This window comes from Aquarana catesbeiana, linkage group LG10, assembly GCF_042186555.1.
Source record: "Aquarana catesbeiana isolate 2022-GZ linkage group LG10, ASM4218655v1, whole genome shotgun sequence".
NCBI lineage: Eukaryota > Metazoa > Chordata > Amphibia > Anura > Ranidae > Aquarana > Aquarana catesbeiana.
The window spans coordinates 59,927,633-60,215,990 of record NC_133333.1 but is presented as its reverse complement, the minus strand read 5'-3'; the positions used below and the strand labels follow the sequence as shown (position 1 = coordinate 60,215,990).

The 288,358-nt window shown below is 43.6% G+C and overlaps 1 protein-coding gene across 2 annotated transcripts; it reads left to right on the top strand.

Moving 5' to 3' along the window:
* The first annotated feature begins 73,757 nt into the window (after window positions 1-73,757).
* On the top strand, window positions 73,758-288,049 carry LOC141110716 (protein kinase C and casein kinase substrate in neurons protein 1-like). Of its 2 annotated transcripts, none has more exons than XM_073602249.1 (10): window positions 73,758-73,910; window positions 226,838-226,928; window positions 240,110-240,266; window positions 242,321-242,556; window positions 246,298-246,453; window positions 256,572-256,747; window positions 263,850-263,970; window positions 269,619-269,713; window positions 280,019-280,113; window positions 287,443-288,049. In XM_073602249.1, exons 2-10 carry the CDS (start codon window positions 226,869-226,871, stop codon window positions 287,556-287,558), a joined length of 1,212 nt encoding a protein of 403 aa, XP_073458350.1. In that variant the 5' UTR covers window positions 73,758-73,910; window positions 226,838-226,868; the 3' UTR covers window positions 287,559-288,049. The 2 variants fall into 2 exon arrangements, with proteins under 2 accessions (XP_073458350.1, XP_073458351.1); XM_073602250.1 differs by lacking the exon at window positions 73,758-73,910 and adding an exon at window positions 116,448-116,502.
* Window positions 288,050-288,358: the final 309 nt, after the last annotated feature.

The window sequence follows — 288,358 nt, the reverse complement described above, 5'->3', positions numbered from 1 at the left end:
ACGAGAAAGAAACACGTGGCCTCCTGCGGGTTTTTATATAGGACATGTGAAGTCCCCAGCGAGTGCCCTGCACACTGCCTGCCTCAGGGTTTATATAAAAGGGGGAGGGATTGCAGATAATGTATGATAATGCAAAAAGAAACAATTCTAGTTTACCATAAATCCTAAATTGCTGCAACAATCTATACCCCACCCGCAAAAAAAGTGCGATATTTTGTTTTCTTGCAAACAGGCAACAATGAAGACAGCTAAATAGTGTATAGGAGATGAATGAATGGAGAGAGCAGAATCTGTAGAAGCCAAAGTGACATTTTCTTGCAGCAGTGAGTTTGTTGTATGAGAGCAGCTGGGTCTGGACATCTTATGAATTAGCCATACACATTCTGTACAATCTCCTGTAGATTCATCAAAAAACTATCATATGAGGACAAACCTAAACATTGCTTTACATTTGTATTAAATCTGGCAAACCATTGTACTGCATGTGTGATGGCAGGTTTAAAGCGGCTGTAAACTGCTGAAGAATAAAAGAAAAGGAAAACCTGTAAGGAAATGACATAACGTGCTAGTATGCATTGCATACTAGCACATTATGAAATACTTACCTTAGAACTAAGACCTTTCAGCAGTGCCTGCTCACCGCTGAGATTAGGGCTGAAACAACTAATTGATAATGAAATTAATCGGTTACAATTTTCATAATCGATGAATCGGAAAGTAACATAATGAATGGGGTTAAAAAAACTAAAATGAGCCCTTTATAGTGCAAAAAAGCGAATAATCGCTACTGTAAATATTACTTTTACAGTTCTACAGTAAAAAAATGAACCCCTTACAGTAGTGATTATCTGCTTTTTTTGTACTATAAAGGGCTATTTTTTTTTTTAACCCCATTATGTTAATAAACGTCTTAGACCTTTTTCACATTTATTTCAGGTACTTATATAGCGCCGTCAATTTACGCAGCGCTTTACATATACATTGTACATTCACATCAGTCCCTACCCTCAAGGAGCTTACAATCTAAGGTCCCTAACTCATATTCATACATATCTATGTGTTTTTTGGTGCTTTTTGCAGAAACGCACTACAGTTCATTTACATGGTTTCCTATGGGACACGTTCACATCTATGCTTTTTTCAGCCGCTGCGTATTTGGAGAGGGTCAGGGACTTTTTTTTTTTAAACGCAAAACGGTGCTTTTTTGGTTCAATATATTTCAATGGAGAAGCTGCAGAAAATCATGTAATGCGTTTTTGCAGCAATTTGTGTTTTTTAATCTGCCCAACAACAAATTGGCCAAAAAAAAAAATGCAAATCGCAGCAAAATCACGTGCGCAAAAATCAAAACTTACAGCAAAAAGCACTGCAGAAACAGATCAAAAGCAAACTGCATAGGTGTGCACCGAGCTTTATGCTGGCCACACGGATCAATTCTCAGATGAGAATATTCAGACAAAATCTTTTTACATTCGCTGAATGAAAGAATGTTTGACATTTTCACTTGTTTTTAACATTCTGTTTTTAAAATGAATGTAATTTCTGAACGAAAACCACATACACTGAAAATTCCTTTGACCAAGAAGTTTTCTATTATTTCCAAATTTTCCCATCACTGTGGTTGAAAATGAACGTCGATTTGACCCCACTAACGATTAGAAAATCGAATGAACGTTCTTAAAATGACATTTGTTTTGAAGGAAGACATTGTTTTTTAAATAAAAAAAAAATCATCTCTGAGTCTGATGATATTTACCAGTTTCACCCTTTAATAGTATATACAGTATATATCCTCTAATAGCATATAAAGTATATCTCTCCTCTAATAGTTTATACAGTATATCTCCTCTAATAGTATATACAGTATATCTCCTCTAATAGTATATACAGTATATCTCTTCTGTCTGTTATTCTCAGAGTGGATTCGATATTTTGCTCTCTAACCATATAGTTGGTTATTTATATTTACCACTGCATAGAGATATTTAAGAAAAAATTGCCTTTTTTTAAAAACTTTACATATTAACAATTATACACCACATTTTTTTTAAGGTTATTAACCAATTAATTGAAACAATAATTGGCCAACTAATTGATTATGAAAATAATCGTTACTTGCAGTCCTAGCTGAGATGGCTGACATCTTCCCCCAGTGTGTCTTCTGGGTTCGCAGCCGCAATTACATCACTCCCAGGTATGCGCGGGAGCCTCTGTTTCCAGCACAGGCTCTGAAGGTCCGGCACTGTAAGCCGGACCTTCCGAGCGCATGCGCCTATGTCATCTTCGGCTGCATGCACCCTGAATGTCTCCTAAATGGTGCAAGTTTACGAGATATTCGCAGTACCTACAGGTAAGCCTTATTATAGGCTTACCTGTAGGTACAAGTTGTGTAACAGAGTTTACAACCACTTAAAGGACAATTGTACAATCAGATTGTATAGTGTAGGGTCACCTGAAAGGGAATAGCACACTGTATGGTCTTAATGCTGGCCATACACTCTACAATCGGATTGTACAATCTCCTTTAGATTTACCAAAACTATAGTAATATGAGGGTAAACCTAAACAATGCATTGGTATCCAATCAGCAGGCCTTCCTAATCCATAGTTAATGGTAAATCTAAAGGAGATTGTACAATCAGATTGAGCAGTGTATGGTTAATGTAAAGAGGATTGTACAATGTATGCTCAATGTAAAGAGGATTGTACAATCAGATTACAAAGTGTGTGGTCAACGTGAAGGGGATTGTATAATCAGGTTATACAGTGTACAGCCAGTTTATTAGATTGTAAACTCATTGGAGCAGGGCCCTCCTAACCCTCTTTTATTGAATTGTACTGCCTCACTTTATATTGAAAAGTGCTGGGCAAACTGTTGGAACCATATAAATCTTGGATGGTGATAATAAAGGGGATTGTATGGTGTATGGTCTTTCCTCCTCCCATTCAAATCAGTGTGGCAGAAACGCGTGTATCTGAGCGCGTTTCCGGAACACGCGAAAAACATACCAAAGCATGGAACACAAGTTTGGCTCATATTCATTTTTAATGGCACCCCAAATGCACAGAAAAAAAAGCCAGCTCCCAAAAGAGGCACAGGAGTTCCTTTAGCATGTTTTTTGTGCCATAGGGAAGTCCATTTAAGCAAATTGGCTGCTTTACACCGTCGCACAAAAACAAGAACATGTTGTGTGGGGCCTTAGGCTGGGTTCACAAATATGCGAATTGGATGCGTCTTACACCGTATGCAATTCGCAGAACATTTTAAAATCTATTAAGTTCAATCAGTTTGGTTCACATATGTGTGTTGCATTCGCACTCCGCATTGCCGAAAAAACGTGTGCATTTTCTAGGCAGTGCGGTGCGAATTGCACATATTCTTCTATGAGAACGCATCTGATTCGCAGATGTGTTCCATTGTGAACAGGCATTCTCTCCCCCTCCTCTTTACACCTCTCCCCGCTCAGCTGATCCGCAGATACAACAGAAGCACCACTGAACAGCTGCTTTTTCTCTTCACAAAGAAAACGGAGCTGGACGTCGCACCACACATATGTGAACCCAGCCTGAAGCTTTTGCTGCCAGATCTTTTTTTTCCCATACTCGAGTTAAAATGGACACTCTTAACATGGAAATGCGCTTAAAGCGGACCTCCCCAATGCCAACACTACCTTCAAGTAATTAGGCAAATGAGTACACTTATGTTATCACCCCTTTGTTTTACTAGTTTGTCACACATGGATATCTTGACCTTGCGCTCCTCTCCCGTGCCGCCATTTAAAAAACAAAATGCGTTTCGGCGGCCGGCCTCTTCGTCCTGGTCTTGCACATGCATCATACAAGGTCCACTGCGGCTTGTTATTCCTTACTATAAAGCTGTATTGGATTCAAGAACTGCAGCAGCTTGTTGTAGAAAAATAACCAGCCCTGCCAAATCCTGTACAGTGCAGACCCTTATTGAAAATGAAGGCACTCCAGATCTCCTACTGTGCAATGTGCCAAATCCGGAACAGCTTTCTAGTGGAGGATAGCTGATCTCACATGACACAAGTGTGACAAAAAGCGAGATTTCCCAGGAGGCACTGGTGACATGGTCTTTCCAGAGGACATCTTTGAGGCTGGAACAGCATCACCAGTGCCCCAGAGAAATCCAGAATTGAGAACAAAGGTTATGTAAATAACATAAACAATATTTAATTTAAAGTGGAACTTCACTCTCCCAATCAACATTATTTTTAGTGCCGGTTCACACTGCAGCGACTTGGGATCCGGCTTGTACGTTCTCAGATCGCTGGACATAAGAAATGCCATAGAAGTGAATGAGAGCCATCTGAATGTACACCACTGAAGTCACTCAGACTTTAGAAAAGGTTCCTGTACTACTTCAAGGTGACTTCTAGGCGACTTGTACCCATAGATTTCAATGGAAGTCGTCTCTAAGTCGGATCTCCATCTATATTCAAGTGACTTTACAGGAAAAATAAAATCACTTACCCAGGCAACCCCCTCCCTCCCACAGAGCTGATTATTCTGTGATTGGCCAAAGTCGCCTGTCCAGGAGGCGACTTTAAGTTGCGTTGTACGTTGCTCAAAGTCGCGCTGAAGTCGCCTCCAAATCGCCTTGCAAACTCACTCTGTAAGTTGGGTTGCCCCTGTGTGAACCGGCACCTAATCCTTATTCTGCCAATATTAGTAAATAGATAGGAAAGTATATCATACTTGTTTTAGGCTGGGTTCACATTTATGCGAATTGGATGCGTGTTTCCCCGCATCCAATTCGCATAGCAGGAGAATGTGACCGTGCTGTGCATCTTTGGCTCAGTTTCAGGGCCGAATTCAGGCAAAGATTTGTCCTGATTCCTCCCTGAAACAGAGAACTGGGATGCACATAGTTCCTGTGCGATCCGCAGCTGGTTCCAGTGTAAACCAAGTCTAATGCCACATACACATGATCGTAATTTCGGGCTGATGAAAGACTGATGAGAGATTCTTGTCGGAAAATGCAACCGTGTGTATGCTCCATCGGTCTTTTGCTGGCCGAATTCCAGCCAGCAAAAGATTGAGAGCATGTTCTTAATTTTTCAGTCGGGAAAAGTTCCTATCCGAAAATGCGATCGTCTGTGGCAATTCTGACGCGCAAAATCCCTACGCATGCTCGGAAACAATTCGACGCATGCTCAGAAGCATTGAACTTCATTTTCTCGGCTCATCATAGCATAGTTGCCAACTGTCCCGGGACTTACACTACATTCCCGAATTTTTGTTGTCCCGGGAAATGTCCCGAAAAATCCGGTTTTTGATTTTCTTCACCGCCGCTGCCGCCGCCGCTAGAGGTCTGCGGCCGGCGGAGACATTGTCATCTTGAAGAAGCTCAGGAAGACGGCTGGGGGGGGGCTAGACGGAGGAGGGGGCGCACCACTGTGCGATTTTGTAAGGGGGGCTCCACTGGGGACACACCTGATGTAAGGGGGAGCTCCACTGGGGACACCTGATGTGAGGGGGGGGCTCTGCCAGGGACACCTAATGTGAGGGGGGGGCTCTGCCAGGGACACCTAATGTGAGGGGGGGGGGCTCTGCCAGGGACACCTAATGTGAGGGGGGGGGCTCTGCCAGGGACACCTGATGTGAGGGGGGGCTCTGCCAGGGACACCTGATGTGAGGGGGGCTCTGCCAGGGACACCTGATGTGAGGGGGGGCTCTGCCAGGGACACCTGATGTGAGGGGGGGCTCTGCCAGGGACACCTGATGTGAGGGGGGGCTCTGCCAGGGACACCTGATGTGAGGGGGGGCTCTGCCAGGGACACCTGATGTGAGGGGGGGGCTCTGCCAGGGACACCTGATGTGAGGGGAGGGCTCTGCCAGGGACACCTGATGTGAGGGGGGGCTCTGCCAGGGACACCTGATGTGAGGGGGGGCTCTGCCAGGGACACCTGATGTGAGGGGGGGGCTCTGCCAGGGACACCTGATGTGAGGGGGGGCTCCGCCAGGGACACCTGATGTGAGGGGGGGCTCCGCCAGGGACACCTGATGTGAGGGGGGGCTCTGCCAGGGACACCTGATGTGAGGGGGGGCTCTGCCAGGGACACCTGATGTGAGGGGGAGCTTCGCCGGGGACACCTGATGTGAGGGGAAGCTCCGCCGGGGACACCTGATGTGAGGGGGGACTCTGCTGGGGGCACCTGATGCAAGGACGGATGGCTGGTGGCAGGCGACGTGGCAGGTGACACACTCGGGGCTCCCACCGATTCTGCATTATGGTGAGTTGAATGATTTCATTTTATATTACAATGTAATAATAGAAATAATGCACTTCAATCATCCTGACACCATAACAACCATGGTGCCGGGATGATTGAAGTGCTAACACCAGGTGTTTAGAGTATCTTTATCTGCTGATTGTTAAACTTTCTAGAATACACATATTTCTATTGTGTAGGATCTGGGGCTGCTGTCCCATCATTTCCCTCTCCCCCTTTCCCTCTCCCCCTCTCCATCCCTCATTCATCTCAGACTCTAACCACACCCTCTTGAGCCACGCCCATTTAAGCCACGCCCACTATGATGCGTAAACCACGCCCATTCTTCGGCGCGGCGTGCGCTTGTATATTTTCCCTAAGGCATGCCTACAAACTAATGCCCCGCCCCCTAATTATTGTACGGCTCCGCCTACAGCCACAAAAGTGTCCCACATTTTTTTTTTTACAATGTTGGCAACTATGTCATAGTGCTGTACATCACCGCGTTCTTGAGGGTCATAATTTAAGCAAACTTTTGCGTGACCGTGTGTATGCAAGGCAAAAAGCCATCATATCTTTTTCCGACGAGAAAAACGTTCGTATGTACGCGGCATTAAACTACTTCCTAGTTTCATGCCAAGGGAAATTATGTCATACATCCCTGGAGTCTTCAATAGAGGAGGAGAGGAGGAGAAGGGGTTTTCTTGGCTAAGAACACTCTCCTGCATGCATGCTTGAGGTAAGGGCAAATGGATTCCAGGAAGTAAATGCTACATGAATCATTTGCCCTCACTCAAGATGGCCATGGCCAGAAATGCTAGGGCAGTGATGGCGAACCTTGGCACCCCGGATGATTTGGAACTACATTTCCCATGATGCTCATACACTCTGGAGTATAGTTGGGCATCATGGGAAATGTAGTTCCAAAACATCTGGGGTGCCAAGGTTCGCCATCACTGTGCTAGGGGGTTGTTTTTCAAGTGATTTCTCAAAAAACAAAAAAAAAAAACAGAGACATGGATGGATGAGGAAGTTTGCTTTGAATAATAAAATTAATTAAATGGTGTTTTTGGTTTGTGGTGCTCAGATGCAGTGAAGATAAAAGAACTATAAGATAGTTTACTATGTTTTATTACAATTTGATTTAGAGCTGGTTCACACCACAATTTCAGCTTTCCAGATGCGTTTTTTGCCTGTGAATTTATGTGCCTTTTTGATGTGTTCCAGTGTGTTTTTTTCCCTCTTTTTTTTATTTTGACAATTGAAAAAGCTTTATTTTTAGTAGGACAATGTACATTCCAGTGTGTTTACATGCGGTTTGATGCGTTGTGGAGGAAAAGAATGCAACAGGTTGTGCTTTTGTTGAAAGCACTGGAACTGACCACACTGGTGTGAACTAGGGCCTTAGTACATTCTTCACATTTTTTTTACTGTTGAGGGGAGGGGAGTCAGCTTTAAGGGCCAGTTCACACCACAATTTCTGTGTTCCGTACATGTTTCTGCATGTGTGTTTTTAATGAGTTATGTTGCATTATGTTTTTAATAAGTTATGTTGTGTTCTCCTATGCAACATGTATGTAAGTAAAAGTAAAGATGGAGTTAGGCTTTAACTTTATACCTATTCCAAAGGAGCTGACAAACCTTCTATGTGAGATTAAAGGGGTTGTAAAGGTAAAAGTTTTCACCTTAATGCATTCTATGCATTAAGGTGAAAAAACATCCGACAATACTGGCACCCCCAGTCCCCCCGTTTTACTTACCTGACCCCTCGAAAGTCCCGCACTTGCCCCCGACATCCTCTTCGCCGCTCAGCCTGGCCGTTGATTGGGAGGGGTAGAAGTAAAAGAAAAAAAGGCAGTGTTTTAATTTAAAAAAATGCAGTGGATAGATAAGTGCACTTTTTACTGGCTAGATACAGCTAAAGTCACTGGATTTTAATGCCGACTTCTATGTAAGACTAAAACTGCCCACTAAAACTTTCCAGAAAGTGATGCCCATATTAGTGAATTGGGACAATTATATGTCAGTAAAAAAAACAGCTCATACAGTACAAGATGCACAGGTCGTTTTGCGCCATCTTGTGTCCTTTATTTAGTATTACATGCACTTTATTGAAGTTCAAATATTACACCTGTTTATTTTATAATAAAGCCAGAGGTCACTGAAACTTGGTTGCACAGGCCAGATTTAGCATTGCCAGTATGTTAGTGGATAACTCTTTATTTAATTTGCTAAATCATTTTTGCATAGTTGTTAAGAACATACAGTATAAGGTATAAGTAGATTATTTGGTACCCATTCAAAACCAAAAAAATATATACTGCGCTATCCCATACCATATTCAATAAACGGAAAACATGTGTCTGTGAAAACAAAAAAATAGTTGATGCTGCTGCAACCATAAATGTGAGACAATCTCCACTTCAAAATACTATACATAAAAAGGCTGCGCTGCTATTAATTAGGTGAGTGTGTTCATGAACCGTTTATATGACCACAGCCAGTGCACCCATATGTGATGAAAAATAATAAATAATAATTAAAGAAAGAATATATATTGCTGGAACAAATATTAAAACTTGATTCCCACAGATTGAAACATGTATGATTAAAAAATATGAACAATCAGACATCCAGCATAATATCCAAAGTCCATACAAAAACGTTCCTTGCTGAGAATATCTTTCACAGGTAAAAGGAGAAAACACCACTCTGCTGATGATGTGAGGCATGCAATGTTGTCACCCTGAAGGATGTGATGATAGGGAAATTCCTCCACCTAAAAACGATCTGCCCCTTACCAGATCTTTTGATCTCTTGTTACGGAGATCGTATGTGCAGGTGGCTGTGTCCCCCAGCCACTGGGTCTCTGCTAGAAGTATGGCTCCAAGGGTCACCTCTTAAGGGGTCCGCTAGATGGTATGTTAGCACTCAGATCCCAAGGGTAGATATAAAAGAAAGACCCCAGGAAGACGACAGATTTGTCGAAACGGCATAGGGAGGAGCGACGTGCTGACGTCACCACCATCCATCGCTGATCCTGGAAGCTACGGGCAGCAGCTGTGAGCCGGCCGGCATAAGTTTGTGTATACACGCGATTTGAAGCTACTACACTGTGAGTGTATTTCTTGCATTTTTTTAATAAATATTATCAGTATTACGCTATGGAGCTTTTTCTTTTATATCTACCCTTGGGATCTGAATGCTAACATACCATCTAGCGGACCCCTTGAGAGGTGACCCTTGGAGCCATACTTCTAGCAGAGACCCAGTGGCTGGGGGACACAGCCACCTGCACATACGATCTCCATAACAAGAGATCAAAAGATCTGGTAAGGGGCAGATCGTTTTTAAGTGGAGGAATTTCCCTATCATCACATCCTTCAGGGTGACAACATTGCATGCCTCACATCATCAGCAGAGTGGTGTTTTCTCCTTTTACCTGTGAAAGATATTCTCAGCAAGGAACATTTTTGTATGGACTTTGGATATTATGCTGGATGTCTGATTGTTCATATTTTTTAATCATACATGTTTCAATCTGTGGGAATCAAGTTTTAATATTTGTTCCAGCAATATATATTCTTTCTTTAATTATTATTTATTATTTTTCATCACATATGGGTGCACTGGCTGTGGTCATATAAACGGTTCATGAACACACTCACCTAATTAATAGCAGCGCAGCCTTTTTATGTATAGATTATTTGGTACACTGTTTTAATACATTCCCTGTTTTGTTTAACAAATTGTCAAATAGACAAAAAAATTAAAACTGCAATTTCCCTCTAACTTATATAGCTACTGGGCTACAGCAATATGGAGAAGGAGAGATTGCCTTTTTTTCTCTCCCTCTTCTGAGATATTGCTGTTATGCTGCACCATTCTCCTCTGGACCTCTAAACCCAAGCAAGCCCATGGACTTCTATGCAGAGTGCTGAGAATCCTGGGAGTTTTTAGTTTGAGACAACAGCCATATAATAGGATGAATGGACTCTTTACAATACAAATCCCAATGGGAACTTGCAGTAGGAGGAGTGGAGAGATGATTTTTTATTAAACTGCCCAGGAAAGCTCTTCCTGTTGGCCCCAAGGGAGTTAGAGAGAACACGTCTGTCTGCATATTCACCTGCCAGCAGGAGACCATACCAGTGGAGAGCTGAGCCTGAGACTGGGTGTGAGGACACTCAGGGGCAGTGCAGCACCTCCCACATCACAGCACCTCTGCAGCAGGGAGATTGTTTCCCATTGATTCCTGCTGTTCACTAAGGTTTTCAGGGAGAAACCGAGGGGTCCCCCCTTCTACAGTAAGTGGTCACTGCAACATCCCGGGGACTGGTGAGAGGGCTATTTGCTCATTGCTGATACTGCTAGCCAGGGGTGTTGCTAGGTCTGTAAAAGATCTGGGGCTAGAGCCCATAGCAGCGGTCACCAACCTTTATGCATGCCCGTGGTGGTGGTGGGGGGGGGGGTAAGCAGTTTTTCACGGGCGATGGCTGGTGTTGGCGCTTCAATCATCATGGCACCATGGTTGATATGGTGTCAGAATGATTGAAGTGCATTATCTCTATTGTTACATTCTAATATTTATTGAAGTGGTTCAACTCACCATACTGCAGAATCAGTGGGAGCCCTGGGCTTGTCACTTGCCACATCTCCTGCCACCAGATGCAGCGTGTCACTTGCCACTGTCGCCTGCCACTAGATGTGGATTGTCACTTGCCATGTCGTCTGCCACCAGATGTAGATTGTCACTTGCCACTTTCACCTGGCAGCAGATGTGGATTGTCACTTGCCACGTCACCTGCCACCATTTGCAGATTGTCACTTACAACATCACCTGCCACCATTTGCAGATTGCCACATCTCCTGCCACCATTTGCAGATTGTTACTTGCCATGTCTCCTACCACCATTTGCAGATTGTCACTTACCACATCTCCTGCCACCATTTTCAGATTGTCACTTGCCACATCTCTTTCCACCATTTGCAGATTGTCACTTGTCACGTCACCTGACACCATTTGCAGATTGTCACTTGCCACATCTTCTGGCACCATTTGCAGATTGCCACATCTCCTGCCACCATTTGTAGATTGTCACTTGCCAACTGATGTGGATTGTCACTTGCCATGCCAGCCAGTGCCACCAAATGTGCATTGATGCTGCATTGGTGGCAGGCTAACAGCACTGGTCCGTTTAGTGAGAGCAGGAGAGCGGTGATGCGGGGCGGGCAGTGAGAGATGATGTCATCTCGCTGCTCCCCACTGTACCTCCGACATTGAAGCAAGGGGGTCTGGCTGCAAAGTGGAGCTCCACGATGACAGGAAGGACGTGACCTCCACTCCACCATGCTGTGAGGGCGGAAGAGCGCTGATGTGTGGCGGGCAGTGAGAGATGATGTCATCTCTCTGCTGCTTGCTGCACCTCGCTCCCAAATTGAAGAGGCCCAGCTGTGAAGAGCGCTGATGTGGAGCGGGCGGAGAAAGATGTCATCTCTGCTTGTCAGCCCGCTCGCTTCTCTCCTCTTCTCTGCCTCTCTCATGCAGCCAGCCCGCCCACCGTAGCAGCCACAACCCGCTGGTTAAGCAGGGACCCTGCGGCAAGAGACTCAGGGCTATGGGCCCCAGATTCGGGGCTATAGCCCCAATAGCCACCCCCTAGCAACGCCCCTGCTGCTAGCCACTGGGAGCAGGATACCAAATGCACCCAATCCATATTACACCATACTGCACTCTATACCGCACTTATTCCAAACCTAGACTGCACCTACCAACCCTATGCCACATTATACCAAACCTTTACTGTATCTGCCCCAGCGTAACACTGCCCACATCACAGCACCTGCACCTATGCAGCAAAGAGCCTGGAGTGTCCACTTGCCTTCTGCTGATCACCAGAGGCTTTTAGGGAGAGACCGAGGAGGCCCCCCTTTTACAGTAAGAGGTCACTGCAGCATCCCGGGGACCGGTGAGAGGGCTATTTGGCCATTGCTGATACTGCTAGCTACTGGGACCAGGTCACCAAATGTACCCAATCCAAACCACACCCATACTTCACTCTATACCATACTTATTCCAAATATAAACTGCACCTGTACCAACCCTATGCCGCACTATACCGAACCTTTACAGCATCTGAACCACATCTACCATGCACCTATGCCAAGACTATATTGTACCTATACCGCATGCAGGTTAACTGTCATTAAGTGCAAGGACGCTCTGAAAAGGCCCCAACAATAGCCAGCAGAAGAACATATCAATGGACTGCCCCTCCCGTAATAATTAGTCTGCAAGTCTCTTTGTTTCCCTGCCCCTTCTATTACCCAGTCTTTCTCAGACTAGCATTGCCAACATAAATGTGCTCTGGCAGTATAGTTCCAGCACTCGGTAGATTAAACCTTACTACTCCTCACTGGTACACTTAAAAGAGAAGTTTTTTTTCTTTTAAATCATACTTACCTAGGTGGATGCTGCATCTGTCCCCCGCTAGCTCTAAGATTAGGAATCGAGTGAATCAAACACCGCCAATTGCTCGGTTCTCAAAGCTCCCTGAGCAGAGCTGGTGACTGTCAGTCATTGGCTCTCTGCTCCTACCGCGCTCACTGGAGCACTGGTGTCACGTCTACCTCAACGCAGGTGGTCAGACACTATAGCAGCTAGCTACTGGCTACTGTGTGCTTCACCTATAGCAGCCCCCTTTCCCATAAGGCAAGCAGGCCTACCGCGGTTGCCCCCAGGACCTTTACACATTGCTATAGTGCCTGGCTACCACACCAGGGCAGGTGTTAAATGAGCAAAGCAAACAGGTACTTGCAGTTGGCAGACAGGCAGAGTGGTTCTATGACAGTCCAGGTAAAAAGGCAGGCTGAGTTCGGGGAATAGTCCAATAATCCAATCCAAGGTCATACACAGAGAAATCCAATCTAGCAGAGCAAGGCAGACAGGCAGGGAGCTTGATCAGCAACAACACACATATCACTCTCTATCATAAGCACCCAAATGAGGGTTTAGCTGGCTTATAACAGGTTTGAGTTTCCACCCAGAGACTGACCACATCAATCAGGCTGCAGGTGGACAAAGACAGGGAGAATGCCAAAACCCGGATGTTGGAATAAGGAGCAGGAGCGCTAGATACTCCTGACAGCTTTGCTGTGGAGGGGCAGGAGCGTCTGGCTCCCAGGCTGAGCTGGGTACCGGTCCAGGCATGTGGGCTGATCCCGACTTTATTGTCGCTATCTTGCTCCAGCCTGGACTAGCTCTGTGACGTCAGCCAACAGCGGGCTTCAGCCTGCTGTCTTCAAAAAAATGGGTCACAAGAGTGCAGAATGAACTGCACTCCTGTGATCCACAGGGGAAGTACAGCCAAACAAGCTTTGGCTGTACTTCTCCTTTAAGTGGGCTTGCTACTGTTTTTGCTGATCTGGACAGCAAATGACATTTCATGCCTAGTCCTTACTGATAATGACGTTGTATGCTATATTGTGTTAATACCATTGTGAATCCATTTTATGCTTGCCCAGTTACCAACCTTACTGTTTGACAATATATCGAGTTTGCCTTTACTGCCTGTTTTCTTTAATATAGCACTACTATTGGGTACTAAGTATTAACTTCGGGGAATTTCTGTGATATTGTCTATTTGTGCACTCAACCTGGTGTGTCAGGGGCAGGGCTGTCTTTAAGGCAGGGCAAAAGGGGCAGCTGCCCTGCGCCCTGTCATTGTTGTGGGGCCCAAAGCAGCTGCCTCATACTTGCCAACTATCCCAGTTTAAATTCCCTCGTCCCTCAAGGTTTTAGTCTCATGCTGTGTCCTAATATCTCAGTATGAAGTTCTGTTACTAATGCTGCCCAGCTCTGCCCTATTGTTGTGTACAGATGACTCACCTGCAGACCCTGTGTTTACATGTAAATACCGACATTGATATGTAAATAGCAGCGGCATTCATATGTAAATAGCATACTTACCAACTGTCCCGAATTTACCAGGACATTCCCGGGATTTAGACTCTTTTCCCAATTTTATTGTTTCCCGGGAAATGTCCAGAGAAATCCGGTTTTTCCCAATTTTTCGCTGCCGCCGCTAGGTGGTGACAGTGTCTCGGCCACCCACCATTTTTAAGAAGACCAGAAGAAGTGGAACATGACTGGGTGGCTACAATAGAAACGGAGCTACTGTGGCACCGCCCACCCCCCGCCCTGCTCTGCCCCACTCTGCCCCACTCTGCCCCACTGCCGGTCTGTTATGAAAAGGGACGGATGGTGGGTGGTGGTTCTATTGTAACCACGTGGCCGGCGGAGACACTATTTTGTTCCCCCTTGGCCTCTGTTCTGTAATGGCACCTGATGTAAGGAGGGGCACCGCTGGGGACACCTGATGTAAAGAGGGGCACTGCTAGGGACATCTGATGTATGGGGGGGGTCCACTGGGGACACCTGATGTAAGCAGGGCTCTGCCGGGGATGGGGACACCTGATGTAAGGGGGGGCACCGCTGGGGACATCTGATGTAAGGGGGGCTCTGCTGGGGACATCTGATGTAAGGTGGGCTCCGCTGGGGACATCTGATGTAAGGGGGGCTCCGCTGGGGACATCTGATGTAAGGAGGGCTCTGCTGGGGACATCTGATGAAGGGGGGCTCCGCTGGGGACACCTGATATAAGGAGGGACTCTGCTTAGGGCACCTGATGTTAGGACAGACTCTGCTGGGGGCACCTGATAGCATCTGGTGGCAGGCGACATGGCAGGTGACACACTCAGGGGTCCCACTGATTCTGGATTCTGGTGAGTTGAATGATTTCATTCTATATTACAATGTAATAATAGTAATAATGCACTTCAATCATCCTGACACCACAACAACCATGGTGCTGGGATGATTGAAGCGCTAACACCAGGTGATTGGAGTATTTTATCTGCTGATTTGTTAAACTCTGGAATATACATTTCTATTGTGGTGTAGGATCTGGGCCTGCTGTCCCTCCATCCCTCTTTCCTTCCTTCTCTCTCCTTCCCTCCTTCTTTCCTTCTTTCTCTCTCCCTCCCTCTTTTCCCCTTTCTTTCTCCATCTCTCATTCATCTCAGACTCTAACCACACCCCCATTTAAACCACGTCCACTATTTCACGTAAACTACACCCATTCTTCGGGGCGTGCAGTTTTTTTTTATGTCATGCCTACAAACACATGCCCCGCCCCTTATTATAATAAGACTCCTTCTATAGCCAAAAAAGTGTCCCTATAAATTTTTTTGCAATGATGGCAACTATGAGATAGTGGCGGACCGGCAGCATTCTATGTAAACAGAGGTGGTATTCATATGTATATTATGCTCCCCTGAGGTCAAATCCACCATCACCTATACTGAATGCTACCCACTGGGGAGATAAAGGGGAATGCTTGAAAGTCCTGCCTCCAACTGTGGTCATTAAGCCTATCATCAGCCTGTTCTGCAAAGGTAAACAAATTAGTGGGAGGGAGGGTTGTGTGGGGTGTGCAAAGGTAGGCAGAGAAGGAATGACAGTTTGGGGTGCACAGGTGAGCAAGGAGAGGATGCATGGAGGTAAGGAAGGTGGGTGCAAAGATGGGCAGAGGAGGCAGGTAGAGTTAAAGGGGAGGGGGATTTGAGTGGGAGAATGGGGGAGGTTTGGGGTGCAGAGGTTAGCATGGGTTATAGGATGCAAAGGTGTACCGACAGGGTAAAGATGTAGGTCATGTGTAGGGCAGCCCATTCATTTCAATGGGCTGCTCTATGCACTACAAATGCGGAAGAAAGTCCCAAACCCTTTTTCAAAATCACACGGCGCCAAGGCACATGTCAGCAGATGCATGAGGGTGTCATTAACAATTAATGGCACTGTTGTATATCCGCTAAAGGGCAGCACGTTTCTGTGGTGTCAGGAAAGCGATTTTGCATGTGTTCCCGACACACACAAATGTGAACGCAGGCTAAATGTCTCAGTTACATTGGTGGTCAATGTAAATCCCTCCTTACATTTTTGGTTACGGTGAATGCTTCTATTACATTAGTGGTCAGTGTAAACCCCTATTACATTAGTGGTCAGTGTAAAGCTCTATTACATTGGTGGCCAGTGTTGAAACTTCTCTTTATATTGGTAGTCAGTAAAAAAATCAGCATTGCCATTGATTACACCCTCCCCCCAGCACTGCCACTGATCCCAGGAGTCCTAGGATGCCTAGGAGTTTTCTGTCTATTAATGGGTCCCCTCACCTCCCCAGTCCATGGTGTGCAGGCAGTGAGAAGATGATGTGCTGTAACCTCTAGCAACCAATCAGTTAGCAGTAATGATATGCAGTAACCAATCAGTGAGCACTATTGATGTACAGTAATCTCTAGCAACCAATCAACAAGCAGAAATGATCAACAGTGGTAATGATACACTGTAACCTCTGGCAACCAATCGCAATTGCTGTCTGATCTGATTCAGTAAACTAATTTTGAGTCTAGCTGCTATTTATTGTATGTCTCAGAGCAGGTGGAGAGCAAAACTGCATGGGGGGCCCAATAAAATTTTTGCCCAGGGTCCAATCAATATTAAAGACGGCCCTGCATGTTCATGTCCCATAGACTTTAATGGTGTTCGTGTGTTCTGCCAAATTTTTTGCCTGTTCGCATGTTCTGCTGTGAACCAAACCGGAGGGTGTTCGGGTCATCCCTAGTAATGATTAGGGATGAGCCAGATGTTCGAGTCGAATGCAAGTTCGACTCGAACATCGGGTGTTCGCCGAAAAAGCGAACAATATGCGGTGTTCGCAGCAAATTCGAAAGCCGCCGGAACACCGTTAAAGTCTATGGGACACTAACATGAAAAATCAAAAGTGCTATTTTTAAAGGCTTATATGCACGTTATTGTCATAAACAGTGTTTGGGGACCTGGGTCCTGCCCCGGGGGGACATGTATCAATGCAAATTTTTTTTTAAAAAAATGACTTTTTTTGGGAGCAGTGATTTTTTTAATGCTTAAAGTGAAACAATAAAAATGAAATATTCCTTTAAATATCGTGCCTGGGGGTATCTATAGTATGCAAAGTACCGCAGAAAAATGACATTTCTAAAGGAAAAATTGTAATTTAAAACTGATCGTGGCTGTAATGAATTGTTGTGTCTCGGCAATATAGATAAAACTCATTGAAAAAAAGAGCATGGGATCCCTGCCAGTCCATTACCAGGCCCTTTGGCTCTGGTATGAATATTAAGGTGAACCCCGAACAAAAAAAAAACAATTACTTGGGTGTCCCCTAAAATCCATACCAGGCCCTTCAGGTCTGATATGGAAATTAAGGGGAACCCTGCGCCATTTAAAAAAAAATGGCATAGGGGTCCCCCCAAAATCCATACCAGACCCTTCAGGTCTGGTATGAAATTTAAGGGGAACCCTGTGCCAAAATTTGAAAAAAATGGCGTGGGGTCCCCCCCAAAATCCATACCAGACCCTTATCTGAGCACACAACCTGGCAGGCTGCAGAAAAAGAGGGGGGGCGAGAGAGCGTCCCCCCCTCCTGAACCGTACCAGGCCACATGCCCTCAACATGGGGAGGGTGCTTTGGGGTCTGACCCCAAAGAACCTTGTCCCCATGTTGATGGGGACAAGGGTCTCATCCCCACAACCCTTTCCCAGTGGTTGTGGGGGTATGTGGTCGGGGGGCTTATGGGAATCTGGAAGCCCCCTTTAACAAGGGGACCCCCAGATCCCGACCTCCCCCCATGTGAAATGGTATACGTCACCGGGTGGCCCCGCCCTCAGTTATATAAGAACTGTCACGGAGAAGATGCGTCAGTCGGCAGGAGCCTCCCATGGAGGCGGATCGTTTGCGGCTTTTTTTTTTTTTTCAGTCCGTCGGGCGGAGTGAACTTACATTGCGGAACATTTTGATTCTTTTATTTTTTAATAAAGGACTTGTCCCAAGTTGTCTCTTGTCTTTTTTACCATTTTAGTGAAATGGTAAGTACCCCATTACCATTTCACACAGGGGGGAGGCTGGGATATGGGGGTCCTCTTGTTAAAGGGGGCTTCAAGATTCCATTAAGCTCCCCGCCCGCATACCCCCACAACCACTGGCCAAGGGTTGTGGGGATGAGGCCCTTTGGGGTCAGACCCCAAAGCACCCTCCCCATGTTGAGGGCATGTGGCTTAGTATGGTTCAGGAGGGGGGCGCGCTCTCTTGTCCCTTTCTCTTTTCCTGCGGCCTGCCAGGTTGCTTGCTCGGATAAGGGTCTGGTATGGATTTTGGGGGGACCCCTACTCCATTCTTTAAAAATTTTGGCGCAGGGTTCCCCTTAAAATCCATACCAGACTGCATGGATTTTGGGGGGGACCTCTAAGCAATTTAAAAAAAAATTTGGCGCAGGGTCCCACTTAATTTCTATATCAAACCTGAAAGGCCTGGTATGGATTTTAGGGGGACCTCCAAGCAATTGTTTTTTTAAATTTTGGTTCAGGATTCCCCTTAATATTCATACCAGACCCAAAGGGCCTGGTAATGGATTGGGGGGATACCATACTCTTTTTTTCAATAAGTTTTATCTATATGTCATTTTGCTGCAGTACTGTTTTAAACAAGGGAAAAATGCGCCACTTTGCAGGCATACTATAGACACCCCCCAGGCATGATATTTAAAGGAACATTTCATTTTTATTGTTTCACTTTAAGCATTAAAGAAAAATCACTGCTCCCGAAAAAACTGCATTTTTAAAAAAAATTTGCATTGATACATGTCCCCTGGGGCAGGACCCAGGTCCCCAAACACTTTTTATGACAATAACTTGCAAAGAAGCCTTTAAAATTAGCACTTTTGATTATTCATGTTCGTGTCCCATAGACTTTAACAGTGTTCGTGTGTTCTGCAAAATTTTTGCCTGTTCGCATGTTCTGCTGTGAACCGAACCGGAGGGTGTTCGGCTCATCCCTAGTAATGATGCATGTACATGTGCATTATCCTGACAATGTACATACCTCTGTGCACGCACATTAGCCTGACCACTGGCACAATGTACTTGACACTCGCCCACAAATGTAAAATAATTTCATAAATACCTTTTTTCTTCCATGTGTGCAGAGATGTCAAAGATCCTCTTCACCCTCTTCTTTCTGTTGGTGGAAAGACCTCAAATCTTATAGAAAGCAGCACTATGTCATGATGTGGTGCCTGGGCTCACAGAAAGTAGGTTAAATGGCACTAGGCACCATTTATCCCAGTAGAAGACCAGCACTGGATCCCTAATTTGGTGAGTCTGTGGGGGACAGCTCTAAGGAGAAGTTAAGTATAGCAGCCACATTTTTTTAAACCTGCTGGGGGATCCATTTTGGTGTTTTTGCCCAAAGTGGAATTGGGCTTTGATTTTCAATTTTGACTGGAGTATACCCTTAAGAAAGCATAAATTTCACATAAATAAACTGCACTGGAGCTTATATGTTCAGTCAAAGAGACTTTCAGGCAGACCAAGAGTGGTGCACTTTATTCTTAGCTCTAGCAGCTGTCGCCTGGAATGCAGCAAGTGTAGGAACAAGGCTTCATAAAAGCATGGCCGTGCCAACAAATCTACAATCACACAAAATGCCAGCCTGGCATTTGTGTGGGAGCTTTGGATGAAGTGTTTTTATTTAAAACTCTTCAAACACATCTCTAAATCTATAAAATTTCTAGCGATGGACTTTAAATACCTTTACTTGATTTGCCTAGAATGAATGACATGGAGATATCTGTCCTCTGTAAAAATGCTGTTTCTTGCTGTCTGGGCTTGACAGATGGACAGAAGTAATCCATGAGCAGTTAACATTTTCCTTCTCTTTTGTCATAGAAGGGAGGGAAAGAACCACAATTTTCTTAGTAATTTAGAAAATCTGTTACGCTCTAAGGGTAACGCTATATTACTTTGCCTGCACATTTCATAAGGTGTCATATGGGTGGGAGCAATTTTCAGAAATCATAATTTTAGGTTTCCAAACCCAAAAGTGGACCTTGCAGTAAAAAGCAAGGTCCACTTTTTAAGTTTGATGCCCCCTCACCAGTACAAATAACTGTATTAAAATTACTTCAGGAAGGTGTCTTGTAGGAGAAAAGCTAGATTATATACAGTGCCTTGAAAAAGTATTCACATCCCTTGACATTTTCCACATTTTGTCATGTTACAACCAATAACTTAACTGTGTTTTATTAAGATTTTATTTGATAGACCAACACAAAGTGGCACATAATTGTGAAGTGGAAGGAAAATGATAAATAGTTTTCAATTTTTTTTACAAATAAATGTAGCACCACCCCCGAAGGAGTCGCTTGGTGAATTTGGATTCTCTGATCTCCGCCTCAACTCCAAGAATGACCTCAGCCCCTCCGGCACACCTGGTTAAATAAAATTACTGCAAACACATTTAAGGACACACGTGGAAAATACTGTTATCCTGGTTGTAGATTATCACCAAAAACAGACACACACCTGGTAGTGATAAACAAATTGAATATATTATCACGGTTTAAAGCATATGGAAGCTTACAACACTGTTAAACCTTTCTGCAAAGAATACATTAGAAAAGACAACTTTCAATACTTAGCAACTGTAAATTTAGAAAAAGGCAGTAATCTATATGCCCATAACACAGACGCTGAGAGGGAGGAGAGAAGATTTATCAACTTCTCAGCTCCTTTTGGGCCACAAGCACCACTAAAAGTAACAATACAAAAAGAAGAAATCGGTTAACAGGTACAGTAAGCACAATTCTGTAAGGGGGTCCTGGGTTGAAGAGTACTAGTATCTTCTGCTAGCAAACTTTGGGGCCCTTTGAAAAGAAAGTAGGTTTAATTAAGCAAAGTGAGACAGTAATCCTCTAGCAAATCCTGTTCAGTAGTGGTTGGTAAGAACAGAATGGCTAAAAGTGGTAGCTTCAAACAAGCATCCTCTGACACTATAAAAGGAAATAGGTGTCTGCATGCAGTGTCTGTACTTTATTAAGAATGACGTTTTGGGTTTTCACCCGCTCACCAATCCTATGTGCGATGACACGATGGAAATTCCAAATGCTGGTTCAGGCTCCTAGCAATGTTGTAAGGCATCGGATCATCTCCTGTTGGCCCATCAGGATGGCTGGTAGCTAAACTGGCAAAGTGACTGAGCAGTGGCCAACTGAACACATGGATGGATATTGCAATCCCTGAAGTGGTGTGGATTGTCTCTAGATGGCACTGGGTTGCTGAGCAGGGTGCCTGGGCTGAACGGTGGTGAACCGTGTAGTTGTCACTGTTCATGGCTCCCCTCAGCTTCCGGTCAGCACTCTCCCAGTAGTCTCAGGAAAAGCGTGGCTAGCAGGTACCACTAGACAGTGTGGCTCTTTCTTCTTGTTTCAGATGGAGTTTCACCACACAGTCCTGTCACCTCTCCTTCATTCTCTCTTCTTATGCTGACAGCACTCTCTCTGTAGTTCTGTGTGGAAGTCGGTCATTCTCTCTCTCTCAATCACCTCAGCCTTCCCTCCCTCAGTCTCCTGTCAGCACTCTCTCTGTGGTGCTGTGTATAAAACCTGTCTCTTCCTCTTTCAGTCACCTCAGTACTTTCCTCTCTTCCATCACCTCAGCACTTCCTGAAGCTCCCCTTTTCCCTGTGTGCTCTGTGTCTCTGAGTTCTAAGTCAGCATCTCTCTGTCTTTATCTTGTGGCCAAAAGGAGAAATTGCATTAAAACATGCCTGCTACATAAATATGTGAAAAGTGTGGCGTGCATTTGTATTCAGCCCCCCTGAGTCAATACTTTGTAGAACCACCTTTCGCTGCAATTATGGCTGCAAGTCTTTTTGGGTATGTCTCTAACAGCTTTGCACATCTAGAGAGTGACATATTTCCATTCTTCTTTGCAAAATCACTCAAGCTCTGACAGATTGGATGGAGAGCGTCTGTGAACAGCAATTTTTAAGTCTTGTCTTGGATTTTGGTCTAGACTTTGACTGGGTCATTCTAACACATGAATATGCTTCTAAATCATTCAATTGTAGCTCTGGCTGTATGTTTAGGGTCATTGTCCTGCTGGAAGGTGAACCTCCGCCCCAGTCTCAAATCTTTTGCAAACTCTAACAGGTCTTCTTTTAAGATTGCCCTGTATTTGGCTCCATCCATCTTCCCATCAACTCTGACCAGCTTCCCTGTCCCTGCTGAAAAAAAGCATTCCCACATTATGATGCTGCCTCCACCATGTTTCACCGTGCCACACATAGTGTTTTGCTTTTAGGCCAAAAAGCTCAATTTTGGTCTCATCTCACCAGAGCACCTTCTTCCACATGTTTGCTGTGTCTCCCACATGGCTTCTTGCAAACTGCAAACGGGAATTGTTATGGCTTTTGTTCAACAATGGCTTTCTTCTTGCCATTTTTCCATAAAGGCCAGATTTGTGGAGTGCACGACTAATAGTTGTCCTGTGGACAGATTCTCCCACCCGAGCTGTGAAACTCTGCAGCTCCTCCAGAGTTACCATGGGCCTCTTGGCTGCTTCTCTAATTAATGCTCTACTTGCCCAGCCTGTCAGTTTAGGTGGATAGCCATGTCTTGGTAGGTTTGCAGTTGTGTCATACTCTTTCCATTTTCAGATGATGGATTGAACAGTGCCCCGTGAGATGTTCAAAGCTTGGGATTTTTTTTTGCACAGCGAATTTGCACAGGAGCCCTGTGCATCTTTTGGTCCATTTCAAGTCTGAATTCAGCCTAAATTTTGGGCTGAATTCAGACCTGAATCGGTGAACAGGGATGCACTGGACTCCTGCTGTGAGCCATATGCGAAGATAGTGTGAACCCAGTCTAACTGTTACTATGTAAGCTTTATTAGCAACATTTAGACCACTTTCACACCGAGGCAGTTTTCAGGTGTTTTAGCACTAAAAACAGTGCCTGTAAAGCACCTGAAAACTGTATCTCATGCCTCCCCAGTGTGAAAGCCCGAGTGCTTTCGCACTGGGGCAGTAAGCTTGCAGGACAGGAAAAAAAGTCCTGCAAGCAGTATCTTTGGGGCGATGTAGGAGCGCTGTATACAGCACCCTTACACCGCCCCTGCCCATTGGAATGAATGGGCAGCGCTTCCGAAGGGCATGAAAAGCGCTTTGGAAGCGCTACAACACGGGCTCTTTTAACCCCTTCTTCAGCCGCTAGCGGGGGTTAAAAGCTCCCCGCTAGTGGCTGGAAAGCGTCGCTAAAACTACGGTAAAGCACTGCTAAAAAGAGCAGCACTTTACTGCCAACGTGGCCGCGGCCACAGTGTGAAAGTAGCCTAAGATGAATGGGTAAAATCTAGGAGATACCACACACAGTAATAAACATTGGAGTTTAACTCAGATTCACCCCCCTGTGAAAATACAAATTATTTACAGAGCTTGCCAAATTATGTGACTTTGCACACTAAAGGAGGAATGGCATTAACACACTTACCCAACTTTACTTGGCAAGTCAGCTTATGCTGTTTTAAGAATGTCAGGCAGAATGTGGCCTAAGAAACATTTACAACTTAGGCATGTCATTCTCATTCAAGCATAGCATCTACTGTTCCCAAATACATTTTCTTATCCCATGCTATATGACCTGGTCAGGGCCAGCAACATTAGGGGCTGAATTTCTGAAATTTCTGAAATTCCTGCTGAAATTACAAGCTTGTGAAGTGGATATAGGTATTATTGATACTGAATAGGAAGAAATCCTAAATTTGATCTCATAAATCATTCCCTACCACAAACTGACCCAGCTTTTTATATTATACACAGGGTTTATTGTACCTTCAAACTACTACATTCACTAGGCTTGCATGATTCTCCTAACTGTTGCAAATGTGGCTGGGGAATGGGGAGTCAAGTTAACCTGCCCTGGCAATGTCTCATATTTCATACAGTACCCCAAAAACCCTTAATTTACAAACTAAGGTATTTTGGCATTGACAATGTTGTATGTACCTGGGTAGAAAACTGGTTACAGGAGTGCGTGATTAATTGCATATTTTCGGAATGGTTTCGAGTTGTGAGCGAGGTGGCCCTAGGGTGCCTGGGACAGTCCCGCATTTTGCAGGTCTGTCCAGGGCATCTTTATTCCGGGACAATACAGTGTGGATTGGAGCTGTCACTGAGGCTGAGGGGCCACCCCGGTCGCCCACTGTGTGTCAGCCCCGCCCGCTGTGTATCAGCCCGCAGTGGAACAATAACTGACACCGAGCAGCCTCACAGCCCCACCCAGGACACGCCCTCTGCTCATACCCCCTCTCTGGCTGCAGCAGAGCTGCCGTCCCGCTGTATGACACCAGTCACAGCCCACCGCTCTCATCCCAGCCAGGCTCCGATGCCGTCCACCCCGGTGTGTGTGTCGTGCAGTACAGCCAAGCCCTCGGTTTCCACGGGGGTTCCTAAAATGGGTGGAAACTTTGACAGAGCGCCCACCCCAGCTCAACCCAAACTAGTGAAGAACTACAGGTCCCAGCATGAACCTGTTAAATCTATGTATGGGGTCAAATTCTTAGATCTCAGGGGTTCATGCTGGGACTTGTAGTCCTTTCACTTTTGGGGTGTGTGTCAAAAATATGAGCGCAAGTTATTGGCTGGGGGGAGAGCCTCTGGGGGAATTCTAGGATGGAAAAGGACCTGAGGGTCCTAGTAGATGACAGACTCAGCAATGGCATGCAATGCCAGGCTGCTGCAAGCAAAGCCAACAGATTATTAGCATGCTTTAAAAAGGGGATTCACTCCAGAGATAATCCTCCCACTCTACAAGACTCTGGTCTGGCTGCATCTTGAGTATGCTGTCCAGTGCAGGGCACTGTAACGACACCCCGAGTATGAAAGAGGTTAAAGCCGTTTAGGTCATTCCATTTGCGAACACAAAGGCAGCTACCGAACACTCCGATCAGCCAAACAAGAAACCCATACGAATAATTTTTCCCTCCAAGTACGAGACGAGGCTCTGTATTGAGGGTCAAACAGGAATGAATGTTTATTTTGAGATCTCACACAAATATATACAGCAGAATGAAAATGCAACATGTAATCAGAAACCTAATTAACGTGAGCTAATTATCTAATCCTTTAGACAGCCTAGGTGACTCAGAGACATGAGCTTTAGGACAGACTTCACGTCTCCTAGCTCACCAACTATACAATACACATTATCAAACATCTTAACACAGAACTCCTTCATACAATTGCAGGGTTAATTAGCACAATGAGTGAAAGACTCTTAGAAGCTGTGGCAAGTCATGCTAGACTAATTTACATTATAGCAGACAACAGACAGGTGGCTGGAGTTGATGACATCAGCATCTCCTCACAGTATGTGTACCAACAGTATTAATCAGTCACTATTTCTAATATGGCATATCCAGGGTCCCCAGAGTCTGTGTGTTTTGGGGGGACAGGGACTTGAATCCAAAGTAACATTACTTCAAGGTCCCCAGGCATACATCTCGCAAAGAGTATTGTTCCCTTAAAATCCATGGCCCATAATCGGAAGGCAAGAAGCTAGCATTCAGTCCTCTCCAAAAGCCTCTGTCCCAGCTACGTCTGTCACACATCTCCCCTTTAGGCAGGAGACCAACGCAGAAAGAGACCCCAAACGGGTTGACTCAGAAGTTAGTCAGTAGTTCCAGTACCCCAATCCCGGTATCCACACAGTACCCCAAATAAATTGTCCCAAACAGAGCATTACTCACCCAGCCAACCTCTGCCTCTCTCAGAGAACATGCCCGCCGCTGGGGAGAGGCCTGGACTGGCCCTTCTCCCTGGAATCCTTTCAGCCGCTGTAGAGAAGACAGGGTGACTGGGCTCACTCCATCATTCTGTTGAGGACCTGGGCCGACTGCCCAGCATCCCTGGGGTATACAGGTGGGGACTAAAGCCCCATCCACCTTTACAGGAAATTCGTCCTCTGTTAGTTGAGGGTAGAGGCCAGCAGCACTCTGCCCTGCTGGCAGCCCTTCTGCTGGAAACCCCACACCATCTGCTCCGGCTAACTGTTGGGGAGGGAGGCCGACTGCCCGGGTCCCTGGAACCCTGTAGTTGTTGCCAGTGCTGGGCAGAGGTTGGTAGCACTCTGCCCAGTTGCCAGCATTTCAGCTGGGTTGGCACTTCCTTTCACTGGTATTGTCTCCTAGGTGCACGAAACCTTGTTGGGGAGGGAAAATGGCTGCTTCTCCTCCCTGCATCTCTGAAATCCACTGGAAGAGAGGAACCATCACCTTCTCACCTCGGGCCTCCGAAACTGCCATGGGTGTAGAGCAGGGGTCTGCAGTACTCTGTCCTGCTGCCAGCACTTGAGCAGGTAATGCACAATCTATAACATGAGCCGTCTGCCCTAGCTCCCTTGAACTCCACAGTTGTTGCCATTGCTGGGCAGAGTTTGGTAGCACTCTGCCCTGTTGCCAGCACTTCTGCTGGGGACTCCACATCATCCGCTTCGGCTAACTGTTGGGGCAGGAGGCTGAATTCCTCCCCTCCCAAACTGTGCAGCTGCCATTGAGGAGGTGAGCTGGCTGCTTCCTTTTCCGTTCCCTCATCTGGCTACTGGGAAGCGATTGCCACCTTCTCACCATGAGCCTCCGGAACTGCCACAGGTGTGGGGCAGAGGTCTTGGACCCTCTGTCCGGTGACCAGCGCCTCAGCTGGGGAAGTTCCTTCCAACTCCACAGATACTACTGTTGGTGCTGGGCAGAGCACACTGAAGTTTGGCCCTGATACCAGCTCTTCTGCTGGAGGCTCATCCAGTTGTTCTTCCTCAGCAGAAAAATCTATCAAATCCCCTGTCTCTGCAACTGGTGCCTGGGGATAAAGGTTCACCATCTCCTGTCCGTGGAACCCAAAAGATGCTATCAGTGCTGGGCAGAGGTTACCAGAACTCTGCCCTGTTGTCAGCACTTCAGCTTTGGGGATGGCAATCTCCAGATTTTCCACTGCCGATTCTTTAACCAGGATTTCAGAGTTGTCAACTGGTATTTCCTGATAGTCCCAGGCAAAGGGAGCCCCACCCTGCTGCTGAGCAGAGTCTAGCAGCTGTCTGTAGGCAATCTCCAGCTCCCATTCCTGAATGGCCAGAAACTCCAAATCTTCCTGTGCCCAGTGCCCTTCCGAGAAATTCAGTCTTCGCTCTCTTTGCTCCATTATTTCCTCCAAACGCCACTCTCGATCACTCTCAAAGTCAGGATCCCTGGACAGCCTCCAATACAACAATCCCAGGCCATCATAGTCAAAGCCTTCCGTGAGGCTGTCATCCGCTGACCACGGGCACTCTTGAGCTACATACCACCGGAGGGCTCTGTAGCTCTCGTCCAACTGCATCTCTGCCCGGATCAGCCTGCTTAACTCAGCTGTCCACTCCTGCTTCGGTTGTTCCCCCAATAACAGCATTCGTACTTCATACTGCGACCAGTACCTTACATGGATGGAGGGGAGAACTTTTCCCTGGTGTTGCTGCTCGAGAGCTAGCGCTTTCTTCCAGAGTTTGCAGCAGATAGAATCAGACCATCCCAGCAGGACCTTCTGTGATACTGGTCCTCTATGCTGTATCTGCATCTCTCGCAAACTCCTTCTGAATTCCTCTTCCATGGCAGCTGTTATCTGTACCTCTCCTCTCCTTTCAGTTGGTGCTGCTGTGACTTCTGCTGCTGCAGCACCTCTTTGCTGTAGCCAATTTGCCTCCACAGCTGCTATGAGTCGGTCTATGATCTCCGCTGTAGGGTTAGGACCATAATGTGCTAGTCTTAGGTTAACAGCCCGATCAAAACTTGCCTCTTCGGGTGTCCTGTCTGTTACGCTGGGCCTTTCGTTCTGCGATAATGTCTCTTTTCTTACGTTGTTGGCCGGTCGGCCCCGGTTCTCCAGTAAGTCCTTGAGGGTAGAGCGCTTTAGCTGTTCATACTGTGCTTCCATTGGCCTGTGTCTTCTTGTAGCTGTCCTACTGGGCTGTGGGAATGATCCCCCTGCTTGCCACCAGTTGTAACGACACCCCGAGTATGAAAGAGGTTGAAGCCGTTTAGGACATTCCATTTCCGAACACAAAGGCAGCAACCGAACACTTCAATCAGCCGAACAAGAAACTCATACAAATAATTATCTCCCCAAGTATGAGACGAGGCTCTGTATTGAGGGTCAAACAGAAATGAATGTTTATTTTGAGATCTCACACAAATATATACAGCAGAATGAAAATACAACCTGTAATCAGAAACCTAATTAACATGAGCTAATTATCTAATCCTTTAGACAGCCTAGGTGATTCAGAGACATGACCTTTAGGACAGACTTCACGTCTCCTAGCTCACCAACTATGCAATACACATTATCATACATCTCAACACAGAACTCCTTCGTACAATTGCAGGGTTAATTAGCACAATGAGTGAAAGGCTCTTAGAAGCTGTGACAAGTCATGCTAGACTAATTTACATTATATCAGACAACAGACAGGTGGCTGGAGTTGATGACATCAGCATCTCCTCACAGTATGTGTCCCAACAGTATGAATCAGTCACTATTTCTAATATGAGTTTGCGAATTCTATCTTACTGCTGCATGTAAAATTCTGACTCAATATGAGTATATATCTATATATTTTTATTATAAAAAAAGGCTTTTAAAAACAATATCACGCTATGGGCATTCCTCTCTCCTGCAGTGCTGTGACAACTTGGCAGAAAGCCAGTTTTTAACGTGCAGACCATCCAGCACGCTCCAGAGAGCTACACAGTGGCTAAAACTGTGAATGTCTAACACCCCTGGAGGGTAATGCTATCTGGTGAGTGCAATACATTACCAGCACGGAAAAGTCACTTGGCACTATTGTCACCTGAGAGAAAAAAAAAACAGCACTAAATCTGAACAGTCACTGAACACAGTTTGAAGCACAAAGTCACTTTAATAAATGAAACGGTATATCTTCTAAAACAGTTGGACTATTTTTTCACAATTTTCTCATTTTTCGTATTTAATATTTAATTTTTTACCAAGGAATATTCACCATTTATATTTGTGGTTATATGTTTATGATTTGAATTCTGATACAGAGGATCAAACACACTTATCATTTTGCTCGCACTAAGTTTTTTCTCTAAACATCCTCTATTTCCAGAGGGTGCAACACTCCCAGTCCACTTTTGTTTTGTTTATTATATTTTTGTTGCATGATTGTTGTTTTCTATGGTTTTAATCCATCACTTTGACACCCACCAGAGGGTGTAACACACATTATCCATTTTGTTGTTTTTTTGGCATAAGTTTTTATCAGTTTGTTACATAATTTTATATTATCTAATTATCTAATTGTACCACTTGCTTTGTGACAGGCAGGGGGTGTAACACATTTTACACCAAATTTTCTGATTTCAAAGTTGGTTTGAAATCCGAAGTCCACCATATTTTTTTCAGGGAGAGTAATACCATTACACAATTTTTTTAGCCTAGTTGCCTGACCCAATAAGGCAGAGGGTATAACACCGGATTTCACAGTTTCACCTTTTCTTTTTATTGGAAAAAATTCAGTTTCATTTTTATTTTATGACATTTTAATATTTCTGTATAGGACTAGTGTTAAGCCAAAAGGTACAGTTAAACTGTTAGGCACTTCCCTTTCATCACACTTTATTAAGAGTAGAATAGCACCATTTCTACACTTCATCATTCAATTGTGTACTCCACCTAGGTGGTAGTATTATGTACAGTCAGCAATTCTCCTTCCTCTTTCCTATACACGTTCCTATACTTTTTTATATATATATATACACATTTCTTTATACATCTCCTACTACTTTTTTATTTTTTGATAACTGTGGCATCAATCTACTGGACCTCACTACTAGGGCCACATTTGTTTTTCGCTTTTTTTCACTTGATAGATACCGTAGCGCAGGGTCACTTACTATTTCTCACTATTTCTAATATGGCATATCCAGGGTCCCCAGAGTCTGTGTGTTTTGGGGGGACAGGGACTTGAATCCAAAGTAACATTACTTCAAGGTCCCCAGGCATACACCTCGCAAAGAGTATTGTTCCCTTAAAATCCATGGCCCATAATCAGAAGGCAAGAGGCTACCATTCAGTCCTCTCCAAAAGCCTCTGTCCTGGCTAGGCACCAGTCCTCAGGAAGGATGTGCTGGAACTGGAGAGAGTCCAGAGAAGGGCAACAAAGCTAATTAAGGAATGGAGGACCTCAGCAATGGGGAAAGGCTGCAAGCATTGAACTTATTCTCTCTGGAGAGATGCTTGAGAGGGGATATGATATCAATGTACAAATACCGTACTGGTGGTGACCATAGCATAGGGAAAAAACTATTCAGTGAAAAGGAATTTAAAAAGACATGCGGCCATTCACTAAAGCTGGAAGAGAAGCGGTTTCAACTTAAACTGCATAGAGGGTTCTTTACTGTCAAAGTGGTAAGGATGTGGAATTCTCTTCCACAAGCAATGGTATCAGCAGGGAGCATCGATAGTTTCAAAAAACTATTAGACAGGCATCTCAATGACCACAACATACAGGGGTATACGATGTACTATTGACATAAACACATACACGCCCACACATAGAACTGGATGGACTGATGTCTTTTTTCACCTTCACCAACTATGTAAACTATGTAACATGAGGTCGGGCATTGTCGTGCACCAGGAGGAACCCAGGACCCACTGCATCAGAATAGGGTCTGACAATGGGTCCAAGGACTTTATCCCCAATACCCAATGGCAGTCAGGGTGCCATTATCTTGCCTGTAGAGGTCTGTGCATCCCTCCATGGATATGCCTCCCCAGACCATCACTGACTAACCACCATATCAGTCATGCTGAGTGATGTTACAGGCAGCATGAGGTTCTCCATGGTTTCTCCAGACCCTTTCACGTCTGTTACATGTGCTCAGGGTGAACCTGCTCTCATCTGTGAAAAGCAGAGGGTGCCAGTGGCAGACCTGCCAATTCTGGTGTTCATTGGTAAATGCCAGTCAAGCTCCACGGTGCCGGGCAGTGAGCACAGAACCCACTAGAGGATGTGGGGTTCTCAGGCCACCCTCATAAAGGCTGTTTCTGATTGTTTGCTCAGAGACATTCACATCAGTGATCTGCTGGAGGTCATTTTGTAGAGCTATGGCCAGGGGAAGGCTAGCTGACTTAGGCCTGGGGGGCAAGTCCGGTCAAGTGACCCACCCACCATCCCTGAGCATCAGTGTGAAAAACGGAGCCAGAAGTGTGACCAAGATGGCGACCGGGTCAGACGTCTAGGTGCAGAGCTCTGCAGCCACGGAGGGAAAATCATCCTGTATATCCACCCTGACCTGGCAAGAGTACTCCTGAATTCCTCTGCTCGCCCAGGTAGATGGTCCTGAAGCAGAAAATTAAAGCGGGGACCCGTACACAACAGCGAGGAGGAACCCCAACTAAGCCTGCCGGCGTGGCCGCACACGCGGAGCAGACCTTCGATATGGCAAAGAAAACCTCAGAGGCTGATGCAGCCCTCACAGAGAATGCCAACTTCTCGGCCCTAATGCAGGCAATCAACGGATGCCCGGCTGCCCTCACCTTTAAAATTTACTCCCTGCAGATCTAGATGGGTCTCATGAGGAAGGATTATGAAAAGATCCGCCAGCGGGTAGACGAGGCCGAAGTGGGGCGACACTGAAGACTTGGTGTGAGATCACACTGCTACCCTGCATACCGTCCAGGTGAGATTGAAACACCTGGAGTCTAGGCCCGAGGACGCCGAGAACCGTAACCGGCGCAACAACCTCCGGATTATCGGCCTGCCTGAAGGGACTGAGGGCTCTGACACACTGGCTTTCACTGAGGGCCTCCTCCGCACACTCTTCCCTCAGGCGCCCTTCTCCTCTCACTTTGTCGTGGAGAGGACCCATAGAATGCCTCCCACTCGTGGTCCCCCAGGTGCACCTCCACGCACGTTCATCTTCAAATTAATGATCTTTAGAGACCGTGACCTAATTCTTAGAGAGGCCCGGAAGATGGATTACATCTACCATGAAGCAGCCGGACTTATGTTCTTTCCGGACTTGGTGGATACCCAGAAACTCCGACGCGGTCAGTCCTTTGACGCGGTCAAGCAATCCCTCCGCTCCCGGAATATCAAGTACAGCATGCTGTTCCCTGCATGATTGAGGGTGGTTGATGGCGAAACTCTACCCCGCACATAAATCGGAGACACAAAGATCCCGTGCTGGGTCTATGCCTCGTGAGTTAAAACCAAATTGGTAACTTTCATGTTCTTTGGGCTGGGAAGGGCTGAGTGGAACTGCCGCCATGTTTGGGCCTCATGTGATACTTCTTCTTGGAAACCGGGATGCTCTGAAAACGCAGTGTCACCGGCTGCCCACATGCTTATTCCTGCTGACGTTTTGGGGTGGGCGCCACTACCGAATGCTGGCTGAGGATACTCTTGTGCCCTGGAGCAGTGGGCACGTGACCGGCCTCCCCGCTCTCACTAGTGGTGAACTCATTCTTTTCTTTGCAGCTGTTATGTGAGAGGTGCCTCTCTCTCTCTTGCCCCATCATTATGCTTTATTTCATGAATTTCCAGCCCAGCCAACGTACCAACCTAGTGGACTCCATACACCTGTTACCGGCAACATACTTTTGCCTACGTGCCCGAGTCTACACTGGGCAACAAAGGTTTGGCTCTGCCCGGTGATTAGTTCTTTGCATTCCGCTCCATTGGCGGCATCTCTGCAGTACCCCTATGCACCTAGTGACCGGGTTCTACTCACCTACTTGACTTATGTTCACGACCCTATGTGGTTCAAAACCATGTTAGTTTTGGGGATCCAAGTACATTCGAGTTGGGGTCAATGTACAGGGTGGGGGGAGCTGGGGATAATGTTATTGTTTTACTTTTTGTATGTTCTACTGATTTGTGAAGGAATAGTAGATTTATGTGACAGACGGGTGCTGCAGCTAGGACTGTGACCGCCAAATAACTGCCTATGGTGGACACTCCCCTTTGTGACCCTCACTAGGGATTCAGATGCGGATCCTCCCCATGTCTCTCTATCTTTTTCCATGGCCCCACAGACAGTGATCTCATGGAATGTCCTTGGCTGAACTCCAAAAGTTTTCAAATACCTTAAAAATTACTCCCCGGATATCTGCATAATGCAAGAAACACACCTTGTGGGGAGTAGAATTCTCAGCCTTAGGAAGCCATGGGTGGGACATTATTATCACGCCACTTATACCACTCATGCCAGGGGGATTAATAGCCTCATCCGAAAATCCCTACCGTTTATACTAATGGACCTTCATCTGGATCCCAAGGGCAAATAGGTAGTAATCCATGCAACTGTTGATGGTATGCCTTGATATTGGTGTGCCTGTACAACCCCCTCCAGCCACAGTTGCAATCCTCACCAAGATAGCGCATATAGTGGCGGCTTACCCGACTGCTGCAGTGATCTTGGCTGGGGACTTCAACATGGTCCTAATATGGACACATTGTCTCCTGACCCGCTCACGGACTCTCCACTCTCCCGTTGGGTGACCCCCTTTGGCCTCACGGACGTCTGGAGATGGAAATACCCCAGGACTAGGGGATACACTTGCAGCTCAGCTACACACGCAGCAATGTCACGTATTGACCTCATGTATGTCAGCGACCCCATCCTAGCTAAGGTACGGGAGGTGTCTGTCCACCCCAGGGGTGTCTCAGACCATGCCCTGATCCTTTGAAGGTGACCCCAACTAATTGCTTGTGGCGTCTCTCGATATACTGGGTCTCTGATGAGCAGGTTGAGCAAATGGTAGAATCAGCCATAGTGTCTTATTGGTCCCCTGACCCCTCCTTGACAGTGTCACCCGACCACTGCGAAGGCTTCAAACTTTATAAAAAGGGGCAATACCAATCTGCTATTGGCTCGGCACGCGCCGGTCTTCCCAGGCCTCACTTGCCTAGGCTGAGGCTAACACCCAGACACTGTAGGCACAATATGTAGAGACTGGGGAGGAGGGTCGGAGGGTGGATCTGCTTGCAGCTCTGAGGGGGGTCCAGCTCCTCAAGCTCAAGGCAGCCAAGAAACAACTAATCTATCAATCACAGAGGGTGCTTGAGCAGGGGGAGAGGACAGGACGCCTGCTTGCATGGCTTTCTAGGGAACAAACAATGTCTGCTCACTTTGCCAATATTAGAGATAGATCTGGGAGATTGCTGTCAGACCCGAGGGAAATCAACTCCTGCTTTGCTGCCTACTATGAGGACCTTTATTCCTCCAGGGTGGGTTACACCCCAGAGGAACTCCAATCCTTTGTAGACACACTTGACTTCCTTGTTCAGTCTGAGGAGGCCCGCTTAAAACTTGATGCTCCACACACCCTGAAAGAAGTTCAGATGACTGTGGCATCTATGCAGGCGGGTAAGACTCCCAGAGAGGACGGCCTCCCGGCTGAATTCTTCGTAACCCACTGTGCTTCACTGCCATCGAGATTTAGGGAGATCCTGCTGGTATCCCTTAAAGATGCTATGCTACCACCTTCTATGTTAAGGGCCATTATTGTAGTCATTCCCAAGCCAGGAAAAGACCCAGAACTCTGCTCAAACTACAGACCTATTTCACGGCTAAATGTCGATGCCAAAATCCTCACAAAGGTACTAGCTAACCGCCTTAATGCAGTGATACTTTCTCTGATACATGGGGATCAGACATGCTTTATGCCAGGTAAGGGAACAGATATTAACTTAAGGATATTATTTATGGTGATAGATTGGGTGGCTGGGAGGGGGGGGGGGGGGTAGTCGCATCCCTGGACTCTGAAAAAGCATTTGACTCGGTGGAGTGGGACTATCTATGGAATGTAATGCATAGATTTGGCTTTGGTCCAATTTTTATATCATGGTTGCGGCTGCTATACTCTAACCCGACGGCCAGGGTTCGGTCGAATGGCCACCTCTCTGCATCGTTCCCACTCCACCGAGGCACCAGACAGGGCTGCCCCCTCTCCCCAGCCTTATTTTCTCTCGCTATTGAGCCATTGACAATGATGCTCCGATCTTCCCCTACAGTCACTGGCATACCGGTATACCCCATCATCAAGAAAGTGTCAATATATGCAGATGATACCCTCCTCTATCTTAACGACCCCCGCCAATCCTTGATAGCTGCCTAACACTTATTGACTCATTTGGTAGATTCTCTGGTGTCAAAACCTACTAGTAGAAGTCGGTCTTTTTTCCTTTAAACCAGACGGGTCCTCCCCCTGATCTGCCTGCCCCTCTTCAATGGGTGGATAGCTTCAAATATTTAGGTATTCAGATCCACAGACATCTACCAACCTATTATGGAGGCCAATGTTCACCCCATTCTGCATAAATTCCTTCAGAAAAGCTCTATATGGAAGAATCTACCACTTACGCCAGTGGGTAGAGTTAATTTCATTAAAATGTCCTTTCTCCCTAAGTTTCTATATGTATTTAGACACACTCCAACCAGTATACCTAACTCCTTTTTTACTAAACTTGACCAAGCTATCAGCAACTTTGTATGGCAGGGTTCAGTCCCGAGGGTGGCTAGATCCACATTCCAACTTTCATTGTCAGAGGGAGGCCTCACACTGCACCATTTTAAGAAATATTATTGGGCGGCGGTCCTAGTGTCAGTGAGGTGGTGGTTTACCCAGGATCAATCAACCTAGAGGCAGCCATACTGGGATCCTATTCCGGACTTAGTAACCTGGTGTACAGAGTGCCTGGATCCACCACACAAATTACCACCCCCATGAGGACCACGGTGTTGGTATGGAGGCAGGTTTCGAGGCTTCTGGCTGAACCACAAACATTCTTCCCCTACACCCCCCTATGGGGCAATCCATTGATGTCCCACCTGGGGACTGTGCCTGACCCACAGCTGTGGCCCCGTTATGGAGTGAGGACGCTGAGGGATATCATGCCTGAGGGGCGTTTGCTCTCTTTCGGTGAGTTGAAAGGTAGATTTGTGCTCCCCCCTGGATGTATTTCAGGTTCCTACAGCTCCGGCATGGGATTCGGGCACAATTCCCGGGGCCTATTACTGTGGAGCCGCATTCAGTTGAGAGGTTCCTTACGACCCGCATAATAGACAGGATGTTATCCTCTACCTCCGACTCACCTGCGCGGGTGACACTGGGGCTAAGAAGGCATTCCTGGCTTGGCAGTGTGACTTACCGGCCCTGACGGAGGAAGATTGGCCTGAGGGCTTACAACAATATATCCCTCTTATGATTTCAGCTAGGGATCGCTTCATACAGTTAAAATTCCTTCACAGGGTATATTAAACACCACAAAGGCTAGCGGTAATGTAATATCATACCTCTGATGATGTGTGCCCAAAACGTAAAAGGGAGGTGGGAAATTACATACATATGGTAAGGCTTTGCCCGCGAGTGCAGGAATTTTGGCAGACGGTGGTTGCTGACATGGGATCGATCAGTGAGATGCCCCTTAAGCCCCTTAAGCTTGACCCCATGGTCCTATTGCTGGCATTACCCATTACTACCCATACTAAATTATTTATCTTTTACACTGCATTTTATGCTAGGAAAACAATCTTGCTTTCATGGAAAGCGCAGGAGCCACCTAGAACTTCCACCTGGAAGGAACTAATAAATGCGACTCTCCCTCTCTATAAGCTGACATACATGAGGCGCAATTTGTCCAAAGGAATTCTATAAAATCTGGTCGGCATGGGTGGAGGTCAGACGTCTCACAATATAGTCCCCTGAGGTGGCGCCCCCACCCCTCCCTGGGCTCCTCCCTTCCTCCCCTTGCCCCATCCTATTCTATTTCACGTCTCCTGCCCCCCCCTATCTCTTCTGTTTCTAATAAATCCATATACCGCTCCCAATACGCCCCTGGTCAGTCCAAATAAACTGAAAATGTCATTGACAACTTTGCCCAGACTTAAGCCTTGAAGACCACTTTGATCTCCCGTTCTGTCTGGACGCAACTCATGTAGGATGTACTCAAAATGATATGATGATATTTTATAGAACTATGCTGATGTAACATCTGATGTTATTAACATGTAACCTGTCGATTATATCAATAAACATTCCTTCTGTTAAAAAAGAACGGAGCCAGCACTAGAGAGCACACAGCATCTGGTATCACTCCGCCTGTGACAGCGCTATGCAGGAAGCATCAGCTCTGCTTCCTCTAGTGCCGGCTCTGTTCTTCACACTGATACCCGGGAATAGGGGGTCAGGAACCCATGATCTGGGCTTGCCGACCCGCCATACCAGAGCAGAAGATGGCGGGCCACATTTGAGGGTGCTGCGGGCCAGCAGTTGGGCACCCCTGGTGTAATATGTGGTGCTTTTAGTAAGAGATCTTGTTGTTTTCTCCCTTCTTTGCAGGGAATAAAAAAAGCAAACTTGTTAGTGTACCAAGCTCTGTGTTGTTTACCAAAGTGGTGGTGGTGGTTGGCGGGGGGGTGAGTAGTTGAGTAGAGCCGGTGGTGGCAAAGTGATAGATCGGGGAAAACAGTCTAAGGTTTTCCATAATCACAAAGGTGTGGGGGGGAGGGGGGATAATGTGCGGGACTTGTACCACCATGGCCTCTAGGAACTAAAGTGCAAACAGTGCAGACAAGTCCCTGTATGAACCCCTTAGAGCTGAGGACCTGACCCCCCCCACTAGTGAAGGACTACACGTCCCAGTATGAACCCCTGAGATCTAAAGATGTGATCCCCTTAGGTCTCACGGGTTCATGCTATGACCCGTAGTTCTTCACTAGTCGGTGGGGGGTGGGGCTGTGTGACACATCCTGAGCTCTGGGGGTTCATGCTGGGACCTGTAGTCCTTCACTTTTGGAGGTTTGCATCTATAGTTGGCTGTGCTCTCCATTGGTTCGAATCTTACCTATCTCACCGCACCTTCAGTGTCACTTACAACTCCACTTCCTCCTCTCCAACACCTCCTATCGTTGGGGTCCCCCAAGGTTCTGTCCTTGGACCTCTAATATTCTCAATCTACACGACCTCCCTGGGTCAGCCTCCCATGGCTTCCACTACCATTTATATGCCGATGACACCCAAATCTATCTCTCTACCCCTCAGCTCACCCCATCAGTCTCCTCACACATCACTGACTTACTAACAGACATATCAGCTTGGATGTCACAACACTTTCTCAAACTGAATCTATCTAAAACTGAGCTCATATTATTTCCTCCCCCACCTGCCCCTTCTCCTGACTTCCCTGTCAAGATCAATGGCACAACTATCAGTCCGTCCCCACATGCCAGGGTGCTAGGGGTAACCCTAGACTCTGAACTATCTTTTCAGCCACACATCCAATCCCTGTCCAAATCATGCCGCCTTAGGCTCCGCAACATCTCTCGAATACGCCCCTTTTTAACCAATGACACCACCAAGCTTCTAATTCACTCCCTGGTTACCTCTCGCCTTGACTACTGCAACTCACTCCTCATTGGATCACCTTTACATACACTATCCCCCCTTCAGTTCATAATGAATGCTGCTGCAAAACTCACCCACCTTACAAACTATTCAGTGTCCTCCACCCCTCTCTGCCAATCCCTGCACTGGCTTCCACTCACCCAACAAATAAAATTAAAAATACAAACAATAATTTACAAAGCCGTCCACATCTATGCCCCCAGCTGCATCACTGACCTAGTCTCAAAATACTAACCAAACCGCTCTCTTCGGTCCTCCCAAGACTTCCTGCTCTCTAGCTCCCTTGTCACCTCCTCCCATGCTCGCCTACAGAATTTCTCTAGAGCTTCTCCCATCCTTTGGAACTCCCTACCCCAATGTGTCCAACTGTCCCCTAATCTATCCATCTTTAGACGATCCCTGAAAACCCTTCTCTTTAAAGAAGCCTATCCTGCTTCTAACTAATATACTGTTTTACTTTCTCCATCAGCTCACCCCCCACAGCTATTACTTTTTGTATCAATTGACTCTCCCTCGATCGTAACCTCTGCCTTCATTTTGTTAAGTGCTGCACAAACTGTTATATATAAATATAAATTCTGTATAATAATAATAATAATAATAAGGATGTGACCCCTTAGATCTCCTGGGTTCATGCTGTTGCCTGTAGATGTGTCCCCCCAGCTTGAAGGGCTGGGGGGACACATCCTTAGCTCTGAGTCACATCCCCCCAAAGTGAAGGACTACAAGTCACAGCATGAGCCACTCAGAGCTGAGTATGCGACCTCCCCCCCCCCATCCCTTTAAGAGTGTCATCTGCTCCCTGCTCTGCTCCCAGCTCATCTGCCGTCCTCCTCTCTGTATGGATCTCTTCCTCATGACATACATGGTTCTATCCCCGGCGCCTGACCTCACCTCACTTTCTTGAGAGATTCTAAAATCCAGTTCACTTCTTCCCTTTGAGCATGTTGGTGCACAAGCTGGATGATGTGGGTGGAGCTAGGCAGTAGGTGCGGAGGAGGAGGAAGTTAAATCCTCCTCCGCTCTGAATTCTGGGGCCTCCGTCTCGCTGTGCATTAGTGGACGTGATGTTACTGGTTGCTAGATGCGAGGCGGGCTTAGCAACCATTAGCCAGAGGTGGAACAAGTGAAAACTGTTCTCGGCTGGCCAGGACACCACTGTCTGACTGTAAGTGAAGTGGCGTCGGCACTGTGGCAGCCTTTTTTTTGGTATCAGAGCGGCCCGGGGGGAAATTGTCACCCTGCCCCTGGCTCTGGCAGTGCTCATCCCGTTCCTCCTTGCACAAAGCAGCAGATACCAGTCCTGCTTATGGGTTAAGGACCTTCTACTGCCCTGTCCAACTCTCCTACAGTAACTGCCTGTCCCCTGGAATCTCCTACATGTTCTTGAAACTGTGCTGGGAGACACAGCAAACCTTCTGGCAATGACACGTATTGATGTGCCATCCTGGAGGAGTTGGACCGCCTGTGCAACCTCTATAGGGTCCAGGTATCACCTCATGCTACCAGTAGTGACATTGACAAATGCAAAACTAGCGAAAAACAGTCAGAAAAGATGAGCAGGGGAAAAAAATGTCAATGGCCTCCACCTGCAAAACCATTCTTGTTTTTTGAGGTTGTCTCATTGTTGCCCATTTAGTGCACCTGTTGCTAATTTCATTGAAACCAAAGCAGCTGAAACTGATTAACAACCCCCTCTGCTACTTAACTGACCAGATTCTTCTAGGGTTATTATTGTTCTATGCTCAAAAAGCAATTATTTTCAAATAGAAACAAACCTGTGCAACCCTCCTTAAATGTTTGGAAGTCCTTAGTTAATGCAGTTGTACCTCTATACAAAGCAACTTACCTTTCGTGGATGCCCGAGTAAATTTGACAAAATCTGGAACATATGGCTAGAATCTTCAACTACAAATGCTGAAAAATGATGCATGGTTGGGTGGGAGGTGACTTACATACCTCTATAAAGCTCCAAATAAATTAAACATAAAACAAGACCAACATCCCTAGAGTACATGAAACAAATAGATTGGAGAAATGGGACTTTAAAGGTACATCGCATAGAAAACCACTCAAGTTTTAATGTAAAAATATATAAATTGTTTATTTGGGAAAACATTAATAAAAGTAAGGAGTACAGTTTCAGTCACAGTCATAGGTATACACACATTTCCTATCCCTGACAATGAGAGTACTGTAATCACATACAAAATGATCTCATGTCCAAATGTTTCAACACGTTTTGCCGAGGCGGCTTCATCAGGAAAAAGGACGTAAGTATTTAATAAATATAAAAGAGCATAATACACTCAACCTTAGGTGTGTAGAAAAAGGAAAAGAAGAAAGAAGAAAAAACAAAAATCAAAAATTAGTTTATTAGTTTAAAAATGTATTTAATTTGTTTGGAGCCGACCTCTGCCCATACTTTTGACCATACTACCCAGGGTTGACAATACACCCATGATATCTCTTTTTCGGGGTCAGAGATCAGCAACTAAAATAATTTTTTGTAATATCTTTTCAATATAATAAAAAAAAAATTCTTAAACATCATTTCTATTAAATTGTATATTATAATATTTTTGTTTTCCCTTTTTCTTTCCCTTTAACCACTTAAGGACCAGCCTCGTTTTGGATTTTAGGTGTTTACATGTTTAAAACAGTTTTTTTTGCTAGAAAATTACTTAGAACCCCCAAACATTATATATTTTTTTTTTCTAACACCCTAGAGAATAAAATGGCAGTCATTGCAATACTTTTTTTTGCAAAGTATTTGAGCAGCGGTCTTATAAGCGCACTTTTTTTGGAAAAAATTCACTTTTTTGAATAAAAAAATAAGACAACGGTAAAGTTAGCCCAATTTTTTTTTATACTGTGAAATATAATGTTACGCCAAGTAAATTGATACCCAACATGTCACGCTTCAAAATTGCGCCCGTTCGTGGAATGGCGTCAAACTTTTACCCTTAAAAATCTCCATAGGTGACATTTAAAAAAATTCTACAGGTTGCTTGTTTTGTGTTACAGAGGAGGTCTAGGGCTAGAATTATTGCTCTCGCTCTACCGGTCGCGGCGACACCTCACATGTGTGGTTTGACCACCGTTTTCATATGCGGGCGCTACTCACGTATGCGTTCGCTTCTGCGCGCGAGCTCGTCGGGACAGGGCGCTTTAAAAAAATTTTTTTTTTTATTATTTATTTTACTTTATTATATTTATCTTTTCACTGTTTAAAAAAAAAAAAATGGATCATAGAAAAAAGCATGACAGTTCTTCTTAAATATGAGATCTGGGGTCAAAAAGTCCTCAGATCTCATATTTAGACTTTAATGCAAAAAAAAAAAAAAAAAGTTGTTTAAAAAAGTAAGGGACCCGATCACCTCCGTCGCTACCGACGGCTCCGGTAAGCGGCGGAGAGCGGCGGGAGGGGGGGGTGGAACCTCTCCCGCCACCGATAACAGTGAACTCGCGGCGAACCTGCTGCAGAGACCACCATTATTGTGTACAGAACCGCCGGCCTTAGAGATGGATACCTCGGTTGTGGCAGCAGCTGCTGCCGTTACCGAGATACCCATCTTTAAAGTAATAACGTATATATACAGTGGCCGGTCGGTAAGTGGCAACTTTGTCTGTGACGCTGGTTTGGCTCAGTTCTGGCACACGCACATTTGGATTCCATTTCCTGCATTCTTCATTTTTGGGACTTCTTGGGTGAGTGCTGTGAAAAATGACGGATTACTGTGGTCAGGCATGGGAGGGTTTTGTTTCAGAAGTGCAACAGGTCCGTTCTAAAGATGACATCACAGAAGCAGATGATTATTTTATAGGTTTGCAGCGTTTAGTCGAAAGAAAGACCCACCTTTTCTGGCATAAAGAATTTTTCGATAAATATGTGACAAATCAAATTGTACCATGTGGCCTGCGTATTCAAATTTTTTCAAACATAAAAAAGGTAGAACCGAATGTGAAAAAAGCTTGGGAAGCTAACCTACAATCATGTTCCCTGCAGATGATGCAGATTCTTAGTGATCAGTATAAAATAGATATTGGGGAGCTAGACAAAGAAATCCTGAAATGGCAGGATGATCATAGTAACCTTGTCCCACATACATGTTTTATTGATAAAGATAAAACACTAAAAGAACACTTCACTAAATATGCCACGGGCTTGATCAAAACAAAGGAAAACAAATTTACAAGGGACAAAAAAGCGTATGACCACGATCAGGCTTATAAGTGGAACCAACAGGGGAACTATCCCCCCCGTAGGGGTCCTTATAACCAAGCTCCCCCAGCAAGTAATTTGGATCTGGTTGAATCCAATACTTCATCCATGTCCTCAGTATCTTATGTCCTGATCAATACACAATTTAATGAGTCCAATGGTGCATCAAGGAAAAGAAAGAAAGATAGTGAGGCGGGTTTCACAAGGACATCCTAGGTAGGCACTTGTCTCTAACAAAGACAAAAAAACACACTCACAATGGTCACAAAGCCGCACAACTCCTAGGACCCCAGTGACCGGTAATGTACTGAATCAATCACTAATGACATTAGCCACACCTATACTGAATATTTATCCAGTTTCAACGCTTGTGGGACAAGCGTAGGAACAGCGTTTACCCACATCAGTCCTCCCTATGGACTTGCGTATAGCACCTATTTTCAACTCCAATACTATTGATTCAAGGCGAACATCGATTGCTGCACCTACCCCCATGCGAGCAACAAGTCGGCCTTTAAAATAGAGTGTCCCTGTTCCACTATTTGTGAGAATCGGGACAAATTTGACATTATCAACTTATCATCTTATCCGTTGGCAGAAGATGAGTCCAAAGTGTTACAACTTGGTCTCACATTCTGTCCGGATGAGGATGCGGACAAGTTCGAGCTGATTAAGGATTTGCACCTATTTGCCAGACGGCTAATGTACAAAGTTCTCTATGACAAGGAACGAAACACTGTCCATGATTTGGGATAACAAAACCCAACTATGGAGAGTGTAGCTTTTGAAGATTTATGAGCCCTACAAGACCCGATGGACTTGTGGGACGAGAGTAATCCCGAGGAGGAGGGTTGGGTTTTTAACCCATCTGGAACAAGTACCGTCCATTCTCAAGACGATCGTTCCCCCTTTCCCTTTGCTGACTCTTCCCCATGATGTTACTTTTGGCACACCAAAGTCATACAAACCTAAATCAAAGTCATTTCCGCTATTACAAGGCAACTCCAATACATGGGCCTTCGTGATCCAGGTCACTAAAGAAATAGAATCCACAAATTGGCAAACTGGACCTCAGTCCAATCTGCCTAAACATCTCAAACAGGCATTACGGAACCTTAGCTCCAATAAAAATATTGTAATGAAGCCATTGGATAAAGGTGGAAACCTTGTCATAATGGATGTGGAGCAATATGAGAAAATGTGCTTTGACATTATTCAAAATACAAATTGGTACAGACCAGTCCCGAGATCTCATATCAATTACTATATGAGGAAGTACAGAGACATTTTAGTCAAGGGACACCATAGGGGCATTACAGATGTAAACACGTTTACGTTTTTGTATATTGCCAACTTTACCACTCCAACTTTCTATGCGCTACCTAAAGTGCACAAAAGCTTAGCATGTCCCACAGGCCGACCAATAATTTCAGGCTGTGGATCACTGACCGAAAGGGCAAGTCAATTGATCGATGAATATTTATACCCTCATGCGAATTATTGAAAACTACGGATGGGCTACAATTGCCCCAAGGATCTTGGTTGGTTGTGATCGATATAGAGGACCTATACAATTCCATACCGCATGCAAGAGGTTATACGGGAATTTTTGAATGAGCATGACCTTGACTCATGGAAGTATAACGATTTTGTTATTGAAATGTTGAACTTCATATTAACACATAACATCTTTGTGTTTAACCACTTGCCGACCGCCGCACGCCGATGTACGTCCAAAGTTTGGCGGCGGATATCGTTGTTATGGCATCAGCTAGCTGTCATAACCCCGGTATCCCCGTTTTAGTGCGGCGGTTGGCTTTCAGATAAAAGTGGTCTCTGTGGCGGATTCACAGCGAGATCACTTTTATCGGTGGCGGGAGAGGGGCTCCCCCTCCCGCCGCGATCCGGTGCCCTCCGCCGCTTACCGGAGCAGTCGGTAGCAGCGGAGGCGATCGCGTCTGTCTCCCTACTGTGCCTGGAGACGAGTGAGGCTAAGATGGTGCCCACTCATCTCCATGAAACGTCACTTCCACCCATACGTCTTAAAGGCACATTTTTTTCAATGTCATTTTTTTTAATGGCTTTTTTAAAAAAAAAATTTATTGCATTTTAGTGTAAATATGAGATCTGAGGTCTTTTTGACCCCAGATCTCATATTTAAGAGGTCCTGTCATGCATTTTTCTATTACAAGGGATGTTTACATTCCTTGTAATAGGAATAAAAGTGACACCATTTTTTTTAAACAGTGTAAAAATAAATAAAATCATGTAAAATAAATAATAAAAAAATAAAAAATAAAAAAAACCCCCGTCCCGACGATCTCGCGCGCAGAAGCGAACGGATACGTGAGTAGCGCCCACGTATGAAAACGGTGGTCAAACCACACGTGAGGTATCGCCACAATTGTTAGAGCGAGAGCAATAATTCTAGCCCTAGACCTCCTCTGTAACTCAAAACATGCAACCTGTAGAATTTTTTAAACGTTGCCTATGGAGATTTTTTAGGGTAAAAGTTTGACGCCATTCTACGAGTGGCGCAATTTTGAATCGTGACATGTTGTGTATCAATTTCCTTGGCGTAACATTATCTTTCACAATATAAAAAAAAATTGGGCTAACTTTACTGTTGTCATTTTTTTATTCAAAAAAGTGAATTTTTTACAAAAAAAGCGCGCTTGTAAGACCGCTGTGCAAATACGGTGTGAAAAAGAGTATTGCAATGGCCACCATTTTATTCTCTAGGGTGTTAGAAAAAAAAACAATATATAATGTTTGGGGGTTCTAAGTAATTTTCTAGCAAAAAAAACTGTTTTAAACATGTAAACACTTAAAATTCCAAAACAAGGCTGGTCCTTAAGTGGTTAAAGGTTCCCACTACCTCCAGGTGCAGGGTGTTACTATGGGGGCCAAGTGTGCCCCCTCTTACGCAAACCTGTACCTGGGGGGGTGGGAACGAGATCTTTTTGCAGATGAATCAAAATCAGCGGAGATTGGTCAGATCGTATCATGGCATCGCTACATAGATGACGTTTTCATGGTGTGGGCAGGATCAAAGGAGAATTTGATAGAGTTTTTGGACAGTTTACAGGTAAACACGTACAATTTAAAGTTCACATATACCTTTGACCAATCAAGGATCACTTTTTTGGACGTAGAAATCTTCACTAATGAAACAGGAATGCTCTGTTCCACTCTTTATAGAAAACCCTCAGCGGGAAATAGCTTGATACATGCCAGCAGTTCGCATCCGGAAAAGTTGATCAAAAGTATTCCTTACGGTCAATTTTTAAGATTAAAGCGCAACTGCACACAAGATGAGGACTTTCAAAGTGAGAATTTGCTGCGTGACCGTTTATTGGCTAGAGGCTATAGCAGGACATGCCTGAAAAAGGCATTCAATAGAGTTAACATATGCTACTATATAAGCCCAGGCGGGAAAAATCATCTTTGTCAACCCGTATCATCACCAAATATAAATCGACAACATGCCAAAGTACTAAAGATTTACAAGAAATTTTGGCATTTATTGGCAGCCGATCAAAGAATTTCCAGGTTTATTAAACCTTGCCCGAAAATTACTTACAAAAGAGCCCGATCAATAAGAGACACCCTAGTAACTAGCCACCATAGGAGTATGGATACAGTTAAAACAAAAATCACCAGGCACTTACTCTTGCAGTAAATGCAACTTCTGTCCCTTCATTATTGAGGGAAAAAGTATCATGCTCCCCAATAACACCATTTGGACTCCTAAACACAGGACCAATTGTCAATCAATTGGCTCTGTATATTTAATGAAATGCTGCTGCGGAGCTTTCTATGTGGGGAAGACGAAGCGCCCACTATTCTGTAGAATCAGAGACCATGTATCCCTGATTTCCAAACACAAGATGGAAACACCCATAAGCTGGCACGTAGGGTTATACCATAACTTCAATCTCAAGTCCATTGGCTTTTTTAGCCTTGAACACCTACCTCAACATGAACGTGGGGGGGGACATTGATAAAAAGCTTTTCCAGCTAGAGACAAGATGGATCCATTTGCTACAGGTGACACGCTCCCTGTAGCTGGGTACCCTCACCCATATGTGGATGTATTTTTGGTTGGTTATCCCCAATGTCAGATCTGTTTATCTTTTGACCTTACCCTTTATTATTTTCTCATTTCCTGTCATTCTCACATCCCTTGGAGAGTCCTTGTGGCCATTGACATGTGTGCGCTGGCCTGTGCCTGAGGGGTTGTTTCAGATAATGTTGCCAGTTTTGTTCTCTAAATAAGGAAAGAACTGTATAGTAAGTAATGTAGTGGATTTTATATGTGTCCTTTTTGATATATGGAATAAATGTATTGTTAAAATTGATGGAATTTTGACAGATGTAATGTACGTACATGACCACATTTACGCTCACTAAGTACCTAAGTAGGGTGGGTTTTTTTTTTTTTTTGGCACATCTGACCTTCCTGCAGCCTTTCTGGTCCTTTTGCCAATAGAACCCCGTACAGACCCCCAAGGGTGTGCAATAGCACTAGTGCCCAGCTTGGGTGGCATTGTCCCGTTGTACACCCGCTCTGAGGGACCCGGTTTCCCATGGCACCCGTAAACAGACTGTGCAGTCATTACATCATACACTCTCAGATTGGAGATCCTTCTGTGGTCTGGGAGTGTCTGCACTGGATGTATGCCATGCAGTTCTAGATTGCGTAACGGAAGTGGGTTGCCACTTCCAGTTTCCGGGTGTCAGTCCATGGTTTGTGGACCTCCTCCCTTGCGTCCGCAGGGTGTCATTGGGGCATGACGTCACATGCTGCGTTATGGTGCCACAGGGAGGCATATTTAAATCTCACATGGTGAAGCCATGTTTGGGTCATCTGGGAGCTCATGAACAACACAACGACGATTTGAGATATTTATCTGATTGACGGGAAGGCATTCTGTTTCTTATATTTGGATGGAACTCAGACGATGGCCTCTTTGTTTCTCTTTTTTGCTCTGTTTTATGAATAGATAGAAGCCAGTCAACCCCCCCCCTTTTTGAGGTTTGGCGCCTTTGGTTCTCTGCTACTCTCATCTTCCCATGCACCTTTTCCGGTTTGGTGTCTAGGGGACCATTGGATGAGCCCCCCATACAGCAGCATTAAGACATACTGAGGTGAGAAGCTTCCCTTGAAACCTTAAGGGTATATTTGGGATGCGTTTAATTGAATAGCATTTGATATGCGTATATATATTCTCAGAATTTTTCAGATTGGTGAGTCTGTTTGACATATCAAACATATACCATTGCCTTCCCCTTTTCTTCTTCCGTCCGCATGAGCTCCCAGTTTATTTATTTATTTACCAACCAATCAATAGGACCGTAGTGAGTACAGTTCATTTATCAGATTCTGTTATGGACTCGTGCTCTCTCTCTCCTCTAGTGATACAATTTTAATTTTAATATATATACAGTATATATATATATATATATATATATATATATATATATATATGTATATAGCAGGTATTGTTGTACTTTTGCATGACAGTTTGAATAACATAAAACCACATCCCTCCCTATTGCACTTACTCCAACGCTCATTCATGAGGTAGGGAGTTTTTGCTTTTGGGGTGTTTGTGCCTCTTCTTTTGGGGGGGGGGGTGCTTTAATTGGTTAAACTCTGTTTATGGGCAATGTGTGGCCACGTATGTGCAAGTTGTACTACAGTAAGCTTTTGAAGTGTGATGTACTAATTTTTGATTTTTGTTTTTTCTTCTTTCTTCTTTTCTTTTTTCTACACACCTAAGGTTGAGTGAATTATGCTCTTTTATATTTATAAATATTTACGTCCTTTTTCCTGATGAATCCGTCTCAGCGAAACATGTTGAAACATTTGGATGTGAGATCATTTTGTATGTGATTACAGTACTCTCATTGTCAGGGATAGGAAATGTGTGTATACCTATGACTGTGACTGCAACTGTACTCCTTACTTTTATTAATGTTTTCCCAAATAAACAATTTATATATTTTTATATTAAAACGTGAGTGGTTTTCTATGCGATGTACCTTTAAAGTCCCATTTCTCCAATCTATTTGTTTCATATCTTTTTATCTGCTAGCCGCTTCCTGACCGCCTCATGCAGATATACTGCGGCAGAAGAGCACGTACAGGCAGATTAACGTACCTGTACATTGCCCTTTAAGAGGCGGCTTGCGGGCGCGCTGGGAGCTCCGTGACCGTGATTACGGGTCCCGCTGACTCGATGTCCGCAGGGATACCTGCGATCGTCTCACGGTGAGGAAGAACGGGGAGATGCTAATGTAAACAAGCATCTCCCAGTTCTGCCTAATGACACTGTCATTGATCACAGCTCCCTGTAATCAGGAGCGGTGATCAGTGATGTGTCACACACAGCCCCTCTCCCCCACAGTTAGACTCACTCCCTAGAACACACTTAAACCCTACAGCACCACCTAGCGGTTAACCCCTTCACTGCCAGTCACATTTACACAGTAATCAATGCATTTTTAATTGCACTGATCGCTGTATAAATGTGAATGGAACCAAAATCGCACCAAAAGTGTCCGATGTATCCGCCATAATGTTGCAGTCACGATAAAAATCGCTGATCGCTGCCATTACTAGCAAAAAAAAAAAATGATCAATAAAAATGCCATAAAACTATCCCCTATTTTGTAAATGCTATAACTTTTGCGCAAACCAATCAATAAACGCGTATTGTGATTTTTTTTTACCAAAAATATGTAGAAGATGTATCGGCCTAAACTGAGGAAAAAAAAAAATGTTTTTTTATATATTTTTTGGGGATATTTATTATAGCAAAAAGTAAAAAATAATGCGTTTTTTTCAAAATTGTCGCTATTTTTTTGTTTATAGCGCAAAAAATAAAAACCTCAGAGGTGATCAAATATCACCAAAGAAAAAGCTCTATTTGTGGGAAAAAAAGGACGTCAATTTTGTTTGGGAGCCATGTCGCACGACTGCGCAATTGTCAGTTAAAGCGACGCAGTGCTGAATTGCAAAAAGTGCTCCGGTCAGGAAGGGAGCAAATCCTTCCGGGGCTAGTCTAATGCTGCGTACACACGATCAAACTTTCCAACAAAACCATGGATTTTTTCCGAAGGATGTTGGCTCAAACTTGTCTTGCATACACACGGTCACACAACTGTTGGCCAACAATTACGAATGTGGGAACGCGGTGACGTACAACACGTACGACGAGCCGAGAAAAAGGAAGTTCAATAGCCAGTGCGGCTACTTTTGCTTGATTCAGAGCATGCGTGAACTTTTGTGGGACGGACTTGTGTACACACAATCGGACTTTCCGACAAGTTTTGTTGGCTGAAAATTTGAAAACCTGCTCTCAAACAGTTGTTGGCCGAAATTCCGACAGCAAATGTTCGATGGACCATACACACGGTCAGACTTTCCGACAACAAGCTCACATCGAACATTTCCCGTCGGAAAATCCGACCGTGTGTACGCGGCCTAAGACTTTATGCGTGTATTTCCAGTACACCTAAAGCACCTTGTCCTTGTTATGGAAAAGATTAATTGCATTGCTTTAATACAATATTTGTAGGAGCGAGCAGTAACGACTGGATTAACTCTTTTTTATGCAGGTTTGAACCTGCGGGGTTCATTGTACTAGCTGGTTTTTTTTCTTTTTGATTTTTTGTGCTGTTTGAGCCAGGGAATGCCCAAAGGCTCTGTATTGTACTTTTTCAGAAAACCAATAAAAATTATATATGTATAAAAAAAAACTCCTAAAAGCTTCTAAAAGCTACTAAAACGCTACTAGAAGTTGGCACAAAAACCGTTTAATCAGGGTTTTTCATTCACCGTTTTTCTCTAGCATTATATGAGCTTATAAAAAAATGCTAGTGTGCATGGAGCCTTAAAGTATACACTATTTTGTTATGGATTTATACTAGTCATGCACAATTAGAATGAACTTAGAAGAGAACCTTGTCCCGTCCCCGTGATATTGCTTACAATGCTACTTGTGTTCTCTCTCATCATTGCCTTTAGGCTGTTTACTCCTTCACTCTCTAGCTCCAGCATACATAAACTTCCCTGAGTTTTTCTGAAAATGTATTATTTGAACTATATAAACCTTTCTACTTACCCTAGTCTATAGTTATCTAGTCCCAGTTTATTTCATTTTGAAGACTAAAGCTGACCAATGTTTTTACAAATGATTTTCATTTGAACATTTGTAGGAAAATCATTTGTAAAAACATTCTTTCTTGCTATCATCGAGTCAACTGATTTTGTTTGAAAGCCCTTTAAATTTTGCCCAGACCTGCTATTTGAATGGAATCCCAGATGTATTAAACAACAGGTTTCATTACAAAATGTAGGACTTTTCCTAACCAAAAACCACATTCACAGTTAAAAATTATTAGTTTGTGAAAAAATTTCCATCATGCTCCTTTGAATTTCCTCGTCATCACTATAATCAAAAACAGTGTTGATTTTTTTACACACAGATGCAAACATGACACGACTCCACCTTTTTATTCCCCAGTAACATTAAGGGCTGTGCTTATAAACTATCATACCAAACCAGGGCAATACACCCATAAACGACACCATGAACAGAATGTGCCATGGGACAGAAATAGAGGGGGGGGGGGGTATGAGAAACGGGGGAAAGGGTAAAAGGGGGAGGGGGAGGGAGGGAAGTGGAGTGGGAAGGCCATACACCAAATGAATGGCAAAAACGGAATGTTAAATAAAACAAAAAACAGTCAGCACTATATCCAGAATCAGAATTATTGGTATCACAGATATTTTGGGGGTCCGCAGCATGCTAGTCCCAGCCTCAGTTGTATTATACTAAAGTATTGCAGTTTGGGTCTCCGACAACAAAGACAGAGGCAAATAAGGTCCAGAGGTAGTAAACTATAGTACTGTATGGCATTAGAGGTATAATGTATACAGGTGGCCCAAACACTATAAAACTTTTCATATCTGTCCTTGCATGTAGCCACCCATTCCTCCACGGCTATATTATTATTAACCAGACGGATCCAGTCTGGTCGTCTAGGAATATGAAAAAAGAAAGAGAAAACCTGCGCTATCAAGCAAAAAATTAATATAACTGCAGCTGCAACAAAACCACAAATATCAATGAGGTGAAAAATTACATACAAAGAAAAAATTGTGCGCTTGCATTAGATATTTAAATCTATATTACTACATGATTATCATAAGTAGATAAACAAATAAATAAAAAATAAATAAAAAACACTATCAAAGTTAATTGTGAGTGATTTAGAAAGTCGCTATGCTACAGAGCAAACAGCGAAATGTAAGTCAAATACTAATATTGACCATTGCATACATATAAACCAACAATAAAGTTATAAACTGGTGAGCAAAAAAGAAAAAACAAAAAAACAAAGGTTATTCCACCCAAGTGCAAAGTCATAAAGTTCAAAATTGCATCCTGAGTCGCAGGAAAAACGCATATCCAAAGTTCATGAATTGTATTCCTTTGTGTGTATAAAGGAATAAGGGGACGTGAAGGGACCTCCAACCACCAGTGGATCCGAAGGTTGATAATAGATGTATCCTTACCAGACACGTTGGACCTCCTTTATAGCAAGGTCTTAGAAGCATGCAGATTTAGCCCTCTGCAGGGACAGTAGATGTCAGCTCACCACACAGCTGGAGATGGTTCCGACACTTCCGCATTGATGTAAACACTCCCTCGTTTGGACTCGTAGGTAAAGAAGGGGAGAAAGAAAAAACTCCAATGGTATAGTATGTAAAAAAAGGGGAATTTTATTGCCTCAGACAACTAGGCATCTTTAAAACATCCAAAACATAAAAACATAAAAGCCGGCAAAATATAAAAACAACAGAGACGCCCGTGCTAGGTTACATGGGGCTCTATGGCGATCTGGCGTACACTGCGTAGCCACGCCCTTTTTTTTTAGTATGTAAAAAAAGGGGAATTTTTTGCCTCAGACAACTAGGCATCTTTAAAACATCCAAAACATAAAAACATAAAAGCTGGCAAAATATAAAAACAACAGAGACGCCCGTGCTAGGTTACATGGGGCTCTATGGCGATCTGGCGTACACTGCGTAGCCACGCCCTACATGTTTCGTGATAGGTCACGTCTTCAAAGGGGAACGGGCGACGCAGTGAACCATCGCCATTTATAGTACTTCCTTACATTCAAGCCTCGTTTTCATCTGAGTTTCAATTACAATCTGAGCATGTGCAAAGGATACCAAGCCTCGATATGGCTCCCGTTATAATGCTTCATCTCTATTCAAGCCTCGTTTTCGTACAAAGAACGAATTACGATCTGAGCATGTGCAAAGGATACCAAGCCTCGACGTAGCTCGCATTATGAAACGCAAACCAGGAAGCTTGTTCCTGAATGTCATTAGCACACTTTATATGGCCAAAATTTTGTTTTCATCTCAAACTAATATATGTCATCTATTATAGGTCTAAGCAATTAGTTATTTTTGGGTCAAATCGTCCCATTTTACATACTGTAGCACACTACTCCTACAGTAATAGACATTTAGCAACAAAAAAAGATGAAAATTTTGAAAAGGACGAAAAAATAAATTAAGAAAAAAAAAAAACTGCTAAATCTAAACAATATTGCTTGTTCTTTCCTCAGACCACAACTACTGTATTATTGAAAAAAATCTCTATATTTGGGGGTTACATTACTAAGAATCGTCATACATTAGTCCTATATTTATGTGTATTACTACATTCAAAGGCAGCCATATCTTGACATGGTATCCCCCTATATTTTTTACAAAACTGACAATGAAACCACCCCTAGAAAAAGAGGGAGAGGGGGGGAGGGGGGGAGGTTTACAAATTATTCTCCCAAGTGTCGAAATCAATGCGTACACACACAACATTGTCTAAGCATTGTCAATAAACGCATTAATCTCGACATCTACATTGAGCCCAAAGGGTTTTAAACATTTTATTTTATATATCCACTCCATTTCGAGCTTGGATATAGCTCGTTTTTTCGGACCACCCCTCCACGGTGTCTTGAGTCTATCTATGGCTATGAATTTTGTACCCCTAGGATCTCGCCCATGTACATCCAAATAATGTTTGGATACTGGGTGGCCTATAAACCCTCTTCGGATATTTCCAATGTGCTCGTTCAATCTGACCTGAAGGGGTCGTACTGTACGGCCCACGTATTGTAATCCGCATGGACAGATTAAGAGGTATACTACGTGGGTGGTGGAACAGGTAATAAAGGATTTAATCGAAAAAATCCTCGAAGTGCTGGTAGAATGGAACTGTTTCACTTTACGATCTTTGATGTCATTAATAGTACAAACAGCACAGTTTTTACATTTATAATACCCAACCAAGTTCTGAAAGAACATGGGTTTCCTGATGGGAGGGTCGCAGACACCGGGAGCTATCACTGATCTGATAGAAGGTACTCCTCTGAGCGTGGCTACGCAGTGTACGCCAGATCGCCATAGAGCCCCATGTAACCTAGCACGGGCGTCTCTGTTCTTTTTATATTTTGCCGGCTTTTATGTTTTTATGTTTTGGATGTTTTAAAGATGCCTAGTTGTCTGAGGCAATAAATTCCCCTTTTTTTACATACTATACCATTGGAGTTTTTTCTTTCTCCCCTTCTTTACCTACGAGTCCAAACGAGGGAGTGTTTACATCAATGCGGAAGTGTCGGAACCATCTCCAGCTGTGTGGTGAGCTGACATCTACTGTCCCTGCAGAGGGCTAAATCTGCATGCTTCTAAGACCTTGCTATAAAGGAGGTCCAACGTGTCTGGTAAGGATACATCTATTATCAACCTTCGGATCCACTGGTGGTTGGAGGTCCCTTCATGTCCCCTTATTCCTATATACACACAAAGGAATACAATTCATGAACTTTGGATATGCGTTTTTCCTGCGACTCAGGATGCAATTTTGAACTTTTTCACTTATGACTTTGCACTTGGGTGGAATAACCTTTGTTTTTTTTGTTTTTTCTTTTTTGCACACCAGTTTATAACTTTATTGTTGGTTTATATGTATGCATTGGTCAATATTAGTATTTGACTTACATGTCGCTGTTTGCTCTGTAGCATAGCGACTTTCTAATTCACTCACAATTAACTTTGATGGTGTTTTTTATATATATATATATATATATATATATATATATATATATATATTTATACACACTAAGGAATCCAATTCATGAACTTTGGATATACGTTTTTCCTGCAACTCAGGATGCAATTTTGAACTTTATGACTTTGCACTTCGGTGGAATAACCTTTGTTTTTTTGTTTTTTCTTTTTTGCACACCAGTTTATAACTTTATTGTTGGTTTATATGTATACAATGGTCAATATTAGTATTTGACTTACATGTCGCTGTTTGCTCTGTAGCATAGCGACTTTCTAAATCACTCACAATTAACATTGATGGTGTTTTTTATTTATTTTTTATTTATTTGTTTATCTACTTATGATAATCATGTAGTAATATAGATTTAAATATCTAATGCAAGCGCACAATTTTTTCTTTGTACGTCTAGGAATATGGGCTGACTTCCAATGTATGGGGATCAGGCTCCTGCCAGCATTTAGGAGGTGGGGCAGAACTGATTTACGGTATTTACTAAAAGGGATGGCACATGAAGCAAAAACTCCAATGTGGAGTCATTCATGTCGATGTCTAGTATAACCTTTATCTGGGCTCTGTTATCTTGCCAAAGGGGCCTAAGACTCATATATGTAAGTAGATTCCCCAAAGCCCACAGCCTCTGCAACAGACATCTGAGGTTGCTGGATAAATCCTGGCCAAGGTGGCAGGAACTCTGTACTACCGAATCAGTAGCTTAAAGCCATTTTCCTGCATCTTTGTGTCCACAGAACTCTTGTGGGTAAGACTATACAGTATAAATGATCCAATTGAGTCTCCGTGAACGTATGCCGCAGGTCTCTCTCTCACTCCCACACATAAAACGGCTTGTTCGGCAGACTGCAACATCTCGTAGAGCACCAAGATAGAGTGGGATACAGGGTCTACAGACATGCAACATTTCTTAAACAGAGTCAGGGAGGATAGGGGTCTGATGGCCTGAGGTAGACTATGAACAAAATGATGTAACTGTCTATATTGCCACTCATCCATCGGAAATCGGCCGAACTGGGAACAGAGCCAGTCCAATGAGACTAGGCCCTGCTCATGTATGAACCTTCCACATCGTATCCCTCCATCCCTTGCCCACATAAGGAAGTAGGAGAGGTGTTCCCCAGAAATGAGCCATAATATTTCTGGATGGAAGGAACCCCAATCCTCCCAACCTCTTAGGAGGCTGCAGGGTGCGTAGGACCAGACAGGGTCTCCGCCCATTCCAGATAAAATTTAAAAACAGACTGTTGAGGGTTGAGAAAAAAGATCTGGGTAGCTATATGGGGACCATCCGAAGGTAAAAAAAGAACTCTTGGCAGCATATTCATTTTCAGTATACTGACTTGGCCCATCCAGGAAAAAGTGGTATGGTCCCACCTCAGTAGGTCAGCTTTAATTGTGGATAGCAAAGGGGCATAGTTTCTAGTGTATAATTGTGAAAATATGGCTGGGAGTAGTATTTTAAGGAGGAACGGCACCATGTAAAAGAAAAAGAGGCTTGCAGTTGGGTGTGCAAATCAGAAGGAATAGCAAGCAGGAGAATCTCCTGCTTACTATAATTGATTTTAAAGTTTGAAAGTGAATGGAATCTCTGTAGCTCAGCCATGATATTAAGAAGGGAGATCAGTGGGTCAGCTACATAAAATAAGACATTGTCTGCGTACGCTGACAGGTTATGTTCTGTGGTCCCCACCCGAAACCCCTTAATGTTAGGATTTAACCGTATCATGTACGGTACCGTGTTTAGCAGCGGTTCAAGGGTGAGGGCAAAAATGAGCGGGCACAGGGGACACCCCTGCCTCATCCCGTTCTGTATAGGGAAGGTGCCAGAGAGAGTTCCATTCACCTTGATCTGAGCCTCCGGAAAGCTATATAAGGATTCTGTCCACCTAAGCATGTTATGGCCAAGGCCCAGTCTAGCCAGCATGGCCTGGAGATATGCCCAGTCCACCCTGTCAAAAGCCTTCTTGGTGTCAGTAGACAGTAGAAGGCAGGGTGGACTGGTCTGCCGTGAACTTACATAGTTACATAGTAGGTGAGGTTGAAAAAAGACAAAAGTCCATCAAGTCCAACCTGTGTGTGTGATTATATGTCAGTATTGCATTGTATATCCCTGTATGTTGCGGTCATTCAGGTGCTTAACTAATAGTTTCCTGAAGCTATCAATGCCCCCGGCTGAGACCACTGCCTGTGGAAGGGAATTCCACATCCTTTCCGCTCTTACAGTAAAGAACCCTCTGCGTAGTTTAAGCTTAAACCTCTTTTCTTCTAATTTTAATGAGTGACCACGAGTCTTGTTAAACTCCCTTCTGTGAAAAAGTTTTATCCTTATTGTGGGGTCACCAGTATAGTATTTGTATATAGAAATCGTATCCCCTCTCAAGCGTCTCTTCTCCAGAGAGAATAAGTTCAGTGCTCGCAACCTTTCCTTATAACTAATATCCTCCAGACCCTTTATTAGCTTTGTTGCCCTTCTTTGTACTCGCTCCATTTCCAGTACATCCTTCCTGAGGACTGGTGCCCAGAATTGGACAGCATACTCTAGGTGCGGCCGGACCAGACTCTTGTAGAGCGGGAGAATTATCATTTTATCTCTGGAGTTGATCCCCTTTTTAATGCATGTCAATATTCTGTTTGCTTTGTTAGCAGCAGCTTGGCATTGCATGCCATTGCTGAGCCTATCAACTAGGACCCCCAGGTCCTTTTCCATCCTAGATTACCCCAGAGGTTCTCCCACCAGTGTATACAGTAGATTGCATTCATATTTTTGCCACCTAAATGCATTATTTTACATTTTTCTACATTGAACCTCATTTTGCCATGTAGTTGCCTACCCCATTAATTTGTATAGATCTTTTTGCAAAGTTTCCACATCCTGCAGAGAAGTTATTGCCCTGCTTAGCTTAGTATCATCCGTAAATAAAGGGATTGAACTGTTTACCCCATCCTCCAGGTCGTTTATGAACAAATTAAATAGGATTGGTCCCAGCACAGAACCCTGGGGGACCCCACTACCCACCCCATTTATCACCACCCCCTGAACTCACCCTTGTAGCCAGTTTTCAATCCATGTACTCACCCTATGGTCCATGCCAACAGACCTTATTTTGTACAGTAAATGTTTATGGGGAACTGTTTCAAATGCTATTTGCAAAACCCAGATACACCAGGTCTACAGGCCTTCCTTTATCTAGCTGGCAACTCACCGCCTCATAGAAGGTTAGTAGATTGGTTTAACAAGAACGATTCTTCATGAATCCATGCTGATTACTGCTAATGATACCGTTCTCATTACTAAAATCTTGTATATAGTCCCTTATCATCCCCTCCAAGAGTTTACATACTATTGATGTTAGGCTAACTGGTCTGTAATTCCCAGGGATGTATTTTGGACCCTTTTTAAATATTGGTGCTATATTGGCTTTTCTCCAATCAACTGGTACCATTCCAGTCAGTATACTGTCAGTAAAAATTAGGAACAATGGTCTGGCAATTAGTTGGCTGAGTTCCGTAAGTACCCTCGGGTGCAAGCCATCTGGTCCCAGTGATTTATCAATGTTAAGTTTCTCAAGTCTAATTTTATTTCTGTCCTCTGTTAACCATGGAGGTCCTTCTTGTGATGTGTCATGAGGATAAACACTGCAGTTTTGGTTACTGAAGCCCCCCCTGATTCCCTCGTGAAGACTGAGGAGAAGAATAAATTCAATACCTTCGCCATCTCCCCATCCTTTTGTAACCAGATGTCCTTCCTCATTCTTTATTGGGCCGATATCGTCTGTCCTCCCTTTTTTACTGTTTACATACTTAAAGAATTTCTTGGGATTTTTTTTTACTCTCCTCCACTATGTGTCTTTCATATTCTACTGAATATGAAGCCAATTGACCTGTAACCGCTGTTACCTAAATTGCCCCGTATCATCCTTGATCAGGTCTGTATTGTTGGTAATTTACCCAATGGATCAGCTGAATCGCCCGATTGGAGTTGTCCCTAGCCTCCCTCCCCGTTTTAAAGCCTGTTTGGTCCGAGTGGATCACTGTCAGTAGAATGCTCTTCAGTCGATTCGATCTTCACCAGAAACTTGATATCAGTATTCAACAGCTAGATCGGTCTATAGCTACCCAGGGTAGTAGGGTTTTTCCTTTCCTTCGGGAGGACTGTGATAACAAGGCTTCTTTTGGGACAGTAGTTCCCGATGCTAGTTCATTAAAGTATGTACACATATGCTTAGAAAGAAGGGGGTAACATTTTCGATAATAGGCATTAGTGAACCTGTCAGGACCCAGACTTTTGCCCCTAGGTAAGTCCATAAATAACGACTCTATCTCCATTAGATAGGCATCATTAGTTGAGGGGCTTGCACCTCGTCAAGATATTGTGAGAGAAACTCCGCTTTCTGCATTGGTGTTTGGCTGGCGAGCATATCAGGGGGCTGGTAAAGTTGGGCATAGTAGTCCCTGAAAGCCTTTGCAATTTTAGAGGATAACACAGTCGGAGATCCTGAAGTAGTTTGAAGTTTATGGACGTGACCCAACATGCGCTGACACTGAAGTGTCTCCCGGACTTATTTTGAAACGCATAAAATGTATCAGAAATGCCGCAATATTTAAATGCCGGTTTTCATTTAAATCGCCAAGTCCAGTGTCTTACATCTGGAGACAAGGGGGTGAGGGAGACGGAGAGAGGTGCATGATCAGTAATGGTAAGTGATCCAATTGACCCACCAGAGAGAGTGAGTCCAAAAAATATTGGTCCACCAACAAAAGATCTATTCATGTATAAACATTGTGTGTAGCAGAGTAGTAGCTAAAATCCTTAGTGGTGGGGTGGAGCACTCTCCATCAGTCAATCAGGTGATGGGCATGTAGGGATTTGCGGAAATGTTTGAGAAATGCGAAGGAGTGCGTTGAACAGCCAGAGGAGGTATCTATCAGCGGGTCGGGGCAAACATTAAAATCACCCCCCATTACCAATTGTCCTTTACGGGACGTGGAAAGAGATTCCAGGACCCTATCCAAGAACACAAACTGCTGAGTATTCAGTGCATATACGGCTACAAGGGAAAGCTTAAGCTCAAACGGGGTACCCTTTAAAAGGACAAATCTGCCCTTCGGGTCTGCATAATGATCTAAGGCGACAAAAGGGCAATGTTTATGTATCACAAAAGCAACGCCGCCAGATTTTGGCAGGGGTGAATTGCCAAGATTCCACTGATTATATAGATGTGTGGAAAAGCGGGGGACCGAGTCAGTACGAAAATGTGTTTCCTGCAAGAGGAGAGTGTGTGCCCCCAGTCTTACTGCGATTAGATGGGAAGCTCAGGCCACGAACATTATACGACACAATCTTCAAGGAAGCCATAGTAAAGTGACGTGAAAAGGACTACCAGGAAACAGAGTGCTGAGGTGCTGAGGAGACAAAAAAACATAGATAAGAACCCAAAAAAAACCATCAGAAAAACATACAAAGAACAAAACGCCTGGAGGGCGAGCAAAAAACACTGATAACGATGATGCAAGGGTCACTACCTGGTCTCCTGGCCAAAAAAAGGTGAGGACAACCCATGCACCGCAGTTTTCCCCATCCAGGGAACATATCTCACAAGAGTTCACCTATTGGGGGTGAGTGGGGAGGCACCAGGCAAGAACCAAACCGGGGGTCTCGCTCCAGTGAAAGGGCACATCTAACATTTGGATGTGCATGCTGTTTGTCTGCAGCAGCAAAAGCAACCCTAAAAGGGGAGGAAAGAAAAAGTCTACAAAATCAAAAACAGTCACTCATGAGTTTGCCAAGGAAGAATGAGCAGAGCCATTGCGAGGTTTGTTTTGCCGCCTATAGAGCACTGGTTGCCATGGCTGCAAGCGAGCTGGAACAGAAATCTCTGAAGAAGTGCGCCGATTCGGAATGTCCACAGAAGGCAAGCCAAGGCAGGAGAGAAATTGGGGCAGATCAGTTTTATTCTGTAAAGTGACCTGGTGACCATCTTTAAGCGGAGTTTTGCTAAAAATTTTTTTTTAGATGTCAGCAGTTGCAAATACTGCAGCTGCTGACTTTTAAAATAAGGACACTTACCTGTCCCGGGGTCCAGCGATGTCGGCACCCGAGGCCGAACCGTCCCTCGATCCTCGGGTGCTGCCGCCACCATTCTCACTGAGGGAATCGGGAAGTGAAGCGTTGCGGCTTCACTGCCCGGTTCCCTACTGCGCATGCGCGAGTCGCGCTGCGCGTCTACACTGGTCCCCGTTGTGTTGTGGGAACTGTGTATTTCCCACAACACAACGGGGGGTGGGCGGGGACTCTGCGGCTATCTGCGGCTAGCTATACCCGGAAGTGGGTGCAGATACCTGTATTATACAGGTATCTGCACCCTCCTCCCCCCTGAAAGGTGCCAATTGTGACACCGGAGGGGGGGAGGAATCCGATGAGCGGAAGTTCCACTTTAGGGTGGAACTCCGCTTTAGTGACAGTGAAGCTGAAGGGAAATCCCCAACGATAAGTCAGATGGGTCTCCAACAAGACTTCCAATAAGGGTTTGAGGGCTCTGCGCTGCATCAGTGTACGTCTGGAAAGGTCTGCAAATAGGAACAACTTAGCCCCATCAAAGTCTACATCGGGCCCCCTGTAGATGGTACATGATACGTTTCTTCAGCAAATATTTATGCAGCTTACAAATGATGTCTCGGGGTTTGTCCGGGTCATCTGAGGGGGGTCTTAGGGCCCTATGGACACTGCCTATTTCAATGTGATCGGGCGCCTCCCGGCCCAGGATCTGTTTGAACACTCCTTGAAGAGTGGGGACTATGTCCCTAAGTGCCGTAGCCTCGGGCAGGCCCCTGATGTGAATATTAACCCTGCGGCTGCGATTATCCACATCATCCAGTTAATCAAGCAGAGAGTAAATTCTTTGGTCTTGTACTTTGCAATGTGTCTGCAGAGCTTGCAGGGTAGGGGTGATGTGTTTTACTGATGCCTCTAGAGCCCCTACTCTACCCCCAATGTGGGCTGTGTCTGCTTGCAGGGCTTAAATGTCCTGTCGGGGGGCCTTCTCCATCCGAGCCACAAAACCCTCCAAATCTGCTTTAGTGGGGAGTGATAGGATGTGATACTGCAAGTCAATGTCCCCCGAGGTCTCTCCTATGTCAAGGCTCCTGACTGAATTGCAGGGGGAGCCTGGAGGAGCAGAGGGAGGTGGTGAGGTGGAGGGCGGCCTTGGAGTTAGTATGAAGGCCCCATGTGCGGCCGAGCCGCTACCTCTTAGGGCCTCACCCAGATCCACGCTGCCAGCAGAGCTACTGGGGGAGCCCGGTGAAGAGGGGGAAGGAGGGGAGGTGGAAGGCAGCCACGGTGACAGGATCGGGGATGCCACACGTGCGGCTGTAGAACACTCACCCGGCACCATCTTGGATCTGGACTCGCGCAGCCGGCCGCCGCCAGTGAAATATGCCTCCTGGGAGCTGGAACAGAACCGGGGAGTCCACTGAGGCTGCAAAGATTGGCACTACCCAATTCAGAAAAAAGTACTTTGTGCCATACTTTTTTTTTCAGTCCACAACACAGTGATGTGAACTGACATGATGGGGAACCAGGCTTTTTGTCTTGTCAGTGCAGCCCAAAGCATCTGGTGTGACCAGGCCCTAAGGCCCGGTTCATACTGGTGCAACATGCACTCCAACTTTGAGAGCACAAGTCGCATGACAAGTCGAGCCCCATTAAGTGCAATGGAATCGTTCTAATAGGAGTGACTTGAGTCGTTCAGACTTAGAAAAAGGCTCCTGTACTACTTTTGGTGTGACTTCAGCACAAATTGCATTGACTTCTGTTAAAGAAAAGTAGTGCCGAAGTCGTGCTGGGATTTTGGCTTCCAAGTTGCGGCAGTGTATTCTTTTATGTGTTTTTACACAAAATGTTGATGTTTGCTGAATTTACTTCTGATTTTATAAAGAGAGCTGCTAGGTTTTATTCTTTACTTTGTATGAGGTGATTACCACCTGGAAGGAAACATTTTATTATAATATAAATATATATAACATTTTAGGTACAATAATAACTAAAACACAGCCAGCATTTAAATTCACTGACACCTGCATTTTTTTTTACTCAGCACAGGGAGACAATATATTGCAGTAAGGGTACCTTTCTATGTGCGCCTAAATTGCTGCGCCTCTGAAAAGAGATCTGCATTCAGATCACTTTTCAGAGACATTTGACAGACAGTGAGGATGTGACATCATGCTTCTTCACCACCTGTTTTAACCTTGTAAATGCTGTCGCCACACACTGCAACCATATGAATTGGTTGTGGGGCCTTTGTGACACGTTTCCATTTGCTTGGGTGGGTTGTATTCAGTGGTGGTACTGACTGCTGAATGCAACAGGGGGAACAATTTTTGCCACAGGCGCAAAGCACAGCATCACAACCGCAGCATGTGAAAATCCCACGTTGCTGTCTTTGCAGCTTAACCACTTCAATACCAAGCACTCTCACCCACTTCCTGCCCAGGCCAATTTTCAGCCTTCAGCATTGTTACACTTTGAATGACAATTGCAATTGCGTGGTCATGCAACATTGTGCCCATATGACATTCTTATCATTTTTTTCACACAAATAGTGCTTTCTTTTGCTGTCATTTAATCACCGCTGGGTTTTTTTATTTTTTGCAAAATAAACTAAAAAAAGACTAAAAATTCAGAAAAAAATAACAAGTTTTCTTCGTTTCTGTTATAACATTTTGCAAATAAATAATCTTTCTTCATAAATGTTGTTCAAAATTTATACTGCTACATTTCTTTGGCAAAAATAACTAAAATCAGTGTATAGTATTTAGTCTGTAGGAAAGTTATAAAGTCCACAAACTATGGTATATACAGTACAGTATATACAGAAGGCCTGAAAATGTAAGAACAGTACGAATATCCCCCAAATTACCCTTTTTTGGAAAGTAGACAGTCCAAGGTATTTGGAAAGAAGTATGGCGAGTTTTTTTAAGTTATTTCAGAATTTATTTTTATTTTTTACATACTGTCTCCAGTGCAGTACAGTGTCATCATATAACTGGTGTGGAGGTGATCAGGGATACTGGCAAAAAAAACAATTTTTGTGGTTTTCTTTTTTTCAATTTTTTTCAATTTTTTTATTACATATTTTATTATATAATTTTTTTTTTCTTTTTACAATTTTTTTATTTACTGTGACCGGAGCAATACAGTGTTATCATAGTAACACTGTACTACTCTGGGGAGGCGACAGGATTTTTTTTTCTTACACAATTGATTGCTTAACCAGTTCCGGACCAGCCGCCGCAGTTTTACTGCAGCAGGTTGGTCCGGCTGCTTGAAACTATACGTGATGCGCACGGCTGGCTGGGGTTCGCGTGCCCCCCCTAACCCCCCCAATAAAGGTTTGCCCCTTGATTACCCCGTCACCTATGATCACAGTATAAGTGTCACGGGTGACGCAGTTTAGCTAGTTTATTTTTTATTGCGTCAGGGCACCTGACGTATTTTACCCAAGAAAGGTTTAACCCCCTGATCACCCGGCAGGTGATCAAAGTGAGGTTTTAGCGTCAGATAGGGTCCGCGTCGCCACAGGCAGCGTCAGATTAGTGCCAGTACTGCTAACACTCGCGCACACACCATACGCCTCCCTTAGTAGTATAGTGTCTGAATGGATCAATATCTGATCTATACTAGCATCTCTAGCAGTTTAGGGTTCCCAAAAACGTGGTGTTAGCGGGATCAGCTCCGATACCTGCTAGCACCTGCGTTTTTCACCTCCGCCCAGACCAGCAAAACACAAAACACATAACTGCAGTGTTCACAGAGTCGGGCCTGATCCCTGCGATCGCTAACAGTTTTTTTGGTAGCGTTTAATCAGTCACTAACAGTCAGGAGCTTTTTTACCTGTGAGTCTCACTACTGTACCAGTAAATTTAGAGACCAAAATGTCAAATCAAAAGGTACACTAGTGAAGAGGCCTACACATTTCTGAGAATGACAGATAGTGAAGAGGAAGTCACTCATCTGTCAGATTCAGGCTCAGAATATGAACCTGTAGACAGCAGCGGCACCCTGACAGATAGCTCTGATGGTGAAGTTGTGGTCCCTGTCAAGGTCAGGCGTACCAGACCCCGATCTTCTGCTGTCATTGAGGTGCAAGAACCGCAGGTCCCTCGTATGGAGCAGAGAGCCAGTACTAGCGCAGCTATTCCTTCTGGTGAACTGGCAAGCACCAGCAGCCTAGTACATCCTGGTCATACATCCAGCACTGCAGTAACACTTGGTGACGTGGCGAGTCCCATAAGTGCAGTTCAAGCTGGCGAGGTGACAAGCACGAGTAGTGTCCCACTGCCACCAAGAAGAAGACAAACACAGGCCCGTCGAGCCCATAGTGCCCTTCCTGTTGTATTTGCCAATCCTAATTGGGAGCCCAGCACTTCTGCAGCACCCGTACTTCCCCCACTCACTGGCCAACCCGGAATTCAGGTGGAAATAGTTGAATTTACGTCACTTGATTTTTATTCACTGTTTTTCCCTGAAGATCTCTATAGATCTATTGTGGACCAAAGCAAATTGTATGCTGGTCAATTCATCGCCGATAATCCCCAGGTGACCCTTGCCAGAGATTGGAGACCAATTATGGTTTCCGAATTTAAGATCTTTCTGGGCCTATCCCTCCTCATGGGCATAACCAAAAAGAGTGAGTTGCAGTCATATTGGTCCACTGACCCAATTCACCATAGGCCCATGTTCTCTGCCTCCATGACCAGGACATGATATGAGCAGATCTTGCGGTTCATGCACTTCAGCGACAATGAACTCTGTCGTCCTTGGGGTGACCCTGGATTTGATTGGCTCTACAAAATTCGGCCCCTTGTAAACCACTTCAAACAACGTTTTGCAGCCTTGTTTAATCCCAATCAAGTTGTCTGCATTGATGAGTCCCTGATTAAGTTTTCAAGCCACTTGTCTATCAAACAGTATCTTCCCAGCAAGCGTGCCAAATACGGGGTCAAGATGTATAAGCTCTGTGACAGGGCCACAGGATATACATATAGTTTTATGGTTTACGAGGGAAGAGATAGTCACGTAGAGCCGGAGAACTGCCCAAATTACATAGGGAGCGCTGGTAAGATAGTGTGGGACTTAGTGTCACCCTTATTTGGAAAGGGGTACCACTTGTACATGGACGATTATTACACGAGCGTGCCACTTTTTAGTCACCATTTTGATTATGGAATTGGCGCATGTGGCACCGTGCGATCTAATCGCCGGGGCTTCCCCCAACGGCTTGTAGAATCCCGACTTAGACGGGGGGAGAGAGCCTGCTTGAGATGTAATAATTTGTTAGCAGTGAAGTGGAGGGATTCAAGGAAAGTTTTTGTTCTATCCTCGCTTCACGCAGAAACGGCAGTCCAAATTCTTACGGCGACTGGTGTTGTGGGGAAACCCATCTGTGTCCACGAATACAACCTTAACATGGGAGGGGTGGACCTCAACGACCAGCTGTTGGCGCCGTACCTAATTGCCGTAAGGCCAGACGCTGGTACAAAAAAAGTGTCTGTATACTTATTTCAATTGGCTTTGCTGAACGCTCATGTGCTATACAGAGCTTCAGGACAGACTGGATCCTTCCTTAAATTCCAGGAAGAGATCGTCAGAGCCCTTCTGTTTCCAGATGGTGCTCTTGCCCAACTTCTCAATCCAAATGCAGTGAGCCGGCTGCATGAGAGGCATTTTCCTTTTGTCCTCCCTGGTACCCCTACCCAAAGAAACCCCCAAAAAAGATGTTGTGTCTGCAGCAAACGCCGATTTAGGAGTGACACTCGATTTTATTGTCCCTCCTTCACCACCACAGTTTAAAAAAAAAGAGCATATATGCCGAAGCATGGGGGCAGCAGGGGTGGAGGAGCGATTTGCTCCTAACATTAGGGGCAGATTGCCCCCATGCTTCGGCATATATTTTTGTAGGCACAGATTGCAATGTTTTATTTTTACTATGGTTTATTGTATTTGCTTTGCAGGTATGGTAAGTTTATGCCCCGTACACACGGTCGGACATTGATCGGACATTCCGACAACAAAATCTTAGGATTTTTTCTGACGGATGTTGGCTCAAACTTGTCTTGCATACACACGGTCACACAAAGTTGTCGGAAAATCCGATCATTCTGAACGCGGTGATGTAAAACACGTACGTCGGGACTATAAACGGGGCAGTAGCCAATAGTTTTCATCTCTTTATGTATTCTGAGCATGCGTGGCACTTTGTGCGTCGGATTTGTGTACACACGATCGGAAATTCTGACAACGGATTTTGTTGTCGGAAAATTTTATAGCAAGCTCTCAAACTTTGTGTGTCGGAAAATCAGACGGAAAATGTGTGGTGGAGCCTACACACGGTCGGAATTTCCGAAAACAAGGTCCTATCACACATTTTCCGTCGGAAAATCCGACCGTGTGTACAGGGCATAACTGTTATACTGTAATGTTACTTTGTTTTATTGTTAACCATCATTTGCTTAGCAGCAGCACGGGTTTATTTATCTTGACAGCAACAGCGTTTGCTCCCACGATACGTAAAGCCGTGACTCCAGCGCTGTTGGAGGCGATTTCGCCACCACAGTTAAAAAAAAAAATGGTGCATGTATGCCCATCATTAGAAGGGGGTGGATGAAGGGCGGTATTCTAATGGTGGGCATACCCACCGATCAATCTCTTTTTTTCGTTCAGCCCACAGGCTGCATGATAAAAAGAACATTACAATGTATGCCCAACAAGGACCAGCAACTTACTGGTATGTTGCTGGATTTGAGTGGTTATACCAGAATGATGCCTGCAGGTTTAGGTATCATCTTGGTATCATTCTTTTCAGCCAGCGGTTGGCTTTCATATAAAAGCAATCCTAGCAGCTAATTAGCCTCTAGACTGCTTTTAGAAGCAGTGGGAGGGAACGCTCCCCCCCACCGTCTTCCATGGTTTTCTTGGGCTCTCCTGTCCCAACAGGGAACCTGAGAATGCAGCCGGTGGTTCAGCCAGCTGACCACAGAGCTGATCAGAGACCAGAATGGCTCCAATCATCTCCATGGCCTAAGAAACCGGAAGCTACGAGCATTTCATGACTTAGGTTTCGCCGGATATAAACAGCGCCAGTGGGAAATTGTCAAAGCATTTTATCACACCAATCTTGGTGTGGTCAGATGCTTTGAGGGCAGAGGAGAGATCTAGAGTTTAATAAACCCCATTTTTTTTTTTTAAAAAGTACCTGTCACTACCTATTGCTATCATAGGGGATATTTACATTCCCTGAGACAACAATAAAAATGATAAAAAATCTGATAAAAAAAAGCAACAAAAAAAAATTACAAAAAAACAAATAAAAAAAACAAAAAGCACCCCTGTCCCCCCGTGCTCGCGCGCAAAGGCAAACGCAAGCATCGGTCTGATGTCATATGTAAACAGCTATTGCATCATGCATGTGAGGTATCACCGCAAAGGTCAGATTGTGGGGCAGTAATTTTAGCAGTAGACCTCCTCTGTAGATCTAAAATGGTAACCTGAAAAAACCTTTTAAAAATGTATGTAGTTTGTCGCCACTGCACGTTTGTGTGCAATTTTAAAGCATGTAGTGTTTGGTATCCATGTACTCAGCTTAAGATCATCTTTTTTACTTCATCAAACATTTGGGCAATATAGTGTGTTTTAGTGCATTAAAATAAAAAAAAGTGTTTTTTCCCAAAAAAATTGCGTTTGAAAAATTGCTGCGCAAATACTGTGTGAAAAAAAAATTGAAACACCCACCAATCTGTAGGGCCTTTGCTTTAAAAAAATATATATAATGTTTGGGGGTTCAAAGTAATTTTCTTGCAAAAAAAAAAAAAAATTTTCATGTAAACAAAAAAAGTGTCAGAAAGGGCTTTCTCTTCAAGTGGTTAGAAGAGTGGGTGATGTGTGACATAAGCTTCTAAATGTTGTGCATAAAATGCCAGGACACTTCAAACCCCCCCCAAATGACTCCTTTTTTGTTTCAATGGTTTTTTATTACAGGTTTAAGTCAACATACAGATGTTTATGTTTCATCAATCGTCATGTAATAGTTACAACAGGGATGTGTCATCCTATAGGATCAATTTTCTTGATCCATTAAACCTTACTAAAACATGTTAATCACGAATATAACAAAGTTGAAAGAGACTTCATCGTCCCCTAACAGCATCCTATTAGATGTTTGCCATTTGGCATTACAAAACTGAGAACAAGTAAATTAAAAAAAAAAAAGGAGGAGGAGAAAAGAGACAGAAAGGGAAAGAAGGGGGGGGGGTGGAGAATAAGTTTGAATGGGGGGGTTGGAAAAGAGTAGGGCTGGGTATGTCCCTTCACTCAGGGTATTTCCCCACGAACCAGCCACTCTCTCAAGGAGCCTGGAGATAAGCGATCCAAGGGGTTCCACACTTTTTCAAACCTAGATTGCCTATCTTGTCGAATACTGGTCAATTTTTCGTTGATCATGATTCATGATATTTTGTGTTTCACCAGGGCAATATTGATTACGGGCGATTTCAATGCACATGCAATGGTTATTTTAGCCGCTAAAAGAATGAAGAATATAAGAGTACGCTAACGTCTAGGGATCTCCTCCGGGAGATCGCTAAACAACCCCGTTTTGGCTTTTGTGGGTATATTTTGTCCAGTCACCGAGTAAATTAGGTTAAACACTCTAATCCAGAACCGTCGGACCTTCGGGCAAGTCCACTAGACATGGTACATATCACCTTCCTGTCCGCATCCCCGAAAACATAGGGTTGAGGTACCAGGGTACAATTTTGCTAGCTTTGTGGGAACAAGGTACCAACGTGATAACACTTTATAGTTCGCCTCAACCAATGAGGTGTTGAGTATGCCTTTGTGCACCATGGTCGACCATTTCGTCCATATCTCCTCCTCAGTTATCTCCCCTAGGTGCGCTTCCCATGCCGTTTGGTTGGAGGGTTTGGCCTCCTGGTTGTTGAACATGATGTATAATTCCGTGATCCCTCCCTGTGATTCTGCCCCCTTCAGACATCTATTCTCAAAGAGGGTCCTGACAGTGATATCTGCCCCATCGCTCATTAAGGTTTGTAGGAAGTGTGTAATTTGGCATAAGCGATATGTCTCCGTGGGGGGCATTTCTAAAGTTTCCCTAAAGTAGCTGGGCTGTCTTATCCCTTTATGGCCTATGAAGTGAGCAATTCTGTAGAGCCCTTTATTGACCCACCAGGTGAATTGAATACTTTGTTGGCCCAGGATGAAGTGAGGGTTGTGGAAAACTGGAGTCGCTGGCGAGTGAGTGGATTGTAAGGGGTACAATTTACATGCTGTGTCCCACAGACGCAGGGAGTGGGACAAAGAGGGACTCAATACTGCCCAACGCTCCTTCACAGCGAGCAACATAAGGAGACCTAAGGGAATGGTGGGGCTGACCTGTGCCTCAAAGTAGACCCAATCAGGTCTTGCAGACCAAATGACCCCTTTTTGGAAAGTAAACATGGCATGGTTATATGTGGAATTAAACCCCAAAATGCATTCTGCTGCTTCTCCTGAGTACGGGATACCTCATGTGTAAGACTTTTTGGGAGCCTAGCCACGTACAGGACCTGGAAAATCAATCACTGTCTTCAGGATTTCGAAGGGTGTCAATTTTTGATTTTACTCCTCACCAGGGCCGTCTTTAATATTGAATGAACCCTGGGCAAAACTTTTCTTGGGGCCCCCCCACCCCCATGCAGTTTTGCTCTCCACCTGCTCTGGGACATACAATAAATAGCAGCTAAAAATCAGTTTACTGAATCAGATCAGGCAGCTATTGCGATTGGTTGCCAGAGGTTACAGTGCATCATTACCGCTTGTTGGCTGATTGCTAGAGATTACTGTGGATATGACCTCAGGGGTGCATGATATACATATCAATGCCGCCGGCCGCCGCTATTTACATATGAATGACGCCGCTATTTACATATAAATGCTGTTAATTTACATGTAAACACAGGGTATGCTGGTGAGTCATTTGTACACAACAATAGGGCAGAGCTGGGCAGCATTAGTAGCAGCACTTCACACTGAGATATTGGGACACAGCACAGGACTAAAACCTCAAGGGACGTGGGAATTTAAACCAGGATAGTTGTCAAGCTGCTTTGGGTCCCACAACAATGACAGGGCCCAGGCAGCTGCCCCTTTTAAAAAACAGCCCTGCTCCTCACAAATCACAGTTTTGAAGGCCATAAAATGCCAAGATAGCACAAAACCCCCCCAAATGACCCCTTTTTGGAAAGTAGACACCCCAAGCTATTTGCTGATAGGCATGTTGAGTCCATGGAATATGTTATATTTTGTCACAAGTTTCCAGAAAATTACACTTTTTTTTTTTTTTTTTGCACAAAGTTGTCATTAAGTGATATATTGTTCAAACACGGCATGGTTATATGTGGAATTACACCCCAAAATGCATTCTGCTGCTATAATAATAACCGTAGAGGCAATCAAATACCAAAAAAAGAGAGCTCTATTTGTGGGAAAAAAAGGACGCAAATTTCGTTTGGGTACAACATTGCATGACCACGCAATTACCAGTTAAAGCAGCACAGTGCCAAATTGTAAAAAGTCCTCCGGTCATTGAGCTGCCAAATCCTTTGGGGCTAAAGTGATTAAAGCAGAGTTCCACCCGTTTATTAGTTTATTAAAAGTCAGCAGCTACAAATAGCAAAGCTGCTGACTTTTAATAAACCAACACTTACCTGTCCCACGGTCCAGTGATGCAGCCGCCCGGAGCCTCGCTCCTCTCCCCCTCCTCTGTGCTCTACTGTTGGCCAGCCAATCTTCTGGGACCTGTGTTGTGTCCCAGAAGAGGGACCACCTAGGGCGAGAGGAGGAGTCGTCTAAGCGGCCAATAACAGGAAGGAGGAAGTGGGACAGGAAATCCCACTAAAAAGAGGGTGCACACTCCCCCCACAAAAAAATTACATGCCAAATGTGGCATGTTAGGGGACGAGGATTGCTTAAAGCGGAAGTTCCAGTACTGGGTGGAACTCCACTTTAAAACAGTGAATATCACTGATATAAACAACCACTTTTACTAATGAAATAGATTCATTCAGTGGGTATTGTTATGATTAGCTGTGATTGGCCACAGCTAATCACATGGTACAGATGGGCTGTGATTGGGCCTGTCTGTACCATGTGATCACTGTGGCAAATCACAGAGATCAACACAATAGTACACAATGAATGGCAAAAATCAAAGCCATTCATAGTGTAAAATTGTCATGTGATCTGCTATGATTGGTCACAGTGATCACAAAGTACCGGCAACGGGCCGGTACACTAATCTATCATTCTCTGTATTTGGTGGACACAGCAGGTGACAGATCGCACCATGCGCGGCCTGTGGGGGGTGTGAGGCGCGATCCTGGGAGGATGTCATATGTCCTTCATTTTACAATAGGCTGGACAGTAAGAGGTTAAAGTGATTGTAAACTTTTCTTTTTTTTAAATAATAAACATGTCATACTGCTCTGCTCAATGATTTTGCACAGAACAGCCCAATCCCCATTTTCTGGGGTCCCCCACTGGTGCTCCTGGTTCCACCTCTTCAGTGAGTGCAACCATAGGAAGCCGCTTCCAATGGGAAAACTCGTGCAGGCTCAACCCACAACCACACTGCCCTCGTCTATAGACACAGACAGCGCTGATTCACCAGATTTGATTGACAGCAGCAGGAGCCAATGGCTGTAATGCATTTAGGCGCATCAAGTGCCTCACATTATTATTCTGGCCAATTAAATAAATTAATGCTGAAGCTCTAAATTTACATAGTGTTAATGTACGTTTAGACTAATTTACTTGCATCTAGGTGCATCAAGTTTTTTTCTGCAATAACTCTGCTGCTTTTGGACATGTTGGCAGTGAGTTTTTTCCTGCCTCTAAAGGCCTATGTGTGCATGGACACATAGGCTAACATGCAGGGGCATTTAGAGGCAGACAAAAAATGGCAGACAACCCTAAGCACAGCATTAAAAACATCCAGTGTACATGGGACCTTAATCACTGATGCACTTGCAGTGTTTTAATAAGGACTGTTGCAGGGTCTGCATCCCTTTAGAAGTAATTAACCCTTTGGGAGTATCTCAGAGTTTTTGTTTTTTTTGTTGTAGAGGATGACTAAATCCTGACTGGTATCTTAGTGCAGACTTCTGGGAAAATCAGTGAGCCAATCACACAGGCAGGAAATTAAATTTCTGGGTTTGTTCTGTATACCAAATGTGTACAGAAGGTCTCTAGGTTACCATATTGGATTGAATTTTACAGGAAATTACAGCACTGCAAATTGAAAAGAAAAAGGTAATTTTAATAACAATAAATTATAAAATGGCTTGTGTAGCAATTGTATACGCTATATTATTGTTTTTTATTTGCTATGAAAATTGAGTTACCCTTTAAAGACCTGTTACACTAAAGAAATTCTACATAGTTACTGTATTTGTTTGTGTGTGTGTATATGCCTTTACACAAAATAAAATAAACTTGAAAGCATTATTCATTAACACAATGGAATGTGCTTTTATACTCTTTGCCCCAACCATCCAAAGAAGTTGGTTGTCGAAGTTGGTTGTCTGCATGAAAAATCAAGAGTGCAGGCACTTCCAGAACTAGCATACAGCAGAATTCCCAATCAACAACAGCCTCTTCTGAAACTGCTTTCCCCAGCTGACACTGTCTAATGTTACCCCTCCTCCCACCCAAGCCTCCTCCTTTCTTGGCCATCTCTAGCCCCAGCTAGCTGGCACGGAAATCAGAGTCATCATCTGCAAGGCAAAGCCAGGGAGAAGTACTGCAGGCAGTCTCTGCTTTGGGGTAAGTTTCCTTTGCTCATTTTTCTCTGAATCTTTTATTGTATGTGACCGTTACATGTGTTATCATGCATGTGTTGATGGGACAGATGCTAAAGTATTAGTGGTCAGAAGAGAAAAAAAGCAATAACTGAAGATACCAAGGTGCCAGGCTTAGACAGAACATCAAAATCCTTCTGGCTTTTAATAGGAGTCTAGACATGCAAGCTTAATAAATATGTCAGCGCTAAGTGTTATAATGAAAAAGTGGCGTAATCTTTAGTAAACACTTAGCTCACTGTAGTTGAAACAGTCAGGACTTCAAAGATTAAGTCTGATCAGTTGTTGCAGGTTACTATACTTTGCTTTTTTAAATAAGACTAAAAAAATGACACAAGTCTTTTCCCAAACCGACATTTCTTGCAACATTTTAAGGTGTATGATACTATAGCTAGTACTGCTGATACATTTGCAAAAATGTAAAAAGTTTGACAGTTGTTCATTATAATCATTGCAACGGGTATGCAATAACTCCTGCAAAAAAGTATGTGCAATCAGTCCCACACAGTGTCCGATTTGTTGCTCAGTCATAAAATGCTTTGTGACACAGCAAACATTTGTCCAAGGTAAACACTGAATTAATTTCTGCTTTAGGTTTTCCATTATTGTAATTGGTGTATGAGGTTTTCTTGATGAACTGCCCAAAATATGCTAACTGGGTGGCCCTGTTAGCCCCACTCCATTTGCCAAGTCGAATATTTGGTCAACATTTGGGAAAGGAGCCTACTGGAAAATTTTCAGGTGAACAGCAGCTGCATCAAATCAGATGCAGCTACTATTTGGGTATCCTCCAGTGGTGGCTACCAGAATACAATAGCTGATACAGTCCAATGAGAGCTCCTTTGCTGTTTTTATTTACACTGGCTTGACCTATACTTCTAAAACTGTTCCAAGCCATACATCACAGTGCAGATCTCTTTGGTATCTGTTTCCCCATATCCATTTAAGCCCAGTCAAAATTCCTAAACCTTGATGAATGGGCAGTCTGTTTGGTTCCTGAAATGCGCTGGATTTTTCTTCTATGAACTAATTATATCATTAAGAACTATGGACTCTTGGAAGATTGCTTGGCCCTGTGTGGATTCTCAACTGGGTTCTTCCTCAGTTTTTATGGGGCGACCCCATTTTCAGGTGTGCTGCCGAACTCTCCAGTGTGCCCAGTGATAATTTCAGTGACCCACCGAAAAACTGTATCAGGCTTTGTAATTGTGTTATCCATCAGCACAGCATGGAGAAATTTATTAGATTTATTTCCTTTAGCCCACCAAGAAAAGCTAACAGTGTATGGCCAGATTTTATTTAGCAACATATGAGGACTGGTTTGGTTGTAGAATACTTTAAGAACAATAGGCATTTGAGCGTGAAGAAACCAGACAAAGTTGGTGTGAAAAGTCCATCAAATAATCACATTCAGCTTATACGTTTTAAAGTTTACATGACTGTTGATCAAGGAAAAGATGAATTATGCACCCCTCCCTCCAACGTATGCACATTAATATTTCAAGTCATGTGGCCTTTAAAGAAGCAGTGGTTAAAAAAAAAAAAAAATACTTGGCCTATGTACAGACTGCCAGCTCAACTGACAGTCACACAGCACATACCACATTTCCAGCTTTTAATTATATTTGTTTTTTTTGTTTTGTTTTTGAATCCTCCTTGCCTTTTTTTTAAATCTTCTGATCCGTCCTAAAATGTTGCACACAAAAGCTGCTTCTTTGACAGCTGATCTCCTACTCAATAGTAGTTACACTTTGAGTGCCAGCAGGTTTAGCAATAATAACCCAGTACAAGAAGGCTGCATGCACATGCTGCATGGGTGCAGATAATTTGATGTGCTCAGGCTAAATGCTGCCTCCAGAGCAACACTCTGTTCTATGGTCACATACGAACTGTCTGAATAGCTGCAGCCAGTTTGTGTGTGGCCAGAACTCCTCAGCAGTGTCGACCCTGGACCCACACTGGCTGCCGAACCAGCTCCTGACAAGACATGTGCTTTGAAGAAATAACATTCAAGGTTCAATTTACTTGTGGGCAGGTTGAACCAATTAGTTAGTTGCTGTCCCGATTGGAAGGAGAGTGTGCTAATTCCATTTCTGGTTTCTTGGTGTTTTTGGCGGGCTCCTGTCTGGGCCCGGCCCACTTGTCCTATTTGATATAAATTGGGTCAGTGGTCCAGCTCAGTGAAAGAGGGGGAGAGAATGGTAATAGAGGGGGAATAAGTGAGCAGATCGGAGAGTTCCAGTGCTGCTGTGGGTTGTGCGATTGGTAGGGGATGGAGACGGAAGATAAGACCCGTAGAGGCAGGAGCATGTTGTTCACTACTGTCCACATGCAGAGACTTCTAGCTTGGGGTTTGCCCTGAGGACACCAGTACTGGTGATTGCCTCTGAGGGACTATGTTTGCTGGGGTGCACTTTTGCAGGTATGCCGGGGCAACACTCAAGATTGTAGTTATAGGTAGGGAATAAGGAACAATAATGCTTTTGCCTGTTGGGCTGTGGGATGTCTATTTTGCACTTTCTTGGGTGAAATGTTCGAGGCATTGTCCATGTCTGGTCTGAGGTTGTTGGAGGTGTGTTTTGCATGTAACCGGCACACATACCATTAATAAGTGGGTCTTGAAACATTGGGGTATGAAGGTATTCGTGTGGAATGGTGTAATGTGAAGTAGTTTCCAAGAGTAAAGTGTAAAAAGCAGCCTGTCCTTAGCCTGTACCTATTATAGCTGGCATGGCCTCTTGCAGTGAGAGAGATGTTGTCAGCACTCCTTCCGCCAGCGGTCTGTTTCCCATAGCAATGGTGCGTGGATTACACCGCAGAAGAGGTACAGAGGTTCAAGAGTAAAGTTAAGTGCATGTGTGGAGCCCAGGCAGAGTGCACGGGGCGGACCACTCTGCTACTTGGGAGTAGTAGTGGAAAACTCTGGATAGGTGGATGTGGACATTGGCTCAGCGTGTCCCTCCAAACTGAAAGTTACTGTGAAGGTGTACACTGTCATTGTGAACCAAGAATTAACAGGAGAACAGTTACAGTGTCAGTGGCTCAGGTTTGTCCCAGGGCATTGATGAAGATGGCACAGAAAAAGGTACCCCATGTGTAGTAAAGTGACCCTGTACAAAGTGCCTAATGTAGCCCAGAATAACCTACCCCAGGGTAGGCCTCTTATGTGACCCACACTTGGACCTCAATGAGTTAATGTGGAACATGGAGGACTTGACAAACAACCACACCTTACCCATTACACACTTCTAGTATATTCAAATTGTTTTCAATCAAGCCCTGATGAAGGGAATACTTTTGGCCACTGAAAATACATTGGCTACTCTATGGATTGTCCCCCTGACCTTTATTGCAATACAGTTGTATCTGGACCTCTTAGCAGTGGTATGGGGCTTCAATTTCCATTTTGTTACATATTGGCTGACTTCAGGTTTAGTCAGTGGCTGTATTAACATGTAACCACTCAGATGAGTGGTTACATGTGAACAGCAGCGGCACTAGCCGTTGATTTGTACAGAGTGCAAAAATCACAGCCGCCACTGACAGCTGCTGGTCACACACAGAGTTTTCAGGCATCATTTAGTATGCTGAGAAGAATCTTTTAATTTCTGCTGGTGGGCACCCCTGTGCAGCCATGTGAATGTAGCTGAAGAGGCCCAACTCTGATCCTAATTAAAGAATGCTTGATGGTTTTCTTTTCACTATACCTAATATATGTTTATTTTGATTGGAAGATCATATATCCATCATCCATGATTGTGATACAAATACAAAAACATGTTTTGCCTTATACGGTTTAAATAGGCAGGAAGTCTAGAAGCTGTTTCCAGAAATTTGAAAATATATGGTCCTGTTGGACATAGACCCAAACCCTGGAATTTATAAATTATCATACACCATCTTTAAAATTCTGTCATGCCTCCACACAACAAATGTCAGTGCCTTCAACAAATTTATATACTTGTTGCAGGAATTATATGGATTTGTTGCATGGAGACATGGTGGCAGCTGGCACTGAGACCTGGGTGACCATACTAGTCAAGCCATCTTTAGTGTAAAGCTCAGCTATCTCCCCATGCCATAGATCAGCCATAATTTCTGTCCCGTTTATTGTTTTTACCTTTCAGCCAGGGAATCTCCAGCAGTTGCTGGGGCCAGGTTGTATCATCAGATGGCCACTGGCTTCATAGCAACCTGTCTGAGAAGCTATAATATTCGTGGCACAAAATGCGCCACTCTGAGCACTGCCATCTCTCTGTACAACAACTCAGCGTTAGTCTTAATTACCACCAGTTTACATATAGCAAAACCTTTAACCAAACAGTGCAACACACATGCAAGTGAAACAAATAAATAACCACAAGCTAACGATGTATAAAGAATCTCAGAGGAACAGGCAAGGTAAAGTAGGCAAAGCAAAGTCAGACAAAAGGGCAGGATGGCAGAAGAAAGAGCAGGCCAGGGCATATATGAGATACGGGTCAGCCAGGAACAAAGCACAGGCACAAAGTTGAGGCAAGAAATATACGGCAGGGTGGAACTTAAGTCTCCCAGCAGCCATTCTCAGTTGGTGATTGAACAAACTCAGCTGGCTGCACGGAGATCTCAGGATTTCACTATTCCTGCTTATGAACTACAGTGCCACCTACAGGTGCTATGGCTGCGCTATATGTTCCTGTTAGTGCCTCTACCTTTAGGAGGCTACACCTGGCCCTAATTAGTGGAGTCCAAATAACTGAACAGTCCTTTGTAAAAAGAAAGTCCATAAGTCACATGTTGGATATTATTGCTGTAGTACATCATATCATACAAAGTCCTTAGATTTGAAGTTCCCAGAAAAATGATGCCCCATTGCTGAAACTGGGTGACAGGTTGAGAGTTCTGGAGAATGACCATGTGCCCTGCCACCAGGATTCAATATCAAGCTAGGTGCCCCTCCACCAGGGTCTGGAGGCTGGTAAGATGCCCCCCTCGCAGGTTTGGAGAATAACCTTTTGCACTGCCACAGGTGTCTGATAATAGGCTTGTTGCCTCTCCCAAATGTGCCAAAATGTAATCTCTAGAGACAATCCAAACATCCGATGTCCCAACACTGGGGTATGGCTCTGCACTGCGATGTTTAGGTGACAAGTAAAACCTGACTCTAGGGTACCACAAAAAACCTGAGCATTCTATACCTAGGTATATCACACATTTCAGAGTCCTTTCATCCAGGTCCTAGGTCCTGTTCTGCTAGATGACAGACATGTAGGATTTTTAAGGCACCAGTTACCCTATATGGGTCCTCAAGTGTATTTAGAGGCATAGCGTATCAATCTGAGGAACAGAGAGGTTCAAATGAAACTCCCCTATTCTGCAAAAGGCCACTGCCACTAGAACTGACAACCCTAGTGGCACCACTGAACCACAAGTTTAGCTTTGGATTTACTGTCAAAATTAACCAGAACAGGCAAATAGTTTAATAAATGGAGACTTAGTCAGTGGCGTCAGGAGGGGGAGGTAAGGGGGGCTGGAGCCCCGAGTGGGCCCCCAAAAAGCCCTGGGCCTCAGGCATTCACAAATGTATTATTAGTCCTGAGCCCAAGCAGGGACCAATCTGACTTGGAGCGCGGCCGAGTGACATAGCAGGTCCCGCCTTCTGGAGCCTGCAGCGCCTATGATGGATGTCCCACTGGTCTAATGCCAGGACTGTGGGACATGCGACGTCCATCATAGGCGCTGCAGGCTCCAGAAGGCGGGAATTACAATGTGGCCACGTCACTGTGAGAAGATCCCCACTCAGCGCTCTCCTCTCCTCTCATGTTTCTGGCTACCTGCTGTCTCCTGGGATGGGCGCGCCCGCGTCGCACACACTATGGCTGAGCTGCAGGAGGAGCCGGAGGTCACGGTCACCTGAAGTCTGACCTCACGTGTAATAGGTCAGTGCATGTCTGTGTGTGTCAAGTAGGTCAGTGTGGGTTTGGGTCAGTATAATAGTCAGTGTGCGTCAGGTAGGTCAGTGTGGGTCAGTCAGTGTAATGGTCAGTGTGCGTCAGGTAGGTCAGTGTTGCGTCAGGTAGGTCAGTGTAATGGTGAGGTAGGTCAGGGTAATGGTCAGGTAGGTCAGGTGGCTCTGTGTGGGTCAGGTAGGTCAGTGTGGGTCAGTGTAATGATCAGTGTAGGTCATTGTGGGTTAGGTAGGTCAGTGTAATGGTCAGGCAGGTCAGTGTGGGTCAGGTAGGTCAGTGTAATGGTCAGGTAGGTCAGTGTGGGTCAGGTAAGTCAGTTTTTTAGTGGTCAGCATTGATGGGCACTGGTAAGCCAGGCAGCAACCAGCAGGTGAGCTTACCAGCCACCCCCCCCAACCACACAACACCCCCCCTCCTTGTCGGGCTTGGACTTCGGGCTGAAGCCCCTGGTCCTTTTCCCACCTAGCAATCTAGCAATGCCCCTGGGCTTAGTGGATAAAGACCAGTCAGTTGGTGGGAGCCCCACATAATCATTGGGGTCAGATCAGGCAGCAGGTGAGAGACAATGCAGTCAGGCCAAACAGAAGGCAGAGAGTCAATAGATTCAGACTGCAGGGCGCACAGAGAAACAACAGGGTCAGGATGGGTGGGAGGTGGAGAGTCAATGGAATTAGGATGAACAGCAAGCAGAGTGTCCATGGATTTAAGCTTAACAGCAGGCAGAGTGAAAATAGATGGCAGGTGAAGAGTAAAATAAAGTCAGTCTAAACAGCAGGCAGAGAGTCCACAGAGTCAGGCTAAGGCTTGGGCAGAGAGTCCACTGAGCCAGTTTGACCAACAGGCAAAGAGTTCACAGAGTCAGGTTCTTTAGAAGCCAAATTAGGGTGCAGGACTTATGCCCTGTACACACGACCGATTTTGCCATCGGAATAAACTCCGAAGGTTTCTCCGACGGAATTCCATTTAAGCGGTCTTGCCTACACACGGTCAAACCAAAGTCCGACCATCCAGAATCGCGGTGACGTACAGCACGTACGACGGGACTAGAGAAAGTAATTTTAATAGCCAGTAGCCCAATAGCTTCCGTCTCGTACTTGCTTAAGAGCATGCGTCGTTTTTGGTCCGTCGGAACAGCATACAGACGAGTGGTTTTCCCGATAGGAATTGGTTCCGTTGGAAATATTTAGAACATGTTCTTTTTCTAGCTCCGTCAGAATTTTCAAAAAAGAAAGTCTGATGAGGCATACACATGATCGGAATATACGATGAACAGCTTCCGTCAGACTTTTTCTGTCAGACATTCCGCTTGTGTGTACGCGGCTTTAGAAAGCCAAATGGGGGTGTGGGACCTCAGAAGGTAAATCCAGGTGCAGGACCTCGGAGCTAAATCGGTGTGGAGTACTTCAGGAACCAAATCGGTATGCAGAACAGCAGAAGCTGAATTGGGATGCATGACCTCAGAGATCAAAGTACTTGACTGCAGATGCCTAATTAGGATACAGCACTGCAGAAGCTGAATCGGGTTGCAGGATTGTGAAAGCTGAATCAGGTTGCAGGGACAGGTGTTGGGTTCTATTTGTACTGGCAGGATAAGAGGTCTGAGTAGTTGCCATGGGTAATGGGGTTATGTAAGGAAATTTCAAGGGGCTAGTAGCAGGATCTGTATAATCAGTGTGAATGGGAACAAAAGGCTGTGAGGCAGCAGACTAATTTATGGTTGGAAGAGAGATACACTGAGTTACAGCTATTGGTAATACATTTGAAGACATTTGGTAGGCCTGGTAACTAGTGGCAGGAATTGGTTGATGTAAAATAAGCTTTGTCTGAAAATTAACAGGTTCAGAGCAGTGGTTGAACAAAACTATAATTGCAGGTTCCCTGTTTGACCATTAACAGAGTCAGTACAAGGACCTCACAGAAATACACCAAGTACTTTTCATAGAATTAGAATCCTGAGTATACCAGCAGCAATAATCCCTATTTTCCTCTTAACAATACACAATGGTGTTGGGACCCATCTTGACACATTACACTGGAATAGGCAGACAACAAGCTGACAGTTCCCAAGTGTAGTAGTAGGCCTCAGCATTATATCAGGAAACCAGTAAGAGGATATCTGGGATCTGTCCGGATGAGATATGTGAGCTACACACAGCAGGATACCATGGTTTAAGTAAAGACAAAACAATTTTTGGAGAAATTGTAGAACAGAGATTGAGAACATGCAGCATACAAAATATAATGCATACATACTGTATAGCAAAACCAGTAACCAAATAGTGTAACATATATGCAAATGAAACAAATACTAACTAACTATGTATAAAGAATCTGAGCGCGACAGGCAATGGGAAGTAGGGCAAAGTGATGTCAGGCAGGATGGCAGAGGAAAGAGTTGGTCAGGACAGGTACAAGAACCGCAGGTCAGCCAGAAATAGTTTGCATAGGCACCATGCTGAAGCAAAGAGCATAAAGAAAGGACCGGAACACAGCATGTAATGCATAGGTGGAGGGAGTACATGACTGTGGCAGCAGTGGAGTTAACACAGAGGGGGAGTGTATATTAGTTAACCGAGGGGGAGGCACTAGGAGGGTCTTTATAAGTTCATCCCGCCCTGGGGGGAGTAACAGTTTTCCTGAAGAAAGTTCACTGAAGAGCAGCATGGCTGACCTGGAGCGCCTGATGGAGCAGATGAGAGTAGAAGCAATGGTGAGAGGGGCAGCCTGGCTCCAGGACACCTTAGAGGAAGCAGTGAGGGGAACAGAGCCTGCATCTAGCAGGGGGGTAACGAGCGACACTAGGACTCGGCGGTCGCGGCCCCCAGAGAGGTTTTCCCCTGAACAGCGGCAGCCTGGGACTCACTCCGGTCCCTCAGCGGGCCCGCCGCCAAATAGAGTGGCAAGCGATCGGGAGGGACGGGGGAGAACCGAAGGTGGACCGAATGGCGGTCAGCGGGAGGTAGCGGGAGCGGCGCAGCGGCCTAGCACAGCCAGAGTGGAGAGAAGCGTTAGCCCCGCCCCCAGAGTCAGGGAGTCGGATGTGCGCAGCGGTGCACGAGGAGAGATCCCTGGGCCTTCTGGTTCCACGGCAGGGGGTCGCAGTAGAAGCGAGAGAGGACGGCCGGGTAGAGCAGCGATAGTACCTGACGGCAGGACTGTGGTTCCCAACACCGGTCCGGGCAAGGTACAGCAAAAAACGACAGGCAGATGGGATACGTGGAGGCGGGGGTGTACGGCCGCGGTTTCCACGGCAACCTTGGTGTCCAGGCCGGGTGGGCATTCATCGGCTGAGGAGGAAGAAGGAGAGCACATTGGGGAGGATGAGCGGTCCGGGTCGGAGGAAGAGGCGGCCCCCCCCCCCCCTCCAGGAGGACAACAGCGGTGGAGAACAGAAGTCCGGCTGATGAGGCTACGCCTGTGCAGCCTGGTGAGTCTAATGTCATGATTTCTGTTGCAGGTCTGCCGAGTAGTGGGGGGCTGGGGGTTGCAGGTGTGAGTGAAGCTGGCAGAGTGAATGATACAAACGGGGGGCCTCTGGCTTAGGGGGTTTTCTTGGCAGGCATAAAAGAGCTCTTACAGCGTTTTGAAGCGGCAGAAAAGGGTCGCACGGGCCCGGCGGCGGCATGGGTTCCGCCGGGGGTTGCAGGTGGAGCAGAAAAAAGTGGAGGGCCGGTGGTGCAGGCCGCAGTCGCATTGCCCAGCCCAGCGGTGACAGGGAGTGGGGCCGCGGAAGGGACGGAAAAATCAGCGGAGGCAGCTGGCAGGCAGGACATAACAAGGTTGGCTGACGCGGCAAAATGAGAGGTCTATGTTTGCTATGAGGGACCGTTAGGGTCGCACTTAAAACAAGTAGTGCGTGAAAAACTGTGAAAAGGTGAGTATGTGGAAATTTTTTCACTGCTACCATTGAAAAAATTTAATCTTGATAGAGTTAAGCCGCATGGCTCTAAGAAGGAGGATGAGGAGAAGAGGAGATATCGTTTGATCCCTAGAACGTTTGCTAACTGGTTGCAAGCGTTTGCGATTATGGCAAGTGTGATAGGGGAAAAACAACCCGAGCATTGTTCGGCACTGTTTTGTTATCAAGATGCTATTTGGTGAGGCGTACAGAGTTTATGGGGGAAACAGCATGGTTGAGGTATGACGAACAATTCTGACAACGGAGGGTGGTCAGGCCGGCTCTGCGTTGGGATCACAAGGACATCAGCCTCTGGATGAAATTGATGACGACGGTGAGGGCCCCCAATCAGTTTTTTCAGGGGGGGGGCGGTGGACCTTCGTCCCAGGGACATTCGGTCGGAAATAGAAAAGGGGTTTGTTGGCTATACAACACCGGGACATGCAGGTTGGAGTCGCATGTAAGGATAAACACGAGTGTTCAGGGCGGGGGGATCTCACCCCGGGTCCAGAGGTTCCAAGCAGGGAAAAGCACGTACAGGAGAGACTGCAAACAAAAGGGAGGACCCCAGTGAAGGTGGAAAGGATGCGACCGTTTCTAGGTAGGTATCCGGACAGGGCAGCAGCTCAATTGTTGGAGGTAGGTTTTTTCGGTTGGCTTTAAGATCCCATGCGAGTTGACGGTAATTCCACCGGTTCCACGCAATTTGCGGTCAGCAATGCAACATCCGGATGTGTTTTGGAGAAACTAAGGAAGGAAGTTGCATTGGGGCGGATGGGTGGCCCATTTCCAGCGGCGCCGTTTGACGATCTGGTGGTCTCGCAGCTGGGGGTGGTACCATAAAAAAAAAAAAAAAAAAAAAGGAACCAGGTAAATTTAGGCTAATTCATCACCTATCTTTCCCAAAAAGGGGGGTCAGTGATCGATGCTATAGATCAGGGGGCGTGCTCCGTGACCTATACTTCATTCGACGCGGCAGTGGGATGGGTCCGTCGTTACGGTTAGGGGGCCCTGATGGCGAAAGCGGATGTGGAATCTGCTTTCAGACTACTGCCGGTGCACCAGGATAGTTTTAGGCTACTAGGTTGTCATTGGAACAATGAATTCTACGTGGACAATAGCTTACCCATGGGCTGCTCAATATCGTGCGCAATATTTGAACACTTTAGCTCCATCGTGGAATGGGTTGTGCGGGATGTGTCGGGGGTGAATTCTGTTATTCAACACCCAGACGATTTTTCTTTGTATAGGTCTGGCGGCCTCCAGGATTTGTGTGGTGCTGTTAGCCACGCTGGAGCACATCGCAGATAGATTTGGCATTCCATTGGCTGCTGAGAAGACGGAGGGACCGTGAACGGTCATCCAGTTTTTTTGGGCATTGTCATAGATTCGGACGCAATGGAATGCAGGCTGCCGGACGATAATCGGGAAGATCTGAAGAGAGAAATTGCAGGGCTTTTGGGTTTAAAGAAAGTGCAGTTAAGGACACTACAGTCAGTATTGGGCAAGCTGAATTTTGCACGCCGCATATTACCGATGGGGAGGGTGTTTAGTCGCGGGCTTGCGTCTAGCACGAGTGGAATAGAATCACCGTGACATTTCGTGCGATTAAGAGAAACGCACAGGGCAGATTTGAGAGCGTGGTATATGTTTTGGAAGCTTTTAACGGTAGGGCACTGTGGATGTCTGGTCCAGTCAGCAACTTTGACCTGGAACTATTCACGGATGCCGCAGGTTCCACAGGTTTTGGGGCATTTTTTCAGGGACAATGGAGTGCAGGACCATGGCTCCAAGCATGGGTGGAGGCAGGATTCACGAAGAATCTGGTGCTGCTGGAGTTGTTTCCGGTAGTGCTGGCAGTGGAGCTGTGGGGAACATCATTCAGGGATCTGAAGGTGCGTTTCCATGGGGACAATTTGGGGGTGGTGCAAGTTATCAATGGGATTACGGCATCATCCACGCCAGTGATCAGGTTATTGCAACACTTAGTATTGCGCTGTCTGCAGTTGAATGTTTTCATTCATGCGGTACACTTACCAGGGGTGGAAAATGGGATAGCTGATGCGTTGTATCACTTTCAGTGGGACAGGTTTCGGGAGTTGGCGCCGGAGGCGGAGCAGCAAGGAGTACCTTGTCCCGAATGGCTGTGGGGGATAACATTGGCCTCATCGCGGGATGGATAAGGAAGTCGGTGAGTGGGTCTACATGGGCAGCGTACTCTAAAGACTGGTGCGAGTTTACCCAGTGAAGGGATCACAATTATGCCCGGTAGAAGCAGTTCGGGAATTTTTTAAAAGTTCGTTCAGAACGACCGGGCCCCTTTTTTGGTACATTTAAGTGGTGAATTTTTATCTAGATTTCAATTTGCGGCAGTTTTTACAAAATGCATACGGGGTTTGGGCCTGGATGAGAATGATTTCTCGTCCTATTCGTTTAGGATAGGAGCAGCTACGGAAACAGTCAGAAACGGTATGCATGCACCGTTATGGGATCTCTGTTATGGGATCACTGTTATGGTATCTCTGTTATGGTATCTCTGTTATGGGATCACTGTTCTGGGATCTCTGTTATGGGATCTCTGTTATGGGATCACTGTTATGGGATCTCTGTTATGGGATCACTGTTATGGGATCACTGTTATGGGATCTCTGTTATGGGATCACTGTTTTGGGATCACTGTTATGGGATCACTGTTATGGGATCTCTGTTATGGGATCTCTGTTATGGGATCTCTGTTATGGGATCTCTGTTATGGGATCTCTGTTATGGGATCTCTGTTATGGGATCTCTGTTATGGGATCTCGGTTATGGGATCACTGTTATGGGGATGTGGTAAAGAAGGTGGACTATAGGAGTTTTTTATTGTTCGGTTGTTTTTCTTTTCTTCTGTTTCAGATTCGTTGCTGAGGATGGTCTGGATCATGGGCCATTCTTACGTGTCCTGGGGGGCACGGAGAGGTGATGCACGTTTTTGAGGGTAGGCAATTGGGTTTCAGCAAACGGGAGGCATGTATCAAGTGGTTGGGGTTCCCCGGCATGTTGTGGGGAAGGTTGGTTGCTGAGGTTCATCGGTATGCACAACGAGATAGGCCGCCGGACGTATTAGTTATTCATTTAGGCGGCAATGACTTGTGCGTTAGGGCCATGGTAGACATTAAACGGGACATAAAGTAGGACGTTTGGCAGTTGAAGGAAGCTTTTCCTAAGATGGTGATTGTCTGGTCCGACATGGTGGCGCAGACATCATGGAGGATGGCTAGGTCGGTAGAAGGTGTGAACAGGGCACGGAGAAAAATAAACAGAGAAGTGAGCAAGTTTGTGATTAATAATGGTGGTTTAACGGTGAGACACCTTGAACTTGAGTTTGAAACCTGGAGGTATTTAAGGTCTGATGGGGTTCACTTGAACGAAGCGGGTATAGACTTGTGGGCTTTAGGTTTACAAGATGGCATACAGCGAGCACTTCGGGTGTGGAGGGGCACACAAGAATAAGGTTTTATTCTCGTGTGCTGTGGCGGGCGTTGGTCTGGGCAAGAGAAAAAAGATGGCAAGAAGTAAGAGTTTTTTTGGGAGCCAGCGTTGATATGGCTCATGATGGTGGTTCCCGGTTAATGGAGGTTAACCGGGAAGTGATAATGGGGCTCTGCGGTCATTGGTAGTCTCTGAGCCAGCTTGTCGGCTTGAGGCCTATGTGACAAATTTGATGGGACCGCAGGGTAAGTTTTTGTTATTGGACACTGATGATTATGAAGATATTGCTCAGACCAACGCTTGAGAAATTAGACAGGTTGTTTAACAGATGTTGTTGTTTTGCTGTTTTATGTTGGATATGTTTTATATCCATAGTGTTGATATTCTAAGGTATATTTGTTTAAATAAAATAGGCTGCTACGGCCTTTTATACTCCAATATCGGTGTGGTCTGAATTATTGGGGTAAGGGTTTTTAGTGGTGGCAGAAGGGCATGTTAATTACATCTGTTATCCTACAGTCAAGAAAGGACCGGAACACAGCATGTAATGCATAGGTGGAGGGAGTACATGACTGTGGCAGCAGTGGAGTTAACACAGAGGGGGAGTGTATATTAGTTAACCGAGGGGGAGGCACTAGGAGGGTCTTTATAAGTTCATCCCGCCCTGGGGGGAGTAACAGTTTTCCTGAAGAAAGTTCCCGCCCACCCTCCCTTATATTGGTAAAGTATTGTTAGGATGTAGGGTATTGTATTGTTTCTTCTACAGGTGATGGTCGCAGATACGTCGTGGCAGGGGCGGGCGTTGGTCTGGGCAAGAGAAAAAAGATGGCAAGAAGTAAGAGTTTTTTTGGGAGCCAGCGTTGATATGGCTCATGATGGTGGTTCCCGGTTAATGGAGGTTAACCGGGAAGTGATAATGGGGCTCTGCGGTCATTGGTAGTCTCTGAGCCAGCTTGTCGGCTTGAGGCCTATGTGACAAATTTGATGGGACCGCAGGGTAAGTTTTTGTTATTGGACACTGATGATTATGAAGATATTGCTCAGACCAACGCTTGAGAAATTAGACAGGTTGTTTAACAGATGTTGTTGTTTTGCTGTTTTATGTTGGATATGTTTTATATCCATAGTGTTGATATTCTAAGGTATATTTGTTTAAATAAAATAGGCTGCTACGGCCTTTTATACTCCAATATCGGTGTGGTCTGAATTATTGGGGTAAGGGTTTTTAGTGGTGGCAGAAGGGCATGTTAATTACATCTGTTATCCTACAGTCATGCAGGGTGGGACAAAATAGTCTCCCCACCACCAACCTCAGGTGGTGGTTAACTAAACTTGGCTGGCCACTGGGAGACCCTTGCTGCAGGACACCAGCATTTTATCATTCCTGCCTATGAACTACTGTGGCAACCAACAGGTGTTCTGGTGGTGCTGCATGCTTCTGACAGAGTGGGGAAAGGTTAGACCACCTGTCTTTCATTCTGCTATGTGTCTCTGCTGAGGAGATCCCTTTCTGTCATAGTGAACATTGTCACTGAAGCAGAAAGTGATGGGAAATCCAGTATTTTAGATTACCAGAACAAAAGGTAAGGGTAAACCTTCCAGAGGGGACACTGGTTCCATTGACAAGTGTTTAAATGTGTAATTTCTATGACTTTGTGGAGATTTGCACTTACTTCTTGTTGCATGTCCAGGACAAGAAGTGAAAGGCAATTTCCTTGTTGGGAAATGACAAATACAGGGGTTTTAATGCTTTCATGCTTATTTTGCTTTATTCTTACCTGGTAATCCTGCAAATAACACACTTCCTGTCCCTGGGTGGCCACGTCACTTCTCCACTGTATGGAGGGAGCCATCGCCATGGTTATCACTCTAGGCAGCTCCCCTGATATGAACTACAAACATTTATGTATCTCATTATTCATCCTCATTACACGGGGCAGAGCGATTGGTAGTTTGCAGAAGATAGCTAAGAAGGAAGATATTCTTCTGTGCAGCTCACATGAAGAGACAAGAACCCTGCATTTCTGCCAAGATCAACAGGTCTGTATTTGCTGAAAATAGTATTGGCTTGATAAAAAATAAAGCTAAGGTAGCCAGCTAAGGGTTTAATTCCGTTTAAAGCATTTCTAAACCCAAGGACACAAATTTCAGTTTTCTGAGGCTTCAGTTTAGTGCATAAGAAGTTACAAGCACACTGGATTCCTGGCAAGATCAACAGAAATTCTTTGTACTTGCCAGAATAAAGAAAATGAATGTAACCACCTCATCTAAGGACTGGTAAGCTGCAATATATAGAATATTTGTACTTTATACATGTGATATGATATTGATATGATGGGGTAAATCCTTGCACCACTTGAGTCAACCACACACCCTAGAAAATTAATACGTGGCCTTATACCCTTTTTTTTTTATACCTTTCATGGACTGACAGCAGAGCGCACCAATTACCACAACTGTCCCTGTCTTCAGGAGCTTAGGGGCTAGAAAGAGTGTGTATCCTGTGCTACAGCTCTTTGCCCCTCACCACTATTCATCGTGAGCATCTCACCACCACACCAACCATTATTGGCTGGTATGGTTGGAATATCTATTTGCTATAGACCGATCTGTAGGAAAAAGATATTTAAGAGGGGTGACCTTTGAAAAAAATAGCCACTCACCACTAAATAATCTCCAAATACTGATGTATATCCATGCACAGACTCCAGTAACCTGGGCAAGAGTTTTAGAGTCCTGTAAACTAGATCTCTGAGCAGAAATATTTGGCATTACTACTAGTCAGCCGAGAAAAATGGTATGAAACCAGTCACGGCATAGTGCTAGGCAACACAGGCTTGCATGTGGAGACGACCTTTAACTGCCTTTGAAAAGCTCTGACAAAGTAACATCGTAAAAATACACTTTCTGTGCGTTCTGCAGCCAGGAAAATGTGATCTTAGTTCAGCTGATGCAATGAAATCTATTGTATCTTTTTGGTTTAATACATTTTTATTGAGCATTTCAACAAAGAATATAAACATACAAAACTTCAAATAAAACCATATATAGTTTCAAGTCAAATAAATCCCTGGAAATACACATTATTTTTATATTATTATAAAAGAAAAAACAGAAAAAAAAAGCGGCGGGGGGTGGGGGGCTTGAGGGGGGTGCTTATCTGGCTGTTGATTCCAATACAACTTTAATATTACATTACACTACAAAGAGTATTCCTTTCCCTTCATCATCTAATGTACTACTTTATGTAAATATTTATAATAAAACTCATATATCTAAAACAATATTACCATATAAGGATTTATGGTAAGTTTTAAACTCATACCAGCATGTCCATATTTTTAAATATTGCTCCGTAGAATCTCTAGCGATGTATATTAACTCTTCTAAAAAACATATCATCCACCTTTTGTAACCATTGGACTACTGTGGGTATAGCGCGTTGGCTCCAATATACGGGAATCAGAGATTTTGCAGCATTCAATAAATGTGGAGTAATTGACCTCCTGTATCTGCCTATTAATACTGCTGAACAGTGAAATAACATGGAACAAGGTTCAAGTTTTATCTCATCTTTTTGTATTATAGAAATTATATCAGCCACTGCTTTCCAATATCTCTGAATAAGTGAAAAAGTCCACCAAAATGACCATGCGTCCTGATACCTCCGCATTCCCTCCAACACAAAGGTGATGTTGAGGAGGACATTGCGTGCAGTTTGTTTGGAGTATAATGCCAACGAATTAAAAGTTTTTAATTGACTTCTTCCATTCTAGATGAAATAGAGGACGCATGGGCTAACTGCATAATCTTATCTTTTTGTCCATCAGAGATACTGGATTGTAAAAAATTTTCCCCACTAGCTATATAACCAGGATAAAGAGGACCACTGAAAGATAATAAAGCTATATAGAATAAGGATATACAGTGCAGGAGAAGGATCTTGGACCGCATAATCACTTCAACATTGTTCAATTCAGACAATGATCGAACAGATGTGGTAATTTATGCACAAAATGGGATAGTTCTGTATATCACCATATATCCATGGAATTAAGCTACATATTTCCACAGACTGTAACGATTTTAACTTATTATTCTCAAGAATTTGATGTAGCTGAGGCTGGTAATCCTTGAACCCAACTGCTAAACCCTCTATCAATCAGACCTGGCAAAAAATAAGTATGTCCAAAAAGAGGCATTAATGGGGAATTATGCTTCCAAGAATACCGAGAATGTAATAGGTCCCATATGGATAGAGTGGATATGGTCAAAGGGGATGTTGAAGATGCGAGACCTCTAAATGAGCGTGGGAGCCACATTACCACGGACAAATCTTTATCTGCCAAGGCGATTTCTACTTGCACCCAATGTTTAGCATCACTAGATAGTCTTAAAGCATATTGCTGAATGGAAACTATTGCATAATAATATAATTTAAGGTTTGAAAGTGCCAACCCTCCCATTTGTTTAATTCTATACAGGATATCTTGAGAGATTCTCGCACATCTTCCCTTCCATATATAGTTTGAAATAAGAGCCTGTAGGTTACAGAAAAAAACCTATAGGAACACCCATGGGAATCATTTGAAAGAGAAACAAGATGGAAGGTAGTATGTTCATCTTTATTACATTTATTTTGCCCAGTCATGAATGGCAGATTGAAGACCACCTCCTTAAATCTGTTTTAATTCCATTTAACAGAGAAAAGTAGTTGTGTCTAAATAAATCTGATAAGTGGGCAGTCAAGTTAATTCTTAAGTATTTTAGGGTAACTGGTTGCCAACGAAAAGCGAATAAGGAATTAAGCTTCAGTGCCTCAGTTGGTGGGATTTCGGATTTAGACATATTAATTTTATAGTTGAATATAGCTTGAAAAGTAAGGAAGTCATAAGATTTGGTAATGAAATTCTAGGTTGCTGAACATAAAATATTATATCATCAGCATAAGCAGCTAGTTTATGTTGCTTCTCTCGCACCTTTACTCCATGTATATCAGGATTAAGCCTGACCATTTGGAGAAAGGGCTCCAGGGACAAAACAAATAACGGAGACAAGGGGCATTCCTGATGGGTTCCACTGTATAATGTGAATGAGTCACTTAGGACTCCATTAATCCTTATTTTTGCGGTGGGCAATCCATATAAAGATGTTATCCGGCTTATCATTTTGGGGCCAATTCCTATAAATTTCAAGGTCGTCATTAAATACTCCCAGTCCACCCTGTCAAATGCTTTTTCAGCATCTAAAGATAATAACAGGGTGGGCTGGGCATAGTGTCTAACATATGAAATAAGTGATAGGGTTCAGACTAATTATCTCTGGCCTCACGACCTGAAACAAACCCTGTTTGGTCTGTGTTTATCCAGCTTGGAAGCAAAGGGTGATGTCTTTCAGCTAATACTTTTGCATAAAGTTTAATAATGAAATAGGGCGATAGTTACCGCAATAAGCCGGGTCCTTTCCTGGTTTTGGTAGAACAATTATACGGCATTTAAAGACTCGGGGCGAAAACCGTCCGCACCCGATATTGAATTAGCAAAAGAAGTTAAATATGGAATTAGGGTATCTTTTAAATTTTTTATAGAATAAGATAGAATACCCATCGGGTCTGGGTGCCTTCCCTGGTGACATTGAAGATAATGCTTTATAAAATTCTTCCTTTGTAAACTCCATCTCTAGAACAGACAAGGCTTCCTCAGGCAATCTTGGTAAATTAGCTTGCCCTAAGTATTGCATTATTTTGTCCTGTTTTTCCTCCAACGATAAATCAGCAAGCCCCCTCTCACATTGTATAGATTTGCATAAAAATCACAAAAAACTCATGCAACATGAGGGGAGGTATATGCTACTCCCCCGGATGGTATTTTAATACTAGCAATATAAGTAGCTGACTTTTTCTCCTTAAGAGAGCGAGCCAACAACTTTCCAGGCTTATTACCCCACTCAGATTTTTTGTGAAGAAAATTGTAAATGAATTTTAGATTCTAAATTAAGAGCTGATTTAGGTTCTTCTCTTCTTTGCATAAGTTCAATGCTAACAGTCTTACAGCTAGATAATTTATGAGCTCTCTCAAGATCAGTCACCTGCCTCAGCAGGTCGGTCAACCTCAGCCACTGTATTTTCTTCTTTCTGGCTCCTAGCTCAATCTCCCCTGCATAGAAAGCCTTATGAGCCTCCCATTAAACCGCCTCTGAAATCTCGGGTGAAGCATTGTCTCGAAAATTTTGGGTCAAGGAGGCAGAAAGATAGGCCAGGTCTTCTGATTCAGAAAGCAATGTTTCATTAAGTTTCCAGTTATATTGTCGTAGTGAATCGGCAGATATAGCCAGACGTGCCAAGACTGGGGCATGATCAGAAAGACATTGTCCCTATTGAAGCAGAAAGTAATTGCGGTAAATTATAGCGAAATGATATCGATGAATATTGTATCTATCCTTGTATAGGAGTTGTGAATGTTAGAATAGTATGAAAAAATCACGCTTCTTAGGGTTTACAACCCTCCAAGTGTCGATCATCTGAGCAGAGTGTAAGCTCTTTCTGACTTGAGCAATCCATTTACATGAGATACCAGTGCGTCCCTGTGAGGTATCAAACAGGGGGTCCAAAGACAAATTAATATCTCCTGCTAATATAGTTATACCTGTAGCAAAATCCTTCAGTTTGGATAAGACATGTATAAAAAAGGATGTCTGGTTGACATTTGGGCAGTAGATATTTGCTAAAGTACATTGAATGTCCCCAAGCTTACCTTGTAAAAACAGAAATCTACCATGATCGTCTGTCAATTTCTTATCCAGAGTGAAGGAAATATTTTTATGTATACCAATAGCTACTCCCTTAGCCCTTTTAGTGTCAGAAAAACTATGTGGGGAGTGGGGAAATAAGTAGAATGCAATCTAATGTATCCTGAATAAAATGTGTATCTTGTAGAAAAGCTATAGAACATTTTGAACGTTTCAATTCCCAGAGAAGCCGATGATGTTTTCCTGGAATGGTTAACCCTCTATTATATGTCATCAAATGTACAATTACCATAGTAGGGAAGGGATATCTCTAATAGACATAAAAAAAAAATAAAGAAGGGGGGGGGGGAGAAATATATAGGTATAGCCTATAATCGTAGCTAAGCTACACCACGCATAAAAAAAAAAAAAAAAGTTACTGTGGACCCAACGGGGGTCTGACGTCAACAAAAACTGGGCAAAAAAAAAAAATGCCCAGGTCTTTGTACGCCAGAACCCCAAAATGGGATTTGGGGGGTTTCCGTAAAACATAAAAAATGCCGCAGGAAAAAGGAAAAAAAAAAAAAAAGATGGAAGGAGAGGAGGATGGCTATCAAGAACCGTCATATAATATTTTAATATTTTTAGATTGAATTTACTATATCTGAACTAAACTACCCCTATAATTACCCCCCCAAAAAAGAAGGGGGGGGTCTATTACATAATTCCAGACAAGTTTCAAACTTCTGTCCAAATTTACCCAAAAAAGAGAAAAAAGAAAAAAGAAAAATTCAAGCAAGACTGCCTCAAAAATTCTTATAATATATTACTGCTTCTAATATTGGAAATAATATGATTAATTCAGCTAGAATATTAAATATCTTATAAGTCCAATATATGTTTCCAGATCTCACCCATTGTATCTTGTATCTTTTTGGAAGAGTTGATGGTTTTGTTTTTTTTTTTGTTTTTTGTTTTTTTTAGACCGAAACATTGATTTATGAGCTCTAGACACCAATTTCTACCAACTACATAGGTCTCTTTTGAAGTACAATAATTCTATGATGGAATGATTGGCATCCTATCCTTGAATTACCTATTATACCGCATTGAGCTATGTATGGATTGTATAATTGTAACTGTATTTTTATGGACTGATTTTCTACAGATTTCTGTATTCCCTCTTTCTTCCCTTTTTTTAAAAATAATGTTTTGTATATCCAATAAATTTTAGTTTTTAACTATAGAATACTTGTTATCGTGCCTATAAAGTCCAAGCCCACAGACACATTTCTATCCAATATTTATGTACAGTATACTGAAAAAGAGGTAATTATTTGTATATACGCATATTTTTTCATGCATAAACAACCTATTGTTTAAAAAATTGTTAAGTTTAGAAGGTGGCAGCATACAGTAAATGTACTGACAACTAACTATTTGATACTCACTTTGGTGGGCAAGGTATATCTTTTTTGCTCATGACACCAAGGGTTTTTTCACGCAGACATTGAATTCTAAATCAGCCTTTAATTAATGCACCAACAGATTCCAATGCGTAGCACAAGCCTTCAAGTTGCATCAGGTGATGCCCTGTGAGATTTTTACAATTTTTTATGAGGCTAAAATTATAAATGATCACTTTTGACACTTTGAAACTGTACCTTAAACATGCTGTAAATGCCATAAGTGCATTTACAATATGTTTATGGCACACTTGTGCCACATTTTATTTGAAGTGAATGGAGGTGGTTACAAATCGTCAATGCCTGACAAGCTTAGCAGGCATCATTTGTAGTGCCTTGCCACAACAAAATATTGGATCTAGAGCTGCTATTACACAAGGAGGATTTAGACTTTGTGGAAATAACTGAAACTTGGTTTGACAGCTCACACGATTGACTGGCCAATATACAGGGGTATTCCTTGTATCGAAAGGACAGGGAAGGTAGACGAGGGGTGTGTTTATATGTCAAAAGTGATGTAAGGGTGGTAGAGAGGAGCGACATTATGTATGGGACCAGAGAGAGGTGGAATCAGTATGGGTAGAACTTCAAAGAGAGGAGGTGAGTGGGAAATTAATAGTGGCGGTATGCTATAGGCCACCCAACATGAAGGAGGAGGAGCTGGAATTACTATTATTAGAAATGGCAGGGAAACAGGGTAATGTAATCATAATGGGGACTTCAATTATCCCGATATCGACTGGGCAGAGGGAACAGCTCACTGACTAAAGGCCCATCATTTCATGAATAATTTACAGGACAACTTCATGTCCCAAATGGTGGATTCCCCAACTAGAAAGAATGCCCTGTTAGATCTATTAATTACAAACGATCCAAGTCTGATCTCAGATGTGGAGATACGCGATAACTTGGGATCTAGCGATCATAGGATGATCGCGTTTACCATAAATCACAGGAAAAGGAGGCATATGGGTAGTACAAAAATACTAGATTTCAAACGAGCCAATTTTCCTGAGCTACGGTCATTGCTACATGACATTAATTGGGGCCAAATTCTGGAATCATTGAACACAGAAGAGAAATGGGAATGCTTTAGGGACATATTAAAAAAAAGGTATCAAACAGTGCATTCCATTGCACAATAAATAAAGTAATGCAAAAATTAGACCTAGGTGGTTAAACCATAATGTGAGTAGCCTCATCAAGGAAAAAAGTATGGCATTTAAAAAATATAAAGGGAATTGGTCACCACCAGCATTCCTGCACTACAAGGAATGCAATAAGAAATGTAAACTCACAATCAGGGCAGCTAAAAAAGATTACGAGAGACACATAGCGGAAGAAAGTAAAAATAACCTCAAATTCTTTTTTAGATATATTAACAGTAAAAAGACAAAATCGGAGCACAGATGGGAGGATGGTTACAGATGACACCAAGAAGGCAACTGTACTAAATGCCTTCTTCTCCAAAGTTTTTACACAGGAAAAAGAAGGGTTTACTGACAGCGCCTGTAGTGTTAGTGACACAACACGTGACATACCCACATGGCTAACAGAGGCCGGAGTCAACGAAAGATCTTTGTGGACAGCATACTGACAGGATTGGTACCAGCTGATTGGAGAAAAGTCAACGTGGTACCAATATTCAAAAAAGGGTAGAGACATATTCCTGGGAATTATAGGCCAGTCAGCCTAACATCAATAGTGGGTAAATTATTGGAGGGGATGATTATGGATTATATCCAAAGCTTTACTGAGGAGAAGAATATCATTAGTGGTAATCAGCATGGGTTTATGAGAGGACGTTCCTGCCAGACCAACCTGATAACATTCTATGAGGAAGTAAGCAGCCATATAGATAGAGGGAGACCTGTGGATGTGGTGTATCTGGACTTTGCAAAAGCATTTGATACAGTCCACCTTAAACGCTTAATTTACAAGCTGAGGTCCACCGGCTTGGACCATAGGGTTTGTGCTTGGGTAAAAAACTGGTTACAGGGACGGGTCCAAAGGGTAGTGATAAATAACATGTACTCAGACTGGTCTGGAGTGGTAAGTGGGGTACCCCAAGGTTCTGTCTTGGGACCAATTCTATTCAACATATTTATAAATTATATAGAGTATGGGATAACTAGTTCAGTCTCAGTTTTTGCAGACGACACAAAGATAAGCAGAGTAAAAAACTCGCATCAAGACATAGAAATTTTGCAGAAAGACCTGAACATAATAAAAGAGTGAGCAGACAAATGGCAAATGAGGTTTAATGTGGAGAAATGTAAAGTAATGCACTTGGGGTCAAAAAACATAAATGTAAAATATTCACTATATATTCTTTATTCATTTTATTTCCCAATACAAAATATCATAAAATAAGGTAGGAATAACAGTCCAAAAAAAAATCTCTTTTATCCAGCATATTTTCCTTTTCCAACATTGTAATACAATACAGCAAACTTTATCCATATCCCCCACTTCCCTCCCCCCAATAGAGAAATACTCTATGTATGCATATATCTCTATTTACTAACTATTCTATTCTGTATTTGACTTCAGCTCTTTAGTTAGACTTCAGTTAGAATTGTGTCCAGTTCTGGAGGCCTCACTGACAAAAAAAGATATTGATAATGAGTCCAGAGGCAAACAACAATAATGATGAAAGGTCTGGGGCATAAACATATCAGAAGAGACAGGAACATAACATGTGCAGTCTGGAGGAAAGAAGAGAAAAAGTGTACATAACTGAAGTCTTTAGATACATTAAAATGCAGGCGAGATCACAAACAGAAAATCAACACAATGAACATAATTTACAGTCCGTAGGATGTGTCCCTTATACTGATTTCTTTGTGTTAGTGAAAATCTTCCTCTATTCTGCCCCATACCCCCGCCATTGCAGCGGAGGTTATAGCAACTAACGGGCTGTCACAGGCTCTCAAGCTTTCTGCCCAGCTCCACTCATCACTGAAGCCATACTACAGCTTCTATGAATGAAACAGGATCCATGAATGGAGGAAGGATGGATGATTGATAGGTCTGCCCCCTCCATTCATAGATTGTGTTGATTGTATTGAGCAGGGCCACCAGTCTCACCAGTTTGGTTGCTACTGCCCCACAGTTTCTAGAATCCAGCATTAAGGGCTTTCAGCTTGAATTCTGGCTAAAGTCAGAGGGAAAGAAAGAATATTATAATGGGAATAGCAGTTATATTCACACTTTGACTGCTGTTGGACTACAGTAAGTTTCATTACTTATGGCAGAGAGCCTCTATTCACTGCTGTGCCCATCCCCTCTGCTGTGTGCCCCTGAGAAAGCAAAACGAAACAACTAAGGAGCATGGTTGATCATAAAATTCATAGTGATGGAGGATTTTAGAATGTTTTAGCACAGCTGCAAGTGGAGAGGATGAAGATGGATGAAGTGATTTGAGGACATTCATGGAAAAAATAAAATGGAAAAAAAGAGTCACTGGAAGAAAGTATTCTGTAATATTTAAAGTGTATCTACACCCATACACATAGCCCAAATATGTTGTTGCACATGTTCATGTAATGTCAAAAAGTTGAATCCTTTTTTTATTTTTTTATTTAACCACTTACTTACTGGGCACTTAAACCCCCCTCCTATCCAGACCAATTTTCAGCTTTCAGTGCTGACGCACTTTAAATGACAATTGCGCGGTCATACAACACTGTACCCAAATTACATTTTTATCATTTTTTCCCCACAAATAGAGCTTTCTTTTGGTGGTATTTGATCACCTCTGCGGTTTTAATTTTTGTTAAAAAAATGTAAAAACTGAATTTAACAAAAAAAAAAAAAAATATATATTTTTTTATATTTTGTTATAAAAAATTTAAAACAGGTAATTTTTCTCCTTCATTGATGTACGCTGATGAGGCGGCAGTGATGGGCACTGATGGGTGGCAGTGATGGGCACTGATGGGTGGCAATAATGGGCACTGATCAGTTACACTGATAGGCAGCACTGCTAGGTGGCACTGATTGGCACTACTGGTGGGCATTGATAGGTGGCACTGTGGGCACATGTGCCTCTTCCACTTCGGAACCTTTGTCCCTTGCATCTCAGCCAGTGATCGGCTTTTTTTTCTACTCACGCTATCAGCGTGAGTAGAAAAAAACAAAAAACGATTACCGATCTTTTGTTTACATCATGTGATCAGCTGTCATTGGCTGACAGCTGATCACATGGTAAGGGGCCTGGGACTTAATGACTCGGTGATTACAGCGCGCGCCCTGCAGGGCGCGTGCACAGGGGAGGCCATCTTATGACGACCTCCCGGGAATTCAGGTCCGCGCTGTGGCCGTCATTCGGCCATAGCGTGGATGTCAAGTGGTTAATCAAATTATACAAGCAGGGTGTGTATATGTTGTTTCTAGAGCTGCCTGATTCTGGCAAAAATGAGAATCACAATTTTCTTGCTTAGAATAAAAAGATCACGATTCTCTCACGATTCTCACGGCGTAAATTTTTCACATTATACAAAAAAAAAAAAATTGTGCTAACTTTACTGTTTTTTTTTGTTTTGTTTTTTTTTCCAAAAAAAATGCATTTGAAAGACCACTGCTCAAATACAGTGTGACGGAAAATATTGCAACAACCACCATATGATTCTCTAGGATGTCTACTAAAAAAATATATATATATAATGTTTGGGGGTTCTAAGTAATTTTCTAAAAAAAAAAAAAAAAGATTTTAACTTGAAACCAACAAATATCAGAAAAAGGTTTAGTGTTTAAGTGGTTAAACTTCCCTCACTTACACAGAAGTCTATTCCATTGACAAAGTGTTTCAATGTTTAGACTAAGGCCGGTTTCACACTGGGGCGATGGGTGCGCCGGCAATAAAACGCTATTTTTAGCGGCGCTTTACCGTCGTTTTAGCGGTAAAACCGTTAAAACCGCCCCTCTAGCGGCCGAAAAGGGGTTAAAACTGCCTGCAAAGCAGGCGCTATTTTTAGCACAATAGTGCCTGCAAAACAACCAAGTGTGAAAGGGGTCTTAAGTTCAACTGATAAAGAATGTTGTGATTCTTGGCAGACTACCCGGTTTTTTCCTTCCTTTGTTTTGAGGGCTGTGGCTTCAGAAGAGCAGAGAGAATTCTTTGGATAGAAAGAATCGTGAAACACTTTATTCAAGATCGCAACAGGGGAAAAAAAAATTAAAAAATTGCGATAACGATTCTTGACGATTCATCGTGCAGCTCTAGTTGTTTCCTAGGGAGACAATTCTTACGCAGTTCATCTTCTAGATTTGTGGAGCTTACTTTTTTTGAAGCTTACTTACATGCAATGAGCAGTGTCCCCTGTGCTGCTGTCTTGTTGAAATCAGAAGTTTACTGCCCATTCCCCTGCCAAACCCCCTCAATGGTAATCTTCCAGTGCTGCAGGGGTTAATACAGATGCTGGACCTAGTCAAGAGAGCCAACTGTGCCTGTTCATTCATAGAAGCTGTACTTTAGCTTCCATCAATGAAAAGAGATCTATAAATGGAGGAGGTGGCCTCACACAACCTTTGTGTTGTAGATGCTGCTCTGAGTTGCCAACTTTCCATACATATAAGGACACTTTGTGAAAATTCATCAATAAATTATCTTTCCGTAATGTCTGTAAGCTTCTTGCTAAGCCCATGCAAAAAAGCCCAATTTGTGATTTGTATTCACATGTGCAAACAGCTATGACTGGGTTTTGCACCTGTCATTTGCAGTTGTGCAAGCTTCATATTTCCTTCTTCATAAGTCCAGCTCACTTGGGTTCTGTGATTTGCAATCCAAGCATGTCGACAGCTGCTCTCTATTGAGACTATAGCTTTTTACCCTGGGTCCTTCTTCTATAAACCAAGCAAGATAATAATAATAATAATAATAAAAATCTTGCTACAAATTTTGCTGTGGCCGGAGACAGATTTATATTTTCTTCTTCCCCTAGCTACCAGAAATATGGCAAAGGAGACAGAATACTCTACTGACACAACTAGAAATGCATCTGCAAAGCCAAAAGACTGTACTGCACAGACACAACCAGAAATGTGTCTGCAGAGGCTTTACTAACCAGAAACAAAGGGAAACTACAAAAACGAACAAAAAAGAGCAAAAGGTGCACATTGGCAAAGCTATATATATATATATATATATATATATAATTAAAAAAAAAAAAAGAAGGACACTTTCCAGCTAGGTTGCAAAAACAAAAAACAAAAAAACAAACTATTATACTTTCATACAGACTTTCCAGCCTACCGGTACTTGGTTGCCCTCAGGACTTATACACAATGGTATAGTGCCTGGCCACCACGCCAAAGCAATATACAAAACAGCACACTTTCCAGCTAGGCTGCAAAAAAAAAACAAAAAACAACAAACTATTATACTTACATACAGTAAGTGGTCCATAAAGTGAACTTAGTGCTGAGTTATTCACTTTCAGGTTATTACAGATGACAAGGAAGCACTCTTTACGTCTGTAGGAAAAGAGATTTAACCTTGACATACAGAAAGGCTTCTCCACAGTAAGAGCTGTGAAAATATGGAATAGACTCTCTCAAGAACTCGTTCTGCCCAGCTCAGTAGATTGTTTTTAAAAAGAGCTGGATGCATTCCTAAATACACCAAATATAACTGGATATTGATATCTATAGGTAATAACACCAGGGATTATGCAAACGCCTCCTGGGGGGTCAGGAAGGATTTTTTTTCTCCTCATTGGGGCATGCTTTATTTTTTTTTTTTTTTTTTTTTAATTTTTTTTCTCCTTTCTCTGGATCAGCTGTGGGTACAGAATTGTATACAGTGCCTTGAAAAATGATTCATACTCCTTGAAATTTTCTACATTTTGTCATGTTACAACCAAAAACAAATACATTTTATTGGGATTTTATGTTATAGACCAACACAAAGTGACACCTAATTGTGAATTGGAAGAAAAATGATGAATGGTTTTCAAAATATTTTTACAAATAAATATCTGAAAAGTGTGGCGTACATTTGTATTCAGCCCCCCTGAGTCAGTACTTTGTAGAACCACCTTTCGCTGCAATTACAGCTGCAAGTCTTATTGGGGGATGTCTCTACTAGCTTTGCACATCTAGAGAGTGACATTTTTGCCCATTCTTCATTGCAAAATAGCTCAAGATCTGTCAGATTGGATAGAGAGCATCAATGAACAGGGAATGAATAATGCCACGTACACACGACCGGACTTTCCGGCAGAAAAGGTCAGACGGAACGAATCCGTTGGACATTCCGATTGTGTGTCGGGCTTCATCAGACTTTTTCTGTTGAAAAATCTGACAGGCCTTAGAAATAGAACATGTTTCAAATCTTTCCGACGGACTCAATACCTATCGAAAAAAAAACGTTCGTCTGTATGCTAGTCCGACGGACCGAAAACGACGCATGGGCAGCTATTGGCTACTGAACTTCCTTTTCTAGTCCGGTCGTTGGTCATCACGTTCGAAACGATCGGACTTTGGTGGGATCGTGTGTAGGCAAGTCCGTTTCGTCGGAACTCCGTTGAAAAGTCCTTCGGAGTTCAGTCCGACGAGAAGTCCGCTCGTGTGTACGCGGCATGAGGAAAAAAAAAGGTGTACAATAACAGTAAACCTAGGTTGGACTTTAAAGGCATAGGAAACAACGAAGAGGTATGAGAATAAACACCATTTATTGAAAAATACACAACATCGAGCGGGACAACCTTGTGGACCATACCTCTACCTTTCAACCCTTTTTCTTCTTTCTCTTTCCTTTTCTCCACCTTACGATTAAAGCTCATTATCAGAATTTATTTGACCTATATACACTCTACTTGTACACAATATGTATAGTAGGTATAAATCATTTAAATACCTACAAAAGTAACTAAGGAAATTATATATATCTTTAATTTAGGTTTACGTGAACCCAATGTTTAATATTTGAAATTTAATGATATTTACCTATATAAACCCTACTGTAAAACAATGAGCTTACTTTATAGATCCTTGTAAACTTACTTCATGTATCTTTATAACATTGTATACTCAATAAACTTCTTTTGACAAGGAAAAATACACAACATGAATAGAACAATACAGAAAAATTTTAAATCATGTATACTGATACATAATGTGCAGTGAGCCCTTGTGTATACCTTAGTATTGTGATACACAAGGGCTCACTGCACATTATGTATCAGTATACATAATTTTTAATTTTTCTATATTGTTCTATTCATGTTGTGTATTTTTCAATAAATAGTATTTATTCTCATACCTCTTCGTTGTTTCCTATGCCTTTAAAGTCCTACCTAGTGTAGGTTTACTGTTATAGTACACTTTTTTCCCTTATTCAATCCCTCAATTTACGGAAGTGGCTATGTGAGTAAGTTCCTTTTCTGTTCATTATTAGCATCAGTGAACAGTAATTTCCAAGTCTTGCCACAGATTCTCAATTGGATTTAGGTCTGGACTTTGACTGGGCCATTCTAACACATGGATATGCTTTGATCTAAACCATTCTATTGTAGCTCTGGCTGTATGTTTAGGGTCGTTGTCCTGCTGGAAGTTGAACCTCCGCCCCGTCTCAAGTCTTTTGCAGACTCTAACAGATTTTCTTTTAATATTGCCCTGTTGTCATGTCTACCCCAATGCAGGTGGTCAGACACTATAGCTAGCAGTGGCAGAACTACCGCGATAGCGACCCTTGCGTGCGCTATGGGGCCCGCAGCCATGTAGGGCCCGGCAGAGGCGGCTCTCTAATTCGGCAATTAGGCTAATTAAAGAGTCGCCTCTGCTGAAAAATGTCGCCAAGGGTGCGACGTTAATCTCCGGCAAGCAGCAGGTGGCCTCTGAGCTCCAAGCAGTTCCAAGCACGGCCAAGCAGTGGAGAGAGGGGTTGGAGCGTGGCTGTCTTGGGGAGGAGGCGGGGCCAGCGCTGTGTTCTCTTAAGGAGGAGAAGGGGAGGAGATTCCAGCAGCCTGAGTAGTGAGCACAGTTCCCTCTGCTCGGGAGACACAGATCGCGCCCCCCCCCCAGCCGTCACCCCCCCACCACCACTGGAGTGCTCAGCGGAGCGGCGGTTTCCGCACACCCCGGAGGAGGCATCTAGCTGACAAGAAGAGGAAGAAGAAGGCACTGCGGAGGAGGCCTCACGAGCGCTGTATGAAGCCGATCCGACCGAAGAGAAGCCAGCCAGAGACAGCCCCTCTCTGGGGCTGTCAATCAGTGTGTGGGGGGGGGATCAGGGGCTCCAGCTGCAGGGAAAGGCAAAGCTACAACCATGCCACAACCTCTTCTGCAGCCAGCGACCAACAACATTTTTTTTTTATGAGAGAGCCACCCCCCCGCCCCCATCCATGTTCCTGCAGCATCCCTCAGCCACAGCCAGAGACTGGTCTTTATATCCACCCCTGCCCCATCCCCCCCAGTCCATTCTTCCTGATCATGTGTCACTAACAGTAAGGACAGCTCAGTCCTGTGCCAGTGTCCTAGTGTGTCCACCTGTGATTGACAGCCCCTAACCCCTCCCTCCTCCCTGCCCTTACCCCTGCCTATGCAGGGCTCCACTGGGGGGGGGTTGGGAGGTCCCAGTGCAGGGTTGATCCTCTGCTCCACATCCTGCGCTGGCACTGCCAGCTGATTGGCTTCTCCGCTGCTAACTCCCTCACTGACACCAGCACCGAGATAGAGAGCACTGACCTACACCAGCACCGAGATAGAGAGCACCGACCGACACCAGCACCGAGATAGAGAGCACCGACACCAGCACCGAGATAGAGAGCACCAACACCAGCACCGAGATAGAGAGCACTGACACCAGCACTGAGATAGCACTGACACCAGCACTGAGATAGAGAGCACTGACACCAGCACTGAGATAGCACTGACACCAGCACTGAGATAGCGAGCATTGACACCAGCACTGAGATAGCACTGACACCAGCACCGAGATAGAGAGCACTAACACCAGCACTGAGATAGCACTGACACCAGCACTGAGATAGAGAGCACTGACACTAGCACTGAGATAGAGAGCACTGACACCAGCACTGAGATAGAGAGCCCTGACACCAGCACCGAGATAGAGAGCACTGACACCAGCACTGAGATAGAGAGCACTGACACCAGCACTGAGATAGAGAGCCCTGATACCAGCACCGAGATAGAGAGCACTGACACCAGCACCGAGATAGAGAGCACTGACACCAGCACAGAGATAGAGAGCACTGACACCAGCACAGAGATAGACAGCACTGACACCAGCACCGAATTAGAGAGCACTGACACCAGCACTGAGATAGCACTGACACCAGCACTGAGATAAGGGAACACTGACACCAGCACCGAGATAGAGAGCACTGACACCAGCACTGAGATAGAGAGCACTGACACCAGCACTGAGATAGAGAGCACTGACACCAGCACCGAAATAGCACTGACACCAGCACTGAGATAGCACTGACACCAGCACCGAGATAGCACTGACACCAGCACCGAGATAGAGAGCACTGACACCAGCACCGAGATAGAGAGCACTGACACCAGCACCAGGATAGAGAGCACTGGCACCAGCAGTGAGATAAGAGAGCACTGACACCAGCACTGAGATAAGAGAGCACTGACACCAGCACTGAGATAACAGAGCACTGACTGGGCTCTGGCTCCTGTATTACTGCTGGAGGTGCGTTTACACACACACAGACAGTTCCTAGACTTGGTATGTCAGTTTGCAAATTTCCTCAGCAAATAAGGGACCCTGTGTAAAGTCCGCTTTGACAGAATCTTTTTTTTATTAAAGGCTTGTGATAATGTCACATCTACCCCAAGGCAGGTGGTTAGACGCTATAGCTAGCTACTGTGTACTTCACCTATATCAGCCCCCTTTCCGTTAAGGCAAGCAGGCCTACCGGTACTTGATTGCCCTCAGGACTTATACACAATGGTATAGTGCCTGACCACCATGCCAGGGCAGATGCAAACTGAGCAAACAAACGGACTACTTGCAGTTAGCAGACAGATAGCGTGGTTCTATGACAGTCCAGGTGAAAGGCAGGCTGAGTTCAAGGAATAGTCCAATAATCCAGTCTGAAGTCATACACAGGGAAATCCAAACTAGTAAAGCAGGGCAAACAGACAGGGAGCTCGATCAGGAACAACACAGGTATAATTTTCTATCACAAGAAAAGGAATGAGAGTTTAACTTGCTTATAACAGGTGACTGACCACATTAATCACCTAGCAGGTGGACACAGACATGGAGAATGCAATAGCCAAAACCAGAATGCTGGAATGAGGAGCAGGAGCAGTGATCCTGACACCTGTATTTGGCTCCATCCATCTTCCCATCAGGTCTGACAAGCTTCCCTGCTGAAGAAAAGCATCCCCACAACATGATGCTGCCACCACCATGTTTCACGGCGGGGATAGTGTATTCAGGGTGATGTGCAATTCTAGTTTTTTGCCACACATAGCGTTTTGCTTTTAGGCCAAAGGCTCCATTTTGGTCTCATCTGACCAGAGCTTTCTCTCAACAATGGCTTTCTTCTTGCCACTCTCCCATAATTTCCAGATTTGTGAAGTGCATGACTAATAGTTGTCCTGTGGACATATTCTCTGACCTGAGCTGTGAATCTCTGCAGCTCCCCCAGAGTTACCATGGGCCTCTTGACTGTGTCTCTGATTAATGCTTTCCTTACCTGGCCTATAAAGTTTAGGTGGACGGCAATGTCTTGGTAGGTTGCAGTTGTGCCATACTCTTTCCATTTTCGGATAATGGATTGAACAGTGCTCCGTGAAATGTTCAACGCTTGGGATGTTTTTTTATAACCTAATCCTGCTTTAAACTTCTCCACAACTTTATCCCTGACCTGCCTAGTGTGTTCCTTGGCCTTCATGGTGCAGTTTGTTCACTAAGGTACACTAGCAAACCTCTGAGGGCTTAACAGAACAGCTGTATTTATACTGAGATTAAATTACACACAGGTGGGCTCTATTTACTAATTCTGAAGGCAATTGGTTCCACTATATTTTAGTTAGGGGTATCAGAGTAAACGGGACTCTATATACAAATGCACGCCACACTTTTCAGATATTTATTTCTAAAAAATTCTGAAAACCATTTATCATTTTCCTTCTACTGCACAATTATGTGCCACTTTGTGTTGGTCTATCACATAAAATCCCAAAAAATACATTTATGTTTTTGGTTGTAACATGACAAACTGTAGGATAATTTCAAGGGCTATGAATACTATTTCAAGGCATTGTTTATGGAGGTTTTCTTTTAGTTTTTTTCCTATTGGTTGAACTAGAGGGACTTTTTTCAACCTAATAGTGTAATTATGTAAAACTAACTAAACTGTTTCAACTACTCAGGATATATGTTTGAAAACCTATATGTAATGCAACACGGCATTGAAAAGAAGCTTACCTGGAGGCAGCCCCTTCTTATTTAAAAGGAACATCAATACACAAGATGCCCAATGTTGTTCAAGGCTGCTGAAGAGTGGCTGCCATTGTTACTTTTTTAATTTATTGCAGACATGCACTGGGGGTCTTTGACAGTCTTGGGCAATGCTGGGCTTCGGCTGTGTCCCTTTAGGATTTTCTATTTGTAACTGCATATTGTCAGTTCTGTGAATGAAATTGCATTTATGTACAGGGTTTATCTTATTTATGTTTTTGTTCTGTACATAACCTACCTGGTTTCGTAGCATGCCACCTCAATTTAAATTGTGAAATTAATTTATCCCACCTGCCACATGACACCACCACAATCTCTAAAACCAGATGGCCACTTCATAACCTCAGTTGTGATGAAAGATGTATCCTTAATTCTCTTTCCAGAGATAAATCTATGATTCTGAAAACAGCCAACAAGGGTAGAGCAATTATCCTGGACTACAAACCATAAGACATGGGGTGCTACATCCGTAACGTTGACATCACTTACATACAGGTTATTGTGGCTCCATACATGGACATACAGCAGAAAATGTTTTGACAGCAGAAGACTGTTGTGAACAATGGGGTGGATTTATTGACACACTGACAACTTTCCTAACCTGAAGCTCCTTCCTTTCCAGTTTACTATGGCCTTCCAAAGCCATAAGAGTCATAAGGGCTACAACTGTCTGAGATTTTGACCTATTGTCTTTGGCTCAGGCAGGATCACACAGCTGTTAGCTCAACTTGTCCTTTATTTTCTACAGTTCTAAGTTACATTGAATTCCTACATGTGAGCCTGTATGTGATTGGATCTTTTCTATTGCTGACTCCCTCTTCCACACCCCATACCCTTGGTTGTACTAATGCAACCAGAAATGTGTCTGCAGAGGCAGAATATTTTATTGATGCAAACAGCAGAGACAAAACACTGTACCGACACAACCAGAAATACATCCACAAAGAGAGAAGCCAGAAATGTATCATCAGAGACAGAATACTGTGCTGAGTGCTGACACATCCACAGAGATAGATACTGTACTGAGAAAGAGACAAACTACTTTATTGATGCCAACAGAAACACGTCCACAGAGACAGAACACTGAATGCATTCGCAGAGGTTTTACTGACACAATCAGAAATGCATTCTCAAACACAGAATACTTTGCTGACACATCCAAAAATGCATTCGTAGAGACAAAACACTATGCTAATGCAACCAGAAACACATTTGAAAAGACAAAATACCGTATGAGTGCAGAGCAACTCCATTTTTAAATGGCTTGGGTAGCTAGGTGTCCCCTATGCTGGCCCTAGCCGTGACCATCATTGTAATAAACAAAGATACTATTTTAATAAAAAGAATAAAAGTCATATCAATTGCTTATTATAGTCATGGTTAACATTCATTAAATCAGAAATTTGGGTAATAAATTTAAAAGAGCGAACAAAAGTCCTGGATGGCTTAACTCCAATGTAAAAATGCATATAAAAGCAAAGGAGAAGGCCTTCAAAAAAATACAAGGTTGAGGGATCATCATCAGCATTCAGACGTTATAAAGAATGCAACAAGAAATGTAAGGGTGCAATTAGGATGGCTAAGATAGAACATGAAAGACACATAGCGGAGGAGAGCAAAAAAACTCCCAAGAAATTCTTTAAGTATGTAAACAGTAAAAAAGGAGGACAGACCATATTGGCCCCATAAAGAATAAGGAAGGACATTTGGGTACAAAGGATGGGGAGATGGCGAAGGTATTGAATTTATTCTTCTCCTCAGTCTTCACGAGTGAATCGGGGGGCTTCAGTAACCAAAACTGCAGTGTTTGACCTCATGACACAACACAGGAAGCACCTCCATGGTTAACAGAGGACAGAATTAAAAAAAAAATTAGACTTAAGAAACTTAACATTAATAAATCACCGGGACCAGATGGCTTGCATCTGAAGGTACTTATGGAACTCAGTCAAGTGATTGCCAGACCGTTGTTCCTAATTTTTACAGACAGTCTACTGACTGGAATGGTACCAGCTGATTGGAGAAAAGCCAATGTAGCACCAATATTTAAAAAGGGCCCAAAATACATCCCTGGGAATTAAAGACCACTTAGCCTAACATCAATAGTATGTAAACTCTTGGAGGGGATGATAAGGGACTATATACAAGATTTTAGTAATGAGAACGGTATCATTAGCAGTAATCAGCATGGATTCATGAAGAATCGTTCTTGCCAAACCAATCTACTAACCTTCTATGAGGAGGTGAGTTGCCATCTAGATAAAGGAAGGCCTGTAGACGTGGTGTATCTGGAATTTGCAAAAGCATTTGACACAGTTCCCCATAAACGTTTACTGTACAAAATAAGGACCGTTGGCATGGACCATAGGGTGAGCACATGGATTGAAAACTGGCTACGAGGGCGAGTTCAGAGGGTGGTGATAAATGGGGAGTACTCGGAATGGTCAGGGGTGGGTAGTGGGGTTCCCCAGGGTTCTGTGCTGGGACCAATCCTATTTAATTTGTTCATAAACGACTTGGAGGATGGGATAAACAGTTCAATCTCTGTATTTACAGACAATACTAAGCTAAGCAGGGCAATAACTTCTCTGCAGGATGTGGAAACCTTGCAAAAAGATCTGAACAAATTAATGGGGTGGGCAACTACATGGCAAATGAGGTTCAATGTAGAAAAATGTAAAGTAATGCATTTGGGTGGCAAAAATATGAATGCAATCTATACACTGGGGGAGAACCTCTGGGGGAATCTAAGATGGAAAAGGACCTGGGGGTCCTAGTAAATGATAGGCTCAGCAATGGCATGCAATGCCAAGCTGCAGCTAACAAAGCAAACAGAATATTGGCATGCATTAAAAAGGGGATCAACTCCAGAGATAAAATGATAATTCTCCCACTCTACAAGACTCTACAAGGTCCGGCCGCACCTAGAGAATGCTGTCCAGTTCTGGGCACCAGTCCTCAGGAAGGATGTACTGGAAATGGAGCGAGTAAAAAGAAGGGTAACAAAGCTAATAAAGGGTCTGGAGGATCTTAGTTATGAGGAAAGGTTGCGAGCACTGAACTTATTCTCTCTGGAGAAGAGACGCTTGAGAGGGGATATGATTTCAGTATACAAATACCATACTGGTGACCCCACAATAGAATTAAAACTTTTTCGCAGAAGAGAGTTTAACAAGACTCGTGGCCACTCATTAAAATTAGAAGAAAAGAGGTTTAACCTTAAACTACGTAGAGGGTTCTTTACTGTAAGAGCGGCAAGGATGTGGAATTCCCTTCCACAGGCGGTGGTCTCAGCGGGGAGCATCAATAGCTTCAAGAAACTATTAGATAAGCACCTAAATGACCGCAACATACAGGGATATACAATTATTATTATTATTCAGGATTATTATTCAGGATTTATATAGCGCCAACAGTTTACGCAGCGCTTTACAATATAAAAGGGAGACAATGCAGTTATAATACAATACAATAGGATTAAGAGGGCCCTGCTCAGAAAAGCTTACAATCTAATAGGGTGGGGCAGGTGGTACAAAAGGTTGTAACTGTGGGGAATGAGCTGGTGGAAGTGGTAGGAGATTAGTTGGAGACGTGATAGGCTTTCCTGAAGAGATGAGTTTTCAGGGATTGCCTGAAGGTAGCAAGAGTAGGGGATAGCTGGATAGATGGAGGTAGCGAGTTCCAGAGGATGGGAGAGGCTCTGGAGAAATCCTGGAGATGAGCATGGGAGGAGGAGATGAGAGAGCTTGAAAGCAGGAGGTCTTGAGAAGAGTGGAGAGGTCGATTTGGGTGATATTTGGAGACAAGATTAGTGATGTAGCTTGGGGCAGAGTTGTGAATGGCTTTGTATGTTGTGGTTAGAATTTTGAATTTAATTTGCTGGGTGATTGGGAGCCAGTGTAGGGATTGAAGTAGAGGGTTGGCAGACACTGAGCGGTTGGTAAGGTGGATAAGTCTGGCAGCAGCATTCATGATAGACTGAAGAGGGGATAGCCTATGGAGAGGTAGGCCAATGAGAAGGGAGTTGCAATAGTCAAGGCGAGAGATAACAAGGGAGTGAATGAGGAGCTTGGTGGTTTCATTTGTTAAAAAAGGGCGAATTTTAGAGATGTTACGGAGGTGAATTCTACAAACTTTTGACAGCGATTGGATTTGAGGCTGAAATGACAAGTCAGAGTCTAGGATTACACCTAGTACCCTGGCGTGAGGGGAGGGACTGATGGTTGCATTGTTGATTTTGATGGAAAAGTCATGGAGGGGGGCACGGGCGGGGGGGAATATTAATAGCTCAGTTTTAGAGAGATTTCGTTTAAGGAAGTGGTGCGACATCCATGCTGATATGTCAGTTAGTAAGTTAGTAATGCGAGAGGAGACTGAAGGAGTGAGGTGAGCAGTAGACAGATAGATTTGGGTGTCACCAGCGTATAAGTGGTATTGGAAGCCGTGGGCAGTTATTAAGTGACCAAGGGAGGAGGTGTAGATAGAGAAGAGAAGGGGTCCAAGAACCGAGCCTTGGGGGACCCCCACAGAAAGGGGCAATGGAGAGGAGGAGACAGAGTTGTAGGTGACACTGAAGGAGCGCTGTGATAAATAGCCAGAGAACCAGGATAGAGCAGAATCTCGAAGGCCAAGGGAATGTAGTTTATTGAGAAGGAGCGGGTGGTCAACAGTATCAAAGGCCGCAGAGAGGTCAAGTAGTAGGAGTATGGAGTACTGGCTGTTGGTTTTAGTAGTTAGTAAATTGTTAGTGAGTTTTAGTAAGGTAGTTTCCGTGGAGTGCTGCGAGCGAAAGCCAGACTGTAAGGGGTCAAGAAGGTTATTTTCATTGAGGTAGGAGCTAAGACGGTTGTAGACTAAGCGTTCTAGAAGTTTAGAGGTGAATGGGAGTAATGAGATGGGTCTTAAGTTGTTCAGGTTGGTAGGGTCCAGTGAGGGCTTTTTAAGAATGGGAGTGATCTGCGCATGTTTTAGAGGGGAGGGGAAAATGCCACTAGAAAGGGAGAGATTGAAGATGTGGGTGAGGGAGCATAGGATAGAAGAAGAGGGTGACCGTAGTAGTTGTGAGGGAACAGGATCCAAGGGACAATTGGTTAGGTGGGCATCCGAGAAAATTTTTGTAACCTCTTCCGTAGTAGCCAATTCAAAAGAGGAGAGTGTTGAATGTGCTGCTGGGCAAGGTATGATGGGTGGGGAAGACGTACGCACAGTGGAGATGTCCTCACGAATTGCATCGATCTTGTCTTTGAAGTGATTGGCAATCTCTTGGGCAGTGAGTGAGTTAGTGGGTAGAGGGGGTGGTGGACGAAGCAGAGAGTTAAAGGTTGAGAAGAGCCGACGGGGACTGGATGACAAGGCATTAATAAGTGAGACAAAGTAGGCTTGTTAGGCAGCATGGAGGCATGAGTTGTATTTTAGAAGGGCAGATTTATATAGGGTGAAGTCTTGCAGGCATTTGGTTTTACGCCACAGTCGTTCAAGAGCACGGCAATGTCTCTTGAGATTTCTAGTGTTGTCAGTTTGCCAGGGTTGGAACGGTCGGGGCCTAATTCTGCATGCGGTTAGAGGAGCAAGTGCATCTAGTGATGATGAGAGTGAACTGTTGTAGACAGAAGTGGCCAGGTCAGGACAGGACAGGGTAGAGATTATGTCACATAGGTGGTCAGTAGCAGAATAGAGAAGAGAAGGGTTAAAGTGGCAAAGGTTTCTACAAGTAATTGTTTGCTGCTTGGAGGGATGGGTGGTTGGAGGCAAGGATACAGTGAAAGTAATGAGGTTGTGATCAGATAGAGGAAAGGGGGTGTTGGTGAGGTTGCCAGGGTTGCAGAGATGGGAGAATACAAGGTCAAGGGTATTACCATTGGAGTGAGTGGAAGTATGTGTCCATTGGGTTAGGTCAAAAGATGAGGTTAAGTTGAGAAGTTTAGCTGTAGTTGGGCTGTTAACATTGACAGGAATGTTAAAGTCACCAAGAATAATGGTGGGTATTTCAATGTATACAATGTAATACTGACACATAATCACACATAGGTTGGACTTGATGGACTTGTGTATTTTTTCAACCACTGCCTACTATGTAACTATGAAATGTTATATTTTCTTTTCACAGGATTGTCTTTTTTGTATTTGTCATTCAGCAGTATTTTACACCTATGTCTTAACCCCCCTGGCGGTATTCCCGAGTCTGGCTCGGGGTGGATTTTACATACCAAAAGCGGTATCCCCGAGCCAGACTCGGGCTTGCATCGCAGGATCCAGGAAGAGATTACTTACCTTGTCCCCTGGTTCCTGCGATGTCTCCCCGCTGTGATCGGCGAGCCGCTGTGTCTCGCTCGATTCACAGTGCCGAGCTCCGTTCCCTGCGAGCGTTGCGACGCACGGGGACGGAGTTCGGCGGCAAATTCAAAAGTGAAACACACAGTAAACACACAGTATAGATACAGCATACTGTAATCTTACAGATTACAGTACTGTATCAAATAACTACACATCCCCTTTGTCCCTAGTGGTCTGCCCAGTGTCCTGCATGCAGTTTTATATATATAAAACTGTTCTTTCTGCCTGGAAACTGGAGATTGTCCATAGCAACCAAAACTGTCTCTTTACATCAAAAGTGGTTTTAGACCAGCTAGAAAACAGCGATAATAAATTAGAATCACTTGCAGAATTGAGCGATAGTGATTTGTGGGGAGATCCGTCATCAAACACTAAAAGTAATAAAAGCTAAAATTCTGGAACTGAGCAAATTTCAGTGTTTTTGATTTGATTACATTATTATATAATTTTTATTATTATTATATTATTATGTGTTTTAATTATTTATAGTTAGTTATTATATTATAATTTTTTATTTCGTTTTTCAAACTTTATCATACCCGGGATGTCTACTAGACTCTTGTTTGGACAGATTTAAGTGAACTATTCCTAAGAATTACAGGCCTACAATATAAAACGCCAAATTTCTGTGCAAAATAATGGTACCGCTTTCAGCACCTAAAATCTGAAATAATCATACCGCCAGGGAGGTTAAGAAAGGGCTACGTAAAACCCCCTTTTCCCTATTCATTGGTCATCCTATACTGTAACCCAGCTGTAAAAATTCTTTACTTTTTTGGATGGTGAGATACAAGGGCGTTCAAGTCAAACCGGTACTTCTAATTTTACATGTATAAAAAGGGATGCTAGGTGGTGGTACTGCACCCAGTAGTAAGTGGCAAGTGTGTCCTATTACCTATAGGCGGTGCACATGTCACGGGCCAGTACAGAGACCGTTAATCAAGATGGCAGACAACAGCGTTAGTGCGTGCATGGAACAGAGTGTGGTGATGAAGTTTCTTGTGAACTAAGGCGTAAAATCCATGCATATCTTTAGAAGACTCCAAGCACAGTATGGCGATGAGACGCTCAGTTGCAATAAAACATTTGAATGGTGTAAACATTTCAAAGATGGCCATACATCCATCAGTGACAATCCCAGCCGTGGTGGTTCCCAGCCGACAGCAGTCATTCCTGTGAACATTCAGCGCGTGGAACAACTGATCCTGGATAATCGACACATCAACTGCCGTGAAATTGCACAAGAGACGAATCTTTCATTTCAGCACTGATGACGAAGTGAAGCAGGCTGTCCTAGGATGATTCAGGCATACTGACAAATATTTCTGTGCAGAAGGTTTCCAGACATTGGTAAAATGCTGGGAGAAGTATAAAAATGTAGCAGGGAAGTATGTTGAAAAACAAATGGAGTTTTCACTCCTTGAAATTTGTTTTTTATTGTATAAAATCAAAAGTCCCGGTTTGACTTGAACAGCTCTCATAGTTTACCAAAGGGAAATGCATAGGGAGAGCCTTGCCAGTGTGGTGATGCTCATTCATAGTCCAATTAGCAAAACTGAAATAGTATATACTATAAAAAGGTATAATATTACTTTAATATATAGTATAATAATATACAGTGGAACCTTGGATTATGAGCATAATCAGTTCCAGGAGAATGCATGTGTAGCACCCTCAATCATCAGGTAGGTGCTAGTAATAAGATTTTTTGTTAAATAGACTGTCAGCACAGTCAAATCTAGGCAGGCCTATGCTGCAAGCTAGGCCTGTCTGTTTTGATCTGTGGGCTGGGAGTGGATAGAGTAGCAGTGGGTGTGGCCAACTGTGCTCTGGTTCTGAGGCGCCTCCGTTGCTTCCAGGGAGAATGTTCTGGAAGAGGGGCAGGGCTTGGAACTGGAGTGGCAGGCAGCTCATGTGGGAGCCCTGACCAATCCCCAACTGGAATTGGCAGGGGGCGGGCCTCCTATATAAGCTGAGGTAACATGCCACTGGGGGAGTGGTCGGCTGAGTGAAGTGGAGAATGGAATACTAGACAGCAGCAGGAGGGAACCCCAATCTGGGGGGGGGGGGGGGTGAGCCAATCGCAGGAGGAGGCCCAGGGAGAACTGTGAGGGAACTTCGCCTTTACATGATCATTGGTGATGTCCTTATTATTACACAGTGATCGATAAGGAACTCCTGGAGCAGAGGGGCAGGTGAAGCTGTCGGAACGCATTGTCCGGTCAAGTTCTCCATCAAGGACTCAGGGCAGAGAAAGATCGGTGAGTGTACCACAGTGGAGGGCTGGATGTGCCAGGAAGTCTGTGAGGGAACTTTGCTTTTACACGGTCATTAGCAAAGTCTTTGTCATTACACGGTCAATGATGAGGAGTCCTGGATCAGGGGAGAGACTGTGGGGATATGTGTCAAATCAATGTGGCCTGAGGGCACAGGATTTGCAAGCTGGGCTGGCTGGGAACAGTAGTCCACCATCCAACATGTGCTTTTAAACTACTAGGCCTCCGGGGAGAGGTGCTGCAGGCCTTTGGTCTAGTAGCAGCGAGCAACCAGAGCTAGCTTACGGAACTATTCAGAGTGGGTCCTTCTTACTTATAGAAGATGTGGCATATACAGTACATTGAAAACTACAGGATAAGTTTGCGCAGGAGGAGAGGATTTCTGGGAACATCACCCTTACACGGTCAAGAGTGACGTCCTCATCCTTACACGGTCATGGGTGAGGAAATCCTGGAAGCAATAGTCTGCAGGAGTTGAGCAGAGGAGGAGAAATAGTCTGCATGGTGATGCAGGAGAAAGGTCATAGCAGTTAAGCATGCACATTATTTCTCCAGGCTCTAATTATGTGCTAATCTGTAAAAATCTACAAATATGATGGCAAAGTGAACTATTCTATGGGCATCCCATATACCCTTTTCCCCAACTAAGTTGTATCCCCCAATAAACAAAAACAAAACACAGCAAATGACTTTTCATTGTCTCTGCAAGTGATGTATGGAGTCTGGCAGCATGGTGATATGGTGGATGTTTGTTACTAGTGGCAACTAAACCGCTACACTTGTAATCCAACGCACTTGCACATCAAAGCGAGTTCCCCATAGAAGTCAATGGAAACAAAGATAATTCTTTGCACATCGACTTCTTTTGTATGCAGTACAGCATGTGGCCAGAGGTGGGGGGGCGCCGGAGAGACTCGGAAATACTCGGAGACCGCTCGGATGCACTTGGAAACCCTCAGAAAGGCTCTGAGAGTATTTCTGAGGGTTTCCAAGTGCTTTCAAATGGCTCTGAACGGCCCTGAGTGTCACCACCGCTCCTGCACCTCTGGCCAAATGCGGTTTTGCACACCGCAGAGGCTTGAATCCTGCACGTTTTGCAAGACAACACTCGCAAACCGAGTCAGAATTCATATATTTCATATCTTCACACTTCCCCCACCCAATTCCAGCGGCGATCTTTTCTCTCTATGTCGAATCTTTTCTCTCTATGTCGAATCTTTTCTCTCTATGTAGAATAACCTTGGACTAATAGAGATAAGGTTAGGCACATTCGACCACAGGTTCGATAGACACAGATTGTTATTGTCAGTGTCATGTTGAATCTCCTATCTATATCGAACTGTTGTTGCAACGAAAACGAAAATAAAGCATTTGTTTATGTCGGATCTTTCGGTTTTCGTATTCTGCACTTTCGTTATCATTTGTTAAAACGATATCGAAAATACCTGAAATTCGGATGAAAATGCAGTCAGACAAAAACGAATGCACATGTCTACTAAACAGGCTGATCTGATGGGCACTGAACAGGCTGCATTGATGGGCACTGAACAGGCTGAGCTGATGGGCAGAGAACAGGCTGAGCTGATAGGCAGAGAAGAGGCTGAGTGGATGAGCAGAGAACGGGCAGAGCGGATGTGCAGAGAACAGGTTGAGCTGATGGGCAGAGAACAGGCTGAGCTGATGGGCAGAGAACAGGCTGAACTGATGGGCACTGAACAGGCTGAGCTGATGGGCACTGAAAAGGCTTAGCTAATGGGCACTAAACAGGCTGCATTGATGAGCACTGAAAAGGCTGAGCTGATTGGCACTGAACAGGCTGAGTTCATGGGCAGAAAATAGGCTGAGCTGATGGGCACTGAACAGGCTGAGCTAATGGGCACTGAACAGGCTGTGCTGATTGGCACTGAACAGGCTGCGCTGATTGGCACTGAACAGGCTGCGCTGATTGGCACTGAACAGGCTGAGCTGATGGGCACTGAACAGGCTGAGCTGATGGGCACTGAACAGCCTGAGATGATTGGTATTGACCAGGCTGCATTGATGGGCACTGAACAGGCTAAGCTGATTGGCACTGAACAGGCTGAGCTAATGGAGACTGAACAGGCTGAGCTAATGGGCATTAAACAGGCTGAGCTGATTGGTACTGAACAGGCTGAGCTGTTGAGCACTGAACAGGCCAAGCTGATGGCCACTGATGAGGCTGCACCAATGAGCACTGATGAGGCTACGCTATTGAGCACTGGTGAGTATAATACACTCTTTAAATGTGCTTTAAAATGCATGGTTTTCCCTTTTATGAACAAAAAACTAATGACTTTATGCGGTTGGGCTGGTATGAAGTATAACGTACAGTATCTCACAAAAGTGAGTACACCCCTCACATTTTTGTAAATATTTTAATATCTTATCTTTATATTTTAATCTTTTCATGTGACAACACTGAAGAAATCAGTCTTTGCTACAATGTAAAGTAGTGAGTATACAGCGTGTATAACAGTGTAAATTTGCTGTCCCATCAAAATAGCTCAACAAACAGCCATTAACCACTTAACAACCGCGCTATAACCGAATGAAGGCTACAGCGCAGCTCAATAACTCTGGGAGGCCGTACTATGGCATCGTCCCAGAATCGCGTCCTGTGGGGAGTGCAAACGGGAGTATCCATGATCACGGTAAATGGTCGCTGACAAATGACATAGCAATCACTTGTAAACAAACCGGTGTCATGTCCGGTTCCTCTCTCCCCTCTCTGTACCGATCGGTACAGTGTAAGCGGAGAAGGGAGAGATCAGGTGCAGCAGCGCTGTGGGCTTTGCAGGACTCATCCCATCCATCCATACTCAGTCATGCCATCCATACTAACAGCCATGCCATCCATACTCAGCCATCCATCCATACTCAGCCATCCATGCCATCCATACTTAGGCATGCCATCTATACTCAGCCATCCATGTCATCCATACTCAGCCATCCATCCATCTCAGCCATGCCATCCATACTCAACCATCTCATCCACCCCCATCAATACTGAGCCATACTCAGAAATACTCAGCCATACTCAGCCATACTCAGCAATACTCAGCCATACCCAGCCATACCCAGCCATACCCAGCCATACTCAGCCATACCCAGCATCACTCAGCCATATCCAGCATCACTCAGCCATACTCAGCCATACCTAGAAATACCCAGCTATACCCAGCCATACTCAGCAATACCCAGCCATACTCAGCTATACTCAGCCATGCTCAGCTATGCTCAGCCTTACCCAGCAATACCCAGCCATACCCAGCAATACCCAGCCATACTCAGCAATACTCAGCCATACTCAGCCATACCCAGCCATACCCAGCCATACCCAGCCACACTCAGCCATACCCAGCCACACTCAGCCATACCCAGCCATCCCCATTTATGCTCATCCATGCCACATCAATGCCACTACAGTGCCCATCAGTGCCATTACCAGTGCACATCAGTGTCTCACAATAGGGTAATAGGTAGATTTGACATTTATGCCCCTAGAACACCTGATGGTGCTCCCTGCATGTTCGGCCTCTGTATGTGGCCAGGCTGTGGAAAAGTCTCCCACATGTGGTATCGCCGTACACAGGGGGAGAAGCAGAATATATTTTGGGGTGTAATTTTTGGTATGTACTTGCTATAAAAACTTGTAGAAAAAAATTACATGTTCAAAAGACTCATTATGCCTCATAGATTATATGTTGGGGTGTTTTCTTTCCAAAATTGGGTCATTTTTGGAGCGTTTCCATTGTCCTGGTGCTCCATGGTCTTCAAAAGTGCAAGAGGTAGTCAAGAAGTCATATGTGTAATTTATGTCCCTAGAACACCTGATGGTGCTCCCTGCATGTTAGGCCAGGCTGTGTAAAAGTCTCACACATGTGGTATCGCCATACTCAGGAGGAGTAGTAGAATGTGTTTTGGAGTGTAATTTGTGGTATACATATGCTGTGTGTGAGAAATAACCTGCTAATATGACAATTTTATGAAAATTTTTTTTAAAAAATCTTGATTTTGCAAAGAATTGTGGGAAAAAAATTAAAACTCACCATGCCTCTTATTAAATACCTTGGAATGTCTACTTTCCAAAAAGAGGTCATTTGGAGAGTATTTGTGCTTCCCTGGCTTGTTAGGGTCTCAAGAAATGATATAGGCCGTCAGTACTTCAGGTGTGATCAATTTGTGATGCGCACTGAACAGGCCGAGCTGAACATGCATTTGCTTGCACCTAAGCTGTGTGCATCTTATTTGTCCTGTTTACCATTGTCACCGAGAGTGAACATGAAGAAAAATCCCAAATTTTGGGTTATCACCAGAACAGCAACAGAGGAGAAATCTTCCAATAGGGACACTAGTTCTGATGACAATCAGGGATTCCCTCACTTTGGAGGCACTTCGAAGGGAACTCTCCCTAATGGGACACAGATGGCAAAAAAAAAAAAAAAAGTTTGATCAAGGGCATGTTTATGATGGGTTGCCACATGACTATAGTAAACGTAGCCTAGTTTATCTAATCACAAATTCATTGGTGAATGACATAAGGCCCCTTTTACATGGGGCTGATTCGCTGGACGGACTCCGCTAGCTCAGCAGGGGATTGCTCCATTGATCCCCGCTGAGCAGGCGAATGACAGGTCTGTCTCTGCTCACTGTGCAGAGACGGACCTGTCAGAGCCCCGCTGTTCTCTATGGGGAGATCAGATGAAAATAGACATCCTGTCTATTTTCATCCCATTCAAACCAATCCGCTGAACGGATGGCTAACGTATCGCCATCCAACTGTTTTGAGCGGATCTTGTTGGATCGGATGGCAGGCGGGTGTCAGCGGACACATCTCCACTGACATTCGCCTGCCCATAGAAGTCAATGGGTGGCCTGCTCAGATCCGCGTGAAAAGCGAACAGGTGGATCCGAGCGGGCCGATCGTGTGAAGGGGCAAAACACATTTTATTTATTTATGTTTCAAATCATATGCTACAAAAATGGTGAAGACCTTCCGCTATGTGTTTTTTGACTGTTTGCTTTTGCTGCTATTTTGATAACAATTCTTTTCTTGCATTCCAGTATGGTAACAATTTTATTTGGGTACTCAGATTTATAAGTTTAAGAACCCCTAAGTTATGGGATCTCAATCTTTAGATCACCTAAAAGCTTTATTCATCTTAGTTTACAAAAACAATCAGAAAATAATATGGGAAAAAATATTGTTTCTGTTCACTGAGATTAAGGCTGTTCCAGTCCCGTCCCAAGTCACGAGTATTTATAAATGTTGCTTATCCACATTGGACCTATGCTTACACATGCTGCGTTCCAGGGAGGGTCTCTAAATCGCCCACCCTCATGTGTGGCATACTATACATAGCACACAACCATGTTGCTTTAACATACCTCTCAGATTTCACTATAACTATGAATATACACAGGATCAGGGACAGCTGATGTCTGAGTTTTATCTGTTAGAATCAATCAGGATTTCAGGGATTCTAAACTCTCTCTTCTCTCATTTCTTGTCTCTTTGGCAGCACGTGGTTTAGTATTTAGCACTCCTGCCTTGCAGTACTAGGGTCCTTGGTTTATATCCCAACCAGAAAACCACCTGCATGGAGTTTGCATGTTTTCCCTGCTCTTGTGAAGGTTTTATTTGGGTACTCTGCATTAGTAGTAGATTAATTGGCTCCTGTCCAAATGCATATGAGACAGGGATCCTAGACTGTAAGCTCCTTCAGGGTAGAGATTGATATGAATGTACTGTTGTGCAGAGTATTGATATAATGCGCTGGAAGCTCCTTGTATACAGCAATACGCTTTGCTTTTATGGAGGAATATCACAACATGTCTTTTCATGGAAAAGGAAACAGGATACAAACAACTGCACATAACACAATAAGGAAGGTACATCCTATGATGACCTTATATCATACAATACATGCTATAACACTGTAATAATACAGCGCAACCTGCTGCAAAGATAGCTATAATGCTTATATATAGTTCACAGTACAAAGCTACTTGCTGTTGCTTTTCCAACATGTACAATATGGAAAGTGCTGCATTAACATTTGCGTTGCTATGTCAATATCGGTAATAAACAAAACAAACGTTTGCTGAAAATGATATAAAACTGGATATGATTCTTGTAAATGCCTGCCCCTGTACAGCATGCTCTGTACAAAGGGCAGGTCTTAAAAATGACAGGCGTTTGTACATTGGTGCTTATAAAGTTGTGTAGTAAAAACATAGTTCCCAACTGTCCCTGATTTCAAGGGACTGTCCCTTATTTGGAGCAATGTCCCTCTGTCTCTCATTCCTCCTCATTTGTCCCTCATTTTGGTCTGATCTATATAGATGTATATAAAATGCAGTTTTTATCTATCCAAAAGTATTTTCCAGCGTTAAACCTTTCAGATCTCTAAATTGCTGCATTTGTAAATTCCAAAAGCCAATATAAAGCAATAGTAATGGTAAAAAGGCACTTGTGGGTTTAACCAATCTTGTTTTTTTTTTTTTTTGTACAATTCTCCTTTAAGAGGGTGTGGCATGGGGTGTGTCCTATGCCTGCATACTTTTGCTGATAGGTGTCCCTCATTCCCATCTCAAAAAGTTGGGAGGTATGGTAAAAAGGAAACTTTATTATCAAATACTTACCGTAATTTTCCTTTCCTGATGGACTCCATGGCAGCCTACGTGTGGGTTAACCCCGCCTCCTCTCCAATGCTATAGGACCCCATTCCCATAAATGAGTACTCACCACTAGCTACTGCATTCCGTAACTAGCCTACTCTTTGACCAATGGGTGGGAACTCCGTCTGTCATGGAGTCCATCAGGAAAGGAAAATTACAGTAAGTATTTGATAATAAATTTTCCTTTTTCCTGACAGACTCCATGGCAGCCTACGTGTGGGAAATAACTAGCCGACCACACGGGTGGGTATGCTGAATCAAACATAAATTTAATTTGTCCTATCAACCGATAGGATTCTCAAACCAAAGTTTACAGAGGACAATGAAGCAGGCTCAATACAGTAATGAGACATGAAAGTGTTGATAGAGGCCCACGAGGCCGCTTTGCAAATGGTGTCTGGGGCCACGTGTCGAGCTGCCGCCCATGAAGCTGCCATTCCCCTGGTGGAGTGAGCCGTCACCGCCTGTGGAGGAGCCAAGCCCTTCGCCCTGTATGCTTGTTGAATAGTTTGTACAATCCAAGTAGCGAGTGTCCTAATCGAGGCTTTCTTCCCTATTGCTGCCCGAGTGTAAAACAAATAAATGGTCAGAACGTCTGAAGGGAGAAGTCACTTTCAGATATTCTTTAATTGCTTCCCCTACATCCAGAGGAGGAATCTCGGAGGACCCCGGAGACCTAAACGTAGGAAGGACTCTCCTGATTATCGTGGAACACCGAGGACACTTTCGGGTTAGAACCCAGCATAGGGATGAGAACTACCCCGTCCGGGAAGAACGTCAGGAAGGGTTCTTCACAACCCAGAGAACCAATCTCAGAGACTCTTTTTGCCGATGTGACGGCTACTAGAAAGACAACTTTTGCTGAGAAGTCCTTGATAGAGAGCGGGGAAGGCCCGGTAGTACTGAGTCCAGAGATTGAGTCGAGGACAAGTGGAAGGTCCCATTTGGGGAATCTGGATTTCCTTTGGGGCTTGAGTCTTGAAGCTCCACGAAAAAATTGCCGGATTAACGGATTAGTCGCCCAAGAGGACCCAGAGAAGGCCGACAGTGCAGAGACCTGGACCCTAAGCGAGCTGATGGATAATGGTAGATCTAAGCCTGTTTGAAGGAAGCTGAGTACATCTTGCACCCCCGGGTGTCTGAAAGACCTGCCGCTAGAAGAGCAAAAATCCACAAATTTGGACCAGATTCTACTATAGACTCTATTTGTGCTCGATCTTCTTGAACTCATGAGGGTTGAGATTACTGTATGAGCGCAGCCAAGCGAGATTAGCCTCTCCCTCTCAAGAACCAGACCATCAGTCTCAGCACTGCTGGACATGGGTGCAGGACTGACCCCTGAGAAAGAAGGTCTGGCCCGAGAGGGAGAGGCACCGGGTCCCTGAAGCTGAGTTGGATAAGGAGAGGGAACCAAGGCCTGTTCGGCCAGTATGGAGCTATTGTCAACACTTCGGCTGTTTCCGATCGGAGCCTCTGCAGGAATCTCAGGATGACTGGAAGCGGCGGGAAGGCATATGCCTTGCTGAACCTCCATATATCCGTCAGTGCATCTGACCCAAAAGCCTGGATGCAACGGTCTCTGGCGTAAAATTTCTCCAGCTTGAAGTTGTGGCGGGAGGCGAACAGATCTACCTCGGGGTTGATCCCTAGTGACGAGACACATCTGAATGTCTCCACATGAAGGGACCACTCGTTGCTGTCCAGCTCGGTGCGTGAAAGGAAGTCCGCTTGAGTATTCTGGACTCCTGGGACAAACACCGCCGAGATATTGGAAAGGTTCTTCTGTGCCCATGAAAGGATGGGCTCGACTTCCCGAAGGAGAGTGGGACTCCGGGTACCCCCTTGCCTCTTCATGTAGGCAACGGCCGTCGTGTTGTCCATCCTTAACAACACTGACTCCCCTTTCAGTAGGTGAGAGAAGGATTGTAGTGCACACCAAGCCGCTCTGAGTTCCAGGACGTTCGAACCTGGGATGGGGAGGCAGGAATCCCATTTGCCCTGGGCGAGGTGCGAACCGCAGAGGGCTCCCCAACCAGTCCCGCTGGCATCGGTCGTGACCGTGATCCAGGAGATGGGGGCAATGGAGTGGCATGCCAGGAGATTCTTGCGCTGAAGCCACCAAAAGAGGCTGTTCCTCATTGACGATGTCACATGGATGACTTGATTCTTGTCCCCTGTTCTCCACTGCTGCAGAAACCCCGACTGGAAGGGACGTAATCTCCACAAGGCCCACTTGACCATGGGAGTCGTAGAGACCATCGTGCCGACGATCTCCAGACACTGAGAGGCTTTCAGGTGTGAGGTATGTAAAGCCCGAGAAATTCTGTCCCGAACAACTGGAATTTTCTGTAGTGGAAGGGAAATAGTGCTTCTGATGGCGTCGAACTGAGCTCCTAGATATATTAGGTGTTGAGCTGGAATTAGATGACCCTTTGCTAAATTCAGGAGCCACCCGAAGCTGGACAGGGTGGAGATCACCTGTTCCCGGTGAGCCAGCAGCTGCTCCCTGCTTTGCGATAATACCAGGAGGTCGTCTAGGTAGTGGTAAAGACGCACCCCCTTTAACCTTATGAGAGCCACCGTGGCTAAGAGAAGTTTTGAAAAGACTCGGGGGGACGTTGTCAACCCGAAGGGGAGGCAGATAAACTGTAGATGATCCTGTCCCACTTGGAAACGGAGATATTTGTGAAGCCCCTCTTCTACTGGGACGTGGAAATAAGCATCCTTCAAGTCGATGGAATTCATCCAATCGCCTGGCTGAATAGCTTGCTGAATGGTCGATAAAGTTTCCATTTTGAATTTTCCTTGCTCTATAAACTCGTTGAGGAAGGTCAGGTCTATGACCGGACGCCAAGAGCCACTCTTTTTTCGAACTAAGAAGAGATGGGAGTGTACCCCCTGAAACCATTCGTCCCTCGGGACGTGTACCACTGCTCCTTGAGATTTCAAAAGGTCCACGTAGGACAGTAGAGCTTGTTTTTGATCTTCCAACCGGGGCAGAAGAGTGGAGACAAATCTGGGGGGAGGAGTACTGGAGAAGGTCCATCTGTGACCTGTCGAGACTGTTTTTATTACCCAAAAGTCCGAGATCAAGGCCACCCAGACGTGACGGAAGAGGCGCAGCCGTGCCCCTACCCGACCCGCCTGGGCGGGCGCAATCTCAAAAAGACTTCGCCTGCTCACGGCCGCTGGATGTCTGGCCTTTAGTGGACTTGCGAAAGGATGTCTGACCTCTGCTCCAGTTTTTCCTGAAGTCCCTGCCGGGCTTGTATGAGCGAGCTTCCCTAGAGCGCTCTGGAGAACGTCTTCTAAACTGAGGTTTCTTCCGACCAAGAAGACGCCTATCTTGGGGAAGGAAGCCCGACCTGCCACCCGTGGCTCGTGTTATGGCATCGTCAAGCTTGTTGCCAAACAGTGAAGACCCCTCAAAGGGAATCTTACACCAAGCCTGTTTGGAAACCGGGTCAGCAAGCCAAGGACGTAACCATAAAGCCCACTTGGCCGTGACCGACGACAGCATAATCCACGCCAATAGGCGTATCAAATCAATGGATGCCTCCCCCAAGAAGACTGCCGCTAGCTTTAATTCTGCAGCTGCTGAACTTCCCGCTAGCTCCTCCGAAACTCCTTTAAGGAAGGAATCCACATTCTCCGTCCAGGCCTAAATGGCTTTTGACATGGCTGCCAGAGCCAGGGCCGGTTTACAGGCCGTGCCGGCCAGCCCATAAATCCTCTTTAAGTCCTGGTCAATCCTTCTCTCGAGACCATCCTTGAAGGACACCGCATCCTCTAGTGGAAGTGTAACATGTTTAGCCAGACGCATTAAGGCTGCGTCTACAAGGGGAGCATTCTCCAGACACTTCACCTCTTCCGACTTGAAGGGATATAATCTGGAGGTTTTATTCAACATTGAGGACTTCCTGTCCGTCTTACTCCATTCCTCATCTATAATATCTTTCAGTTCCGAAAGGAGCGGGAAACTTGAGCGTTCTTTCCCTAGGTGTTTGAAGAATTTCTTCTGTTTAGCTGGAGGAGTAGCAGGATCCTCCCACTTGAGGGCCTCCTTGATTGCCTTAATTAATGGTGATACCATGCTGAAGTCAAAACCTCCAATTTCCTCTTCTTCCTGAGGATCATCATCTGAGGAATCAAGAGAGGCCGCGTAAGGCTGGGAAGTGCCCGGGTCTTCACAGGCCTCATCAGCCGAGGGGCCAGACAGTGAGGTAGACTGACTTAGCGTGTGGGGAGAATCCAACTCTTTCAGGGATTGCTGTACCACACGATTAACAAGAGATTCCAAACGCTGGTTCTCCATCTCTTTTTCCCTGACCGCCCAGGCATAGCACCGATCACACAGTGACTTGCCCTCTGGAACTCGCGTTCCACATCCCCAGCAGGCTCTTCGATCAGAGTGGCTGTCATGGCGGTGGGAGCGGTGTCTGGAGGAGGAATGAGAGCGTCTCCCCTGGTGGTGGCTTCCAGATGCAGAGTCTCGTCTGGATCTTGAAGGAGACTGGCGTTGCAGCCTGGCAAGGTCTTTGTCATTCTGGACCAAGATCTGAGGGTCCGATCTAGAAGGGCTGGAAGAAAAAACACAGTAGGGAAGGGGAAATGGCGGGACCAACATCAGATAACGCACACCAAAATGCGACTGACTTTCAACCCCTCCCCTCATAAGCACATACCTTGTGCGAGAGGGCTGGCCACTTAAAGGCGGTGAATTATCCATGACTTCCAGATGAAGGGCGACACAATACGGCTGGTCTGCAGAAAGAAAACGGCCTGGACGGGCCGAGGAACCAATAAGTCATCTGCCCCAAAACAAACATATGTGCACTTGCAACATATGCAAAAAAAAAAGAAAAACCACCTCATATTTGTTCATAGAAACAACTATAAAGGAAGATATTTCTTTCCCCCCCCTTTTTTTTTTTTTAAATGGATACATATACTGCATACTTCTTTTCCCTCTTCTTTTTTTTTTTTTTTTTTTTTTCCAAAAGCAATACAGTGTACACCAAGAACGGGCAGGCACTCGCCTAAAGATGACCAGAGCTGGGTATGGGGAAGACCGCTCCACTCCCATTCACTGTGAGGAAATTCCCACTGTGAGGGAGTCTATGAGCGGTATTTAAAGCTCCCCGCCCATGACGTCACCGCCCACCACGCGCCTGTGCCATAGGACAGTGATCGTACTGCGCATGTGCAGTTTGCCGAACACTCCGCCGTACTACGCATGCGCGAGCCAAGCCTCGGTCTCGAGGAGGCTACCGCACACGCGCGAACAGCGCGGACGGCCGCACCCGGAAGTGTTGAGCTGAGCTGGAACGCACCAGCGTTCCAGCCGCCATGAGGGGCGAGAAGGTCCCAAAACGACCGCCACGGTCGAAACAAGAGCCGGGGAGACTTAGGGGAAGACAGACTACAGAGAAACACTGCCATGGAGACAAAAACTATGCTTCCGACTTTGCCAGCCGTTGATGCGCCCAGAAGTTTCTGCATACAGAGGCGACCATCCCTCCACCAAAGGGGTAAACTTCAGCCTCTAAACGCTACTCGCCCGCCCATGGCTGGGCCCTGAGCTGCACCGCAAGAGGTATGCCATGATCTTGGATCCGTCCGACCGGACGCGAACATCTTGTGTAGGTCCGTTGGCGGAGGACAAAAAAGGAACGCAGTAGCTAGTGGTGAGTACTCATTTATGGGAATGGGGTCCTATAGCATTGGAGAGGAGGCGGGGTTAACCCACACGTAGGCTGCCATGGAGTCTGTCAGGAAAAAGGTTTTGTTGCATTTCATTAGCATTTTGCCAGCTTATTTTCAAGTCTATTGAAACATACTGTTGTATTTTTATGCTTGTAAGAATGTAAATTGAGTGTTGAAAAGCATTTTAGTGTTTCTATAGACTTCATTGGGGATTGATGCTGTATACAGTGGATAAAAAAAAAAAAAAAAACACTAATACAATTGCTTGTGTAAAAGCTTATCACCAGTGTGCCTGACTTGTACAATATTTGGAAGTGCTCTTAGTATAAGTAGGCTTTCAGGATTTTGCTTCCCTTTATCCAGCTGTGCATATGACTCATTAGGCTTAATTGTCATACTGTGTAATTGGCAGTGTGGTTATTTCCGACGTGTGCAGTTAGAAGTTTCCAGTTTTTGCTTGAATTTTTTTTGTTTGAATTTCACAAAATCTGCATCTCGCTATGAGTTTTGAAGGATTGGGGTGTTGATTCTTTTGAAGTAGAATCAATATGTATGTATTGAACCCCGATTAATAGGGTGATAGGCAGCTTATAGGTGGAGAGGGGTATCAAGAAAGCAGACAGGGTGGGTTTGACCATAGTCAACATTTCCATATAACACATACAGTATAGGCATTTTGATATATGTTAATGGTCTTTTTTTTTTTTTTTACACCCGTTTGCTGCACAGTTTATTTTTTTCTTTACAAATAAGATGCCAAAAACATATGTACACAGAGAATCCAAAGAAACCCAAAGCAAATATGTGTAGCCAGGTGCTTGGCTAGGAATGGAGAGGGAGAGAAACACTGGCTGCAGCTGCCCTGCTGTGCTGAACTGGTTTAGGCTCCATTCACACCTCAGCATTTTGTAGCTTGAAGTTGAAAACGCCAAAACACCGGAGAAGAAAAAATTGATTATTCTTTATGGAGTTGGTTCACATCTCCACTTCAAGTTGCCTGAAGCCAAACGCCTGAAGCTCAAAAGAGTTCTGGAGCTTTTAGTGTAACTCAAATTGGGCAGATTTGCTCGTTTTTGGCATGTGTTTATTCCCATAGAAATAAATGGAAATGTGCGATTTACACATTTTTGTTTTCGCGCGCTTTCTGATAAAAAAAAAAAATAGTAATAATATATGAATAAATAAATGTAAAATAAATACACAAATAACTAAAAATCATCATAAATAGCTAATAAATAAATATCTAATAATAAATAGTTATTAACTGCTAACCTTAAAAAAGCTAACTTAAAAAAACCTTAAAAAGATATTAAATAAATCATTATTATTAATATTAATAATAATAAATTAATAATAAACACCCAAACCTGAACAAAAAATAATAATACTATAAATAATAATATTTATTATTATTATTATTATTACTATTATTATGATTATTATTATTATTATTATTTCTATTATTATTAATAATACTACTACTAATAATTTATTTAATTTATGTTAGGGTGTTATCTATATATGATTACTTAGTATTTATTTATTGTATTTAGTTACTATTTATTCATTTGTGTATTTATTTTACATTTATTTATACATTTATTATTATTATTATTATTATTATTAGTAGTAGTAGTAGAAGTAGTAGTAACACCCAAACCCTAAATAATAATAATAATAATAATAATAATAATAAATAATAATAAGACAATAAATAAAATATTAACCCAAACCCCTAATCCTAACCCTAACCTAAAGTCTAACCCCTTACCCTAACGAAAAAAATAATAATAAATTAATAATAATAATAATGAAACAAGAAATAAAAGCTGATGTAAAAGCTAAAAAAAAGCTGTAAAACCTAGCAACAAATGATGCAACAGATGATAGTTTTTTCTATTGACTAATAAAAAAAACGCCAAAGCTCAAAAACACTGTATAAAAATGTGCATTAACAAAGCGCCAAGATCGTGCATAAAAATGCGTGCAAAAACGTCAGAAGAGACACTACGCTCAGGTGAGAATGCAGCCTAACAATTAGCAAGAGGAGGGAGCTGTTGAGCAGGAAAAGTTTAATAGACTGAGTCAAGCAGCACTGCCTTGTGGGAACTGTAGTTCTGAGGAGAGACTCTCTGTGCAATCAAGAGCTTTTGAACTACATTCCCCAGAGAGGAGATTGTTGGGAGAAGTAGAAACAGCTGCATTTTCTGAGGTCATACAGGACACAGCCTCTCGTTATCCTCCTTCTGTGAGGGAGACCAGAGAGCTCACATTGCTGTCCAGGGTGCACCATCATTGCTGAATATCAGCCACCTGAGCAGGATCCAGAGTACTGGGTTCAGGGGTACCGACAGACAGGGTCATTTGGTTGCAGAGCAGAAAGTGCACTAATCGCTGTGTGTGTGTGACTGGATGGTGAGCTACTGCTGTAGGGATTTACTATATTGCTTCCTGCAAGCTTGACTGGGACTATTCTCCTTGTCAAAAGAAGTTTATTGAGTATACAATGTTATAGAGATACATAAAGTAAGTTTACAAGGATCTATAAAGTAAGCTCATTGTTTTACAGTAGGGTTTATATAGGTAAATATCATGAAATTTCAAATATTAAACATTGGGTTCACGTAAACCTAAATTAAAGATATATATCATTTCCTTAGTTACTTTTGTAGGTAATTAAATGATTTATACCTACTATACATATTGTTTACAAGTAGAGTGTATATAGGTCAAATAAATTCTGATAATGAGCTTTAATCGTAAGGTGGAGAAAAGGAAAGAGAAAGAAGAAAAAGGGTTGAAAGGTAGAGGTATGGTCCACAAGGTTGTCCCGCTCGTCAGTTTATTATTCTTTTTAGTTCTCTTTGAAGCCTTAGAATGGGTGTCTCTGTAAGTCATTTAATCTGTTACCATGGCAACAGGACAGAGTCATTGAAGTTTGACAGGAACTGTTGTTTTATCCAAGGATGCCAAAGTTTTTCAAATTTGGAATTTGATTTTGATCGATGGCTACCATCTTAGCATGGGACATTGTATTATTCATTCTGTGAATTGTTTCTGCTAGTACCAATGTAGGAGATTTCCATGCCTTGGCCACTGTTTGTTTTGCAGCCGTTATTAGTTGGATCATAAGTTTGAATTGAGAGAGTGTTAACCATTCCGGTTTTAGATTAAGTAAAGTTAAATATGGATCTGGTTGTATTATTTTTTTAAATATTTTAGATGCAATCACGAAGACTTCCTTCCAGAAGGTTTGGATTACTGGGCACGTCCACCATATGTGTAAATATGTGCCTATTTCTGGGCATCCTCGAAAACAAAGAGCTGAGGTATTAGGTGAATATTTTGCCACTCTAGCGGGTACAAGGTACCAGCGAGTTAGGACTTTATAATTTGTCTCCAGTGCTAAGATGTTGGGTGAAGATGACTTAGATGTGAGCCATATGTTAGACCAGTCCGTGTCTTCTAAAGTTCGTCCCAGACTGGGACTATTCTCATGTGCACCAACTGGATTCATATTGCCACACTGTATTCCCCAATCTCAGGTAGCCTCTCCTCCAGCCACACAATCTATGGCACAGTCTACATGTCATCCTCCCACACAGTTGGCACCAGTAAGTAGTCATTCTGGTTGGCTGAAGATGCATACTAACCTGCAATATATGTTTTTGGCGGGTCTTTCAAAATGCAATGTTTTTTCGATAGCAATTATATATGACAATGAGAGAGATGTATGCTATGATGAATTTTGTTTTCCAGGGTGAAGCAATAAATCACATATGGCCTTATTGCCACTCTTCTCCTTAACATTTGAGAATGCATGATGAGTGGCCAAGCTTTCTGCAACCTAAGGATATAAATCGTATTTCTAACACATTTTAAAGAAGAATTCCAATAGTAGATATTTTATAGTTACATTGGTCCAGCTTGGACCAAAGTAACTATGCATTTACCATACCTGTGGAATCCCGCTAGAAGATGCAAAGACACTGGTAGACACTGCTACTCCAGTGATCTCTACTAGCTTCCTGGCCCCATGCCAAGGGGCTCCCCTTCTGCATTCTGAACACAGGAGGTTGACCACTGGGTAATGGGTGCTGATCATAGATTACTTTGCACTCTCTCAATGAAAGCAAAGCATTCACTGATTGGATTAGGTGGAGAGGCGGGGCACTGATGTCATGCTCTCCACTCCTCCCCATGCTGTTTTTTTCGTCCCTCCAAAATTTATACCAGACACAGTGCCTGGTATTGTCTGGGATCAAAGTCGGATCCCTGTTCATTGAAGTCGGATAGATGTCGGACTTCAAGTCGCAGGGTAAAGTCGGATCCACAGTCGTACGACTGCCATGTCGTACCAGTGTGAACCCAGCCTTAAAGAATTCATCCCTTATGTTAAGCTGGGTACCCGTTACAATCTGGTTTTACATTCTACTTTAATGTACCAAACACTACATGACGCAATTGACTGATTAGGTATAAATAAATGTATTATTTAGATAAATCCTCACTCTACATAGTTGTTGGTAAATTTAAAGGAGATTGTATAATTAGACATGCTGGCCATCCATGTAAGAATATGATTGTTTGATGATAAATTGTTTTGATAAAAGGAATTAATTGCACTAAACTACCATTTTGATTTACAGACATTTTAATTAAAAAGGGAGGATCCATCCTTCAGAAAATTTGGACAAATTCAGCAAAGTTAATCACACATAAAATGTAGAATCAGCTTAAGTTTATTATCATTTCACTTGAAATTAACCACTTAAGGACCAGAAGGATTTGCCCCCTTAATGATCAGGCCATTTTTTGCGATACGGCACTGCGTCGCTTTAACTGACAATTGCGCCATCGTGCAATGTTGTACCCAAACAAAATTTATGTCCATTTTTTCCCACAAATAGAGCTTTCTTTTGGTGGTATTGTATCACCTCTGTGGTTTTTGTTTTTTGGGCTATAAACAAAAAAAAGAGCGACAATTTTGAAAAAAAAAAACAATATTTTTTACTTTTTGTTATAATAAATACCCCCCCCCCCAAAAAAAAAAACATTTCTTCATCAGTTTAGGCCGATATGTATTCTACATATTTTTGGTAAAAAAAATCAAAAGTTATAGCGTCTACAAAATAGGGGATAGATTTATGGCATTTTTATTATTTATTTATTTTTTACTAGTAATGGTGGTGATCTGCAATTTTTAGTGGGACTGCGTCATTTCGGCGGACAGGTCGAACACCTTTGACACTTTTTTGGCACCATTGACACTTATACAGCAATCAGTGGTATAAAAATGCACTGATTACTGTGTAAATGTCACTAGCAGGAAAGGGGTTAATATTAGGGGGGCAATCAAGGGATTAAATGTGTTCCCTAGGAAGGTGTTTCTAACTGTTGGGGCAGTATACTGACTGGAGGAGGAGAGAGATCGCTGTTCCTAATTACTAGGAACAGCAGATCTCTCTCTACTCCCCTGTCAGAACGGGGATCTGTTTGTTTACATACACAGATCCCTGTACTGGCTCTCTGTGGAGCGAATCCGGGTGGCCGGTGGACATCGTGGCCACCGACCACCCACCCCCTATCGCTCTTAAAGCGGCCAACGTACACCTACGGTGATTCGTGCAGCTGTGCCAACCTGCCATAGTATAATGACGGCAGCTGGTCAGGAAGCGGGGGGGACCGGTGGTAAGCAATTTCTCATGGGCGATGGCTGGTGTTGGCGCTTCAATCATCATGGCACCATGGTTGATATGTTGTCAGGGTGATTAAAGTGCATTATTTCTACATTCTAATATATAATGAAGTGGTTCAACTCACCATACTGCAGAATCAGTGGGAGCCCTGGGCATGTCACTTGCCACATCTCCTGTCACCAGATGCAGTGTGTCACTTGCCACTGTCGCCTGTCACCAGATGCAGCGTGTTACTTGCCACCATCACCTACCACTAGATGTGGATTGTCACTTGCCATGTCGCCTGCCACCAGATGTAGATTGTCACTTGCCACTTTCACCTGGCAGCAGATGTGGATTGTCACTTGCCACGTCACCTGCCGCCATTTGCAGATTGTCACTTGCCATGTCTCCTACCACCATTTGCAGATTGTCACTTGCCACATCTCTTGCCACCATTTGCAGCTTGTCACTTGCCACATCTCCTGCCACCATTTGCAGATTGTCACTTTCCACGTCACCGGCCACCAGATGTGGGTTGTCACTTGCCATGCCAGCCAGCCAACAAAATGTGCATTCACGCTGCATTGGTGGCAGGCTGACAGCACTGGTCCATTTAGTGGGAGCAGGAGAGCGGTGATGTGGGGCGGGCAGTGAGAGATGATGTAATCTCGCTGCTCTCCGCCGCACCTCCGACATTGAAGCAAGGGGGTCTGGCTGCAAAGTGGAGCTCCACGATGACAGGAAGCATGTGACCTCCACTCCACTGTGCGGACGGAAGAGTGCTGATGTGTGGTGGACAGTGAGAGATGATGTAATCTCTCTGCTGCTTGCCGCACCTCGCTCCCAAATTGAAGAAACCTGGCTGTGAAGAGCACTGATGTGGAGCGGGTGGAGAAAGATGTCACCTCTGCTCATCCGCCCGCTCGCTCCTCTCCTCTCCTCCACCTCTCTCATGCAGCCAGCCCGCCCGCTGCAGCAGCCGCAACCCGCTGGTTAGGCAGGGACCCTGCAGCAAGAGACTTGGGGCTATGGGTGCCAAATTCGGGGCTGTAGCCCCAATAGCCACCCCCTAGCAACACCCCTGCCTTCTAGGATAAGCTAGAATTTATGGTCTCTAAATAGTTACATAGTTAGTCACAAAAAGATACAAGTTAATCTATTTTAACCAATAGTAAAAACAGTGGTGTGTGGGACTTCTCACACATGGAGGATCTGATCTCTGAAATCTTTTTTGTTTGACCTTTTCTAACCCCTACCTGCCTGGCCTATTGTAGAATGATGGCCGGGCGGGAGCACTGTTGTTCTGGGAGGATGTTATATGACATCCTCCCAGGAATGTACCTCACATGAACCAGTACGATCTCTCACCAGTGTTGCCAACCTAACAGATTGAAATTTACTGACATGACACCCAAAATTTACTGGCACGGCCACGTTTTTACTGGCATTTCCAAAAGTGACTAAATTACAGTTTTAAGTACAAATTTCACTATTTAGGATACAAACAAGTACAATATGTAATTAGCAATGTGATTTAAGGTAGATAATAAGGCAAAAAACATATTTCTTATTTTATTTTCGCTATAGTAAGTAAGTAGCTCAGGGACAGGACTCAGGAGGGCAAGAAATTAGAATGGGCGGCACACACATGAAATTAACTCTCATGGTGATACTGACAGCAGTGTGCAGCAGTACAGATTACTGACACGACACGTCCCCTCCTGAGTCACAGTGACAGTCTCTCTCTAAGCCAGGTCGTCCCTCCAGTCCAAACAGCACTGATGGTCCTGCTCCCAGCCTGCCTTGCTCCCATCCCGCAGACCCACACAGAAGGCTCTGGCCGCTCTGCTTGGCTCCCTTGCACCATGACATCACAGGACATACTCAGGCACCGCCTCCACCAGAGCCACCCGAACACACTGTAGCAGGCACTCGTATGGTCTCGGCTGGCTCTGGGCCGAGCGTCACAGCCATATTTTTTACTGGCAACCTTTTCTTTTTACTGGCATTTACTGGCAGGAGGAAATTGCCTGTTTTTTACTGGCTGCCAGTAAAAATACTGATGGTTGGCAACACTGTCTCTCCCCCACCGTGCCCACCGGACACAGCCGTTGACAGATCACTGTACTGGTCCGCTGTCGGTACCAAGTGATCGCTGTGGCCAATCATAGCAGATCACATGACTGTTGTACACAATGAAAGGCTTTGATTCATTTCTTTTATTGTGTACTACAGTATTGTTATATGCTGTGATTGGTCACAGCTATCACATGGTAAAGACAGAGCCAATCACAGTTAATCACAACAGTAAAAACTTAATGAATAGTTTTCATACAGGAAAAAAATGGTTGCATATAACTATAAAATTCACAGTTATAAGCAATCATAGGGTATACAAAAAAATCCTGATCACCTCTCAAGAGTAGTACAGTGTTACTGTATTATATTGCACTGGTGACAGTATGTAAAACATTTTTACAAATTGTGAAATAAACATCATTTTTTTAAATTTCTTCATTTTCCAAAAAAATGTGACAAGAAATATGCCATGCCTTTTACGAAATACATGTCTACTTTCCAGAAAGGGGTAATTTAGGGGATATTTGTACGGTGAGATGAAATGAGATCGTCAGTACATCAGGATTGATCGGTTTTCATATATTTCTACCATAGTTTGTGGACTCTATAACTTTCCTACAGACTATATAATATACACTGATTTGGGTTATTTTCACCAAAGAAATGCGGCAGTATACATTTGGCCTAATTTTATGAAGAAAGATTGTTTATTTACAAAATTTTATAACAGAAACAAAGAAAAATGCGTTTATTTCAAAATAGTTTTTTTTTTTAAAAACGGCCACGATCAAATGCCAAGGAATGAAAGCTATATTTGTGTGAAGCAGATTATAAAAATTTTATTGCATTCATGCAACAGTGTTGCATGACCGCGCAATTGTCATTCACAGTTTGACAGTGCTGGAAGCTGAAAATTGGCCTGGACAGGAAGGGGGTAAAAGTGTCCGGTATTGAAGTGGTTAATATACTTTATTTTAGGGTCAACTGACCAAATAAGACGTACATATAAAACAAAAATACCAAGTCAGTTACCACAGTACAGCTTTCAACATTAACCGCTGATTCAAAAAGATTACCCCCCAACCTTTGTAGGATAAAATTGAAAAAAGTGATCAACCTCACCAGACCATCTTGTTCTGTTAAAGAGTAACTCCACTTTTGTTGAGAAAAAACATTCCCCTCTGGGTGATCTGTGTACATTGAGGGGATTTAAACAAATTCTGTGGCGGATTCCTGACTTTTGTTATTATTTTGAAGGAAAAATAGTTTTTCGTCTGTGTCCATGTGAATCTGTTTGGGAGTGGTTTTATAATTATTAATCAGCTGCTGCACTTGCAGGGTTCTAATGAGAAAGTTGCCTTTTTGGGAGTATCTCACCAAAAATGAAATTTTAGTTGTAGGGGATGCCCAAAATCTGATTTGTATCTAAGTGCCAACTAATGGGAAAATCAGTAAGCCAATCACAAAAACAAGAAATGGCATTTCTGGGGGGCGTTCTGTACACCATATGTGTACAGAAGGCCTCCAGATAGCCATATTGCATTGCATTTTACAGACAATTACAGGTCTGGAGATTGAAAAGGATAGGTCATTTTTAACCACTTCAGCCCCGGAAGGATTTACCCCCTTCCTGACCAGAGCACTTTTTACAATTTGGCACTGCGTCGCTTTAACTGCTAATTGCGCGGTCATGCAATGCTGTACCCAAACGAAATTTGCGTCCTTTTCTTCCCACAAATAGAGCTTTATTTTGATGGTATTTGATCACCTCTGCCGCTTTTATTTTTTGCGCTATAAATGGAAAAAGACCGAAAATTTTGAAAAAAAATGATATTTTCTACTTTTTGTTATAAAAAAAAATCCATTAAAATCAATTTTAGTCATACATTTAGGCCAAAATGTATTCGGCCACATGTCTTTGGTAAAAAAAATGTCAATAAGCGTATATTTATTGGTTTGCGCAAAAGTTATAGCGCCTACAAACTAGGGTACATTTTCTGGAATTTACACAGCTTTTAGTTTATGACTGCCTATGTCATTTCATGAGGTGCTAAAATGGCAGGGCAGTACAAACCCCCCCCAAATGACCCCATTTTGGAAAGTAGACACCCCAAGGAAATTGCTGAGAGGCATGTTGAACCCATTGAATATTTATTTTTTTTGTCCCAAGTGATTGAATAATGACAAAAAAAAAAAAAATTACAAAAAGTTGTCACTAAATGATATATTGCTCACACACAGGCCATGGGCATATGTGGAATTGCACCCCAAAATACATTCAGCTGCTTCTCCTGAGTACGGGGATACCAAATGTGTGGGACTTTTTGGGAGCCTAGCCGCGTACGGGGCCCCGAAAACCAAGCACCGCCTTCAGGATTTCAAAGGGCATACATTTTTGATTTTACTCCTCACTACCTATCACAGTTTTGAAGGCCATAAAATGCCAAGATGGCACAACCCCCCCCCCAAATGACCCCATTTTGGAAAGTAGACACCCCAAGCTATTTGCTGAGAGGCATGTTGAGTCCATGGAATATTTTATATTTGGACACAAGTTGCGGGAAAGTGACAATTTTTTTTTTTTTTGCACAAAGTTGTCACTAAATGATATATTGCTCAAACATGCCATGGGCATATGTGGAATTACACCCCAAAATACATTCTGCTGCTTCTCCTGAGTACGGGGATACCACATGTGTGGGACTTTTTGGGAGCCTAGCCGCGTACGGGGCCCCGAAAACCAAGCACCGCCTTCAGGATTTCAAAGGGCATACATTTTTGATTTTACTCCTCACTACCTATCACAGTTTTGAAGGCCATAAAATGCCAAGATGGCACAAACCCCCCCCAAATGACCCCATTTTGGAAAGTAGACACCCCAAGCTATTTGCTGAGAGGCATGGTGAGTATTTTGGAAAATAAAAAAGTATATAGGGCGCACAGGACTAACGTAGTCCAGATAGTGTCTCTATTAAAAGTAGGTAGTCCAAAATGAAGAGGAAAGTGTTGGTAGGGATGGTGGGATGATCTTCAGCAAAAAGGGCAGCAGCTTTAAAAGACTGAAGCAGGCTCTATAATGACACAAAGAAACAAACAAAGGCGCCTCTAAGTGCAGAAGATTAACAATTTTAATGCCCCAAACTGGGTTAAAAACACTTACAGAATAGAAGTGGTAATCAGGCACATCATAAGTGAAGCTGCATTGGAAGGGGTCACGGTCAGAGGAAGCCTTCAGAGGGGATGGATGTAGTCACTGAAAACAGCGGTGTGGGACACAAGGAGCCGCTGTGAAGCCGGCGTCGTCAGCATGGAAAGACGGCGAACCCGGAAGTGATGTCATCCGCTGAGCGGCTCTGTAACCAGCCTGAAACAAACAGCCTGGGCGAGGATGTGATGTCATCAATAAGGGACGCATTTCGGAACCATCAATCGTTCCTTTTTCAACCTATGGCCATACTGATGACTGAGAAGGACATATATACACACCCACTAGCAGTGGATTGGCCGAGGGGCGGGGGCAGCAAAAGTTTAATAACGATGAGTCCATTTAATGCATATGAATGAGTGTGAATAAATAAATACCTGCAACAGCATTCTTAAAAACATTCTGAAAAACATTCTGAAAAACATTCTAAAAAACGGGGCAAAAGAAAAAGGAGAAGTATAATAAAATAAGATAAGAAAAGGAGTTTAGAACAATGGGAATTAAAAAACTGATCTATAAAATGTCTAACAGTGACCGGTCCTAGAACCTGCAATGCACATAACAGAATGTGGACAATGAGAGCAGGCAGGATGATATCAATATTAAGCTGTAGACCAAAGGGGGACATACGTGACAATAATACTATCAATAATTTATCGTATAAAAAAGTGTTTAAAATGGAGGGGTTCACATGAGAATAATAAGAAGGGATATTAGAGGAGAGGAGCCTAAATTATTATCTACAGAAAGGAGATGTCATGTTAAAGTATGGCACTAACTTCAAAATCCTCGTTTAACCCTCCAGGGGCTAAAACATTTAATAAAAATATCCAATACATTTCTCTGTGGCATAGGCGTCTATAACGTTCAGCAGGGGGGAGATCTTTTGGCATTGCCTCAATGATCCATACTTTAAGGCCACTCGTGGACTTATCATGGGTGTGAAGATAATGTCTGGGGACACTATGGTTATCTAGTCCACCTTCAATTAAACGGCGATGTTCTCCAAACCGTTTCCGTAGTGGCCGGATAGTGCGCCCTACATAAAATAGACCACAGGGACATGTGAGGCAATATATGACATGGTCAGAAGAACACGTGTGAAAACCCTTTATTGGATATGTTTTACCTTTGACGTGAAAGTCTTTCTGGCCATGCATCACAAAGCTGCAAGTCTTGCAGAGGGGCTTACGGCACTGATACATCCCAGAAATAGCTAGAAACGTGGGCATGTGGTGGCCCGGAGGCAGAGGTTTGGCCCTGAGTTTGCTGGTCGCTACCTTACTTTTAATGTTGGGTGCCTTTCTGTAGGCAAATTGAGGTCTGCTGGGCAGAGTGGGGAGTAGATGTTCGTCTTGTAGTAGCAGAGGCCAATGTTTTTTGATAATATTTTCCATTTGTTTGTGTTGGGTATGGAATTGGGTGATGAATCGTGGCATCTATGGACAGCATCAGCAGCGGACTCTCACAATATATAGATCAATTCCTTCAGCCATTGGCCCAATCCCTCCAGTCTCACATAAGAGATGGTGTTCACTTACTGGAAACTTTAACTACGTACTCTTGGGATAACAACTATCACTGGGCTTCTTTAGATGTCCAATCTTTATACACATCCATACCTCATGAAGTGGGCCTCAACGCCCTACAGTTTTTTCTCTGTCAAGACCCCATGCTAAATCCAAGACAAGCTTCCTTCATTGTTGAAGCCACTTCCTTCTGTCTTACTCATAACTATTTTAAATTTGAGGACAATTTCTTTCTGCAACTACAAGGGACAGCTATGGGGGCGCATTTTGCACCCTCGTATGCGAACCTCACCATGGGGCATTGGGAGCACCTATATATATGGAACAACAACCCTTTCTTCTCCCACATTGTTTTTTATGGCCGCTATATAGATGACGTGATCATCATTTGGGATGGCAATGCATCAACATTCTCGGATTTTGTGACATATTGTAATACCAACAATATGGGCCTTACTTTCACCTCCGTCATTGATCAAAATAAGTTAGCCTTCCTGGACCTTGAACTTTTTTGGATAGGTAAAGAGATCCATGCCAAAAATTTCACCAAGCCTACAGCTGGAAATTCATTCCTCCACTATAAAAGTTGTCATTACCCCCTATGGCTAAACAATGTACCTAAGAGTCAGTTCTGTAGGCTAAAAAAGAACTGTACTCTGAAGAGCGACTATGACACTGAAGGTGAAATTTTGAAAGCTAAGTTTCTCGAAAAAGGCTTCCCTGTTGATCTTGTTGACTCAGCTTATCAACAATACAAGAGCACATCGCCCATTGAGAACCCTCACCCACGTCCCAATACTCAGAAAGATAATTTACGATTCATCACCCAATTCCATACCCAACACAAACAAATGGAAAATATTATCAAAAAACATTGGCCTCTGCTACTACAAGACGAACATCTACTCCCCACTCTGCCCAGCAGACCTCAATTTGCCTACAGAAAGGCACCCAACATTAAAAGTAAGGTAGCGACCAGCAAACTCAGGGCCAAACCTCTGCCTCCGGGCCACCACATGCCCATGTTTCTAGCTATTTCTGGGATGTATCAGTGCCGTAAGCCCCTCTGCAAGACTTGCAGCTTTGTGATACATGGCCAGAAAGACTTTCACGTCAAAGGTAAAACATATCCAATAAAGGGTTTTCACACATGTTCTTCTGACCATGTCATATATTGCCTCACATGTCCCTGTGGTCTATTTTATGTAGGGCGCACTATCCGGCCACTACGGAAACGGTTTGGAGAACATCGCCGTTTAATTGAAGGTGGACTAGATAACCATAGTGTCCCCAGACATTATCTTCACACCCATGATAAGTCCACGAGTGGCCTTAATGTATGGATCATTGAGGCAATGCCAAAAGATCTCCCCCCTGCTGAACGTTATAGACGCCTATGCCACAGAGAAATGTATTGGATATTTTTATTAAATGTTTTAGCCCCTGGAGGGTTAAACGAGGATTTTGAAGTTAGTGCCATACTTTAACATGACATCTCCTTTCTGTAGATAATAATTTAGGCTCCTCTCCTCTAATATCCCTTCTTATTATTCTCATGTGAACCCCTCCATTTTAAACACTTTTTTATACGATAAATTATTGATAGTATTATTGTCACGTATGTCCCCCTTTGGTCTACAGCTTAATATTGATATCATCCTGCCTGCTCTCATTGTCCACATTCTGTTATGTGCATTGCAGGTTCTAGGACCGGTCACTGTTAGACATTTTATAGATCAGTTTTTTAATTCCCATTGTTCTAAACTCCTTTTCTTATCTTATTTTATTATACTTCTCCTTTTTCTTTTGCCCCGTTTTTTAGAATGTTTTTCAGAATGTTTTTCAGAATGTTTTTAAGAATGCTGTTGCAGGTATTTATTTATTCACACTCATTCATATGCATTAAATGGACTCATCGTTATTAAACTTTTGCTGCCCCCGCCCCCCGGCCAATCCACTGCTAGTGGGTGTGTATATATGTCCTTCTCAGTCATCAGTATGGCCATAGGTTGAAAAAGGAACGATTGATGGTTCCGAAACGCGTCCCTTATTGATGACATCACATCCTCGCCCAGGCTGTTTGTTTGCGGTTCAGGCTGGTTACAGAGCCGCTCAGCGGATGACATCACTTCCGGGTTCGCCGTCTTTCCATGCTGACGACGCCGGCTTCACAGCGGCTCCTTGTGTCCCACACCGCTGTTTTCAGTGACTACATCCATCCCCTCTGAAGGCTTCCTCTGACCGTGACCCCTTCCAATGCAGCTTCACTTATGATGTGCCTGATTACCACTTCTATTCTGTAAGTGTTTTTAACCCAGTTTGGGGCATTAAAATTGTTAATCTTCTGCACTTAGAGGCGCCTTTGTTTGTTTCATGGTGAGTATTTTGCAGCTCTCATTTGTTTTTGAAAATGAAGAAAGACAAGAAAAACGTATTTTTTTTTTCTTTTTTCAATTTTCAAAATTTTGTGACAAAAAGTGAGGTCTGCAAAATACTCACTATACCTCTCAGCAAATAGCTTTGGGTGTCTATTTTCCAAAATGGGGTCATTTGGTGGGGGGGTTTGTGCCATCTGGGCATTCCATGGCCTCCGAAACTGTGATAGGCAGTGAAGAGTGAAATCAAAAATTTACGCCCTTAGAAAGCCTGAAGGCGATGCTTGGTTATCGGGGTCCCGTACGCGGCTAGGCTCCCAAAAAGTCTCACACATGTGGTATCTCCGTACTCAGGAGAGGCAACAGAATGTATTTTGGGGTGTAATTTCACATATTATCATGGCATGTTTGAGCAATATATCATTTAGTGACAACTTTGTGCAAAAAAAAAAAAAAAAAAAATTGTCTTTTTCCCGCAACTTGTGTCACAATATAAAATATTCCATGGACTCGACATGCCTTTCAGCAAATAGCTTGGGGTGTCTACTTTCCAAAATGGGGTCATTTGGGGGGGTTTTGAACTGTCCTGGCATTTTATGCACAACATTTAGAAGCTTATGTCACACATCACCCACTCTTCTAACCACTTGAAGACAAAGCCCTTTCTGACACTTTTTGTTTACATGAAAAAAATAATTTTTTTTTGCAAGAAAATTACTTTGAACCCCCAAACATTATATATTTTTTTAAAGCAAATGGCCTACAGATTAAAATGGTGGGTGTTTCATTTTTTTTTTCACACAGTATTTGCGCAGCGATTTTTCAAACGCATTTTTGGGGGAAAAAACACACTTTTTAAAATTTTAATGCACTAAAACACACTATATTGCCCAAATGTTTGATGAAATAAAAAAGATGATCTTAGGCCGAGTACATGGATACCAAACATGACATGCTTTAAAATTGCGCACAAATGTGCAGTGGCGACAAACTAAATACATTTTTAAAAGCCTTTAAAAGCCTTTACAGGTTACCACTTTAGATTTACAGAGGAGGTCTACTGCTAAAATTACTGCCCTCGATCTGACCTTCGCGGTGATACCTCACATGCATGGTGCAATTGCTGTTTACGTTTGACGCCATACCGACGCTTGCGTTCGCCTTTGCGCGAGAGCAGGGGGGGACAGGGGTGCTTTTTTTTTTTTTTTTTTTTATTAATTTTTTGATTTTTTATCTTATTTTTAAACTGTTCCTTTCATTTTTATTTTTTTTTAAATCATTTTTATTGTTATCTCAGGGAATGTAAATATCCCCTATGATAGCAATAGGTAGTGACAGGTACTCTTTTTTGAAAAAATTGGGGTCTATTAGACCCTAGATCTCTCCTCTGCCCTCAAAGCATCTGACCACACCAAGATCGGTGGGATAAAATGCTTTCCCAATTTCCCAATGGCGCTGTTTACATCCGGCGAAATCTAAGTCATGAAATGCTCGTAGCTTCCGGATTCTTAGGCCATAGAGATGTTTGGAGCCATTCTGGTCTCTGATCAGCTCTATGGTCAGCTGGCCGAATCACCGGCTGCATTCTCAGGTTCCCTGTTGGGACAGGAGAGCCAGAGAAAAACATGGAAGACGGTGGGGGGGGGGCATTTCCTCCCACTGCTTGTAAAAGCAGTCCAGAGGCTAATTAGCTGCTAGGATTGCTTTTACATGAAAGCCGACTGCTGGCTGAAAAGAATGATACCAAGATGATACCTAAACCTGCAGGCATCATTCTGGTATAACCACTCAAAGTCCAGCAACATACCAGTACGTTGCTGGTCCTTGTTGGGCATATATTGTAAACTTTTTTTTCATGCAGCCTGTGGGCTGAACGAAAAAAAGATATTGATCGGTGGGTATGCCCACCATTAGAATACCTCCCTTCATCCACCCACTTCTAATGATGGGCATACATGCACCATTTATATATGCCAAAGCATCCTCCCGCAAAAGGCAGGAGCAAATTGCTCCTCCACCCACTGCTGCCCCCACGCTTCGGCATATATGCTGAAGTATGATAAATAAATCTGCGCTGCAACTGAATGGCGTACCTGCTAAGCAAATGATGGTTAACAAAAAACAAAGTAACATTACAGTATAACAGTAATACTTACCATACCTGCAAAGCAAATACAAAAAAAAAACATAGTAAAAAATAAAACATTTAACGCAACCTGAGCCTACCTAAAATATATATATGCCGAAGCATGGGGGCATCCTCCCGCAAAAGGCAGGAGCAAATTGCTCCTCCACCCACTTCTGCCCCCACGCTTCGGCATATATGCTGAAGTATGTAACTGTGGTGGTGAAATCACCTCCGACAGCGCTGGAGTCACGGCTTTATGCATCGTGGGAGCAAACACTGTTGCTGTCAAGATAAATAAATCCGCGCTGCAGCTGAATGGCGTACCTGAAAACAAAAAAATGTTTAAAACACAGTAAACTATAAAAAAATTACATACCTGAAAAGCAAACATGATAAAACATAACAATAAAACATTGCAGAATAGAATACAGTAAAAAAGAGCAGAACAATATAGAGAAAATAGAGAGAGAGAGAACAATAAAACGACAACTATTTTTGTTTTTTTTATTTTATATTTTTTTGTGTATTTTTTTTTTTTTACTTTTTTTTTTTTATAACTGTAACTTTTAAAACTGTAACGGTTCCAGGTTTGGGTCTCTCAAAATGCGATGGCATCTTGGGAGACCCTGTGGAAGTGTGTCCTAGTCTGTGCAGTGCTGTACCCTACGCTAATACTCAACTAGTGTATGGTAGCGTTCAAAACATTCACCAATGCAAAGACCAGGATTGCCAGGACAGGAGGGACAATTATACCGGGTGTCACGCCTAAATCCGCGCTTTCTGCAGACACCACATTTTCTTTGGGGGGCTCGTTGGGTAGGGGTACTCTGGAGGACATAAGGAAAATGCCTCTCATGCAGCCGGCCTACTGCATTTGGATTGGGAAGGTGAGGTGGAGCACCGTCTGGAAACAGAAGGGCTCTGACGATCTCTTCCTGGAATTTAAGGAAGGATCCAGTCCGTCCTGAAGCTCTGTATAGCACATGAGCGTTCAGCAAAGCCAATTGAAATAAATAAACAGACACTTTTTTGTACCAGCGTCTGGCCTTACGGGCAATTAGGTACGGCGCCAACAACTGGTCGTTGAGGTCCACCCCTCCCATATTAAGGTTGTATTCGTGGACACAGAGGGGTTTCTCCACAACACCAGTCGCCGTAGGAATTTGGGTCGTCGTGTCTGCATGAAGGGAGGTGAGAACGAAAACATTCTTCTTATCCCTCCACTTCATAGCGAGCAAATTATTATACTTCAAGCAGGCTCTCTCCCCCAGCCTAAGACGGGACTCTACAAGCCGCTGGGGAAAGCCCCGGCGATTAGGTCGCACGGTGCCACATGCTCCAATCTGCTGATCAAACAAGTGACTAAAAAGTGGCATGCTCGTATAATAATTGTCCACGTACAAGTGGTACCCCTTTCCGAATAAGGGTGACACCAAGTCCCACACTATCTTGCCAGCGCTTCCTATGTAGTCAGGGCAGTTTGTCGGCTCTACGTGACTATCTTTGCCCTCGTAAACCATAAAACTACATGTATAGCCTGTGGCCCTGTCACAGAGCTTATACATCTTGACCCCGTATCTGGCACGCTTGCTGGGAAGGTACTGTTTGAAGGACAAGCGGCCAGAAAACTTAATCAGGGACTCATCAACGCAGACAACTTGATGGGGAGTAAACAAGTCTGCAAAACATTGGTTGAAGTGGTTTACGAGGGGCCGAATTTTGTAGAGCCGATCGTATGCAGGGTCTCCACGAGGACGACAGAGTTCATTGTCGTTGAAGTGCATGAACCGCAAAATCTGCTCGTATCGTGCCCTGGTCATGGAGGCAGAGAACACGGGCATATGGTGAATTGGGTCAGTGGACCAAAATGACCGCAACTCACTCTTTTTGGTTATGCCCATGTTGAGGGAAAGGCCCAGAAAGATCTTAAATTCGGAGACCGTAATTGGTCTCCAATCTCTGGCAAGGGAGGACTGGGGATTAGCGGCGATGTGTTGACCAGCGTACAAATTGCTTTGGTCCACAATAGATCTATAGAGATCTTCGGTGAAAAACAGTGAATAAAAATCCAGTGGCATAAAGTCAACTGTTTCCACCTGAATTCCGGGTTGGCCAGTGAAAGGGGGAAGTACGGGTGCTGCAGAAGTGGTGGGTACCCAATTCGGATTGGCGAATGCAGCAGGAAGGGCACTATGGGCACGACGGGCCTGTCTTTGTCTTCTTGGTGGCAGCGGGACACTAGTTGTGCTTGCCACCTCACCAGCTTGAACTGCACTTATGGGACTCGCCACGTCACCAAGTGTTACTGCAGTGCTGGATGTACGACCAGGGTGTACTAGGCCGCTGGTGCTTGCCAGTTCACCAGAAGGAGTAGCAGCACTAGTACTTCTCTGCTCCATACGAGAGCCCTGCGGTTCTTGCACTTCAAGGACAGAAGAAGAAGTTCGGGGTCTGGTACGCCTGACCCTAGCAGGGACCACAACTCCGTCGTCAGAGCTATCTGTCATGGAGCCGCTGTCCTCTACAGGTTCGTATTCTGAGCTTGAACTTGACAGATGAGTGACTTCCTCTTCACTATCTGTCATGCTCAGAAACCTGTAGGCCTCTTCACTAGTGTACCTTCGATTTGCCATTTTGGGCTCTAAATTTAGGGGTACACTAGTGAGACTCACAGGCAAAAAAGCTCCTGACTGTCAGCGACTGATTCAAAGCGCTACCAAAAAACTGTTAGCGATCGCAGGGATCAGGCCTGACTCTGCGAACGCTGCAGTTATGTGTGCTTAGTGTTTTGTGACAGTTATCGATCGATACTGCACTTGGGTGGGCTGGGCTGGGCTGGGCCGAGGAGCAAAACGCAGGTGCTAGCAGGTATCTGGGCTGATCCTGCTAACACTGCGTTTTTTTGGGGGACCCTAAACTGCTGGGGAGTATAGATCTGATCGGATCAGATATCGATCCGTTCAGATACTATAGCACTAAGGGAGGTGTATGCTGCGTGCGTGGGTGTTAGCGGTACTGGCGCTAACCTGACGCTGCCTGGGGCGACGCAGACCTTATCTGATCCTAAAAACTTAACTTCTATCACCGCCGGGCAATTAGGGGGTTAAACCTTTATAAGGTAATAAACGGCGGGTGCCCTAAAACTGTAATAAACTACAAAAAACAAACCAACTAACCAGCATCACCCGTAACAATTATATGGTGATCACTGGTGAAAGGGTTAACTAGGGGGCAATCAAGGGGTTAAAACCTTTAGTAGGTAGTATATGGGGGTCCCTGTCGCTATAAAACACTGACAGCAAACCTATATACTTACCTCCCTAACTAGCGTCACCTGTGTCACTAATACAGCGATCAGAAAAACGATCGCTTAGTGACACTGGCGACGGGGGGTGATCACGGGGTTAAAACTTTATTAGGGGGGTTAGGGGGGGTACCCTGGACCTAAAGGGGGGTACCCTAGACCTAAAGGGGGCTAACCTAACTGCCCTAACACTTGTAACTGACACAAACTGACACCAATGCAATAAATCAGAAAAAAAAAAAAACCTGCTATTGGTGTCAGAGTGACAGGGGGTACAGGGGGATGATCAGGGGGTGACTGGGGGGTGACAGGGGGGTGACAAGTGTGCCTGCGTGTTCTACTGTTAGTGTAGTGTTGGTGCACTTACTTGGATGTCTTCTCTCCTCTGCGCCGGGATGAAAAGACCGGTTCGATTAGAGATGACATCACTTCCTCCGCTTCTGTTTACATTCACAGAAGCCGAGGAAGCTTGTCATTGGCCAGGAGCGATCGCGAGGGGGGAGCCACGAATGAGTAGCCTCCCCCTCACCTTTGATCGACCCTGACCCCAATCCGACCGCCGCTGGCACCGGGGATCCGATCGGACCCCCCACCCGCGGGTAGGCAAGGACGTACAGGTAAGCCCTTTTGCCTGCCCGTGCCGCTCTGTCGACGTACATCGTCGTGCGGCGGTCGGCAACTGGTTAATAATATTCAACTACAATATGATTTGTGTCGTAATTGTATATGTTATATATTTTTTTTTTTATTTGCTATTTTTTTTCCCACAAAAGTGGAGTTACTGTGTAACATTTGAGACATATTCAATCCTTAATTAATATAGACGTTTCCAACCATCAATTCCATTTATAGAATTAAGCTGGGCATGTGAAACTTATGTATATTTGTATTTAGAAAGCATGTTGTTAATCAATGGGATATAAAACTGAATAGTCAGTGCCAGTGATTTTATTCCCAGTGCAATGTAATAGGATTTCTTGCATGGAATAATAGTAAGCATAACAAAAGTTCACAGTGTGTTGCTGGGACTTAGTCATGACAAACAAATATACACTATATTGCCAAAAGTATTGGGACACCTGCCTTTACAGAAGCTCTAATAGGCTTCAAAATAGGGTGGGCTCGGAGCGCAGAGTGTGTTACAACAGCAAATGAATATTCACTATTGAAGCACTGATCTTCCTCCCAGCCAATCAGGAAGTGGGTCTGAGACACTTTTCCTGATTGGCTGAAAGGAGAAGCGTCCCGATTGCCCGCTGAGGAGAAGGGAGGAAAACGGAAGCCACCTTAATGCCTACGAGGAGCAGGAGAAGGCGAAGCCACTGTCGCTGTGATGACCGAAGAGAACCAAGGAAAGCCGCCGATTAAGCACGGGAGAAGCGCTGCCCGCCATCGATGAGTTAATTGCTCTGGACCCGACCCACCAGACGTGGGGGTGGTGGCACTGTTTGCCCCCCCGCAATATTGAGTTGGCCCACCCTTTGCAGCTATAACAGCTTCAACTCTTCTGAGAAGGCTGTCCACGAGGTTTAGGAGTGTGTCTATGGGAATGTTTATCCATTCTTCCAGAAGTGCATTTGTGTGGTCAGGCACTGATGTTTGACGAGAAGGCCTGGCTCACATTCTCCGCTCTAATTCAACCCAAAGGTGTTCTATTGGGTTGAGGTCAGGACTCGCTCAAACACACTCATCCATGTCTTTATGGACCTTGTGTGTGAACTGGTGCGCAGTCACGTTGGAACAGGAAGGGGCCATCCCCAAACTGTTACTACAAATTTGAGAGCATGAAATTGTTCAAAATGTCTTGGTATGCTGACGCCTTAAGAGTTCCCTTCACTGGAACTAAGGAGCCAAGCCCAACCCCTGAAAAACAACCCCACACCTTAATCTCCCCTCCACCAAATGATTTGGACCAGTGCACAAAGAAAGGCCTTCTCGTCCAACATCAGTGCCTGACCTCACAAATGCGCTTCTAGAAGAATGGTCAAACATTCCCATAGACACACTCCTAAACCTTGTGGACAGCCTTCCAAGAAGAGTTGAAGCAATTGTAGCTGCAAAGGGTGGGCCAACTCAATATTGAACCCTACAGACTAAGACTGGGATGCCATTAAAGTTCATGTGCGTGTAAAGGCAGGTGTCCCAATACTTTTAGCAATATAGTGTATCTCTAGAAGGAATGACAGGCATAAGTCCATTGTGGTTGTTAGAACTATTATTGTAATTAACTATTTGGGAACAAAACCAGAAAACATGTAACAAATTAGCAGGAGTTGAGTCACATCTATGACATTTAGCTGTATTTATTAACCTCATTTTGTGTAGCCTGTCTGAGGTGTAATATTGGCAGTGAATAAATAAAATTGAGAAACCAGATCTTGTGTGGTTATTACTGTTAAGAATAATGTTTCCCCTGCATCCTCAAAGATCTCCATGGTTATACATAATATGTCTTTTGACCAACAGTAGATGGGCTGATTCTTTGGGTTTGTAAGAAGATGTATGAATAGGTAACTTGTTTTAACATGAATGATATAAGACCATTTAGAGGGAAAAAGGATTGCAAGTTTAAACACAGTAATCCAACCTGTGATTTTTTCACATTTCTCAAAGATAGGTATGATATGATCATTTTTTAAAATTAGCCAAGGTTGATTAAAATCCAGCCAGGTGCTTAATTGGCAGGGGAAGGACAACTATAAAGACAATGTGCTTCAGCTGTTTTGTGTGCCTATACAAAACTCTCCGGCTTTAAATGCTGTTCAGCATCCATCCAGCAGAAGGAGCCCTGGCCACGAAGGACTTGAGAGACTTTGAATCACTGAACTGTGAGAACTGTAGTCTAGGAAGAGGGTCTTGCGTAAGAGTAAATGGAGTGATGGACTACAACTCCCAGATATAGACTCTTAATGGGAAAGGAGCATTTTCTCTCATGGGCTTAAAAGAGCGAGAACTTCCACTTGCTGCAAGGAGACCGGAGAGTGTGCACCTCTGTTCCGGTGTGCCCACTTGCCTGCTACACTCTGAGGACCTGTGTGCTGAGATCAGAGTTGCTCAGGTGCAGAGCTACTAAAGTTGCTGACAGCTGAGGACCTGGATTGAGATCTGCTTTATCGCTGGGACTGGCGAGAGGCTGCTGCTGCAATTGATTTATCGCTGCTAGCAGAGGCTGAGACTATAGAGAGACTGACTTTCTGCTCTGCTTCTATTACTGTATGCAGATTTTGGAGCAAGTGGGGTTGATTTGCTAAAACTGGAGAGTGCAAAATCTGGTGCAGCTCTGCATAGAAACCAATCTGCTTCCAAGTTTTTTTGTCAAAGTTTAATTGAACAAGCTGAAGTTACAGGCTGATTGGCTACCATGCACATCTGCACCATTTTCTACACTCTCCAGTTTTAGTAACTCAACCTCATATGCTTTTAGAGGTCAGTGCATCCGGGAACAGTAAAGTTTTAGCAGGAGAAGGAGGCCACTACTGAATGAAATTTGGTCACATTCATTCATTTTTTTTTAAAACCTGCAAGGTAAAGACATCGCATACTAGCATATTATGAAATACTTACCTTAGAACGAAGCCCTCCAGCGGCACACTGTCCCCACTGAAGGCACTTCCATCTTCGCCTGGTCTTCTTTCCAGGTTTGTGTCCTCCAGCCATCTAATGGGCCACGCTGCAATGATGTCACTTCCGTGCATGCTTGTGGGAGTCCCGGACCATGGCACGGAGCTCTGAAGGGAAGGGCACGGGTATGCTGTCCCTCCAGAGCGCATGTGCCAGTGACATCACTGGCTGTATGCAGTGTGAATTTTTCCTAAACCGTGCAGGTTTAGGAGATATTCACTGTACCTACAGTTAAGCCTTCTTATAGGATTACCTGTAGGTATAAGTACCAAAATAAGGTTTCATTCCACTTTAAGGAAGCACATTGGCAGGAGCCGAAGCATATGAGCCCCAAGACTAATTTTTTTTTAGCTTCCTGTGCTTTTTTTAGTAGTAGGCAGCCCTAGACCGCCTTGTATTTTAGTACAGTATAGCAAGGGTTTTGTTTTGTTTATGTCTAGAGGTGTTACAGTACAGTATACAGTAACTCTACATAGTTATATAGTTACATAGTAGGTGAGGTTGAAAAAAGACACAAGTCCATCAAGTCCAACCTATGTGTGTGATTATATATCAGTATTACATTGTATATCCCTGTATGTTGTCGTTCAGGTGCTTATCTAATAGTTTTTTGAAACTATCGATGGTCCCCGTTGAGACCACCACCTGTGGAAGGGAATTTCACATCCTTGCCGCTCTTACAGTAAAGAACCCTCTACGTAGTTTAAGGTTAAACCTCTTTTCTTCTAATTTTAATGAGTGGCCACGGGTCTTGTTAAACTCCCTTCCACGAAAAAGATTTATCCCTATTGTGGGGTCACCAGTACGGTATTTATAAATTGAAATCATATCCCCTCTCAAGCGTCTCTTCTCCAGAGAGAATAAGTTCAGTGCTCGCAACCTTTCCTCATAACTAATATCCTCCAGACCCTTTATTAGCTTTGTTGCCCTTCTTTGTACTCACTCCATTTCCAGTACATCCTTCCTGAGGACTGGTGCCCAGAACTGGACAGCATAATCTAGTAGAGCTGGAGAATTATCGTTTTATCTCTGAAGTTAATCCCCTTTTTATTGCGTGCCAATATTCTGTTTGCTTTGTTAACAGCAGCTTGGTATTGCATGCCATTGCTCAGCCTATCATCTACTAGGACCCCCAGGTCCTTTTCCATCCTAGATTTCCCCAGAGGTTCTTCCCCCAGTGTATATGTTGCATTGATATTTTTGCCACTCAAATGCATTATTTTACATTTTTCTACATTAAACCTCATTTGCCATGTAGTTGCCCACTCCATTAATTTGTTCAGATCTTTTTGCAAGGTTTCCACATACTGAGGAGAAGTTATTGCCCTGCTTAGCTTAGTATCGTCCACAAATACAGAGATTGAACTGTTTACGCCATCCTCCAGGTCGTTTATGAACAAATTAAATAGGATTGGTCCCAGCACAGAACCCTGGGGAACCCCACTACCCACCCCTGACCATTCCAAGTACTCCTCATTTATCACCACCCTCTGAACTCGCCCTTATAGCCAGTTTTCAATCCATGTACTCACTCTTTGGTCCATGCCAACGGATCTTATTTTGTACAGTAAACGTTTATGGGGAACTGTGTCAAATGCTTTTGCAAAATCCAGATACACCACGTCTACGGGCCTTCCTTTATCTAGATGGCAACTCACCTCCTCATAGAAGGTTAATAGATTCGTTTGGCAAGAACGATTCTTCATGAATCCATGCTGATTACTGCTAATGATACCGTTCTCATTACTAAAATCTTGTATATAGTCCCTTATCACCCCCTCCAAGAGTTTGCATACTATTGATGTTAGGCTAACTGGTCTGTAATTCCCAGGGATGTATTTTGGGCCCTTTTTAAATATTGGTGCTACATTGGCTTTTCTCGAATCAGCTGGTACCATTCCAGTCAGTTAATGTTAAACTTCCCAAGTCTAATTTTAATTATGTCCTCTGTTAACCATGGAGGTGCTTCCTGTGTTGTGTCATGAGGATAAACACTGCAGTTTTGGTTACTGAAGCCCCCCGATTCACTCGTGAATACTGAGAAGAATAAATTCAATACCTTCACCATCTCCCCATCCTTTGTAACCAGATGTCCTTCTTCATTCTTTATGGGGTCAATATGGTCTGTCCTCCCTTTTTTACTGTTTACATACTTAAAGAATTTCTTGGGATTTTTTTGCTCTCCTCCGCTATGTGTCTTTCGTGTTCTATCCTAGCTGCCCTAATTGCACTCTTACATTTCTTGTTGCGTTCTTTATAAAGTCTGAATGCTGATGATGATCCCTCAACCTTGTATTTTTTGAAGGCCTTCTCCTTTGCTTTTGCATTATTGCATTTGAGTTAAGCCATCCAGGACTTTTGTTCGCTCTTTTAAATTTATTTCCCATTGGGATGCATTGGCTAATGCCCTTATTTAATATGCTTTTAAAGCAAACCCATCTCTCCTCTGTGTTCTTTGTCCCTAAGATTTTATCCCAATTTATGCCTTCTAGCAAGGTAGTTTAGGGAAGTTGGCTCTTTTGAAATTCATTGTCTTTGTATTCCCCTTATGTTTCCTATTTGTATGATTTATATTGAAGCCAATTGACCTGTGATCATTGTTTCCTAAATTACCCTGTATTTCCACATCCGTGATCAGGTCTGTATTGTTGGTAATCAGTAGATCCAGTAACGCTTTATTTCTAGTTGGCGCGTCTACCATCTGACCCCTGAAATTGTCTGCAAGACATTTAGGATCTGGCGAGCCTTAGACGAATGCGTGGTTCCCTCCGCCCAGTCTATGTCTGGATAATTAAAATAACCCATTATGATAACACTTCCCATTCTTGCTGCTAATCTAAATTGTGATAGGAGATCCATCCCCCCTCCTCCCTCAGGTTAGGGGGCCTATAGCATACTCCCAGTATTATTTTCCCCTTAGGTTCATCCCTTTGGAGCTCTACCCATAAGGATTCCACCTCCTCCCTAGCTCTCTTAGTGATGTCATCTCTCACATTCACTTGTACATTATTCTTGATATATAGGCATAGCCCTCCCCCTTTTTTACCCTCTCTATCCCTTTGATAAAGGGTATACTCTTCAATGGTTGCCAGCCAATCATGAGAGCTGTTGAACCAGGTCTCTGAAATTCCCACAAAATCCAAATCCTCCTCGTACAACAGTATCTCTAGTTCACCAATATTGTCTGCGAGGATCCTGACATTGGTGAACATGGCACGTAGTTTAGACCGGTCGCATACTATCCTCTTATTGGGTGTTCCGAGATTGCAACTAGGACTTGTTCCTATACTTACCTTGGGTTTATGTGCTTTAGTCAACCTACCCCCTACTCTGGTGATTATGATTATAGTGTTTGTAATCTATAAGAGGGAATAGCTACTACGTGTACTGGGGAATAATACATTTTGTCAAAATAATACAGTAATCTTGACTGCTGCAGTCCTCACTAACCATGAGAAACTTTGGTTCATCCACATGTTCAATAGATTGTCTAGTATTTAGAACAGTGCAGGATACCTTACCTGGCATAGTGTTTACTATAAAGCATTCAGGTTTTGTTGTGACAAGGAAATGCCAGTTTGGTAGAGCCTGCCAAGCTTGGCCCAGACCGAATGGGAATACTTTTTATACATGAAAGACTACCCTACTATAGTGCTCTCAGTGCAGACACTGAGAGAATTGGTAGAGAATTAGTAAAGCATGTCATGGGTGTAGTTAAGAAAATGCTACACAGTGTAATACTGGGCCATACATTTCTTCTGTTTTGGAAACTGTGGGGAGAAAAGCATTTAACCAGTTTGAAAATGTTTCTGACATGAATTATGCTAATATCTTGTCTGAACTTCAGGGTGATGTTGACATGCCTACAGTCATGGTATGGGAGTCATAGGGTACTGCTCCAATGCCAAAAATAAATGACATCTTGATGGCCATGGAAGATTTTAGATCCACACAGCTGCAGGATCCAAAGCTGGCAAATGCATAGAAAAATGTAAAGTTGATAGACGGGGTACCTCAAAAAAAAAAAGTTAGCCTAGTATTCCCCCATTTTGTAGTACCAGGACATACTGTATTGTGTAAAGAAGGAAAGCGCTAAAAATATGCATGCATCATACATACTAGGAAAAGTACAACTTGAGGAATCAATAGTGGAGAAGGATCTGGGTGTTCTGGTAGATCATAAGCTTAATAACAGCATGCAATGCCAAACTGCGGTTTACAAAGCAATTCAAATCCTTTTTAATATTAAAAGAGGCATGGACAACAGAAATAGAGATATAATTTCGCCCCTGTACAAATCATTAGTAAGAGCTCATCTGGAATATGCAGTTCAGGTTTGCGCACCAGTTTGCAAAAAGAATATTGCGGAACTGGAAAAAGTGCAGAGAAGGGCAACCAAACTGATGAGAGGCATGGAGGAGCTCAGCTATGAGGAAAGATTAGCTGAACTTAGTTTATTCTTACTTGAGACAAGGAGATTGAGGGGGATGTGATCAACATGTATAAATACAGTACATACGTGATCCATATAGTGAACTTGGTGTTGATTTATTCACTTTAAGGATATCACAGAGAACAAGGGGGCAATCTTTATGTCTGGAAGAAATTAGATTTAACCTCCAAATATGAAAAGGCTTCTTTATAGTAAGACCTGTGAAAATGTAGAAAAGACTCCCTCAAGAGCTGGTTCGGGCCAGCTCAGTGGATTGTTTAAAAAAAGGCCTGGATTATTTCCTAAATGAACAAAATATAACTTGATACTAATATTTATAGGTAAAGTTGGTCCAGGGAAAATCTAATTGCCTCTTGGGGGATCAGGAAGGATTTTTTTCCCCCAGCTGGAACAAATTGGTCATGCTTTATTGGTTTGTTTTGCCCTCATCTGTGGGTATAGGATTGTGTATATGGAGGTTTTCTCTTTGTGTGTGTGTGGTTTTTTTTTGTTCTTTTTTTTGTTCTGTTTTTCTTTTTTGTACTACGTGTTGAACTGGATAGACTTGAGTGATTTTCCAACCAGACTATGTAACTATTTGAAAGGAGCAAGGTGTGCAGTCTTTGGTGGATCCCCAGTTTCACACAAGAACGGTATTAGATCTGGCCCATTCACATGCGTCAGGGGGTAATTTTAAGGGTATACAAAAAAAAGGAGGATCGAGCAGTGTTTTTTTCCTGGCCTAGTATTCACAAAGCAGTGGAGAAGTATTGTAAACTTTGCCATGAGTGTGAAATTAATGCACCCCAAAATTTTAGAAGTCCCCTGGTACCCTTGCCTATAATTGTGGTCCCTTTTGCAAGAGATATTGGTAATCCTTGACTATGCCACCCAGTATCTAGAGGCGATCATTTTCAGAAACACATACTCTTAGGCAGTGATCTCTAAACTGCGATTAGATGCAGCCTTTGCTCACCTTTATCTGGCCTGTTGGGCACTATTCCTTCCACTTACATGGAAGATAAGCCACCATTTTTCCACTGAAACCAACACTATTCCCTTATACTGAATTCAATAATGGGGCGCTATATCTCCCACTTATACCAATGATTGGAAACAATTTGCCCTCCTATTAACCACAGGTGCTTTGTAATTTTTTACTCCCACTCACCACCAAGTCTGAAAAATTGTTTACTACCACTGATGCTGGGGCATTTTCCACTCCCATTGACCACAGTCCACCCCCTCTAAAGTCAGTAAACTGGCTCTTTGTTTAGAAAGTTTGAAGACCCCTGCTTTAAAGTTATAGCAAAAGAGTTGTTTCCCCATACCAGTATTCTTAAAGACAGAGCAAGTAACCCGTTTGATGTCAGCTGCTGTAAATTATTAGCAGCCCTTTTGGAGGGCTTTGATGAAATATCAGGGGTCTAAACAGTCCCCTAATGTTTCACTTTTCAGACAGAGAAAGGAGGTTGAGGACACAGTCTTGAATCTCCATCTCTGCAGTCTCAGCTGCACAGAATGAATGAACAGAAAGAGCTCTGTACAGAGCTTCAAATTCATTCAAAACTGAAGCATGGAGTATTACTGTTTCAAAAAACATTCAATATAATAAAAGAACCACAAAACATGTTGAGAAGAAATGGATAAGCCCAATGTAATAAACTATACAATCTAATTGTTGACATAACTATGAATTTATCCAATTAAGAGAGAGCATTTTTTAATGCCTGTGGGACAGCACAATACTATATGTATGTTTTTTAATATATGTAATAAAATTAGGTTTTTATAAAAAAAAACTGTGTTGTTATCCATGGGAGTACTAGTAAAGTTCACACAGCCTCCAATATGATTTCCTCAAAACTGAAGCTTAGTAAACACGGTTTACTGTGTTTCAGTTATGGATGAACACAGTGAGTGATCCGTATTGGTAGTGTGTTCATTCAGAAAAGGAAGGGGCCAGTAAATGGCATTTACTTTCCCCTTCCCCATTCTCTATTTTGAAGATCCCCACAGCAGCCGGCGAGAGAGCAGAGGGGGAAGTCAGCAGTGCCGGGGAGACCAGAGGAGCACACAAGGGGCCAGAGCAGCAGAAATGAGAGTAACCTGGATAGGAGGGATGGCGGGGCAGCATATATAGTAACTGATCCCCTCCATTTTCCTCCTGCAGCTGCAGGAGGAAAATAGAGGGGATCAGTTCTTGTATATGCCACCCCTGATACCCCTACTGTTTAGGTGTTACAGGGAGGCTGCATGAGCCACCTGGAGCATGGGCGGGGTTGTCAATGTGACCCCTGTGACCCCTGATGCTACGCCAGTGACAGAGGCAGACTCTCCAGGGCTCAGGAGGTTTTAGGGCATTTTTTAGTAAATTTGAGGGATTTTCCTGTTAGTATTGGCAGGTGTTGTGTGTCTGTTCCCGGCTGTCAGTGTTGTGTCAGTGTGGTGGGGTGAGCGGGGTGGGGGGAGGGGACATCCCTAGGTGGGGGGGTACCAAGGGTCCCCGATAGGTGACACGATCAGTGTCTTACCTCACCAGTGACAGTGCTCCCGGCTACCGAGTGGCGCTCTCCTCCTCCTTCAGCCCTGTGACTCGATGTCTGTCCCCACCCCATTGTCAGCACTGAGATTTCCCTGTCCAGGCTGCCCTCACCCCGTCCTCACTCTGCTAGCTCCTCTCTGGCTCTCCGCTCAGGACTTGAAAATGGCTCTGAAAGCTCAGACTCCGTGATTTTGTTGAATTGGGAGGTATTTAGCCTAATAGAATGTGCAAACCACTTCAAGGTAGCATCACAGTAGCAACCAAGTTTCATTACATAATCACACTAAAGGTCGTATTGAAATCCAATCGCAGCAGTAACCTCAAAGTCAAACTAAACTAAATGATTTAACTGTTTCCTAAAACAGTTAACTTAAAGGCATACCTTATGCAATAAAGGTCACAGTTGCCTTTGTGCTTATTATGCCATTTCTCAACCAATCTTTTAAAACCTTAAATGGTCGTTGTGTCCTAACTGATCACATGAGAAGTACCATGTCAATTGCAAATCTAAGGCCTCATACATATAGAACGTTTAAAAAACGCCAGCGCTGCTTCCAGGAAAAAGCAGCGTTAAAAAAAGCACTGTTAACCACATTTTTGAATAACGTTTATGGGTGTTTGTTTGCGTTTTTTTGGCATTAGCATTTTTTTGCTTTTTTTCAGTAAAAACACTCCCTATTATGTAAAAAAGCCTAAAAATGCCAAACGTGGCTAAACGCTGCTAACAGCTTGTTACAGTGTTTAGCAGCGTTTAGGGGCATTTTTCGTTTTTACAGCTCGTTTTTACTGCTCTTGGAAGCACAGGCTGTCGTTTTTTTCTACTGCCCCTAAAGGGTTATGCCTCCAAACGCCTCTGACAGTTTATGTGTGCATGGACACATAGGCTAACATGGAGGGGCGTTTAGAGGCAGTTAAAAAAAACGGCAGACGCCCCTAACCGCAGCTGTAAAGACATCCAGTGTGCATGAGCCTTAAACAGAGGCTAAGATGGCACCTTTCATTGCTGCGGGTGATAGGAGGGTTTAGCTCTGCTGTAACTATTTTCTGTCCAGTGTACATATAGTATATCTACATCCAGCACAAGAAGCAGTTATACCAGGATCATAGCTGCAGCTGCAGTCATGATCCTGAAGTCATTTTTAGAGCTGGCAACTGGCTTTCCAGTAAAAGCAATCCAAGTGTCTCTACAGCTGCCCGATCACATTTACAGGGCTCAAAAGCCCCCCCCCCCCCTTGTTGCCGCCTGCTGCACTTCACAGGCTCTCCCGCTACATCAGGGAGCCCAAGACCACTTCAAATGGTCAGATTGACTGCCCACAAATGATTAGAAAATCAAGCACACATTTTTCAAAAATTCTAACGAAATTCTACAAATGGATTGCCAGCTTAATGGAACAGTAGCAGTCACCCCCATTTGAACTTTTGTACAGTAGACGCCCCCTGGGACTCATGTATATAGCCCTGGAAACATAAGAGCAAGAGGCCACACCTTATAAACATGCAATTAAGCACATTGCTTGGATAGAATAGTTACAGCATGTCTATAGTTCAGAAACAAATGCTGCAAATTTTTAACCCAGGAGACAGAATATTATTATTACATATACAATATATTATATTGGCACCTATTTTGGAGAGTATATTTCTACCAAAGTGGCAAGGCCCCTATGAGATCAGAGAAAATCAGTGGTGTCAACTATCAAGTATGGCAGCCTGAAAAGAGAAAGCCCCCAGTTATACCCATGTAACCCACTAAAACCCTGGAAGGATTGTGAGGCTATATGCAGAAAAAGACCCTAAAGTTTCATCAGTGAAAGGTATGCCAGTGATTAGGATGTCAGAGATCCTGTTTGCTGCTTAGATTCAGGAGATAAGAGTGTTCTGGCAGAAAAAAACCAGGTGCTTTCAGAATTACCTGGCTCAACTAACACAATTTCCCATGACATTTCACTGAGCCCTGTAACGGAATGTCCCACACTCCGCTTGAGTGCTTCCGTCATATACCACTTCCTCCAGTCTGAATATAGATATTAGATATTATAGCCACATATTACAACCAAGAACTAGGCAGGATTCATTTGGCTGCAAAGCTGGAACTGTTTCTTTGAACAAGAATACAGGCTTTTATACACTTGAGAAGGAGGTCCCCCGTCCTGATCATATTACCCTAACAATACAAACTGTAACCAGAAACATAAATTAACATGAGTTAATTAACTAGTCATTAAACCAGCCTAGGTGACTCAGCGGTTTGACCTTTCAAGTCAGAACTGCTGTCTTCTAGCTCAGAAGACACAATACACATTATCATAAGTATAAACACAGAATATCTTCACATAATAGCAGGAGCACCCAGTAGCAGATGGACCAGCTCTTACAGTGAAGACCATGAGATCCATATCTAAGCAATGCTTCGATTAATCAGGGATTGCAGATGGCTTGGCAACAGTCTACAAAACTCTTACAATGTTCCATCATTTTCTCAGTCACCCTGTGCCCCTAACAGACACAGTGATACTTAGACATAGGAGGTGCATGGGAAGCTGAAACAAGGGTTTCCCAACCTGTCCAAGGGATTCTGGGTTCCATGGGCCCCCCGCCCAAAGTGACTCCTGTCACAAGCCCCACCTCAAAGAAAATGAAAACCTTATAGTGTACCTAAAGCCCAGAGAAAATTATTTTTAGAAGAGCTTTGAGATTATAGAGACATAACAGTGAGTGGTCATCTCCTATAGCGTTCCTCCCTAAACTGAATGGCAGGCTGAAGTTCTGCAACAACTTCAGAAAACTAAATGAAATATACAGATTTGATGTTTATCCCCTGCCCTGGATGGATGAGTCGATAGAAACATTCAATCCAGATGCATTACCACCCTCAATATAAGGGTATTGAGAGGTCCCCTTAACATGCCAGAGTAATTAAAAAATATGCACAATTGTTTACCTTAGATTGTACAACTCACTGGTAAAAAGCACTTTATACAAACAGCTGCTATAAACACCAATGGAAGATAGCCCTTGAATCATAAAGAAAGTCAGTATCCAAGATCACGACAGAAAGGGGCATACAATCCCTGGGAAGTGTTGCTGTATAAATCAATCCTGCCTTTGACGAAAGCCCAGAGGAAGCCGGTGGGGTTTGTGTTCCTAGCAGCCTGGCAGACCCTGACCAAAAGTGGCGCCAACCATTCCTAAATTTCGCTGAAGTTAAGCAGCGGCTCCTGGGAACCATAGTCCATGAAAAGCTCACATCTATAGTTACAAACACTCACACCCAATTTCTGAAGATTTGGGATCCATGGATAATGTACAAAGACCATTTAAACTGACTGTTTGAATGGATATTCTTTGTACTTTGTAACAGGCTGGCCTGCACAGAATTCCCTCCCATAGTAAGGACGAGGCTGTACAGTATCCTGTATCCACCAAATATGGCTTGCAATCTCAAGAGAGGTGGTGCCCTGGGATCCAGTATTGAAATGCTGCATGCTTGTGACCAGGAAGGGACTGGGTCTACAGCACAAAGGAATATTTAAATCTATGTGGAAGTTAAAATAATATTTATTGTGGGGAATTACTCAAAATATAAAAAGTAAATAATATGAGTATAAAAGATAATAAAAAATCTTGCAAAAAAGTTTATGAATACACCTGAAAAGGATATCTCTAGGTTAAATCTCATCCAGCCTGCAGTTATACAACCTCCATTGAAATTTTGTGGAATTTTGTTTTAGCAGGCTTGCCAGGTATCCCTTTTGTATAAACTGTTCAGTCAAAAGGTCTGTTTCCTGTTTCTAAAGCCATAGATGGTTCGAATCTCGGCCAGTTCAGCAGGAACTGGCCGAGATTCAAACCATGCATTTGCAGGCTGAATGTACCAAGTTTGCTTGATCGACTTGGGTACAACCAGCCTGCTGGATTTTACATGCGATTATCACTAACGGATTGTATAGCCTCCAGCAATAATCACTGCCTCCTCCCAGTGGGGACGTCTCCAACCCCCCCCCCCCCGCTTGCCAGAAGAATACAATGGCTCAGTGGGAGGGATTCCCCTGTCAGCACTGTCTGTGGTTGCAGGAAAGAAATGCACTCAGTGTATGGGTTGCTTAATTCTCTACCTTGCTTCAATTCCTTTGCAGTCATCAGTACTGGCTTTTAGGAATATTATGTAATCATTTTTTCAGGTAGCAGCTATTAGATAATATACAACAGTTTGTGTCTACTGATTTGTGTAATGTTTTTGTTTGGATATGGTCCTATATATACAGTAGCTAGTTAGGACTGAAAAGTTAATAGAGTCCGCTGGTGAGTGTGAATTTGAGGTTTGAGGTTTCCCTAACAGAAAGGGCAAAGGAAAATACAGTGTGTGACATCAGAAGTACTGTACTAGTATTTTGTCCTCCCTGTTGGATTACATGGGGCTCTGGCCCCATTCCAAAGTACGATTAATTGTTTTTTAAGGCCCACAAAGCATATGCTTTAGTATGTCTACATGGCCTTGTCATTTTTAGTCTTGACTGGGATTCCAACCTAAAGAAGGCCCAGGCAATTCTGGATTCCAAATGTAAGACCAGTTAATAGCAGACCCAAAATAATGTTCAATAGGCCTGGGAGAAGCCCGGTATCTAGGCTACAGCATTGGACAGAGGTTATAAAGCCTATAATACACAAGACCTTGTCATTTTTAGTCTTGACTGGGATTCCAACCTAAAGAAGGCCCAGGCAATTCTGGATTCCAAATGTAAGACCAGTTAATAGCAGACCCAAAACAATGTTCAATAGGCCTGGGAGAAGCCTGGTATCTAGGCCACAGCATTGGGCAGAGGTTATAAAGCCTATAATACACATGACTAAATTAATTAGAAAAGCTGGCCACAGCCAGTGTCAAAAAAGCAGATTAGAGCCTTTCTAGAGATTAGAGGATACCACCAGATATTTGTGCCTAACCTTCCTACTATAGCAGCTACACTTATGCATCTCACCAAAGGGAGCAAATCCATTCCAGTGAAATGAAGAGGCAGAGAGAGCTTCTCAAAGGTAGTATTGCATAAGGGACCAGTGTTGCCTACCCCCACCTTCAGTCAAATAATTTTTGGTACAAACCAGATACCACTGATGTTGGCCAGAGAATCTTATCCCAGGAAATTAATGGGGAAGAACATCCAGTGCCATGCCTCAGCTCAAAACTAACCCCTGCAGCAAGCAAAATAATTCATAGCAGAAAGGAAGTGTCTTATCATAAAGTGGGCACTGGGTCACTGAGGTATTACATTTTCGGCAGACAATTCCTACAGACCATTCTGCACTGCAATAGAGCAATGCAAGTTTCACAGGTTTCTGGCTCTGCAAGATGTTACATTTTATTCAGAACAAGTGTAATCCTTTGCACAGGTCTGAGCAGAGAGGGAGGCAAAACGAGGCACTGGTTGGCAGGATTGTGGAAGTTGTGAATGTATTCTCTAGGTTTCTCACATACACATGTTGAGGAGCTCCATGGTTTATGGCCGACGTGCAGAAAACTTTTTTCCACTCAGATATTAATAAGTTCAGTTTTAGGTCCTGAATCCCCGAGGCTTTGTAAAGATCGGTATGGGATATACAGTGAGGGGAAAAAGTATTTGATCACCTGATGATTTTTTATGTTTGCAAACTGACAAAGAAATAATCAGTCTATAATTTTAAAAGAATAACAACAAAAATATCCAGAAAAACACATTTCAAATAAGTTATAAATTGATTTGCATTTTAATAAGTGAAATAAGTATTTGATACCCTATCAATCAGCAAAATTTCTGGCTCCCAGGTGTCTTCTATACAGGTAATGAGCTAAGATTAGGAGCACTCTTAAGGCTGGGTTCACACTGGTCTGACAAACGCTCCGACATTGGGAGCTCATGTCGCATGACGTGTGAAATATAATGTTTCCCTATGGGAGCCATCCTAACTGGTCAGACACAAGTCGTTCCGACTTTAGAAATGCTCCCTGTACTACTTTGGTCCAACTTTGATCCTACTTCAGCCCATTGACTATCATTGAAGTCGGATCAAAGTCGGATCGCTGTCTCACATGATCCGACTTCGGCACGCGACTTGTGCTCAGATGATCTTGCGAGGGAACTCTGTGCCAAATTTTAAATTAAAAACTGGCATGGGTTCCCCCTCCAAGAGCATACCAGGCCCTTGGATCTGGTATGGACCTTAAGGGGAACCCCCTACCCTAAAAAAACGGTGTGGGCCCCCCCCAAATCCATACCAGACCCTTATCTGAGCACGCAGCCCGGCCGGACAGGAATGGAGGTGGGGACGAGCGAGCGCCCCCCCCCTCCTGAACTGTACCAGGCCGCATGCCCTCAACATGGGGGGGTTGGTGCCTTGGGGGAGGGGGGCACGCTGCGGGGCCCCCCCCACCCCAAAGCACCTTGTCCCCATGTTGATGAGGACAAGGGCCTCTTCCCGACAACCCTGGCCCTTGGTTGTCGGGGTCTGCGGGCGGAGGGCTTATCGGAATCCGGGAGCCCCCCTTAATAAGGGGGCCCCAGATCCCAGCCCCCCACCCTATGTGAATGAACATACCCCATTCACCTAGGGAAAAGTGTCAATAAAAAAAAAACACAGTACACAGGTTTTAAGATTAATTTATTAGGCAGCTCCGGGATCTTCTTCTGACTTCGGGGGGGTCTTCTTCCGACTTCTCCTGGTGTTCCGCCTCTTCTCCCGGGCCCCTCTGCTATCTTCTTCCAGCTCTTTTGCCAGCAGGGGGCCCGGTCTGCTGCCGCTGTCTTGTCGCCGCTGTATCGCCGCTGTCTCGCCGCTTCTTCTCTTCTTCTCTTCTTCCGATGTTGACACGACGCTCTCTCCGGCTGGAATGTTGTGTGTGAGCTGCGGAGCCATTTATATAGGCGGTGATCCCGCCACCTTGTGACGTCACGGTCCCAGCATGCGCAGGGACTCTGGCGTCATAAGGGGGCGTGACCCCAGAGTCCCTGCGCAAGACATCGGCGAGACAGCAGCGACAAGACAGCGGCAGCAGACCGGGCCCCCCGCTGGCAAAAGGGCTGGAAGAAGATAGCGGAGGGGCCCGGGAGAAGAGGCGGAACACCGGGAGATGTGGAAGAAGACCCCCCCGAAGTCGGAAGAAGATCCCGGAGCTGCCTAATAAATTAATCTTAAAACCTGTGTACTGTGTTTTTTTTTTTTATTGACACTTTTCCCTAGGTGAATGGGTAGGGGTACCATGTACCCCATACTCATTCACATAGGGTGGGGGACGGGATCTGGGGGCCCCCTTATTAAAGGGGGCTCCTGGATTCCGATAAGCCCTTTGCCCGCAGACCCCGACAACCAACGGCCAGGGTTGTCGGGAAGAGGCCCTTGTCCTCATCAACATGGGGACAAGGTGCTTTGGGGTGGGGGGGCCCACAGCGTGCCCCCCTCCCCCAAGGCACCCACCCCCCCATGTTGAGGGCATGCGGCCTGGTACGGTTCAGAAGGGGGGGCGCTTGCTCGTTCCCACCCCCATTCCTGTCCGGCCGGGCTGCGTGCTCGGATAAGGGTCTGGTATGGATTGGGGGGGACCCCCACGCCATTTTTTTGGCGTAGGGGGTTCCCCTTAAGATCCATACCAGACCCAAGGGCCTGGTATGCTCTTGGAGGGGGAACCCATGCCGGTTTTTTATTTAAAATTTGGCGCAGAGTTCCCCCTAAGGATTCATACCAAACACAGTGCCGGGCATTGGCGGGGATCCAAGTCGGATCCCCGTTCATTGAAAGTCGGACACATGTCGGCTTCATGTCGCAGGGCAAAGTCGGATCCAAAGTAGGACGGCTGTCGTGTCGCACCAGTGTGAACCCAGCCTAAAGGTAGTGCTCCTAATATCAGCTTGTTACCTGAATAAAAGACATCTGTCCACAGAAGCAAACAATCATTTAATCAGATTCCAAGACCAAATAGCTGTCCGAGGATGTCAGGGACAAGATTGTAGACCAACACAAGGCTGGAATGGGCTACAAGGCCATCGCCAAGCAGCTTGGTGAGAGGGTGACAACAGTTGGTGCGATTTGCAAATGGAAGTAACACAAAATAACTGTCAATCTCCCTTGGTCTGGGGCTCCATGTAAGATCTCACCTCGTGGAGTTTCAATGATCATGAGAACGGTGAGGAATCAGCCCAGAACTACACAGGACACTCTTGTCAATGATCTCAAGGCAGCTGGAATCATAGTCACCAAGAAAACAATTGGTAACACACTACGCCGTGAAGGACTGAAATCCTGCAGCACCCGCAAGAAAGCACATGTACAGGTCCGTCTGAAGTTTGCTAATGAACATCTGAATGATTCAGAGAACTGGGTGAAAGTGTTGTGGTCAGATGAGACCAAAATCTAGCTCTTTGGCCTCAACTCAACTCGCCGTGTTTGGAGGAGGAGAGATGCTTCTCATGACCCCAAGAACACCATCCCCACCGTTAAACATTATGCTTTGGGGGGGGTTTTCTGCCCAGGGGACAGGACAACTTCACTGCATTAAAGGGACAATGGACGGAGCCATGTACAGTCAAATCTTGGGTGAAAACCTCCTTCCCTCAGCCAGGGCATTGAAAATGGGTCGTGGATGGGTATTCCAGCATGACAATGACCTAAAACATATGGCCAAGGCAACAAAGGAGTGGATCAAGAAGAAGCACATTAAGGTCCTGGAGTGGCTTAGCCAGTTTCCAGACCTTAATCACATAGAAAATATGTAGAGGGAGCTGAAGGTTCAAGTTAGCACACGTCAGCCATGAAACCTTAATGACTTAGAGAGGATCTGCAAAGAGGAATGGGACAAAATCCCTACTGAGATCAGTGCAAACCTGGTGGCCAACTACAAGAAACGTCTGACTATGAGTGCCAACAAGGGTTTTGCCACCAAGTACTAAGTCATGTTTTGCGAAGGGGTCAAATACTTATTTCATTAATTAAAATGGAAATCAATTTTTAACTTTATTGAAATGCTTTTTCTGGATTTTTTTGTTGTTATTCTGTCATTAAAATTATAGACTGGTCATTTCTTTGTCAGTGGGCAAACATACAAAATCAGCAGGGGATCAGATACTTTCCCCCCTCACTGTAGCCTTTATCAATGTATCCACAGCTTACCTTGTTGTCAGCGCCTCATTATTGGTCTCGGACATCCAAAGCCTTTTATGTAAGTGAACTGACTGATGTCCATGGTTGTCTTTTAGTCTTTGTGCTGTGGAAGCCTGCTGCTGTGTGAAAAGGCTGACTGCTCACAGATAACTAAAAAGGTACCTTGCCCATTTGTTTAGGGCAGGGATATGCAATTAGCGGACCTCCAGCTGTTGCAAAACTACAAGTCCCATCATGCCTCTGCCTCTGGTTGTCATGCTTGTGGCTGTCAGAATCTTGCTAGGCCTCAGGGGAGTTGTAGTTCTGCAACAGCTGGAGGTCCGCTAATTGCATATCCCTGGTTTAGGGGAACCCATTAGGGGGTACCTTGTTATTTATTAAATGATCCGTGTTTAGTTAGTGAGACAAGAGTTTTAAAGGCACCAAACATGATTGGTACCTTGTTAGGAACTGACTTGGTGTCTGTCAGTAATCTTTGTCTGTCAGCTTACCTCCTCCATGTGTTCACCTTTAGAGGCCAGCCACTCTCACCTGGCTGCTTATATAATCTTCCCTCAGCATAGCTCTACCTCAGCCTCTAATTAGGAACACTATATTAACCTGTGCATTGCAAGCCAACCTTGCTGATCAACCATTGTGTGTTTAGCTTTCATGTGCTACTTGCTGTGCCTCCTACGTCTGATTCCAGTTACCGATCTTGGCCTGTTCTCAATTATCCCTGTCTGCTTGTGACCCTGACCTTTGGCGTGCTCTGTGTTTATACTTGTCTGCTAGTCGCCCCGACCTTTGGCGTGTTGTATGCTTATCCTTGTCTGCTAGTCGCCCCGACCTTGACTTATCCCTTACTATCCTTGTTGTTCCAGCCTGCTGCTTCCTTCCTCTTTCTCCTGTAGTCTACCGTGAGCATGAGCTCTGAGACCCTGGGGGCCGCGACCCGGAGCCAGACTGCAGCGCAGTCCATCCTGACCACTAGAGGCTCTGGTGAACACCTGCTGGCTCTTAGACTCCGCGGCCCTGGGGAATCTATGCTCTAGCTCCCAGTGTGATCTGTGTTGATGCTCCAGTGGACCTGCTTCCTGAACCTCCCAGAGTTCAATTCGCAGCAGTCAGTCCTAGGGTCCATTACCTTAGCGGTGCACTCCTGACTCCTACGGAGTGCATCTGTCACCTGGAATCAGGTGACCTGACACTTGGGTTCGGTTAGTGAGACAAAAGTTTCACAGAAAAAAGATGGCTCCACCCTTCTGATACTAAAAGAAGAAAAAAATATTGTCGCCATAACTTTGAAAGACATCTTTAATTTAAAAAAAGCTCTTTTAATCCACCCCTCCTAAACGATTTCTCCCAGAGGTAGAGAAAACGTTGCACAGGATGATGCTCTGCTACAGGGAGTAGTTAGTAAGAAGCTAAAGTAGGGGGTGTTAGTACAGGTTAGTTTGGGATGGTTAGTTTTGGATGGGTTGAGGTAGATTTGAGGGATTTCTTTTAAAAGTACAATTTTCCTTTAATATGTAAAAATATATCTGATGCTAGGTACAGTTTAATTGCAATGTAATGAGAAATAAATAATATGTTCTTTACATTGGCCTCATTCAAGGATTCTAAAATCAGTGTTAGACTGAGTGACACACACCAACTTCACAATTTGGAGGCAAAGCATTTGCCAAAACAATTTGATGCACTGCCTGGGTTTCTTTGCTATTAGGATTGCATGGAAAATAAGTCATCAGCCAAAATGAAACCTGCCAGCATAAAACAAACTGTAGATGTGACATGGATAGATGTGGTGCACTGGGAGGTGGGGAATGCTGCTTCTAGCCAGAAGAGATTTGCTTCCAAGAATCTGCTACGTTGTACTGGATACTTTCCCAGCTACACAAATCATGAGCCTCTCATGACCAATCCGCATAGCAGGCTGGGGGTGCACCTTTCCACACTGTATGTTAATGTTATTCATCTTCATCCTGAATGTTTACACCCAATGAAGGGCAGTACTACAAAATAAAAAGGTCAGAGAGTAGCCCTATTTTTGTCAGCTCTTAAAGTGTATGTCACCCCAAAATGTATTATTCCATATATGTGTATGTGTGCCTTACTGTTGTTTCCTTTTTAATGTTTTATTTGCTAGTTTTCCTAGAAATACTTGGTGATCCTACCAGCCCCCCTTGCTTGCTGTTGCAATCCGACCACAACAAGCATGGAAGCAGATCTAGCGCAGAAGCTAGTGTGGTCAGATTGCATGAAAGTAATTCCCTCTTGGAGTTCCAGGGTGCCATGCTGTCATACGGTGTGCCTGTAACTCCATAGTCAGTTACAGCCATGCAATGCCAGTCCCTCCCAGCTTTGTTGTGCTCAGTATCAATGCAAGGACAGGCATCCTGTACACTCTAGTGTGTATGCCTCTGCCCACCTCTCTACCCCATCTTTTTTTCTACCTTATCTTTTTTTCTACCTCTCAGCCCTGCCTCTCTGCCCATCTATCTCTTTAAATACAAGCTTGGCCAGCTGTCTCATTAAAGCGGAGGTCCGCCCAAAAAAAAAAAAAAAAAAAAAATTAAAAACAAGCAGCTACACATATTGCAGCTGCTGGCTTTTAATAATAGGACACTTACCTGTCCTGGAGTCCAGCAATATCGGCACTGCAGCTGATGTTTCCATCAGCTGTCGAGTGCTGCCGCTGCGGGTAAGGTGTAACTGGCAGTATAGCCTTTCAGCTTCACACCGGGAACCCTACTGCACATGCGCAAGGCTTGCTCCTCTCTCCTACTGGCCCGGCGACAGGGGAAGGAGGAGGGAGGAGGAGGGATCCCCAGCCACGACGTCAATAGCCGCGGCTGAGGCTCCCAGAAGTGGGAAAGATAATTGTCAAAGTCACAGGTATCCTGTGCCCCCTCCCCCCAATTGTGGCACCGGAGAGTGGGAGGAATCAGATGAGCGGAAGTTCCACTTTTGGGTGGAACTCCGCTTTAAAGAGAACCTGTCATAAAGGCATTATATATCGCATAGAAGATTTTTAGTCCTCTACAGTATATGATATAAATAAAGTTTTAGTATTTAAAAAGTGTCAAAGAAAATGTTACACCCAAGCACTTACAAACATCCTCCCCCAGCCCAAAAAAATAGCTTTTTTTTTTGTTTTGCATGTGAACCTAAACACAAGTTGGAATGCCTATGTACAAAAACTTTGGTTATAATACACATGTTGTATATCTCTGTGCATGCTGGAATAATAGCAATAATTCTAGGGCCAATATTCACAGCTTACTCTAAAGTGATGACCTGTAGGGGCTTTTAAATTGTCTCCCACGGAAATTATGGAATACTAAAGTTTGTTGTCCTCTTGCGGGCACACGCAATAGTAAAACTTAACATGTTGGGTATTTATTTACTCGATTCAACTTTATTTTTTATTATTATATTTTAAATGGGTAATATATTGCTTTTGTGTTAGCTAAAATTAACTTTAGTGAATTTTTTACTAAGAAATTGAGCTTGATAAACCATTGGGCAAATACAGTATCATGTGACATAAAAAAACTACAACTACCAACATTGTATTTCCCTGGGTTCTCTGCTTTCAGAAAATATATAATGTGTGTGATTTTTAAAACGTGTGCAAAAAACTCCAAAAAAACAGCCAACGGGTTAAGCTAACATTTAAATTTTTTTTGTTTTAGCTAGATTAGGGGAATGCTCTATTTGGGGATAAATCTCACCTCCTTACTCACCACACTGTACTCCAATGATATTCTGAGGTGGTCTAACATTACTTTTCCATCTTGGCTCAGGAGAATATATTACATTAAAATACATTTTCTAGCCAAACAATTATATTTATTTAAATGCTTTCAATTCCTATATTAATAGAGGATTAAGGATGAGCCCAACATTTTATTAAACTTGCTTTCTTCATAAAATTTTAGTCAGTTTATCATTTATTGAATTTTCAGAGAAATTGCACCTAAAATTTCACTTGTGACGGTGCAAGGTGAAGTTTTAAAAATATGGCCACATTTAGAAACCACTCAAGATAGCTACGCAATCACTGCCTGTCACCGAGACAGTAATGAATTAGACCCCTTTCACACTGGGTCTTTTTGCTGGCGCTATTGCTCTAAAAATAGTGCCTGCAAACCGACACTGTGTCTCCAGTGTGAAAGCCTGAGGGCTTTCACACTGGAGCAGTGCGCTAGCAGGGCAGTAAAAAAGTCCTGCTAGAAGCATCTTTGGAGTGGTGAAGGAGCGGTGTGTATACCGCTCCTCTACCGCTCCTGCCCATTGAAATCAATGGTGTACCGCAGCTATACCGCCGGCAAAGCGCCTCTGCCTATGTTTTTAACCCTTTCTCGGCCGCTAGCGGGGGTAAAAACGCTGCGCTAGTGGCCGAATACTGACGCTAAAACGGCGGTAAAGCACCACTAAAAATAGCAGCGCTTTACCGCCGACGCACCTCCCACGTGTGAAAGGGGCCTAAAGGAAAAGGTGGACACGGCAAACTCAAACAGAGAAAAAAATAATCTCACTGTGGCACCATACCAATAGTTTCAAATTCTGTACAATGTAAATTACCCTAATGAAGGAAGGATACAAAGCTATTCCTCCTCTGGGGAAGGGACTTTAAATGTGCCAAGCAAGTGAGAAACCAAATAATATATACAACACACCCTCACGTCATTTTATTGTATCTTGTTAAAAGATGCCATCTAGATTAAAACCAACAGTACAAAACATTCAGACAAATGTACATAGGTATTGCAAGTGTGACATCCGACGTGTTTCACTACATATGCTTCTTAAGGATACACGCTCTAAAGATGGCAGCCAAGGGAAGTGTCTTAAACAATTAAAAAGACAAAATGCTACGCATAACTCTCCATCCCAGGGTAGGAACCTGTAAAGTTGCCCAGAAGCCCCACACTTACAGGCCAAGAAGGTGGGATTACATATCTCAAACACTTTATATCCAGGATGACACAGTTCCAAAAGATGGATAGATAAAGACTCCTGAGATACTTTACTTTAAACGTCTGCCATAGACTGTGTTTTCCTCATACACTGGACCTCACTTTTTGCATAGAGCTTTTCCACAGGTTAATTTAGTAAGGAGAGGAGTGTTTATTCTGTTACTTTTTTATCATATCATGTGAAATCATAATAATGCATGCTGTAATGAAAACACAATATACATTAATGTGCAGTATAATGACAAATTTAAAGAGGAGGTCCAGCCCCCCCCCCCCACAAAAAATTATAGGTCAGCAGCTACAAATACTGCAGCTGCTGACTTTTAATATATGGACACTTACCTGTCCAGAGAGTCCACGATGTTGGCACCACATCTTCGGATCGGCTGTTAGGTGCAGCCACCCCCATTCCTGGTAAGGGAACCGAGCAGTGAAGCCTTTTGGCTGCACAGCCGTCTCACTACTGCGCATGCACAAAGCTTTCTAATTGGTCCGGCACTGGAAGAAGGAGGAGGGGGCTGAACATCGGGGAGACTGCGGCCCCGTCTCCCGAAAGTGGGGAACAGTACCTGTCAAAAACCGGTACCTGTTCCCTCCTCCCCCCTGAAAGGTGCCAAATGTGGCACCGGAGGGGAGGAGGAGATGGATAAGCGAAAGTTCCACTTTTGAGTGGAACTCCGCTTTAAGAAAAAAAGACCCCAATAACAACACACAAAAAAGAAGGCAACAAAAGGCGGTAACTGTTCAAGTGCAATCAATCAAACTTGTTGCTGGCACAATTCTGTTGTAGGTTAAATTAAGAACTGTGAACTTGACAAAACTGCACCATGGCAATTCACAAATGAAAGTGCAGTTTGCTAACTGACGATGCAGTTTGTCATTTCTTTCTATCCTTTCCCTACTGCAAATATATTAAACCAAAAATTTCAAATTAACAGGATTTGCTGCAAAACCAAGGCCGTGGAGAAATCCAAACCTCCAGACACCAGTTGAAACCTGAAACATTATATCATGCTGACAGTGAGAGTGACCCAGATCAGCTGCTGACATAAGATAGAGTAGACATCACATGTAGAGCAGCCATTCTCAAACAGGATTCTGTGGAACCTGTGCTGTAGGTTCCTTGAGCTGTGGCTGGTTGATCTCCCATTCAGTGGTGCCTGCATACTGTAGTTCTAGCAGCAGACAACAATTTGATGAACATACCCCCTTCCATGCCCCCTTAAAGGAAAATTATATAAAAAAGCATTAGTTAAACCCACAAGTACTTTTTTTACTACTACTGTTTCTTTATGCTGGTTTTTGAAATTTACAGATGCGGCAATTTAGAAACTGGATGAAAGGTTTAGCACTGAGAAACACTTTTTGAAACATCAAAAGTGCCTTTTTATATGCAATTATATAGATCAGACCAAAATAAGAGATAAATGAGGAGGAAAGAGGGAAAATGGGACTTTGTTCCAAATCAGGGACAGTTCCTCGAAGTCAGGGACAGTTGGGAGATATGGGTGAAGACTGGCTGGGCGACAGTCACAGGTATGATGATTAGCAGAGACTGACAGGTTAGTAGGCAGACGGTCAGCAGAGACTAGTCAGTAAGTATGAGCCCACCCCCCGGCTCGGTTTGCACCAGAACATGCGAACAGGCAAAAAATTCGGATGAACACGCAAACACCGTCTATGGGACACGAACATGAAAAATCAAAAGTGCTCATTTTAAAGGCTTATATGCAAGTTATTGTCATAAAAAATTGGTTGTGGACCCGGGTCCTGCCCCAGGGGACATGTATCAATGCAAAAAAAAGTTTTAAAAATGCCAGTTTTTTCTGGAGCAGTGATTTTAATAATGCCTAAAGTGAAACTATAAAAATGAAATATTCCTTTCAATATTGTGCCTGGGGGTGTCTATAGTATGCCTGTAAAGTGGCGCAGTTTTCCAGTGTTTAGAACAGTACCACAGCAAAATGACATTTCTAAAGGAAAAAAGTTATTTAAAACTGATCATGGCTGTAATGAATTGTCGGGACTCGGCAATATAGATAAAACCCATTGAAAAAAAAATGGCATGGGTCCCCCCAGTCCATTACCAGGCCCTTTGGGTCTGGTATGAATATTAAGGGGAACCCCGAACCAAATTTTTTTTTAAAAATTGCGTGGGGGTCCCCCCAAAGTCCATACCAGACTCTTATCCGAGTGTGCAACCTGGCAGGCCACAAGAAAAGAGGGGAGGGCGAGAGAGCGCCTCCCCCTCCTGAACCATACCAGGCCACATGCCCTCAACAAGGGGAGGGTGCTTTGGAGTAGCCCCCCAAAGCAACTTGTCCCCATGCTATAGATACCCCCAGGCAGGATATTTAAAGGAATATTTCATTTTTATTGTTTCACTTTAAGCATTATTAAAATCACTGCTCCTGAAAAAACATCTGTTTTTAAAACTTTTTTTTTGCATTGATACATGTCCCCTGGGGCAGCTCCCGGGTCCCCAAACACTTTTTATGACAATAACTTGCATATAGGCTTTTAAAATGAGCACTTTTGGTTTTTCATGTTAGTGTCCCATAGACTTTAACAATGTTCCGCGGCTTTCGAATTTGCCGTGAACACCGCATATTGTTCGTTGTTCGCCAAACGTCCGAACAACCAAAGTTTGGCCCGAACTTCTGCTCGGGCCGAACCGTTCGTCCTTCCCTACTAGTCAGCAGACTGGTAATTAGCTGGAACTGACTGGACCACAGGTAGGTAATCAGCAAGGACTACAATAAATGGGTAGTATAAATCCGTATTATAAACACAAATATTAGGTATGTAAAAACGTATATATGTGATGAATCAAATAATATAGTCCATTTAATGTTTAGGTCAATAGTGACTAGTGGAACAGAAAACCACCACCAAAAGTCTATAAGGATAAAAATAAAAAAGGAAAAAGGAAAAAATAAACTATATAGTTTCCTCCTAAGCGAAGTGGTTAACTTCTAGTAGATGAATAGATAGATCACAGATGGGTGGAAGGTCTAGATAGGTGGCAGGACCATCACCGAAGCATCTAAGGAGGCTTACCGGAATCAGGTGATTTGAGAAGACTTACGTCTCACAAGTCTAATAGGGCGTACACACGGTCGGACTTTGTTCGGACATTCCGACAACAAAATCCTAGGATTTTTTCCGACGGATGTTGGCTCAAACTTGTTTTGCCTACACACAGTCGCACAAAGTTGTCGGAATTTCCGATCGACAACCACGCGGTCACGTACACCACGTACGACGAGACTAGAAAAGGCCGGTTCAGAACCAAGCGCGGCACCCTTTGGGCTCCTTTTGCTAATCTCGTGTTAGTAAAAGTTTGGTGAGAGACGATTCGCGCTTTTTCAGACTCGTGGCTTTCAGATCGTTTTCTGCCATTCAGTTTGTGCTTGTGGGTTTGTATCTGCTCTTCAGTGCGTGCAGTCAGTTCGTATCGGAGTTTTCTGTGTGATCTTGCCTGCTCGTTGCTGTTTTTCAGGTCGCTCTTCACAGGCCTTGCTGTTCTTCAGTGCGTTCTGTTAATTCGTTCTGAGCAGCCGACCGTTTTCTAGCCATGTTTCGTATGCGTACTCCTCGTAGAGTTCGTGCTGTGCGGGGGCTTGGTGTTGGGGTCCTGACCTTGACACAAGTCCAGTCCATGAACAGGGTGGGGAGGAGTTCATGGACCAAGAATTGGTTGCTTCAGCGTGACCAGTTCTGTCATATGCCTTTGCTCTGTGAGATCCGTGAGAATAATCCTGATGATTTCAGGAACTTTCTCAGGATGACGGACCCCGTGTTTCACAGTTTGTTGGCTTCGCTGACCCCCTATATCAGCAGGCAGGATACCTGCATGAGGCAAGCCATCACTCCGGAGCAGAGGTTGGTCGCTACCTTGCGGTATTTGGCCACAGGGAGAAGCCTGCAGGACCTCAAGTTCTCGACAGGCATCTCCCCCCAGGCTCTTCTTTGTGGACATTTACTGCTTGTGTTTGTTTGAGCTGACCCTGACAGAAATGTGTGGAGTGCAGAAAATGTCGTGATTGTGTAACCTTATACAAAGCACTGTTGGCTGTTATTTACTAAATGCAAAGACACTTTTCACTACAAGTGCACTTGCAACTGCACTGAAACTGCACTTGTAGTGCAAAGTGGATTTGCCCTTAGGAAATAACTCCCATTTTCTCATAAAACAACAATTACATCACCCCAAAAGTGTTGTAGTGTTGAGACAATAATCCACACATTCTTGATGAACAATCTTTTTAATACCTGCACAATCACATGTGCATTTACCAAAGGTTTTTCTGACAAACCAACATGTTTGTTGTATACCAATTTTTGTGGTGTCATTATCCAAAATCAAAATGTGCATTTTATAGAAAACAGGCCTGTGTAAAACCAACAAGAAAGACACAAATCTTGATCTTACAAAGTTCACATTTGGTAGAACTTGAAGGCAATATCAGACATGAGTATTTAGGAACTGTGTTTGATATTGCGTTCAGATGGGGGGAAATCACCCCAGGAAAAGCCAAATTTGGAAGATGCACACAAATTTCCCAATGTCAACATGTGCTATCTGCCATCAGGGGGGATCAAGGGACGTGTTTTGGGGGAGAAAGCCCTTCCTCACCGCTACTTTATTATTGAGGAAGGGGTTGCACCCCCAAAACGCGTCCATTGATCTCCCGTGATGGCAGATAGCACATGTTGGCACACTGTGTACATCCTCCAAATTTGGCTTTGGGAAAAATCACAAAAACATTTAGCACATTGTAGCACACAAAAGAAGAAAGTGATTTGGAGGGGTTTTAAACTCGCCCCAAAACATGAATGATGTTTTTATATTTTGGAATAACATCATTGATGTTTTGCTTGATGTTTTCCAATTGTAAATCACACCCCATGATCTCCCCGATCAGGATCTGGGCACTTTCGGATGTGAAAGGATCTTCATCCACAACCTCACGATCACCTAAAAAGAGAGGAAACCCAAAATAAATTAGGTCTAAAAAATATGCCGCCATCCATCTCTTATCTGAGCCTGTGGTCGCAGACACTCACCTGTTGTGGTGACTAGTTCCACCACGTCTTCTTCCTCCTGCTCATCTTGTGTTGGGGGGATTTCCCCTTCTTCCAGAGGGGGGGGGCTCTGGTCTCCTCGGATGAGGGGTGTCCTCCGAGTCTTTTCTCCCCTATGTAAAACAAAAATGGTATAATTAGCACACAGATATTTAATGTCAGAACTATAAAGATGAAACATTGCTTGGAAGTGGGGTACAATGATCTATTTTAGCCGAGTTCCAAGATGTAGCTTTTTTAGTGTCCTTTGTCAAGCTGCAATACTTTACCTGTTTTGTACAAGCTTCACAGATGGAGACCCCCCTATAGTATACACTGGAGCACCTGTGTGGCCCCCTAATAAAAATGGTGTTCTTGTGTCCCACACTAGTGCTCCAGTGTCCAGATGTGAAAACAGCTGCTGAGTGTCCTCTCCTTACACACAATCTAGTTTGCATTTCATTCTAGTAACAAAGCCATCTACACAACCCAATTCTTTGAAGACAAGTATAGGGCGTCAAAATGGTGGCCAAATGCATATGGCCTAAACAATGGTACTTTATCGTCCGAAATAAAAATGTGTGATCCGAATGAATAATGTGCCCATGAACATGAAAGTTGACATTTTAAACTGTACAACAGTTCCTAAAAGCACATGGAGCAGCACGAACGTAATAAACACCAAAAAAATAGGAACACAGCACAACTACTTACTTTTTTGCAGCACTCTCCGGATCTTTCTGTACTGCTCATGTTCTCGTAATTTCAGGTCCGACCACCGCTTCCTGAGCTTTCGATCGTCGTACCCCGAATTTCTGGTGCAGACTCCTGACCACTTTCGCCATGATCTTGGCCTTTCGGATATTGGGGTTGGGGTAAGGCCCATACTTTCCATCATAGCCGGCCTTCTTCAGGATGTCCACCATCTCCAACATCTCCCCAAAGGACATATTTGAGTCCTTTAATCTCCTTCTGGATCGGGACGTTTCAGGCTCCGGCCTTTCCTCCTCCTCCTCCTCCTCGTTGCTGTAATTAGCACGATCCTGCTGTCTATCCGCCATGTGCTCTTCCTCCACTGCGCCGAACGAAAAGGGGCGGGGAATAGAATAGAAAGAACGTCATGGGCGGGGGGAGTCATACACATGCGCAGTGTGTATAAATCGTAATGCGCGCGTCTTACGTACGATCTGTGAGCGGAGGAAGGAGCATCGGAGACGCCGATCGTGATAACGAAGGTAAGATCTAAACTTGGGCCTATACTGCTTCGAAATGGAAGCCTATATTGTAACAAGATTAGGGGAGTTTGGCCTGACATTAGGGTTTGTCTTGTGTTGTGTCTTGCAGAGAAAATGGATGGGTTCAACGACCACAATTTCCTGCCCCTGTTCATTGACAAGTACAGGGAGCTGCCCTGTCTGTGGCAAGTGAGACACCCCCACTATAACCATAAACAAAAGAGGCAGGCAGCGCTGGAGAAACTGCTGGAGTTGGTGAAGCCGGTGGTCCCCACAGCAACCATCCCTTATTTAAAAGCTAAAATTGGTGGCCTGAGGAGCACTTATCTTAGGGAGCGCAAGAAGGTCACAGATTCCCAGAGGTCCGGAGCTGCAGCAGATGACGTTTTATGTCCCCAGGCTGTGGTACTACGAGAGACTGCGATTTCTGTCAGACCACACTGAAGTCAGGGAATCCCTCTTTACTCTTCCTTCCACGCTTCCTTCCATACCAGCTGAGGCTTCTGATGTCCAACCTTTGCCTTCCAGCCAGGAAGAAGTGGAGGAGCCCAGCTGGAGCCAGGTATAGCATTCTTCTACAGATTTCTGGGCATAAATAAATGATGTTTACTAGATGTTATTATTGATCATTAATTGCTGATTAAAAAAAGTGTTTGACATATCAATAGACAGTAGTGGGCACCCAAAATTGGGACAAGAATGCAAAATGCTGGGCTCAGAAGGATAGTCTGTTATATTTGTTAACATTCAATTTGCAGCAGTCAGGAGGTGAAAATTGTGTGTGATTGATGTAAAAAATACTAAAACTATGTCCCTTTTTCATACACAGGAAGACCTCAGCCAGGAGGAGGCTGTGGAATGTGGCAGCCAGGAGGAGGCGGGGATTAGTGGCAGCCAGGAGGAGGCGGGGATTAGTGTCAGCCAGGAGGAGGCGGGGCAAAGTGGCAGCCAAGAGAAGCCTGGGACAAGTCGCAGCCTGAGTCTCAGGTTCCTCCCCTCCGCCTGCCACATAAACGAGCCAGGAAGGCCACTCCCAGTCCTGTGCAGGATTCAGCATACAGGCTGATCCAGGAGGCTTCGGCGTCCCTCAGAGCCTTCCCCAGTCCTGAAGAGGCCTTTGCCTGCATGGCTGCCACCAAATTGCAGGGCTTGCAGGAGGGCCAACGCAAGATCTCTGAGGACCTGATTTATAAAGTCCTACGTAAGGGGGAGAGTGGGGAACTGACACACAAGACGGATGTCATTGAGATCGACGATCCTCCTCCTCCTGCTGCCACAACTCCACCACCACAGCCAAAGGCTGGAAGGAAGCGTGGAAGGAAGACCAAAGAGTGATGACCCTGGGTTCAGTCTGGTCTGACGGAAGATGCAGTCTCTCGTATGACCACAGCCTGGGGACACAGATGTCATCTGCTGCTTTCCGGATCTCTGGGACTTCTGGACCAGACTGCCCTCCCTTAGATAAGGACTCCTCAGGCCACCAATTTTGCTTTTAAATAATTGATGTCTGCCCTGGGGGTCCAAGGCTTCACCCACTTCTGCAGTTTCTCCAGCGTTGCCTCCCTCTTTGTTTATAGTTGTGACCCCTTAATAAAATTTTTTTAGGTAAATTCTACTCTCCTGTGTGTGTTTTCATCCAAAAAGGACAGTTTGTTGGTGACGATTCAGGTACATTTCTAAAGTACAATGTGAAATTAACAAGGGACAACAACACCAAACAATCTCCTACAGATTAAATAGAACAACATATCAATGGTGTTGTGGGAACTTGTCACAAAAAACACACAAACATTTTCGGGAGTACAAATCAAAATCACCAAAAAACAAAATTAAAAAAGAGAAACACAAAAGAAGAATCTATATTAAAGTCAAAAAAAAAATATGTTGTCAGATGTGAGAAATCAAAATATATTGAGGGAATCCCGATAAATAGTAACGAAAGAAGTTTGTGAGAAGTGTGTGTGAATATGAGCATCAAAACTACTTAATTCTTGTCACATTATAAAGAAGAAGAGAGTGCGCTGTATTAAACCATTTTGAACATTGCAGCGTGACGAAAGTGCTGTATCCATTGCGAACGCTAAGTTTACCAGAACGCGCTGTCCCGTGTCAGAATTTCTTCTGAGCATGCGTGGCACTTTGTGCGTCGGAACAGGCCACACACGGTCGGAATTGACGCGATTGGATTTTGTTGTCGGAAAATTTTATCTCCTGCTGTCCAACTTTGTGTGTCGGAAAATCCGATGGAAAATGTCCGATGGAGCCCACACATGGTCGGAATTTCCGACAACACACTCCGATCGGACATTGTCCATCGGAAAATCCGACCGTGTGTACGGGGCATTAGAAAGCTTAGTGACCACCAGGTCTGGCGGGGTGAATCGTCAGATGATCCTCAGCTTCCAAAAAAAGGGGGGGGGGGTGGGGTTTCACCGCAACTTCAAACGTCCCCAAGACAGTCCAACAGGCCCAATGGATAATTCAAATATCATGCGAGAAAGAAAGCTCACATGGCATAATAACGTTTTTAAAAAAACATCAATTTATTAAAATAGAAAAATGAACACTCACATGATAGGAGATCAGAAATGGCTCATATAAAATCATTCGCGGTAATAGTGAGGGGTCCACCCGACATGTTTTGGCTACCAAGCCTTCATCTGGGGTGTGGAGCCCCCCCACCTCACCGCTATTTAAACAAAGAATGACCCCCACTGGCAGTGTCACTAGACCGGAAGTGACGTAATTGATGCCACTTCCTGGTTATTAGAAATGGTGGTAAATTTATTATATAAATAAATGGGATGAAAAGGATAATAAGCGGTGTAATACCGCTGTATTTAGCAAGTGAAAAATCAAAAACACATGTTAAAAAATGTAATAATTGCTTGGTTGGCTATTTAAAAAATACCCGAGTGCATGCCAAGCCTCATTTTCAGTATAGCCAGATCGCATTGGTTAAAGCGCCGGCCGGCTCCACCCAATAGATCCAGCGTTATGGACGTGCGCAATAACGTCATCCGCAGTGCTGATGCGGCGCCAGTGCGCTCCACTTAGGGAACCAAGCCTCTCTCCCACAACGGAAGCTAAAACACTTCCGGTAAAGGGAGAAAGGCGCTGATAGGCTAGGGGGGGGGGGGCCGGGAAAGGTCATGATGATTTGAATAGATGCCAAAACTGATTATAATAATAAAAAGCATCAATCATAACCAAATGATAATTGAAAATATTAAATAGAGGCTGGAATGACACTGCCAATGAGGGGCATGACATAGCATGTTAAATGTTAAAATAAACATACAAAATCTCAACATAAGAAGACATCCTTATTAAAATATTCACTGCACAGATATTGTATATTTTAGAATAATAATAAAATAATGGTGTACAGAGTATGATCAAGAATTATATCAATATGTGGATACAGACTGAACATGAGTAATGTGAATAATTAAAATTAAAATAAGCGAAAAATAAGCGAAAATTGTATGGCTAAGCTTGATTAATGAAAGAATTGATGTCCCACTCCACGTTAATCCCATACGGGGAGTGGGACCCCAACTCATAAATCCAATAAGTCTCCAGGCGGGAGACACCCCTAAGGGTCGAACCACCCCGCCAAGGAGCAACGTATTTGTCGATGATGAGAAACTGCGTGCCCTCAGGGTTTCGGTCATGGAATTCCCTATAGTGGCGAGGCACGGTATGTTTGGTGCTACCTGCTTTAATAAGGTTAATGTGTTCAGATACTCGTGTTGTGAAAGATCTGATGGTCCGCCCTACATACTGTTTACCACATGGGCAAGTCAAAAGATAGACTACCCCAGTAGTAGCACAAGTGCAAAATTGTTTTATCTTGTAGGAACGGCCAGTCACGGTAGAGGAGAAACTATGGCTGGCCCTCCTACCACTGGTGTTAAACTGGCAGACCAAACATTTTCTACAAGGGTAGAAACCAATCAAATTATGAAAGAAGGAAGGTTTAATCGGGGGGTTGATGACATTAGGTGCCAACTTATTTTGGAGAGATGGAACGCCTTTGAAAACCACCTTGGGGGTCTTGGGCAACAGAGGGCCCAAAACCTTGTCAGTTTTAAGGACATCCCAATGGTGTTCAAAAATTCTTTTAATGTTTTTATGTTGAATAGAAAAGGACGTCAGAAAGGACCATTTGAAGTCCTCATTTATTTGTCGAGGTTTATCCTCTAATAGTGATTGGCGATCAGTCAAACAGGCATTATTAATCTCCTTATCTAAATCTGAGGGGTTGTATCCCTTCTCCAGAAACCTATCCTTAAGGGATGCGGCTTGGATCTTAAAGGTGTTAAGGTCAGTACAGTTCCTACGTAGTCGCAGGAACTGACTTTTAGGAATTGACCTGATCCAAGACGCATGATGGCAGCTATCGGTGGGTATATACCCATTCCGATCGGTAGATTTAAAGTAGGTGCTGAATATAAATTGGCTTTCCTTTCTTTCGATAACCAAGTCCAGAAAATGGACTGAGGTGGTACTCGATTCAAATGACAAAACAATGTTCCTATTGTTATTGTTAAGGTTCGCCATAAAATCGACTAGATCATCTGGACTACCAGTCCATAGGAGGAGGATGTCGTCTATGTACCGAGCCCACAACAGAAGGTGTGGGTTTCTCATGGCATAGACGACATCCTCCTCCCACTTGGCCATAAATAAATTGGCCAGACTGGGAGCGAACTTAGCTCCCATCGCGACCCCCTTATGCTGACGGTAGAATCTACCATCGAACCAGAAGTAATTGTGCTGCGTTGCAAACTCAATTAGTTCGATAATATAGTCCACCTGGGGTGAAGCGAGCGAAGCATCCCTATGAAGAAAGCATTTAACCGCATCTATACCCTGACGGTGCGAAATACAGGTGTAGAGGGATGCAACATCCGCAGTTGCCATAATGAGATCACCTGAATAAGAAACATTAGAGAGTATTCTGATGACATCTTTGGTGTCTTTTAAATAAGACGGCATCTTTGATACGGATGGTTGAAGGAAACAATCTATGTATTTCCCGATTTTAGAAGTGACCGAGTCGATGCCACTGATTATTGGCCGACCTGGGGGGTGTAGGGGGTCCTTGTGGACTTTAGGTAGGTAGTACATAACAGGTATGCGTGGGGCGAGGGGGACTAAAAATGATCTCTCCTTTTTGTTTAAGATACAAGAATTAAAACCTTTATAAACCAATTTGTGTAAATCCTTCTTATATTTCTGTGTAGGATTATTAGATAATTCAATGTATGTCTCTTGATCTCCCAAAATACGGTGCATTTCATTAATATAATCTGATTTATTTAATAAGACAATGCCACCGCCTTTGTCGGCGGGGCGAATGACTAGATTTTTATTGTCGCATAAAGTCTTTAGGCCTGTTGAAGGTAGGGGGTTGTGAAACCTACGTTTTAATGGAATGTTAGTTAAATCTCTCAACACTAACTCTTTAAACAAATTAATAGCTGGTGGGAGTTGTGTTGGGGGACTGAAAAGAGAAGGGTTGGATAAACCCGAATGAACTGTGCCAGACGTTGCTGCCCTGGCTACATTCCTGGAAGGGTTAGAGATAATATATCTCTGAACATTAATTTTCCTGATAAACTTCTAGATTCGATAAATGTATCGAACTTATTGAGTTTACACGGGGGAGCGAACTTAAGACCCTTATTTAAAATGGTTGTCTCTTCCTTAGTAAGAATGGTATCGCTCAGATTAAATACCCCCTGACAGGCTAAACTCGTTTCCTTTTTTCGTCTCTGGATCCTCCTCCCTCCTCTGGACCCTCTCTTGTTTCTAGACCTCTTTTTTTGTTTTTGGGGGTCCTTGTGAAAACCCCGAGTGGTCTGTGGCCCAGCGTAAGGTGGTTTATAGGGTGATGGACCATACCCAGCATTGGGAAATGGGTATACATTTTCATTATAGTGGTCACGCAAGGGGGAATAACGATTGTATGTGGAGACCGGAGGATGCCTAAAGTAAGGTGGATTCTGATGGTAGGGATAGTGGTGGGAGTCACGATTACGAACCGGAGAACTCCTATAACGGGAGTTGTCTCGGTCGTAATAATGATATTCATCGTGACTACGATAATCTCCCCTATTTCCACCTCTGCCCCTACTTCTGGAGTAGTGACCTCTACCCCTTTGTTGATTTTTAGGGGTATGGGTACTAGGGTGTCGACCCCTATGTGAGGGGGGGCCGCCATCCTGGACCCGGCCCCTGTCAACAGACGGTTTGGGGTGCACAGAAGTCTCCCTAGAAGGGGCTACAGGGTTAATGCTCTGAACATTGGTTTCCATTGTAGACTCCAAAGAGGGTGCCGTGATGGATTTCTGCCATCCAAACACTCTTCCCGCCTTGTAGTCCCCAATGTCTCGGGAATACTTTTTGTGCTTCTTGCTTTTCTGTTCTTTATCCTCTTTTACAAGATATGCTTGCAAGTTAGAGGACAAAGTATTGTATTCAACCGAATTTTTGAAAGTGAGTAATTTATCTTTCAGCTCTTTGATCTCCCTATCTAGAGTCGAGAGACGGATACGTTTCCTGGCAATAAGAAAATCAAGGAACTTAATACCGGCATCATTAAAATATGTAAACCAGGAATCGAGTTCAGACTCCCCCTGTTGAGGGTGAACATCCCACCTGAGACTCCGTGGGATCATGCCTTCTGCCACATATTGTTCCAAGAAGGCAAGATCCCATTGGAGGTGGAGTTCCGAGACCATGACGTTCTTTAGCCTCAAAAATAATCCCCCAATTTCTGAATCATTGGAAGTAGCCACAAAAACACCCTCTGTGTTAACCACTCTGGATGCACGATAGTCAAATACATCCATGTTGAATGGAAAAGGCGCTGCAGCTATACTAGATGTCTAGTGAAGATAAATACAAAAAGGGAATGAGTACAGCGCTGCGCCAAACGTTAATGAAGCAGGAGGTGATTATAATATACAGTTAGCAGCTAACGCACCTCTAGACACAGGCAAAGACAGAAATAGTAAAAATAGTGTAGCGCTATGTGTATATACAAATCATAAATATAACATATGTGAACAGTAGATCAGTTCGTCCTTTGCGGGACAAAACCAGTATTGAAACAACACTAAGTGGTACAAAATAAGCATATGAAAGTGACTACAATAAATGGGTAGTATAAATCCGTATTATAAACACAAATATTAGGTATGTAAAAACGTATATATGTGATAAATCAAATAATATAGTCCATTTAATGTTTAGGTCAATAGTGACTAGTGGAACAGAAAACGACCACCAAAAGTCTATAAGGATAAAAATGAAAAATAAAAAAGGAAAAAGGAAAAAATAAACTATAAAAATTCCCAGAGTTTCCTCCTAAGCGAAGTGGTTCACTTCTAGTAGATGAATAGATAGATCACAGATGAGTGGAAGGTCTAGATAGGTGGCAGGACCATCACCGAAGCATCTAAGGAGGCTTACCGGAATCAGGTGACTTGAGAAGACTTACATCTCACAAGTCTAAGAAAGCTTAGTGACCACCAGGTCTGGCGGGGTGAATCGTCAGATGATCCTCAGCTTCCAAAAAAGGGGGGGGCGGGAGGGGGTTTCACCGCAACTTCAAACGTCCCCAAGACAGTCCAACAGGCCCAATGGATAATTCAAATATCATGCGAGAAATAAAGCTCACATGGCATAATAACATTTTTAAAAAAACATCAATTTATTAAAATAGAAAAATGAACACTCACATGATAGGAGATCAGAAATGGCTCATACAAAATCATTTGCGGTAATAGTGAGGGGTCCACCCGATATGTTTCGGCTACCAAGCCTTCATCTGGGGTGTGGAGCCCCCCCACCTCACCGCTATTTAAATAAAGAATGACCCCCACTGGGAGTGTCACTAGACCGGAAGTGACGTAATTGATGCCACTTCCTGGTTATTAGAAATGGTGGTAAATTTATTATATAAATAAATGGGATGAAAAGGATAATAAGCGGTGTAATACCGCTGTATTTAGCAAGTGAAAAATCAAAAACACATGTTAAAAAATGTAATAATTGCTTGGTTGGCTATTAAAAAAATACCCAAGTGCATGCCAAGCCTCGTTTTCAGTATAGCCAGATCGCATTGGTTAAAGCGCCGGCCGGCTCCACCCAATAGATCCAGCGTTATGGACGTGCGCAATGACGTCATCCGCAGTGCTGATGCGGCGCCAGTGCGCTCCACTTAGGGAACCAAGCCTCTCTCCCACAACGGAAGCTAAAACACTTCCGGTAAAGGGAGAAAGGCGCTGATAGGCTAGGGGGGGGGGGGGGGCCGAGAAAGGTCATGATGATTTGACACCGCATAATAGGTGTCAGCAAAGGTGGATTGAAACAACCGGTGTTTGGATCATACAGAAACGACTTAGAATAGATGCCAAAATTGATTATAATAATAAAAAGCATCAATCAACCAAATGATAATTGAAAATATTAAATAGAGGCTGGAATGACACTGCCAATGAGGGGCATGACATAGCATGTTAAATGTTAAAATAAACATACAAAATCTCAACATAAGAAGACATCCTTATTAAAATATTCACTGCACAGATATTGTATATTTTAGAATAATAATAAAATAATGGTGTACAGAGTATGATCAAGAATTATATCAATATGTGGATACAGACTGAACATGAGTAATGTGAATAATTAAAATTAAAATAAGCGAAAAATAAGCGAAAATTGTATTTTATATATATAAAGGAGAGACCACAAGCTAAATGGCTAAGCTTGATTAATGAAAGAATTGATGTCCCACTCCACTTTAATCCCATACGGGGAGTGGGACCCCAACTCATAAATCCAATAAGTCTCCAGGCGGGAGACACCCCTAAGGGTCGAACCACCCCGCCAAGGAGCAACGTATTTGTCGATGATGAGAAACTGCGTGCCCTCAGGGTTTCGGTCATGGAATTCCCTATAGTGGCGAGGCATGGTATGTTTGGTGCTACCTGCTTTAATAAGATTAATGTGTTCACATACTCGTGTTGTGAAAGATCTGATGGACCGCCCTACATACTGTTTACCACATGGGCAAGTCAAAAGATAGACTACCCCAGTAGTAGCACAAGTGCAAAATTGTTTTATCTTGTAGGAACGGCCAGTCACGGTAGAGGAGAAACTATGGCTGGCCCTCCTACCACTGGTGTTAAACTGGCAGACCAAACATTTTCTACAAGGGTAGAAACCAATCAAATTATGAAAGAAGGAAGGTTTAATCGGGGGGTTGATGACATTAGGTGCCAACTTATTTTGGAGAGATGGAACGCCTTTGAAAACCACCTTGGGGGTCTTGGGCAGCAGAGGGCCCAAAACCTTGTCAGTTTTAAGGACATCCCAATGGTGTTCATAAATTCTTTTAATGTTTTTATGTTGAATAGAAAAGGACGTCAGAAAGGACCATTTGAAGTCCTCATTTATTTGTCGAGGTTTATCCTCTAATAGTGATTGGCGATCAGTCAAACAGGCATTATTAATCTCCTTATCTAAATCTGAGGGGTTGTATCCCTTCTCCAGAAACCTATCCTTAAGGGATGCGGCTTGGATCTTAAAGGTGTTAAGGTCAGTACAGTTCCTACGTAGTCGCAGGAACTGACTTTTAGGAATTGACCTGATCCAAGGCGCATGATGGCAGCTATCAGTGGGTATATACCCATTCCGATCGGTAGATTTAAAGTAGGTGCTGAATATAAATTGGCTTTCCTTTCTTTCGATAACCAAGTCCAGAAAATGGACTGAGGTGGTACTCGATTCAAATGACAAAACAATGTTCCTATTGTTATTGTTAAGGTTCGCCATAAAATCGACTAGATCATCTGGACTACCAGTCCATAGGAGGAGGATGTCGTCTATGTACCGAGCCCACAACAGAAGGTGTGGGTTTCTCATGGCATAGACAACATCCTCCTCCCACCTGGCCATAAATAAATTGGCCAGACTGGGAGCGAACTTAGCTCCCATCGCGACCCCCTTATGCTGACGGTAGAATCTACCATCGAACCAGAAGTAATTGTGCTGCGTTGCAAACTCAATTAGTTCGATAATATAGTCCACCTGGGGTGAAGCGAGCGAAGCATCCCTATGAAGAAAGCATTTAACCGCATCTATACCCTGACGGTGCGAAATACAGGTGTAGAGGGATGCAACATCCGCAGTTTCCATAATGAGATCACCTGAATAAGAAACATTAGAGAGTATTCTGATGACATCTTTGGTGTTTTTTAAATAAGACGGCATCTTTGATACGGATGGTTGAAGGAAAAAATCTATGTATTATCCGATTTTAGAAGTGACCGAGTCGATGCCACTGATTATTGGCCGACCTGGGGGGTGTAGGGGGTCCTTGTGGACTTTAGGTAGGTAGTACATAACAGGTATGCGTGGGGCGAGGGGGACTAAAAATGATCTCTCCTTTTTGTTTAAGATACAAGAATTAAAACCTTTAGAAACCAATTTGTGTAAATCCTTCTTATATTTCTGTGTAGGATTATTAGATAATTCAATGTATGTCTCTTGATCTCCCAAAATACGGTGCATTTCATTAATATAATCTGATTTATTTAATAAGACGATGCCACCGCCTTTGTCGGCGGGCGAATGACTAGATTTTTATTGTCGCATAAAGTCTTTAGGCCTGTTGAAGGTAGGGGGTTGTGAAACCTACGTTTTAATGGAATGTTAGTTAAATCTCTCAACACTAACTCTTTAAACAAATTAATAGCTGGTGAGAGTTGTGTTGGGGGACTGAAAAGAGAAGGGTTGGATAAACCCGAATGAACTGTGCCAGACGTTGCTGCCCTGGCTACATTCCTGGAAGGGTTAGAGATAATATACCTCTGAACATTAATTTTCCTGATAAACTTCTGGATGTCGATAAATGTATCGAACTTATTGAGTTTACACGGGGGAGCGAACTTAAGACCCTTATTTAAAATGGTTGTCTCTTCCTTAGTAAGAATGGTATCGCTCAGATTAAATACCCCCTGACAGGCTAAACTCGTTTCCTTTTTTCGTCTCTGGATCCTCCTCCCTCCTCTGGACCCTCTCTTGTTTCTAGACCTCTTTTTTTGTTTTGGGGGTCCTCGTGAAAACCCCGAGTAGTCTGTGGCCCAGCGTAAGGTGGTTTATAGGGTGATGGACCATACCCAGCATTGGGAAATGGGTATACATTTTCATTATAATGGTCACGCAAGGGGGAATATCGATTGTATGTGGAGACCGGAGGATGCCTATAGTAAGGTGAATTCTGATGGTAGGGATAGTGGTGGGAGTCACGATTACGAACCGGAGAACTCCTATAACGGGAGTTGTCTCGGTCGTAATAATGATATTCATCGTGACTACGATAATCTCCCCTATTTCCACCTCTGCCCCTACTTCTGGAGTAGTGACCTCTACCCCTTTGTTGATTTTTAGGGGTATGGGTACTAGGGTGTCGACCCCTATGTGAGGGGGGACCGCCATCCTGGACCCGGCCCCTGTCAACAGACGGTTTGGGGCGCACAGAAGTCTCCCTAGAAGGAGCTACAAGGTTAATGCTCTGAACATTGGTTTCCATTGTAGACTCCAAAGAGGGTGCCGTGATGGATTTTTGCCATCCAAACACTCTTCCCGCCTTGTAGTCCCCAATGTCTCGGGAATACTTTTTGTGCTTCTTGCTTTCCTGTTCTTTATCCTCTTTTACAAGATATGCTTGCAAGTTAGAGGACAAAGTGTTGTATTCAACCGAATTTTTGAAAGTGAGTAATTTATCTTTCAGCTCTTTGATCTCCCTATCTAGAGTCGAGAGACGGATACGTTTCCTGGCAATAAGAAAATCAAGGAACTTAATACCGGCATCATTAAAATATGTAAACCAGGAATCGAGTTCAGACTCCCCCTGTTGAGGGTAAACATCCTACCTGAGACTCCGTGGGATCATGCCTTCTGCCACATATTGTTCCAAGAAGGCAAGATCCTATTGGAGGTGGAGTTCCGAGACCATGACATTCTTTAGCCTCAAAAATAATCCCCCAATTTCTGAATCATTGGAAGTAGCTACAAAAACACCCTCTGTGTTAACCACTCTGGATGCACGATAGTCAAATACATCCATGTTGAATGGAAAAGGCGCTGCAGCTATACTAGATGTCTAGTGAAGATAAATACAAAAAGGGAATGAGTACAGCGCTGCGCCAAAAGTTAATGAAGCAGGAGGTGATTATAATATACAGTTAGCAGCTAACACACCTCTAGACACAGGCAAAGACAGAAATAGTAAAAATAGTGTAGCGCTATGTGTATATACAAATCATAAATATAACATATGTGAACAGTAGATCAGTTCGTCCTTTGCGGGACAAAACCAGTATTGAAACAACACTAAGTGGTACAAAATAAGCATATGAAAGTGACTACAATAAATGGGTAGTATAAATCCGTATTATAAACACAAATATTAGGTATGTAAAAACGTATATATGTGATAAATCAAATAATATAGTCCATTTAATGTTTAGGTCAATAGTGACTAGTGGAACAGAAAACCACCACCAAAAGTCTATAAGGATAAAAATGAAAAATAAAAAAGGAAAAAGGAAAAAATAAACTATAAAAATTCCCAGAGTTTCCTCCTAAGCGAAGTGGTTCACTTCTAGTAGATGAATAGATAGATCACAGATGGGTGGAAGGTCTAGATAGGTGGCAGGACCATCACCGAAGCATCTAAGGAGGCTTACCGGAATTATCCAACCCTTCTCTTTTCAGTCCCCCAACACAACTCCCACCAGCTATTAATTTGTTTAAAGAGTTAGTGTCGAGAGATTTAACTAACATTCCATTGAAACGTAGGTTTCACAACCCCCTACCTTCAACAGGCCTAAAGACTTTATGCGACAATAAAAATCTAGTCATTCGCCCCGCCGACAAAGGCGGTGGCATTGTCTTATTAAATAAATCAGATTATATTAATGAAATGCACCGTATTTTGGGAGATCAAGAGACATACATTGAATTATCTAATAATCCTACACAGAAATATAAGAAGGATTTACACAAATTGGTTTATAAAGGTTTTAATTCTTGTATCTTAAACAAAAAGGAGAGATCATTTTTAGTCCCCCTCGCCCCACGCATACCTGTTATGTACTACCTACCTAAAGTCCACAAGGACCCCCTACACCCCCCAGGTCGGCCAATAATCAGTGGCATCGACTCGGTTACTTCTAAGATCGGGAAATACATAGATTGTTTCCTTCAACCATCCGTATCAAAGATGCCGTCTTATTTAAAAGACACCAAAGATGTCATCAGAATACTCTCTAATGTTTCTTATTCAGGTGATCTCATTATGGCAACTGCGGATGTTGCATCCCTCTACACCTGTATTTCGCACCGTCAGGGTATAGATGCGGTTAAATGCTTTCTTCATAGGGATGCTTCGCTCGCTTCACCCCAGGTGGACTATATTATCGAACTAATTGAGTTTGCAACGCAGCACAATTACTTCTGGTTCGATGGTAGATTCTACCGTCAGCATAAGGGGGTCGCGATGGGAGCTAAGTTCGCTCCCAGTCTGGCCAATTTATTTATGGCCAAGTGGGAGGAGGATGTCGTCTATGCCTTTAGAAACCCACACCTTCTGTTGTGGGCTCGGTACATAGACGACACCCTCCTTCTATGGACTGGTAGTCCAGATGATCTAGTCGATTTTATGGCGAACCTTAACAATAACAATAGGAACATTGTTTTGTCATTTGAATCGAGTACCACCTCAGTCCATTTTCTGGACTTGGTTATCGAAAGAAAGGAAAGCCAATTTATATTCAGCACCTACTTTAAATCTACCGATCGGAATGGGTATATGCCCACCGATAGCTGCCATCATGCGCCTTGGATCAGGTCAATTCCTAAAAGTCAGTTCCTGCGACTACGTAGGAACTGTACTGACCTTAACACCTTTAAGATCCAAGCCGCATCCCTTAAGGATAGGTTTCTGGAGAAGGGATACAACCCCTCAGATTTAGATAAGGAGATTAATAATGCCTGTTTGACTGATCGCCAATCACTATTAGAGGATAAACCTCGACAAATAAATGAGGACTTCAAATGGTCCTTTCTGACGTCCTTTTCTATTCAACATAAAAACATTAAAAGAATTTTTGAACACCATTGGGATGTCCTTAAAACTGACAAGGTTTTGGGCCCTCTGTTGCCCAAGACCCCCAAGGTGGTTTTCAAAGGCGTTCCATCTCTCCAAAATAAGTTGGCACCTAATGTCATCAACCCCCCGATTAAACCTTCCTTCTTTCATAATTTGATTGGTTTCTACCCTTGTAGAAAATGTTTGGTCTGCCAGTTTAACACCAGTGGTAGGAGGGCCAGCCATAGTTTCTCCTCTACCGTGACTGGCCGTTCCTACATGATAAAACAATTTTGCACTTGCGCTACTACTGGGGTAGTCTATCTTTTGACTTGCCCATGTGGTAAACAGTATGTAGGGCGGACCATCAGATCTTTCACAACACGAGTATCTGAACACATTAACCTTATTAAAGCAGGTAGCACCAAACATACCGTGCCTCGCCACTATAGGGAATTCCATGACCGAAACCCTGAGGGCACGCAGTTTCTCATCATCGACAAATACGTTGCTCCTTGGAGGGGTGGTTCGACCCTTAGGGGTGTCTCCCGCCTGAAGACTTATTGGATTTATGAGTTGGGGTCCCACTCCCCATATGGGATTAACGTGGAGTGGGACATCAATTCTTTCATTAATCAAGCTTAGCCATTTAGCTTGTGGTCTCTCCTTTATATATATAAAATACAATTTTCGCTTATTTTTCGCTTATTTTAATTATTCATATTACTCATGTTCAGTCTGTATCCACATATTGATATAATTCTTGATCATACTCTGTACACCATTATTTTATTATTATTCTAAAATATACAATATCTGTGCAGTGAATATTTTAATAAGGATGTCTTCTTATGTTGAGATTTTGTATGTTTATTTTAACATTTAACATGCTATGTCATGCCCCTCATTGGCAGTGTCATTCCAGCCTCTATTTAATATTTTCAATTATCATTTGGTTATGATTGATGCTTTTTATTATTATAATCAGTTTTGGCATCTATTCTAAGTCGTTTCTGTATGATCCAAACACCGGTTGTTTCAGTCCACCTTTGCTGACACCTATTATGCGGTGTCAAATCATCATGACCTTTCCCGGCCCCCCCCCCTAGCCTATCAGCGCCTTTCTCCCTTTACCGGAAGTGTTTTAGCTTCCGTTGTGGGAGAGAGGCTTGGTTCCCTAAGTGGAGCGCACTGGCGCCGCATCAGCACTGCGGATGACGTCATTGCGCACGTCCATAACGCTGGATCCATTGGGTGGAGTCGGCCGGCGCTTTAAACCAATGCGATCTGGCTATACTGAAAACGAGGCTTGGCATGCACTCGGGTATTTTTTAAATAGCCAACCAAGCAATTATTACATTTTTTAACATGTGTTTTTGATTTTTCACTTGCTAAATACAGCGGTATTACACCGCTTATTATCCTTTTCATCCCATTTATTTATATGATAAATTTACCACCATTTCTAATAACCAGGAAGTGGCATCAATTACGTCACTTCCGGTCTAGTGACACTCCCAGTGGGGGTCATTCTTTGTTTAAATAGCGGTGAGGTGGGGGGGCTCCACACCCCAGATGAAGGCTTGGTAGCCGAAACATGTCGGGTGGACCCCTCACTATTACCGCAAATGATTTTATATGAGCCATTTCTGATCTCCTATCATGTGAGTGTTCATTTTTCTATTTTAAAAAATTTATGTTTTTTTAAAAACGTTATTATGCCATGTGAGCTTTCTTTCTCGCATGATATTTGAATTATCCATTGGGCCTGTTGGACTGTCTTGGGGACGTTTGAAGTTGCGGTGAAACCCCCTCCTCCTCCCCCCTTTTTTGGAAGCTGAGGATCATCTGACGATTCACCCCGCCAGACCTGGTGGTCACTAAGCTTTCTTAGACTTGTGAGACGTAAGTCTTCTCAAGTCACCTGACTCCGGTAAGCCTCCTTAGATGCTTCGGTGATGGTCCTGCCACCTATCTAGACCTTCCACCCATCTGTGATCTATCTATTCATCTACTAGAAGTGAACCACTTCGCTTAGGAGGAAACTCTGGGAATTTTTATAGTTTATTTTTTCCTTTTTCCTTTTTTATTTTTCATTTTTATCCTTATAGACTTTTGGTGGTGGTTTTCTGTTCCACTAGTCACTATTGACCTAAACATTAAATGGACTATATTATTTGATTTATCACATATATATACGTTTTTACATACCTAATATTTGTGTTTATAATACGGATTTATACTACCCATTTATTGTAGTCACTTTCATATGCTTATTTTGTACCACTTAGTGTTGTTTCAATACTGGTTTTGTCCCGCAAAGGACGAACTGATCTACTGTTCACATATGTTATATTTATGATTTGTATATACACATAGCACTACACTATTTTTACTATTTCTGTCTTTGCCTGTGTCTAGAGGTGTGTTAGCTGCTAACTGTATATTATAATCACCTCCTGCTTCATTAACGTTTGGCGCAGCGCTGTACTCATTCCCTTTTTGTATTAATCAGCAAGGACTGGCTGAGCAGGGGGCAGATAAGCAGCATAGTGAGACAAGCCATTTGGGTAACAAACAATCATATAAACAGAAGCGTAGTCAGGATTCAGGCAGGAGTTAGTAACAGGTGAACAGATCAGAAGCAAAAGAAGCAAGCAAAAGTGCAAATCTGAGTACAAGCAAGGATCACTGCAGGTGGAAGTCAGAAATACGTCAAAGCAAGCTGACCTTTCAGACCTTCTACTTCAATGGAATACCAGACGTACTAAACAGGTTTCTTCTGTACCTAGTACATGTGCATTACACAGTTTGTTTGATTTTTCCTGAATGGAAATCACATTCACAGTTAGAATTTAATTTACTCGGATAAGAAACCAAAAGCATTTTTCATCCTGCTCCTCTGAATTTGTTCGTCACTACAGTCAAAAACAATCATCAGTTTCACCCCACTAATCAGTAGAAAATCAAATGAGCATTGCGTAAAATTTGTAAATTCTGCTGGTGTATGGCCTACTTAGGACTAAACATTGTGTTGTTTACATTGCTATGGAGTTCATGACATACTGTATTTCAATGTTGTATTGATATTCCCTAAGAAATGATTATAAGATATGGTAATGGCAGCATCTTTTATTCAAACCTTGCCGGTAGGTACTCAATCTAAAGTATGTTTCCAATACACCCAATAGTACCACACTAGATTAACCATTGACTCTGCACTTAGTGACAATAAAGAAATCTTGGCAGCTGCACTCAATAGTTACCAATATGCATTAACAAATACAAATTGATTTAAAAAATAGTTGCGCTGTCCCTTTTAAAATTAAGTGACACAAATAAACAGATTCATGAAAAACCACATCAAAATTTTCATCTAAATATGCAAAGTGCACCTACCTGCATATAAAAATGCAAACCATATACAAACTTAATAAATACCATATATACTCGAGTATAAGCTGAGATTTTCAGCCCTTTTTTTAGGCTGAAAGTGCCCCCCTCGGCTTACACTCGAGTCACCGCCATCTGCCTACCTGATCAGCGTGTAATGCAGACAGACGTGTCATAAAAACATACGGTGGCCATTCCACTGTTCAAAAGCTGCGCCTCCTCCTCGTCTGTGATAGGAAGAACACTCAATTTCTCAGCAGTCAGTGTTCAGCCTATCACGGACATCCTCTCATCCTCGTCCGTGGTATGAGGATGAGCCGATGTCTGTGATAGGCTGAACACTGACTGCTGTATGTTTTTATGACACGCTGAAAAGTGCAATGGTGGCTGCAGATCGCCACACGTAGGCATGCACAGGACACAGAGAGGATGAAGATTGGCACAGGTAGGCTGCAATGGACACAGGGAGGCATACACAGGACACAGGGAGGCATGCACAGGACACAGGGAGACATGCGCAGGACACAGGGAGGCATGCGCAGGACACAGTGAGGTATGCAGTTGCAGATGGGCATTGTTGATCCTCTTTTCCACTTACAGTAGCTGCTGCATTTCTCACCCTCGGCTTATACTTGAGTCAATAAGTTTTCCCAGTTTTAGGTGGTAAATTAGGGGCCTCGGCTTATATTCGGTATATATACTCAAGTATATACGGTACATCAGATTGTATGTGGCTGTATTCTTCACTACAAGAGTATATGTATATATGAATTCTGTGATATATTTAAAGAGATTGTGCATCTGATGTATTTATTAGGTTGTATATGGTTCTACACAATAATTATTATAGTTGCACTTTGCCCCCCTTAAATGTTTCACTCTTTGTTATATTGCAGCCATTTGCTAAAATCATTTAAGTTCCTTTTTTTCCTTATTAATGTACAGACAGCACCCCATATTGACAGAAAAACACAGAATTGTTGACATTTTTGCAGATTTATTAAAAAAGGAAAACTGAAATATCACATGGTCCTAAGTATTCAGACCCTTTGCTCAGTATTTAGTAGAAGCACCCTTTTGATCTAATACAGCCATGAGTCTTTTTGGGAAAGATGCAACAAGTTTTTCACACCTGGATTTGGGGATCCTCTGCCATTCCTCCTTGCAGATCCTCTCCAGTTCTGTCAGGTTGGATGGTAAAAGTTGGTGGACAGCCATTTTTAGGTCTCTCCAGAGATGCTCAATTGGGTTTAAGTCAGGGCTCTGGCTGGGCCATTCAAGAACAGTCACTGAGTTGTGAAGCCTTCGTTATTTTAGCTGTGTGCTTAGGGTCATTGTCTTGTTGGAAGGTAAACCTTCGGCCCAGTCTGAGGTCCTGAGCACTCTGGAGAAGGTTTTCGTCCAGGATATCCCTGTACTTGGCCACATTCATCTTTCCCTCGATTGCAAGCAGTCGTCCTGTCCCTGCAGCTGAAAAACACCCCCCACAGCATGATGCTGCCACCACCATGCTTCACTGTTGGAACTGTATTGGACAGGTGATGAGCAGTGCCTGGTTTTCTCCACACATACCGCTTAGAATTAAGGCCAAAAAGTTCTATCTTGGTCTCATCAGACCAGAGAATCTTATTTCACACCATCTTGGAGTCCTTCAGGTGTTTTTTAGCAAACCCCAATGCGGGCTTTTATGTGTCTTGCACTGAGGAGAGGCTTCCGTCGGGCCACTCTGCCATAAAGCCCCGACTGGTGGAGGGCTGCAGTGATGGTTGACTTTCTACAACTTTCTCCCATCTCCCGACTGCATCTCTGGAGCTCAGCCACAGTGATCTTTGGGTTCTTCTTTACCTCTCTCACCAAGGCTCTTCTCGGACGGCCAGGTCTAGGAAGGGTTCTGGTCATCCCAAACGTCTTCCATTTAAGGATTATGGAGGCCACTTTGCTCTTAGGAACCTTAAGTGCAGCAGTAATTTTTTTGTAACCTTGGCCAGATCTGTGCCTTGCCACAATTCTGTCTCTGAGCTCTTCAGGCAGTTCCTTTGACCTCGTGATTCTCATTTGCTCTGACATGCACTGTGAGCTTTACGGTCTTATATAGACAGGTGTGTTTCCTAATCAAGTCCAATCAGTATAATCAAACACAGCTGGACTCAAATGAAGGTGTAGAACCATCTAAAGGATGATCAGAAGAAATGGACAGCACCTGAGTTAAATATATGAGTGTCACAGCAAAGGGTCTGAATACTTAGGACCATGTGATATTTCAGTTTTTCTTTTTTAATAAATCTGCAAAAATGTCAACAATTCTGTGTTTTTCTGTAAATATGCGGTGCTGTGTGTACATTAATGAGGAAAAAAATGAACTCAAATGATTTTAGCAAATGGCTGCAATATGACAAAGAGTGAAAAATTTAATTTGAATACTTTCCGTCCCCACTGTATGTTTATTATTATTTTTACACAGACCATATTATGACAAAGAAAAAGTATTAATAAACAGCATTGACAAACATACAAAAGTTTTAAAGATATTATCTTCGACACCTCAGGTAGGTGTGTTACTTTAAGTACTCTGTAAGGCGAAACAGCTATATCGGTGTAACATGCTGTTATTGGAATGCTGGTGACAGAATAGGAGAGAGTGAGAGAAAGAAAAAGAGGGGACACGTGATATATTTTTGACCACACAGCTAATTTGTGCAACTAATTTTTTATTTAGATTGTATTTAATATAAAGATTTGTATATTAGCAGCTATATTTGACTCAGTAAAGGGATGGTGAACCCGCGCAGTGGACATAAAGACTTAATTGGTAAAGTTTGGAACTGCTGCCTCCCAACAGGCAGTCACCCTAAAATGGGGACAGCTGAGATATATTAGAAATGATAGAAGGGTTTGGCGCTGTTCCTATTTAGTTTCCTACCTCCATATAGGTTACTAGATTAAAATAAATTCTTAGGTGCACCATGCATATATCAAATATTAAATACAAATTAACAATATGAATTCCCAAGTATACCGTGCATGTGTCAATTAAATATTCTGTTGCAATATTGTGCAATCATAGGTGATACATAGACATAACTTAAATGCTTACATAGTAATATTGCTAGGGAGGGAAGAAAGGGGGGGGAGGGGGGGGGGAGGAGGAAAGGGGGGGGGGGGGAAGGGAGAAGGGAGTGAGATAGGGAGGTGGGGAGGGGTGTAGGAAATCTGTTCCTAAGGAAAATTACAATAACAAAATAAAGTGCAAATGTGCTGGTGCAATCCAAAAGGCAACAGTGACAAGATAAAAGTGCAAACGTGCTTCAAAATTCTTTAGTAAGTCTCTTGTGTCATATTCTTGTGCTGTGGTGATAATCCTTCACTTATAATATCTCTTTGCTCTAAAAGTGCAGCCACTCACCAGATCACTTCACCCCTGCGGGGGTAGTAGGCAGTTACAGTTTTATCGCCACTGTACAGCGATCGCTGGCGGGCTCAGGATCGTGGTATATCATATATAAAAAGAGAGGGAGTGCCCATAGCGTAAAATTGCTTTAAAAAAGTTTTATTACACAAAATGAAAGGGTACTCACACTTTTACGGTAAAAATCAAGCGAAATGGTAAAAACGTCAAAACCGTCATTAATATCCTTCAGCGCTGGTACAGGAGGTGATGTTTGGGAAGCACAGATTAGGCCACGCGTGGCCTAATCTGTGCTTCCCAAACATCACCTCCTGTACCAGCGCTGAAGGATATTAATGACGGTTTTGACGTTTTTACCATTTCGCTTGATTTTTACCGTAAAAGTGTGAGTACCCTTTCATTTTGTGTAATAAAACTTTTTTAAAGCAATTTTACGCTATGGGCACTCCCTCTCTTTTTATATATGATATACCACGATCCTGAGCCCGCCAGCGATCGCTGTACAGTGGCGATAAAACTGTAACTGCCTACTACCCCCGCAGGGGTGAAGTGATCTGGTGAGTGGCTGCACTTTTAGAGCAAAGAGATATTATAAGTGAAGGATTATCACCACAGCACAAGAATATGACACAAGAGACTTACTAAAGAATTTTGAAGCACGTTTGCACTTTTATCTTGTCACTGTTGCCTTTTGGATTGCACCAGCACATTTGCACTTTATTTTGTTATTGTAATTTTCCTTAGGAACAGATTTCCTACACCCCTCCCCACCTCCCTATCTCACTCCCTTCTCCCTTCCCCCCCCCCCCCCTTTCCTCCTCCCCCCCCCTCCCCCCCCCTTTCTTCCCTCCCTAGCAATATTACTATGTAAGCATTTAAGTTATGTCTATGTATCACCTATGATTGCACAATATTGCAACAGAATATTTAATTGACACATGCACGGTATACTTGGGAATTCATATTGTTAATTTGTATTTAATATTTGATATATGCATGGTGCACCTAAGAATTTATTTTAATCTAGTAACCTATATGGAGGTAGGAAACTAAATAGGAACAGCGCCAAACCCTTCTATCATTTCTAATATTTGACTCAGGTTCATTTAAGCTGGCTATACACAATAATATTTTTATTGTTTGTAGAAAATTTGATTGTCAGAACATGCTTTCTTGCCATTGAGTCAGCCAATTTTATTTGAAAGCCCGTAAAATTTCATCCAGATCTGCTTTTTGCATGGAATCCCAGACGTATTATACAGGTTTCATTACAATATATTTTGATATGTGAAATTTAATTTCTTCAAGAATTTTTTTTCCATCCCGTTCCTTATAATTTTCCTGTCACTGTGGTCGAAAAGAAGCCTCGATTTGACCCCAATAATCATTAGTGGGGATAGGTGAACAGTTCGGCACAAACTCATGCTCTCCAAACAACCAAATTATAGGGTCGTTTGACCGTTTGTTCGGCCCACCAAACGACCACAATGCACTGCGCCGCCGCACAGTGCATTGAAAGCAATGATTGGCTGAAACAATGAAAGCTTCGCCCAATCAGGGCACAGAGCACTGTCAGAGCCATGATTGGACACTGTCATGATGAATGTATCAAATCATGGCTCATTGCTCTTAATCCCGCCCCACACTATAAAAGTATTCTTTCCATAGTGGCCGTTTGTAGTGTGATAGCGGCGTGGAGAGAGATAGAACAGGGTTAGGGTTAACAATAGTTCAGTGCTATTCTGATTCTATTGTCAGTGTAAAATATCAGTTTAGTGTGCATCTAGAGATCGTTCAGTGTGAGTGTCGTGTGACCATTCATCTTTATATTAGTGTGAATGTAGGGATAGTTCGGTCATTGTGAGTGTAATGCGACCATTCATCTTTACATTAGTGTGAATGTAAGGATAGTTCAGTCAGTGTGAGTGTAGTGAGCGTTTAACACAGTATATTTATTGCGTTACTGTAAGTTTAACGCTGTATATTTCAGTGCATTACGCGCCACTTAACGCAGTACATTTCTGTGCGTTAGTGCGCACTATATTTCAGTAGCATTAATGCAAGTTTAACGCCATACAGTTCAGTGCGTCACTGCAAGTTTGACATCGTATATATCAGTGCGTTACGTGGCATTTAACGCAGTACATTTCTGGGCGATACTGCACGCTTAACGCAGTATATTTCAGTTGCGATACTGCAAGTTTAACGTGTTACAGTTTAGTGTGTTACTGCAAGTTTAACCCCATATATTTCATTGCGTTACTGCAAGTTTAACGCAGGGATGGACGTGTGGTGAGGTCAATGGCTGGTGAAGCACTGGCTAGTATCAGAGCCAGATACACACAGGTTACATACGCTGCGATCGTTAGAGCGAGAGCAATAATTCTAGCACTAGACCTCATCGCCTATGGAGATTTTTAGGTACTGAAATTTGGCGCCATTCCACGAGTGTGCGCAATTTTAAAGAGTGACATGTTAGGTATCTATTTACTTGGCGTAGCATAATCTTTCACATTATACAAAAAAATCGGGCTTTTCTTTAGTCTTTTAGTTTTTTTTTATTCATGAAATTTTTTTTTTTTTTTTTTAAACGTGTTTGAAAAATTGCTGCGCAAATACCGTGTAACATAAAAAGTTGCAACAACCATCATTTTATTCCATAGGGTGTCTGCAAAAACAATATATATAATGTTTGGGGGTTCTGATTAATTGTCTAGCAAAAAAATGATTATTAAATGTAGGAGAAAAGTGTCAGAATTGGCCTGGGTGGCAAGGGGTTAATTACTATAAGTAATATACAAATAATTATTATATATTGTTTTTAAGGTAATTTACTATATTTCCAAAAACAATATTCAAGCATGTGGCTTAACAGAGAAATTACTAAAGTTTGAAGTTATAACTTCCAACCAGTAATTTCACAGTAAATAGATAAATAATAAATTATTATGTTATAACATATAGCATATATATGATTTAACTTGATTATAACAGTACCTTTTCAACAGCAGCAGATTCTCATTCTACCTCTTAACTGCGTGAGAAAAACATGGGATTGTGGATAAATCTTATACCCATAAACCAGGGGTGCCCAACCTTTTTAAAGGGGTTGTAAACCCTATTTTTTTTTTTTTTTTTTTAAATAACCACTTGCTTACTGGGCACCTAAACCCCCCTCCTGCCCAGACTAATTTTCAGCTTTTAGAGATGTCACTCTTTGAACGACAATTGCGTGGTCATACAACACGGTACCCAAATTAAACTTTTATCATTTTTCTCCCACAAATAGAGCTTTCTTTTGGTGGTATTTGATCACCTCTGTTTTTTTTATTTTTTCTTAAGAAAATTAAAAAACACAGAATTAAAAAAAAAAATACAAAACTGTTTCATATTTTGTTAATAAATTTTGCAAACCGGTAATTTTTCACCTTCATTGATGTACGCTGATGAAGCTGCACTGTTTGGCACTGATAGGCTGCACTGATGGGCACCGATAGGCTGCATTGATGGGCACTGATAAGGCAGCACTGATGGGCACTAATAGGCGGCACTGATGGGCACTAATAGGCAGCACTGGTGGGCACTGATGAGGTGGCACTGGTGGGCATTGATAGGTGGCACTGAAGGGCACTAATAGCTGGCACTGATAGCTGGCACAGATGGGCACTGATAGGTGGCAGTGATGGCCACTGGTAGGTGACACTGATAGGCAGCACTGCTAGGTGGCACTGATGAGACACTGATTGGCATCACTTGTGGGCACTGATAGGTGCCACTCCTGGGCATTGATAGGTGGCACTGATTGCTGGCACTTATGCACTGGTGGGTACTGATTCGTGGCACTGTGGGCACTGGCAGGTGGCACTGGCAGGCGGTACTGGTGGGCACAGATGAGGCGGCTTTGCCTCTTCCTCTTCGGGACCGATGTCCCTTGCACAGAAGCCGTGATCGGCTTTTCTTCTCCTCACGCTGCTACCGTGAGAAAAAACAAACGATTACCGATCTTCTGTTTACATGACGTGATCAGCTGTCATTGGCTGACAGCTAATCACGTGGTAAGGGGCCGGGATCGAACTGTGATCACCCGAGTCTCATTGACTCGATGATCACAGCATGCGCGCCCTGCAGGGGGCACGCAGGGAGCATGCAAAGGGGAGGACATCTATTGACGGCCTCCCGGAAAAGTAGGTCCGCGCTGTAGCTGTCATTCGACTATAGCGTGGATCTGAAGGGGATAACAAACATGTCATACTTGCCTCCACTGTGCAGTTCATTTTGCAAGTTTGAGGCGTATATTTCATTGCGTTATTGAAAGTTTAACGCCATATAGTTCTGTGCGTTACTGCAAGTTTAACGCTGTATATTTTATTGCGTTACTGCAAGTTTAACGCTGTATATTTCATTGTGTTACTGCAAGTTTAACGCCATATAGTTCTGTGCATTACTGCAAGTTTAGTGCTGTATATTTTATTGCGTTACTGCAAGTTTAACGCTGTATATTTTATTGCGTTACTGCAACGCCATATAGTTTTGTGCATTACTGCAAGTTTAACGCCATATAGTTCTGTGCGTTACTGCAAGTTTAACGCTGTATATTTCTGTCACGTCCCGGGTGTGAGGCTGGATTGTTGAGAGGGCGCCCCTTGAGGCTAAGTGCAATGCACCCCTGAGAGTAATACAGGGAGTGCGGTGCCCAGAGGAGCACGGGTTGCCGGTACTGCTGCTGGGTGAGCTGGTTAGCAGAGGGCGGCTGGGGTGCTCTGGGTGAACTGTGTTGGCAGCCATGTAAGAAGAGATTCCAGGTATGGAACAGCAGGGCAAACCAGGAACAGAGTCAATAGCCAGGCCAGGGGACATACACAGTGGAATCAGTCCACTGGATACAGCAGCAAGCCAGGTCATACACAGTGGGCAGGAGATAGCAGAGTAGTCAGCCAAGCCAGGGTCAAACATGATGAGACAGACAGGAGCACAGGTCAGGATGTAAGCCAGAGGTTCAGGATAAATGGGTATAACAAGCCGGGTCGGTAGCAGGAAGTCCAAGGATCAGGATAAACAGGTACAGGAGACACATAATCCAGCAACCTGCATGTGTCAGTGGCAGGTTTAAATAGGCCAGGGGGCACCAACAACTGTCACGGTGTGCACGCGTCTGCGCACACCTTCCGTTGCGCACCTGCGTGCACCCGCCGCCACGGGGATTCGCCTGGCGCAACTATGACAGGTACTGGCAGGGTTACCCATTCTTCGGCCATTTCCCTGACAGTGCCCCCCCCAAGGGGCAGCCTCTGGATGCCTAATCAGGCCCATCTTTCGGGATAATGGACCTGGAATCTCTGTAAAAGTCTAGGGGCATGAATGTTCCCTGCCGGTTCCCAAGAATTTTCTTCTACTGAGTACCCTTTGCATTTGATAAGAAATTGAATTTTCCTACCTCTCCTACGACAGTCCAGGATGGCTTCCACTTCGTACTCTGTTTCATCGCCCACTGAGACTGGAGGCGGTGGATCTTCTTCTCTCCCTGGAAATGGACTAGAAACAACATATTTATGCAGAGAAACATTGAACACTGGGTGGATCATCGCCCACTGAGACTGGAGGCGGTGGATCTTCTTCTCTCCCTGGAAATGGACTAGAAACAACATATTTATGCAGAGAAACATTGAACACTGGGTGGATCTTATAAGAACTTGGTAGTGCCAGTTCAAATGTCACTGGGTTAATTGCTCATATTATCATGAATGGGCCGATAAATTTTGGTCCCAACTTCCGAGAGGGGCAAGGAAGCCTGAGATTTGCAAAAGAGAGCCATACTTTATCTCCAACCTTAAAGATAGGGTTCCATCTCTTCCTTTTGTCGTATTGTTTCTTATAGTTCTCTTGGGCCCTTTGCATGGTTACCTGGAGGGTTTGATAGTTAGCCTGGATAGAATTTATCCTGTCCTGAACTGCTGGGACTGAGGCTTCCGGGATGACATTAGGCAGGAATGAGGGGTGGAACCCGTAATTGGCCCAGAAAGGTGACTGATTAGTGGTTGTATGTACTGAATTATTGTATGCAAACTCTGCACACGGGAGTAAAGAGATCCAATCGTCCTGGAAAAAAGAGCAGAAACAGCGTAAGTATTGTTCTAAGGTTTGATTAATTCTTTCGGTTTGACCGTTGCTTTGGGGATGATGGGCTTAAGATAGGCATACTTCAATTGACAGCATTCTGCAGAGCTCTCCAGAATCTGGAGGTAAATTGTACCTCTCTATCGGATACAATGTTATCAGGTAGGCCGTGTAGTCTGACTATCTGCCTTATGAAAATTTTTGCCGTGTCCGCAGCAGACGGTGTACCTATCATGGGCAAAAAGTGTGCCGTTTTGGACAGACGGTCCACGACTACCAGGATATTTGTAAACTCTTCTGAGGGAGGTAGCTCTACTATGAAGTCCATAGATATTTTTCTCCATGGTTATTCTGGTACTAGCAGTGGTCGTAACAAACCACAAGACTTGATGTTGGACCCCTTCTTTCGCTGACAGGTAGTGCAGAAGCTAACATGCTCCCTGATTTCAAAGTAGGCCACCAAAAAATCGTTGGACAAATTCCATTGTCTTTCGCACCCTGAAGTGGCCAGCAAGTTGGTAGTCATGCAATGTCTTTAGGAACTGGATTCTGGCTTGCTGCGGAACAAAGACTTTATCTTGATACCAAAGGAACCCTTCCTGGTTTCTTAGGGAGGATGCCTCTGGTTCCGAGCATTGGAAGGAAGCCTGTTTAAGTGAAGAGTTTAGATCAGATTGGATCATGAGAAAGTTTTATGGTGATAAGATTGTGCTGGGAGCTGTCTCTTCAGGAGTATCAGGAAACATCCGTGATAGAGCACCGGCTTTCCCGTTCTTGGACCCAGGGCGATAGGTAATGTGGAAATTGAACCTAGCAAAGAACAGAGCCCATCGAGCCTGTCGGGGTCTTAAGCGTTTGGCAGTGTGAAGGTACTCTAGGTTCCTGTTATCCGTGAATATCATAATAGGGTTAGTGACACCTTCAAGGCGATATCGCCAATCCTCCAGAGCTGTTTTAATGGTCAAGAATTCTCGATCACCTACACCATAATTGTTTTCTGGCTGGCTCATCTTCCATGAGGAAAAGGCCACGGGGTGAAGTAAAGACTTAGGCCCTTGGCTTTGCGATAATACTGCCCCTGTGGCTACTTCTGAGGCATCGGCCTCTAAGATGTAAGGCAGAGCAGGATCAGGGTGTTGTAGGATTTGTGCAGAGGTGGATAAAGATTTCAGTTTGTCAAAGGCAGATTGAGCTTCTGGAGACCACAGGAACCAAGCATGTAGGCGGGTTACTTGGGTTATAGGTGAGATGATGAAGTAGAAGTTCTTTATAAACCATCTATAAAAATTTGCTAGGCCCACAAATCTTTGCACTCCCTTCTTGTCCAATGGAGTTGGCCAGTCTAGGATTGTCTGCACTTTTTGTAGATCCACCAGTGGAGATGATTAGCCCCAGAAACTGTATTGATTTCTTTTCGAAATCGCACTTTTCCGCTTTCACGCAAAGTCCATGCTTCCTCAACATGTGCAAAACTGTCTTCACATGTATTCGATGAAGCTCCAAGGTAGTTGAGAATATGAGGATGTCATGCAGGTAAATGATAACAAAGTAGTTTAGATATTCCCAGAAGATATCATTTACAAAATGTTGGAACGTGGCAGGGGCATTACAGGGTCCAAATGGCATTACTAAATACTCAAAATGTCCGAACCGCGTGACAAGCTTGGATTTAGATACTGGACATGTACTGTCAAACTATTTTTCCGCACCTGTTTGACAGGTACATATCATTGCAATTTTTGACAGCAAGGCCAATTCTTGCTTTCATTAAGAGTACCGCTATAGGATAACGGTGTGAAGGCACCACCGACACCCAAAGAACAATTTTTCCGCACCTGTTTGACAGGTGCATATCATTGCAATTTTTGACAGCAAGGCCAATTCTTGCTTTCATCAAGAATACCTCTATAGAGTGACGGTGTGAAGGCGCCACGACACCCAAAGAACAATTTTTACGCACCCGTTACTTCTATCCAAAGTCTGTGGTAGAGACATCAGAATTTATCTAAAAAATCTCTAATCTTGTTCCTATTGCACTACATTGTGGCCTCATCATACAGACTGGCTCCGCAAGCCGTTGCTTACAAAATAAAGAAAGCTTGCAGGAAAAATTTTATTTTTTGGGGCTTTATAAATGCAATTATTGCTGCAGCAGCTTCTATACACAGTACAGATGTTCCACTTTACAGGTGGACTAAGGCCCCCCCGGCACTATATTGAAAGGAATTTTTCATTTTTTATGCTTTCACTTTAAGGATGAATAAATCACTGCTCATTTAAAAATTACGTTTTTTACTAACTTTTTTCATTGATATATGTCCCCAAGGCAGTAACGGACCCCCATAACCATTGTATGACCAATTACTTGCGTATAAGCCTTCAAAATGGGCACTTTAGATTTTTCATGTTCGGGTCCCATAGATTTCAATGGGGTTTGTTATTTGGTTCCGAATTTTCGCGATGTTCAAAAGCTCTCGTGCGAACCGAACAGGGGGTCATTCAGCTCATCCCTAATCATTAGGAAATTAAACGAACATTCCAGAAATTAATTCTACTAGTGTAAGGCCAGCTTTAGTCTTCTTGTTTAAACAACTTCCAAGGAAGGGGGGTAGTAGGTGCAAACAGATGACAGGGTGGTCGTCATGTCCTCCACGCTTCCCTATTAACTTGTTAGGAGCCAAGTACTGGGTCACATGGAAGTCCTATCCTGCATAGGTTCTTCTGGGCTACGTTTACGCACTTGGTTGCAGAGTCACTTTACACACAGACACGGGGTACCTCTCTTTTGTGTCATCTTCATCAATGCACTGGGACAAGGCTAAGGTTGCTGTGGGGGAATACTCGACCTTAAGGCAAACCTCTTACTCTTAGAGATGAATGTACACATGTACACTGGCACCTCAACTGTTCTCCAATTAACTCTGGGTTCCCCATGAAAATGTACACCTTCTCTGTAGTTTGCATTTAGGAGGGACATGCTGAGCCAATGTCCACATCCACCTATGCAGCGTTTTCCACTACTATTAAGAAACTGAGTGGGACCCTTCCTGCCCTCTGTGCTGGCTCCACACATGCACTCAACTCTTGAACTTTCGTACCTCTGTACAGGATGAGAACCTCAGTGGTGTAATCCGCTCCCATTGCTATGGGAGACAGACCACTGGCGAAAGGAGTGCCGACAACATCTCGCTTGCTGCTAGAGGCTGTACCACCTATAACAGGTACATGCCATCGACAGGTTGCTTGTTTACACTTCTGTTAATCTTGGCAACCACTTCTGTCTTCACATTACTCTATTCCATGTGAATACATTCATACACCAATGTGCTAAGACCCATTACGTGAACTATGTGTATATTACTTACGATACACCTCTTTAGTAACTTCAGACCAGGCAAGGACAACATTCAACACATTCAACACTTTACTTAAGAAAGGTGCAAATTAGACATCTCACAGTCCAACAGGCAAGGTATTATTCATTCCTAATTCCCTAATTATAACTATAGGCTGATTGCTGCCCTGGCATACTTGCTAAGGTGTAGTCTAGCAAATACAGTCCTTCAGAGTCACTCTCACGTAGATGCAAATCCTTCTGAGGCGTACTCCAGTACAGGTGTCTTCAGGGCGAACCCTAAGTTAAATGTCTCTACATGATGAATGACATCCTTCTGCTCCCTAGGGTCTTGTCCTCTGTCCTCATCCCCTATGGGTCTCGGAAACCAACACTGCACTAGAACTCTCTCTCAATGCGCCTCCTGATGCTCTGCTATGGGAGGACTATCTGTGCTAGACCACTGACCCAATTTATATCTCACAGGACAAGTGGGCCGTGCCCACACAAGAACCTGACAACAAAAGATCAAGAAACCGTGCATGGCATTAACTCCTACTCTCCCGGCTGGGACAGCACCTAACTGTTTCAACCTACCCACAAGCTGTTGTGTAAAAATGTCAGCCACTCATAGCCAGGCTCACAGACTTGCAAAAAAAAACAGTAAAGCACAACTACTGTGTAGCACTGCAAAGCAGGGAGCAGCACATATGTGATCAGTGTGCAGCTGCCTCAGGTACATATTGTATATACCTAATTACACACATTCATCAAATTATAAATATTAAGTGGATCCCTTTTAAATGTATAACAAAAACAGTAATAAAAAAAAATATTATACATTCTCTTTTAAACACAGTAGCAATTCCAGGTAACAAGTTAATGAGTATTTAAACCCAAAAACAAAAATAAATGTATTGTAGCCTACCCATCCTTAGATATGGTGGATGCTATAGTTTTCTGTTTTAGGGCTTTTCTTCCTTTGATATCACCTGATGATCTGGCTTGTAATACACTTCCTGTCTTAAGGTGGCTCCTCTATCTATGATCAGTGGCGGCCCGTCCATAAGGGACACAAGGGCGCTGCTCCCCCCAGCAGTCACAAAAAAAAAGACGTTTTTTTTAAAAAAGTCTCTTTAAAAAAAAAATTGAAAAAAATGTCCTTTAAGTGCACTGTGTTCTGGCACCAGACACAGTGCACTATGGGAAGCGCCACGTCTATGCAATCAAAAGATTGTAGACGAGACGCTTCATTTGCAGGGTTTTGAATGGGCTTGTGGCGAAGTCCATCATGGCAGACAACTTCCGCCCACCCGTAGTATCACTACGGCCTGGTGCTTTGTTGTCTGTGTAAGACGTCACTTCTGTTTTTTCCATACTTGCCAACAGTCCCGAATCCTGATTTTACCGGGACAGTCCTGATTTTGAGACCCTCGTCCCAATCGGAGCTTGTCCCAATTAAATTCCCGGGATTTTGCTTTTTGTCCCGGGAAAATCTGGAATGTTTTAGCAAAAATGGCCGGCGGGCTACAAAAAGATGGCAGGCGCCGTGAGGACTAATCCCCTTGTGTTCAGTGGAGAAGGAAGGCCCCTCCCCTCTCCACTGAACACACAGAGAAAGCTGGGAATGGACTAGCTGCCGCTGAAGGGGACAGACGTGGCATGAAGGAGGTGCTCCGCTGCCAGGGACACATGTGAGGAGAACTCTGCTGATGGGGACACTGAGATGTGAGGAGGACTCTGCTGATGGGGACACTGAGACAGATGTGAGGAGGACTCTGCTGATGGGGACACTGAGATGTGATGTGAGGAGGACTCTGCTCATGGGGACACTGAGATGAGATGTGACGAGGACTCTCCTGATGGGGACACACATGTGAGAAAGACTCTGCTGATGGGGACACAGATGTAAGGAGGGGCTCCGTTGATGGAGACACAGATGTAAGGAGGGCTCCACTGATGGGGACACAGATATAAGGAGGACTCCGCTGATGGGGACACAGATGTAAGGAGGGGCTCCGCTGATGGGGACACTGATGTAAGGAGGACTCCACTCATGGGGACACAGATGTAAGGAGGGGCTTCGCTGATGGGGACACTGATGTAAGGAGGGCCTCCGCTGATGGGGACACAGATTTAAGAAGGACTCCGCTGATCAGGACACAGATGTAAGGAGGGGCTCCGCTGATGGGGACACAGATGTAAGGAGGACTCGGCTGATGGGGACACAGATGTAAGGAGGGGCTCCGCTGATGGGGACACTAATGTAAGGAGGGGCTTTGCTGATGGGGACACAGATGTAAGGAGGACTCCGCTGACTGGGACACAGATGTAAGGAGGGGCTCCGCTGATGGGGACACAGATGTAAGGAGGACCCTGCTGATAAGGACACAGATGTGAGGAGGACTCTGCTGATGGGGACACAGAGAGATGTGAGAAGGACTCTGCTGATGGGGACACTGAGAGAGATGTGAGGAGGACTCTGCTGATGGGGACACTGAGATGATATCTGAGGAGGACTCTGCTGATGGGGATACTGAGATGAGATGTGAAGAGGACTCTGCTGATGGGGACACTAGGATGTGAGAAGGACTCTGCTGATGGGGACACTGAGATGAGATGTGAGGAGGACTCTGCTGATGGGGACACTGAGATGTGAGGAGGACTCTGCTAATGGGGACACACATGTGAGGAGGACTCTGCTGATGAGGACACTGATGTAAGGAAAGGCTCTGCTCCTGGGGACACACATGTAAGGAGGACTCCGCTGATGGGGGCACAGATGTAAGGAGGGGCTTCACTGATGGGGACACTGATGTAAGGAGGGGCTCCGCTGATGGGGACACAGATGTCAGGAGGACTCCGCTGATCGGGACAAAGATGTAAGGAGGGGCGACACTGACGGGGACACAGATGTAAGGAGGACTCCACTGATGGGGACACAGATATAAGGAGGGGCTCCGCTAATGGGGACACTGATGTAAGGAGGGGCTCCGCTGATGGGGACATAGATATAAGGAGGACTCAGCTGATTGGGACACAGATGTAAGGAGGGGCTCCGCTGATGGGGACACAGAGGCGTGAGGCGCAGGGAACAGCAAGCTACAGGGGATGACGTCACCAGCTTGCCAGTACATCGCAGCGCACATGCTCAAGAAACACGTCCTGAGGCTGCCTTCCTGAGCCGGCCCATCCATCCAGCGGTGGACACCTCCTTGACCAGATCATTCTGACAGAGGAATAGAAGGCCCAGGATCCAGGATCACCATCCTGAGTTTAACTACTATATGTTAATTAAAGCTTTTTAAAATCGTCTGCACCCAGAGGCGCCTCTCTCCTTGTTTTTCTGGACTCTGCTGATAAGGACACAGATGTTACATAGTTACATAGTAGGTGAGGTTGAAAAAAGACACAAGTCCATCAAGTCCAACCTATGTGTGTGATTATGTGTCAGTATTACATTACATATCCCTGTATATTGCGGTCATTCAGGTGATTATCTAATAGTTCCTTGAAGCTATCAATGCTCCCCGCTGAGACCACCGCCTGTGGAAGGGAATTCCACATCCTTGCCGCTCTTACAGTAAAGAACCCTCTACGTAGTTTAAGGTTAAACCTCTTTTCTTCTAATTGTAATGAGTGGCCACGAGTCTTATTAAACTCTCTTCTGCGAAAAAGTTTTATCCCTATTGTGGGGTCACCAGTACAGTATTTGTAAATTGAAATCATATCCCCTCTCAAGCGTCTCTTCTCCAGAGAGAATAAGTTCAATGCTCGCAACCTTTCCTCATAACTAAGATCCTCCAGACCCTTTATTAGCTTTGTTGCCCTTCTTTGTACTCGCTCCATTTCCAGTACGTCCCTCCTGAGGACTGGTGCCCAGAACTGGACAGCATACTCCAGGTGCGGGCGGACCAGAGTCTTGTAGAGCGGGAGAATTATTGTTTTATCTCTGCAGTTGATCCCCCTTTTAATGCATGCTAATATTCTGTTTGCTTTATTAGCAGCAGCTTGGCATTGCATGCCATTGCTGAGCCTATCATCCACTAGGACCCCCAGGTCCTTTTCCATCCTAGATTCCCCCAGAGGTTCTCCCCCAGTGTATAGATTGCATTCATATTTTTGCCACCCAAATGCATTATTTTACATTTTTCTACATTGAACCTCATTTGCCATGTAGTCGCCCACCCCATTAATTTGTTCAGGTCTTTTTGCAAGATTTCCACATCCTGCGGAGAAGTTATTGCCCTGCTTAGCTTAGTATCGTCTGCAAATACCGAGATTGAACTGTTTATCCCATCCTCCAGGTCGTTTATGAACAAATTAAATAGGATTGGTCCCAGCACAGAACCCTGGGGAACCCCACTACCCACCCCTGACCATTCTGAGTACTCCCCATTTATCACCACCCTTGTAGCCAGTTTTCAATCCATGTACTCACCCTATGATCCATGCCAACGCACCTTATTTTGTACAGTAAACGTTTATGGGGAACTGTGTCAAATGCTTTTGCAAAATCCAGATACACCACGTCTACGGCCTTCCTTTATCTAGATGGCAACTCACCTCCTCATAGAAGGTTAATAGATTGGTTTGGCAAGAACGATTCTTCATGAATCCATGCTGATTACTGCTAATGATATCATTCTTATTACTAAAATCTTGTATATAGTCCCTTATCATCCCCTCCAAGAGTTTACATACTATTGATGTTAGGCTAACTGGTCTGTAATTCCCAGGGATGTTTTTTGGGCCCTTTTTAAATATTGGTGCTACATTGGCTTTTCTCCAATCAGCTGGTACCATTCCAGTCAATAGACTGTCTGTAAAAATTAGGAACAACGGTCTGGCAATCACCTGACTGAGTTCCATAAGTACCCTCGGATGCAAGCCATCTGGTCCCGGTGATTTATTAATGTTAAGTTTCTCAAGTCTAATTTTAATTCCGTCCTCTGTTAACCATGTAGGTGCTTCCTGTGTTGTGTCATGAGGATAAACACTGCAGTTTTGGTTACTGAAGCCCCCCGATTCACTCGTGAAGACTGAGGAGAAGAATAAATTCAATACCTTTGCCATCTCCCCATCCTTTGTAACCAGATGTCCTTCCTCATTCTTTATGGGGCCAATATGGTCTGTCCTCCCTTTTTTACTGTTTACATACTTAAAGAATTTCTTGGGATTTTTTTTGCTCTCCTCCGCTATGTGTCTTTCATGTTCTATCTTAGCCATCCTAATTGCACCCTTACATTTCTTATTGCATTCTTTATAAATTCTGAATGCTGTGGATGATCCCTCAACCTTGTATTTTTTGAAGGCCTTCTCCTTTGCTTTTATATGCATTTTTACATTGGAGTTAAGCCATCCAGGATGTTTGTTCGCTCTTTTAAATTTATTACCCAATGGGATACATTGGCTAATGCCCTTATTTAATATGCTCTTAAAGCAAACCCATCTCTCCTCCGTATTCTTTGATCCTAATATTTTATCCCAATTTATGCCTTTTAGCAAGGTTTATAGTTTAGGGAAGTTGGCTCTTTTGAAATTCAGTGTCTTTGTGTTCCCTTCATGTCTCCTATTTGTGTGATTTATACTGAAACTAATTGACCTGTGATCGCTGTTACCTAAATTGCCCCGTATTTCCACATCTGTTATCAGGTCTGTATTGTTGGTAATCAGTAGATCTAGTAATGTTTTATTTCTAGTTGGTGCGTCTACCATCTGACCCATAAAATTGTCCTGCAAGACACTAAGGAACTGGCGAGCCTTAAATGAATGCGCGGTTCCCTCCGCCCAGTCTATGTCTGGATAATTAAAATCCCCCATTATGATAACACTTCCCATCCTTGCTGCTAATCCAATTTGTGATAGGAGATCCGTCTCCACTTCCTCCCTCAGGTTAGGGGGCCTATAGCATACTCCCAGTATTATTTTCCCCTTAGCTTCATCCCTTTGGAGCTCTACCCATAAAGATTCCACCTCCTCCCTAGCCCCCTCAATGATGTCATCTCTCACATTCACTTGTACATTATTCTTGATATATAGGCATACCCCTCCCCCTTTTTTACCCTCTCTGTCCTTGCGGTATAGGGTATACCCTTGAATGTTTGCCAGCCAATCATGAGAGCTGTTGAACCAGGTCTCTGAAATTCCCACAAAATCCAAATCCTCCTTGTACAACAGTATCTCTAGTTCACCCATCTTGTCCGCCAGGCTCCTGGCATTGGTGAACATGCCACATAGTTTAGACCGGTCGCATATTGTCCTCGTATTGGGTGTTTCAAGATTGCAACTTGGACTTGCTACTATACTCACCTTGTGTTTTTGTGCTTTGGTTAACCTACCACTAATGCCCCCAATACTACCCTCTGGAATATCTTCCGCGCTGGCTATCACTGTCTCTGGACCCTCCCCCCCATCGCCTAGTTTAAAAACCCCTCTAACTTTTTGGCCATCTTCATTCCCAGCAGATCTGCACCCTCCTCATTTAGGTGCAGTCCGTCCCTTCTATAGTACCGGTTACCGACTGAGAAGTCGGCCCAGTCCTCCAGGAACCCAAACCCCTCCTTACTACACCAGCTCTTCAGCCACTTGTTTACTTCCCTAATCTCCCTCTGCCTCTCTGGTGTGGCTCGGTGTACCGGTAGTATTCCTGAGAACACTACCTTGGAGGTCCTTTTCCTCAATTTAGCTCCTAAGTCCCTAAAATCGTTCTTTAGGACACTCCATCTGCCTCTGACTTTGTCATTGGTGCCAACGTGCACCATGACAGCCGGGTCTTCCCCAGCCCCTCCCAGTAATCTGTCCACAAGATCCGTGATGTGCCGAACCCGAGCGCCCGGTAGACAACATACTGTTCGGCGCTTCAGGTCTTGGTTACAGATTGCCCTCTCTGTCCTTCTAAGAATTGAGTCCCCTACCACCAGAATCTGTCTTTCCTTTCCCTTTGCTGCCCCCCCACTCTCACTGGAGGAGTTCTTCCCCTGGCAGCTAGGAGAGTCCCTCATCTCCAGCAGTGCTGGTCCCTGACTGGTTACACCAATGTCACTCAATGGAGCGTACTTATTGGGATGCTCCAGTCCTGTATCGGCCTCCCTGGCACTTCCCCCTCTACCCCTCCTGACTGCCACCCATCTACTCTTTGCTAGTGCCTGCACCTCTTTGTCTCCACCCGCCTCTGTGCTGGCCCCTGCCGGCACCTGCCGTGTACATTCCTGGCTCACCTTTAGTATGGAGGGACTTCTCAGTGCTGACAGTTGCTTCCCCAGATTCAGAACCTGGGCTTCCAGGGAAACAATGTGCTTACATTTTGCACAGCAGTATTCGCCCTCGATCTGATGATCAAGGAACGCATACATGCGGCAAGATGTACAAAGAGTCGCCTCTCCACACCTGCCGGGCATCGTACCTATTAAATTTGGTGAGGATTTGGGGATTTTACCCTGTCCAAATTACCTAACAACTAGCTTCCTGGCACTAATACTCAAGACAATACACAGGTACACAATACACAAGTACTAACGATCCACACACACTACTCAGACAACACTCAGATACTCACACTACACAGGTACTATGACCCCTGTTATAACCTCCTGTTTTAAACTCTTGTTTTTAACTCCCACTTAATCCAGCTCCACTTACACCAAGCTCCACAGCTTCAAACTGTGAGATGTGAGGAGGGACTCCGCTGCCTGGGGCACCTGATGTAAGGAGGGGCTCTGCTGATGGGGACACAGATGTGAGGAGGGCTCCACTGATGGGGACACAGATGTGAGGAGGACTCCGCTGATGGGGACACAGATGTGAGGAGGGACTCCGCTGCTGGGGGCACCTGATGTAAGGAGGGACTCTGCTGGGGGCACCTGATGTAAGGACGGACTCCGCTGGGGGCACCTGATGTAAGGACGGACTCCGCTGGGGGCACCTGATGGCATCTTGTGGCAGGCGACGTGGCAGGTGACACGCTCAGGGCTCCCACTGATTCTGCATTATGGGGAGTTGAATGATTTCACTTTATATTATATAGCACCAGGTGTTTTGAGTATCTTTATCTGCTGATTGTTAAACTTTATGAAATACACATATTTCTATTGTTGTGTAGGATCTGGGCCTGCTGTCCCTCCATCTCTCTCTCCCTCTTTTCCTCCCTCTCCCTCCTCCTTCATCTCAGACTCTAACCACACCCACTTAGAGCTATGCCCCTTTAAGCCATTCCCACTATTTCGCTGAAACCACGTCAATTTTTTGCTATGCCACGCCCACAAATGAATGCCCCACTCCTAATTATAATAAGGGTTTGGCTTATGAGAAGTGGGAGGGGTCTAAAAGGAAGGGCGGGGTCTGGCGCCCCCCCATCCTAAAACTTAACCAGCCGCCACTGTCTATGATAGAGCAACAGAGACACCCTTGGACAGCAGCATTGTTTTGACCGGGTAGTTTTAGATGGACTATTAGATTCAGATGGGCTTTACATAAGTGACTAACAAACTAAAGCTTTACTTCAGCTTGTTTCCATTTTGGTTAAAGCTTTTAGCTGAGTGAATAAGAGCTGACTATTGTATGCACCTCTGTCAGTGTTAATTGGTTTGTCTTAACCTTCTAATTGCCACTTTTGCTAGACAGCTCTGTTAAAGATAGTTGAAAACTAAAAATAAGCAGAGAACTGGAGTTGTGATTAATAGGAACCAGTTAGATTTCACCATTTCAAAGACCAGGTGTTTTGAGTATCTTTATCTGCTGATTGTTAAACTTTATGAAATACACATATTTCTATTGTTGTGTAGGATCTGGGCCTGCTGTCCCTCCATCTCTCTCTCCCTCTTTTCCTCCCTCCTTCATCTCAGACTCTAACCACACCCACTTAGAGCTATGCCCCTTTAAGCCATTCCCACTATTTCGCTGAAACCATGTCAATTTTTTGCTATGCCACGCCCACAAATTAATGCCCCACTCCTAATTATAATAAGGGGTTGGCTTATGAGAAGTGGGAGGGGTCTAAAAGGAAGGACGGGGTCTGGCGCCCCCCCATCCTGAAACGTAACCAGCCACCACTGTCTATGATAGAGCAACAGAGACACCCTTGGACAGCAGCATTGTTTTGACCGGGTAGTTTTAGATGGACTATTAGATTCAGATGGGCTTTACATAAGTGACTAACAAACTAAAGCTTTACTTCAGCTTGTTTCCATTTTGGTTAAAGCTTTTAGCTGAGTGAATAAGAGCTGACTATTGTAAGCACCTCAGTCAGTGTTAATTGGTTTGTCTTAACCTTCTAATTGCCACTTTTGCTAGACAGCTCTGTTAAAGATGGTTGAAAACTAAAAATAAGCAGAGAACTGGAGTTGTGATTAATAGGAACCAGTTAGATTTCACCATTTCAAAGAAACATTAAACAGGAATTCTTAACAATTGCTGTTGTATACAGGTTCAATAGTGTGTTATTATTTTACTTTTTAGTTTTAACAGACCTATAGCTTCTTGTGATGATTAAGGAATTAAAATGTAGCTACACCTCAACTTTTTTTTTTTTGTTTTTAATGGATGGAGTAGGGAAGGTTTAGAATGGGGGTCGATCTTGATCTACAGGTCGATCATGGCTATAGTGGAGTATGCAGGGTACTGGAAGATGTTAGCGTGCCTTAGTCTGCCTAAGGTTGAAAACCACCGTAATTGAGGGGGGCAGGAGGCGGAGCCTAGCGGAGCAGACATGCATTGTTAGAGCTCCACACCGCTGAGGAGAGAAGAGAAGGACAAAGCGGAGCCTGCAGGCTCAAAAGGTATCCATTTGAACCTTTTTGCCCCAGGGAACAAACTGTGAAAGTTTGGGCAGGAAATATGGTACTGGGAGGAAACCGTGGCAGAAATAAAAATCACCTCACAAAGAGCTCACAGGCACTCACTGCAGCTGAAGCAGCTCCAGTCACCTCACAAGATACAGCATCAGGGCGCTCTCACAGACAGAAAATGTCACAGCAAGACTCTCCATTTGAGTCAGATACAGAACAAATTCTCTCACAAACTTCTCCACAAGCCTCCTCAGTATCCCCAGTAATATTATTACAATTTGAAAAGATGCTTCACAAGGCTTTAAAACAAACCTCAGACCAAATAACAAAAAGCCTAACCAAAGAAATAAGAGAGCTGGGAAACCGCACCACAGCCTTAGAAATAAAAATGGATGAAATTGAAATTACAACCCAAGAAAATATAACAGAATTGGAACAATTAAAAAAAGAGAATTTAATACTTCAAACTAAGCTCGAAGATTACGAAAATAGAGCCAGACGTTCAAACTTGCGCATAAGGGGAATACCTGAAACTGTGACAGACCTGCAATCTACTATTACTGCTCTATTACAAGAACTAAAGCCAGATATCCCTATTGAACGTTTAGAACTGGACAGAGTACACAGAGCCCTCACAGCCAAAAAGAAAGATGGACCCCCACGTGATATAATCACAAAATTTCATTATTACAGAACGAAAGAACAAATACTAATTGCTGCAAGAGAAAAAAAGGAACTTAATTTTCAAGGACACAATTATCAAATTTTTGCTGACCTATCCCAACTTACTATTACTAAAAGACGATCCATGAAACCCCAACTAATGGAACTGCAACGCCACAACATTATGTATCAATGGGGCTTCCCCTTTTCAGTCAGATTTAACTACCAAGGTACAATTTACAGAAGCAGATCAGCAGATGAACTACAACAAACCCTTTTAAAATTAAATCTGACAGAACCCACAAGCAGCAACACTCCCCCACGCAGAAGAATGGCGTCATCTTCACCTTCAGGCAGCACCCAGAAAATTTCAGAACAAAATGGGAATCATCATTCTCACAAAAGAGGCCGTTATGCCACATCATCCATGGACCAAGAAGATTCAATGGACTGACATCCTAATTCCTGATATCTCTTCATTTATTATACTAAGAGATGGTTCTCTATAAAAAACCTATATTTATAACTGAATGTAACTGCATTCTGATAGTCACACACTGTGTGGGATCATGTTACATTCCAGTTATATTTCTTATTACTTCTGATTCATATAGCCTTAGAATATATAAGTGAAATAAGGAAATTCTTGTTCAGTTATATATTTTCAGGTAATAACAATAGATTTATTACTTTTTAGGACAAATATGTTCAATAATCCAGAAGTAATGGAAGCTTTTTCTTTCTTTTCTTAAAACAAATATATTATTACCTAACTAGTTCCTAGAATTATGTTTTTGTTTATTCTAATCTGAAGCAATACAACCTCAATTTTATGAGTTAACATATCTAAACAGTTACATATGAATAAAATATGTAATTGTTTACTCTAAAAGGGTTAAAATCCCAAAATAATTCAAACTATCTTCATCAATACCAAAGTTATTAACAGTACCTTTCTAACTGAATTATTTAGCCTAGGGCAAGACTAACCATATACAACCACCCTGGAATAAATAATTTCAACAAAAACTATATTCTGCACTCCAATTAATGAAACATCATTTGATGTCTTTTGACATAGCACTTCTCTCCTGTAAGCGGAAGATCCGTGTACCCCCATTAGCCCTCCTCATTCTCCCAACCATATTATGTGGGAGTGTGACGAAGGCACTTATTCCCCTGAGAGAGATATTTATTCTCTTTCACGGGTAAATTGTGATTACTTGCAAAAAATAATTTATACAATGTATCATCTAATCTCATATGTTTTTTGTTTACTCTTTACTCCAGAATTCACTGCTTTCTTTTCTATCTATTCATCTCTTCAGTCCACACAGGTTGATCTGCGCAGTCAGCTCTGCATAACAAAAAGTAAGTCAAAACTATTTGATCTATTGCCATGGCACCACTGAATATACTTTCCCTGAATGTTCAGGGAATAAATGTCCCTCAAAAAAGGACCAAAGCCTTCCGTACTTTCCATAACAAGAAGGCTCACATAGTATGCCTCCAAGAAACACACTTCACCAAAGATTCTACTCCAAAATATATTTCTCCTTTTTATCAACAAATTTACACGGCTTCTGCCTGTACCAAGCAAAGGGGAACTCTAATTGCATTTCACCGATCCACACCATTCACCTTATCATCAGAAATTAAAGACCCAGAAGGTAGATACCTGATACTCATGGGTTATATAATGGATACAGCAATCACGGTGATTTCCTACTACGCTCCTAACAAACAACCTACACCATTCCTCTCACATATATTACAAGTGATTAATACACACAAAATAGGAACAGTGATAATGTGTGGGGATTCGAACCAGGTCCTCCTCCCATTTCTAGATAAATCACCTTTTACACCATCCAAAATAACCTCTAGATTACCTTTTTCTCAACTTCTTTCCAAATACAATCTGGTAGATTCATGGAGAGAAAGTAACCCAATGAAAAAGAAATTCACTTATTTCTCGCACCCTCATCAAACCTTCACCAGAATAGATCATATTTTTCTAACAATAGGAATGATACCAGAAATTATTGCATCAGATATAATTCCGATTCCGTGGTCTGACCATAATGCAGTATACACTACTATAGCCTCAGCCATACCAAAAGCGCATGACCCAACGTGGTACTTACCGGACATAATGCTCAAACACCCACTACATCAGATGGCCATTGAACAAGCTTTAAAGGAATACATATCAATTAATAATACAACAGACATCTCCCCAATAACACTGTGGGAAGCTCATAAGCCTGTCTTGCGTGGTACAATACAAAGACAAATGGCACTATTTAAACGGGAACGCAAAAATCTAGCAAAAAAACTAGAACTCAATTTTAATGCAGCCTACATATCATTTCAAGATAATCCATCTCAGAGTACAAAATCTCATCTGGAAAAATCTAGATTGGAATACGATCTATTTCTCACTGAGTCAGTTGATAAATCCCTCAAACGCTCCAAACACAATTTCTACATGAATACAAACAAACCAGGTACATATTTGGCTCGGGCATTAAATTCAACTAACAAATCTTTCAAACCAATACGTTTGAAATTATCAAAAAATGTTTACACTTGTAATCCAGTTAAAATAGTCCATAAATTTCACTCACATCTCGCAACTTTATACAAGACAAACAATGAATTTAATCCTACAGAAGCTGAATCCTTCTTCTCAAAAATAACCTTACCTGAGTTATCTCAGAATCAAAAAAGCAGTTTGGATGAGCCTATAACTATAGATGAAGTTGCTAACGCCATAAAAGACCTAAAACTTAACAAAAGACCAGGCCCAGACGGCTACTCGGCTTTATACTATAAAACATTCTCAGAAATACTCTCTCCCATTCTCACTGAAACTTTTAACAAACTTCTAGATGGACATTCTTTTCGGCAAGAAACACTAATGGCAATTGTTTGTATGATCCCAAAACCCCTTTCTGATGATACTTCCTGTGTGAATTATCGGCCTATCTCTCTGTTAAACCTCGATATTAAATTATTAGCAAAAATAATAGCAAAACGCCTCAATAGCATTATAGGAAAATTAATACATAGAGATCAAGTAGGCTTCATGCCAAATAGACAGGCAGGCGATAATATACGCAGGGCAGTGTTATTGGCACATATTGCTAAAAAACGGAAAATCCCTTTATGTTTTCTATCTCTCGATATTAAGAGGGCATTTGACACAGTATCCTGGCAATATATGCAATATTCATTACAAAAATGGGGTTTTGGACCCCATTTTTTAACATGGATCAAAGCATTATATAATAAACCCAAAGCCTATATAAAATATGCTGGATACAAATCTGAAGCCTTTAATATCGAAAGAGGTACCCGACAGGGTTGCCCATTATCTCCCTTATTATTTGCCCTTATACTCGAACCCATGGCCCAATACATCAGAACAAACCAAACTATAACTGGCATTGAAGTAGGAGGTATTACACACAAATTATGTATATTTGCAGACGATATATTACTTTTTCTATCATCACCACAGGTCTCTGGTCCTAACTTAATACCAGCTCTTGATGGATTTGCAGCCCTATCCGGCCTTATGATTAATCCTAAGAAATGCCTAGTGCTTAATATTTCACTCACAAACATAGAATTGATCCCGGCTAGGGCTGCACTCCCATTCACATGGGCAGAAAAATCAATCCCATATCTTGGAATTCATTTAACAGCATCTCATTCTGACTTATTCTCAGCCAATTATCCTCCTGTATTAAGACAGATCACAAATCTAATAAAACAATGGTCGCAACTTCCTTTATCCTGGATAGGGAAGATTAATGCAATCAAAATGAATATTCTACCCAAATTGCTTTATCTATTCAGAGTCCTCCCTATTCCAATACCTTCCTATTTTTTGAGAATAGTACAAAAAAGAGCAACTTTGTTTATATGGGGCTCTTCTAAACCACGTATACCTATACACACACTACATCTTCCCAAAAATAAAGGAGGCCTGGGATACCCTAATTTTACTAACTACTACAGAGCAGCACATTTGGCCAGTCTGTCCAAATACCATGCAAAACAGGAAATCCCATTATGGGTATTTATAGAGGCTTCAGAAAATGACCCTCTATTAATATCAAATTTATTATGGCTTGATCCTAAAGACCGCTTTAAAATTCAGAATCCCATAACTAAACACTTCTTATCTCTCTGGGATAAACTAAAAACCAAATATCAGTTACAATCTCCACACAATCCTCTCCTTTCTTTTATCAGAAATCTGGCCTTTTATCCGGCATGGATCTACCCAAATTCTTTTAAAGCTTGGACAACATCAGGCATTCAGACACTAAATGACTTCATAGCATCTAAATCATTCCTTTTATTCCCATCGCTTAGAGAAAAATATGATCTACCAAACTCTGAGATATTCAGATATCTCCAAATCAAAAATTTCTATACACCATTCCTAAAGGGGGATACACCATTATCCTAATTATCCATTTTTGAATCAATCTGTACAAAAGATCCATTTGCTAAAGGTACAATTTCATCACTTTATAATCAATTTTATGGAGTAGCAAATCTTAATAGACCCTCTTACGTTCAGAGGTGGGAGGAGGACCTGGGACGAACTTTAGAAGACACGGACTGGTCTAACATATGGCTCACATCTAAGTCATCTTCACCCAACATCTTAGCACTGGAGACAAATTATAAAGTCCTAACTCGCTGGTACCTTGTACCCGCTAGAGTGGCAAAATATTCACCTAATACCTCAGCTCTTTGTTTTCGAGGATGCCCAGAAATAGGCACATATTTACACATATGGTGGACGTGCCCAGTAATCCAAACCTTCTGGAAGGAAGTCTTCGTGATTGCATCTAAAATATTTAAAAAAATAATACAACCAGATCCATATTTAACTTTACTTAATCTAAAACCGGAATGGTTAACACTCTCTCAATTCAAACTTATGATCCAACTAATAACGGCTGCAAAACAAACAGTGGCCAAGGCATGGAAATCTCCTACATTGGTACTAGCAGAAACAATTCACAGAATGAATAATACAATGTCCCATGCTAAGATGGTAGCCATCGATCAAAATCAAATTCCGAAATTTGAAAAACTTTGGCATCCTTGGATAAAACAACAGTTCCTGTCAAACTTCAATGACTCTGTCCTGTTGCCATGGTAACAGATTAAATGACTTACAGAGACACCCATTCTAAGGCTTCAAAGAGAACTAAAAAGAATAATAAACTGACGAGCGGGACAACCTTGTGGACCATACCTCTACCTTTCAACCCTTTTTCTTCTTTTTCTTTCCTTTTCTCCACCTTACGATTAAAGCTCATTATCAGAATTTATTTGACCTATATACACTCTACCTGTAAACAATATGTATAGTAGGTATAAATCATTTAAATACCTACAAAAGTAACTAAGGAAATGATATATATCTTTAATTTAGATTTACGTGAACCCAATGTTTAATATTTGAAATTTCATGATATTTACCTATATAAACCCTACTGTAAAACAATGAGCTTACTTTATAGATCCTTGTAAACTTACTTTATGTATCTTTATAACATTGTATACTCAATAAACTTCTTTTGACAAGGAAAACCACCGTAATTAAGGTCTAAAAGTAAAGAATCCACAGGTTCATGGGAAGTAAAAATGCAATAGATTGTGCAAAAATTCTTTATTACATTGTTAAAATAAATAAGAATTATGTTTTGTTGTAGACATCTACTGACAGAAGATTAGAACAAGGCCATGTCAGTGATTTACAGCGAAGTTGCAGGTGATGAAAACACCAATGACAGCTTCTGGATGGTATGTATAAACAGGGATTTTTAACGGGGTATGCATTTTACTTAGGAGTATGAGAACCAAATGGGAATATGGGGCTGGATCTCTGAAAATGTTTTAAAAACTGGTAGGTTAAACTGCCTGTGATATAGTAACATAGTGCTCCCGCCACCAGCTACCTCTGCAGGACATACCCTTCCTATTCCATTGAAATATTTCCCAAAAAGCTTGGAATCCTCTGAGCCAGGCCTACGCGTGAGCAGTAACCCTCTATTAATAATCCTATGGAAGATTGTAAAGCACGCTCCAACGGCACATGAACGCTTCATAGGAATGAATAGAGAGTGTACTGCACATGCGTGGGCTTGGCTCAGAAGATTCTGACAGGCAGCTTTCTGGGCAATATCTTGCTGGATTGGGGACAGAGGAGTATAAGACTTGCAGGGGGGCAGGGGATACTATATGCATTAAATGTGCTGTTATGTCACAAGAAACAAATGTTATTCTTTAGAAATTTACATTTTTATTTTTCTTTAATTAATGCTTTTTATTCTTGCAGCTGTTCTGTTACTAGCTGTCCACGTAAGGTGAAACCATGCTAATGACATCTTCTAAAGTCATACTGTACCTAATAGGACTAGTGAGGATGATGATTTTTACAGTCCGGTGAATGGAGTATAGGGACATATTGGGCAATCCATTAGAAGTCTGTAACCATAAAAAGGTTAAGAACCTCTGGTTTAAGATCAATTTCACAGCAAATACAGGGCTAGTATATATGGCTATGGAAATTAACTGACCAATGTGATAAGTGCCATAACACCCAGATGCTATCATTTATTGGTGTAGAATAGAAAGTAAACATAAAGCTGGTGATGACCACAAAGTTGAATCCATACACAGGTTTGTTCCTACAAACTCTGGGCATTTTACTTGTTCGGTGGGAGTTGGATGTCATGGATAGAAGTGGTACAAAAAATACCACTACTATACATGACAATGATATTGACTAAATATGGTGGTGGCCTTATTTGGTTAATGATGTCACCTGGGACACTCTGCCCTTTTGTTTACTTTAGTGTTGGGGTCCAGGAAATGTCAGCCCCCAGGGACAGGTCCCATGTGTTTTGGAGAATTTTTTTTTTTTTACTCACCTCTAAATGCCTGTTGCTAGGGGGTCCCTCGTAGTCTGCCTTCTTGAGCGCCTGGGCTCTTGACGTCACTTCCCTCGGCGCAGGAAGGGAGATCAGCTCTGCCCTCTCCCTCTTGTCAATCATCTGCGACACGTCACAGGTCCCAGATGATTGCATGGCCAATCACGGCGCGCGGTGCCGCTCGCGCATGCGCAGTGGGTGCCCGGCTGTGTAACCACAGCCGGCCGCCCACAGTTACAATGCCAGTGCCGCTGGGTGGAGGGGGAGACAAGCGAGGCTTCGATACCCCACATCGCGGGCCCCCTGGACAGGTAAGTGTCCGATTATTAAAAGTCAGCAGCTGCAGTATTTGCAGCTGCTGACTTTTAATTTTTTTTTAAGCTAAACACCGCTTTAAGATAATTAATTGATTTTGGATTAATGCACTGTCTACATTTCTCTCAACCATAATTTTTTAAATAATAACAATAATAATAATAATATCATACAAATTATTATCATTATATTTTTTTTCAAAACAGGCACTTCAGACAAAAAAACTTAGTTTTCTGCACTGGTTGTTGACTAGTGTACCCCGTAGAGTTCTTCTTATGGCTTTAGGGGTGTGTAGTTATATGATAACGTAATGCAGTTAAAAAATCTTTGTAATAAATGTTCTCCTATAGTCAGAAGAGACAAGGAATTTACATTTTCTAAACAATTAGCCAGACATATTTTACCATCTTCAGTTATCTCAAGTATATGAATGTTCATATTCTAATGAACATCTGTTCCTGGCCACTATGGTATCTTCCCAACCGAATTGCCCTTTCTTGGTTATACCTCACGTCAGCACACAATGGGTTAACGCCTCATCTGGCACCCACAGGACCACCTCTTCCTATATAAATAAAAGACAGCCCCTCCCCCACTGGCATGTTTTTTTTTTTGGTCATGCTCCAGGCCACCTGTGGATTGCAGTTGGTAAGTACTTTGGTTGCTGCAAGGATATCCCCCCTACCGCACCGCCCCTCCATGTTCAGCCTCTCATGGAGCTGGAAAAACCAGAAAGTTGGACGTAAACACTCCTGAAACTGGGTATCCCTTGTGCCTGGAAGCGGGCAATGTTGCTTAGATAGCACAAATATTCTACAGGTGTAGAATAGCTCTGCAGTTAGGGTTGCCACCTTTTCTTCAAGCCAAACCCGGCATTTTTTTGGGGGGGTATACGCTATAAGATTGTAAAAGACCTGGGACACTTTTGGTGTCCTGAAAGAGAGTAGTAATGTGGCTGAATTGTGAGTGTTCTGCACGGAATGCAGGGGTCAGATATGTCCTGGGGAGAGGGCTAGTGCTAGCAGGGGTGTAGGGAGAGTTAGATATTTGCTGGGGGGCAGTGGTGGCTGGTGCTCAAAATTCTTTGGGGGGGTGCAAACATACTGAAAAATTCTGGAAAAAAACATCAATTGCAGCCTCACTGTGCCTCATAAAATGCAGCTACTGTGCCCCATTAAATGCAGCCATTGTGCCCATCAAATTCAACCACTGTGCCCATCATATGCAGCCACTGTGCCCATAAAATGCAGCCTCTATGCCCATAAAATGCAGCCTCTGTGCCTATCATTTGCAGCCACTGTGCCCATCATATGCAGCATCTGTGCCCACCATATGCAGCCTGTGCCCATCATACAGCCTCTATGTCACTCATACAGCCTCTGTGCCCATCATATGCAGTCTGTGCCCATCATACAGCCACTGTGCCAATCATACAGCCTCTGTGCCCATCATATGCAGCCTGTGCCCATATGTGCTGTGGGCGCTTGGGGGGGTCAGATATGTGCTGGAGGGGCACTTTGTGAGAGAAGAGGGCCAGTGCAAGGGGGAGGGTTAGAGGGGTAGGATATGTGCTGGAGGGGTCCTTTGGGAAGGAAGAGAGATCGTGCTAGGAGGGGTTGTCAGATTTCAAGTCCAATCCACATTTCTACCATATCTTCCTCCTGCCAAAGCCCCCCCCCCAGCACATATCCTCCTCCTAACTCCTCGATCACTCCACATATTTTCTACCTTGTCCTCCTTTCCAGCCGCTCTCTCCCCCTCCCTCCTCCATCTACAGAGCATAATAAAAACTTTCTACAGACCTGATATCAGCGCGTCCCTGCTCCCCCCTCCTCCTCCTGTGTGTACAGAATGGAGAAGGAGGAGGAGTGGAGGAGCTTTGATACACTGACACTCTGCTCTGCTCTGCTGAGCCAAGCTGCTGTCAGAGAGAGGGGAGACATGTCACTCTCGGTGCAGTCCATGTGAATGATGTGTCCGGGTCTGGGGCAGAAGTAAACCCGAACACATAATTCAAAAACCGGACCGTCCGGGAGAAAACCGTACATGTGTCAACCCTATCTGCAATGTCACCATTGGCCTCCCACTTGGGGTTTTTCCTGTCTTCTAAAGGCAGCGTGCCGCTCTCCTGGCTTTGTCTTCCATCTGATAGCAGCGATGGATGATGTCACAGAGGGCAGGGAGATGGGCGGCGCAGGGTAGCGACCGCCAGTCACAAAGTAGCAGCTAATCAGTCTTAGAGCCGGCAGTGGAACTAATTTCTCTCCATCTCTCTGCAGTCCTGGCAATTTTCTCCTGTGAGGTAAAGACTTGCTGCTGTTTGCTCCCCTGCTGTGCTGTGTTCCCGGGGGTTAGACTGGTTTTTGTTTCAGATTCCGTGTTTCCTGTCTGCCTCTGGAAGGCTGCCTGACCCCACCTGCTGCTGCTTCTGAAGTAATGAAAGCACATGGGTTTTAAAGGGACAAGGTACCTGTTTTTTCTTAGTGACAGAATTATGTGTTTTTTACATATTTTTTTTTTTAAGCAGATATGAGCTCAGCACACCTGTCAGTGGCACAGAAGAAGAATGCTCAAGGAATTCAAAGTATAGTGTTTAGCATTATTTTAGTAGCAGAAGTCCTAAATGCAAACACTCCAGAAAAACATAAAACCCGCCAAGACAATATGCATTCCTCACATTCCCGCACATGGCAGCTTTCATGCTCCTCAAGCAACTCTTGTGGCAATGGCTCACATGCTTTTTAATCAGCGCAATAGAAAATGCCTTGCCCAGCCCTGCATGCATATTGGCCATTAATTGGCATGGATTGCCTCAAATGCCAATGGATAAGGAAGCGGATGCACAAACCTCAAAGCCTAGAGGCTGTAGCGGAACATATGTGGCAGATATCCAAGACGAGGGGCCAACCATTGCAAACGCACGCAGATATTTCCAAATGTGCAAAACAAAGGACTTCTTTTTCCCATAATGTGGAGCTCATTGATAAAGAATGGGAGAAATGTGATAAGAAGACCAATTTACAGTAAAAGGTCTCCAACCTTTATCCAATGAAGCTGGCTGATGCATGTTTAAGCAACGCACTTCCAGGAGTGGATGGGGCCTGCCAGCGTCTGGTGCCTTTCAATGCCTTTGGGGTTCCTACGGGTTGAAAGTGGACTTAAACTGGTTGTAAAGGCAGAAAGTTTATCTTAATGCATTCTATGCTTTAAGATAAAAAACCTTCTGTGTGCAGCAGCCCCTCTCAGCCCCCCTAATGCTTACCTGAGGTTCCTTTCTGTCCAGCGATGTCCACGAGATTCTCCCTCCTGATTGGCTGAGAAACAGCAGTGGCGCCATTGGCTGCCGCTGCTGTCAATCAAAGTCAGCTAGCTAATCAGGGGTGAGAGGTGGCGGCGCCAGGTCCGGGCTGCGTGTCTGAATGGACACAGGGAGCTGTGACTCAGCTTGGGTGCCCCCATAGAAAGCTGCTAGCTGAGGGGGCACTGAACTGGAGGGAGAGGCCAGGATCACAGAAGAGGGACCAAAGAAGAGGAGGATGCGGGCTGGTTTGTGCAAATCCACTGCAACAGATAAGGTAAGTATAACATGTTTGTTATTTTTATAGGAAATAAAACAAGCCTTTACAATCATTTTAAGGCTGGTTCACACCAGATACAATCCAATGCATTTTTATTCAAATCAAGAATGCATGAACAGTGTTTACCTTGGATTTCAATGGCCTACACCACACCAGTGCAGTGTGTTCCAGTACAGTCAACTAAAGGAGAACATGTTGCATTTTTTCTCTATGGAACGCATCTGTAACATGTCAAAACGCATTGAAAAAGCACCTCAAACATGTGCTTGCAGAAAGCCCTCTTCAACTCAGAAATTGTGGTGAACTTGCCCGCAGACTTGCAAAAAATTAACGCGTTAACTGTGATGTTGAAGCATTAAGAAATGGCCTTTAATTCAAGTGGAACCTGCAGGAGTGGGCATGGTTCTGGAGGACTTGAACCTGGCTGCTGACTTTTGGCAAACGCTTCAATAGACCTAGTTCTAGAGCTGGCACATTAAGTCACAGCGATAGGAGCTTTGTGGTTGTGCCACTGGAGGGTGGATGAAGCCTCCACACAAGCCCTTTATAACATTCTCCATATTGGGAGGTTGTTTGGCAAAACGTTGGACGAAAAACAAGCGACAGAAGAAATGTCCAGAGTGTAGCCAAAGTCTAATAATAGGAAGCAGCCGACTTTTTTGCTCAAGTCGGTTCAGGAGGCCAAATATTATAGGCCAGGCTGAAATTTCGCAGTGAAGGGAGCTCAAACTTTCTGTTTACACGGAATCAAACCCAGAGCGGGTTGCTGTCAGAAACCATGAATCAGACTGCAACAGAAGTACAGTTAAATCACACTTGTTTAATAATAATAAAAAAGGTAAACAGAGTAAACGTAGTCAAAACATAGCCAGAGTTCAGGAACCGGAACGGATAATCAGACAAGCCAAAACGTCAGGGAGCCAGAGAGGAGCGTAGTAGAACAGCAAGCAGGATCTGAAGCCAGAAGGAATGTCAGCCAAGCAAGTCTTTAACAGGAACACAGGAGAGCGTCTCTAGAGTAGGGATGGGCTTCGAGTTCGAGTCGAACTCATGTTCGACTCGAACATCGGCTGTTCACCAGTTCGCCGAACAGCGAACAATTTGGTGTGTTCGCGGCAAATTCAAAAGCCGCGGAACACCCTTTAAAAGTCTCGGGGAGAAATCAAAAGTGCTCATTTTAAAGGCTTATATGCATGGTATTGTCATAAAAAGTGTTTGGGGACAAGGATCAATGCAAAAAAAGTTTTAAAAACGGCCGTTTTTTCGGGAGCAGTGATTTTAATAATGCTTAAAGTGAAACAATAAAAGTGTAATATTCCTTCAAATTTTGTACCTGGGGGGTGTCTATAGTATGCCTGTAAAGGGGCGCATGTTTCCCGTGTTTAGAACAGTCTGACAGCAAAATGATATTTCAAAGGAAAAAAAGTCATTTAAAACTACTCGCAGCTATTAATGAATTGCCGGTCTGACAATACACATAAAAGTTCATTGATAAAAACGGCATGGGAATTCCCCACAGGGGAACCCCGAACCAAAATTAAAAAAAAAATGATGTGGGGGGTCCCCCTAAATTCCATACCAGGCCCTTCAGGTCTGGTATGGATATTAAGGGGAGCCCCGGCCAAACTTAAAAAAAAAAATGGCGTGGGGTCCCCCTCAAAATCTATACCAGTCTCTTCAGGTCTGGAATGGATTTTAAGGGGAACCCGCGCCAAAATTTAAAAAAAAAAGGTGTGGGGTCCCCCCAAAAATCCATACCAGACCCTTATCCGAGCACGCAACCTGGCAGGCTGCAGGAAAAGAGGGGGGTCGAGAGAACGCCCCCCCCTCCTGAACCGTACCAGGCCACATGCCCTCAACATTGGGAGGGTGCTTTGGGGTAGCCCCCCAAAACACCTGGTCCCCATGTTGATGGGGATAAGGGCCTCATCCTCACAACCCTTGCCCGGTGGTTGTGGGGGTCTGCGGACAGGGGGCTTATCGGAATCTGGAAGCCCCCTTTAACAAGGGGACCCCCAGATCCCGGCCCTCCCCCTGTGTGAAATGGTAAGGGGGTACAAAAGTTAAAACAGACGGGGACTTCCCTGTGGCATTCCCCGTGACGTCAGAGGGGGCGGGGTCTCCTGTTACATAACTCAGCCCCCTTCTGATGTCACGGGGAATGCCACAGGGAAGTCCCCATCAAGTCCCCGTGCGTCAGAGGGGGGCGGGGTCACTGGTTGGAAGATAGAAGGAAGATAGACGATAGAAGATAGAAGAAAGAAGATAGAAGAAAGAAGAAACATTTAAATAAAGGAATTGTCAAAAACTGTCTCTTGTCATTTTTAACATTTTTGACAGTTTTTTGTGAAATGGTAAGGGGTATCCCTTACCATTTCACACACGGGGGAGGGCCGGGATCTGGGGGTCCCCTTGTTAAAGGGGGCTTCCAGATTCTGATAAGCCCCCCGCCCACAGACCCCCACAACCACCAGGCAGGGGTTGTGGGGATGAGGCCCTTGTCCCCATCAACATGGGGACAAGGTGTTTTGGGGGGCTACCCCAAAGCACCCCCCATGTTGAGGGCATGTGGCCTAGTATGGTTCAGGAGGGGGGGGGGGCGCTCTCTCGTCCCCCCTCTTTTCCTGCTGCCTGCCAGGTTGCGTGCTCGGATAAGGGTCTGGAATGGATTTTTGGGGGGACCCCATGCCATTTTTAAAAAAAATTTTGGTTCGGGGTTCCCCTTAAAATCCATACCAGACCTGAAGGGTCTGGTATAGATTTTGAGGGGGACCCCACGCCATTTTTTTAAAAAATTTTGGCCGGGGTTCCCCTTAATATCCATATGAGACCTGAAGGGCCTGGTATGGAATTTAGGGGGACCCCCCACGTCATTTTTTTTTTTTTATTATTTTGGTTTGGGGTTCCCCTGTGGGGAAATCCCATGCCGTTTTTCTCAATGAACTTTTATGTGTATTGTCGACCGGCAAATCATTAATAGCCGCGAGTAGTTTTAAATGATTTTTTTTCCTTTGAAATGTCATTTTGCTGTCAGACTGTTCTAAACACGGGAAACATGCGCCCCTTTACAGGCATACTATAGACACCCCCCAGGTATGAAATTTGAAGGAATATTACACTTTTATTGTTTCACTTTAAACATTATTAAAATCACTGCTCCCGAAAAAACGTCCGTTTTTAAAACTTTTTTTGCATTGATCCATGTCCCCTGGGGCAGGACCTGGGTCCCCAAACACTTTTTATGACAATAACTTGCATATAAGCCTTTAAAATTAGCACTTTTGATTATTCATGTTCGTGTCCCATAGACTTTAATGGTGTTCGCGTGTTCGAACAAATTTTTTGCCTGTTCGCAAGTTCTGGTGCGAACCGAACAGGGGGGTATTCGGCTCATCCCTACTCTGGAGATGTGACCAAGGCGAAGGCAGAGATCATCTGGACTGGACGGCTTAAGTAGGCAGGACTGACAAGCAGGATATCATCAACAGGTGAGTCACTGTGGATAGATAGGAGCTGGCAATTAGCCAACAGCTGAGTGGCCAGCTTTGAGAAGGAAGGGCTGAGCCCAGCCCTGACAGTTGCTAGACATGTGGAAAGTCTTTGAAGCTGGGCCCAACCAGTGCCTTCCAGGAGGATCCAGAATAGCCTCCTTTTTGGAGGGTTTGGGTGACAAACATCAAAGACAGCTGGGATACAATCACCAAATCTTTTCATTTATGACCAACAGATCTCAAGAAGAAAGAATTACTGCAAAATGCGTATAAGAATTATACTGCAACAATTCCATAGTGATGCCGCCACTAAAAGAACAAATCTGGGGGTTTCTCCCCATTTTTTCTAGTACCCAAGGCATCAGGATCTTTCCCTACTGTCTGTGTTTGAAGAAATTGAATGGGTACATACACAACAATGGGTTCATGATAGAGTCCATGCAAACAGTTATGGCGATTAGTTCAGCATGAGGACCGGTTAGTCAATAGACCTGGCTGATGTATACTTCCATATACCAATTGATGCGTAACACCAGAGACATCTGAGATTTGCAGTGACCGGCTGTCCCTTCCAGTTCAGGTGTTTGCCGTTTTTAGAATTGACACGGCACCAAGAAACTTTTTGAACATTTTGCTGGCAGTAGTGTCAGTAATGCGTCTTTGGGGATAAGGCTCTACCACTACTTGGACGACGTTTCGATTATCGCAGGTGTAAACCAATAGCTGGCAAAGAATCACAACCTTGTCCTAGAAATCCTTTACCAAGTTCAGTCGACTAGTGAACAAACAGGAAAAACGGTTAACCCCTTTAATCCGTGAAGGATCTTGGAGTCGTTTTTCATACCCGAATATGTCAAGTGGTTTTCCAAAATCTACGTATGAAGAGTCATGGAGACAGCATTTATGTCAGCGAGGGATTGCATTGTCCCCATTGGGACATATTACAGTGATCATTCCAGTGCTGCCTTAGGCCAGGTGGCACATGGGAGCTTTTCAATTTGCCTTCCTCGGTCAATGGGGTGGGCTGCCTAAGGATCAGAAAGTCTTTGTTTCTGCACAAATTAGCAAGAACTGGAGATTTGGACACCATTGTGCCTCTTTTGTGGAGTGCCTCTCAGCCCAGGAGATGGAATAATTCTGACGTCGGATGCCTGTCTGCCTCAAGTCTGAAGAGACATTGGCCATTGGAGCCTAGTAGAATGCAGATGCTCTGATTGACTTAAATGTAAGGCAGTTTTTTTCTAGCATTACAAGCACTTCAGGATCTTTCTCCAAGAGGCCCATGTGAAGTTGATGATTGACAACAAGACAGCAGTACTTTACATTGCTCACCAAGGGGGCACCAAGTGTCTGTCTTTTCCTGTTACTTTTCGTAACAAACTTTTCGCTGGGCACAGAGCCACTTACAGAATCCTTAACGGCAGTCTACTTAGTGGGAAAGCAGGATCCAATAACGGATCAGTTAGGCAAATTATTTTCCAATAAAAATTTTTTACAACTAAACTAGTACTGGCTCTATGGTGCATTCCAGCGGTAGCTCTCCAAAGCTCAATTCTAAAGTGGTATTCCCAGGAAAATGGGGGGCAGTCCCTCCAAGCATTCACACTGAGTCACTGAGTACACAGCAGGAAGACTTCAGGTCCTTACACAAGTTACTACCAGTGTACAGGCAAAGGTCAAAAGATGTGAGGAAAGTGGACAATCTTTAATTTCGCCATTAGGTTCTTGAGTCATCTTCTATTGGTTTACCAGGGTGATTAGATTGGCATGCAGGAGACAAAAAAATAAGTAATACTAAGTATTACCAAGGGGGAGGACTTTAACCCTTTCATGACTAAGCCTATTTTTGAAATTTGGTGTTTACAAGTTAAAATCCGTATTTTTTGCTAGAAAATTACTTAGAGTTCCCAAACATTATATATATTTTTTTAGCAGAGAATCTAGAGAATAAAATGGCGATTGTTGCAATATTTTTTATCACACGGTATTTGTGCAGCGGTGTTTTAAACGCAAATTTTTGGAAAAGGGACACTTTCATGAATTTTAAAAAATCCAAACAGTAAAGTTACCCCAATTTTTTTGTATAATGTGAAAGATGATGTTACGCCGAATAAATAGATACCAAACATGTCACCCTTTATAATTGCACGCACTCGTGGAATGGCGACAAACTACGGTACCTATGAATTTCCATAGGCGACGCTTTAAAAAATTTTTACGGTTACCAGGTTTGAGTTACAGAGGAGGTTTAGGGCTAGAATTATTGCTCTCGCTCTGACGATCGCGGCGATACCTCACATGTGTGGTTTGAACACCGTTTACATATGCGGGCGCGACTTCCGTATGCATTTTCTTCGCTGCGCGAGCTCGCGCGGACAGGGGCACTTTAAAAAAAATTTTTTTTTTTTTTATTTATTTTATTTATTTTTTTACTTTATAAATTGTGTTTTAAAAAATTTTTTTTTTTTTTACTTTTATTGCTGTCACAAGGAATGTAAACATCCCTTGTGACAGTAATAGGTGGTCTAAAAGACCCCCCATCCCTCCTTTACACTTCAAAGTATTCAGATCGCCGAAAACGGTGATTCTGAATACTGTGTACTTTTTTAAATTCGGCGCCATTGGCAGCCGAGTAAACGGGAAGTGACGTCATGACGTCCCTTCCGCGTTTACAACAAGAAGGCTGGAACGAAGCCACTCACAGCTTCGTTCCAGCCCGCCCCCAGCCGCCGAAGGTACCCGATTGGACACCGGGCCTCCCGATCGCACGGGAGGCCCGGTAACAGCGGCGGGAGGCGGCGGGAGGGGGGATGTCCCCTTCCGCTCCTCCGGTATAACAACCGAGCGGCTTTCAGCCGCATCGGTTGTTATACACGGGTAGCCGATCGCCCGCTGTAAACAACGGTACCGGGATGATGCCTGCAGCTGCGGGCATCATCCCGGTATAACCCCAGAAAGCCGAGTACGCATATCTGCGTACGGTCGGCGGGAAGGGGAAACACTGGAGAGAAAGTAACAGTATAAAAATATAAATTTATTGAAGGTTACAAATACATAAAAGTAAAAATAGATAAAGATTATAACATAAATGCATCTATGAATAATGTGTAGTGAGCCCTTGTATGTCTACGCGAAACGCGGCAAAACGCGTAGACATACAAGGGCTCACTGCACATTATTCATAGATGCATTTATGTTATAATCTTTATCTATTTTTACTTTTATGTATTTGTAACCTTCAACAAATGTATATTTTTATACTGTTACTTTCTCTCCAGTGTTTCTTAGCCATTAAGGTCCGCTCCCCCTGGTAATACTTAGTATTACTTATCTTTTTGTCTTCATATATTTACGGACGTGGCCTGTCTTTGCACTTTCTTTTATTGACATGCAGGAAATAGGCCTTTCTGCTCAGGTGCAAGCTCCTTCAACTTGAGTGGTGGCAGCCTTTGGGGCAGTTATGCCAGGATTTCAGTGGAAGATATATGTCAGACATTTAGCCTTTTCACTCGACTTTACAGGCTAGGCATGCAGTCAGCAAGTTCTGCAAAGTTTGGGATGAGACATATAAATTATTTTTGTCTTTGGCAGCTTTTCTTTGATGGTCAATGTTTCTTTCATGTGTTCTCTCCCGCCCATTTTATTCAGCTAGTTATATCCCATTGTGTGCTGACGTGAGGTATGGCCAGGAATACGGAAAATTGTTATCAAATACTTACCATAATTTTCCTTTCAGCACAGAACTCCCTCCCTAGTGACCTGTCTCAGGCTAGTTATCAAACACGCCAGTGGGGGAGGGGCTGTCTTTTTATTTAGCTAGGAAGAGGTGGTTCTGTGGGCACCAGATGAGGCGTTAACCCATTGTGTGCTGATGTGAGGATAGGCCAGGAAAGGAAAATTATGGTAAGTATTTGATAAAAATTTTCTGTATTCTGTAAGTTTCTTGTAGTATTTGGACTTGTAATGCATACAGAAGTGTCCAGAATTAAGGTTTTGGCAGCTGTTTTTTAAAAGATCTGCATCCTTATTGGGCAGATAGGTTCCTATTTGGTCTGCAGAACAGGTTGCTTAAGGGACAAGTAAAAAGTATTTCAGGAAATAGAAACTGGTGCTATGCTTCCAGCTAGAATTTGATGTTGCAGTGTATTTTAGATTTAGGACCCACATTGTATATCTACATTACACCGCACATATTGCTGCACAGATTCCAGAAGTGGAGCGCTGCTTGTTTTTAGCACTGGGGGAATCAAATCTGAGTCACCCACAGGAACACGAGTCTATGTTTATAAACAGGGAATTTTGGAAAACACAATAAAACTTATTAAGTATGTCATATACTTACAGTATATTTGATAATATAATATTGCAGTAAAGCTCTCGAAGATTGTATAATTGCTAACAAGTATGCTTAATGTGGTCTGGTGATATTTGCCTCTTTTACCACCTTGCCAGCCCTCTCATCCCTTGTGCCTATTTTAGGGATTCATTAGCTATGGTCTGTTGATCCTTTATATTCATACATGGGAATGAAGACTTGTCCGTTTTTCATTCATAAAATAACCACATAATTACAACATTTGCACACAATGGGTATGTCTTCCTGTGTCAGGATTCAGGAAGATGTAACCAAGCCATTTTGACCCTGCTATTGTCTCCCCACTTTCCAGCCTAACAACTATGGCACCACAGTGAAGCGGACGGAAGATGGCTACCGACTGTGTGATGAGATCATTGCTTGTTTCCAAGACAGAGCTAAAATAGAGAAGCAGTATGCTCTACAGATGGATGAATGGACTCGTAAATGGAAACCGCTAGTAGACAGCAGTAAGTAACTGAAATTTAAGGGACATATCTCCTTCCTGTTCAATGTAATCATTTGCTAAATATATTGGTAATATTACAAATAAGTATTGGTTGAACTGGATGGACTTGTGTCTTTTTTCAACCAGACTAACTATGTAACTATCTAACTATGTAAGTGAATAGTCACATCTATCGCCTCCAACAAGCCGCCTGTCCTTCTTCAATTGTTTAACATTTTTTTTTCTTAATAAATAAATGAGAGGCCCACTCAACGAATGGTTACCAACCTGGCACATCGGCTATAATTAGCTGGTATCCGTATAATTATTTTAAAAATTCAGCAGTAAACTTTAACTTTGTAACAAGCCTTCACCAATTCACTAGGCAGGATGTAGCAACCTAAATGCCTATATCCTGACAGTCATGCACTACCTTTTGGGAGCATCAGTGGTATGAACTGTCTAATATCAGCAACTTTTAAAAAAACTTGTATTATCGGCACTCCTAAACCTTAAACCCACAATACTCACCCATACTCAATTCCAATTGTTTATCCAACTTAGCACTGCAGCTAAACAAACGATTGCCAAGGCGTGGAAGTCCCAAAATCTAATTCTTGCTGAAGCTAAACACAGAATGAACAGAGCACTTTTATACGCCAAGATGACATCTATTGAAGAAATAAAAATAAATAAATTTCGCAAAATTTGGCAACCATGGGTTAAAAACTACCTCCCTACAGATTTTGACCAATCTCTGTTGTTACCACACTAAGATATATATCATATTATTACTGAAATATATATTATATTTGTATACCTAATGAGAGCTGGATCATCATCCCGGGAAACTCTCTTTTTTTTTTTTTCTCTTCTTTCCTTCTTTCCATCTTTATCTCTCCTCCCTCTCCTTTTCTTTTATTATTTCCTAAAATATTCCTGTGGATACTTAGTCTAATAACTTGATTTATTTTTCTAATCTTACATCTAGAATCCCAACTAGTGTATAGTAAATATGGTTGTAAGATATCTCTAAAATTACTTTATTTTATTAACTTATTTATTTATCTTTTTTATCATACTGCAAAGATCTTCTGACGACTGATATGTATCCATGTATTGTATCATTTTATTTCTTCTTCTGTGAAAACTCAATAAATATATTTAACAAGAAAAAACTTGTATTATTGGCAGAGCACATAATACAAGTTGTATATCTTACCAAAGTTGAGCTTTAAAAATTATTTCTAAATACTTATATACTATACATATTTGTATTCATATTTTAATTCATTTTATTTTTTTAAGTCATTTTTTTATTGTTTTTATTCACTGATATGAAAAGTGGTATGATGTTGGTCTATTGCTGGGTGGTGTTTTAAGGGCATTATATATTTATTTTACTTTCTGTCAAAAAGTACTATATAGCATGGGTTGTACATGCTTGCAGCCTTTTTGTAATGGAACAACAGCCGAAGTGTTTGGTGACCAAGCTGATAGACGTGGTGACCAAACTATATAAAAAAAACACTCAGGAACAAACTGGTAGATCAGCTAGTGCATCATAAATTCCATCTGCAAACCTCAAATCTGCTGGATCTTTTGGGACCTTTGAACCAGGAAAATCAATTTGTTCTTTTCTAGCTGAAGAGTGAAAATAAATATTCATGTTTTAAGGAACTTATTTTGAGATTTAAAGATGCTAATCTCAACCTTTTATAACATACTGTAGTTAGGTCTACTAAAACACCAGTAGGTATATATATGTAACATTATTATAATTTTTTTATTCGCTCTTGAAGAACAGAAATTTTAAATAATTTTTCAGTACATATTCTGATATTTGCAGTTCTCAACATCTGGAAATTTTAGTTGCATAGAGTTATTTGGCCGTATCCACAGGCCGCTGAAAGGTGGTCACTGAAATAGTATTGGAGTTTTGCAGGCCAAAGATGTTTACTGCCCAAACAATAAATTAGAACAAAAAAAAGTTGTAGATATACTGTGCATATTTATTACCTAGTATTAATGTACCTTCAGTGAACTAAATAAAATGTAAAAGGCGTTTGTTCCCAGGCCCCATGTATGGCTCTCTCCTGCGTGCCTGGAAATCCTTTATGTCAACCACAGAGAAGCTCAGCGCACTACATGTACAAATCCAGAAGACTCTGATGACAGATGACACTGATAGAATACGCAACTGGCAAAAGGAAACTTACCGCCGTAAGATATTTGGTGGCTTCAAGGAGTCCTGTGAGATAGAGAATGGATTCCACAAGGCGCAAAAACCATGGGCAAAGAAATTAAAGAAGGTAAGAGACTAGTTCTGGTAAGGACTGGGACTAGTAGTTTGCACAAGAAAGAAAAAAATTTTTATGCTTTCCAGCTCACAGAAAGTGACAAGGATATTGCATTTCTGGCAAGATCAACAGTTATTTTCTGTATTTGCTGAAAATGTTTTTAGCCTGACAAATATAAACTAATGCAGCTAAAGAATGGTAAGTAGCAAAATATATAACACTTTTGTTTTAAGGTTTAGACATCCTTTATGATAGAGAGCAGCATAGTATGCATCAAAAGGAGGAGACTACCTTAGAAACTTCAGCTCTGATTCTCTGCACCAAGGTTGTAAAGAGAGGATTTTACTTGTAGGGTGCTCCTATCACCTCCTCTCAAAATTAAAGTTTTTGGATAAATGCAGGGCTTTTTTTCTCAGAGAAAAGGTGCAGGAACTCACCCTCTCTGTCCAACTCTCTGCCCCAACCATGCCCAAACCCCACCCAGCCACACCCAAACCCCGCCCTCAGCCACACCTTTCTTAGAGGAGAGATTTACAGCGGCGCTAAAAAAATTGTAATGAGTTAAGGCTTAGAACTGTGTATCACATAAGGCAAATTCCCCAAAATCCCCCCCAGCTCTCCTCATCACAAATCCCCTCCTAGTTCTCCTCTCATCACAAATCCCCTCCTAGTTCTCCTCTCATCACAAAGCCCCTCCTAGCTCTCCTCTCATCACAAATCCCCTCCTAGCTCTCCTCTCATCACAAATCCCCTCCTAGCTCTCCTCTCATCACAAATCCCCCCAGCTCTCCTCTCTGCTGACCTCCCCCTCCTCCTCCACACACATACTTTCTCAGCTACCCTTTCATCACAAGTTCCCCCCAGCTCTCCTCTGTGTACAATGCTCTCCCCTCTGCTAAATGCACACAAACTTTAACTCTCTGCACATATTCCCCCTCCCCCACACACTTTCACAGTGCACTCCTCTCTGAATTAACTCAGTCTCTGCAAAGCTCTCCCTAAATAAAATTCCCCTTCCCAGCATAAATCTCCTTCCACCCCACAAATCCATATCCCAGCACAGCTCCTCATCCCAGCAAAAATACCCCACCCCAACATCCCCCAAGCATAAATCCTCCTCCCAGTACAAATTCTCTCACCCAAATCTCCCCTTCCAGCACAAGATGCTCCCCATCTTGGAACAATTCCTCTCCCCTTGTCCCCATCCCTCCAAGTCCTCTCCCCAGTTCCATCACATATCTTTCCACCTAAATCCCCCCTGCCAGTACAAACTTTTCCCCCATGAACACAAATCCTTTCCCCGTTTCTAATCCAAATTCAAACCTCAATACTGCCCCAGTTTTAATGGGCCTTTCCTGAGATTTAAATAAAATCCCAGCATCCCATGAGTCCGGGCTGAGTCCTGGAGCCCAGTGCTGGAACAAGTTCTGGCACTAGGCTCCACTAACTTGTCAAGCAGGAGCTTGTGTGGGCCTCCAAGGTAAATGTCCTCCATCTCTCGGGGTCCCAGATGCCATGATCATGCCCTCTGTGAGAAGGAGAATATCTGGGAGGGAGAGGGCTAGTGCTGGAAAGGGGGGGCTAGTGCTGGAAGGGGGGGGCTAGTGCTGGAAGGGGGGCTAGTTCTGGAAGGGGGGGCTAGGGTTAGTACTGGAAGGGGGGGCTAGTACTGGAAGGGAGGGCTAGTGCTGGAGGGGGGAGAGGGCTAGTGCTGGAAGGGGAAGGGGGGAGAGGGCTAGTGCTGGAAGGGGTGCTAGTGCTGAAAAAGGGAGGGGGAGAGGGCTAGTGCTGAAAGGGGGAGGGGAGAGGGCTAGTGCTGGAAGGGGGAGGGGGAGAGGGTTAGTGCTGGAAGGGGGGGCTAGTGCTGGAAGGGGGAGGGTGAGAGGGCTAGTGCTGAAAGGGGGAGGGGGAGGGGGAGGGCTAGTGCTGGAAGGGGGAGGGGGAGAGGGCTAGTGCTGGAAGGGGGGGGCTAGTGCTGGAAGAGGGGAGCTAGTGCTGGAAGGGGGGAGCTAGTGCTGGAAGGGGGGAGGGCTAGTGCTGGAAGGGGGAGAGGGCTAGTGCTGGAAGGGGGAGAGGGCTAGTGCTGGAAGGGGGGGAGAGGGCTAGTGCTGGAAGGGAGGGGAGGGCTAGTGCTGGAAGGGGGGAGAGGGCTAGTGCTGGAAGGGGGGGAGAGGGCTAGTGCTGGAAGGGGGGGCTAGTGCTGGAAGGGGGGAGCTAGTGCTGCAAGGGGGAGAGGGCTAGTGCTGGAAGGGGGTAGTGCTGGAAGGGGGGGTAGTGCTGGAAGAGGGGAGCTAGTGCTGGAAGGGGGGAGCTAGTGCTGGAAGGGGGGAGGGCTAGTGCTAGAAGGGAGGGGAGGGCTAGTGCTGGAAGGGGGAGAGGGCTAGTGCTGGAAGGGGGTGGAGAGGGCTAGTGCTGGAAGGGGGGGGCTAGTGCTGGAAGGGGGAGCTAGTGCTGCAAGGGGGAGAGGGCTACTGCTGGAAGGGGGGAAGTGCTGGAAGGGGGGGTAGTGCTGGAGGGGGGAGGGCTAGTGCTGGAAGGGGGAGTTGGAAATGTGCTGGGGGAGAGGGGGGCTAGTAATGTGCTGCGGGGAGAGGGGGGCTAGTGCTGGAAGGGGGGGGCTAGTGCTAGAAGGGAGAGGGCTAGTGCTGGAAGAGGGGGTTGCAAATGTGCTCGGGGGAGAGGGGGGCTAATGCTGGAAGGAGGGGGGTGGAAATGTGCTGGGGGGAGAGGGGGGCTAGTAATGTCCTGGGGGAGAGGGGGGTTAGTGCTGGAAGGGGGGTGAGGGGAGAGGGCTAGTGCTGGAAGGGGGGGAGAGGGCTAGTGCTGGAAAGGGGGGGAAGGGGGGAGAGGGCTAGTGCTGGAAAGGGGGGGAGGGGGGAGAGGGCTAGTGCTGGAAGGGGGGAGGGCTAGTGCAGGAAGGGGGGGGGAGCTAGTGCTAGAAGGAGGAGGGGGAGTGGGGCTAGTGCTGGAAGGGGGGGTAGTGCTGGAAGGGGGGGCTAGTGCTGGAAGGGGGAGGGCTAGTGCTGGAAGGGGGGGTTGGAAATGTGCTGGGGGGAGAGGGGGCTAGTAATTTGCAGGGGGGGAGAGGGGGGCTAGTGCTGGAAGGGGGGTTGGAAATGTGCTGGGGGAGAGGGGGGCTAGTGCTGGAAGGAGGGGGTGGAAATGTGCTGGGGGGAGAGGGGGGCTAGTGCTGGAAGGGGGGTTGGAAATGTGCTGGGGGGAGAGGGGATCTAGTGCTGGAAGGGGCTGTCAGGTTTCACACTGATTTGTGGCATATGTCCTTTCTCATACCAAAGCATATATGCTCCTAACCCCCCAATCACTCCACCAAGTGTACATTGTTTTTGTTTCCTGCTTCCCAATCCCAGCCACTCTCCCCCCCTCCTCCCTGTCTATCTATAAAGCATAGAAAAGTTTGTACAGACCTGAAGTCAGCGCGTGTTCCTGCTCCCCCTCCTCTTGTGTGTATACAGAGCTGAATGAGAAGGAGGAGGGGGAGGAAACAGCTTTGTTCTGCTGTGTGTGAGTGAGACATGCATCTGATGATTGTGCAGACAGCAGTCATGTCACTCCTGGGAGAGGAGAGGGCTGCCAGAGGCTCCGGAACGCGGTTCCGGAATGCAGTTCCAGTGAGTTCTGGCTGTAAAAAAGCCCTGGATAAATGTATATATAAATGTCCTGTATATAAAAATTTGATGTGATGTGAAAACCATTACTCTATTATGCAGCAATTGTGTTGTAAACTTTCTGCAGCTTGAAAAGACAAAGTCAGCATACCACAAAGCATGCAAAAAGGAACATTTAGCAAGTGTCAGAGAGAACAATGGAAAGATCAACCCGGAATTATCTCTAGAGAAACAGAAGAAACTCACAGAAGACCATGAAAAATGTAAACAAGACAAGGACAAGGTGGGATGGAGCTAAAAATTTCACAAAAGCTGTATGGTCCCATACATAATGTAACCCATAATCTATCACACCTATGTATAGTTATAATGTTCTTCAAGCATGATTGTTTAATGATTGTGGTCTTGACCAAAGTATGGACATTATTCAAAGCAAACTAAACAGTAGCAATCAATCAAAATTCATCGTTCGGTGGTATCACAAGGAGAGAAGCACAGGTGCATTCTAAGTGTTATGCCCTGTACACACGGTCGGACATTGATCGGACATTCCGACAACAAAATCCATGGATTTGTTCCGACGGATGTTGGCTCGAACTTGTCTTGCATACACACGGTCACACAAGGTTGTCAGAAAATCCGATCGTTCTGAACGTGGTGACGTAAAACACGTACATCAGGACTACAAACGGAGCAGTAGCCAATAGCTTTAGTTTCTTAATTTATTCTGAGCATGCGTGGCACTTTGTGTGTCGGATTTGTGTACACACGATCGGAATTTCCGACAACGGATTTTGTTGTTGGAAAATTTTATAGCAAGCTCTCAAACTTTGTGTGTCGGAAATTCCTATGGAAAATGTGTGATGGAGCCTACACATGGTCGGAATTTCCGACAACAAGGTCCTATCACACATTTTCCATCGGAAACTCCTATCGTGTGTACAGGGCATAACTGTATGATAAGGTTTTATTACAAATAAAATAAGAACTACTCACAAGTAGGGATGAGCCGAACACCCCCCGGTTCGGTTCGCATCAAGAACACGTGAACGGACTGAAAAATTTGCGCGAAATTTCAAACACCGTTAAAGTCTATGGGACTCGAACGTGAGAAATCAAAAGTGCGAATTTTAAAGGCTAATATGCAAGTTATTGTCCTAAAAAGGGTTTGGGGACCCGGGTCCTGCCCCAGGGGACATGTATCAATGCAAAAAAAGTTTTAAAAACGTCCGTTTTTTTGGGAGCAGTGATTTTAATGATGCTTAAATTGAAAAAATAAAAGTGAAATATTCCTTTAAATATTGTACCTGGGGGGTGTCTATAGTATGCCTGTAAAGTGTCACGTGTTTCCCGTGTTTAGAACAGTCTCTGCACAAAATTGCATTTCTAAAGGAATAAAAGTCATTTAAAAATGATTGCGGCTGTAATGTAATGTCGGGTCCCGGCAATATGGATGAAAACTATTGAGAAAAACGGCACGGGTAACCCCCCAGCCATTTACCAGGCCCTTTGGGTCTTGTATGGATATTAAGGGGAATCCCGCACCCAAATTAAAAAAAGAAAAGGCGTGGGCCCCCCAGGCCCTATATACTCTGAACACCAGTATGCAGGCGGTCCCAAGAAAGACAGGGACTGTAGGTTTGTTCTTAAGTTGAATCTGTTTGTAATTTGGAACAGGTACATTTTGTAAGTGTAGCTCCAGCCAAAAAATCTATATTTAAGCTTTTTGGAAAACATAGGGAAGGGTTATCACCCCTGTAACATTTGTATTGCTGTCTGTGCCCCTATTCAGAAGATTTCACCTCACTTTTTGTCCCAATGACAATTGGATTTTGAAAATTTGGGTTTTTTAGGGAAACAAGGATTGGCGATAAAGCATCAATGGAGGAGACACCTTTTTCCCATATTAATTCTTACAGGAGAGAATTTCCCTTCCTAGGGGTAGATTTCCTCTCACTTCTTGTTGTCTCCCTCCGTTTGTAAGTAGGAATCATTTGTAAGTTGGATGTTTGAAAGTAGGGGCCTGCCCTATATACTCTGCAGAAATTTGGGCCTTAGGTGTGGGTGGTACCAGAACACTGTAAGTCCTCACAGTTACACTTGGTGGGCACTGGAACGAGCCCTGCTGTGAAATATTATATCAAGAATTGTAATTACATGCCCCTGTTGAACAGGGTCAGAAAAATTGGGCCTTTGGTGGTGGTGTGGTGGTGTTGCCACAACACTGTTAGCCCTCACAGTTACTCTTGGTGGGCACAGGAACAGGCCCTGCTGTGAAATATTTGATCAAAAATTCTAATTACACGCCCCTGTTAAACAGGGGCAGAAAAATTGGGCCTTAGGCACTGGTGGTGGTGCCACAACACTGCAACCCCTCACAAATACTCTAGTTGAGCGCAGGAACAAGCCCTGCTGCAAAATATTACAGCAAAATTTGTAATTACACGCCCCTGTTGAACAGGGGCAGAAAAATTGGGTTTTAGGCACTGGTGCTGGTGCCACAACACTGCAACCCCTCACAGATACTCTACTTTAGTGCAGGAACAAGCCCTGCTGCAAAATATTGCAGCAAAAATTGTAATTACACGCCCCTGTTGAACAGGGGCAGAAAAATTGGGCCTTAGGCACTGGTGGTGGTGCCACAACACTGCAACCTCTCACAGATACTCTAGTTAAGCGCAGGAACAAGCCCTGCTGCAAAATATTACAGCAAAAATTGTAATTACACGCCCCTGTTGAACAGGGGCAGAAAAATTGGGCCTTAGCCACTGGTGGTGGTGCCCAGAACCAAAAATGTTCTTAGAAGCTATCAACATGAACATTGAGGAGGAATAGGATAGTCACTCAGCATAACAGGATAGTCACTCAGCATCAGCATAGACAGTCTTCAAGGTATCTCACATTCATAAAAAATCAGGTGCTTGGTAGCTGGTGATCCAAGACTGATTCATTTTTATGAAGGTGAGCCGATCAACCGAGTCGGTGGACAGGCGCACACTGTGATCGGTTACAAAGCCTCCAGCAGCACTGAATGTGCGTTCCGAAAGAACGCTGGATGCAGGACAGGACAGTAGCTCAATTGCATACTGTGCAAGCTCTGGCCAGTGATCCATCCTCAAGACCCAGTAACCCAGAGGATTTTCGGTTGGAAAGGTCTCCAAGTCTGATTTTGCCCCTAGGTATTCCTGCACCATGTAAATCAGACGCTGGCGATGGATGCTGGAACCGATCAGACCTTGGGGCTGCGGACTAAAAAATTGTCTGAACGCATCGGTCAGATGGCCACCTTCTCCACCGCTCCTTCTATGACTGACCGAAGCCTCAGCAACACGTTGTCCAGGACCAGGAATTTGTAACCTCCCAGGCTCTGGAAACGCGTTACACAAACCTTTCTGCAAGGCCTCCCGAAGATGTTTCATCCTCTGCTCCCTCTGCGATGGCTGGATAAGTTCTGCAACCTTACCCTTGTAACATGGATCAAGGAGGGTTGCCAGCGAGTACTGATCCCTCTCCTTGATACCACGAATCCGAGGGTCCTTTCGCAGGCTTTGCAGGATCAGGGAGGCCATGCACCATAGGTTTGCTGAGGCATTCAGTCTGGAGTCCTCTGGGTCACTAAGGACAAACTGATCCGCAGCCACCTCCTCACAGCCACGTACAAGTCCATGGGTTTCTGGGGACTGTAAACGATCCCTTGAAGACTGCTGCTGATGCTGAGTGCTAGGCTCCACCAACTGGCTGACAAAATCCTCCTCCTCTTCCTGTGTGATCGGCGGGCCCGCAGGAACACTGTCTGGATAAAGGGGGCCTTGAGAGGTAAGGAAGTCCTCCTCTTCCTCCCTCTGTTCTGCCTCAAGTGCCCTGTCCATTATTCCACCCGGCGTGTGCTCCAACAGGTAGACAAGAGGGACAGAATCACTGATGCATGCACTGTCACTGCTCACCATCCTCGCGGCCTCCTCAAATGGTGACAGGACAGTGCATGCATCCTTGATCATGAGCCACTGGCGTGGCAAAAAAAAGTCAAGCTCCCCTGACCCTGTCCTGGTGCCATAGTCGCACAGGTACTCATTGATGGCCCTCTGCTGCGTGTGCAGCCGCTGCAGCATGGCCAATGTTGAGTTCCATCTGGTGGGCATGTCACAGATTAACTGGTTCTTGGGCAGGTTGTATTCCTTTTGGAGGTCAGCCAGCCGAGCACTGGCATTATATGACCAGCGAAAATGCACACAGACTTTCTTGGCCTGCCTCAGGAGATCCTGTAAGCCCGGGTACCTGCACCACCAAATTAAGGATGTGAGCCAAACAGGGAACATGGGTGAAGTGTCCCTGATGGAGGGCATAGAGAAGGTTGGTGCCCTTGTCATAAACCACCATTCCTGCCTGAAGCTGGCATGGCATCAACCACCTCTGAGCCTGCCCCTTCAGAGCTGACAGAATCTCTGCCCCAGTGTGGCTCCTGTCCCCTAAGCACACCAGCTCAAGCACCTCATGGCATCTTTTTGCCTGAGTGCTTGCGTAGCCCCTTGAATGCCTACGGAGCACTGCTGGTTCTGAGGACAAATCTATAGAGGAAGAGGCCATGGAGGAAGAAGAAGAGGAGGGGTGGAGGAGAGAGGTGTGTCAGAATCACCACTAGTAGCAATTTGGAGGCGTGGTGGCGGAACAAGCTCCAACAATACTGCACCCTGTCTTGCATCCTTCCCAGCTGCCAGCAGGGTCACCCAGTGCGCCGTGAAAGATAGGTAACATCCCTGTCCATGCCTACTGGACCATGAGTCAACGGTAATATGTACCTTACAGCTGACATTGCCAAGCGAGGCCAAGACATTGCCTTCCACATGCCAGTAGAGAGCCGGAATCGCCTTCCATGAAAAAAAGTGGCGTTTGGGAACCTGCCACTGAGGTACCGCACATTCTACAAATTCACGAAAGGGGGCAGAGTCTACCAGCTGAAAAGGCAGCAGCTGGAGTGCTAGCAATTTAGCCAAGCTAGCATTTAGCCACTGGGCATGTGGATGGCTGGGACTGAATTTCTTTCGCCGGTTTAGCAACTAGGGTAGGGAAATTTGCCTGCTACAATCGGACGTTGGTGTAGCGATAGCAGATTGCCCACAAATACTTGGCAAACCTAATTCTACACCTTCATTCCTCTCAGTGCAGGTTTCTGAGAGAACTGAAGGTATAGTGGGGTTAGAGATCCCAGATGATGAGGAGCAAGGAGAGGTCCGCCTTGTTCTTTGGTGTGGGTCTTTTAAGTACGCTTGCCAATAGACTGCATGGGAGGTCGATATATGTCTGGTCAAGTATGTGGTGCCCAAGCAGCTGCTGTTTTGGCCACGCTTAATACGCTTCAGACATATGTTGCAAACAGCAACGGTGCGATCTGCTGCACACGTCTCAAAAAAGCCCACACCAAAAAACTTTTGGAAAAACGTGCAGAGTCAGCAGCGCCCTGCACATGCGGGGCTCTGCGATGTGATGCAGTCGGTTGGCTGCCCTTAAGCTGGCCCCTGGAGGGCATCCTGCCTCATTGGAGATGTGCCTCCTCCTCTCTCCTATCAGGCACCCACGTAGAGTCAGTGACCTCATCATCCCCTCCCTCCTCGTCACTGGAGCAAACCTGGCAGTATGCTGTAGCTGGGGAAACATGACTGCCAGTTTGTTGTCCTTCTTGGGCACCCCCTCTCTCTGGGCTCACCTTACTGCCTTCCTCAATCTGGGTACCATCATCGGAGCCTTCAAAACGCTGCGCATCCTCCTGCAGCATGTACCCAACACTGTGGTCGAACAGTTGGGGGGACTCCTCAGGGCATGATGGTGGGACTAGGGAAGGAGTGACTGATGACATTGAGCCAATGGAAGTGGCTGCTTTGGCAGCTGCATTTGCAGCCAAAGTACTCTGAGATTGGGTGACAGAGGATGAGGAGGATGAGGACAGCTTGGTCCACTCTACCAACTCTTCTGCATGTTGTGGCTCAACACGGCCAGCTGCCGAAAAAAAGAACAAGTGTGCCCCAAGGCCACGTGCTGAGGATGCACCGTGTCCATGACCAACAATGTTGGCTGTAGATACAGAGCCTGCTTGCCCTCTTTTAGTGGCCTGTGAGCGTCTGCCTCTCCTTGTTGGCCTTCCAGACATACTGTATTTTATGTATTTGTAATGTATTTGAATAGGTACACCAGGAATGGCCTGCAGTGAGATGTAGCTGCACAAAGCTGGGATATATATATATACTGAAAATACTGCAGCTAACTGAATCAACTGCCTGTCTGTAGTATATTAGGAAGAGAACAGGAATGGTCTGCAGTGAGATCTAGCTGCACAGGATACAGTACTGAATATAATGTAGCTAACTGAATGAACTGCCTGCCTGTAGTATATTAGGAAGAGAACAACAGGAACGGTGTGCAGTGAGATCTAGCTGCACAGGATACAGTACTGAATATATTGCAGTTAACTGAATGAACTGCCTGCCTGTAGTATATTAGGAACAGAACAACAGGAACGCTCTGCAGCGAGATCTAGTTGCACAGGATACTGTACTGAATATACTGCAGCTAACTGAATGAACTGCCTGCCTGTAGTATATTAGGAACAGAACAACAGGAATGGTCTGCAGCAAAATCTAGCTGCACAGGATACAGTACTGAATATACTGCAGCTAACTGAATGAACTGCCTGCCTGTAGTATATTAGGAACAGAACAACAGGAAAGCTCTGCAGCAAGATCTAGTTGCACAAGATACTGTACTGAATATACTGCAGCTAACTGAATGAACTGCCTGCCTGTAGTATATTAGGAACAGAACAACAGGAATGGTCTGCAGCAAAATCTAGCTGCACAGGATACAGTACTGAATATACTGCAGCTAACTGAATGAACTGCCTGCCTGTAGTATATTAGGAAGAGAACAACAGGAATGGTCTGCAGCAAGATCTAGCTGCACAGGATACAGTACTGAATATACTGCAGCTAACTGAATGAACTGCCTGCCTCTAGTATATTAGGAAGAGAACAACAGGAACGGTCTGCAGCGAGATCTAGCTGCACAGAATACAGTAATTAATATACTGCAACTAACTTAATGAACTGCCTGCCTGTAGTACATTAGGAACAGAACAAAAGGAACGGTCTACAGCGAGATCTAGCTGCACAGGATACAGTACTGAATATACTGCAGCTAACTGAATGAACTGCCTGTCTGTAGTATATAAGGAGCAGAACAACAGGAACGGTCTGCAGTGAGATCTAGCTGCACAGGATACAGTACTGAATATACTGCAGCTAACTGAATGAACTGCCTGCCTGTAGTATATTAGGAAGAGAACAACAGGAATGGTCTGCAGCGAGATCTAGCTGTACAGGATACAGTACTGAATATACTGCAGCTAACTGAATGAACTGCCGGCCTGTAGTATATTAGGAACAGAACAACAGGAATGGTCTGCAGCAAAATCTAGCTGCACAGGATACAGTACTGAATATACTGCAGCTAACTGAATGAACTGCCTGCCTGTAGTATATTAGGAACAGAACAACAGGAACGCTCTGCAGCAAGATCTAGTTGCACAAGATACTGTACTGAATATACTGCAGCTAACTGAATGAACTGCCTGCCTGTAGTATATTAGGAACAGAACAACAGGAATGGTCTGCAGCAAAATCTAGCTGCACAGGATACAGTACTGAATATACTGCAGCTAACTGAATGAACTGCCTGCCTGTAGTATATTAGGTAGAGAACAACAGGGACGGTCTGCAGCAAGATCTAGCTGCACAGGATACAGTACTGAATATACTGCAGCTAACTGAATGAACTGCCTGCCTGTAGTATATTAGGAAGAGAACAACAGGAATGGTCTGCAGCGAGATCTAGCTGCACAGAATACAGTAATTAATATACTGCAACTAACTTAATGAACTGCCTGCCTGTAGTACATTAGGAACAGAACAAAAGGAACGGTCTACAGCGAGATCTAGCTGCACAGGATACAGTACTGAATATACTGCAGCTAACTGAATGAACTGCCTGCCTGTAGTATATAAGGAGCAGAACAACAGGAACGGTCTGCAGTGAGATCTAGCTGCACAGGATACAGTACTGAATATACTGCAGCTAACTGAATAAACTGCCTGCCTGTAGTATATTAGGAAGAGAACAACAGGAATGGTCTGCAGCGAGATCTAGCTGTACAGGATACAGTACTGAATATACTGCAGCTAACTGAATGAACTGCCTGCCTGTAGTATATTAGGAACAGAACAACAGGAACACTCTGCAGCAAGATCTAGTTGCACAAGATACTGTACTGAATATACTGCAGCTAACTGAATGAACTGCCTGCCTGTAGTATATTAGGAACAGAACAACAGGAATGGTCTGCAGCAAAATCTAGCTGCACAGGATACAGTACTGAATATACTGCAGCTAACTGAATGAACTGCCTGCCTGTAGTATATTAGGAAGAGAACAACAGGGACGGTCTGCAGCAAGATCTAGCTGCACAGGATACAGTACTGAATATACTGCAGCTAACTGAATGAACTGCCTGCCTGTAGTATATTAGGAAGAGAACAACAGGAACGGTCTGCAGCGAGATCTAGCTGCACAGAATACAGTAATTAATATACTGCAACTAACTTAATGAACTGCTTGCCTGTAGTACATTAGGAACAGAACAAAAGGAACGGTGTACAGCGAGATCTAGCTGCACAGGATACAGTACTGAATATACTGCAGCTAACTGAATGAACTGCCTGCCTGTAGTATATAAGGAGCAGAACAACAGGAACGGTCTGCAGTGAGATCTAGCTGCACAGGATACAGTACTGAATATACTGCAGCTAACTGAATGAACTGCCTGCCTGTAGTATATTAGGAAGAGAACAACAGGAATGGTCTGCAGCGAGATCTAGCTGTACAGGATACAGTACTGAATATACTGCAGCTAACTGAATGAACTGCCTGCCTGTAGTATATTTGAAAGAGAACAACAGGGACGGTCTGCAGCGAGATCTAGCTGCACAGGATACAGTACTGAATATACTGCAGCTAACTGAATGAACTGCCTACCTGTAGTATATTAGGAACAGAACAACAGGAACGGTCTGCAGCGAGATCTAGCTGCACAGGATACAGTACTGAATACACTGCAGCTAACTGAATGAACTGCCTGCCTGTAGTATATTAGGAAGAGAACAACAGGAACGGTCTGCAGCGAGATCTAGCTGCACAGGATACAGTACTGGATATACTGCATGTAACTGAATGAACTGCCTGCATGTAGTATATTAGGAACAGAACAACAGAAACGGTCTGCAGCGAGATCTAGCTGCACAGGATACTGTACTGAATATACTGCAGCTAACTGAATGAACTGCCTGCCTGTAGTATATTAGGAACAGAACAGCAGGAACGGTCTGCAGTGAGATCTAGTTGCACAGGATACAGTACTGAATATATTGCAGCTAATTGAATGAACTGCCTGCCTGTAGTATATTAGGAAGAGAACAACAGGAACGGTCTGCAGCGAGATCTAGCTGTACAGGATACAGTACTGAATATACTGCAGCTAACTGAATGAACTGCCTGCCTGTAGTATATTAGGAACAGAACAACAGGAACGGTCTGCAGCGAGATCTAGCTGCACAGGATACAGTACTGAATATACTGCAGCTAACTGAATGAACTGCCTGCCTGTATTATATTAGGAAGAGAACAACAGGAACGGTCTGCAGCAAGATCTAGCTGCACAGGATACAGTACTGAATATACTGCAGCTAACTGAATGAACTGTCTCATGTTTGTTGGTGTTCCCTGCCTCTTTTGCGGATACTGCTTTTGGACAACCAATTTATTATACTGGATCCTTTGTCCCTGTATAAATGATAGAGGAAATGAGATTCTTGTTCTTAATGGGAAATCCCTTTTGCAAAGTCTTTCAAGGGATATAGGTCCCTTCCCTCATGGGTTATGAACATTGGTATTGTACTGTTTGCTACAACTGAAGCATGACTGGTGTGGGAGGGGTCTTATAGACCCCAATGTCCTGTCTACAGTTTTATTTTTCAGGTGTCCGATTATTCAAAGTTAGCTCTATATAACCCCTGGCATTATATTGGATTCTGTGTTCCTAAATGGACTTTAAAAAAAGGGATATTTTAAGGAAATATTTAGTAAAGTGGATAAGGGTAGAACCTCTGCTAGGTTTTTACTGCTTTTGTTCCAAGCTGACACAAATTGGATGGACCTGAAGAAAATATCCTATGTCTGTATACACCTTTGCTTGTTTGTGTTTTGGCAATTTTAATTATGGTTTGCAACACATTGCAATGCATGCTGGGCTTTCATATACACATTTATTGAATTTTATTATCTTCATTGTAACTGGTGTAGGTGAAGCAGAGGTATGAGAAAACCCTACAAGAACTCAATAAATACAATCCTAAGTATATGGAAGAGATGGAAACTGTGTTTGACCAAAGCCAGCAACTGGAGCAGAAGAAAATATTCTTCCTCAAACAAGCACTGCTATCAATACACAAACACCTTGACATTACCAATAACGAGAGGTAAGCTGTCAGAAAGTGTGGGTGGTACAGGCAGAAAAAAGAATGGTTATATTTGGTATCTGAATTAGAAGCTGTGTGACCAATGGGTCAGCAGCACACACAGAGCCAAATTGATTATTTCTTCTTCCCTATGCCAGCTATTTTGTGCTACCTCCTCTTCCCTAACCCCTTCCTCAAACATACACACGTAGCACCAAAACAAATTTATCAAGACTTCCAAAATTGTAACAATGATAACATTATAAGCCATAGTTGCAGAAGTTTAATCAAAATGAAATGGACACAGTCAGAACCAGTAAGGCCTCATTAATACTTGCGAATGAGTCAGTTACCAATTACATGAGGGAGGCATTGAAAATATTGTACTGCAGAAACATAAGTATTTTACTTACACAAACATGTCTGCAGATATACAAGTGCTTACACACGCACAAACACATCTGCAGAGACATAATACCATACTTACACAAGAACAAAGATGTCAGCAGAGAAGTAATCATTACCATACTGAAATAACCAGGAACATGTCCATAGAGACACAGTCAGTGCTATAATGACACAACCAGGAACCTTTCTAGAGACACAATTAGTACTGTACCAACAGAATGACTACATAATCTGTTTTAACTTGGTGTGCCACACCCAAAGGAATAATATAAACTTTTTTTAGAGTAAATATAAAGGACTTTTTTATGAAGTGTTGGGTCAAAGATGGATCATTAATGATCTCACAATACTATAAACAGAATATATTGAATTTTATACTGTAACCCTGTAGATCATTGATGGGTACACCCATCCATCAAAATGAACCATTATGACATGGAAAAAAACTATATAAACATCAGTGATCCACTGACTAATCAACATGTAAGTACAGGTACAAAGTGGATGAAATAGCATAATGTTATATAAGATGAATGTGATGGATACCCAATGAAGGATCATCGTAGATACTAAGCACCAACATGTTTTAATTACATGTAATCTTCCACAGGGGGAGATAAGTGACAATTTATATATATTCTGTGTCCATCCAATATTAAATTCAGAGGTCCGAGAGTCAGTGGCAACCCAGCACAGGTCACCCACCATAGAAGAACCACACACGGATCACCATAAAACATCACAGCTCCACCACGTCATATAGGGAATAGCAATACTGTAAGAAATATCAAAGAAGAGCCTTCAGGAGGCTTATAAATGCTCAAAAAAGCATGAACCTCTGATGGAGTAGATTAGTCCCAAGGCTTCAAAAAGTGCTCTGATAGAGTGGAGTGATCCAAACCTCCCAAATACCAAAGTGCAAATGAGGATTTACTCTAAAAATAGATTATATGGTACTCTACTAACACAACTTGAAAAATTCCACAAAGACTCAATGATGTACTGACAGAACCAAGAACATGTTAACTAACACAACTTGAAAATTTCCACAAAGACTCAATAATTTACTGACAGAACTGACAGAACCAAGAACATGTTAGTGAAGACTTATTCAGTGGGGTACAGATATAAGTAGTCAAAGCAATATCCTGCTGCTAGGATTGCCTCTTGCACAAAACATTGGCTTGTTTTACTGGTCTTAAGATATTGTGCAGCCGCAAATTTTCCAAATAAACATACAGCAGACATTGTGCAACTATCTACAATATTAATAATTGTTTGACTATGTAATAAGCAGTGTCATATACTGACACTATATTCTTCAACCAATGGTCAATGGTAGGAATAAATGTCCCCGTGTTACTACTTACTGAGAGGAAAAAGTGCAGCCAGATCAGTATAAGTAAAAAAAAAAATGCTAAAACATCACTGGGAGGAAAAAATTACCAGTTTTGATGGTGAGTGAAAAGAGAAAATTACCAGGTATTTGTGGTCAGTGGGAGGAAAAAATGTCCTGGTGTCGATGCTCAGTAAGAAGAAATAATGCCCCTGTGTCACTGGCAGGTAAAAATGCCCCATTGTCAGTGGGAGGAAGATTACCCCAATGTCCATGATGAAAGGAGTAAAGAAGACCCAGCGTTGGTGGTTAGTGAAGCGCAGAATCTCCAAGCATCGGTGGTCAGTGGAAGATAGGGTGCCCCAGCATCAATGACCAGTGGTAGAAAGAATGCCCTGCCATCGATTAATGATCAATGGAAAGAAAAATTCCCCGGTGTCAAGGGGAGTAAAAATATCAGGGCTTTGGAGGGGAATAGGAAACACTTGAGGAGGCTGAGAGCTCTGAAGGGTGCTAGAAGCTTTGGGCTAGTGGGCTGAGATGTGGAGTTACCTGGTTGTACTGCATAGGTGTTGTGGAGGAGACTGTGGAACACTGAAGGCATTGTAGAGGACTTCATGCAGCATTGCTTCTTCCCCTCCCTGTGCACACTTTTTTCAGACCTCTTCACAAAAAGGGAGCTTATCATGTCACATAAGAGGGCACAACAAGATCAAAGAGAAGAAGAAAGGCACTTGACTTCCCAGCAGGAACCCATTCTTTCGACAGGTCTGTGGGTCTGTGATGAGTCTGGGGAGGCATTCATTTCCAGTGTCTTCCAATGATGCCAGCTTAAGCAGTGCTTAGGTGGTGCTGTTGCAGAGAGCTAGGTGGCGCTGTTGCAGAGTTTTTGGCACGGAAGTGCAGGTGTCAGACGCCGGGACAGCGTGGTGTGCGAGGGAATGAGGGTGTGTACCCGGGTGCTGTGAGTGCACATGTGCTGTGAGTACCTGAGTGCTGTGAGTGCACGTGTGCTGTGAGTACCCGAGTGCTGTGAGTGCACATGTACTGTGAGTGCCCGAGTGCTGTGAGTGCACATGTGCTGTGAGTACTCCAGTGCTGTGAGTGCACGTGTGCTGTGAGTGCACGTGTACTGTGAGTACCCGAGTGCTGTGAGTACACGTGTGCTGTGAGTGCAGGTGTGCTGTGAGTGCCTGAATGCTGTGAGGGCCCTAGTGCTGGGAGTACCTGTGTATTGTATTGTTGAGTACCTGTGTATTGTTGGGTATTAGTGTCAGGAAGCTAGTTGTTAGTTAAATTGGACAGAGTATAATTCCCAATCCCCATTAAATTAGTGGGTACAATGTCCAGCGGGTATGGAGATGCGACTCTGTGTACATCTTGCAGCATGTATGCGTTCCTTGAGCATTCAATCAAGGGTGAATACTGCTGTGCAAAATGTAAGCACGTTGTTTTTCCTGGAAGCCCAGGTTCTGAATCTAGGGGAGCAACTGTCAACACTGAGAAGACTCTCCATACTTAAGGAGAGTTGGGATCGTACCCGGCAGGAGTCGGCAGGTGCCAGCACAGAGGCCGGTGGAGACAAAGAGGTGCAGGCACCAGAGCAGAGTAGATGGGCGACAGTCAGGAAGGGTAGAGGGGAAAGAGTCAGGGAGGCCGATCCTGGCCTGGCACATCCCAATAAGTACGCCCGTTGCGTGACATTGGTGAAACCAGTCAAAGACCAGCATTGCTGGAGCAGAGTGACGCCCCTGGCTGCCAGAGGAATAACTCCTCCAATGAGGGCAGGGGTTAAGCCAAGGGAAAGGAAAGACAGATTTTGGTGGTAGGGGACTCAATTCTTAGAAGAAAAGAGAGGGCAAAATGTCACAAATACCTGAAGCACCAAACTGTATGTTGTCTACCAGGCGCTCGGGTTCAGCACATCATGGATCTGGTGGACAGATTACTGGGAGGGGCTGGGAAAGATACAGCTGTCATGGTACACGTTGGCACCAATGACAAAGTCAGAGGAAGATGGAGTGTCTTAAATGATTTTAGGGACTTAGGAGCTAAATTGAGGAAAAGGACCTCCAAGGTAGTATTCCCAGAAATACTACCGGTACCTCAAGCCACACCAGAAAGACAGTGGGAGATTAGGGAAGTAAACAAGTGGCTGAGGAGCTGGTGTAGAAAGGAGGGGTTTGGTTCCTGTAGAACTGGGCCAACTTCTTAGTCAGTTACCAGGTATTTAGCAGGGATGGACTGCACCTAAATGGGGAAGGTTTAGAGTTAGAGGGGCTTTTAAACTAGGCAATGGGGGGATTGTCCAGAGGTGATGATAGAAAGCTCGGAACAAATTTCAGAGGGTATTGGGGCATTAGTGGTAGGTTGACTAAAGCACCTAAACCCGAGGTAAGTACAGTAACAAGTCCTATTTGCAACCTCAGAACACCCAATAAGGAGATAGTATGCATCCGGACTAAACTACGTGGCATGTTCACGAATGCCAGGAGTCTGGCAGACAAGAAGGGAGAACTAGAGCTGCTATTGTATGAGGAGAGTTTAGATGTGGGATGGCGGATTTAGATACTGGGAGTTTACTATAGGCCCCCTAACCAGAGGGAGGAGGCAAGAATGGGAAGTGTCATTATAATGGGGGATTTTAATTATCCAGACATAGACTGGGTGAAAGGAACCGCGCATTCATCTAAGGCTCGCTAGTTCCTAAATGTCTTGCAGGACAATTTCATAGGTCAGATGGTAGACGCACCAACTAGAAATAAAGAGTTACTAGATCTACTGATAACCAACAATACAGACCTGATCACGGACATGGAAATATGGGTCAGTTTAGGAAACAGCGATCACAAGTCAATTGGCTTCAGTATAAATCACACAAATAGTTAACATAAGGGAAAAACAAAGACACTGATTTTCCAAAGGGCCAACTTCCCTAATCTACGAACCTTGCTAGAAGATATAAATTGGGATAAAATCTTAGGAACAAAGAACACGGAGGAAAAATGGGTATGCTTTAAGAGCATATTAAATAAGGGCATTAGCCAATGCATCCCAATGGGAAATACATTTAAAAGAACTTAACAAAAAGTCCCTGGGTGGCTTAACTCCAATGTAAAAATGCATAGAAAAGCAAAGGAGAAGGCCTTCAAAAAATACAAGGCTGAGGGGTCATCATCAGCATTCCAAATTTACATAGTATGCAATAAGAAATGTAAGGGTGCAATCAGGGCAGCTAAGATAGAACACGAAAGGCACATAGCGGAGGAGAGTATATAAATAGTAAAAGAGGGAGGTCAGATCATATTGGCCCCATAAAGAATGATGAAGGGAATCTGGTTACAAAGGATGGAGAGATGGCGAAGGTATTGAATTTATTTTTCTCCTCAGTCTTCACAAGGGAAACGGGGGGCTTCAGTAACCAAAACTGCAATGTTTATCCTCATGACACATCACAGGAAGCACCCTCATGGCTAACAGAGGATAGAAGTAGGAATAGACTTGAAAAACTTAACATTAATAAGTCACCGGGAACAGATGGCCTGCACCCGAGGGTCGTCAAGGAACTCAGTCAAGTAATTGCCAAACCATTGTTCCTAATTTTTACGAACAGTCTACTGACTGGAATGGTACCAGCTGATTGGAGAAAAGCCAATGTAGCACCAATATTTAAAAAAGGACCAATTCATATCCCTGGGAACTACAGACCAGCTAGCTTAACGTCAATAGTTTGTAAGCTCTTGGAGGGGATGATAAGGGATTACATACAAGATTTTAGTAATGAAAACTGTATCATTAGCAGAAATCAGCATGGATTCATGAAGACTCGATTTTGCCAAACCAATCTATTAACCTTCTATGAGGAGGTGAGCAGCCATCTAGATATAGGAAGGCCTGTAGACATGATGTATCTGCAAATGCAAAGGCATTTGATACAGTTCCCCATAAACGTTTACTGTACAAACTAAGGTCTGTCAGTATGGACCAAAGGGTGAGGACATGGATTGAAAACAGGCTGCAGGGGCGAGTTCAGAGGGTAGTGATAAATGGGGAGTACTCAGAATGGTCCGGTGTGGAAAGTGGGGTCCCCCAGAGTTTTGTCCTGGGACCAATCCTATTTAATTTAATCATAAACTACAGGATGGGATAAACCGCTCAATCTCAGTATTTGCGGATGATGCTAAGCTAAGCAGTGCAATAATTTCCCCGCTGGATGTGGAAACCTTGCAAGAAGATTTTAACAAATTAATGGGATGGACAACTACATGGCAAATTAGGTTTAATGTAGAAAAATTTAAAATTATGCATATGGGAGACAAAAATATGAATGCAATCTACTCATTAGGGGGAGAACCTTTCTCACACATTTGTGAGGTCAGGCACTGATGTGGAAAAGAAGGCCTGGCTCGCAGTCTCCGCTCTAATTCATTCCAAACGTGTTCTATCGGGTCGAGGCCAGGACTCTGTGCAGGCCAATCAAGTTCCTCCACCCCCAAACTCACTCATCCATGTCTTTAAGGACCTTGCTTTGTGCATTGGTCCAAATCATTTGGTGGAGGGGGGATTATGATGTGGGGTTGTTTTTCAGGTGTTGGGCTAGGCCCCTTAGTTCCAGTGAAGGGAACTCTTAAGGCATCAGCATACCGAGATATTTTGAACAATTTCATGCTCCCAACTTTGTGGGAACAGTTTGGTGATGGTCCCTTCCTGTTCCAACGTGACTGCTCACCAGTGCACAAACAAGGTCAATAAAGACATAAATGAGCGAGTTTGGGGTGGAGGACCTTGACTGGCCCGACCTTACAAATGTGCTTCTTGAAGAATGGTCAAACCATTCCCATAGACACACTCCTAAACCTTGTGGGCAGCCTTCCCAGAAGAGTTGAATCTGTTCTAGCTAAAAAGGGTGGGCCAACTCAATATTGAACCCTATGGATTAGGACTGGGATGCCAATAAAGTTCACAAGTTCATGTGCATGTAAAGGCGGGTGTCCCAATACTTTTGACTATATAGGTATATATATATACATATATATATATATATATATACATATATATATATATATATATATATATATATATATATATATATATATATATATATATATATATATGTATGTGTGTATATATATATATATATATGTATATGTATATGTATATATATATGTATATATATATATATATATATATATATATATATATATATATATATATATATATATATATATATATATATATATATATATATATATATATATAGCTTTTGGGTTTAAATATGCTTTAATGTGACAATGGAAATGATTAAAAATGTGGAATCTGTTTAATAGCTAGTATGCGTGATATAGGCATAAATAGTAACTGACTGTGTTGTATTTTCAGCATTATGACTGTCTATAGTGACTTGAACCAGGCCATTATGGCTGTCAGCGACCAAGAAGATTTGAAGTGGTGGAGGAATAGATATGGTCCTGGGATGTTAATGAATTGGCCTCAAATAGAGGTGAGCTGTTATGATATTGGGCTAAATGGTAATTTTTTGTTGAGTTACTGCGAAAACAGATATTGCTGCTACTGCTTCCCTATGTATTTCAGGCTGCCCTAAAAATTGAAGTTACTACGAGCTGCTATATAGGTTTCAGTGATTTTCACTAAGAAATAATAAAGTAATGATGATAACTGTGTGAGGCCACCCATCATAATCATTGACAGTATTAAAGTGTCCGAGGGTTTCAGCCCTAAGTTTGTATAAATAGAAGAGATTTGAATCATTCACAAAAAAGCTCATTAGTTTTCGGGGTGTCAAAAGAGGTATGCAAACACCCATTAAGTCTTTGCCTACTGAACTTCTACTGTACATGGAGAAATTGTGATGTTTACAGTAAACTCATGTTCATTTTAAAGCTCTCTTTACAGTTTAGTAGAGGACAAATTTGTGAAAGAGGGGAGCAGAGGAGGTAAACATTATATTTATCATTATATTAAGAGCTTCCAGAGATGAACGTTTTAATGCATTTTGCATGTTGCCTGTTGCAGTTCCAGCCAAGTTTAGGCCTTCATGCTGTTTTCCAGTCACTACACTAGCAGGTTGACTTGAGTAAGAGCTAGGTGTAATGCACTTAGATGCCAACTACAGCCCAGATTTTTTTTTTAATTTATTATAATTTAATTTAATGAAATTATTCATAAACATATCATTTCAAAACATTTTACATTTTATACAAGATTCTGTTTACAAAATGAACCAAGGCAAATTAACTATTTTATTCAATAAGATGGAATGCTGGAAATTTGGGACTGTATTTGGCTCAACAACCATTAAAACCATTTCCTCATTAAATTACCTTCCAAAAACCTATAGAATTCCAGTAATAAAAATCTTTACATCTGTTGTGCAATATTGTTAAATTGTGGTATATTTATAGAAACCCATCTTTTTTAGCAAATCCTAAAGCATGGTTAAGATTACCAAGATTATAAAATTTCCACCTCTTTTCTGAGTGGTGGGTAAAAATACAATTATTTCAGGGGTTAATGTTATGTGCTGCTCAGCCAGGTCGTTTACACAAACTATGTAACATATGATTCTGGTTTCGTTTAGCACTTCAAACAGCGACTATCGCTGTCCTTCTTTCACTTGTAATATATTTGTTGCAGTGAATATAAAAGCTCTAATTACCAGTTTCAAGAATTCTTCTCTTTCCAGGATTGTCTTATACACCTTTTTGAATCTTCTTCTCCAAGTTAATCACAGTGGGGAAACTACTTTTTATTGTAGGGTTCCCTTACTTTTTTATGGTTAGCATTAGATAAAAATTGATATAAACTTCTAATGGGAAGCTTTTCCCTTAGTCAATCCTTGTTTGGAAAATTTCCCAGTGCTAAACTCAATCGGCAATACAACAGATGTTCAGCAAACTGATTTAATCTAATTTAATTACTCTAAATAATCTATTATTGTATAAACAATTTGGTATACCCACACTCTCCCTTGGATCTTTTTTGTCAATAAGGCTGGCCATAGTTGGAGCGAATTTCTTTCCTGCAATCACGGGTTGCAGGAAAGAAACTTGCTTGAATCCCTCATCAACACGCAGACAGTGTTGACAGAGGAATCACTCCTGCAGAGCTATTGTGTTCTCCCGGCGGGGGGTGGGGGAAGCTGTCCCCGCCGGGAGAACATAGTTATTATTGCTAGAGGCTATAACAGCTGCTAGCAATAATCACATGTAAAAATGATGTAAAATTGCATGTAAAATGTAAAATCTGATCAATCAACTTGGGTATATTCAGCCTGCCAATACATGGTTCGAATCTCGGACGGTTCCTGCTAAACCAACCAAGATTCCAGCCGTCTATGGCTGGCTTAACTCTTTATTGTCATTTTAAAACAGTACAGGGATATAAAAAGATAAAGTCATATAGATTACATTAGTTTAGGTAGTGGGTGCAACACTGTTGAGGAAAACAGTCTCATAAACTGCAGGTGAAGTCAAAGAAGTAGACTAAAACTGGGTACACAGATTGAAATTCGTCCAGTTAAGCAAGAACTGGCCAAATTTCAATCTGTGTGTATCTCTCTCTGTTTAATAAAAATGTATAAATGTGTGGATGGAGGAGTCTGTTAATTTTTCATTTTTTTCATTCATCCCACTTGCTTAACACAAATAAATGAGCCATGTGTACCCATATTGAAGATCAACTTACAAACAATATTGTTGCTGATTATAAAATAACTTCATCATGGAGGTGTAGGAAGAGAGGTGGGAAAAGGGTGTAAGGGGGGGACTGAGGTCAAGGCTGGATAGAAGGGAGTAGGGAATAGAAGGGGAGGGGGAGGGGAGGGTAATCAAACAAGGGACTCAACTAATGTAACAAGAACTTCCAGTCGGTAAGAGAAGGAGAGATCAATACATATCATTCTTATACAGTAAGTCCCTTACATACAAACTTTCAACTTGCAAACTTTCAAAGATGCGAACATGTGTTTGCATGTCCAATCGTGTAAAGCAGTTTTTTTTGTTCAGCCCGCTGGGGCTGACAGATTGCTGTACCAACACAAGCAATGTTGGTGCAGAAATCTCTCCTTCTGTGCTATTGTGTCCTGACAGGGGGACTCCCCCCACCAGAACACACTGATCAGTGCTCGCAGCCATTGTCTGCAAGCACTTATCTTTGTTGGAGTTAAAAACTAACTCCTGGACGAAACCCGTTCATAAGCAAGGGACTTACTGTAGTGTACAATGTTGTTCAACCATATGGACCAAGACAAAACAAATCTTTTGTACTTTAATTTTTAGAAACCAGTATTTTTTCCATTTTACATTGGTGGCTTAGGTCTCTAAGAGTGTTGTCTAGACTGGGCTGTGAAAGGGAGTTTAAAAATCACCTTTCAACAGGGAAATGCCAGAGTTTAATCAACCTCAGACTACATGTTTCGGGGATTAACCCCTTTGTCAGGTCACGTCATCTAAACCAGCAAGAGCAGGGATTTTAATACAGCTACTAGGGGGTGGGGCAGCCAAATAGTCCCGCACACATTACCCTTCATACAAGCGTGCTAAAAAACTATTAGAAAACATATCTAGCACTAACTGGAAGAAAAAAACTATGAAATGCTAGTGCATAATGGAATGAGAGTACAATTGGATTCAGCAATAAAATATAATAAAATGAAATGAAACGTTATATACCAAAAATGTGTGAAAATTAATAAAAAATGTCTGAAACCCATAAAAGACATAACTCAATCATCTGTTACCAAATAAGTCCAGACATGAAGACTACAACAATGCAACAGTACAATAGTACAACAAGCAGTTGGGGAAAAAAAAAGATATTATACATAATAAACATTACGGGATATAATGCTGACAAGAATATACAGTATTTCCATGACAGTGTGGATATCCAGATCCTCGTTCAACCTGTGGGGAGAGAGTGATTTAAGTTTATAAATCCACATGGTCTCTCTTTTACATAGCAACATGAATCTATCGTTGTCTGTGAGGAACCCTTTAGGTATATGTTGAATGGCTAGTACTGTCATAGCTTTATAGTTCTTCTCACGAAGAGGAAGACATGGCACGGTATGCTATCCTCCTGGGAATGTATATTCCATAACACAATTTATCACATGTTCAACCCAATTTGTGATATACATTCTAAAAAGTCCCTGCAATTTACTTTACATGGGCCGAACGGTATGCACGTTGCGCACCAGAGTTGGCAAACATCGTAGGTACATCATAAAAGGTGAAGATGAGGATAGTATACCGCGCCATTTCTCCCTTTCATGGGAAGAATTATAAAGCTATGACAGTACTAGCCATTGAACATATACCTAAAGGGTCCCTCACAGACAACCATAAATTCATGTTGCTATGTAAAAGAGAGACCATGTGGATTTGTAAACTTAAATCACTCTCTCCCCACGGATTAAATGGAGGAGCTGGATATCCACACTGTCATGGAATAAAATGCACTTTTTTTTCCTTTTTTCTGAGTTACTGTATATTTTTGTTGGCATTACATCCCGTAATGTTTATTACGTATAAAGTATCTGTATTAAAATCTCTGCTCTTGCCGGCTCAGATAACAAGACCTGAGAAGGGGTTAACCCTCGAAACATGTAGTCCGAGGTTGACTGAGCTCCGGCCTTTCCCTCTACAATCCCCTTCCCCTCCCATCGCCTGACCAGGACCGACCAGCCTGCATTGCCTCCCCGACCATCGGGAGTGGAGTGTGATCTCCCTGGGATTACAGCCCCTCCTTCGTGAGCTCTAGGACTCCACAACAGCCTTTCACCATCTGGTTCTGCTGGAGACCGAGGAACTCAGCCTGCACACACTGGGCTCACCATCCCTCCTCCACAGCCCTAGGGTTTTTGACAGCCATCCGTCCCTTCTGGCTCTGCGGAGGACTCCACAGAAGTCGTGAGTTACTGTGTTCACAGGGCGCGCACGGTCCTTTCCCTCTGCCTGTATGGTCTATGCATTTTTTGACACTTTGCTTCCTGACAATAATTGTTTTATCTGCAATTAAAGATTTGAATATTTCACATTGTTCTTAATTGTTTTTACCTGTCTCTATCAATCTATTGGAACAGAAGACTGAAGGTTAGACTCGGGTTCAGCTTTAAGAGTCACAGACTTGGAACAAGTATGTAACAGTGAGGTCAGAACTTGTGATCTCCATACATATTCTGGGTCTGAAACTCAAAGTATTGAAGCCAGTAAAAAAAAAAAATTTCCAGTGTGACAAGATGGAGAATTTGTACCTCATTGGTAGCACCAAACATAGTGAGTTTACTCCATGCCAGAAGAACATTTTAGGGCTTTTTCTGCCCACTTTTATTTAAAATAAAGCAAAAAGTTCACATTTGAATCATTTCCCACGCAGGGGTTATCACCATCAATGTAACATAACATAGAATTTAGCTTCGTAGCTCTCTTTGCAGCTTCACTGCTCAGGCCTCCTGCCTTGGTCCTCCAGACCATCAAACACACAGTCCCAGTGTTTGTGCACAAAACACTGTACCTTTGTCCTGCTTGACTGTTTCTCCTGCAGCTCCCAGCTTCTACATCTTCGCAGGCTTGTGCCTTTGTCTGTCCTGACCAGGAAAGTATGGAGCAATGTGCACCTCACAGCTCCCTTCACACACTGACCTCTTCGGGAGGGTGGGGCCAGTGACTTCTAACTCTGGCTCTAACATAAACCCAGCACACACCTGTATCATCAGTGTGCATCCTTCCTGCAAAATCTGGCCTATTTTCTGGCACCATTTTGAACAGTGGCATAGGCCCGACCTGCCAAACCTGTCATTATAGATTTCCATAGAAAATTTCCCCTCCTGCAGCATGACACAGCATTTGCAATACACCATTCAATGCTGTCTTGAGACATTAAAACTTTATTAGAAGTTGGCAGATAAGTAAGGACTGCAGCCTTCCAGAAAGAAAAGCCAGTGCCATAATCCTTAGAAGACAAGGAGAGGGATAGTGGACCAGGAATCAGGCCTGCCATTTGGGCCATAGCTAAAGCTAATCCTTAGAGTACCAGTCTGTGTGTGACTGGGGGGGGGGATATCAACCTACAATATTATAAAATATATATTTCCATCACAAGAACAATTTCTTTTTTTCCCTGCAGGAGTGGAATCCAGACGTTGAGCAACAGATAGTAAAAAAGAAGAAAGTGAAAGAGGACAACGTGAAGTTACACAGTGTAACCCCCACTGACACCAGGTGAGACAAATCTGATAATAGTTAAAGCAGAACCCTCTTCTAGACAACAGGATAATGTTCTTCCCAATTTAGCAAAGTCAAATCCTTAGCAATAAATGCACTCAAAAGTAATGTTTCTGATTTTGGTAAGCATTGGATATCTGTGGCCATTACAAACTGATCCGACTCTCCTTGCTGGAAGCAGGAACACCCAAAACATCATGTTAGACAGGAGCAAAATAAAGAATCATGTAAGTGTAAATCTAACTTTTACAGTGTCCAGGACATATGAGAAGTCAGGGGCTGACCAAGACCACCGAAAGTGGTCACTGTTGGGTGGACTGATCCTTTAATATAGTCATGCATACGTAAGCCACTGACCTGACTGCCTGTAAGTTTAAACCCAAGTAGTCATGTGCAGATCATGCAAGCTCTTGGAAAAAAAACAGCTTGTCTTTGTCCAAGCACTTGCAACATCTGTAAATGCCTACTTGGGTTCCAACTTACAGTCCTGGATGGTATCCCTCACCCTGTGGTTATTGTTGTACAAGCTCTGATGAAGGAGAGTGTTAGGCATCTGAAATGCGTTGTATTTTTTTGCAGTATAAAATATTTGATGGACTGGGTGGATATTTAATGGCGCTCCCATTTTTTTAAATTTTTTTGGTAAACTTCTTCGAGGGTCCAACAGGACATCATGGTGGTTGGTGAGCAGCCTACAGGACTGCAACTACATATGATGTTACAACTAATCACTGCAAGGTTTAGCGCTTCTATACCACCAAAAGACAGTAATGAGCAACCCAGGAGTCAGCAATCTCACAGATGAAATATTGTGTAAAAATAATCCTGCACTATTAATATATTGAACAATCTACCAAAAGATCAAACAATAAATAAAAAGATAAAAAACGTGTTACAAAATATATATATATATAAATATAGAGCTGCTACCACCAAACAGTTCAATCACCACAAAGGAGCCTTTGAGAAAGCCTGGAGGGGCGCAATGCATCGGGGGGGGTAAGTCATGACATCATCATGCTGGGCAGGGATTGGACGCCATCTTGCCAGTACAGATACTGATGATATGCTAGTCTATGCTTTTGCTTGACACCTTTAAATGTCCTTTTATCCTGTGAGTTTATTTTAAATTCATTAATAAATTCTTAATAAATGTGAAAGTAGTTTTGCAAGATCTTTTTTGTGACTTTTATGACTTTGACCTCCTTTATTAGCAGTGAGGTCCATCTTGTCAGCAGAAGAGGCACCTAACTGTGCACACTGGTGGCACTATTGGTGTAAGAGTATAGTACAAGGAATCTGGGAAGTTTTGTTTTTCTTTGAACATGGACATTTGTGTAGATTTTGTCACAGCTATTTATCCTGTGTTTATTGAAGTGTGATGGAACTCTCTGCACATTTTATAGTAACTGTTGCATTTACAGTGCCTTAATAAAGGATCCATACCCCTTGAAATTTTCCACGTTTTGTTATGTTACAACCAAAAACGTAAATGTATTTTATTGGGATATTATGTGATAGACCAACACAAAGTGGCACAATTGTTAATTGGAAGCAATATTATAGATGATTTTCAATTTTTTTTTACAAATAAATATGTGAAAAGTGTGGCGTACATTTGTATCTCCCCCCCCCCCCCCGAGTCAATAAACCACCTTTCGCTGCAATTACAGCTGCAAGTCTTTTGGGGTATGTCTCTACCAGCTTTTTTACATATGGATATACTTTGATCTAAACCATTCCATTGTAGCTCCGGTTGTATGTTTAGGGTCCTTATACTACTGGATGGTGAACCTCTGCCTCAGTCTCAAGTCTTTTGCAGACTCTAACAGGTTTTCTTCTAAGATTGCCCTGTATTTGGCTCCATCCATCTTCCAATCAACTGACCAGCTTCCCTGTCCCTGCTGAAGAAAAGCATCCCCACAACATGCTTCTGCCACCACCATGTTTCACGGTGGGGATGGTGTGTTCAGGGTACCGTGCAGTGTTATTTTTCCGCCACAGATAGCATTTTGCTTTTAGGCCCAGAAATTGACATTTTGGTCTCATCTGACCAGAGCACCTTTTTTCACATGTTTTTTTTTCCACATCAGCAAAAACTGTTAGAGGGATAAATCAGCTCGATGTTCATAAACTGTCGCCTTCTTGAATTCACATCATTGTGGTGTAAGCATTACCTCATTTCCTTTTATAAAATCACAACTTGATATTTTATTAATTTAGCTTATAAACACACCTTAATTTCCTTATTCTCCTATATCTAGTTACAATCAAACTGGGAGCAAGGGATCAGAGGGACCTCATCTCTTGCTGAATATAATAGAACGTATAAACCCAATGGGAACACAATATGCCAATAGGCAGATAGGAAAAAAGGAAATAGAAAAGGAGAAACTAGTGGGCTCCCCGCCCCTACCACCTAGTGTCATGACCAATGATATACAACATAGTAAATGTTCCTGGTTTTCACCCTTCCCACCCTCCCCCCCAAACACCCCCCTCCCCCCTTACAAAGCATCACATAGTTTGGATAAATACCCGGAAACTATTTACAAACTTTCTTCTATTAACTAAGATTATACTTAACAAAGCTACCACCTTAAAGCACCCATTACAGTCAAGGGTTTCTGTTACCGGTCAGCCTGTTTTAAAACTATATCCCGCTCAGCTGTTCTCTAAACTCACCATTGAGGGCGGCCCACTTTTTCCACCCACGGCCTCCACATTCTGTCAAATTCCTGGAGGTTGCCTCTCCTAATGTACTCCAATCTTTCTCTGCCCAGGGTTTCACTAAGTGTAGCAATCCAATCTTTCACAGTTGGGGGGTCCTTTGATTGCCATCTTAATGCTATCATTTTCCTGGCTTGAAACAAGCCTCTCGTGATGGCCAGTGTGGTACTCAACTCTCCCCCTTCACCCATCTATACCCCAAAATACATATTATGGCCTCCCTCTCCACTAAGATGCCAAAAATGTCTCCCAGGCTTTTAGTCACCCCCTCCCAATACCGGAACAGCTTGGGGCACCTCCACATCATGTGGATGAGATCCCCTGTCCCCCGACATCTGGGGCAGCTATCATCGGGCCTTCTGCCGAACTTAAAGAGACGTTTAGGTATATAATAGGCTCTATTTAGCAGCATCAAATGCGAAATCTTCTGTGGAGGAGAGACCGAAACCATCGGGCCCAACTCCAGGATCCTCTCCCATTGTTCCTGGGTGACTACTCCTACGTCCTCTTCCCATTTAGCTCTTACACCCTGGAGTAGCCCCCCCCCCCCCCCTTGTTATCAAGATTGCTTAATTGACCATAGATCTTAGCTATTAATCCCCTAGTAGGGACTACCTGGATTACACTCTGAAGTAGAGGCAATTCTTTCCACCTCAAGGTCTGGTCCTTAAATTGTGCTTTGAGTGCATGTTCTAACTGGAGATACAAGAAAAGGGAGCTTTGTGGCAGCTTAAATTCCCTTACCAACTCTGGAAATTTCTTTAGCGTGTTGCCTGTATAAAGCTGTCTTAACCTTTTAATACCAAGATTCTCCCACACTCTAAATATTCAAATTTTGAGGATTTCCTGTAGGTTGCGATTATTCCAGATAGGGGTATAATCTGTTAGGCCCTCATACCCCATCAGTTTCTTAACTGTTTTCCAAAGTTTAATTATCAATTTAATTGTTGGAAATTCATGGTGGAACATATCCAGAACATATCTAAGGCTTCAATTATTGTATTATGTAGGGCGCTTGTTAATAGGAGCCTACCATTTGGGGTGCCGCTTCCCGGGGTCCCGCAACCCATTAACTGTTGCAGTTGAGTTGAAAGAAAATAACGCTCTGGGTGTGGGAGGGCGAAGCCCCCATCCCGAGTGGGGAGCTGGAGTACTCGAAGCCGTATCCTGGCTTGCCTCCCTTTCCATATCACTTCCCTAAATAGTCCCTCAATTCTTTTGAACCACCTCTTGCAAATCCACACTGGAGAGTTGTGCAGAACGTACAACAGTTGTGGCATCCAAATCATTTTTATTAAGCTACATCTTCCTGCAACTGACAAGGGGAGGCATCTCCATATACCTATCTTTTGTTTAAATTTTTTTAAGAGTGGAACAAGGTTTTTGCCAATATATTGAGTAGGGTCTTTTGTCAAAACGATTCCCAGGTACTTCAATGCTTTCACAATTACCAACTGGGACCTTTCACGAACTATTGGCTCACTAATGGGGTCCATCGGAAAAAACTCGGACTTCTCCCAGTTTATCTCCAGGCCGGAAAAGCTACCAAATTCCTCCACTATTCTCATCGCTCCCAACAACGAGTTTCTCGTATCCCCCAAAAAAAGCAAGATGTCATCCGCGTACAACGCGATCCTTTCTTCGCCCGTCTTTCTCTGGAAACCAGTTATCTCATGGCTGTCTCTTATTGAGATAGCCAGGGGTTCCATCGCCAGTGCGAAAAGCAATGGCGAAAGAGGACACCCCTGTCTCATCCCCCTCTCAGGCTCAAACCAGTCCGAGAACTCATTATTAATTTTTATCTTGCCTTAGGACAGAGGTAGAGCATTTTAATCCAACAGATAAAAGATGGACCGATTCCGAATTTCTACAGCACACGCCACATATAGCCCCACTCCACGCTATCGAAGGCCTTTGATACGTCAAGGGTCATTAAGGCTCTCGAGCCCACATTCTCCGTAGGAGACTGTAGATTCAGGAAAGCCCTTCTGATGTTCCAGCTTGTAGATCTATTGGCTATAAATCCCGCCTGATCCTCATGGATCAGCTTATGAATGACTCCATTCAATCTTACTACCAAGACTTTGGCTAAAATTTTTGCATCGGCACATAAGAGGGAGATTGGCCTATAAGCAGCCACGTCTAGGGGATCTTTCCCCTCTTTTTGTAACACTATAATGGTTGCCTCTAGCATAGAGGCAGGCAGCTGACCCCCCTTAAATGCCCCGCTCAATGCTTTTAGCAGTTGGGGAATTAATACTTCGCCATAATATTTATAGGCCTCGATTGGGAGTCCGTCGGGACCAGGCAACTTAAGGCTTGCCATACTCGCTATTGCTTGATGTAATTCTGCAATCGTTATTGGGGTTTCTAATAAGTCCCTTTCCACTTGTGTTAAGGCCGGGATCGATAACTTCCCCAGGAAGTCCTCCATCACAGCTTCCTTTCCTTTTTTCTGAGAGGTATACAGGTTTTTGCAGTAGTCCCTAAAGGTTTGTATTATTTTTGGGGAACTTGATAGTATTTCTCCACTCTGGGATCTAATGGCGAGGACCGTGGATGGAGCAGTGTTGGATTTCACCAACTGCACCAACAATCTTCCCACCCTCTCGCCCTCCACCAAGGATACCTGTCTCTGGAGGAGACGCCTAGTCTCTGCCTTCTGCATAATAACTAGCTTATACGCTTGTTGTTTATCTTGCCATACTATTTCCTTCTCCGGAGTTGGATTTCTAATGAAGTTATTTTCAGCCTCAAGTGCTTCCCCTAGAGAGTTCTCTTCCTCACTCCTAGCCTCTTTATTGAATTTGGCCATCTGTTGTATTAGGACCCCCCTAAGAAAAGCCTTAAGGGCGTCCCATAGCACCGTGGGCGTTACCGTTCCCTGGTTGATTTCCACAAACTCTCTCAGAGTAGGGAGAACCCCATCTGATTTTTTAATTACTTCAAACCAGTATGGACTTATACTCCACTCCTTCCGAGGTTTGGCCTCTCCTAAGTTCAATGTAACCACTACAGGGGAGTGGTCTGAAATACCTCTTGGACAGTATAAAATTTTTTCTAATATCTGGAGCGTTCTGTCATTCCCCAGGACCAGGTCTATCCTTGAGAGAGTAGAATGTGACGCTGAACGACAAGAATATTGTAGCACACCCGGATTCCACACTCTCCACAAATCCACTAACCCCACTTCATCCAGGAATAGACATAAACGACTCTTCTCTATACCCTCTGAGAGGGTTCGTACGGGGAATCTATCCAGCCTTCTGTCTAGAATCTCATTAAAGTCCCCTACTATTATAATCGGCACCTCTTTTTTATCTAATGTAGATGCTGAATCGCATCTGTGGTTAGTTGGGTTTCCTGCAGGCAGACCAAATCTGCCCCGTACCTCTCCATCAAAGAAAACACTGCCAGCTTTTTGAGCGGTGTCCCCAGACCTCTAACGTTCCAGGATCCTGTTTTCAATGTTTTAGCTTGCATCAGGAAGCTGAGAAACATAAACTGCCCTGACAAATACCACTTTGTGAAACTATGTTCTTTACAAAAAAATTTTTGCACCCCTCTACCAGAAGTGATTTTACCCTAGTGAGTTCCGTGCCTCTTCTACACACATAAAAATTAGAATCTCTAAACAACGTGCTCAACATAGCCATGTCAACACAGCCTTAAGTAAGAGTTTGCTAAGAAAGGTGCTTTCATGTGCAAGTTTAGGAACCAATTTCCTAAAATCATATCTGAGTGAAAACCTGGGTCCAACCAGGGTGATTCCCAATAATGTGTATGCTTACTATAGATACTTTGCTCGTGATGCCTCCCCTCCCCTCCAACCCCTACCCCTTCCTGACCCCCTCCCACCCCCCCTCAAAACCCCCCCTCATAACCCACCCATAACCCCCCCACCTAGCTAGGTGAACCCCCTGGGGGTTTACCATGACCATTATCCCATCTATCAATACCATACTTTTACTCCTGAGTTACCTTCCCGTTCACCACTCCTCATACAAACATCCGTGTGCACCTGTCCCCTCCTCCCCCCACGCCCCAAGTAGCAAAAAACACTGATAGTAGACAGAGAGGTAAAGAAAAAAAAATTCTATAGGATACATATACCTCCCAGTGACCTAGTATATCCCAAGCCGGTTACTCCTCCTCTATCCTTCTACGTGGTACTTAAGAATTTCTCTTTTTATATTATCTTCAAGCCACTTCTCAACTCCAGCTGGAGAGTCAAAAAACAGGGTTCCCCCCAGGGCAGTTACACGTAGCCTTGCCAGGTAGAGAAGGGCATATGACAACTTAAGTTTTTGCAAAGTGCGCTTTACCTGAATAAAGTCCGCCCTACGCCTCTGTAAATCTGGTGAAAAATCAGAATAAAATGATATTTTAGCGCCCTTAAAGAAAACATCTCCTGCCTCTCTTATTTTGCGAAGCAGCGCCACTTTGTCCTTGTAATTAAGGAGCCTCAAAAGCAGGGGTCTAGGGTATCCCCCTGCTGGAGGAGCCCTAAAGGGGACCCTGTGGGCTCTTATAATAGCGAACGAGGTTGAAAATGCTTCTTTCCCAAACAGCTCCTCCAGCCATTTTTCTAGGAACTCGATCAGGTTAGCGCCCTCACTTTTTTCAGGTAGCCCCACCAGCCTCACATTGTCTCTTCGACTCCTATTCTCCATTTCATCCAATTGGGAGGCTTGCTTGGATATCTGTTCCTTTGTCCATTTTATTTCTTTAATTACTGGGGACATATCATCTTCTAGCCCGCTAACTCTTTCTTCCAGGGCTGTTGTTCTCTCTGCTATTTTCTGTAAGTCCTGCCTGACCAGTAGTAGGTCTGCTTTAACTCCCTTCATATGTTTGCAGAGTTCTTTAAGCGAGCTATTACACACCCTAACTGCCATAAATACATCCGTTAAAGTTGGCTCTTTCTCTGGGGTCGTATTTGAGTCATTTATTACCTCTATATTTACGTTTACATTTTGATCACTTGGCCCCGGTCCTTTATTGCTATGTGTTTTAGATGGCTGAGTGGCCGGAGCAGCACCGGAAGACTGAGAGTGAGGCTGGCCCTGGCTTTTCCTATCCAGTGCTCCCCCCTGTTGTGTTTTCAACCGTGACCCCTTTTTTGGGGGAGTCAGAGCGGGGGTATGAGCATATTGCTCCAGTTTCGCTGCTGCGGGCTGCGGATTTTTAGCTTTAGAAGAGCATAGATTCTGCATCTTGTACACTTTAGCAATTAATTGGTTTCCGTCAATGTTCCAATACAAAAAGAAAAAGGAGAAGGCTGTACACCTATCCGCACACTATGCAGAGGGGGCCCTCCAGCAATTTAGGATGAGCCGGTATAGGCCAGTACCCACCACTCGTATGCATCTCGGCTGAGCCGGTAGTCAGTGATGCCCCCCCGACCGGCTACGACGTTACCACAGGTTATGGGTCAGGATATAAGTCCACATTATATGGCATACTGTTATCAAGGCACCACTGACTGAGGTACCCTCCAAAGTGCAAGAGATGATTAAAATAGCTAAATTAAACTCTAGCAGTACGTGGCAAGTAGGGTGCGCACACAAAAATGTCCTGTCAATCACCTACACCTACAGCCCTTACAGCTACCGAGAATGTCCAAGATTTTTAGCTAATTTATGATCAATATTTTGGGGGTAACAACACCTATAGATAGAAGGTTTAGCAGATACTTAAGGGCACCCAGGGATTCTCCCCCACAGCCCCTGGGCCCAGAGCCAGTCACTGCACAGGAAGAGCAATATTTACTTTGTGTAATGATGCTTTCTGCTTCCAAGCCTTATAAAACGATCAGAGCTAATGAGGCAGGACACTGAGATAAATAATAAGCTTATGCTTTACAAAAGTATAATGTCACTTTACCAGGAGTTGTTCTGATCCAGTGGCAACCTGTGTTTCTTAGATAGCATATAATTTGCATACTGATGTCCGCTTACTATACTCGCTTATGGGGCCTCCGGTTCACTAGCAGGCAGTGTGCTTGTAGACGAATAAGGGTCGCTGAGTGCGACCAGCCAGCTCTCCCCTCGCCAGGCCCACTTACTGAGTACCTCTCATCGGCGTACAGGGAGTGACGTCACCCCTGGGAATTTCTTTGGCGTTCTCGGCCAAGGGAGATTGTAAAGGACTAGCAGAGGGAGCAGTGAGAGACCGGGATCCCGAGCCCCTCTCCAAGCCCTTCCACCACAGCCATCCACCGTGCGCACACCGCCACAGAGGGCTCACACCGCCGGGTATGTTGGCCGTGTATCCGAGGGAGAAGAGGGAGCGAGGGCGGAGGAGAGCACACAGCGTCCGCACGCTCACTCACGCCATGCTACCACCCAGCACACACCCGTCCATCCGGTCACGCCCCCGGATCTTCTTTCACATGTTTGCTGTGTCCCCACATGCCTTCTCGTAAACTGCAAACAAGACTTCTTATGGCTTTCTTTCAACAATGGCTTTCTTCTTGCCACTCTTCCATAAAGGCCAGATTTGTGGAGTGCGTGACTAATATTTGTCCTGTGGACAGATTCTCCCACCTGAGCTATGGATCTCTGCAGCTCCTCCAGAGTTACCATGGGCCTCTTGGCTGTTTCTCTGATTAATGCTCTCCTTGCCAGGACTGTCAGTTTATGTGGACAGCCATGTCTTGGTAGGTTTGCAGTTGTACCATGCTCTTTCCATTTTCGGATGATGGATTGAACAGTGCTCCGTGAGATGTTCAAAGTTTGGAATATTTTTTTATAAGCTAACAATGCTTTTAACTTCTCCACAACTTTATCCCTGACCTGTCTGGTGTGTTCCTTGGCCTTCATGGTGCTAGTTGTTGACTAAAGTTCGCTAACAATCCTCTGAGGGCTTCACAGGACAGCTGTATTTATACTGAGATTAAATTACACACAGGTGGACTCTATTTACTAATTAGGTGACTTCTGAAGGCAATTGGTTTCACTAGATTTTGGTTAGGGGTATCAGAGTAAAGGGGGCTGAATACAAATGCACTCCACACTTTTTAGATATTTTTTTTATTTGGAAAACCATTTGTCATTTTCCTTCCACTTCACATTTATGTGCCACTTTGTGTTGGTCTATCACATAAAATTCCAACAAAATACATTTACGTTTTTTGGTTGTAACATGACTAAAAGTGGAAAATGTCAAGGGGTATGAATACTTTTTCAAGGCACTGTGTGCACTTTATAGGATCCATTTTAGTGATTTAAAAATATATTTTTTATGATTGTTGTTATTTTGGAATGCTTCACTGTATTACATATTAATAATCTCATAGATAAGGTAGCTAGAATGAAGTCACAACATTAGCCACTTACGTGTGCACCCTACACTCCAGGGGTGGGTGGTTTTACTAAACCAAATATCAAAATATCACCAAAGGTAAAGTTTTCCTTTAAGATCAATTTGTTCTGAAGCTATCCTACAAAGGCATTCAGTTGCTCCTGCCTAGATCTCATCATTCGTCACCCAACATTGCAACCAGGGAGTTAAGTACATAAATCCCATCATACAGGTACCTATAACATGGACTCTATGATGTGTTTACAGTATGAATAGACCACCAGTAAATGTGCCAGGGGTCCGTGTTCGAGCTGTATATGATTATTCTGGACAGGAATCGGATGAGCTCAGCTTTAAAGCAGGTAAGAACTTCAGCCTAGCAGTTTTTAACTTCAACAACGTCATTCTTTAATTTTTCTGCACTGCATATAACAGTTCAGCAATTTAATTAACATGCTGCCTGCAGATGAAAGTAAAAGAACAAATAGACCATTAATGGCTATCCTCTCTGTTCTTAAAAATGGCACATGTTCAGGCCGCTGGAAGACTTCTACAACACTATCAGCATACACTAAGCATAAGTCACGCGGTGTCATGTGAGCCTTCATATCAGGAATATTGAGTATTTTCTTAGCTCCTGAAAGCTGAGGGAAGCTGGGGATAAGTGAAGGAACATTAGGTATATGTTGCTGGGGAGGGGAACATTAAAGAAACCACAGGCTTCCTTCAAGGTGGCCACACGTTACAATCTAATTGTAAGATGTATATTTAAAAAATATAGGTTAACCCTTTTAAGAAAATATGAGTTATTTCTTTACTTTTTATGGATTAGTTTTTACCGCATCAGTCACCTTTCTGCAGAACTTATACAGAGTTTATCACCGGGTGCTGAATATGCAAGACAAAACTGTATGAAAAACCGCATTTGCCTTATGGAATCATGTGCAAATCTGAGTATATTGGGATACAGTGGAAGTTGAAGTGGTTGTAAACCTCAGACATGAAATATGAACAAAGCATATCCCTATAGGTGTCCTTTTATGAAACTGCGGTAAAATACTTCTATTCAGTTCTCAGGCATTCTCAGAGGAGATAGCTCTCCTCTGAGTGCCTGTTTATGATGGTCTGTAGCTCGCTTCTCATGTTGAGTTGAGAAGCTATCTACAAACTCCGGGAACTGCTCCTCTCACTGTAATCTCGCGTGATGTAGAGGGATTACAGTATGAGGAAGTGTAAAATACAAAAAGTTAAACACGAATCAGCACACATTATTCCCCAACATATTACTAAAATAATAAAGTTAAATTCCCCCTACACAATATACATTAACCTAATTATTAATGTAGCACGGACCCCCGAAGGAGCTGCTGATTTATTTGGGCCTGTACTCTGCTTTATTTCCCCTTTAAATTATCTCAGTCCCCCTGACACAGCTGTGGTGTAATAGTGTGCAGTCAAGATAAAACCTTAATGGCAAGTTCACAGTACACAATGTAATATACCTGTTTGTCTGTACCTTAGCCTCCACTTGCTGGATGATGCAGAGGAAAGCAACACTCACACAGTTGTACTTGAATAAGAACCTTTTTTTACTGTAATTGCTCTAGAAGGTTAAACACTACAATGGCTGTACTGTCAAACCAACATAGCCTGACAGTCAACTGAACCTTATCTTACAAAGATATTATACATATATAAAGTTTCTGAAATAACTTGTGAGTAATGTAATAAAGTAAATAGGATAACTGTCAGAGTGAATTGATCTCACTATGAGCACTATCCTATTCTATGCGCGCTTTATAACTATACTAAATCAGAGATTAACTTGATAAAATATAATACAATATTTAGTGAGCTACCATATTTAGTATCACATTAACCTTAATATGGTAAAGAAACACAATGCCTTGTGTTTTATTAAACAGTCCTTCTTTTCTTCTTTCTTCTGCTAGCAAAGAATAAAGTAAATTTGTAATCCAAGGGTTAATGACTCCTGATCAAAGTAGGCTGAAATATAGAAGCAAAGTTCTGGAGCAGCAGCACTGTAACTACCTCTGATGCCAATGACACAGTACTAACTCTTCAATGAGGTACAGGCCCGAAGCTTAATATTAACTCAGTCTAATCCTCTTGACTTTGCTTGTGGGACTATGGGTCCCAACAACTCTGTCTTGTACAGATGGATGTGTAAATGTGCATCAAGAAACTTTTGGGCAACAGCCCTCTCACCCAACCAGGACAGTGTTGTCAGAAGATTCCGCTCTGATGTACAGGGTTCTGTCTCCGGCCGTCCGGCACTGCTGCGTTGCTCCGCTCCACAAAATGAGACACTTCGACACTCTCAGATGGCTCCGACAAGCTTCTTTGGCTCCTTCCCAGTCTTGCTCCATCATCAGCCCAGCTCACAGGTGTGTCGCAGTATCGCTGCTCGGAGGTAGGCTGCACTGTGCTGGAGACCTCACACAGATCCTTCTAGGCTGGCCATGCGTGTCCAAGAGCCCTCAGATGGCCGCGCCCAGCCCTTTTATATTCTTCCTACAATGCAGTTCAGTTCTCCTGATGTTCATGGGATGGGTTAATGGGCATTGTGGGTAGGTCAAGTTAATGTCCAAATGTAAACAAACAAAACACTTCCATGTCAACTTCTTAAATGATAGAAAATAAAGATCCAGTCCTTTCATATTTTGGCCGCTAGATGGCGCCAGAGCTAAAATATAACACACATTAAAGCGGAGTTCCACCCAAAAGTGGAACTTCCGCTCATCTGACCCCCCCCCCTCCGGTGCCACAATTGGCACCTTTCAGGGGGGAGGGGGTGCAGATACCTGTATTAGACAGGTATCTGCACCCACTTCCGGGAATAGAATCCCACGGGAGTCACGCCCCCTCCCGCACCGCCCCGCTGTCTCCTGGGAAACACACAGGTCCCAGGAGATAGCGGGGACCACTTAGGACAGGCAGCGCGACTCGCGCATGCGCAGTAGGGAGCCGGGAAGTGAAGCCGCAACACTTCACTTCCTTATCCCCCCACCGAGAATGGCGACGGCGGCAGCTATTGCTCGGCTTCGGCTGCCGACATCGCTGGACTCCAGGACAGGTAAGTGTCCATTTATTAAAAGTCAGCAGCTGCAGTATTTGTAGCTGCTGGCGTTTAATATTTTTTTTTCAGGTGGACTCCCTCTTTAAGTTGCATACCAAAATATGTGACCGCTACATTAAAAAACATTGTTTTTATCAATATTTAAAGATCATACATGTGCCTATTTAAATGTAAATGGTGTATAGTAAATGAATGTAATCCACATATGTAATGCAGCTATACACCATTCATATAAATGCAAAATACATTTATAATCATTAAAATATAATTTTAATAAAGTATACATGTATAAATATTTATTAATAAATTAAAATAAAGTATATTTCATAATTGATTAACACCCGTATAACTGTAATAGAACATGCCATGGGTAAAACCATATTTCAGGGTTTACAAAATTTTATTTACTAATAAATTACAAATTATATAAAAATGACATAATAATAGCATTTAAATGCAGGTAGAATAATATACAATTATTACAATTATTACAATGTGGAAGAAAGGTGATTTAAGTGACTTTGAACGTGGCATGGATGTTGGTGCCATACGTACTGGTCAGACTATTTTAAAAAATGCTGATGTACTGGGATTTTAACGCACAACCATCTTGTTTTATTTGTTACACATAAATATCACCTGTGATAGGATTAGGCAGTGACAGGTACTCTTCGTAGAGAGATCTGGCATCTATTTGACCCCAGATGTCTCCTCTGCCCTTAAAACCAAATAATCACAGCAATCAGTATCATCAATTGTTTTTATAATTTAAAAATGGTGCTCTTTACATTTGTTAAAAGCATAAGTGATGAATGGTCAATGCTTCTTGTACTATATAGCATGGGGGTGATCAGAGTGGATCTCTGTTTATCCCTATGGTCATGCACTGGCTGGTCGCTAAGGTCTACCATTGAGATTTGAGAGCCACGGAATGTGGTGGAGGTGGGTGGGAGGATGTGTGCCTTCCCTCCTGCTGCTTCTAAAAGCAATCAAGCAGCTGAAAAAAAATACCTATCCCTGCAGCTGCCATCATCACAGTATAACCACTTGCAGTACAGCGACTTACTGCTATGTCACTGGTTATCAAGTGGATATATTATTTAGATGTGTATGTGCATATATATACATAGATATACAGTATCTCACAAAAGTGAGTACACCCCTCACATTTTTGAAAATATTTTATTATAATTTACCATGTGACAACACTGAATAAATGACACGCTACAATGTAAAGTAGTGAGTGTACAGCTTGTATAACAGTGTAAATTTGCTGTCCCCTCGAAATACCTCAACACACAGCTGTTATTGTCTAAACCGCTGAAAACAAAAGTGAGTACACCCCTAATTGAAAATGTCCAAATTGGGCCCAAAGTGTCAATATTTTGTGTGGCTACCATTATTTTCCAGCACTGCCTTAACCCTCTTGGGCATGGAGATTACCAGAGCTTCACAGGTTGCCACAGGAGTCCTCTTCCACTCCTCCATGATGACATCACGGAGCTGGGCGATGTTAGAGACCTTGCGCTCCTCCACCTTCCATTTGAGGATACCCCACAGATGCTCAATTGGGTTTAGGTCTGGAGACCTTGGTCAGTCAATGACCTTTTACCCTCAGCTTCTTTAGCAAGACAGTGGTCGTGTTGGAGGAGTGTTTGGGGTCGTTATCATGTTGGAATACTGCCCTGCGGCCCAGTCTCTGAAAGGAGGGGATCATGTCACAGTACATGTTGGCATTCATGGTTGTCTCAATGAACTGTAGCTCCCAAGTGACGGGAGCACTCACGAAGCCCCAGACCATGACACACTTGTCTTTGTACTCCTCACCTGGTTGCCGCCAAACACGCTTGACACTATCTGAACCAAACAAATGTATCTTTATCTCATTAGAACACAGGACAATCCATGTCCATAGTCTGCTTGTCTTCAGCAAACTGTTTACGGGCTTTATTGTGCATCATCTTCTCGGGCACTCAACTACTTTGGTCAACCATATCGAGGCCTGCTCTGATTGAAACCCGTCCTGTTAAACTGCTGTATGGTCTGGGCCACTGTGCTGCAGCTGAGTTTACGGGTGTTGGAAATCTTCTCATAGCCTAGGCCATCTTTATGTAGAGCAACAATTCCTTTTTCTCACATCCTCAGAGATTTTGTTGCCAAAAGAAAAACAGGTTGGGCCCCCCCCCCCCAAATCTATACTAGACCCTTATCTAGTCATGCCTCTTGGCTGGCAAGGATAGGGTGGAGCAACAGCAGTGCTAAACCTTACTAGGGCACATGCTCTTAACATGGGGAGGGTACCTTGCTAGAACCATTCCCCACCTGGCAAGGCACCTTTTTCCCATGTTGATAGACCTAAGGGCCTCATTCCTACATCTGTGGCTCAGTGGATGTGGACGCACTTATTGGAATCTGAAATCCTCCTTTAAAATAAGGAACCCCAAGATATCCAGCCCCCCTCTGTGAGAATGAATAAGTATGGGGTACATAGTTACTAATTCATGGAAAAAAAATGAAATAGTAAATAAACCCATACACCATTAAAAAGGTATTTTATTAAAAAGTCCCACAATGTAAACCCAATGTCAATCACATCATCCACAAATATCAATCATGAATCCCGAACAACCCGCCGACACAAACTTGATGACCCGCACCAAATTTCCTCTCCTGTTGGACTCCCAGACCAGCTGCGGAATGTCAAAAAACTGGCTGGATATGCTGGCTGACAGCATTGACCAAAGATAGTCATGAGCATATTTTAATAGTAAATAGTTTTAGTAATACAGCTACTAAATGAATGACTTTGCCTGCAGTAGCCAGAGGTTCAAGTGGGCAAGCAAACTGTGCATATAGTTTGCAAGTTATGCAAACTGCAAACAGGTTGGGTTTGGGTTGAACTTATGAATAACTTGCGTAGTTGAGCTCATCCTTACTTTCTCCTATTCAGCAGCATAAACCAAAGATTTTACATTTTTATTTATCAGTCCATATTATATTTTTCCACTCATCAGCCCACTGTGTTGGTTCATGACAAGGCAACCTTTTTTTTCTTATTTTTACATTGTAGCAATAGTTTTTTTACTGCCACCTACCTGTGTCCTGAACTTTCTTTCAGTTTCCAAATGCTTTTGATGCCTTTGACACGTTACCTTTCTTTGCACTTTGTCTAAAGGAAAAAAACACCACTTTTATTAAGGGTAGTCTCTCTGTCTTCCTGTGTATAACTCTAAAATTTACACTATGTTTCTGTTATTTTTTTTAACTCTGGCAGCATACTGCTTACCTTTGTACCATTTTAGGTAATTCACTGGACTTAAAAGAGAAGTATAGGTTTTTTATTTTTGGCTATTCATACTTTTCTAGGTGGATGCAGCATCAGACCAATGCTACATCTGTCCCCTGCCGCCTCTTCACTGAGAACCGAGCCACCGAACACCGCTGATGGCTCGGTTCTCTCTCCTCCCCTAGCAGAAAACTGCTGACAGTCAGTCAGCATCTCTCCTGCTCTGCTCCTTCAGGCTCATTGGAGTGCTGAGCTGCAGAGAGGCGGGAGTGGCCGTCTCAGCGGCTCGGTGAGAGGCTGAGACTGCCATCAGTCCAGGCAGCTGGTGGATCCAGATTTCCGAAGTCGGGATGACGCTTTGCCTGGACTGATCCTGGTGACATCAGCGGAGAGCAGACTTCAGACCGTTCTCTGAAAACGTCACCTTTTAAACTGCTTATATTTCAATGAGTGAAGCAGTCTCTGGTAATCTAAATATAATAAAAAAAAAAAATTTCTTAGCAAATACTGGACTTATTCTCTCTGGAGACGAGACACTTGAGAGGGGATATGATTTCAATGTACAAATACAGTACTGGTGACCCCACAATAGAGATAAAACTTTTCTGCGAAAAGGAAATTGAAAAGACATGCGGCCATTCACTAAAATTAGAAGAGAACCTTAAACTGCGTAGAGGGTTCTTTACTGTAAGAGCGGTAAGAATGTGGCATTCTCTTCCACAAGCAGTGGTTTCAGCAGGGAGCATAGATAATTTCAAAAAATTATTAGATGGGCACCTAAACGACCTTAAAGAATATCTAAAGGTAAATTTTTTTTTTTAAACAAACATGTCATACTTACCTCCTCTGTGCAGTTGGTTTTGCATAGAGTAACACTGAGCCTCCTCTTTTGGGGCCCCTCAGCAGGACTCCTGGCTCCTCCTCTTGCCCCGTTGGAGAGGCACGCTCCCGTGTCCTGCTGCTGCGTCTATTGACACAGACAGCAGGACTCGGCCCAGAGTGCATGAAGGTGAAAAACCTCGAGGGTTTACAAACCCTTTAACATACAGAGATATACAATGTAATACTGGCATAAAAGCACACACACACACAGGTTGAACTTGATGGACTTGTGTCTTTTTTCAACCTCACCAACTATGTAACTATGCAACTATGTAATTGTGCTAATTACTCACATAAGGATAGCAGTATCAAGATACTTTTGTAAAAATAAGTCTAAACCATAATTAAAAAAAAACTAATTTCCATGCTCTCTGTGGCTGGCTTTGCAGTATGATTTGCCATTAACTATATTTCTTTAATTAGGTGATGAACTCACAAAGATTGAAGATGAAGATGAACAAGGTTGGTGCAAAGGAGTTACAGACCGTGGACAAGTTGGACTGTATCCTGCCAACTATGTTGAAGTTATTTCTGGATAGAGAAAGGCTGCTGTACAGGTGGAAACCAGTATGCGACTTACAAAGAGGACACTCAGCTCTACAGGGACTGTGTGAATCAGGATAAAATAATCCACGTGAACTTTTTTTCCCATTCTTAAATGCTGGGCTGCATTGGGAAACCTTAATGGCCAACAGCAAAAGATGCTGTATAACTGAAGTAACATGGTCTTCAAAATCCAGAATTGTACGGAAGATACACACCAAGCTATGCTTACTCTTGTCAGATGAATTCTACTTGGCTTGAACTGCTTCAGTAACCAATGTGCCTGTGGACATTGCAATATATTTCTGTGTGCCTTTTCCTGTGCAGATTATTAGGATACTCACTGCAATACCTGAATATTAGGTGTGTTCCATTTCTACTTAACAACAATCTCTAAGGGCTTGTATAGACAAGCACCAAGTCAAGCATTCGGTGCTAGTCTTTTAAAAATAAACTCCAAGCAAAATAAAAACATGATTTATGTTTGGATATGTCTTCATTGAAAATCAATAATCAGCCCATTGTGTAGCAATTCACAGACTAGGAAAGGTAAGGCTTTCAGGTGGGAAGAGCAAAATACTGATCTCATCAACGTGATGGTGCTCCCTTAGGCTGCATGTACACTGCTGCTGGTAAACAGACGTTTAGGAGCAGTTGGGCATTTTTTTTCAGCTGCCCCTGAACTCTTCTCTGTTATATTATCAGTACACGTACACAGGGTCATTTATAGTAGTTTCTAGATAGTTGAGTCTAAGGCCTCATGCACACGAGACGCTGTTAAACGCGCGTTCAGAGG

Excerpts from the sequence above, each read along its gene's own strand:
- LOC141110716 (XM_073602249.1), top strand. The coding sequence starts at position 226,869 with ATGTCAGTGATTTACAGCGAAGTTGCAGGTGATGAAAACACCAATGAC. Across the intron at positions 240,267-242,320 it reads GAAACCGCTAGTAGACAGCA|GCCCCATGTATGGCTCTCTC; the intron begins GTAAGTAACTGA and ends GTTTGTTCCCAG. Across the intron at positions 256,748-263,849 it reads GACATTACCAATAACGAGAG|CATTATGACTGTCTATAGTG; the intron begins GTAAGCTGTCAG and ends TTGTATTTTCAG.